The sequence below is a fragment of the Sorex araneus genome, chromosome 5, assembly GCF_027595985.1.
Source record: "Sorex araneus isolate mSorAra2 chromosome 5, mSorAra2.pri, whole genome shotgun sequence".
NCBI lineage: Eukaryota > Metazoa > Chordata > Mammalia > Eulipotyphla > Soricidae > Sorex > Sorex araneus.
This window is the reverse complement of record NC_073306.1, coordinates 12,641,185-12,929,542: the sequence shown is the minus strand read 5'-3', so window position 1 is coordinate 12,929,542 and position 288,358 is coordinate 12,641,185. Positions and strand designations below refer to the sequence as shown.

The following is a 288,358-nucleotide window of genomic DNA, read 5'->3' as shown; positions in this document are numbered from 1 at the left end:
ATCATTAAACCGTGTAAAGAAATATAATCCTAATGAGTAGAGCTATTGGGATTTGGGGTTGTTTAAAAACATTTGCCAACTGAGATTCATGAGAAAGGCAGGACCCTAATGACCCTGAATGAGCCCATTTAAAACATCCAGGCTTGAAGCCAGAAACTCTCCTTGGAAATCATTTTGCTTAATTGGCTTAAGTAGGATTTCAACTTGAATAAGACAAGTTCTAGGCTGGGGTGATAATGCAACAGGTTAGGTGTTTGCCTTGCATGTGGCCAACCCAAATGTGATCCCGAGCATCCCAGAGGGTGCCCAAGTCTCACAGAAGTGATTCCTGAGTGCAGAGGCAGGAGTAATCCTTGAGCACCACCAAGTGTGGCCCAAAAAACAAAGAAGAAAAAGAGGGAGGAAGAGGAGGAGAAAGAGGAGGAGGAGTAGGAGGCAGAAGAGGAGGAGAAGAATAAGAACAAGAAGAGTAGTTTTAATTCATGCAAGAGGATAAATGTAAAATTAGAAGTCAGTATCAATAATGCCTGAGTATGAAAGGAGCTACAAAATCATTTTCTTTCTAGGGACTACATCAGTATCAAAGTGCTGAACATGGAAAGGTGTAGTCAGTTCAAAGATTTCTTTCTTTTTGCTTTTTGGGTCACACCTGGCAATGCACAGGAGTTACTCCTGGCTCATGCACTCAGGAATTACTCCTGGCATTGCTCGGAGGACCATACGGGATGCTGGGAATCGAACCCAGGTCTGCTTTGTGCAAGACAAAAGCCCTACCCGCTGTGCTATCACTCCAGCCCCCATTCAAAGATTTTTTTTTTTTTGCTTTTTGGGTCACACCCAGCAATGCACAGGGGTTACTCCTGGCTCTGCACTCAGGAATTACCCCTGACGGTGCTCAGGGGACCATATGGTATGCTGGGAATCGAACCCAGGTCAGCTGCGTGCAAGACAAACGCCCTACCCGCTGTGCTATCACTCCAGCCCCCATTCAAAGATTTCTTAAGGCTGAAAAACTCTTCTTCCAGCTTAAATGTTATTGTAAATAATGGAGGTATTGTGAATTATATGAATTATTTTATCATAATTGGCCACAAGTCATCCATATACAATATTTCAATTATAAGCATCATCAAGATAGAAAGGGGACATAAAAGAACGCAAAGATAAATCCCTCCTTAGGAGTCTATACCTTCAGATCAACAGGGACAAAAAAGAGGTTAGAGATCATCAAGATCAGAGGTTCCCAAACATACTTGGCCTACCACCTCTTTCAGAAAAACAAAATAACCCAGTGCACCCCCTCCGAAATGTGCTTTCTTTGAGACCCCCAACTACCCCTGACACTACTCTTGTTCCTGTCCTTCCCCTCTCTGCCCCAGTCATTCCAGTCTCCTGCAGGGGACAGTATCCATCACTCATGTTGGGGGACAATGATCTAAACAAATTCTTAATTAGCTTCTCCTCATTTTTTCATTTTTAAAAAATTTACCATTCACTTTACAAGTCTACAAAATTTCAGGGGCTATAGTTCAGTACCCTTATACGTCTACAGGATTTACTACATCTACCTCCAAAGTTCAAGTGCCATCCCACCACCCAAAGGACCCCATTACTCACCCCCTTTTCTCTCTAACACTCACCATAGGTTTTGACTCATAAAATTAGTTTTTATTGGTTTTTTTTTTCGGTAAGTTCATTTGCTAGTTTATTTATAGACCTTATATAAGTGAAACCATATGAAGCTTTAGTCATTTAGACTACTGCTTTAATTTCACAGTCAAGAAAACTATGAACCATAAAGGTAAAAGTATTTGTCACACGTTCACAAAAGTTCACAATAAGTGGCAAAACCCAAGTTGGAAGCAGAGGTGAGTGTGGCCTCAAAACAGACAAACAAAAATCACAGTTCACTGAATTCAAATTAATATCTCCCAATCCTCTACCTATTTTAATCAGGTCTAGAAAACGTAGCACACGTTCTTACACAGGGAGAAAAAAAAAGGGAAGGTCTGGTGGCGTGGCTTTACGTCAGGCTGTCAAAGGGGCATCACAAAGAGAGCCAGGAATAGCTCTCTGGAACACTGGAACAGCAAAAGTATTCATTACGCCAAGTCGATTGCCCATACCAAGTGCCTGCCCCATGCGAAGCGTAATGTGAACTGGTGAAAGCTGGGTGGGAGGGGACAACAGCGACACGCGCCTTGGTCGTTGGAAGCTTGCTGGGCAGAGTTTAATCTTGGAAAAGCACAGGAAAAGAAGTTATAGTCTTTAGTATCTGGTTTTTGGGTTTTTTTTTTTTTTTGCTTTTTGGGTCACCCCCGGTGATGCACAGGGGTTACTCCTGGCTCATGCACTCAGGAATTACTCCTGGCGGTGCTTGGGGGACCATATAGGATGCCGGGGATCGAACCCGGGTCGGCCGCGTGCAAGGCAAACGCCCTACCCGCTGTGCTATCGCTCCGGCCCTAGCCTTTATTACTGTATTGCAAACCACAGTGCCCAAAAAGAGGGACGGGGGGGGGAGAGAGAGAGAGAGAGAGAGAGAGAGAGAGAGAGAGAGAGAGAGAGAGAGAGGGGGGGAGAGAGAGAGAGAGAGAGAGAGAGAGAGAGAGAGAGAGAGAGAGAGAGAGAGAGAGAGAGAGGCCTAAAGTGCCTGCCATAGAGGAGGTTGGGGGTTTGGGGGTAGGGAGTACAGGTAGGGAACCCGAAGACACTGGTGCTGGGAAACGTACACCGTGGAGGGATGGGTATTGGAACACTGTATGATTGAAACCTACTTGTGAACAGCTTTGTAAGGCTCTATCTCACAGTGATTCAATAATTAATTAATTAAAATATATATATTTTTTACTTTTTTGGGTCACACCCACCAATGATCAGGGATCTGGCTTTGCACTCAGGAATCACTCCTGGCAGTGCTCAGGGGACCATATGGGATGCTAGGAATTGAACCCGGGTCAGCCGCGTGCAAAGCAAACGCTCTCCCCGTTGTGCTATCACTCCAGCCCCGCAAAAGTAAATTTTAAAGAAAAGAAGTGAGGCTGCCTCTATTTTGGTTTGGTGTCTGTTGCCATAAAAAATGTCTGTTTTCTGTTATCCACAGAGATGGGCCAATAAAGGTCACAAGGTGTAGAATTCTGCCCCACCTCCAACAAAAAAGTCATGCTCCGCCAAGAGTTTATTTTACTGGAGTAGGGCACCGTGCTCATGGCAACATGCAGGGCCAGGGATCGAACCCGGGTCTTCTGCATGCGGAGCGTGTGCTCCAGCCCTCTGAGTCTCTCTCCAGCCCCTCAGGCGGCAGCTTCACACTTTAATATCAACAACAACCAAAGCCCTTTCGTTCTGGGACCTTGGCTGAGTGAACAGTTTCGTGAACTGACATCATAGCAAAATATTAGCTTTAATAATGAATTTCCTAATTCTTCTTCCCTGTTCATCTTGCTCAGCACTACATTCCCACTCTGGAAAATAAGAAACCTTCAATACGCAGTTGAATGAACAAATTAGCTGTTATTAGGTCTGGATTGTAGCATAATAAGTTCTGCCCAATGAAATAACTTTACCCTGTTTATTTATTATATGTAAACTTTTAGCAAATTTTAGTTTATTAGCATAAATTCACCAATTCTAAAACCTTTTAATTCCAAATAGCACCATTAGGTCTCATATATTTTCACAAAAATCAGAACTGGGGCTGTAAGAGATAGTTCAGCAAGTAGGGCGTTTGCCTAGCACACAGCAGATCCCAGTTCAATCCCCAGCATCCCATAGGGTCCCCTGAGCCCACCAGGCGTAACCCCAGGGCGCAAAACCGGGAGTAAGTCTTGAGGAGCATCAGGTATGGCCCCCAAACACAAACAACAATAAAAATAAGAAACTCGGAACCATTTATAGTTTTTAATTTATAAAATATTAGCAAATTAGCAAACTTTGGGCTGGAGCAATAGCACAGCCGGGAGGGTGTTTGCCTTGCACATGGCCGACCGGGGTCCAATCCCTCCGTCTCTCTCAGAGAGCCGGGCAAGCTACCCTTGGCATACGCTATGCTGAAAACAGTAACAAGTCTCACAATAGAGATGTTACTGGTGCCAGCTGGAGCAAATCAGATGAAAAACAGGATGACAATGCTACAGTGCAGCAAATTTGAGGGGCCACACCCTTTGGTGCTCAGAAGCTATTCCTGGCTCTGTGCTCAGCGAAGGGTCACTCCTAGGGGTGTGTGGGGAGCATACTGGGTGGTGGGGATTAAACAGTCAGCCATACGCACTGCAAGCACCTTAACTCTTGTACTATCTCTCCGGCTCTAGCAAATTATTTTAAAAGCTACAAGCCCCAAGTGGCCGGTAAGCTCAGTTGATTAGAATGCAGAGACACTCATCTCCATGGACTGGAAATTTTGCTTTGCATGCCGCGACCCAGGCTGGAGCACTGGCATCGCCAACGGACCCTTGGAGCACAGCCAGGAGTGGTCCGAAACCCAAAGGAAAGAAGGAAATAGAGATATTCCTTTGCTAAAATGTTGTGATTTGCATTTATCATAGTTTACTTGACATGGATATCTCTCACGCCAGAAATACAGCTCAAACTACATGTAAACGAAAGTTCTCTGGTCCCTTCAGTCCCCTACAATACAGTTCCGGTAAGAGGGCAAGAGTGATGGTTCAATGGGCTGGAACACAGGACTTGCACGTGGAACGCCTGTGTTCAATCTGCAGCACGACTCCCTGAGCACTGTGAGGACCGGCCCCCAGCACTAAGTCCAAAGTAGTCCCTGAGCATCACCAGATTTGGTTCAAAAACAGGAAACTCAGGACCATTTATCGTTTTTTCATTTAAAAAATATTAGCACATTTGACGGGCCACATCCACTGGTGCTCAGAGGAGATTCCTGGCTCAAAATCCAAAAATCACTTGTATCACTTGTCTTCCCGTTGATCTTCGATTTGCTCGAGCGGGCGCCAGTAACGTCTCCATTGGTCCCTGTCGCGTGCTAGTGTAGCCCAGTGGCATCTGCTCGCTCCAGGAACAGGAACTGTATGAACAAACCGTTCAAACAAGGTTTTAACGAAGAAGTCTGACCATCTCGGTGGTGGGCGGCCACACGGTCTTTTGACATCCCGTGGAATCCAGTCGTAACAGCTCTAGTCCAGCAGTTGTCTCTGAATCGCATTACGTGTCCGGCCCATATGATTTTTGATGTCCTGGCAAACGAGACAGTGTCCCTGATTCTCAACTGTCGACAGAGGTCAGAACTCCGGATTCCTTCTCTCACTTGAGTGAGACGTGATACTCCTAGCATAGCTCTTTTGATTTCTCTTTGGGAATCCAAAAATAAGTAATAAGTAAATCCAAAAAACAAAATCATTAGAGTTGATATAACAATTAAAAGATTCTATTAAAAAGGAATTTTTAAAAATATTTTATTAGTGAAAAAAGGAATTTTAAGCATGAAAGAAACCATTCTAAGTGAAAACTTCATTATAATTCTTATTATCCACTTAGAATCCTCAGAATCATAGTAGAAGGCAACTTGCATAGCATCTTCCAAAGTGTATGATTTTTAAATGCATTAATTTATATTTTACACAAAAGAGAAAATCCAATTTTAACATGTTACCACATGATTGAAAATAAAAGCACTGTTCATTTAAATATCTCATCTGCCAGAATTCTATAGGCCAATAATAATTTTAAATAATAGTTACATTGCTAATTGTTGAAATAATATGTAATAGTCTTTTTTCTCCTCAATCATTAAAATCTTATATAATATTCCAATAATAATTTATCACTAAGACAGGTATTTTTCTAAGTAATGTATCACCAAACCACATTTTGTTTCTGGTGTCATCTGCTGAAATCAATCCATGTTATAAAATGACACATTGCCTAAAAACTTGACAAACTTTGGAATGAAGTTCACCGACATGTTACTAAAAATAGACCCTTTTTAATTTTTCCAACAAATGTAATAGGAACATGGTGATAGAAATACATTAGGATAATAGAAATTCACCCTACATTAGTTTTTAATGAATCTTAGATATCACAATTCGGTCATACTCCAAGTTTTAATTAGTTTTCAAAAATAATAACTACCATCCCTTAAACTTTTACATGTTCAATCCTAAGCACTTTACTTGTTTAACTTCACAAAATCCTCACAATAACTTTATATGATACTGTACAGATTAATTGGCAACTCCAATGCATAAACTGGGAAACAGACTTCAAAATTAAGAAAATTGTTATGAGTAGGGGCTGGAGAGAAAATCCAGAAGATTTGGCTCTTACCCTACATCCCACTGACCCCTGCTGGGATCCCGAGTACCACATCTCACCCTCCCAAGCACCACCAGGGGTCACTCTTGAGTACAAAACCAGGAATAGCCCCCGAGCATTCAGGGTTTGGCCCAAACCATATTCTCCCCTAAAACAAAAGTCCAAGGCTAATGTCTTTTTTTGTTTCTTTATATGTTTGTTTGTTTTTAGACCACCCCAGGAGTGCTCAAGGGTTACTCCTGGCTCTGCACTCAGGAATTACTCCTGGCAGTGGTTGGGCAACTATATGGGATACTGGGGACGGAACCTTGGGTGGATCACATGCAAGGCCAATGCCTTACCCACTGTACTATCTCTGCATCCCACAGACTGTGTCTTAGGGGCTGGAGCGATAGCACAGCGGGTAGGGCGTTTGCCTTGCACACGGCCAACCCGGGTTCAATTCCCAGCATCCCATATGGTCCCCCGAGCACCATCAGGGATGATTCCTGAGTGCAGAGCCAGGAAGAACTCCTGAGCATCGCCAGTAGTGACCCAAATAACAAAAAAAAAAAAAAAGATTATGTCTTAACAAATCATAGAAACTGAAGAAAACATGATACCAAATAGAAAGAAGAAAAAAAATTCAACCAAATTGAAATATGAAGTTAGGTTCAATATGAAAAAAAAATTACTAAGGAGAGAAGCAGGCCAAAGATATAATTAAGAGAAAGAGGTCATAAACATAAAAATAAGGTCCCAAGTTTGATCCCCAGTACTCTACCCCACCTACAAAAAGGAGAAAGAGAGTAAAAAAGAGAAAGTGAAAAACAAACCATAATCCACAAAGAGTTTTTTGGTGGTTTTTTTTCCTTTTTTTTTTTTTTTGTTTGTTTACTTTTTGGATCTCACCTGGCAATGCTCAGAGGTCACTCCTAGCTCTGCACACAGGAATTACTCCTGGTGATGCTCAGAGAACCATCTGGGGTGCCAGGGATCTAACTGAGGTTGGCTGCATGCAAGGTAAATGCCCAACCCCCTGTACTGCCACTCTGGCCCTTACAAAATTATATACAAAATAATGAGGCAATTGAATTTTCATTTTTAATAAAATAATTTCTTTGGCAATCTCTGTAACACGGTGATAGTGAATAATTCTTCATTGATATGTTCGTCATTCTAAACTAAAATGTCAAGGTCTTTTAGTCACCAAGTTTTTCATACATGTATCAAGGTTTTTCACCCTAATAATAATGTGTGCCTTTCTTTAAGCATTTGGTAACCACTTGTCAAAAATTCAAGAGGAGTTGAAGTATACTTATTTAAACTTTACACTGTCATCTTTCCTCCCTGGGAAATTAAGTTATTTTCACATCATCAAAAAAAAATTTCATGACACACAATTAAAAAATAACAAACAAGAGTCACATTTTATAAGACAGCAATTATATTCGTGTGGTACCAGTATAATTGAAAGACAGAAGACGTTTCATTCGTGAGTAACACAAAATTTCTTTGAGTGGACTTCCTAGAGCTCATTAGATATTCCCAGGCTGATTCTCCTAAGTAATTAGATTTTAACAGGATTTTCAACAGATCAGAGCAATCTCTGTGGGTGCCAATAGGAGAACACCCCTCTGGCCTTACCAGCAGGGCAGAACAGAAAACACGCAGGCTGGGAGTTAATAGGACAATTACTGGCCTCTTTTAAATGAGTTACATTAATGCACTTACGCTAAATGGTCCCGCCTATGATTAAATATTAACATCTGCAAAATAGGAAATCATGATATGCAATCAAGTTTTGTTGTTTTAATTTCCCCAAAGAAAGATTTCCATTGTTTATATAAATGCCTTTACTTTAATAAATGTGTATTAAACGAGGGGAAAGCTAGTTTGAGCCAAACCCAGAGGAGTTCAGGGCTGACTCTTGGCTCTGTGATCAGAGAAGTACTCTAGAGCTGCTCCAAGGATCGTATGCAGTGCCGTGGATTGAACGGAGGTTGACTGCAAAGGAATGAAGTGCCTTAAGCCCTGTACTACCTCTCCAGCCCTGTATTGAATGTTTTTAAGGTTACTAATATGAAGTTGGAAACTATTCTCCACACTTGGGGGGGAGGTTGTGGGGAGATTGTGAACATTCAGCAGTGCTCAGCGTTCACTCCCGGCTCTGCACTCAGGGATCAGTCCATGTGGGGTGCCGGAGATCAAACCCAGGTCAACAGTGTGCAAGGTGAGCGCCTTATTTCAGAGTCCTAAAATAACTTCTAATTCATTGCTACACACCAGAACAAAGCTAAATACGAAAGAACCTAGCACGAACCCCCCCCCCAAAAAAAAAAAAATCTGGCCACGTGCAAGGCTAAGTGCCCTACCTGCTGTACTATCATTCTGGCCCCAGTAAGGTGAGTTTGATCTCCAGTACCCCCGGCCCCCCCTTGGTACTCCAAGTTTTGGCAGGAATGATCCCAGAGCACAGAGCCAGGAATAATCCCTGAGCACCATTAGGTGTGGCTCAAACCCAAAAACCAAACCAAAAAAGAACACAATTCTCTTAGTGGAAGGGAGTTTCCTTGTTTGTCTGTTTGTATGTTTTTGGAGTGGGTGTGGGTGCAGCCGCACGTGGAAGTGTTCAGAGGCTATTACCGGCTCTGCGCTGGGGGTAGCGGAGAGGAACACACGCAGCGCTAGGGATCAACCCAGGCTGGCCCGTTACGAGGGCTGCACCTCACCCCTGTCTCCTCTCTCCAGCCTGCTTGGTTAAAATTCTTAATCCAGGTTCTGCTTGGACTCATTGGTATGGAAATAACCCTAATAAAAGTATGTAGGGGGGGCTGGAGCGATAGCACAGCGGGTAGGGCGTTTGCCTTGCATGCGGCCAACCCGGGCTGAATCCCAGCATCCCATATGGTCCCCTGAGCACCGCCAGGAGTAATTCCTGAGTGTAGAGCCAGGAGTAATCCCTGTGCATCGCCAGGTGTGACCGGAAAAGAAAAAAAAAAGTATGTAGGGGCCGGAGCAATAGTATAGTGGGTAGGATGTTTGCCTTGCACTTGACCGACCCAGGTTCGGTCCCCGGCATCCCATATGGTACCCCAGCACCGCCAGGATTAACTCCTGAGTGCAGAGCCAGGAGAAACCCCTGAGCATTACTGGGTGTGACCAAAAAAGGTGTGGGGGGTGGGGGGGGAAGCATGCATACACCTGACCTGTTCTTTCACTGAGCTTCGCCAACACTTGATTGGTTGAAATGATACTGAAACTTCTGCAACTAGACCATAGCAGTGAAGACTCAAACAGTGAAGGTTGGAGCATGTTGGCTGCCTACCAAACTAGGCAATAAACAACGGTCTTCTTATGTTGGATTTCATCTCTTTCTACGAGTTCATCAACAGAGTCAGTTCCATAACTCTATTCTCCCTCAGAAAGTTTTCAAACATCTCTATTTTGCTCTCTAGAGTTGAAATATTCCAAAAATTGAGGTCAAAACAGATGTTTCTTCAATATAATTACACTTTAAGGGCATCTGAGGAATGTGCCATTTAAAATAGTTATCTGCAGGCTGTAGAGATAGTACAGGAGGTAAATTTAGCGCTTGGCATGCATGCACCTGCTCAAGCTGCAACCCTGCAGTGATCCACAACATCATCTATGGTCCTCCAAGCACTACCAGGAGTGAACCCTGAGCACAGAGTCAGGAGCAAGCCCTGAACACAGCCGGTGTGACAAAAATAAATAAATAAATGCTTTGCCTGTCAAATTTGCTTAGGATAAGATAGGCATATGAAACAAAGTTGTTAACAGCGCTTATTTGCAAACCTTCCGTAATCCACTGAGCTTATCCAGGAGCATGGAAAATGTTAGTATCACGAAAACACCCACCCCCACAGATAAATCAGACAATGAGTTTCAGAAAACATGTTGAAGTAACGGATCCAGATGACCCACAGGAAGAACCATTTGAAAACCAGCACTTGCGAAAACGTCAAGGAAATCAAATCGACCAAAATGAAATCATAATAGACTCATTTCTCTTTCCTCACCTCATTTTGAGATTATTTTCAGACCTGTGAAATAAACGTGAAATACTTTGCCAATAAGTTTATTTATGAATATGATTGGTCAATGAATATTTTAAATGTGTCTTCCAAAAACACAAAAGGTTCAGAGTGTGGAAAGTCGTACGCAGGAAAGAGAACAAAGGATTAGGTACTACCAGGTCAGCATATCAACCACGGCATGAGTTACTTTGAGGATTTTTCATTTTGTTATATTTTGGGTTTATTTTTATTTTTATTTTGCTTTTGGGGTCACACCTGGCGATGTACAGGAGTTACTCCTGGTGGTGCTCAGGGGACCGTATGGGATGCTGAGAATCGAACCCGGGTTGGCCGAGTGCAAGACAAACGCCCTATCCGCTGTGCTATCTCTCCAGCCCCTATTTTTGTTCTTTTAGCTATAATACTCAGTGGCTGCCCCTGGCTCTGTGCTCAAAGGTCACTCCTGACCACATACGATCACTCAAGAAATCATCTGTGGTATCTAAGGCCAGTTATATGAAAGATAAGTACATCACCCCCTGTACTGAGTTCAAGCAATCAAGTTTTACATCATGCTAAGTACACTAGCTTGGCCACATGGCGGGGAGTTATTGCACAGTGGGTTCGAGAAGAGTCTGGCAGGTTAGATTAGACAATATTTAAAGACCTAATGTTCAAGTCTCTCTAAACATTCGAATGATCTGATTCTAAGATCCTGTTTCATTGTCGTACAAGAAACTTCCTTTGCCTTAATTTCGCTGGTGGATTCTTGTAATAGTTGTAATACTTTGCCCCTTATATATAGAAAATGCTAGACAGAAAGAAGATCAAGGGTAGTTCTTTTGTGATCACTAATATGTTTGGTTAACTTTGAATGAATCACTTAATGTTTTCTGGGTTTGGTTTTGTCGTCTGAAAATGTGATTTGGTGAGAGGTGGGGGGGCGTTAAGGCTGGATCCCTGGAGTTTACATTAGAGACATTGCTGCTCCAAGTCTCCATCTCTTACCTGCACACTAAGCCCAGTGCCTGGATGAGTACCCAGACATTCAGTAAATAGAAACTCTCTGACTCTGCGATTCCATATTGCTGATGTGGAAAATCTTGCCGTCATCACTCTGCCTATTAGGCCATGCCCATGCAGGATACCCAATCACCAAGGAAAATTTGGAAGTTTCTCTAGTTTCAATGACCTTCACACATCAGCAAATATTTAATATGCAAATTATATGACCAGTTTTATATTTCTGATAAGAGTCATAGGGCTGTCCTGATCCCCAAGCAACTCTTTGTACTATAATCTTAAAAAAAAATCTGTTACAACTTCCAAAAAAATTACTTTAAATCGTCATTACAGTTTTCAATACTAGTTGTTATCATTTACTGCTGCTTCTTAAATAAATAGAGAGATAATATTACCAAGAAACCTATTACATAAATCACTGAAGAAAAAAATGCCAAATACAGCACAGAAAAATGACTAAACTTAATTCTTTTCTTGCAGCAACTCATCAAAATTGATGTTCTAGTCATTTGCATACCCCTAACTCTAAGCTGCTAAATTCAGAAGCAATCTCATTAAATGAGAAAACTCTCCCAGCTTGATATTCCCTGTCCGGTGTAGACATTAGATTCTTTCATCGTGCAGTTAGAAATAGAGCTTTGAAGAGTTCTTTCATGTGTCCAGAAAACTCTATTTCAAAAACATAATCAAAATAAAACTGAATTCTCGCTTCTTGCCAAAGTGGATTGATTGGCTGTGAAATCTAGATGGTGAATGCCTGAATCCAATATGGAAAACCAACATTTCTTATTCTGCAATGCCCACTTTAAACTGTTCTCTGCCTCCAGGGATATCTGCTACTGTTGGTATTGGTGGTAGTGGCAGTTTTGGGGGTTGCATCCAGTGGCAGTGAGGAGTTACTCCCAGCTCAGTGCCCGGGGTCACTCCCAGCATGCTCAGAGGACCATGCAGTGTCAGGGATCAAAGTAGAGCCTCACACATGAGAAGCATACGCGCCAGCCTTTTGAGCTGTCTGGCCAGCCCCTCCAAGGATATTTTCTCTAGAGGATGAGACTGCAATCATTCATTGCTCAACTTTCTTATCTGCCAAGAGGAAAAAGCACCAAGGATGCTGAATAATACACATACAAAAAAAAAAAAAAAACACCTCCCCTGACTCCTTAGCAGAAATCAGTAAATAAAAAAATAAAATAAAATGACACATCTCAGTGCTGGGGAGCATGCATGCATCGGACTCTGAGGGAAGTCCCCCAAGTAGTAACAAAAATAATGACATCTATCTATAGCACCTTAAGCATTTCGATGTATTTAGTCCATGGGTTGCCTGGTTCAGTCTTAGGAGGTAGCAGAAGAATGAATTCTCATTCAGAGAATATTAAAATGAGACCAAAATCACTTGCCTGCTAAGAGTTTCCGGTGTATGGAGTCCTGTGCCTCCCCGCCTCCAATTCACGTGTGGAGTGCGCAGTTTGTTTTTTATTTTTTAACATTACTGGTGGTGGGGGCTGGAGCGATAGCACCCCGGGTAGGGCGTTTGCCTTGCACGTGGTGGACCGGGGTTCGATTCCCAGCATCCCATATGGTCCCCTGAGCACCACCAGAGGTAGGTAATACCTGAGTGCATAGCCAGGAGTGATCCCTGTGCATCGCCAGGTGTGACCAAAAAAAAAAAGAAAAAGAAAAAAAAACGGTGATTCTCTAATTAAAAATAAATAAATTAAAAAAAAAAACATTACTGGTGGTGCTCAGGACTTGTTCCTGGCTCTGTACTCCAGGGACCATAGGGGGTACTGGGGATCGAACCCGGGTCAACCACCTGCAAGGCAAGCGCCCAGCTTCTGTACTATCACTTTGGCTCCTGTATGTGGAGCTGATGGGATTCGAGGGACCATATCTAGTACTGAGAATCGAATCCAAGTCAGCCGTGTGCAAGACAAGGACCCTAACCCCTGTACTATCCCTGTGGCCCTATTTATTGATCTTTTTAATAGAGGCCGCACTAAGTAATGCCGTGGGGTATCGTTAGGCATGTACACCATACTGAGTTCTAACCTTGACCCTTATTCCATATATATATACATATATATGTATATATATATATATAATAAAATCCACCTTTTTACCTTTTTTTTTTTTGGCTTTTTGGGTCACACCTAGCACTGCTCAGAGGTTAATTCCTGGCTCTGCATCAGGAATTACCCCTGGTGGTGCTCAGGGAATGAACCAACTATATGGGGTGTCGGGGATTGAACCCAGGTCAGCCATGTGCAAGGCTAACACCCTACCTGCTGTACTATCATTCCTGCCCCTAAGAGCCACTTTTCATTGGAAAAAAATTTTTTTCCTGTTGCCTGATGTTTCATCCTAGGCAAAGGTATAGTATGTGTGTTCATGCTTTCTGTTGATAAACTTTGCTAAGAATAGTTGGCATGCTCCTTGAATCAAAACAACCCTCTTTCTCTGGAGATACACCTGCCCACAAAAAGCATAAATTCTTTACTACATCATGATAGAAATCTTACCCAGGACTGAGTCGCTAAGAGTGTCTTACTGCCAGAAAGTGTGGGTCCCTACAACAAGTCTCTATCCGAATAAACATCGGGTGCTGAACTCAATGTTTACTTTGATTCTTTTAATGCCTCGGGTTACTCAGAGAGAGAAAAGCAGGGTCCTATTTAACACAAGCCCTTTTGGAGACCAGGAGCAGAACTCCAGGATCTATCTATCTCTATATTCTGCTATCTCCCCCATCAGAGAAGCCCGAAGAAAACTTGAACCTTAATGGAGGAGGCATTATCCTTGCAATGACTGCAGTAAATGTTTGTTGAAGGGGAAAAAAATAGAAAGGGAAGATATACCATATATACTCAGTTTTAATGGAAAGCCTATTTCTGTCATATACATTAGAGAAATTGTTCAAGAACAGTTCATCCATGTGAAAATATTAGTACTGTAATTCTGCCAAGGTCAGTAAGACCTCATGATTTGCTGAGATATCACCTTCATTTCACCAGGTAAATAAAGGCTCCTTTTTCAGTATGTCCTATCCAAGAAGGTATTCCATAGCAACAGTTAAATTATGAATACAGCACATATGTTCCATACCATATCATTTATAGCACAATTTAGCATAGACATAATGCTTTGCAACAAACTACAATACCATTCACAAAATGCATTTAAATAGCATAATTTAGTTCATTAAATTCAGTCATTTACAGTAAATCAAAACCATCACAGGAATTGAAGAGAGTACACAGTTGTTTGTTTGAATAGTTAAGCTAGGTGAGTCCATTTCTTTTTGAAGGTCAAGGACACAGTTACTTCCATTTTCTGTGATAAAAAAAGATACAGCCCATGTCAAAAGATAATTTAATATCATCTGAAAATGATCAACCCTCTTTTTTTTTTGTTCTCCCCACATCTTTCTGGTTATGTATTATCTCACTGCCACTCCTAAAATGTATCAACTCCCCGAAAACATCTCACATGCTAATTAACTAGCACACACCTGAAGATTTTACAAAATGTATGATTACTTCCAAAATATGTACATTTGACCCCTAAAAAGGCACAAACACTAGATCAAAAAATACTGTCACTGTCATCCCATTGCTCTTCGATTTGCTCGAGTGGGCACCAGTAACATCTCCATGTTGAGACTTGTTGCTACTGTTTTTGGCATATCGAATACACCACGGGTAGCTTGCCAGGCTTGCCATGCGGGTGAGATACTCTCGGTAGCTTGTGGGGCTCTCCGAGAGTGGCAGAGGAATCGAATCCAGGTTGGCCACGTGTAAGGCCAATGCCCTACTGTTGTGCTATCACTCCAGGCCCAGCAAAAAATACATATGATGATTTTTTTTTTGCTTTTTTGGGTCACACCCGGGGATGCACAGGGGTTATTCCTGGCTCTGCACTCAGGAATTACCCCTGGCAGTGCTCAGGGGACCCTATGGGATGCTCGGAATCGAACCCGGGTCGGCCGCGTGCAAGGCAAACGCCCTCCCCGCTGTGCTATTGCTCCAGCCCCCATACAGTGATTTTTCTTTTGTGGGGCCTGAGGGTAGGTGTTAGGGCCACACCTGGTATTATTCAGGGCTTCCTCCTGGTGCTGCATCAGGCACCAAATACGATTCTACTCCAGGGAAAAACAACTTTGTCTTTGTTGGGAAGGAGGGGGGTGAGTTCTGCCCTACTCACCAGTGCTCGGGCTTACTCCTTGCTCCGTGCTCAGGGATCGCTCCTGGCAGTGCTCAAGGGACCAGACAGGGGTGCTGGTGGCCAAACAAGGGTAGGCTGCATGCAAGGCAAGCCCCGTAACCCCTGCACTGTCTCTCCAGTCCGACCCAATTTGCCTTTCCCTTACACAGATCTTTCTACCAACCTCTTCCTGAATTTCTTGTGCCCCTCCACTCGGTAATAATAAACAGTGGGGTTCGGCTTTAGAGCTGCTTTATTCTTTTTTTAATTATTTTTTAATTGAATCACTTTGAGATACACAGCTACAAAATTGTTCATGATTGGGCTTCAGTCATACAATGTTCCAACACCCGTCTCTTCACCTGTGTACGTTTCCTACCACCAGTGTCCCCAGTGTCCCCGCCAAAACCCCATTTACTTTTCTTCTCTCTTTCTCTCTGTCTTCCTGTCTGTCTCTCTGTGTCTGTATCTCTCTCTGTTTTTCTGTCTCTGTCCCTCTGTGTCTGTCTGTCTGTCTCTCTGTGTCTGTATCTCTCTCTGTTTTTCTGTCTCTGTCCCTCTGTGTCTGTCTGTCTGTCCCTGTCTCTGTCTCTCGGTCTGTCTGTCATTTTCTCTCTCTCTCTGTCTCTCTCTCTGTCTCTGTCTCTCTCTCTCTTTCTCGTCTCCTCCCCCCCCCACACACGATGGTTTGTAATACAAGTACTGAAAGGTTATCAAGCGTATCTCTTTACCTTTACCTACTCTCAGCACTCATTTCTTGTTCATAGTGGCTACTTCCAACTATCATTGTCATAGTGGTCCCTATTCTACCCTAACTGCCCTTCTCTACGTGTGGCAGGCTTCCGGCAGTGGAAAGCCAATACAATCTGGGCAGCATTCATACACTCAGCATCTATCCCACTCTTTGAGAACCTTATGTACCCAGCACTGTGTTTACACAGACTCTACATACATCATCTACATCATCTAACTTAATCCCTATAAATGACTTTTTAAGTAGCTATCATTACTAGCTCCACTTTACAGATGAAGAAACTGAGACTTAGTAAGATAATTTACTAACAAGAGGCAAAGCCAAGTTTCTGAGAGCAGACAGATGTCCAGAAGCTCTTGATCCCTGGATTATACTTCCTGCCCAAGAGTAGGGATGACTCTTACTCTGTCTTCACTCATGTCATTCCTTTAAACACACCTAAAACAACTTTCTGTCCTCCGGAAGTCCTTCACAGTGGCCACCTTCTGCCCTAAATTCCCAATGCCCACGGAAATAAATCCCTTTCCCAGTGAGGTCTCTCAGAGGCTTGACTGTGCCTCTATTTCTTCATTTTGCACATCCAGTTGGCAAGTTTATTATGCTGTGTTGTATGCCAGTTGTCCTCAACATACATTAAGTTCTTATAAAATGTGTTCAGGGCCATAGTGATAGTACAGCAGGTAGGGTGCTTGCTTTCCATGTGACTGACCATTGTCCTTTCTCCAGGACCCCCTATGGCCCCCCAAACACTGACAGGAGTGATACCTGAGAGCAAAGCTAAGAGTAACCCTGAGCATCACCAGGTGTGGCCCAATAACCAGAAAAAAAAAGGAAAATAAGTTCATTTGTCCTTACATTTCAAACTTCTTAGTAAATTCAACCAATGTTGGGGGCTGAAGAGATGGTTCATCAGCCTAAGTGCATGTTTCCCATGCCAGAACCCCAGGTGTAATACCCAGTCCTGCATGGTCCCCCAAGCACCACTGAAAGTGCCCCAAGCACCAAACTAGGAATAGCCCCTGAGTATCACTGGGTGTGGCTCTCAAAACTGTAGCACTGTAGCCCTGTCATCTCATTGTTCAGCAGTTTGCTCGAGCGGGCACCAGTAACATCTCCATTGTGAGACTTGTTGTTACTGTTTTTGGCATATCGAATACGCCACGGGGAGCTTGCCAGGCTCTGCCATGCAGGCGGGATACTCTCGGTAGCTTGCTGGGCTCTTCGAGAGGGACGGAGGACTTGAACCCAGGTTGGCTGCGTGCAAGGCAAATACCCTACCCACTGTGCTATCGCTCCAGGAGGAAGTAGAGGAACTAAAAAGGAGTAAAATGTTGTGCATGAAACGCCATCAGTAAATCACAGTGCAACAAAAATGTTACTTGAAAAGAAAAAAGAAAGAAGTTGTCTCTCATAGAGGCAGACTGGTGAGTGGGAGGCAATGGAGGGTATTGATGGAGGGAAGCAGACACGGTGTAAGGATCAGTGTTGAAGCATCGTGCGCCTCAAACCAGCACATGGTACCTCTATGATGAGCTAGAAGTCACCCCCTAAATCATGAGTGTGGCAAAAAATATTTAGCTTAGGGATCTGGGTATCTTTGAATGTGAAAAATGTGTCTTCTTGTTTGTTTGGTTGGTTGGCTTTTTATGTGAAGCACTGGAGCCAGAAAGATAGTCCAGTGGGTAAAGCACTTGACCCAAGTTCATTCCCCAACACTCCTGAGCACATGTCGGGTATGGCCAAAACTCCTGTGCTCACGGCTCAGGGCACATGGCACAAAAATATACACAGATAAATGTTTATTTATAAACTGCTAAATAATATGTTTATATTAGATATAAATATATGTATACATAAAGCATCAACTGGTGAGGTCTACAGAGGAAAGGGCACTTGTCTTGCTTGCAGTAGAACCCAGTTTGATCCCTGGCACAGCATATGGTCCCCTGAGCACCGCCAGGCGTGATCCCTAAGCAGAGTAAGGAGTAGTCCTGAGCACCATCCTATGTGGCCAAAACAAGCAAAGCAATATATAGATGTATTTATATGCTTACATAAACAATATATAAATCATCTATACATATAAAGCATCATATAGGAGAAATATTATATAAAACACTGACATGACAATCCATAACCCTAATGTTACATGTCTTCAAGTTTCTAATACATAATTCTTGGTCAAAGAGTGACAGGGAGAATGAAGGTCTAAAGGTGATTCCTGTCTCCACCACTTACCAGCTAGCGAGGCGTGCTCGTTTCCTGGAGTTCTCGGCAGCTTTTATCTTCTCTGTCTAAGAGACTTGTGAAGATTGAGATCAGGTATGTACCATGCATAGCCCTCCAGGTACACAGCTGGTGCTTAATGAGAGGAAATCATGAATGTTACCCATGATTTCAAATTCCACTGAAATTCGGAGGAATGGACATGTCAAATCTAAGAAGACTCTGGGTGGCAAGTGACCCAAAACCTCAATTCAAATCAGACTGAGCAAAACGAAAGGACATTGACTAGTTGACTGAATTGAGAAAAACAAAGTCGAATTTTCTGTATTTCTTCTGACCTAATCTTGAAATTCTCCATCTCTCAGCCCTACACTTCTCAATACTATAAAAAAAAAGAGGTGCCATTATGCCACCGTGGTCCCACCAATAACATCCGTGCCCAATTTCATGCCAGGCTTCCATCCAGCAAGCAAAAGTGACTCTTCCCAGTGTGCATCACATGAGTTTTGGCTATTGAATAGCCAAGGAACCACTGTGGAGTTAACAGTATCATTTGGAATGACAAACGCACAATGAATGTGCTAATTCATTCATTGAGGCCACGCATATGAACACCACTTCACCATGCTTATGAACATCAAATAATCATCTTTTACCTCTTTAATTTCTTCTATTTTGTCTGTAATTTATATGAAAGAAAGAAAGAAAGAAAGAAAGAGAGAAAGAAAGAAAAGAAAAGAAAGAAAGAAAGAAAGAAAGAAAGAAAGAAAGAAAGAAAGAAAGAAAGAAAGAAAGAAAGAAAGAAAGAAAGAAAGAAAGAAAGAAAGAAAGAAAGAAAGAAAGAAAGAAAGAAAGAAAGAAAGTTCTGTCCTATGGTATCCTGAGCACAGACATAAGTGATCCCTGAGTGGAGAGCCAGGAGTAATCCCTGAGTAGTGCCAGATGTGGCTTATTAAAATAAAACAAAACAACAACAACAAAAGGGGGGCATTTTTACAAAGAATTGTTACTAAGAGAAATTGATATTCTGATTGGTGGGAACAGAGTCATGTGGTCTGGTACTGGAAAGGTCCCACCAATAACATCAGGAAAGAAGTGGTTCTCTAAAGTCGGTGGATAGCTTCCAGAAATCACAAAGAGCAGAAGAAGCTACAAGTACCTATTAGGAAATAAAATGCAATAACTTTTGCATTTAATAAATAGCATCAATAAATAGCAAAAACACTAAACAAGCAAACATCTTTATATATTATTTTGCATATGCAATTTGACAATATCATCTGAAATGTAATTATGCATTCTTTTTGTCCAGTTCTACTTCCTGAAGTGTATCCTATAAATACAATATACCATCGTCCAGAGGAATAGCACACTGGATATGGCATTTGCCTTTCAATCAGCAAACTCCAGTTCAATGCCTGGTCGTGCATATGGTCTTCTGATCACCACTGGGTATGGCCCAAATGCAAACAAACAGGAAAACTGATACAGTGTGTGCATAAATACACCAGTGTTAAATGACACTATTTAAAAACAGATGATCAAGGGTCAGAGTGATAAAAGAGCAAGTAGACCGCTTGCCTTGCATTCAGCTGACCTGGGTTCAATCCCAGCACCCCATCTGGTCTTCCAAACCCCACCAGGAGTGATCCCTGAATGCAGATCAGAAATAAGCTCTCAGCACAACCAGGGGTGACTCAAAAACAAACAAAAAATAAAGTGGATGATCATTGAAGCATTGGTTGCAACAGCAGAACACTACTCATCAATGTGGAAGGTTTCAGTTATGACATTCATCAAGAAAAGTATTGCACGGTTATTTTTAATGAGATAGCTGCATAGGTTCTGGTGTGGAAATAAGCCCTGGTATGTAGTAAAGGAACAGAAGAAATTTCAAGAAAATAAATATTGTCATGCTGATGTAAACATATTTTTTAATCTAAATAAGTATCCCAAAAGTGTGTAACGCTGTCTGTGCATGGAACAGTACTTGGGAGATAGAAGACATTGATCCTTCACTTTTTGTTTGTTTGTTTGTTTGTTTTTTGTGCCATGGCAGTGCTCAGGGATCATTTCTGTGGTGTTCAGGGGGCCAGAGAGAAAGTGTAGGGGTGAAGGAGCAAACCTTGCATGTGGCCAAGACCGGTTTGACTCCCAGTACCAAATATGGTTCCCTGCACAGCACCAGAAGCGATTCCTGAGCACAGAGTGAGAAGTAAGCCCTGAGTACTGCTGAGTATGGGTGAAAAAAAATTAAAAATTAACATCAGGGCTAGAGAGATAGTACAGGCATTAAAGCAGCTGACCCGAGTTTGATTCCTGCTACCACAATGGTCCCTGAGCATTGCTGGGTGTAGCCATGAAGACCCCCAAGCACCCCGGAGGTAACCCCAGCTAATCCCCAGTACAACAGCGCCAGAGAAACACCACATCCTCAGGCCCTCACATTGAACCTTGGCCCCATCAGCCAAGAATTTCTGGGCTCCAGAGCCTCCTGAGTACCACTTGGGAGTCCTCACCATCCCCCCTCCAAGAAAAAAGAAAAAAGAAGCAGCAGCATATTCTCGTGCTAATCTGGCAAATTATCTGGACTACCGAAGCAACTTGGTTCATTTATTTACTTTGTTTATGGGTCAGACCAGCCTAGCACAGGATTTTGTCACTATAAATTGGCCCCTGGACCGACTCGCTCAGGCAGGCAGCAACTCCATCAAACCCAGTAATTAACCGGGAAATCCTCCTCCATATGTCGGGATGACTATTCATTAAAGCAATACATATGGCTCTTACCTGCTCTTGTTAGCTTCTTGCTTCTATTCACGGTTCAACAAATTTATGAACTTTAGATCCAGTGAAAGAAAGAAAAATTAGGACAGAGAATATTATAATTAAGCTGACAGCTTCAAATGAGGAGAAAAAAAAAAACTAAGAACTAGCATTGTTGCCATCCTGAGTAGAACTCACAACACGGCAAATATCTCTGAGCCATCTTCCGTGTACCAAGTGAAAGGCTAAACTCCAAAGTCCTAAAGCAAGGTTCTGTGACATTGTCCATGCAGGAAGTCTCTTTCAGGAGACACCCTATGCATAGAGAAGAGTAAGTAATAGTGGAGTGTCAACACTGCTAAGTGCCATATATTTCTAACTATCCAGATTCCCATTTTAGACGTACAAAGCATCTTAGGAGCTATGAGCAAGTGAAGCATAGCATGTAGTATATATTACCGTGAGAACTATCACTAAACTTAGAATATTACTGAATGTGACTTTTCGAAGGTAGACCTTTTTTTAATTTAAATTTATTTATTTTTTAATTAGTGAGTCACAGTGAGGGCACAGTTACAGATTCACACATTTTCGTGCTTGTTTTTCCCTCAAGCAATGTTTGAGAGCCCATCCCTCCACCAGTGTCCATTCTCCACCACCAATGAACCCAGTATCCTTCCCACCCCCCCAATCCCATCCCCCCACCCCACCCCGCCTCTGCGGTGGGGCATTCCAATTTGATATCTCTCTTTCCTTTTGGGTGTTGTGGTTTGCAATTGAGTGGCCATCATGTTCAGTCTCTAGTCTACTTTCAGCACGCATCTCCGAAGGTAGACCTTTTGAAGGAGATGAGGCATAAAGGATTAAGTCTCTTGAAGAGGACTCAGGAGCACCTAATCCAGTTCTTGGTGTGTCTCTGAGACAACAGACAACAACAATAAGTGGTGGGGAGGGGTGTCTGCAGTTCGGAATTCCCTAATCATACTGGCACACCAATCTTGAGTTTGCAGAAATGCATTTCTACTCATTATAAGCATCCAGTCTATAGTGACTTATGTTATCAGCCCAAAAGAAGTGATAGTAGAAGTTATTTTTTCCCATATCCCACAGCCACTGCCATGTAAACAATTGCCCGTCTTCACAGCTTCATCGTTAATCTCGTAAGGGATGCAATACAAGCTGCCGAAATTGACAGGTGCATTGGTCTTCAGGCTGAAAATAATCTAGAGTGCCCTTAGAAGGGAGACAGACCAAGAATCATCCCAATTCTACAGATCTTGGAGCACCTGGAGCTCACAGTCACATATGTGGCAGTGCAACGTCTCCAAATTTCACAATACTCACAGCCCGATAGGGATGCATCAAATTCGATGGAAAAGTAGTACAGAAACCAACTGTCACTGTCACCCCATTGCTCATCGATTTGTTCGAGCAGACACCAGTAACATCTCTCATTGAGAGACTTATTGTTACTGTTTTTGGCATATCCAATATGCACGGGTAGCTTGTCAGGCTCTGCCACGCGGGCTCAATACTCTCGGTAGCTTGCCGGGCTCTCAGAGAGGGGCAAAGGAATCTAACTCCGGTCGGCCTCGTGAAAGGCGAACGCCCAACCACTGTGCTATCACTCCAGCCCTACAGAAACCAACTAAGCTCAATAAACAAAATCCATAACACAGAAGGCTCAACTAGCAACAAACTGCTCAGTAAACTCTCCAACAATGACTTTAATAATATCATTGTGAGATATAATAATTTTCACAAACTTTTATGCTGTAGGGAGGAGAGAGGAAGAAGAACGAGGCTGTGGGAATGTGAAGCTGTAAGAGGGAAGACAGGAGAAAGAACTACGTTGTAGGGGCTGGAGAGATAGCACAGCGGGTAGGGCATTTGCCTTGCATGCGGCCGACCCCGGTTCAAATCCCAGCATCCCATATGGTCCCCTGAGCACGGCCAGGGGTAATTCCTGAGTGCATGAGCCAGGAGTAACCCCTGTGCATCGCCAGGTGTGACCCAAAAATAAAAAAAAAATAAAATAAAATAAAAAAAAATAGAACTACGTTGTAAGAGAGAAATACGAGAATGAAGCTGTAAGGCTGAGGATGAGATGAAACAAATGGTCCCTGATTACCAACCAGCCTGGGGCCCTGCTCCTCCATTCTTTTGTCCGTTTGTCACCATGGGCCAGCTGGGGGAATGGATTTTGGCCACGTAATGCACGTGTTGCGCACCCACGCTTCTGACTCACGTAAGACCAATGAGATGCTATCAGCCCCTCAAATTCTTAAGTATGGTTTCATTTCAAATACTCACTCTTGATCACACAGAGCTATTGCAGCATAACACTGGAGTCTGTCTCTTTTGAGACATTTTAATTGAGTCTCAGAATACTTCCCCTCCTCACTATCCTTCAAAAGAGAAATTGATTTTTCCCCCTTCACTCACATGTGTCGGTCCATTTTTAGGAAAGTCATCTTGCCACCTCCTTAAATAAGTAAATAGGATAACTGTGGTAATTGCCTGACCTGAAAAGTGTACAGAACTTCAAGGTTAATACTCTTGGCACACGATTTTCGCTACAAACAGCAGAATTCCTTTATCTCTTAGCTGAGGCATCAGTTCAATAATAAGAGAGAATCATGCCGTGTCATGAATTACTCAGAGAATTATCTGTGAGTTCCTGATCTCTAAGACTAAACCATGCTCTAAAAGAACTGGTCTGAAAGAACTTTTAGAAGGGCCTTTAGAGGACAGAGAGATAGTACAGCAAATACGGCATTTGCCTTGCACACAGCCGACCCAGGTTTGATCCCCGGCATCCCATATGGTCTCCCAAGCACCTCCAGGAGTAATTCTGACTGCAGAACCAGGAGTAACCCCTGAGCATCGCTGGGTGTGGCCCTTAAAACAAAATAAAAGAAAGGAAGGAAGACCTTTACCAGAGATACAGCAGAAGGACTGAATACTTAAACACAACAAACAACACTTATATCCAAGAATCATATAGTCCTACCCCAAAGATACTAATTCCTGACTTTCATTCTATAATTCTGGTCTTCTTTCACATGGATAAAAAGAATTGCTTCTATTAATCCTGTCTTTTCTCTCAAATTCCTTTAGTTATTTTTTGTTAAGGACTGACAAATGTATACATCATTGAGGGATTTTTAAATCTATATTTTACTGAAGACATATCACATATGGTGGAGCTGGAGCGATAGTACACAGGGTAGGGTGTTTGCCTTGCGCATAGCCAACCCAGGATCGAGCCCCAGCATCCCATGTGGTCCCTCAAGCACTGCCAGAAATAAATCCTGTTCCTGAGCCAGGAGTAAGCCCTGAGTATCACTGGTTACAGATCAAAAGCCAAAACAAAAATATGCATAGCTTAGTATTTTAATTCAGCAATATCTGTTGCAAGAATGTTGCAGTAAGGTTTGGTTAGACAGTCTGAGGCATTTAAGATATGCACACGAAAGAAATATATGTTTTCTGGGAGGATTACTGTGGGGTCCCATCCTGTCCCGCAGGGAGGACCCTTCGTGGGGCTAAGGAGGGGACGTAATCGAATGAACAGACGCAGAGCCAGAAGGAGGAGGAGAGAGAGAGAGTTTATTCACAGCAGTTACAATACTTATACCTCTTGGTGGGAGGGGGTGGTATGCATGCTTGGACCCCCACAGGAACAATAGTAAAATGTTGATCAGGCATGGCCATTGGCTAGTGAGACAAGTGGTGAAATGATAAGATCACAGGAATCCCAAGCAGCCTCCGCTTGACTAGACGATAAGAGCCAAGCTCTGTAAGATGGCTCCCTACAGATTACATAACTGTCTCTGGAGTTTTTTGTGCTGTGGCCTGCTGGAGAGCAGCCTGTTCAGCCCCCTTTTATTAACTAGCTTGATGTTTTAACCGATAATATTCAGCCACATAAGCAGAATATCCAAATTAACTTAGTCAACGGAAACAGTATCAAAGTCAGTTACACAACGGGAAGTATAGTCAGTTAAAGTAACAGTAACAGAAAAATGATGTTTACATCCATGCCTAGCTAGGCCTGAGATTATGGAATATTGTACACCAACATATATCCACGAGCAATAAGTATTACTCCAAGAGTGGGATTAATGAAATATTCTAGCAAACACAATGATCCAAATCAAAGGAAAACCTTGGGCACTGAGCCCAGCTTCCCCACCCGCTCTTATGATGTGGCTTACCCCTCTCTCAGAAAAATTATCAGACAAGATTGGGTGCTTTTAGGGTGGTATGGCCAACAGACAGATAGATAGACTGGAGCCATAGCACAGTGGGGAGGGCATTGTCCTTGCACACGTCCAACACAGGTTCGATTCCAGATAAATTATACAACCAATAAATCTCTCATCGTTATAAGTAAAAGTGTTAAATGTGCAACAAATGATCAAACCCTCTGACAGGTCTTTTATTAAATTGGGGGTAGCGAGTGGGTTTGGGACTACTCCTGGCTCCATGGCCAGGGATCACTCTAGGAGGGACTTAGGGGACCCAAGGCAGTGCCCGGGATTGAACCAGGATTGGCTGCATGCAGAGCAAGCACATTACCCCTGTATTATCTCACTAAGTCCTATTTTTTTTTTTTTTGCTTTTTGGGTCACACCCAGAGATGCTCAGGGGTTACTCCTGGCTTTGCACTCAGGAATTACTCCCGGCAGTGCTTGGGGGACCATATGGGATGCCAGGGATCGAGCCCGGGTCGGCCGCATGCAAGGCAAACGCCCTACCCGCTGTGCTATCGCTCCGGCCCCTCACTAAGTCCTATTTTAAAAAAAAAAAAAATGTTAAGTGGAAAAGACTGCACAAAATAAAATTACTCCTTAAAATGATATATTGTGTTATTTTATACTCCGTAAATGAGTGCAGTCCTTCTATATCTGTCCCTCTCTTCTGACTTATTTCACATAGCATGATACTCTCCATGCCCATCCACTTATAGGCAAATTTCATGACTTCATCTCTCCTAACAGCTGCAGAGTATTCCATTGTGTAGATGTACCAAAGTTTCTTTAACCAGTCATCTGTTTTAGGGCACTTGGGTTGTTTCCAGATTTTGGCTATTGTGAACAGTGCTTCAACTAACATATAGGAACAGGTGTCATTTCTACTGTACTTTTTTGCAGCCTCAAGATATATTCCCAGAAGTGGTATTTGGGGTCATATGGAAGCTCAATTTCTAGTTTTTGAAGGACTGTCCATGTTGTTTTCCAAAAAGGCTGGATCAGTCAGCATTCCCACCAACAGTGAAAGAGCATCCCTTTTTCCCCACATCCACGCCAACACTGGTTGCATTTGTTCTTTTGAATGTAAGTCTCTGTGGTGTGAAAACCAACACCTAAGGACAGTAGATAGAAGGGTAGATAGAAGGGTCAGGAAGATAGCTCCATAGTTGGAAGCCTGCCTCACAAGCGGGCGGGGAGAGGACAGCTGGACTAGAGAAGGGATCACTAAGAAAATTATGGTTGGAAGAGTTGGTTGGGATGGGAGACGTGTGCCGAAAGTATATAAAGGACCAAACATAATAACCTCTCAGTATCTGCATTGCAAATCATAATTCCCAAAAGCAGAGAGAGAATATGGGGAATATTGTCTGCCATGGAGGCAGGGGGAGGGTTGCAAAGGTGGGGGTATGCTGGGGATATTGGTTGTGGGGAATGTGCACTGGTGGAGGGATGGGTGTTTGATCATTGTGTGATTGTAACTCAGACATGAAAGCTTGTAACTATATCTCACGGTGAATCAATAAAAAAAATGTTTAAAGGATATTTTTACTTGTTTCTTTTGGGGGCCACATCTGGCAGTGCTCAGGGATTACTCCTGGCTCTGTGCCCAGGGATCACTTTGAGAGGTGCTTGGAGGACCATATGGAGTGCTGTATGCAAGGCAAACAGGTACCTTACCCACTGTCCTATCACTCTGGCTCAAAAAGGTTATTTGTAAAACTAAGGAGAAATGGAGTTGTCAGAAATAAAAAGTAACTTCATGGGAATCAGGAGTTTTCCTTTAACTCGCCTTGAGCTCTCTGTTTCCACAAGCTCAGAGCTGGCACTCTTCTCCAATGATAAATCTGCCTTAGATTATGAAGTTTTCAGGTGCTTTGGCTTTATCAGCTACAGCGAATACAAATGCAGTTCTACAGAAACAACATCAGAACAGACCTGTCTGAGTCCAGAGCTAAATGGTTTTGTACACAACACTGAAGACTGATAATACTCCAGCTTTGAATCTTAGCTTTAGAGCTGAGTTTCTGGTTTCCATGATCTTTTTTATTTGTTCGTGTTGGAGAGCCACACCCAGCAGTGCTCAAGAGGGACTGCCAACTGGGAAGTCTGTGTCATTGCCAACAGCATGCTCTGGGGACTGTGCAGGGCTAGGGATCAAGCCTGGAACTCCTGCAGGCACCTCCAGCCCTCTTATGTAAGGTTGTGGGAAGAGCATCAGACTGAAAATTTACAAGGGGTCTTGTTCATCCAATGCTCACAGTTCTCCCTTCCTTCTCCCCAACCCCAGCACCGGTGACCGAGAGAGTCTATTGAGCTCAGTAAAATGACAACAACCGGGGATGGAGCAATAGCACAGCGGGTAGGGCATTTGCCTTGCATGCGGCTGATCCAGGTTCGGTTCCCAGCATCCCATGTGGTCCCCTGAGCACCACCAGGAGTAATTCCTGAGTGCAGAGTCAGGAGTAACCTCTGTGCATCACTGGGTGTGACCCAATAAAAAGCAAAAAAAAAAAATGATAACAACATGTGCACTGGTGAAGGGATGGGTATTTGATCATTGTATGACTGAGACTTAAGCCTGAAAGCTTTGTAACTGTTCTAAGGGAGATTCAATAAAAAATAAAAAATTAAATTAAAGGGCTGGAGCGATAGCACAGCGGGTAGGGTGTTTGCCTTGCACACGGCTGACCCGGGTTCGATTCCCAGCATCCCATATGGCCCCCTGAGCACCGCCAGGGGTAATTCCTGAGTGCAGAGCCAGGAATGACCCCTGAGCATTGCCGGGTGTGACCCAAAAAGCAAAAAAAAAAAAAAAATTAAAATTAAATTAAAAATATTTTAAAAAGGAGGCCTGAGAGAGTACTGTAGCCAAGTATGTGAGCACCACAAAGCTGATGTGACGCCCTGTAAGCACCACAGCCAGAGGAGTGAGCACCACCACTGAGCACAGCATGACCCCGGGTCCTCACAAAAACAATACAGGGGAAGGAAGTGGGCAAGGATGGGGGTACCCATTCATTAGACTGTCCTGAGGCTGAAACATTTCACGGTAGCCAGATTTGGTGGGGGAGGGGAGTGTGTGCTTCTTTGTTTTGCTGTTTTGGGGCCACACGTGGCTGTAACCAGGGCTAACTCTGACTCTGAGCACAGGGGTCACACCTGGCAGGGCTTGGGGTGCTGGGAATTAAACCCAAGTCTGCAGCGTGTGAGACTGGCACCTTTTCCACTGTTCTATCACTACTCCCCACCCACCTCCAGTTTTTGCGTTTTTGTATTTTTGTGTGTTTTTGTGTTTTTGTATTATTATTCCTATGAAGAGAGGCAGCAATGCTTGGAAAAGCAACAAGTTTGAAGGCACCCAGTGATTATTTTTGTTCTGCTTTTGTTTGGGGGCCTTCCTTGCTGGTGCTGGAAGGTTACTCCTTACTCCTTACACAGGAGACCATCCACGGTGGGGATTAAACCCGCGCCTTCTGCACGAAAAGCATGTGCTCCAACTTTTTGAGTTATCTCCCTGACTGCCCCAGTGATTAGACTTTAAGTATTGGATAAGACTGAATATTACAGTATGTCGGATTCTATTTCTGCCTTTTATGCTCTTTCACTCTATTCTAATGTAAACCCAGGGAGGAAGAGGTAAACTGTACCCCTGACAACTATTTCTCAGATAAAAACCTTTCCTAAGTCATAGATTTTATCCACTGTGGCCATGGGTACTTTAACTCATTGTGCCCTCTCCAAATTGTTTCACCTTCGTGATCAGGAAACACTGAAGAGTGATATTTTCTGAAACTAGAGAGAGTGCAGCAGGTAAGGGCACTTGCCTTGCTAACCTGGGTTCGATCCCCACACTGCACAAAGTCCTTGAGCATCACCTGGAGTACGGAGCCAGGAATAAGCCCTGAGCATGGCACGTGTGACCCAAAACACACATACACACAAACCTTTTTTTTTTTTTGGCTTTTTGGGTCACACCTGACAATGCACAGAGGTTACTTCTGTCCCATACACTCAGAAATTACTCCCGGCAGTGCTCGGGGGACCATATGGGATGCTGGGAATTGAACCCTGGTCGGCCGCATGCAAGGCAAACGCCCTACCCGCTGTGCTATCGCTCCAGTTCCACCTTTTTTTTTTCCTAATGGTGTTTCTCTCCTTGTATGAGAAACCCTACCCTTCATGCAACTGTACAGTTAACTAATGACATTTTATTTATACTAGTAATTTCCTCTAGCAAAATCTCCCACAAATCCTGTAAGGTATAAGAATCATCTCAGAGAGGGATAAATTGAGACAATTTATCTCTAAGGATTGTAATCCAGATTAGAACTAGATCCATAGCCTCAGACTTACTTAATTACCATTAAAAGTTATCCTCTAAACTACAGAAAACCGATACTAAACTATTTTGCACTCACTTAAACTTTATCCTATTTTCTGTGAATCTGTGACAAACACGAATTCACCTAGGGGTCTAATACTGAACCTGGTATTGGAGGGTTCCCCCGGGCAAGATATTTATTCAATAACCTGTGCACCATAATATAATATCACCTTTTCAAGTATGGCTATGACTTTAACATAGACTAGAGCCATAAAGAGAGATGGAGAATGATACTTTGCATTTGTTTAGCAGTGTTTCAAAGTGCTTTCATATATATTATTCAGAGGAGGAGAATGGAATTTGAATTTAAGGGTAGAAAGGACATTAGAAATTCTTAAATCGGGGCTATCTTAACCTTCGTTGGGTCACTTGCTCGTTTGAGAATCTCACCAAGGCTAGGAATCCAGGACCCAGAAAGTGATGCATCTGCACATATGTAACAAAATTTGCATAATTACCAGGGGATTCTTGGGAATCTGCCTTCCCATTGCCTATTTTTTTTTTTTTTTTTTTTTTTTTTTTTTTTTGCTTTTTGGGTCACACCTGGCGATGCACAGGGGTTACTCCTGGCTCTGCACTCAGGAATTACCCCTGGCCGTGCTCAGGGGACCATATGGGATGCTGGGATTTGAACCCGGGTCGGCCGCGTGCAAGGCAAACGCCCTACCCGCTGTGCTATCTCTCCAGCCCCCCCCATTGCCTATTAATGACTGTTCTGTCTGAAACTCTCACTTTAGAAAGGAGAAAGCTTCTATCCATCTTGCCAGCACCACAGAAAGGGGGCAGTCATCCACAGTGTCCAGAGCTGTTCAAAGAGCTGTTATCTATCTATTTATTTTTTTATTTTTTACTTTTGGGGTCACACCCAGGGATGCTCAGGGCATAGTCCTGGCTGTACACTCAGGAATCACTTCTGGTTGTTCTCAGGGGACCATATGGGATGTGCTGTGATCAAACCGGGTCGGCCATGTGCAAGGCAAATGCCTAGCCCCTGGACTATCACTCCAGCCCCCTCAGAGAGCTTTCAAGACTAGCACAGAGCCAGGAATAAGCCCTGAGCACAATCAGGTGTCTCCCCTCCAAAAAAAAAAGCAAACGAAAGACTTACCCATAGTCTTACAGCTGCTTAACAACCATAGCAGAACCCAGATGGTTCAGATTCTTCTAGATCATACTAGATCATACTGCCTTTCTCTGCACTATGCTGAATTCCTTCACGGTAATCTCCTTCCATGGCCAACAGTTTTCTCATCATCACCCTCCAGTGAGAAAGTCCCAAACACAAAAATTGTTCTATGCACAATAGTAGAGATTTTTCTTTTTGCCTTTTGCTATTGCTGGCAAATTAAATATTGAAAAGTAGAATTTAGAATTATGTTTTTAACAAATGAAAAATTTGAACCCAAGCAAAGAAGAGAAAATATAAAGATAAAATATTAGTATTCATTTTGGAAGGATGTGGGCCAGGTGGTATTAGTTTGTTAATATTATCATTAAACTTATTTTTTTGGCGAGGGGACCACATCTGGTGGTGCTCCAGGGCTATTCCCGGGTTGGTGCTCTGCTCAGGGAACCAGGTGGTGCTGGGATTTTTTTTTTCCTTTGTGGGTCACACCTGGTGATGCACAGGGATTACTCCTGGCTCGTCCACTCAGGAATTACTCCGGGCGATGCTCAGGGGACCATATGGAATGTTGGGAATCGAACCCGGGTCAGCCATGTGCAAGGAAACACCCTACCCATTGTGCTATAGCTCCAGCCCCGGTGCTGGGGATTAAACCCAGGAATGCCACAGGCAAAGCATGTACTCCATCTCTTTAAGCCATTTTTCTGCCCAAACAATTACTACATGATTTTACCAGTAAAATCATTGAGTTTTTCAAGTATTGTTTTCAATTTTAAAATTTTTATTGAAACAAGAACACACTTAAATATGCACTTAAAGTCTAGTTTAAACTAGCAACTGAACATTTAATATTAAATTACATGTAATATCAAATATGCTTTTTGTTTGTTTGGGGGCTACCCGCAGCTGTGTTCAAGACTTACTCCTGGCTTTGAGCTCAGGGATCACTCCTGGCAGCCTCAGGGGGCCAAAGAGTGTGCTAAGAAGCGAACCCAGGTCAGTCACATGCAAAGTTAGAGCCTTACCCATTCATTGCACTATCTCTCCAGTCCCCAAAACAAGTATGTTTCTTTAAATGTTTATGCAAGTTTTATCAAAAGTCTATGCTGTTAAGATAGCAGTTCTGATTAATTTTATTATAATTTATACATTCTCACACAGCAATAAATAGATGTAAAATATTTATCGGGAAGAAAATATCTCAGCTATGTATAAAATATTCAGATATGACAAGAATACTGTAACATTTATGATAAATGCTGAATTTTTGCAAGAAAATGGCTTTTATTAACATTTAATTTAACTTCACTTAATAACATGCTATCGTGCTAGCTCAAGATTTCTGTACCTGGGGCTCAGGGAGATGGCTCTGTGGCAAAGTACCTGCCTCGCACACATGACAGTGCCAGCTCACACAGCCCCGCAATAGAACGTCCACTGACACTTGTGGTTCCCAGCACCGCAAGAAAGCATGGACACTCCCCAGGACACCACAAGGCAAAAAGTGCCATCTCTGAGCCAGGGAAGCAGCTCAGTTGGCTGAGCGCAGGGTTGGCACGCAGGAAGCCTGCATTTGACCCCTGGTACCACACAATCCAGAGTACCACCCTGAGTGACCCTGTGTGCTAAGCTGAGATTAGCTCCTCAAAACTGTCAGATATGGGCCCGAAGCCAAAATAATAAATTAATTTAAAAAAATGATGTGAGAATCACAGACAAGTGTGTTCATCATAATAGCAAAGGAAAAAGGGGTGCTAATCAACAAATAAATAGTTTTTAATGATAATAGATAGATGATAGAGCAATAGGGGAGTAGGGCCAATGCAGCCAATGAGAGTTTGAACCCCAATACCATACAGGGTTCCCCAAGCACTGCCAGAAGAGCCCCCTGTGCACTGCTGGGTATGGTTCCCAAAACCCCCCTTTTAAAAAGTGGCAAATTGATGATAGAATACATATATGTATGTACAAGTTGTATATTTATATATGTATGCTTGTATATACCTGGGTTCCTCTGCCTGTTCCTTCATGCATGAGGCTCATTCGAGCATGTGGAGAGTGGCCTTGAGCATGACTGTGGCTGGGTTCTGTAAGTTTCTGGCAGAGGAACCCAGGTACGCACGACCCGACCCGGGGCTGAGATCTCCAAGCCTGCTCGGATCAGGACTGGGATTCCTCCAGATGCCCCCTTTTCCAGTAGTTTGGCAGACACACCCACAAACTGCCCCCAGCACCATGTAATCCCATCAACAGCCAAGATCCAGAGACTATAAAGCAAAGCCCCTGGAAGAGAGCAGTGACGCAGAATCTCCTGCCCTTGTGCCAGGCTGTCTTCACCGGGGCCCCTCAGAAGGGGCAGGTTGAGTCTCCCTCCCTGCCCCAAACAGAACCCCGGCAGCTGAAAATCTCCAGAACCCAGGCACAGCCACGCTCAAGGCCACTCTCCAAATGCTCAAACAAGACTCACGCATGAAGAAACCGGCAGAGGAACCCAAGTATGCGGGACCCGGGGCTGAGATCTCCAAGCCTTCTCGGATTGGGCCCGGGACTCCTCCACCCAGATCCCCCATTTTCCATTAGCTTGGCAGTCACACCCACAAACCGCCCCCAGTGCCATGTAATCCCATCAACAGACAAGATCCAAAGACTACAAAGCAAAGCTCCTGGAAGCACATGGCCACACTTGCAGCCACACAACCTCTTATACTCTATCCCACTGATGTACCTTAAGCAGCACACATGTGTTTGGTTTTAACATACTTGCTTGCATTCTCTTATATACATTCTCCCTCCCTCTTGGAGAGCCCGGCAAGCTACCAAGAGTATTCTGCCCACACGGCAAAGCCTGGCAAGATCCCTGTGGCATATTCGATACACCAAAAACAGTAACAATAAGAGGTCTCATTCCCCTGACCCTGAAAGAGCCTCCAATATGGCACCATTGGGAAGGACGAGTAAGAAGAGGCTGCTAAAATCTCAGGGCTGGGACGAATGGAGATGTTACTGGCACCCGCTCAAGCAATTCGATGAACAATGGGATGACAGTGATGACAGTGATACAGTGATGTGTATATATAAATATATATATGAATCTTACCATAAAATCATTGAGTTTTTAAAGTATTTTTTCTACTTTCAAAATTTTTATTGAAACGAGAACACACTTAAATATGTCACTTAAACTAGTAACTGAACATTTAATTTTAAATTATATATAACATCAAATATGGTTTTTGCTTTGTTTATGAATTCATATATTGATATACACACATATATATAATTGCACACATACATATACACACACATATATATTCTATCATATATATACACCATACCTTTAAAAACTCTTTATTTATAAGCCTATCTATACATATTCTTTATTTATAAGCTTATTCATATATGGTGACAATTTATCATATATCTACATATATACATGTATATTGTACATAAAAAATTGTCTTTATTTACAAGTCAATAAATTTCAAAACAGGAATGAGAGAGTGCACAGTTGATAGGGCACTTAGCTTGCACATGGTTGACCAGGATTCAATCCCTGGCACCCCATATGGTCCCCAGAACCCATCAGAAATGATCCCTGAAGTAAGCCAGAAGTAAGCCCTGAGTAATACCAGATGTTGCTTCCTCCCCCCGAAAATTCCAGAATATATGCTAGAGTACTGAGCATTTTGGTACTTCAAAGATTCTTTAGTGTTGCTTATATATAATGACTTTAGTAGACTTCAAATCCTTATTTTAATATTTCATTCTCATAGTTTTTCTGTGATAACTGGATAGATTAAGAATTTCTAACAACACGAATCCTTAATAAGGCAATAAACCTGTTGAAGGAATAAATTAGCAGGCAGGTTATGCTATTAGGATATCTACACTACAGAAAAGATATTGTGCCTACTCTGCCTAGTGATTAGGTTTATATTATAATGTGACTCATAAGACTCACTGTACTGAATAAAAATTTAGGCAATTAGCGATCTTATTTCTTAGGAAGAACTGCTTGCTATCATATATTAACACAGATCTCCCCTCAATTAAAATTGCTCTCAGTCAGCAAAAATAATTTCTGCACTGTAATGAAATAATGAAATAATTATATGCAAGGGAGGACTTGTGATCTTTTTAATTATTCTATTCTTCATTTTTAAAAGGGCTATTTGAAAACGTACTCTTATAATTGATCGCTATAAATCAGTCAAACGCATTCTAAGGATCATAAATATTCTAACTTTTAAAAGACAAAGAAATGCTAAATATTCCATGGAATGCTTCAATATTCAGAAAATTTAATCTGGGGGGAAAGGATAGACTGCTCTTTGGAAAATAAAAAAGTAAATTTGTTGTCCCGTGAAAAATGAAATATCTTGAATGTCAGTAACAGAAATGGAATTAACAAGAGATCTTTTTATTGTTTTTTAAGGTCATTAGGCTGTGAATTCTATAATTATGGAAATCGTCAGTCCAGTTCTGTAAGAATGTTTGCTCCCATCCATAAGGTAGTGGAATGTTCAATCAGTCTCTCTCGTGGGAAAGTTAGGTCATAACTGTAAGTGTACCAGCAAAATTGAATTAAGCAAAGAGATTTCATTAGTATTTATAGCCAGAAGGCATCTGTAAAAGTACAGGGCAAAGAAGTTATGTGGAAGTCAAAGGAGAAAAAAAAATGGGTTCCCAGTGACAAAGGCGAATCTGAAAGAGATAGAAGTGTATCGTGAATAAGAGCCATTGAACACTGCAGCGAAGAGGGAGTGGCAGAGATGTCAAACATTGATTTTCTTGTGTATGCCTTTGGACTACATATGTAATTGTTTGGATTTGCTGTCTTCGTGGAACAACAATATTTGTTGTCAAAGGTTAAAAAGCACAATGTGAAATAAACTAAAAACCACGGAACATGCTGGAGAATTACAATAATCCTCTGCCTTACTTTCTCGGCAAGAGCCTCTGTGGTTTCCTGTACAGGGCATTTGCAGTCCAGAAAAAGGTTCTATTTTTTTTTTCTACCAAGCACAAGATCTTGGTGGTAATTATTATTTAAATTATTTGATGGACTTTGGGCACCGTTTTAAATTAAATGAGGTTCGTACTTCCTTATTTTATTGAGTAGATATTTTTAAGCCATATATCTGGATTTCAAAGGACTTTATTTTCCCAATAGATAATACTGAATAGATTAAATGCAATTAAAGTTAAACTGATGATAAAAAGCCTTATTCTATTTTTTTGGCAATTTTTATATATTTTATTTTCATAAAAGTAGTTCACAATAGTTCATTACAGATAATATTCAAACACCAATTCCACCACTGAGCACCTTCCCACCACAATAAGAGGAAAGTGTGTGAAGATTGTTGTATTTCATTTGGAGCCATTTAAGCCCATATATAAGAGAATACAAGCAACTATTTTAGAATCAAACAAATGTATGCTGCTTTGGGTATGTAAGTGGGCTACAGTATAAGAGGTCACACAGCCAGTTCAGGACATTCTGCATTGTTCTCTAAAGCCTTATCCTTTTAAAAGAAATATTTGGGGGCTGGAGCAATAGCACAGAGGATAGGGCGTTTGCCTTGCACGAGGCCGACCCGGGTTCTAATCCCGCCGACCCGGGTTCTAATCCCGCCGACCCGTGTTCTAATCCCAGCATCCCATATGGTCCCCTGAGCACCGCCAGGAGTAATTCCTGAGTGAAGAGCCAGGAGAAACCCCTGTGCATTGCCAGGTGTGACCCCCCCCAAAAAAAAAAGAAATATTTCCATTAAATATTTTCCTTTTCACTACTGTATCACTGTAGCACTGTTGTCCCGTTGCTCATCGATTTGCTCGAGTGGGCACCAGTAACGTCTCCATTGTGAGGCTTATTACTGTTTTTGGCATATCAAATACACCACGGGTAGCTTGGGATACTCTCAGTAGCTTGCCAGGCTCTTGAGAGGGATGGAGGAATCAAACCCAGGTTGGCCTCATGCAAGGCAAACTCCCTACCCACTGTGCTATCGCTCCAGTCCATTTTTCTCTACTAAAATACAGAAAATCTCTTTCTGTGCCTTAAACTCTACATGAGCAAGTAATAAGATGCAAACTCAGGTCATCAAATAATCAAGCTAATCAGGTCACTGGATAGAATACTGTTTTCCCAAAGTTTCCAGAGTTTATTTTCCTTTTGCACATTGGTCTTAACAAAGAATGTTAGTGGTTAGGATGCTCTTTTTAAACAACAGACCTTAGGCAAACACAACAGTACAGTAGGTAGGGAACCACCTTCCAGGAACCACCAGGGTTTGATCCAGGCACCCTCATCACCCACCAAACCCCACCAGCACAATCCCTGAGCCCAGAGCCAAGAGTAAGCCCTGAACACTGCTGAGAACAGCTATCATCATATTCATTAATAATAATAATAATTTAAAATAAATAACTTTTTTCTGATCTGGTTTTACTTACCTAGGACCTTGAATCACATTTGTTAAGATTAGCTTATTTTGGGGCCGGAGCGATAGCACAGCGGGTAGGGCGTTTGCCTTGCACGTGGCCGACCCGGGTTCAATTCCCAGCATCCCATAGGGTCCCCCCCAAGCACTGCCAGGAGTGATTCCTGAGTGCAGAGCCAGGAGTAACCCCTGAGCATCGCTGAGTGTGATCCAAAAAGCAAAAAAAAAAAAAGATTAGCTTGTTTTCTTCCCAGTTCTGGAAGTCTGAAAACCACAAGAAGATGCTCCAGGAGGATTTGACTCCAATTTGAAACAACAAAAAACAACGACTGGAAAAAGGAAGGGGGCTGGGGAGGGGGGGCGGGGGGAAAGGGATTTCAGCATCAGAGGCTTTGGGCACGATGTAACATACCACAGAATCCCATCATTTAACCCACACAAAAAACACCCAGACAAGTTTTTGCTTTTCTTTTCTGTGTCTCACTTTTACCATTATTGAATGCTCAATAGCCAAATAAAACCAATGACAGAGGGCTGGAGCAATAGCACAGTGGGTAGGGCATTAGCCTTGCATGCGGCCAACCCAGGTTCGGTTCCCAGCATCCCATATGGTCCCCCGATAACCACCAGAAGTAATTCCTGAGTACATGAGCCAGGAGTCACCCCTGAGCATTGCCAGGTGTGACCCAAAAAGAAAAAAAAAAAAAAACAATAATGACAGCATGACTCCAAGCTGTTTTGGAAGCATGCAGGAATCCAATGAGATAATCCGGCAAGCCAAGCAGCTCCACTGAGAAGTAAATACTTGCCAGAAACCAAACATAATTCAATTGCCCCTCTTCTTTTTCTGAAAAGGTTGCTCTGCCTTATCCATCATAAAAGCCATTCCTATTTCTTAAGCGCTATTAGCGCCTGGCCCCTTGGCTTCATTAAGACGCTCTTGCTCAATACATTCTTTGATTTCGACTTCACCCCACGTCTCAGTGACCTGGAGCTCCTTGCAAGGTCTCAGCTCCCAAAGGAGACATCAGCCATGTGTCCCTCTCATCCCGCCCACCCCTTCTCCCCCCTGCACCATGACGGATTCCAGAAGACCCAGAGGCAGAGCAGAGCTAGCCTGTCCAGTTGACACTAGTCTGAAACACTTCTTACGTCCTGGAGGTTAAAAGGGAATTCGACCGAGGCTTAAGTTGAGTGCCATGGCCTTAACAGACATGAACTTAGCCAGAGTATCATGTCCCAGATGGCCTCTCTCCCCCAGGATGCTGGGGGGCAAAAGACAGACAATAGAAGTTTTGTGAGTCCAGGCCCTCGGCCCTCTCTGTTGCCTAAACAAGCATTAAAAGACTACGGTACTAATAGTGCGCTTATGCAAATAAAAGGTTCCATTCATCAAGTCATCTTGAGATAAACCTGTCACCGGACAGAGGCAGCCAGACATCAAATGCTGTGAGAGTTCTGACAGATTGTTAAGTAGAAACCCTTTAAGACAGAATTTAATTTGCTGTAATATTATAGATATTTATGCATCAATAGGCAAGTGCAGATTGAGTTCAGAGGTCAGCACTGGTCTTTGAAAAATAAAAGCACAGGACGAAACAAAAGGTGACAGTTACCTTTGTCTGAAATTAGGGTTCATTAGCCCAAAGGGGAAGGTGCTGGCTGAGTCGCACAGGGAGCTCAAGCAGGGCGTGTGATGTGCGGCGCAAGATCGGACAACACGCAAATCCAATTAAGGGAGCTTCATTCATTCTGTGAAAGACTCAGCTACAAACTTCAAAATAGGGGGGAAGGGGAGACAAAACTCCAGCATCAGCCACAGCGCAGCCCAGCGGTAGATCCAGTCGCATCCTGGCCCCGAAATGAGGAGGCTTATAGATTTGGTGGTCAGACAGACCCGAGTTCAAATCACAGCTCTGCTACCAACAAGCTCAATGATTTTTGGCAAAGGACCTTCTCTGTGCTTTGCAGCCTGATCGGGTAGAGAGCTTGGCTGGGAGAGCGAGTACGGGGATTAAAGCTCCTGCTTTGCAGGTAGTTCAGTCCCTGAAACCTCTTGGTTCCCTGAGCACCACCAGGGAGGGACCCTGAGCACAGAAGCACAGAGTCGGGAGTACCCCCACCAAGGGTGTGGCCCAAGAGCTTCCCACCCCGAAATATATCTCATAGTTTGGGATCTGAGATCATCTTTGCAAAGCACTTAGTACCACAGCTACGGAGTACAACAAAAAAATATAGCACGGGGGGCTGGAGCAATAGCACAGCGGGTAGGGCATTTGCCTTGCATGCGGCTGACCCGGGTTCGATTCCCAGCATCCCATATGGTCCCCTGAGTACCGCCAGGAGTAATTCCTGAGTGGAGAGCCAGGAGTAACCCCTGTGCATCACCGGTTGTGACCCAAAAAGCAAAAAAAAAAAAAAAATAGCACGGTAGCACTGTTCATCAGTTTGCTCCAGCGGGCACCAGTAACATCTCCATGGTGAGACTTGTTGTTACTGTTTTTGGCATATCGAAGACGCCCCAGGGAGCTTGCCAGGCTCTGCCGAGTGGGTGGGATACTCTCAGTAGCTTGCCGGGCTCTCCAAGAGGGACGAAGGAATCGAACCCGGATCAGCCATGTGCAAGGCAAACGCCCTACCCGCTGTGCTATCGCTCCAGTCTGGACTGGAACAAAATAATAATAATAATAATAAATTCTGGTTTGGCACCACATCTAGTGCTGCTCAGGGCTCACCCCTGGCCAGGCTCCAGGGATCAGATGTGGTGCCGGGAGTCTAAAGCCAGGGTCAGCCACATGCAGTGTAAGAGCCCTACCCTCCGCACTACCTCTCTGCCCCAGCAAACCGAAGTTCTTATTTCTCCCTTCCCTTCTCATGTATTTCTCTCCCACTCCCCTTCTTCCAGTGCCTGGGTTGGGCTCTCGGGCCCCTCTTCCTTTTTAGCCTGCCGGGCTCACCCCTCGGCTCCGGCAGCACATGGAGTGGCTGGAGCGGACGAGCCCACTGACCTCTTTGTGCAGGCCGAGATGTTCAAGTGATGCTACGGAAGGCCTGTTCACTCGCACGGCTGCACTCACGCGAGAAGGCTGAGGCTCGGGGCTTCCTCACGCCTCACCCCAGCCTGCTCACACAGCAGAACGAAGCTCCACATCCTGCCAAAGAGATTCCCAAGTGCAACCGATCCTGCGGGCTGAAATGCCACCTGGACACGTCTTTCATATGAACTCGTAGCTAGAAATGCGTGTGACATACCATCATGAACAACCAAGAAGGAAGGCTTCATGTATATTTTTGTTTCTTTTCGTTTGGGGGCCACACCCAGCCATGCTCAGGACTTACTCCCTGCTCTGTGCTCCCAGGGTAGGGAGCGCACTTCTGGTAGGTTTTGGGGGATCTTAGGGGTGCCAGGGACTGAACCCAAGTTGGCTACGTGCAAGGCAAGCACCCTACCCACTCACCTCTTACCCTACCACTCACCTCTTACCCTACCCTCTCACCTCTTACTACATATTTTTAAGATTTCTGTGTCCTGGATGTTTTATTCACAGTTTGGTGTTAGGTATTTCAATTTTAGAATTCATGTCTCTACTACTTCCGTGCTCCTGAGTTTGGTGTTTGCATTTAAATGTTTCTTCTGCTTGCTTGCTTGATTTTTGTTTGTTTGTTTGCTTGTTTGTTGTTTGGAGTTCACACCTGGCTCAGGGATCATTCCTGGTGGTGCTCATGGAACCATGTGTGGTACTGGGGACCAAATCAGGGTGGACCACGTGCAAGATAAGTACCTTATACGGTACTATCTCTCTGGCCCTGAATATTTCTATGGTCTCTGTTCCAGCCCATGTATCCTGAGTGAGAGAAAAGGAAATTTCTTCCAGGAAATGGGACGGTGTGACCGTGAGTAGTGTTGATAAAAAGGGACCCCGGAGAGGCCAGCATCATAGTATAGGAGGTAGGGCACCTGCCTGGCATGCAGCTGTAGGATTAGACTTTGGTTCAAATATTCAAAAGCACAGCACCTAAGTACCACCAAGGGTGAGCCCTGAGCACAGAGTCAGGAAGGACTCTAAGCACCACTGGGTGTGGCAAAAAAAAATACAAAAAACCTAAAGAGGGGGCTGGAGTGATAGCACAGCGGGTAGGGCATTTGCCTTATACGCAGCTGACCCCGGTTCCCATATGGGAATCTGGGAATCCCATATGGTCCCCTGAGCACCGCCAGGAGTGATTCCTGAGTGCATGAGCCAGGAGTAACCCCTGTGCAATGCCGGGTGTGACCCAAAAAGCAAAAAAAAAAAAAAACCTAAAAAAAAAAAAAAAAGAAAGGGCTCCTGGACAAAAGCAGGGTACTTGGCCTAGTGTAAAATAAAAAATGGGCTTCTGTAAGCCTCAGTAGCATCACCCACATACCACTAGCACTGCCGTGTAAGCTCATCTGCAGACCCTGTTCCAGAGACTCATAAATAAATCTTGAAAGAAATCAACTAACTGCAAGATTTATTTACGAGTCTCTAGGGGTTGGGGCAGGACAATTTTAGCCGAACTCACACCCCAACAGCTGCCTCCTTGTATCTGGACAGACTGTTCAGTTTAAATACTCTAGATTTTTCTGGAAGACGCAGCTGCATTTGTGGCCCCGCAAGATACCTCCAAGCTCTACACTACTCACATCCCAGCAGCACCCCAGAGTGGATGGGAGGTAATGTAGAAGCCAACTGATCTCACCGACAAAAAGATGAACACAGAAGACTTGACTTGCAACAACAGCTTAGGAAACCCTCGGACAGGACTTAATGTCCCATGGTGAGATACAACCATCTTCACAAATTGCCTTTGACTGGAGTATTTTTATTTTTTGGATCATTCCATTAGCCATTTAGTGGTAACAAGCAATAAAAAATAAAATTTTATGGGCCTAGGAGCAGGCTTGAGAGGTAGTTGGGAAAATGGAGACAATGGTGGTGACGGTGGTGTGAGATTCGTGTTGGAATATTGAATACCCATAATAAATCATCATGAACAACTTTGTAACCTACGGTGGCTGAATAAAGTGGAAAAAATTAAATGGGCAATGGGGCCGGAGTGATAATAGGGCACTTGCCTCAAACACGGCCAAACCAGGCTCATTCCCCGCACCGTATATGGTCCTCTAGTGGGGTACTGCCAGAAGTACTCTGAATGTAGAGCCAGGAGTCAGCACTGAGCATCACCAAGTGTGGTCCCAAAACAAAACAAAACAAAACAAAAAAAAGTAAGAGTAGCTCAATAAATCACGTGTTCTGCATGCAGGAGGCCCAGATTCAATCCTCCACACTGCACGTTCCCCCAGCCAACCATGACCAGAGGTGTAAAAGTGACCCTCTCCCGCCCCAAGCACTGAACTGTGATTAGACCCTGAGCACTGCTGGGTGTGGCCCTCCAGAAAAATGAAAGAAAAAGAAAGAAAACACCAATGATTTAACATGCTAAAAAAAATTTTTTTAATAAATACAATTTTTTTTTTTTTTTTGCTTTTTGGGTCACCCCCAGCGATGCTCAGGGGTTACTCCTGGCTTTGCACTCAGGAATTGCTCCTGGCGGTGCTTGGGGGACCAGATGGGATGCCGGGGATCGAACCCAGGTCGGCCGCGTGCAAGGCAAACGCCCTACCCGCTGTGCTCTCGCTCCGGCCCCATAAATACAACTTTTTTTAAAGATTTAACATGCTTCCAAGTAGTTGTGCAGGTTTGAGAAAAATGCTTTGCTTCCCAGAGACTCCAGCTGGGTGGCACCTGCTCTGGGTTCTCCCTGCTCTCTGAGAACCTCTTAGGACACGGAGCACACGGTTGACATGTTTGTTCTGCCCCACCACTAACCTCTAGACCTTTGCATTCCTAGCCAGCAGAGGTGTTCCCGGCTCCTAAGAGTTGAATTGCTGATACGCTCACGGGGCAGAGAGATAGTAAGGATTAAGGCATTCGCTTTGCACGCAGCTGACACTAGTTTAATCCCTGGAACTACAGAAAGTCCCCAGAACACCACCAAGAGTGACCCCTGAGCACAGAGCCCAGAGGAAACCTTAAGCACTGCTGGGTATGTCCCTAAAAGCAATATATATTGATATGTACATATGTATGCATATATTCACATGTAGGGCAAGAGAAATAATAGCATAGGCATTAAGGCACTTACATGCTTTTTTTTGGGGGGGGGGTTGGGTCACACTCGGCAATGCACAGGGGTTATTCCTGGCTGATGCACTCAGGAATTACTCCTGGCAGTGCTCAGGGGACCATATGGGATGCTGGGAATCGAACCCGGGTCAGCCACGTGCAAGGCAAACGCCCTACCCACTGTGCTATTGCTCCAGCCCCGGCACTTCTATGCTTTATATGCAGCCTACCTTGGTTCAATCCCCAGATATGGGGATTCAAACCCAGCATGTGGGTATATGGTCCTCAAGCACTGCCAGGAGTAACCCCTGAGCACAGAACCAGGAGTAAGGCCTAAGAACTGAGAGGTGTGGTCCAAAATCCCCAATCCATATGTAAGCACAAATTAAGTGCTCCATCAACTCTCCTCCCACCATCTTTATTAACTTCAAGTGGTAAAATTTACCTGTGTGCAAAGATTGAATGATTCAAATCACTGATGATGAACTTACAATCAAACAACTCTTCAAAAACTCTCTTTAGAGAAAAATTGCCTCAATCATAATTCTCCCTCTTGAACCTGTGGTTGTCATTTTATAATTAATTGTTTTATTTTATTTTCAAAGAGTAGCAGATCCCCAAAAAAGTACATTTTAATACATAGGGGCCAAAGGGACAATACAGCTAGTAAGACACCTTGCATGTGACTGATCTGGGTTCAATCCCTGGCACACCCATATGGTCCCCTGAGCACTGCCAGGAATGACTTGTGTGTGCAGAGACATGAGTAATACCTCTAGGTATGACTGAACAACAACAGCAACCAAAAAAAGTATGTTTCAATACTTAGCCACCAACACCCGATCTGATAAATCATTTAACTTTTTAGTGTTCTTTTTTGGTTTTGCTTTTCTTTGTTTCTTCTGCGGAGGTCTACACTCTCAGCAATGGTCAGGGCTTACTCTTGGCTCTGCACTCAGGAACTACTCCTGGTGGTGCTCCAGAGACCATATGGGATGCCGGGGATTGAATCCAGGCCCGTCACATGCAAGGAAAGTTCTCTCCATGCTGTACTATCTCTGTCCCCTTCAGTTTTCTGTTGAATGAAAGAAAACACTGAATATGGGCAAAAGGTAAACGAAGCATTCGTTTGTAAAAGCACCAGCAGTTGTAGTTAGTACTGTTGCAGTCCCGGGGATCGAACCCAGGACCTTCCTCTTACAAGGCTTGGCCTCTATCCCTGAGCCACCACCCTGACCTTTAGGCTGCGTGTCAGCCCAACTCTTGTCAACTGTGTTAGAAGCCTATTGTGGTGCAGCCCATAATCCCTGACATTGTGTGGCTCAAAATAGCCAGCGTTTATTACCTGGCCCGTTTCTGGGTGAGGGACCAGAGTGATGGGCTGGGGGATTCGGACTCAGAGCCCCGGGGGGTCAGCTGTCCAGGGAGCTGGTGCCGCAGTCCTCCGAGGGAGGGGCCGGCGTGGGAGGATCACTGCCAGGACGGCGCTCACGTGGCTGCTGGCCGGCCGCCACAGCTCTGGGCGGGCGGTTGGCAGAAAGCCTCTGCTCTCGGCCACATGAGCCTGTCCCTGGGGCCTCCGAGTCCCCAGCAACTGGCAGCTGACCCCCAGGACGAGGCGGACAGAGGAGAGCGAGCAGAAGCAGGCTGTCTTTCCTGGCGCAGCCTCCCGGGAGTCAACCCCGTGCTTCTGTGTTCAGGGTGAACCACGGGTGTGCCCTGTGCACTGCGTTCCTTGGTTCACAACGAACCATCTGACGTGACACAGAAGAGTACAAGCCCGTGGTTACCAGGAAGCCAGAATCACCCGGAGCTCTCTCGGCCCTGGATACCACGCCAATCACCGATCAAAATATATCTATTTCCACCCCAGTGGGGTGAAGAAGTGATTCTTCATTTCTCAAGTGCTGGCAAGTCAGGGTCTAAATAACTGCAGAACGGAACAGGTCCCGCTCTGTACTAAGTCACCTCAAAGAGTCATTAAGTAAACATACTTGGAGGTCAGCCCTTGGTCCAAGTTTAAACTCAAGGGGCTAGAGAGATAATACAGGCATTAAGGTGCTTACCTTACCTGCACACCATTGACCCCGAGCCCCACCAGGAGTAATCCCTGAGCACAGAGCCAGGAGAAAGCCCAGAGCATAGCTGAGTGTGGCCCAAAATTAAATAAAAAGAAAATAAGTTTTGGGGGCAGGAGTGATAGTACAGCGAGTAGGGCATTTGCCTTGCACGCAGCTGACCCTAGTTAGATTCCCAGCATCCCATATGGTCCCCCAAGCACCGCCAGGAGTAGTTCCTGAGTGAAGAGCCAGAAGTGACCCCTGTGCATCGCCAGGTGTGACCCAAAAAGAAAAAAAAAAAGAAAGAAAAGAAGTTTAAACTCCTCTATCTTAGGCAGACTAAAAGTAACAGAAAGACACTGGTGGGGTGTCTTGGGCACTTTGGTGATGGGGTGCAGTGACCAGGCACATCAAAATCATGCACTGTTGTAAATGGGTTAACTAAACTATAACTTTAAAAAATACATATATAGGGCAGAAGATATAGTGTTTGACTTGAATGCAGCCGACCCGGCTTCAATCCCAGGTACCACATACGGTCCTCTGAGCCCAGGAGTGATCCCTGAGTGCAGAGCCAGGAATAAGCACTGAGCACTGGTGGATGTGCCCCTCCCCCACCCCCGACACACACACACACAAAAAAAAAAAAAAAAAAAAAACAGGGGCTGGAGAAATAGCACAGTGGGGAGGGTGCTTGCTTGCCTTGCATGCTCCCAACTTGGGTTTGATCTCCGGCATCCCGGACGGTCCCCCAAGCACCGTCAGGAGTAATCCCTAAGTGCACAGCCAAGAGTAAACCTCAGCATTGCCAAATGTGCCCTCCCCCCAACCCCCCAAAAAATCACATAAAAAATAAATTGCGAGGGGCTGGAGCAATAGCACAGCGGGTAGGGCGTTGCCTTGCACGCGGCTGACCCAGGTTCGATTCCCAGAATCCCATATGGTCCCCTGAGCACCGCCAGGGGTGATTCCTGAGTGCAGAGCCAGGAGTAACCCCTGTGCATCGCCGGGTGTGACCCAAAAAGCAAAAATAAATAAATAAATAAATAAATTGAGAGAGGCTGGAGCAATAGTACAGAAGATAGGGTGTTTGCCTTGCATGTGGCCGACCCGGGTTCGATCCCCGGCATTCCTTATGGTCCCCCAAGTACCACCAGGAGTAATTCCTGAATGTAGAGCCAGGAGTAACACCTGAGCATCCCTGGGTGTGAACCAAGAAGCCAAAAAAAAAATGCAAGCAAGAGTGATAGTACAGCAGACAGAGTGCTTGCTTTGCATGCAGCCAAGCCAGGTTCAATCCCTGGCACTATGGTCCCCAAGCCTGCCATGTGTGATCCCTGAGTGCAGATCCAGGAGCAAGCCCTCAGCACTGCTGGGTGTGGCTCAAAAAATTTTTTTAATTCAATTGAGAAATAATAAAATTAACTCCTCTGTGCTGTGGTTTTGATTAATTAAAATTATTTTTATTTGGTTTCTGCTTGGGCTACACTAGCCCGCGACAGGGACAAATGGAGATGTTACTGGCGTCCGCTCTAGCAAATCGAGGATCAACGGGATGACAAGTGATACAAGTGATGCAAGTGGTTTCTGCTTTATTTGGAGGCTACAATCACTGGTACTTGGAAACACACTCAGTGCTGGGGATGAAATCCAAAAGTCCACATGGCCTTGCCCTTTGGTCTCTCAATCCTAGTCCCCAGGTTTTACTTATATCTAGAGCTCTCTATTCTATCACTTGCTCCGTGAAACACCACACACACACACACACACACACACACACACACACACACACACATCAATTGACCTTCCCCAACTATTCCAATAACTACAGTCCTTGAGGTAAGGGGGAAATCATATTTTTCCAACACAATATATATATATATATATATATATATACACACACACATATATTTACCCACACTATAGATCTGGGAGCTAACAGCATACATCATAGACTGGCTTCTCGTCTCTGTCTCAATTCTTTTTGTTTGTTTTTGGGGCCACACCAAGCAAAGCTCAGGGGCTACTCCTGTCTCTGCACTCAAGAATTACCCTAGCAGTGCTCAGGGAGCGATATGAGATGCCAGAATTGAACCTGGGTTGGCCGTGTGCAAGGCAAGGGTCCTCTCTGCCAGGCCATCACTCCAGCCCCTCACTCGGTCTCATTCTGCCAGTTCTTTTCAATGCCCGAACTGGCTGCACAAGAATCACATGAGATTCTTTGAGTCTCAAGTGAAGAGTATTCAAGTCTGGCTCCTTGGAGGTCTGACAAATAGCCCCCAGCAAACAATAATTCCATTTTCTTCCCTGCTCAAAAGATCCCATCCCCTCACCCTATATGCCGCTGGCTGTAAAAGGAGGCTGGAAATTGAGACATAGGTGCTAGCCACAGCTCTATCATTAACCTGCTGCGCAATCTCTAGAGTCACCTGGCATCTCTGCTTTCAACTTTTTGTTTCAGTGCACATTTCCCACCACCAATGTCCCAGTCTCCCTCCAGCCAGCCTGCCTCTATGATAGACACTATTCTTTTCTCTCTCTGTCTCTCTGTCTCTCTCTGTCTCTCTCTATCTCTCTGTCTCTTTGTCTCTGTCTCTGTCTCTCTCTCTCTCTCTCTCTCTTTCTCTCTCTCCCCCCCCCACCATTTTGGGCATTATTGTTTGCAATACAGGTACTGATTAGTCTTTAACTTCGAAGAACACTGGCTGGAAAGAAAGAACTCTCCCAAGCACCAAATGAAATTCTAGAATCCAGATTCATCTATGCTGCCCACAGCTTGCTTATTAATTTTCATCTATGACTCTAATTGCACCAATTTCTTATAGCATCCTGTCAGAAAGCAGCAGAACAATGACCACAACTGATGTATAGCAAGGCTTCTTCCAGTCCTCCCCTCCCAAATATACCGCTGGGAAGAGACTATTCCATAATATCCACAGTGGGAAGCCCAACACACACCCAAATACACAGCCTGTAAGGTAAAAGTAGCCTGTCGCGATGGAGCCAAATCAGACATCTTTCCAGATACACGGATATAGATAGATAGATAGATAGATAGATAGATAGATAGATAGATAGATAGATAGATAGATATAGATATAGATATAAAGATGCATTTTTTTTCTAAAAGTGGTTTTTACACAAAAGAATGGCTTGTAGACAGAGAGGGGAGGAGGCCTTTACCCCCAAGGACCAGCTCTTTCTCTCCTTCCCACCCACCGCCCCCCGCACCCCTGCTTGGCAGCATGATAAAAGGCCGAGGGCCATGGGTCAATGGCAGGAGAGGAAGCGATCAACTCATCAGCTGGCAACCAGTTTTCTTCGAAGAAGCTACAGACACAGCGGAGTCAAGCCAAAAGTTATGAATGTCCCCAAATTCCCACGGGAAAAGAGGATTGTGCAGAAAAAAAAAGAAAAGAAACAGGAGATGCATCTACGGAGCCTAGGCAAGTGCGAAGAAAGGAAAGTCCTTTAGCCATTTCCTAATATGGGGAGAAAGGGAGGGAAGGAAAGAAAACTGGATGGAAAGAAATATAGGCCAGGATGAGGAAGAAAAAGGCAAGGCAAGAGATGGCAAGAAAAGAGAGAGAAAGTACAGGGGTCTTGCCTTGCATGCCACCTTCTTCTGTTCAACACACCTACACCACAAATGGTGCCCCAGGCTCCGCCAGGGGTCACTCTTGAGCACAGAGCCAGAAATCACACTGAGCACTGCAGGGTGTGGCCCCAGAACCAAAGCAAGCAAAAAATAAACAAACGAAAAACAGCAAGAAAATACAAGAATTCAAGAAAGTGGTTGGGGGCTAGGGAAGAATGGGAAAGACTGCCCAGGACTAGAAACCTAGCCAGGGAAACACCACAGGTTCGGATCAAAGTGCAGGGGCTGGAGAGCAGATAGCACAGTGGATACGGCGCTAGCCTGCATGCAGTAGACCCGGTTCGAACCATGGTATCCCATATGGTCACCTGGGCCTGCCAGGAGTGACTCCTGAGCACAGAACAAGGAGAAAGCCCTGAACATAACCAGGTGTGGCCCAAAGAACCAAACCAAATAGAGTAGGTGCTCAGTTTGTTGAGCAAAAGAAGGAATGAGTTAAACAAAGACACAGAGGGGGCTGGAGCAATAGCACAGCAGGTAGGGCATTTGCCTTGCACGTGGCCGACCCAGGTTCGATTCCCAGCATCCCATATGGTCCCCTGAGCACCACCAGGGGTGATTCCTGAGTGCAGAGCCAGGAGTAACCCCTAAGCATCGCCAGGTGTGACAGAAAGAAAGAAAGAAAGAAAGAAAGAAAGAAAGAAAGAAAGAAAGAAAGAAAGAAAGAAAGAAAGAAAGAAAGAAAGAAAGAAAGAAAGAAAGAAAGAAAGAAAGAAAGAAAGAAAGAAAGAAAGAAAGAAAGAAAGAAAGAAAGAAAGAAAGAAAGACATAGAAAGTGCTTTTGTTTCCAGTGATGTACTAACTCCAGCCAAAAGTCTTACAGCAGAGGGGCTGGAGCAATAGCACAGCAGGTAGGACATTTGCCTTGCACGTGGCCGACCCGGGTTCGATTCCCAGCATCCCATATGGTCCCCTGAGCACCGCCAGGGGTGATTCCTGAGTGCAGAGCCAGGAGTAACCCCTGTGCATCGCTGGGTGTAACCCAAAAAGCAAACAAAAAAAAAGTCTTAGAGCAGAGCAATAGACAGGAGCAAGGTGAGAACAGTCAATGGATTGAGACAAATCATTTACCCTGCTGGGAAAACAAAGTAAAAAACATGCGCCCTACTGTTACCTACCCAATCACTTCTCAAGTTTTCTCCTGAAAAATAACCATCCATGCTGGTGAGCCAGGAAATGGCACCATGGCTCATGCACTCACCTCCCTTGCCAGCGTGAGACCATGAGTTCGATCCCTGGTGCCACTGCATGTGCTGGGCGGATGCTGGCAGCTCCGCTCTTTGTCGCTGCGGCTCTTCTGGCTGTGACCCCTGATGCTGCCAGTGAGTTCTGGCCACACCACAGCTGGATGTCTGTGAGCACTGCCACCTGGTATGTGGCAGTTTGTCATTGCAACTGGGGAGAGAGAATGGTAATCTGTATTATTTACAGGTCGGGAGAAATAGCACAATGGGTAGCATGCTTGCCTTGCATGCAGGTGACCAGGACAATCTTTGGCATCACATAAGTTCCCCCTAGTCCTGTTTGGAGTGATTGCTGAGTTCAGGGCCAGGAGTAAATCCTGAACACAGCTGGATGTGATCAATAGCACTGTAGCACTGTTGTCCCATTGTTCATCGATTTGCTCGAGCGGGCACCAGTAACGTCTCCATTGTGAGACTTGTTGTTACTGTTTTTGGCATATCCAATATGCCACGGGTAGCTTGCCAGGCTCTGCCTTGTAGGCGGGATACTCTCAGTAGCTTTCCGGGCTCTTCGAGAGGATGGAGGAATCGAACCTGGGTCAGCCTCGTGCAAGGCAAACGCTCTACCTGCTGTGCTATCACTCCAGTCCAGTAACAACAAGTCTCACAATGGAGATGTTACTGGTGCCCGCTCAAGTAAATCGATGAACAACGGGATGACAGTGCTACAATGGTCAATAATAACTCTAATTATAATAACTATTATTGTATATTATATGTATTATATCAGCTAAGCACTTCTTTAATATGTTGTGACCTCATGGGGTAAAAAAGAGAAAAAGTAACTTTTGTCTTTTTGAGTGTCATGCTCAACGCTCAGGGGTTACTTCTGGTCCTGCACTCAGAAATAACTTCTGGTGACGCTTGAAGGATCATGTGGGATGCCGGGGATTGAACCCAGGTTGACCATGTGCAATGCAAATGCCTTACCCACTGTACTATCTATCCCTCCAGCCCCTAAATGTAACATTTTAATGTAGATAACAGTTCAAAGACCTTAATGATTTGGGGGGCTGGAGCAATAGCATGGTGGGTAGGGCGTTTGCCTTGCACGCGGCCAACATGGGTTTGATTCCCAGCATCCCATATGGTCCCCCAAGCACCACCAGGAGTAATTCCTGAGTGAAGAGCCAGAAGTAACCCCTGTGCATTGCCGGTGTGACCCAAAAAGCAAAAACAAACAAACAAACAAACAAACAAACAAAAAAGACCTTAATGATTTTTTTTCTTTTTTGGGTCACACCCGGCAATGCACAGGGGTTACTCCTGACTCTGCACTCAGGAATCACCCCTGGCGGTGCTCAGGGGACCATATGGGATGCTGGGACTCGAACCCGGCTTGGCCACATGCAAGGCAAATGCCCTACCCACTGTGCTATCACTCCAGCCCCCAAGACCTTAATGATTTTTTAAGCACTTTCTTTGGACATAGAAACCATAGGTAGCACTGTAGCACTGTCATCCCATTGTTCATCGATTTGCTCGAGTGGGCACCAGTAACGTCTCCATTGTGAGACTTGTTGTTACTGTTTTTGGCATATCAAATATGCCATGGGTAGCTTTCCCGGCTCTCCAAGACGGGCAGAGGAATTAAACCCGGGTCGGCCTCATGCAAAGCAAACGCCCTACCCACTGTGCTATTGCTCCAACCCATACATAGAACTAGAAACTACTTCTAAGTCTATAATGGGGCAAGTCAAGAAACCATAGTTATCTGTGTCATTTTGAAAAGTTCTACCAATATTTAGGGGCCAGAACAACAGTACAATGGGTAAGGTGCTTGCATTGCACAATTTCCAGTTTCCCATATGGTCCTCTGAGCACCTCCAGAAGAAATTCCTGAAAGTAGACCCAGGCGTAAGCCCTGAACGTTGCTTGGTATGACCTAAAAATAAATAAATAAATAAATAAATAAATAAATAAATAAATAAAATAAAGTCCATCCTTAAAATGGACTCCCCCTGAAAAATTCTACCATTATTAATATTTTTTGAATTGTTGAAAATAGGGGCCAGATGCTAGGAAAAATGAAGTCATGAAATTTTCTTATATGTGAATGAACATGGAGAGTATCATGCTGAGTGAAATGAGTCAGAGGGGAGGGATAGACATAAAATGATTGCACTAATTTTTGATATACAGAAGAAAGAAAGAAAGAAAGAAAGAAAGAAAGAAAGAAAGAAAGAAAGAAAGAAAGAAAGAAAGAAAGAAAGAAAGAAAGAAAGAAAGAAAGAAAGAAAGAAAGAAAGAAAGGGAGAGAGAAAGAAAGGGAGAGAGAAAGAGAGAGAGGAGAGGGGAGGGAGGAAGGGAGAGAGGGAAGGAGGGAGGGAGAGAGGGAGGGAGAGAGGGGGAGGGACACTATAAAACAAAGCACCCAGAAGCACATGGCCTCGAACCTCTTATAGCCTAGTTCTCCCTCTCAGAGAACCTGGCAAGGCACCGAGAGCATCCTGCCCACACAGCAGAGCCTGGCAAACTCTCCATGGCGTATTCTATATGCCAAATACAGTAACAATGATGGGTCTCATTCTCCTTACCCTGAAAGAGCCTCCAATGCAGCACCATTGGGAAGGACAAGAAAAGAAAGGCTGCTAAAATCTCAAGGCTAGGATGAATGGAGACATTACTGGAACCCGCTCGAACAAATCGATGATGAACGGGATGACAGTGATACAGTGAATTTATTTGATGGGGACTGGAGAATTAGTACAGATGGCAAGGCATTTGCCTTGCATGTGGCTGATATGAGTTCAATCCCCATTACCCCATACGGTCCCCGGAGCACTGCCAGGAGTGATTTCTGAGCACAGAGTCAGATATAAGCCTTGAGCACTGTCAGGGAAGGGCCAAAAAGCCCCTCACCCCACCAAAAAAAAAATGTTTAAACAGCATCTAAATATTATCTAGGATTTTTATCCTTCTACAGAAAAAAAAAAAAAGTGATTCGATTCTTTCGGTTAAATGCTGACACAAGAAGAAACCGCAATGCAGTACGAAACGTGAATGCACTTCCCTTCCGGAGATCACTTCACATCTTGGTCTAACACGACAAGCCCGCCAGGACCAGCCAGGTTACCACAGTAATTGCTCAGTGACCACAGTTGTTGCAACACTGACCCAGGAATGCCCACAGATCCAGGTCAGCTTGCACTTCACCAGGAAATGAAGACACGATTACAAGACGGTCTCCACAGAGAGAGGCGTAATCCAAAATACAACACCATAGCCCTATGGAGAGGAGAGAGAAAGAGCCTGCGCTTCACTATCACAGAAGACTCGGATATTAAAAAATACTCTTGCAGGACGGAGCGATAGTACAGCGGGTGGGGCATTTGCCTTGCACGAAACCGACCCGGGTTCTGTCCCTGGCATCCTATGTGGTCCACCAGCACTGCCAGAAGTGATTCCTGAGTGCAGAGCCAGGAGTAGCCCCTGAGCATCGATGGGTGGGACCCAAAAACAAACAAACAACAAATTTAAAAATACTGTTGTAGGTTGGAGCGATAGCACAGCGGGTAGGGCGTTTGCCTTGCACGCAGCTGACTCGGGTTCGATTCCCAGCATCCCAAATGGTCCCCCACGCACTGCCAGGGGTAATTCCTGAGTGCAGAGCCAGGAGTAACCTCTGTGCATCACCAGGTGTGACCCAAAAAGCAAAGAAAAAAAAAAAAGACACAGAGATGTTAAAAAAAAAATCTAAGATCACATTTTTCCTAATAAAATGAAATTCAAATGATCTAATTTTATGTCTGCTTAAAAATATGATTGTTTTAAATCAATTGTTTAAAGCCATAGATGTAAATATAAATTTTGTTGAGGGGAGCGTGCAGGACATTGGACCACATCTTGCCTACTTGGGGTTACTCCTGGCTCTGTGCTCAAGAGTAACTCCTGTTGGTGCTTAGGGGGCTATAAGTGGTGCCAGGGATTCACACTGAGTCCGTAGCCATTGTAGCCAAGAGCAATCCCTCCTCTACTCTCTCCTGCCCTAACATGGTTTGGGGGATTTGTTGTTGTTTTTGGTTTTTGTTTTGGAAGGCAGGTGAGTCACACCTGGCGGTGTTCAGGGGTTATTCCTGGCTCTGTACTCAGGAATTACTCCTAGTGGTGCTAGGGGGACCACATAGGGTGCTGGGGATCGAATCTGGGTTGGGTACATGCAAGTGCCTTACCTGATGAACTGTCTCTCAAGCCCATGTGTGTGTGTGTGTGTGTGTGTGTGTGTGTGTGTGTGTGTGTGTGTGTGTGTGTGTGTGTGTGTACTTTAACTACACGAGCAGTACTCCAGACTTTGCACTCAGGGATCACTTCTGGCAGTGCTCAGGGGACCCTATGTGATGTCAGGGATCGAACACAAGTCAGCTGTATGCAAGGCAAGCGCCCTACCCACTGTACTGTCTCTCTGGCCCCAACATGTTTTTTTTTTTTATTTAGGGGGTTTTGGTTTGGGGGCCACACCCAGTGATGCTCGCTCAGGGGTTACTCCTGGCTCTAGATGCAGGAATTACTCCTGGTGCTGATCTGAGGAAAGGCCAAGTTCTCAAACCTGTGCCAGCCATGTGCAAGACAAGCACCCTACCTGCTGTACTAACTTCTTGCCCCCAACATGCTTACTTTTTTAAAACTACATTATGAGGAATTAAATTGAAATTTATAATGGGGGGGGAAATATCTCAGTTAAATCAGGCATCAAATACTATAAACACTATCCCCTTCCCACCCAGGTAAGATAAGGAGAGAAGACAAAAGTGAGATGAGAAAGGAAGAGTACAGGGATCAGAGAAATAGGACAGCAGGAAGGATTTTTGCCTTGCATGGGCTGGCTCTGTCCCTGGCATGCCGTATGCTTCTCTGAGCCCCATCAGGAGTGATCCTTGAGCACAGGGCCAAGAATAAGTCTGAGCACCACAAGATGTGGCCCCAAAACCACCCCGCCTCCCAAAAAACATAATGATACATGTGTGAGATTTCTAGGTTCCATTTCCTAACACCACATAGTCTCCGAAAGCACTGCCAGGAGTGGCCCCTGAGCACTGTGCCAGGAGCAGATCCGAAGTGTCATGGGGCGTGACCCTCCAAAAAAGTGAGATGAGGCATCCAAGGATCCAAAATACAAGACAGTGCATATTCAAGAAGTAAGAGCTAGGGGGTGAGAGTGACAGCACATCGGGTAGGACGTTTGCCTTGCATGTGGCTGAACCAGATTCGATTCCCAGCATCCCATATGGTTTCCCAAGCACCGCCAGGAGTAATTCCTGAGGGGCTGGAGCGATAGCACAGCAGGGAGGGCGTTTGCCTTGCACTCGGCTGACCCGGGTTCGATTCCCAGCATCCCATAGGGTCCCCTGAGCACCACCAGGAGTAATTCCTGAGTGCATGAGCCAGGAGTGACCCCTGTGCGTCATGGGGTGTGACCCAAAAAGCAAAAAAAAATGTAAGTGCTGTATGGTCACATATTGTTGGTTGATGACTCTGAAGCCAGGCCAGGGACCCGGTAAAGCTCACGCGGGTGCTCATCACCACAAAACCATCATCACATTTCCCTTCTAAGAGAGAGTAAAAATATTAATTTAAAACTTCATTTCCGTAATGATTCTTATGCAGATTTGGGTTCTTGTTTAGAGCTCAATCAACATTACCTGAGGATTATGATAACTCGCATGCCTACAGAGTCGGCTAAATTGTGATTTAATAATGAGAACAATGTAAAAGCATTATCATCAGGCAGAAAATATATTTCAAATAAATCTTCACTCCAAGAATTGTTTAAGAGGCCAGAGCGATAGCAGTGCGGGTAGGGTGCTTGCCTCGAATATGGGTTTGATCCCCAGCATCCCAGAGCATCATCAGAAGTAATTGCAGTAATTGATGACCGCAGAGCTGGAGTAAAACCTAAGCATCATCGCCAGGCTTGGCCCAGAATCAGAACAAAAGAAAAAAATCTGAGCAAAAATAAAAGTCAGAGAGAGAGACTAAAAGGAGGGAAGGAGAGGTAAGCGCTTACCTCACACGTAACGGACCCTAGTTCAATCCCAGGCACCAAACATGGTCACCTGAGCACTGCCATGAGTAATCCCTGAGCTCAAAGCCAGGAGTAAGCCCTAAACATCACTGTGTTTTCCTCAAGACCCTCTCCCCCAGCAATAAATAAATAGAAAACAAATCTAGTTTATGAACATAACTCAGTAGTAGAATGAGGTCCTGAATTTCATCCTCAAACAAAAACAATAGAAAATATAAATGGAGGTAAAAAGATCAATGAAAGTGTTGAACTGCTAACAAGAAAATCAAGAGCGGGGATGGAGTGATAGCACAGCGGGTAGGGTGTTTGCTTTGCACACAGACAACCTGGGTTCGATTCCCAGCATCCCATATGGTCCCCTGAGCACCGCCAGGAGTAATTGCTGAGTGCAGAGCCAGGAGTAACCCCTGTGCATCGCCGGGTGTGACCTGAAAATAAAAAAAGGAAAATCAAGAGCATAGAATGAATGAAGTAAAAGTCCAAGGCCAGGTACAGAGATAGTATAGAGGTTTAGGCACTACCTTGCGTACACCTGAGCTCGGATAGAACTCCGGTACTTCAGAGCAGCTCCAGGAGTGATCCCTGAGCAAGGAGCCAGGAGTACACTCTGAGAAACACCGGGATCCCCCCCAAGAAAATACATGTAGAATAATTTTCCTTGAAAACAAAATGTAAAATGTGTACCGATGTGATGCACAAAAGTGTCAAGTAACTGTCAAAATAATTCAGATTTATATAAATATCTCTGGCAAGGATGGTAAGAAATGTTTCCTCAAAATCTTCACTGTTGGTTGGGGGCTGGAGCAATAGCACAGCAGGTAGGGCATTTGCCTTGCACGCGGCCGACCTGGGTTCAATTCCCAGCATCTCATATGGTCCCCCGAGCATCACCAGGAGTAATTCTTGAGTGCAGAGCCAGGAGTAACCCCTGTGCACTGCTGGGTGTGACCCAAAAAGCAAAAAAAAAAAAGAAAGCTTCACTGTTGGCATAATATGTGAATAGGTTAGATATAAGGTGTTCTTTTTATTATTAATAATTATTATTATTTTGTTGTCTGTTTATTAAACTTTTTGGATGCACAAAGTATGTCAAAATTAAAATCTCAACAAATTATAGAGATTAAGCAAGTAAGATATCCCGCCTTGCACACAACCACCCTGAGTTAGAACCCCAGCACTGCATCTGGTCCCCTGAACACAGCCAGTGTGACCCTTGAGCACAAGTCAGAAGTAAATCCTGAGCACTGTAGATATAGCAAAAAAAAAATTTTTTTTTAATTGAAAGTATAAAATCAAGGGCCTGGGAGATAGCTCAAAGGGTTAAACACAGGCCTTGCATGCTGCAGCCTTGGGTTCAATTCCCAGCACCACACAGTCCCTTGGGTGCCACCAGGAGTGACCCTTAACACTGAGCTGGAAGCAGGTTCTCCCCTCTACACTGCTAAGGGCTCCCCCAAACAAGCAAAAGAATAGAATCTACAGGGCTGGAGGGATAGCACAGCAGGGAGGGCGTTTGCCTTGCACGCAGCCGACCCGGGTCCGATTCCCAGCATCCTATATGGTCCCCCGAGCACTGCCAGGAGTGATTCCTGAATGCAGAGCCAGGAGTAACCCCTGAGCATCGCCAGGTATGACCCAAAAAGCCAAAAAAAAAAAAAAAGAGAATAGAATCTATGGGGCCAGAGAGATGGTGCGAGTCAAGTCCTACCTTGCACACACTGATTGAACTCAGTCCCTGCCACTGCATGCGGTTCCCCTATGCACCACCAAGGGTCACTCCCGAGCAAAGCACCAGGAATGGCCCCTGACTCTACCAGGTGTGGCTCCAAGCCTGGGTCCCCACACCCCACAACTGGAAAAAAAAAGTTATTTTGGCTCAAGCCAAGAATATGGCTCAGTGGTAAAGCAATCACCTCACCTGTGTGCGGTTCTTTTGCTCAGCTTTTGCCATGCTAATAGTCTCCTGAGCACCACCCGGCAGAGAGTCATATCCCAAAAGAAAAACAAGGGGCTGGAGCCATAGCACAGCAGGTAGGGCGTTTGCCTTGCAGGCGGCTGACCTAGGTTCAATCCCCGGCATCCCATATGGTCTCCCCAGCACTGCCAGGAGTGGTTCCTGAGTGCAGAGCCAGGAGTGACCCCTGTGCATTGCCCAGTGTGACCCAAAAAAAGCAAAGAAAAGAAAAAAAGAAAAACAAAACAAAAATATTGGGAGCCAATATCTTGTCAGCTCTATGCACTTTTGTTGTTGCTTTATTTTGCAAAATTACTTTAGGGTTTTTTTGTTTTGTTTTCAGGGGGCTACATCTTGCGGTGCTCAGAGACCATGCAGGCACCGTACAGGGGATCAAAGCCAGGCAAAGCCGTCGCTCAGGCCTGGCTTTATTCCGTGATGTGCCTGGAGAAGGGCGGCCCTTTGCTCCCAGAGCTGCCCGGTCACGTGGCCGAGAAAGAACGCGCACCTGGAAGGGAGATCCGTCAGCTGTGCCTTTCATCACGAGCCAGCGCTTTCTCTGCAGGAATGGCTTCAGGCCTTGTACGTATGCCCAGCGCCCAGGGCTCTCCTTTGAACTATGTAATATCCCGACAAGTGCAGTCACCTCGTGGGAAGCTGGACGCAAATAAAAGAAATGTCTGGAGGCCAGAGTGATAAGACAGCACGTCCAGATTCTTGCCTTGCATGCAGCTGACCCAGGTTCAATGCCCGCCTAACCAGATGGTCCCCTGAGCCTGGCCAGAAGGGAGCTCTGAGCTCAGAGCTAGGAGCAGCTGGAAATAACAAAACAATGTTTGTACAACTGCTCTCTTGGCCTCCTCCCACCCAACCCCCAACTTAGGAGGCTGTGATTTCAAGTAACCAAAGCGAAGGAAAGCCCAAATTCTCTATTTTATCCCTAGTGTTGGTGTCAATCCACAGTCTACCTGGCTACCTTCCCTCCCCCTATCACAGCCCGTCTCTGAGGAATGGGAAATAGCAGGAATCTCCTGCTTCATCCTTCCGTGGGGAAAGATTCCTGCATTCCTGAAGAAGGAGGGCAAATTCAACAGTCTAAAAGTAGCTGTTTCGGGAGCTAGAGCAATAGCACAGTGGGTAGGGCGTTTGCCTTGTACACGGCCGACCCAGGTTCAATTCCCAGCATCCTATATGGTCCCCTGAGCACCGCCAGGAGTAATTCCTGAGTGCAGAGCCTGGAGTGACCCCTGTGCATCGAATGGGTGGGACCCATAAAGAAAAAAAAAAGGAAAAGTAGCTGTTTTTGCAGAGCCCCCATAGAGAGCTTTTGAGCATCACAGATAGTTCCTGAAGTCACTAAGCCATTAGCCTCAATCACCCTGCAACTACTTCCCCATCGGGCCAGATTCAGTGAAATGGACCACGCATGGCCTGCAGGATGTCAGAGGCCCAACCATTCTGCAAGGGTGTCCTGGGGAGAACCCGCCAGACTCACTGGCTTCACATGAAAGCCCCTCAAGCTGGCTTTACGGTGTGTTTAATCCCAGAGAGAGGGCCCCAGGGCTGGAGCACAGCCTCTGCAGGCAGGAGGCCCAAGGTTCCATCCCCAGTACCACTCGCTCGGTCCCCTGAGCATCACTGGGAGCAACCCTCAAGCATCAACTAGTACCAGGTCTATCCCTCTCAGTAGAATAGGGTGCCCTGAAAAAGATTAAAAATAAATGAATGAATAAATAAATTAAAAGGGGGCACGTATATTGTCAGCCAGGAGGATACCTTTTACTTTCTCTTTAATTTTTTTCTTTATTGAATCACAGTGAGATTACACAGTTACAAAACTGCTTATGATTGGGTTTCAGTCATTGTTCCAACACCTGTCCCTTCACCAGTGTACATTTCCCACCACCAATGTCCCCAGTTTCCCTCCCGCACTCCACCCCGCAACTCTTTAACCCTCTCTCCCCTCTCTCTTTCCTTCCTTTTGGGCCTGGTAGTTTGCAATTCATATACTGAGAGGCTATGAGGTATATCCCTTTACCAATACTCATTTCCTGTCCAAAATGATCATTTCCAACTATTACTGTCATACTGGCCCCGTCTTTATCCTTTGACCCCCAGACACTCTTGTGGCAAGCTTCCAACCACTGGCCAGTCCTCCTGGCCCCTGTGATTCCTGAAGCAGGACAACTTTTAGAGGTGGCTTTGCAAAAAGTACTGTTGAAGTTTCTGGTTAGGGACTTGCCACAGACCCGATAATGGCAGAGAACCATTTCACAGAGGTGACCAGCACTGTAAACTCAGTTCATGCACCGCAGCAAGCTACAGAACCTGGAGGGTGTGAACAGGTTGGAGTTCAGATGTCCCTGAGAGCTCAGTGGCCAAGCAGATATGACAGCTCCTGGAACCCATCTTCGAGAGGGGCAGGGGGCGGGCTATGTACTATGTTCCGGAAACAACTTTTTATTTCTATGAAAAGTATTTCAGAAAAGGGAGGTTGTTGAAGACTGTTCTCTTTCTCCTTCCACAGTAACTGTCTTTCCGAGAGATTATCCCGGGAGGGTACAGGTTACAGGCTACAGCTTGTAAAGACCTCTGGGAGCTAAGAGCACCATCTTCTAACCATCCTTAAGGATGAGGAATTGTCGTTATTTGTAGCTGGTCCCTTTTAATTTTTTTTTTCTTTTTGGGTCACACCCGGCGGTGCACAGGGCTTACTCCTGGCTCTGCACTCAGGAATTACTCCTGGCGGTGCTCAGGGGATCATATGGGATACCGAGGATCTAACCCGGGTCGGCCGCGTGCAAGGCAAATGCCCTACCCGCTGTGCTATCGCTCCAGCCCCAAGCTGGCCCTTTTTTTAGATCTCAGTCTCCAGGACGGCACTGAAGAAAGGTGACTAGTCAAACTGGTACTAATTAGGGTTCCAAAGATGTGGGGACCTAGGGAGAGATCAGTGGACAGGACCATACTTTGCATGCAGGACGTGCTTTGCAAGTCCTCTACATGACGGTGACCCCCAAGAACCACTGAAAACAACCCCCCAGCCCTCCCCAGCACTAAGGCCCAGGACCACAGGCTGTGGCCCTCCCAAACCAAACCAAAACAAAGATTGCACCCTTTCTCTCTAAGAACCATCTCTTAACCTCTTCAGTTTCTCCCCAAGTCCTCACTATCTTGAGGAGGGCCTTTAGAACTACTTCCCAGAGTTCTTCTGAAGGCAGCTCTTGGCCTTAGTGTTGGTTTTAGCTTTTCGTTTTCAAATTGTTTTAAACAAAGGACAACACCCACCTCCCCACACCCAGCCTCGCCACCCACTGAGTCAGGCCAGCAACATCTTGAGCCTTCGAAAGCCCAGTCTGCCTTCCCCGTCCTCCCCCCAACACACACACTCAGACACATATTCAATACCTCCTGTATTCTTTTCACTTCCTGAGTGCCCTTGTTTTATGTAAGACAAAAGACAAGGAACTTCCAGTTACCCCCAAGGTACTATACAATGGCTGCCTCCAAAGAGGAAAGAGTTTAAACATCATTTTGCATAACAGAGCTCTCTTAATTGTTGTTTTTATTGTTTTTCACTTAGGCAACCTCTCCTTTTCAGTGTATTTTGTGGGTGCTGGAGGTGTTTTGAATCAGCATTTTAGTCGGGAATTGGTGGTGGTGGGGGGTGGAAAATGATCTTTTCCCCTGGACAGATAACTGATTCCAGATCAGACCACACACCAAGGGGGCGATGGAACAAGACAATTCTTTGTCTCACGGGCCCAGACTCTATGTAATTCTTTGGGTCTCCATGTAATTTGTCAATTCATGTGAGCAGCTGAGAAAGTCAAGATGAGCCGCGCTGGCTGGGTCTGCAGACCACTTCCTGCGGAATGCTCTGGACTTCAAGCCCGCCATGGGCACACTCCAACTCTGGGTGTCACAGGGATGACCCACAGTGCTGTCAAGACCAGAGCTAAAGGCACATGCTCGATGACACTTGACACTTCCGGCAGCATTTCTGTCCCTTTCCCATCTTCCTAAAGTCTAAGTCCTACCTATCCTTCCAAAAATGCCACCGCCTGCAGGAAGTCTCCCTTAATTCCCTGCCCTCCCACCCCCCCACCCATCCCCCCCATCCCCTACTCAATCCCCCAGGGTCGAAAGGAATCTTTCTCTTCTGAACAGTTACTATTACTACTGAAACTGTCATCTCTGATCCAGGCAATTCTTTATCATTCTTCTTCTCCTTTTTTTTCTTTTTTTGGTCTTTTTGGGTCACATCTGAGATGCTCAGGGGAGGGGCTATTCCTGACACTCCACTCAGGAATTACTCCTGGCAGTGCCCAGGGGACCATATGGGATGCCAGGGATCGAACACGGGTGGGTCATGGAGAAGGTAAATGCCCTACCCGCTATACTATCAAACCGGCCCTGCTTTCTCCTTCTTAATGTTGTATTCACCACTTAATGTTGTATTCCCCGCCTTTGCCATACTGGCCTACAAATTCATTCCTGTAGGACCCGTACTGGCGTCACATAGCGAAACTTCAAGGCATGTTTTCTAAAAGCCAATCAACAGGTTTAGGGATAGAGATTCCGGGAATCAAAAGAAAGCACTGGGCATTTTCAAGTGGGAAAGTGCTTATGAAAATAAATGCAGTCTTGGAACGGGGCTAGAGTACTGGGTAAATAGCAAAAGAGCACAGCAGCACAGCACAACTCATGTGCGCTATGAGATTTTTACATAATATGATAAGGAACCAGATGCTGGAATTTCACTTGGTGCAATGGGTTTGCCAAATCTCCCATTAAAGAGCCTGCCATAGGCGTGAGGCCTGAGTCTAGCCAGGGCAAAAAACTCCTCCCCTCCCCCCAACATACACACAAAAAAAGAATCTGCCCTTGTGGGTCTGATTAGGAGGTGAGAATGGCTGTAGGACTATCCCTTTGCATTTGCATCAAAACTCCCATTCTCTCCCCAGGTTGGAAAACCCCCACTTAGGAGACGTGTGAGAAGCCTCACCCAGCCTCTCTCCGGAGGCGCTTCCTGTCTGTTCCTCAAAGCTGCTGTCTGAGCCGCCCCACTCTTTGGTTTCAAGGCCTTCAGCTGCTCCCCCTCCACTCACGCGGCTCAGGCTTCTCATCCTTCAGATCTGAGCTCAGAAGAACCAGCGGGCAACTCCGGTGACTGTCTCACCGTGGGCCCAGGGATGAGAACACGGTGGAGGCTCTGTCTTTTATTTATTTATATTTATTTATTTAATTGAATCACCATAAGATACAGGTACAAAACGGCTGTGTTTGAGTTTCAGCCATACAATGATCCAACACCCATCCGTCCACCAGTGCACATTTTCCACCATCAATGTCCCCAGTATCCCTCCCTCCAACCTTGTCCCACCCCTCCCCCTACCTCTATGGTACACAGTTGCCCTCTTTCTCTCTGTTGTAGCACTGTTGTCCCGTTGTTCATCGATTGGCTTGAGCGGGCACCAGTAACGTCTCCATTGTGAGACTTGTTACTGTTTTTGGCATATCGAATATGCCATGGGGAGCTTGCCAGGCTCTGTCGTGCGGGTGAGATTCTCGGTAGCTTGCCGGGCTCTCCGAGAGGGACGGAAGAATCGAACCCAAGTCGGCTGCGTGCAAGGTAAATGCCCTACCAGCTGTGCTATGGATCCACTCTCTCTCTACTTATGGGTATCCTAGTTTGCAATACAGATTACAGATAATGAGAGGTGGTGGCACTGTCTTGAACAAAGCTGATCCCAGTTTGATGGCTGGCACCACCAGGAGTAACCCCTAAGCACAGAACCGGGAGTGACCCCTGAGTACTGCCAGGTGTGGCCAGAAACAAACCAAAAATGCATCATAACCTAAGTCGCCCTAAGCTTCCTGGACCGTTTTCTGTCCTGGCCTTGTCCTCACTTCCATCCTTTCCTTCTTAACATTATCCGTCTGGCCGTTGGACCCTATAGCTCACACTCTACAACATGCTCAGGAGCCCGTGCTCACAGTCCTTTGCCTCCATGGTTTCACTTTTATGTTTTCACATGATAAATTAATTTTCTTCTTGCATTCATTTTGAAAGCGCCAAAATTATTTCACTGTGAAATGTCCTTCATTCAGTGTCCTAGTAAGCTTTACCTTTAAGTACTGTCCGGCTTCCATCGTGGGTTCAAATTCCAGTCTAAGTAGAAGTGGTTGCTAGCCGCATCGCCTTGAGAAAGTTACTTTAATCCTCTCAACGTCTGTTTTTTCAAAAAGGAACAAACAGCATTTCCTTATCAAAGCTGTCAGAACTAAATGACAATGCCCTGCCGCGCCCCTGCTTAGCTACTGAGCACTGGGTAAGTGGTTGGTATTCTCATTCATATTAGACTTTCCTTTGCCCCTCCTTTGGTATTTGTTTTTCCTCTGGTTTTCTCTGCTTCACTTACAGAAACAATTTTCTCCTCTAAAGAGGTTATTTTTCAGGGGGAGAGTAACCCCAGCAGTATTGGGGGGAAGGACAACCAGGGTTACTTCTAACTAGAGGACCCCAAGACTCTGGAGATTGAACCCTGGACCTCAAGTGCACAGGGAATAAACTTTGCCACATCTAGACCTAAGGCGGCTTTTATTTATTATTATTATTATTATTATTATTTTTTTTTTTGCTTTTTGGGTCACACCTGGCGATGCACAGTGGTTACTCCTGGCTCTGCTCTCAGGAATTACCCCTGGCAGTGCTCAGGGGACCATATGGGATGCTGGGATTTGAACCCGGGTCGGCCGCGTGCAAGGCAAACACCCTACCCGCTGTGCTATCTCTCCAGCCCCTTATTTTTGCCTTTTGGGTCACACCTGGCGATACACAGGGGTTACTCCTGGCTCTGCACTCAGGAATTACTCCTGGCTGTGCTCAGGGGACCATGTGGGGTGCTGGGAATCGAACCCGGGTCGGCTGCGTGCAAGGCAAACACCCTACCCTCTGTGCTATCGCTTCAGCCCCCTAAGGCTACTTTTAAACATGATCTTGGCTCAAAGGGTCTCCTAGAAAATGTGATAAGAAATACTGATCAGGGGCTGGAGTGATAGCACAGTGGGTAGGGCGTTTGCCTTGCACGCGGCCGACCCGGGTCTGATCCCCAGCATCCCATATGGTCTGAGCACTGCCAGGGATAATTCCTGAGTGCAGAGCCAGGAGTGACCCCTGAGCATCGCCAGGTGTGATCCAAAAAAAAAAAAAAAAGAAAAGAAATGCTGATCAGTGGGCTGGAGAGGTAGTACAGGGGTTAAGGTACTTTCCTTAGACGTGGTCACCCAGGCTGACCCCCAGACCAACAGGAGTGACCCTGGTACATACACAAAGCCAGAATTTGCCCCCCCAACACCACTGGGTATGACCCAGCCCTATTCCCCCTCAGTCCCCTCTGTCACTACTATCCCTGCCCCCCCAACACACAAACACACACAAAAGAAATACCAACTAGGGAGCTGGAGTGATAGCACAGCAGGTAGGGCGTTTGCCTTGCACAGGGCAGGCCAACCCGGGTTCAATTCCCAGCATCCCATATGGTCCCCTGAGCACAACCAGGGGAAATTCCTGAGTGCGGAACCAGGAGTGACCCTTGAGCATTGCTGGGTGTGACCCAAAAAGAAAAAAAAAAAAAGAAAGAAAAGAAATACCAACCAGTAATGTGATGTAAAATATTTTGGATGGGGAACGAGGGTTGGGCCATACCTGGCCACCTGGCCTCTCTTGGGAAAATTTATTTGTTGCCAGGGATAGAACCAAGTACAGGGGATGGGAAGTTAGTACAGCAAGCAGAGCGCTTGCTCGACACGTCACCAACCTGGGTTTCATCTCCAGCATCCCATATGGTCTCCTGAACACTGCCAGGGGTAATTTCTGAATGCAGAGCCAGGAGTTAACCTCTGAGCATCCCAGATGTGGGCCCCCTCCAAAACAAAAAACAAACAGAAAAGAATGGGGTACAAGGAAGCACCTTAACCCCTGTACTATCTCTCCAAAGAAATGATATTAATATTCCACACTAAACAAATGCAGCCATTTCTCAGATGGGAAAAATGTTGATCAAATATGTACTGAATGAGCTCTAAGGATATCTCAGAGAATACAGGACAAAACTCTGCCTTCCTGCAGTTGGCATTCTAATTCCATTTATTATCATCAAAAGGATGTAGTGGGGAGTTCCCCAAAGGGATTCATCATCGAAACAGCTGCGCTTGAAAAGCAAGTTTACAAATTCATCTTGGACATGAAATCAGAACATCTCTGGCCCAGTTTGCTGGCATGCATGCTATGCCCACAGGAGACCTGGGTGCCCTCCGCTGGCACCACACGTGGCCTCCTGAGCATCATCAGGCGTGAGCAGCAACTCAGCACTGCCAGGTAGACTTGTCTCTACCGGCAGTTTCAAGTCTACCCAGCAGTGGGGCTGGAGCCATAGTACAGCGATTTGCCTTGCACGCGGCTGACCTGGGTTCAATTCCCAGCATCCCATATGGTCCCCTGAGCACCGCCAGGTGTAATTCCTGAGTGCAGAGCCAGGAGTAACCCCTGTGCATCACAGGGTGTGACCCAAAAAGCAAAAAAAAAAAAAAAAATTAAACAATTTAAAAAATAATAAAGTCTACCCAGCGGAACACGATAGCCATGCCTAAGTTTTATTCTCTGGACGGGAGGACCACAGGGCAGGGCTCAGAGGCCACATCCGGCTCTATGCCCAGTGAATGGTGGTCATTCCTGGTGGTGCTGGGGGCTAGAGAACCGCCTGGAGGCCCAATTGACATGGACCGCCCCCCCCAACTGCAAAGTGATGTGCTCCAGCCCATTGAGCTCTCCCTCCATGCCACTCCTGTTTTATTCTTCAGGGAGAAGGGCTGGGGGGATGGCCCGGGCCATAGCTGACAGTGCTCAGGGGCTCCTCCTGGCTCTGTAGTCACAGGGGTCTCTCCCAGCAGTGCTCAGGGAAGCATATGAGGTACTGAGGCTCAAACGGGGTCAGCCACACATAAGGCAAGCACTTCATCCCTGTACGATAGCTCCAGCCTTGTTTTATTTATTTATTTATTTATTTATTTATTTCTTGCTTTTTGTGTCATACCTGGCGATGCACAGGGGATACTCCTGGCTCTGCACTCAGGAATTACGCCTGGCAGTGCTCGGGGGAACATATGGGATGCTGGGAATCAAACCGGGTCAGCCGCATGCAAGGTAAACACCCTGTCCCTGTACTATCGCTCCAGCCCTGTTTTACTCTTTAGCCAGTTATTCTCTAAGACATTGCCTAGCTACAACTTTCTCCACTCCTGACGCTATCCATAGTGAAAAAAAAGTGGCCTTTCCAAAAACAAAAAAACCAACAACCCCAAAATTGCCTTTCCATTTTTAAGTAAGATCTCAGGTCTACGTATAATGGAACTAGGTGGTGATGGCTTCAGGAAAACTCTGGGGGCAGACAAAACAGAGGAAGGTTTCACTTGACTTCAGAGTTCCTGAAAGTCAAAAAGAGTGTGCTTTCCACATCTGTTATTTCTCTAGAGCCTGAATAGAGTTTTTATCAAACTGTTGGTCGAAACTCAGCAATGGGCCTTGAAATTGATTCTGTGACTAGCAATTCCTCCCCCATACACACAGACTGAGAGCAGGGGTGGGGGAATAACTGTGCAATTCAGTGATTCAATGAATGTGCTTCGATGATGCTTGTGTTTCCTGCACATGTGTATCTAGTTACCCATATTCCCATGCAGGGGGTCAAGGATTTCTCATCATGTGTCAAAGAAAAAAAAAAAAAAAAAAATATATATATATATATATATATATATATATCATAGAGGGAGCCTGTGAGACAGTATCGGGATTAAGGCATGTGTCTTGCGTGTAGTTGACCTCCCTTCGATTCCCACATATGGTTCCCTGAGCACAGCCAGGAGTGATCCCTGAGCACTGAGCCAGAAGTAAATCCTGAGCACCACCAGGTCTGGCCCCAAACCCAAAAAATAAATAAATAGAATATTATGGAGCCTTCCTATGTTACAGAGGTGAAAAGCAATCTCTCGCAGGAGCAGAAAAAATGAGAAAATAAGCTTGGTTTTATGAATCAAATTAGCTCAATATTAAAAACTTTTCCAAAGTGGTAATCACCTTTATAGATTTTTGTTTTGATCCTTTAAGGAGGGCAGAGGAGAAGCACTAAGACTGCTTACGTTCTTTTTTAATTAAGAAAACTGATGCTCATTTAAAACAAACGTTTCTTTTCTAACCTTTCTCAGCAAGTCATCAAATGTTCTCCTTGAAAATAAAACCGGGGCTGTGTGTTTATGTTCAGGTTCAATTCGCAGCTTTAAAGTACTGTAATCACCAGGAAGATTTAACAAAGCAAGCTCTCCACTCACTCCAGGAGAGCTGATCCTTCCTTCCTTTGGCAAAATAGCATCTGAATACCCAGGGTGAGGATTAGCCAAGGGTAAAACCAAACAAAATAAAGATGTTCTCATCTTCATAGTTGATAAATTTACATTTCCCACTGTAAGTTTCTGGGTGCTGGTTTGAAAATTATTTGCAGTACCTTATAAATATTATTTGAAACAGAAGACTTTATATCAATAAAGTGTTTTTTTTTTCAGATATTAACTGGCATCCTTTGGCTGTAATTTATTTGCATGGCTTTGAAAGCAATTAAGACATTTAGGAAACACATTAAACCTCAGATTAATGTGCATATTTCTCTTCAACTATCTATCATTCAAAGCCTTATCCCTACCCTTTTCCAGCCAGGGAGATAAATGTTTCAGAACCAGAGAGGCATATTTCCTTTCTGTCCGGTTTTTTAGAATTCATTTAAACATGCTTATTGAGGTTTCTTGTCATGCAATATTTTAGAAAGATTCACCCAAATACATACAGCTTGCAGACTGTAAATATTGCATGACAAGATTGCTACCAAGTTTTCTTCCTTAGGCAAACAATCCTGCAGTCCAAACTCACTATATAAACAACTCCAGTCATATGTAAATGTGATTAACATAATAAAAGCCTCAGCGTTGCTGTTTTCCTCTAAATCCTTCCAATGAATAGGAGTGAAGGAGGTGTAAGACCGGGAGTGTCAGAGCTGCCAAAAGTGATTAGTAAGAAACCTGGAGAACTGCTCTCCACCAAACTCAAACATTAGCTTCTCTAGACAGCATCCAAATCAGAATGCAAGGAGAAAGCAGGAAGCTTTCCTCCTTTAAAGCACAACGTTAATAACAAAACACAGACACCGTCTTCTTGAAGACTCCGGTGGAGGTCACAGATTAGTAAAACCACGGAAGATTTTGTGACGTTTCTGACACTATGTTCCAATTCCTACAAAGAAAGCACACCAAAATGAAACTGTAGAATCAAGAGACAGATGAACCACATCTAAACCAATACACCAGTTACTTAGGGCTTGGAGTAGGAGCAGTATTCCGGAGGTCCTGATTTGGTAACACTGTACTGGGGGAAAACCGTAAGTATGGAGGTCCTTGCTACCTTCTTAGCAGCTCATTACAGGGGACAGTGGGTTGAGAAGGCCGGCAGTGAATAAAATTCGGAGGGGATGGCAAAGGAATTAGGTCTCTGGAACCAGCTAGTATGATAGGTGGGAATTTGTTAACGAATCTTGCTTTTGTTTTGTTTTTGAGGTTTAATCTCCTCTGCTTTAATATTGAGGGAGGGGGGAGAGAGACAGGGCCATATCCAGTGGTACTGGAAATCACTTAGAAAATGCGATGGGGTGACAAGGGGGTGGGAACCACACACAGTGGGGGCTTACTCAGGGGGGATGCTCAGGACAACCATGGAATGTAGGAAATTGACAATGGGGGGCAGAGTTTTTTGCATGCGAGGTATGAGCTTTCCCAGCATCCAAATTATGAGTATTTTAAAACTGTACCATGGACTCACCTGAGAACTCAGTGTTGTGGTGTTTGGTTTGATTTGGTTTGGTTTTAGGGCCACACCTGACAATGTTCAGGGGTTACTCCTGGCTCTGCTCTCAGGAATCACTCCTCGCAGGTTCTGGGCACCATATGGGATGCTGGGGATCGAACCCAGCTCAGCTGCATGTAAGGCAGGCACCTTACTCGCTGTTCTATCTCTCTGGCCCAGAACTTGGTGATTTGACTAGTTTTCTGCCTCTTGATGTCACCAGCTTAAGCCCAAACACCACCTTCGAGTCAGCAGAGTAACTAAAGTACAAGTCTTGGAACAAGAAAAGCTGGGGCTGGAGTGACAGCACAGCGGGGAGGACGTTTGCCTTGCACCTGGCCAACCCAGGTTCAAATCCCAGCATCCCATATGGTCCTCCGAGCACCGCCAGGAGTAATTCCTGAGTGCAGAGCCAGGACTAACCCCTGTGCATTGCTGGGTGTGACCCAAAAAGCAAAAAAAATAAAAAATAAAAAAAGAGAAAGGCTGGGACTGGATGCCTATTCTGCTAGTTTTTGGCTGCAGGACCATAAACAAGTGCTTGATCTAATCTGTCACCTAAAAAAGAAAAGTGAAAAGAGAAGCACAGGAAAGGGGACCTAGGGAAGTCCCAAATTATAATAATTACTTTGAAAAGTCTTTGAAAAGTATTTGCCATGTGTACAATCACCCAATCACTACAACCTGTTTACATCTCATGTTCTCCTATTTTTCCAGGTTCAAAGCACAGAAACAAATAGAAATACGCCCCCCCCCCACACACACACACACATACACACATTAGGCTCTCTGGGCATCAGTTGAAAATCTATATTGGGGGCTGGCGTGGTAGGACAGCAGGTATGGTGTCTGCTTTGCACTCAGCCAATCCAAGTTCAATCTTCCCCACCCCACCCTGAGTGTTGCTGGGTTTAAAATGAGATTTTAGGGGGCTGGAGTGATAGCACAGCAGGTAGGGCGTTTGACTTGCACACGGCCGACCCAGGTTTGATTCCCAGCATCCCATAGGGTCCCCTGAGCACCGCCAGGGGTAATTCCTGAGTGCAGAGCCAGGAATAACCCTTGTGCATCGCCGGGTGTGACCCAAAAAGCAAAAAAAAAAAAAAAAGAGAGAGAGAGATTTTAATTAATTTAAAATTAAATCTTAAGCCAGATGTGGCACCAAAATAATAACAACAACAATAATAAAATCTAGGGGCTGGAGCAATAGCACAGCGGGTAGGGCGTTTGCCTTGCACACGGCTGACTCAGGTTCAATTCCCAGCCTCCCATATGGTCCCCTCAGCACCACCAGGGGTAATTCCTGAGTGCAGATCCAGGAGTAACCCCTGTGCATTGCCAAATGTGACCCAAAAAGCAAAAAAAAAATTTTGGGGGGGGGTCACACCCGGCGATGCACAGGGCTCATTCCTGGCTCATGCACTCAGGAATTACCCCTGGCAGTGCTCAGGGGACCATATGGGATGCTGGGATTCGAACCCGGGTCGGCTGCATGCAAGGCAAACGCCCTACCCGCTGTGCTATCACTCCAGCCCCCAAAAGCAAAAAGATTTTAAAAATCTTAAAATTTTTTATTTAAAAATCTACTCCTGGGGGGCTGGAGTGATAGCGTAGTGGGTAGGGCATTTGCCTTGCATGTGGCTGACCCGGGTTCAAATCCCAGCATCCCATATGGTACCCTGAGCACCGCCAGGAGTAATTCCTGAGTGCAGAGCCAGGAGTAACCCCTGTGCATCGCCAGGTGTGACCCAAAAACCAAAAAAATAAAAAAATCTACTCCTGGGAAGGGGAAGAGTTGGAGTTGCTCAAAGGGCTGGAGTAGACCCTTCCTGTGCAAGAATCCTGGGTTCCATTCTGAGCACTGAACACAATAGGGTCCCCTGAGCATCTCTAGCATGACACCTAAGCACCTAAACAAAAGAAAGAGAAGAAATGTGTTTGTCCAGCATGCACTCGGTAATTCAATTGCTCAACCATATAAGGAAGAACCAAGTTCTCTTTTTCCCCCTGCCAGCCTCAAGGGCTAAAGATGACAAGTGCAAGGATGATGTGCAGACATAACAATGTCTAGCAGGAGAAGAGGAGTTCTTTTCTTCCCTCAAGATCTTCCTGTCAGCAAAGAAAACCTCCAAAATCCCCTGGACAATCTTCGCCTTTGGTCTCACCGGCCAGAGTGGTATTGCTTGGCCATGTCTTAATCAATCTCGAGCAAAGTGAATGAAACCATCATCCATGGATTAAATCAATCACGTTTCACAACCCCTGAAGCCAGAGCAGGGTTCATTTTCATCAATATCCCATAGCCAGGAAGATGACAGGAGATACCTGGAGAATTACATTAGCGGAAGAGAATTATACCCATGGAAGCATCGCCCAATTGGACTGAAAGGAATAGAAACAGGACAAAATAAAGAGTGTGCTTTGGAAGCCCCGAACTTCTCCAAGCAGGAGGCAGGCTCTGTAAACAATCCGCAGGAAACCTGTTCCTTCGAGAGACAGGAAGGAGGAATGGAGGGAAAGCATGAAGGACCCAGAAGGCGATGCCTGATGCCATGGAGAATCCCTCTCGGGCTCTGAGCTCTAATTAGGGGAAGGTCCACCTGTTCCTAACTAGAATTGTTCTGAACTAGATACTCTCATACAACTCTCCTATCCTGCTTCTTTTCTTCTCCTTTTTTTTTCTTGCCTTTTTGGGGTGGTAGGAGGAAGCACCTGGCAGTGCTCAAGATTTTCTCTGGCTCTGTGCTGGAGTGATCACACCAGGCAGTGCTTGGGACACCATATATGGTGCCAGGGATTAACTGGACTGGCTACATTCAAGGTAAGCACCCTCCCCACTGTACTGTTTCTCCAGCCCTATCCCCCTTTTGGAAACAGAGAGTAAATGATTCTATGGCTAACTGTGTGTGTGTGTGTGTGTGTGTGTGTGTGTGTGTGTGTGTTTGCCACACCCAGTGATGATCAGGGATTACTCCTGGCTCTGCGTTTGCATTCTGGAATTACTCCTGGAATGCTCAGATGACCGTTTTGGATGTGGAAATCAAACCCAGGTTGGCTGTGTGCAAGGCAAGCACCCTACCACTGTATTCTCCAGTCCCAACCTAGCCTACTCTTACAGGATGGGTACGTGGAAAGGAGCGTTGTGTGTTCCTTTACTTCACTGAGCTTCAGAGCCAGAGTCATTAAGAAGCTGGACTCATGCGAACTACATCTGAGAAGTCTCGTCTTTCACCTGAACTTGATTTCTAGCAAGAGATTTTGGATATCTGATGTCGTCATTAAAGGAGATGTTATTTAGGACCCTTGGGGAAAAGTGAAAAGAGGTTTATATGTGGGAGAGCATGCACATCCTCGAATTGTAGATTGTGAAGGTGGTAGCCAGACTTCAAGATGAGCACACACACACACACACACACACACACACACACACACACACACACACACCATTGCCTGACTTTCAGTACTTGCATCCTTGTAGCATGTTATACCCACAAGGCATCAGGGCTAGTCTGTGTGACCAGCAGACCCAGCAAAAATGAGAGCATGTGAGGACCCTGGATCACAAGAGACATGGCGACTTCTGCCTTTGCTTTTTCTCCTGTCTAACCTGCTTTCAAGGGCTCCTGTTGCATTGTTTGGTCACTTACGTTGTCCTGTAGAGACGACTACAGAAAGCAAGGAGCTGAGGCCTCCTGCCCCATCACCCACGTGAGTTCCAGTCACATCTTCTGCTAATCCCATCCCCAATCAACTATCACCTGCAGCCTTGAGGGAGGTACTGAGCAAGGACCACCAAATGGATTTCCTGATCCACAGCAATTATAACAAAATATTTGCTATTTTTTGATTTTTGGGTCACACCCAACTGTGGTCAGGGCTTACTCCTGGATCTGCACTCAGAATTCTGGGGAATCAAACTTGATTTCTGGGGAAATCAAACTTGGGTTGGTGGCCATGGGCAAGGCAAGTGTTCTACCCACTGTACTATCGCTCTGGCCCAATATTTGTTATTTTTAGTTGCTTAGAGTGGGGATGGATCAGAACTAAGTAACAATTAGTTATTTAATGGACTAGAGCTTTAAATAGTACAGCCGATAGTACAGCAGGTAGGGTTTTGCCTCTCACACGGCCGACCCAGGTTCAATCCCATATGGTACCCCAAGCACTGCCGGGAGTAACTCCTGAGTGCAGAGCCATGAGTAACCCCTTAGTATTGCTGGGTGTGACCCCCAAAAAGAAAAAAAATAGTTACTTAAAAGCCTGGACTAGAGCGATAGCACAGTGGGTAGGGCATTTATTTGCCTTGCATGCGACCGACCGGGTTCAATTCCTCCGTCCCTCTCGGAGAGCCCGGCAAGCTACCAAGAGTATCCCACCTGCATGGCAGAGCCTGGCAAGCTACCCTTGGCATAGTTGATACGCCAAAAACAGTAACAACAAATCTCACAATGGAGACGTTACTGGTGCCCATTCAAGCAAATCAATGAACAACAGGATGACAGTGACAGTGACTTAAAAGCCTACATTCATTTTTAAATTTTGTTGTTTTGGGGCTTCCCCAGTTTTGCTGGGCACTATGAGGGCTACTCTGAGAGCTCCTAAGTAGACCATGCGGTACTCGGGAGACATCCTCCAAGTGCGCCAGCCCTATGAGCTCTCTCCTCGGTCATCTGTATTCATTTGTCCCTAAACTCTGCCCTCAGAGAGGATCTCAACTCAGTCACCAACAAAGATGTTTGGTGGGTTTTGTTTGTTTGTTTTTGTTTGGGGCCACACTCAGCACTGCTCAAGGCTTAGGCCTGGCTCTGCACAGAGGGATCACTCCTGGAGACCTTTCAGGGTGCTGGGAATCAACCCCAAGTCAGCCACATGCAAGGCAAGTGCCCTACCTGCTGTACTATTGCTCCAACCCAGACAAAGGATCTTTTAAAGAAAAGACCGTGGAGGGGCTGGAGCGATAGCACAGCGGGGAGGGCGTTTGCCTTGCACGCAGCCAACCCGGGTTCGAATCCCAGCATCCCATATGGTCCCCTGAGCACCGCCAGGAGTAATTCCTGAGTGTAGAATCAGGAGTAACCCCTGTGCATCACTGGGTATGACCCAAAAAGCAAAACAAAAACAAAAACAAAAACAAAAACAAAACCCATGGAAGCTGGAGACATAGCTCAACAGGCTGTGCACATGCAAAGCATGCTTCCATCCCTACCACCACGTGGTCCTCCGAGCACCACCAAGACCAACTCCCAGACACAGAGCCAGGAGTAGCCCCCGAGCAAGCCAGGAGGACTATAATGCAAGACACAGATCTGCAACTCGCCCAACAACAAAAACACTAAGCCCTGCCATAATGACTCAATGAGAACTCTCTTTGCATTATTTTTCATAATTTTAACAATTAAGATTAAAAATATGGAAGTATTTCATCACTCTACCCCGTTGAAAGATTTGATTCAGTTGCAGGTAGCAGGGGAGAAAGCTCTGAGAAACGAGGAGGGGAGGAAAAGACAGATGAAAAGGATATAATGCAAGAGCTGAGGAGATGGTCTGAAGGGCAGGAGGACAAGTTTTGCATATATAAGAGCCCTGGGTTTGATCCCTGGCACAAGTGCTCCTCATCCTAGCCAAGAGTGACCCCAAGCACTACTGAATGCACCCCCCACCCCACCCCCAATCACTTTCCTCACCTAGAGTCGTAGTCTTTTGTTTTGTTTTGTTTTGTTTTTGCTTTTGGGGTCATACCTGGCAATGCACAGGGGTTACTCCTGGCTCTGCACTCAAGAATTACCCTCGGCCGTGCTCAGGGGACCATATGGGATGCTGAGATTCGAACCTGGGTTGGGCGTGTGCAAGGCAAACGCTCTACCAGCTGTGCTATCACTCTAGCCCCTAGAGTCGTAGTCTTAACTGGCCAGCTTGCCACTTTAATTTCCCCCTCAGATCATCAGCAAAAGAGGCAGGAAGCCCCTGTCCACTTGGAAGGGAATGAAAACCCGGGCATGTGGCACCTACATTTCTTTTGAGCCCTTTCCCTGTCTATCCTAGAACACCTGACTGGGTGTGGGCAAAGCAAATAATTTTTTTTTTTTGCTTTTTGGGTCACACCCAGCAGCGCACAGGGGTTACTCCTGGCTCTGCACTCAGGAATTACTCCTGGCAGTGCTGGGGGACCATATGGGATGCTGGGAATCGAACCCGAGTCGGCCGCGTGCAAGGCAAACGCCCTACCTGCTGTGCTATCGCTCCAGCCCCAAAGCAAATAATTTAATGTACAGACTTGGGCACTTCTGAGAATAAGATAGGTCTTAGAGGAACTGGGGGCGTAGGTAGTAAAGGGAGAACCCCCTGAGCACTGAGCCAGGAGTAGCCCCTGAGTTCTACTGGGTGTGGTGCCCCCCACACACAAAGAATCAAAAACAAATCAATAAAGTAAAATAAAATGAAACAAACCTTTGATGTGATTCCTCTTGAAAAGCAGGTTGAAATTGGAACTGCTGGAGGTGAGTTGCAATCTATATTAGCCATTGTTCGTGATGCAAGGTACTGAAAGAGACAATATGCATGTTTCAATGTGGCCGACAATATTTTGTCATTATTCCTGGAATGAACTTTATTTCCTCCCAATAATTCCTTCACAAGAACTTGAATATTCATCTACTAATTTCAATAACCTCTATCAGAAATAACCAAACCCTTACAATATCTGCACTGTAGCACTGTCGCCCTGTTGTTCATCAATTTGCTCGAGCGGGCACCAGTAATATCCCCATTGTGAGACTTGTTGTTACTGTTTTTGGCATATCAAATACGCCACAGGGAGCTTGCCAGGCTCTGCCATGCAGGCTGGATATTCTTGGTAGCTTGCTGGGCTCTCCGAGAGGGATGAAGTAATCGAACCCGGGTCAGCCACGTGAAAGGCAAACACCCTACCTGCTGTGCTATCGCTCCAGTCCACAATATCTATACATAATAATTAAACATTCTAAATTTACATCTCAGGAAAGCTGGTCTTATATATGACTTGTATTGGAGGGGGGAGGAAGAAGGTTGTTGCACCAGTGGTGCTGAGTGGCTATATCAGCTCCATGGCCCAGGGTCTTTCCTGGAGGCACTCAGGGTCCATATGTGGTCTGAGAAGTGAAGCCGGGTCCCCTACATGCAAAGCCTGCACTCAGCCCAAATCTCCCTCCTCCTTTCCGCGATAGCACTTGCTCCCAACTTATTTTCAGCTTATTTTTCTCTCTCTCTGTTATGGGTTCTTCTTTCTCTGTGTTTCCACTTTCCATTTCGGATGCTTCCCTGACCTTTTATCATCCCACACTCCCATTTGCTGAGGTTACTCTCTTGTGACTGGAACGACCACACTCGAATACCTATGACTCCTTTATTTTTATTTGTCATCCTGACTTCACTCTCCTGGGGCGGGAGAACGTGCAGGGAGCAGAGATTAGGCCACACCCAGCAGTGCTCAGGGGCTATTCCTGGCTTAAGGGGGGTCACTCTTGGCAGCGCTGGGGATCAAACCAAGGTCAGCCATCTACAAGGCAAGCACCTTACCCAATGTCTTTTCTCCATCTCTCTCTCTCCTCTCTCTCGCTCAGAGGACCATATGGGATGCTGGGGATCAAACCTGGATCGGCCGCGTGCAAGGCCGACCCCCCTCCCCACTGTACTATCTCTCCGGCCCCTCCATGATTTCTCTCTTACACTCTAGTCCTGAGCTGGGCAACTCACCACATCTGAGCATTTGAAATATGACTAGCTTATAGTGAGAACCAGTATGACTGTAAAGATAATACACACATTGCATCGGAAAGACTTAGAAAAAAAAATGAAGACAAACCATTTTATAATCTCTATGTGCATTTGTGCATTCCGTGCTGAAATAACAATATTTTAGGTGCAATGGGTTAAATTGCATTATTAAAATGAATATGTCTGTTTCTGTTCGCTTTTTTAAATGTAGCTATGAAGCACTTTAAAGTAAATAGGGGGTGCGGGGGCCCAGGGAGGGGACAGAGAGGTGGCGAGTGTGGTGCTGAAACACAAAATCCTATTATTAACAGTACTGTAACTCACAGTGCCTTTATTTTTTAATTTCAATAAAATAAAATGACATGTACAGCCTAGTGGGGGGGGGGGGAAATGTAAACATACAACTCCTTCTTGTTTGGGGGCCATCCCTGGCAGTATGCAGGGCTTATTCCTGGCTCTGTGCTCTGCATGGACTGAGGGAATCATATGGGTGCCAAGAACCAAACCTGAATTAGCCACATGCAAGGCGAGTGCCCTACCTGCTGCACTATCTCTCTGGCCCCTAACATACAGCACCTTTTTGTGGCTCACCTAGCATCCGAACTGGATAGCACCACTCTGAACTCTCCACTCTTAACGAGCTTCTCAACTCAGAAACTCCATGAGTGCCTCAAATCCAGTAGTGGCGCTGAGGCTGGAGCGATAGCACAGCAGGTTGGGCGTTTGCCTTGCACTCGGCCAACCCGGGTTCGATCCCCAGTATCCCATATGATCCCCGAGCACCGTCAGGAATAATTCCTGAGTGCATGAGCCAGGAGTAACCCCTGTGTATCGCCAGGTGTGACCCAAAAAAGCAAAAGTAAAATAAAATAAACTGACACCTGTGCGTGTGCATGCTGGGACCATGCCTCCCCAGCAGAAAGCAAGGACAGACACAGTTCATTGAAACAAAAGCTTTCCCCCAGTTCAGTCCCTGGGGTCGCAAAGTCACCTGGGCACTAGGAGGTGTAGACCTGGAACAGCACCTCTGGTACTCAGGGGAATGCCCCAGCACCCTGCATGAGACACAGCCTGAGGTTGTGATAACTGTCTAGTTGTTTGAAAACTACTGGGAATGGCCCCCACAGCCCCTGAGCGTTGCTTGGCTAGCCCCTCAACCCCACACCAAACCACAACCTCTGAAGTTATCACGCCCTCCTCATTTTTTGTTTTTTTGAAAAATGGATATAACAAGGATTAAAAAATAAAGACACTGTGACTTACAATGCAGTGTCCCCTCCTTGGGCACTATGACTTAGTCCTTTTGGGACCCCCATTTTTTTTCTCTTTTATTTTTTTTTATTTGCTTTGCGGGGGGGGGGGGTGTCACACCCATCAATGCTCAGAGGTTAATCCTGGCCTCACGCAAGGCAAATGCCCTACCCACTATACTATTGCTCTGCCCCCCCCCCCCCCCGCCCCATTTGTTTTAAAGTGCTTCAGAGCTACAATTCGAAAAGCAACTAGAACAACAGAGATAATACAGGGGTTAAGGTGCCTGTGTTGCACATGGTTAACTCTGACTTGATCCCTGGCACCACACCTCATTTGATCCTTGAGCACTACCAGGAGTGACCCCCTGAGTCAGGAGCAGCCTATGAGCACTGCTGAGTATGGCACAACTCCCACCACCATCATCAAAAAGGAAAGGAATAGACACAGAGCGTCTCCCTGATCTCCCCTGAGTATCCCGGAAGTCAGAGGTCCCTGGTCAATGTGATCTCCAAAGGGGTGAGAAGCATATGTGGGGTTGGAGAGAGTACGGGGCCTAAGGTACTTGCATGCAGATGACCTGGGATGGAATTCAGACACCTCAGTGTTCCCACGAACACTGCTCTGAGCACAGAGCCAGGAGTCAGCCCTGAGCACAGCACCCTGGTTCCTGCCCCAGAGCCACTGGGTGTGGCCCTGGAATGCCCACTCTCTCCCAGAGGCCTAGCAATGTGATCCTGGCTGGCCAAGAATTGTGGGAAGCAGCTTCCAGGCCTCCTGAGCACTTCTTAGGAAATACTCTCCCCAAAGGAAAAGCACTGGAAGGAATAAGAGTTTAAATTTGGGGGTGGGGAGGCCGAAGCAATAGTACAGCGGGTAGGGCTTTTGCCTTGGGTTCAATCCTCAGCATCCCATATGGTCCCCCAAGCACCGCCAGGAGTAATTCCTGAGCGCAGAGCCAGGAGGAACCTCTGAGCATTGCTGGTTGTGACCCAAAAAGCAAATAAATAAATAAATAAATAATTTGGAAAAATAAAGAGTTTACATTTATTTATTTATTTATTTATTTATTTATTTATTTATTTATTTATTTATTTGCTTTTTGGGTCACACCTGGCGATGCACAGGGGTTACTCCTGGCTCTGCACTCAGGAATTACCCCTGGCCGTGCTCAGGGGACCATATGGGATGCTGGGATTTGAACCCGGGTCGGCCGCGTGCAAGGCAAACGCCCTACCCGCTATGCTATCTCTCCAGCCCCAAGTTTACATTTTTTTAAAGTATGGGGGCTGGAACGATAGTACAGCAGGGAGGATACTTGCCTTGCACACAACTGACCCAGGTTTGATCCCTGGCATCCCATATGGTCCCCTAAGCACCACCAGGAATGATTCCTGAGTGCAGAGCCAGGCATAACCCCTGAGCATCACCAGAGGTGGCCCCTAAGTAAAATAATAATAATAATAATAATAATAATAATAATAATAATAACAAAACAAAAAATCCCATAAAACAAAAACAAACATTTAACAGTGTGTTGGGTGTCCTGCTACTCCTGACTGCGGTTTTTGTCGCTCGTGAATGCTTTAACCTGGTGACAGAATGAAGCGAGTACTACTATAAAGGAGTTTCCTTATGTTATCCAACACGGTCCTTACCCCAGGATGCGGCTGAGCCAGTGGCACAGACTTCTTTACAAAAAAAAATGAGGGCCACACCCAAAGATGCTCAGGGGTTCCTGCACTCAGGAATCACTCCCGGCCGGTTTCAGGGGGGACCGGGCCAGGTGCAAGGCAAGCGCCTTAGCCGCTTTATTTTGTCTCCGGCTCCTCCCACCCCACCCCACCCCACCCCGCTGTCTTGAATTATTTGCCCAGGGCAGACAGGGCTGGGAACTAAGTATCCAAAAGGTACTTGCAAGCCTCAGTCCCCCGTGGCCCTGAGGCGGGGTGGGGGGGGGGGGCGGAGAGGGAGCTGGCCTGCAGAAATACAGGTCCGTTTTCTCAAGGGCAAAGTCCTAAGAGGTCCTCCAAGCCCCCCTCCGCTCCCCGTAGGAAACGGGAGCGCACAGCCCCCCGCAGAGGAAAGAATGCCGCCCCCCGCCCCGGCTTCGCGTCCCTCCTCCCCGACGCCCCAGTCCCGGGCGGGCGCGCCTCCTCCCCTCCGCCCCGCTCTCCCGGCCACGCTCCCCGGAGAGGTCCAAGAGTCTCGGAGCGCGGGGGCTTTCCAGCCGGCCTCGGAGGCGGGGGGTGGGGGACGCCCCTCCGGCCAGGCGGGCGCGTTCGAGTTGCGATGCGGAGAATTCGATGGCCCAGTGGATCGAGTTAAATATAACTGCGCGGATGGAATGGCGCTAAAAATAAGGCAGCAGCTGGAGGGTGCACGGCCTGTCCCGCGGAGGGCGAGGTCCCGGGCGAGCGGGCTGGCCAGCTCCCGGCGACGGCGCTCGGGGCTGCTGGGGGAGTGGGCGGCGGCGTGGATCCCGCTAGGAAGCCCCCCAAAACCCGGGCCAACTTGTCCCGCACGTGACCGGGGGACGGCGGCCGCTGCCCCGCCACTAGGGGGAGCTCCCCGCTCGGGAGGAGCAGGTCGAACCCTCCGGGAGGCCGGGACGTCGGACCTGGACTCCAGGGGGACCCCGTGGGGGGTGGGCTCCCCCCGGCGCGGCTCCGTCCCACAAGCCCCTTCCCGCGCGCACCCTCCCGGCCATTGACAAGCCAGCAATTGAAACGTTTCCAAAACGGGCTATTTATTTGCTCCCAATAAATCGATCGGCAGTGATTAAGCAATCGATGTAGCCCGGGTGGGCGAATCGCCGGCGGGAGGGCCAAGGGGGGACGGGGTGGGGGGGGAGCCTCGGCCCTGCGCCCGCTTGGGGAGGACGAGGGTAGACGCCGGCCCCCCGAGAGGCGTGTCCCGCCCGGGCCACACCCGGGGACCCCGCCCCCGGCCCCCGGCACCTGGGCGCGCCCGACCCCTCCCGGGCTGCGCTTCCCCGGGGCGGCGAGGGGTGCGCGCCCCCCGCTGCCCCCCGACTCCTGCTGGGCCCGGCCCTCGAGCCGGACTCTCGGGGGCGCGGACGAGGCCGCGGCGCTCCCAGGCTTTTGTTGCTCGTCTCCCGGCTGAATGGGGGTTTTGTAAAGCGGGACAGATAAAAATGAGCAGCATCATATTGTTTGACAGAATGATCCCATATGATGAAGTGTCGGCTCCGAAGGGGGTGAAAATGGTGAATTCCTAAAAAACCCCGCGCTCGGCGTCTCGGCGAGCTGCGCTCCTAGCCTGGAGGGACCCCGCGGACAGCCGGGCCCCCACCGCGTCGCCCCGAACCGTGCGGAAAAAGCTGGAGCTTTCCATGCCAAGTCATTTGTAAAGCCCCGATCCTGCCCAAGACCTTTCTCCTCCCGGATGAAAAGAAACAATTTTCGAGAGAAAGGCTCGTTTTGATTAAATCTGACATGCTGCTGATAACTCCATGCTAATGTGAAATAATTAACATAATAGCCATAATTAAAAGCACGCTAACAATGCCATAAATTTATCACACAATTTTACTAGCTTTCTGCCCCTAACTGCTCTCTCATCGTTAATTAAACGTGTTGCCTTTTACGGAATGGATGTTTATACATTTCCAATACAAATAAATTCGAAACCGTTCTCTCTCCCTCTCTCTCACCTCCTTTTCCTTGGGTGCCTCGCCATGCCAGGCGCTCCTTGGCGTGGGCCCTGCATGGTGGACACCTCGAAAATAATGACGTTTTGAGACGCAAATCCAAATAAGAACATTCAATTAGCCTCCCCCCTGTTCCGTCCCAAAGCGATATGGAGGGACACCCAAGCTGGGAGAAAGAGCAGGAGACGCTAGTCATTATGAAACAGAAATGGTTTGTTTCTGCCGGTGCGAGGTGGTTCTCAGCTCAGTTCTAACGCCTCTCCGTTCGGGGCGACAGTCCAGTCCAGGCAGACATCGGGAAGAGTTGAACGAACCCACCAAGAGTGTAAAGGAGCTGCCGGCTCGGGCTCTTGGAATCTGGAGAGACGGATTTGGACCCCACCCACGGTTTTGTTTTCTCTGTGAGAAGTTGGGGGCGGGGAGCTGGTCTGGGGTGGGACAGAACCTGGTCCCATCTCCCCCGGTGGTAAGAAAAGTGTGCGCGGGCTCAACTCCAGGCAAGGAGGGCAAGGAGTGATCCAAGCCACTGGTTTAGTCTGGCTTCCAGGAGGAGGGAGCAGGCGGCTGGGGGTACTCGGGTCTGGTGAGGGTCAGACAGGCCATCCCAGCCTCCTGCTCCCTAACCCACCCCACCTCCAGCCTGGAGCATTTAACCCAAACTGCTTTGGAATTCATTTCCCCTTATTTCTCATAAATTCTTCCATCCACTTCTTCCCAACCCTAGTCTCATGCATACCCCACCACACCCCCTTCAGATGTCTCAATTTTCTTCCAATCGATCCGGACTCCACTTTTCTTGCTTCTGCAGCTAACACACACACACACACACACACACACACACACTTACCAACAACAACAACAACAACAAACGCCTGGACCCCTGGACCCCCTGACCGCCAGTTCCCGGAGACCTCCCTAGCTGGGTCCCATGGACTCTGCCCACCCCAGGAGAAACGGAGGAAGTCTCATTCATTTCCCCCCTTTAGCTGAACCGTCTGGAACATTTGAATAGGTGAGGCAGGGGGTGCCATCTTCTTTAAATACCTCCGGGGAAGGAGGTGCGCCTGATGGAGCCAGGTCCTATCTGCTGACTGTGAGTGAATCTTGACGGTGTTTGTGTGTGAACTCTTTCTCACCCAGTGTCCCCCTGCAACTCCGGAAACGTTGGTCCTTATTTCTCCTTCCCCGTGCCCCATTCACATTTTCCTCTCCTTCCCCCACGAAAGGTCTCCATTTCTCTTCCTTCTCTCTCTCCTTTCATCACCGTGCCCAAGTTGGGAGGTCAGGACGATTGCAAATGGGCTTTGGGGACACAAACCGCAATTGCACCGGGAGGGCACCGGGAACCTCCCTGCCGGGGCTCTAACGGGACCCTTGAGGGGGAGGGGGTCGCCGCTGCACCTCCTTCCGGCCCCCGGAGGTCACGCTGCCCGAGGCCCGGAAGGAGGAACGCGGCGGCAGGGTCCAGGGGCCGAGGGTGGAGGGTGGTCACCGGCAGAGCTGCTGCGGTTGCAGTAAGACGGCCGCCAGTGCTGGGACCCGCTGTTGTGTTGGGCGTCGGGGGCCCGCAGCCAAGGGGTCCTGCATGTCTCCTCATGAGCTAATCCAGTCGGAAAAAAAGTTTCTGTGAAGGCCGGGCCCGGCATCAGATGGTAATACTGATTGAACAAGGGATGAGCACAATAGAGCTCTAACCGAGGGGAAGCGTCGCTTTTCACGCTAGGCTCTGTAATTAATGGTATGAATCAATTAATTTGACTTTTATTGTGTTGAAGGAAAAAAGCGCAACAAATGGAACTGGCAACCAGGAGTTGTTCCCCCGCCACCCCCACTCCACCCCTTCTGCCCCCTGGAGATTGCAATGAGACGCCAGGGACTGGACTGATCAGGCCAGGTCTTGGCAGCGGGCCGCTGAGAGTCCCCAGAGCCCGGCTCTGGGGGGCAGCGGATTGGAAATTAGGCTCATTTGGAGGAGACAACCAGAAGCCTGGCCAGGGGCAGCCCCCCAGAGCTGCCACCCTTCCGCCAGTGAATACACAAGTGGTGTCCACGAGGGCCCAGCCGGGGCGCCCATCACCTTAGCTGAACAAAAGGAATTTCTGAATTTGCACATTTCCGTTTCTTTCTCGGCTCCTGCCAACCTTCCCTTTGTTAAGGATTGGGTGGCTGGGGCCGTGGCAGCCTCGGACCCCCTTGCAGCTGGGGGCAGTGGGCCACCGGCTCTCCACACTGCACCACTGCATTTCCCGAGAACCGTCTGGCACCGTGAACCATTTGGCCCGACAAAGCGGTGGAGCTGCGGAAATCAACTCAAAGATGCATTTTAGGGTCAAGTGCAACGAGGGGAGGGGGGGTCATCTAGAAACAGAATTTTTAAAAAACCTAGGAGATTCGCAGATGTCTTGAGATGGAATGACTGCCCTGTCCTGCCCCAGCACCAACCAGAAAGCATTCTGCAAAGCTGGGGCAACGTTCGTTGGGGTAGTTTATATGGGGGACTCACTGAATAGAGATGGAATCCAATCTGTGTGTACTGCATTGCCTGTGAGGGAGCAAGTTCGCTGCTTTTGGGTGTATGCGTGTGCATATATCTAGGCCAAAGAAATCAGAGATGGGGGGCATAGGTGAGTGAGACAGATGCAGGGAAATGAGAAATCCCGCTGTTCAACAGGAATAAAATCAGTTCCCCGGTCGTCCATAAATGTTTCACGAATTCTTTCCCCTCGAAATCTCCTTCCCCCGCCCAGGGGCGGGCGCCTCTCCTCCCCAGGCCTCCGCAGACAGCGGGGTTCGGGTTCCAGGTTCCAGGAGCATGCGGCGGGCAACCCAGGCAGCCACAAACGGCTGGAAGCAGCAATGCGACGCGGACTCGGCCGGCAGGAATACGGCTGGGAGGTGTGAGGTTCTCGCGCCCCAGAAATGCCACGTACGCCCCCGGGATCTGACTGCAACCCCTCCCATCCCAGTCCATTCCTCCCGCGGCCCCTGCCCACCCCCTCCCTCCCCCGCCTCCCGGCTCTCCTACCGCCACGGGCTCGCTTTTCCCGGGAAACGTTTGTCCAACTCACCGCTGCCTCCAAGCCGCTCGGCTGCTGGCTTCCCGCAAGAAGTTCCTTCTTGGAGGGTTTGTCCGGCTCCTTCAGAGGAAAGAATTCCACGTTAGAGAGGCAGCGACTAAGAGCGTCCTAGCCCGCCCCCTGGCCCCAGGCCGCCCGCGCTCCCAGGAGGCCTGTCGGGCCGCCCGCGAGGTCGCCGCGTCGGGTCGTGGCGCAGTTCTGACCCAGCCCAGGTGCGTCGTTCCACCTCGAAGCCCCGACCTAGGCCGGCCCCACGCACTTACCCAGGCCGCTGCCAATCCCGCTCCTTCCCCCGAGCCTCACTTCCGACTTTTTCTCTGGCTAAGTCGTGTAACCACTGGGAGCGGAGAGTCCCGCCTCGTTCAGGTAGAGGTTCCCTGTCACTGCACGGCGTTGTAAAATTCTCTCTCGGCAACTATCTAGGAATAGATTAATCGATGGCCATTTTCTGATCTTCGGAACCCCAGCTGTGGCTACGGTGACCCCGCGCGGGGCGGGGATAGGTGTGTGTTTGTATGTGTGTGTGTGTGTGCGCGCGCGCGCGTGTGTGTAAAAGTACGCGTGTACACCTATATACACACGTCCACATCGAGACGGGAAGGCCAGGCGGGGCCTGCGTGGTTCGTGTGTGCGGGCAGAGCGCATCACCTCCCCGTCGGTGTCTACACCGCAGGAGCACCGACGCGGGAGCTGGGGTGCGAGGGAAAAGTGTTTGAAATCTTTTTTTAGCCAGACGGCGGAGCCGGGCGCACAACCCTTACTCTTTCGATCTCCAAAGAATCTAAACAAAAAATACGTAAAAAGGCAAAACAGTCGGTTAAGTTTTTCCCTGACACCCAACCCCCAACCCCCACCCCAAAAGCAGAAAGGGAATCTCGTTCTCCATTCCCGGCCGTCGGCCTAGGGAGACTTGGCACCCGGGAGAGGGGAGGGGGCAGGGCGAGGGGGCGGGGAGGGCCCGCCCAAGCGCGCCGCGGGGCCCGGGGGGCGCTCCCCGGCCCGCGCCCGCACCGGCACCCGCTTACACCCCTCCCGCCCGCACTCACGACCCACCGGCTCCCTGGACCCCCGCGCCGGGCTCCGGGCCTGAGCCGGGGAGGTCCGGGCGCGGGCCGGGGCGCCTCTGGGGGGCGTCCGGGGCTGCGGGCGGCCGGTGCGGCGCCGAGGTGCGCGTCCCTGGTCCCTTTGTTGACAATTGCCCGCACCAACTTGAGTTTGGCCCGCGCGGCGGCGGCCCTGACGTCACGCGCGGTCACGTGGCCCCGCCTCCCGTTGGATCTTTAAGTAGAAAGTAATCTATCAGGCCAGTCCTTAAAACGCGACTTTCCACTGCGGGGGCTTCGGCGGCCCCGACACCCCCGCCCCCCGTGGCCCCTGCCCGCGCGCCCTCCCGAGCCGCCCGGCGCCCGGCGTCCCGCGCCCGCCCGCCTGCCCGCACCGCGCCGGGGCCCGAGGCCGGCGGAGCGAGGGGGCGCGGCGCCCACCGCAGCCGCGGGGCCCCGGGAGCCGCCCCGAGCGTCCAGTACCGAGCGACCGGACCCAGCCCGGAGTTTGCGGAGCGCCGGGCGCGATGCGGGGCCGCCAAGTGTGAGCCGAGCCGGGCGTGCCCCGAGCCACCTGCGCGCGCGCCCACCCCCCACTTCCCACTCCACGACTCCCCGCGCCCCAGCCTTCCGGGGGGCACCCGCAGCCCCCTTGCCCCGAGCTCGGCGAGCCGCCCGTGCCGAGCCCCGTCGCCCGCATCTCCTTCCTCGTCGCCGCCACCCACCCCGAGGAGGGATGACCCTCTCCGGCGGCGGCAGCGCCAGCGACATGTCCGGCCAGACGGTGCTGACGGCCGAGGACGTGGACATCGATGTGGTGGGCGAGGGCGACGACGGGCTGGAGGAGAAGGACAGCGACGCCGGCTGCGACAGCCCCGTTGGGCCGCCCGAGCTGCGCCTGGACGAGGCGGACGAGGGGACGCCGGCCGCGCCGCACCACGGGCAGCCGCAGCCGCCGCACCAGCAGCCCCTGGCGCTGCCCAAGGAAGCGGCCGGCGCCGCGCCGGGGGTCGAGGCGGGCGCGTCCGAAGCCGACGGCTGCAAAGGCGGCGAGGAGGGCGGCGGCGGCGGCGGGCCGGGCGCGGGCAACGGGGCGGCGGGCGGCCTGGCGCCCAGCAAGCCCAAGAACAGCCTGGTGAAGCCGCCCTACTCGTACATCGCGCTCATCACCATGGCCATCCTGCAGAGCCCGCAGAAGAAGCTGACCCTGAGCGGCATCTGCGAGTTCATCAGCAACCGCTTCCCCTACTACCGGGAGAAGTTCCCCGCCTGGCAGAACAGCATCCGCCACAACCTGTCGCTCAACGACTGCTTCGTCAAGATCCCCCGCGAGCCGGGCAACCCGGGCAAGGGCAACTACTGGACCCTGGACCCGCAGTCCGAGGACATGTTCGACAACGGCAGCTTCCTGCGGCGCCGGAAACGCTTCAAGCGCCACCAGCAGGAGCACCTGCGCGAGCAGACGGCGCTCATGATGCAGAGCTTCGGCGCCTACAGCCTGGCGGCGGCGGCGGGCGCGGCGGGGCCCTACGGCCGCCCCTACGGCCTGCACCCCGCGGCCGCGGCCGGCGCCTACTCGCACCCCGCGGCGGCCGCGGCGGCGGCGGCGGCGGCGGCGCTGCAGTACCCGTACGCGCTGCCGCCCGTGGCCCCCGTGCTGCCGCCCGCCGTGCCGCTGCTGCCCTCGGGCGAGCTGGGCCGCAAGGCCGCCGCCTTCGGCTCGCAGCTCGGCCCGGGCCTGCAGCTGCAGCTCAACAGCCTGGGCGCCGCCGCGGCCGCCGCGGGCACGGCGGGCGGCGCGGGCACCACGGCGTCGCTCATCAAGTCGGAGCCCAGCGCGCGGCCGTCGTTCAGCATCGAGAACATCATCGGCGGCGGCCCGGCGGCGCCCGGGGGCTCGGCGGCGGGCGCCGGGGGCGCCGGGGTGGCCGCGGGGACCGGGGGCGGCGGCGGCGGCGGCGGCGGGGGCGGCGGGGGCGGGGGCGCGGCGCAATCGTTCCTGCGGCCGCCGGGGACCGTGCAGTCGGCGGCGCTCATGGCCACGCACCAGCCGCTGTCCCTGAGCCGGACGACGGCCACCATCGCGCCGATCCTGAGCGTGCCGCTCTCGGGACAGTTCCTGCAGCCCGCGGCCTCGGCCGCCGCCGCCGCCGCCGCCGCCGCGCAAGCCAAGTGGCCCGCGCAATAGGGACGCGCCGGTGGCCCGGACGCCGGGTCCGGCGGCGACCCAGGGCGCCGGCTGCACCTCCGGGCCGCGCGCCCCGCCCCGGTCCCGGTGCCTCGGCCCAATCCGGGACTCGGCCGGTGCACCGTTTCCTCCCCGCGACCCCTGGACGCCGACCTGCGGCGGCGGCCGCCAGCCCCGCGCGCTCACCTCGGTCCGCCGGAGCCAGCCCGCCGCGCGCCCGCCTGCCGGGAATAGCTTTCCGCACAGGTAACCCCGAAAAGCGAATTGTCCGCCTCTGCACCCGGACGGCGCCCGCCCTCGAGTCCCTTGGGGAGGGGAGGGAAATTCTTTGTACATATTTGTATAAAAATTATCGACTTTCCTTTTGGGGTTTTTATTTTTTTAAGAAAAAAAATTCCAGTAGAATTAGAGCTCTGAACTTTCGTTTTTTTGAAGGTTCACTCTCCGCAGTTTTATGTGAGAAATAAAATGTATAGAGACATTGGAAGATTTTAAATATAAAAAAAATTTTCAAAAGGCGAAAGTGGCATTCTATTATAAAAGTCTGTTTATATATGAATGAATATATATGGTATTCTAAATGTTATTCCGTCGTGTTGTACACAACTTTGTAAATAAATTTTTAAAATGCTGAGCCTAGTGTTTTATTTAGGTACCTGAGGTAAAGGTTAAAAGATTTTTAAACGTTTTTTCACGTTTTTGTCTTTCCCAGATAGTCGAGGTATCTCAAGTAATAACCTTTTCAAAACTTGTTAATTCGCGATGTGTCAGAAAAATATAATTGGACAAAGGAAGGAGTATGGTTCATTTCAACTGTATTTATATTTCTTCTTTTCTTTTTCCTCAAACTCAGGATATGGGCGACGGTCATTCAACTGGTCCATTAAATTTAAATGACCAGACATTTCTGTAGATAAAATGAGCTGCCATTTAAAAACCAACTGATTTCTAAACAACATCACAGTCCTTTTCAATTTTCTTCAAAATACCAGACTTCCATCTTCTACAAATGCAAACTTACACCAGAGGAGTTTTTGTTCACTTCAGTTATCCTTTCAAAAGAATGTAAATTTCAAACTGGGCCCCCATTTTGCATTTAAAGCTTAGGGTTTTTTTTTAATGTTGTCTCATTCTCCCCCTTTAAAAAAAACACAGTTGTTTTTTTGTTTTTTTTAAAAGAAGATGTATGTTTTGGCATTTTATGTTCTGCAATGGAATGTCTATATTATTTTGATAATAGGTATAATGCATCATCATTTCTTTTTCCATAGTATTTTCAAATAAGATACCTCTTTAGCAAGGCAATAATCAACTACGTAATTTTCTTTATTGAATAATTCCTAAGCTCTTCTTTCCTCCGACCCGCTGCCTTTCTAAGGCCAAAGTCTAGTGGCCTTAGTGCCCCTTCAAAACAGGTGCACATCGTCCCTTCAACAATTTTATACACTCACCCCTTAGGCTAAGTTAAAATGAAACGCAAAAGAGGGGACCAAAGTGGGCGATGTCATCCCAGGTTATTTTAAATGTGCATTTCAGCTGTCGCAACCTTAAAAGGTTTCTTTGGGGGTAGAAATGGAACATCCAGCCGCGGGAAGCCGGTTTCCCTCATCGCCGCTCCTACCACCAAATCCTCAAACGACATCAATTTTAATTATTATGTAATTAATTTAGCTGTTACAATTACTTATGCGCAATCGCTTTGTAAAACCGAAAAGGTAGCAGAGCCGGCAGCTTGGCCCTGTGCGCGTCCCGTGTGCCGGGACCCCGCTAGCCCCTGGCGCTCGGGTCCCGCTGTCTCCGGGTCGCCGAGATGTTCCCGCGGCGGATTCCAGGCTTATTTCTCTCCCGTGGGCGCGGGCTCGGGCGCTGTTTTGAAAGGCATTTCCTCGCAAACACCGAATCTGGTCAACAGTCACCGTTCCAGTGTCCTAAGTAAACATTCCTTGTGGGTGAGGGTCCTAAAATAAAACAAGCTGCGTGCTCGAGCGAGGGGTGGGGGCAGTGAGAGAGTTTGTCTTGACAAACAAGAACCCTATCATCAACCGCCCAGCGGCAGTAACCTTCGCCGAGAAGGGGCCGTGGACCACAGTCTCCCGGCTGGTTCCTTCCCATCCCCTTTGACAAGGAAGACTGGAGGGATCTAAATTTGTTTGTGAGATGCAGCTATAAAAGTAACAAGTTGTTTCACAGTTGTGTCTGGCTAATCGGTTTTTACACAAACAGCAAATGGCACATGATTTGTGCAAACACATAGAGGTTATTTCTAAATTTAGCCGGCACCCCTGGGAAAAGGGAAAGGCAGGGCTTCTTGAATTCACTTTTAGCCTCAAGAAGCTGCTGATCCAAGGCTTCTAAATGACACTGGATAACAGGGGCCTCATTCCATCCCTGATCCTTTGTTACTTATAAAATTACTCGCTCATATTTCCGCGCATAGCAGCAATACCGGCCGAGCCTGCGCCCGCAGCGTGACACTCGGCCACCAGCCGCCGCTTAAGATCCGCAGGACTTTTTCCAGCGATGCATTAGGCGCGGCGGGATGGAGAGGAGAGAGAGCCGCCAGCAACTTTCTCCCGGCCGCTTCTTAACCTTGAACTCGAGCCTGGAGATGCTCCCTTTTATTTCTTGGAGGGTGGTGACGCTCATCCAGAGCCTAAATCAGCCAGCAGCTGTTAAAAAGTCTTGGCAGCTACCAAGATGCCGAGGAGGAGAGAGGCTAGCCATAGCCCACGTGAAAAGCTCTCTTCGGTTTACGCGTCTTAAACCAAAAACGTTTCGAGCAGAAAAGGCGAAGGCAAATATCACGCAGGACAAACGCAAGCGCTGGGGGCGGGGTGGGGGGGAGAGGAGAGGGCTTCAAACTCGCATTTCATAGCACCCAGCGCGGCCACCGGAATAGACTCTGAAATTCCCTTTTACTTTGTGATTTAAAGACGGCACGTCTGATATCCGCTTTTGGTTCCACGTAGGCAGACTTTATTTGGAACCACCCCAAGAAGAATTTTTTAACGAGGGGGATGCCAAAGAGTGTTGTAATTTTTTTGTTGTTTTTAAATGGGGAGAATTTTAAGTATGGGAGGGGGACACATGAATTTAAACTGGCTCCCACTACCCTTGGCTCTCTTTCCTAGAGAGGCAATCCAGGTCAGAGTTCCCTGAGCCGGGACCCTGCCCACAAGTCCCCGCGCGAACGGGGAGTGGACCCGCCGGTCCCGGGAAAGGCGACCCAAGTCTAGAGCGGAATGCACGCAGGGCTGTGCCGGCTCCCGCTGCGATGACAGATGTGGCCTGTAGGGGGCGACGAGCAGATGGAAAACTCCAGCCCTCGCCCGCCCGGGCTGGGGGCGGGGCGCAGACGGCCCGAGGACCCCTGACCCCCGCGCGCATCCTCCCGGCCCCGGACGCCCCCCATCGACCCTCCCTGGCTGCTATTCTCCGCCTGTTTCCCCGAAAGGGACAGAGTCCCTAGGGGAGTTTGTTCTAAAGATTGGGAAGCAGTAAAGTTTAGTGATGAGGAAACATCGACTTGGAAGCAATTAAGAATTATATTTGAGGTTATTTATTTTAATCTGGTTTCTAGGGAGAGCATCGTCCATGAGGGGCGCAGGAGAGGCGGGGTGGGCGCGTGGGTGTTGGTGGGGGGCGGGCAAGAGAACGTCCTAACAGCTGGTTCCTGGGGGGTGGGGAGGCGGGGAGCTTTCTTGAAACCAACGTGATCAGAAAACAAGCCCGTTCCGGAGCCTGGACCCCCAATCCCCGGGCCCTGCCTGTGTCGGAGATGACAGAGATGATGGTGGATAATCCCTCCCCGGGCAAGGGGTTGGGGGAGGAAGCTGGAAGACCCCAGGCCCGGAGATGGAGGGCTAAAGGGCTGCAGGAGAGAACCCAAGGGCGCACACCGAGGGGTTCAGATGAGGGCTGGGTGGTCCCGAATGTTGACCTTGGACCAGAGACTTAGTTCTTCGAGTCTCTCCGTTTCTTTGCCTCCTATGGAGAACCAGGCCTGTCTGGCCTGGAGCTTGGGTTTTGCAAGATGAGGAGAGCTGGAAGGGTGAGTGGAAAATGTTTTATAAACTCTGAAGCGCACAGGGCCTGCGTGAGAGCGCGTTTCTCACGCCCCGGCTTCTCCACCGAGATCCCACTCTCCTCCGCCACCCGCTGCGGGGTGGGCCTTAGTTTTGAATCGTTGTACTTGGGGTGTGAAAACTGGACTTTGGGGGTCGGGGCTGGGGAGGGGGTTAGGCAGAACTGACGCTAGTCCCGGGCTCCCTGGTGGTCTGAGCCGCAGAAGGAGGTCTTGTTTAGTAGGTGGAGGTTCCGGGGCGCAGAGGCCTATTTCCTACTGGCTGTGAGTCCTCGGCTCTCCTAGTCCCCTTCCCTTCCACTAAGTGAGGCAAGCCGGGAAACCCAAACCCCGAACTGGCCGGCCCCCTCAAGAGCGCACACTCGGCCTCCTGGACCAATTCCAGGTAACCAGATCCCCCGGGCGCCCAGAGACCACCTCCCTGCGCCACCCTCTCGCAGCTGGCAGTTATGGCCAGCGCCAACTCCTCAAACATCACCCACCCCTCCTTTGCCCGCGCTGGAATGTCCCAGGCGTTCCGTTGCTCCCCAGGGAACAAAACCAGCTAAGGATCGTGGGGACTCCATAATAATAATAATAATAATAATAATAATAATAATAATAATAATAATAAAGACTAGAAGTGTCGCCACAGCAGTCAAGGGGTCCTGAGAAAACACGAGCGTTTCATTACCCTTTCCCGAGTTCCTGTTCTACATTCAGTACAAAAGTTTCAAGATGATCCTCCTATCAGCGTTCCCTTCCCCCCAACACGTTAAATGCCAAACTCGGTGCCCAACCCTTCCCCCCCCACACACACACACGGTTCTCTGCGTAGGCACACAGCTGGCGAAAAGGCGAGGGCGAGGGCACCCCTGCGTATCGGGCCCTGGGTCCTCTAAGGCTGAAATTTCCAAGACCATTTCGAGGGAACCCCCTTTCCGTCTAGGCCAGGGAGATCCTAGGGCTCCCCTAAGGTCATCTGGACGCCCTGGCGCCAAGTCTGGAAACGCTCGCAGGAGGGCAACGGGCTCGGCACCCAGGGAGGCCAAATCGCGAGGGCCAAGGGCCCTGGACTGGGCAGAGCCAAGGGTTGAGAAAAGAATCAAGTGCGCGCCGCAGTGACCCCCGGGAAGACCCGGGACGCTCAACTCCGGTGGGTTCCTTCGGCCCGGGGCGCCCGCGCGCTGGGTACTTCCGCGGGGACCGACGGCTCTGCTGCCTGCTGGCCGCGGATCCGGGAGAGAAGCAAGGGAAGGAAGGAAGCAGGGAACCCCTGGCCCGGAGGCCCGGCCCGGACGATCGGGCGTAGCGGGCCCTTCCCACGGGAACCCCCACCCGCACCGCATCTCACCCGGCTTCACCTCGGCGCGCATCCCGAGGGCTCCTCTGCGGGGCTCCAGCTCCCCGGTCCTGGACGAGAGAGACGGAAGCCCCCTCGGTGAAAGCCCCCCGCCCCCTGCTGCGGGGTGGAATGCCCCGAGGGACTCCCCTCCCCCCGAGGGGACCCACCTGCCCGCGCCGGGGAAGCTCGCGACGGGAAGCAAGTCCTCCCGCGGCGGTGGGCGGCGGCGAAGCCCCAGCTTAGGGTCACCCGGGACGCCTCTAGCGGGGTCGTCCACGGCCCAAAGAGTCTTGGCCCCGGACCGTTGGGCGGGGGGAGGCTCTGGGGCGCGTCCGGGCGTCCAGGCTCGCGTGGGCACAGACGCGAACGGGCCCCCAGCCCGGCCTGCCCAGCCCGCCGCGCGCGCGCGCGCTGTCCACTCTCGGCTCCCCGGGCCCAGCGCAGCGAGCGGCTCCGGCGGCGTCTGCAGCTGGAAGCTCCCGGCCGGGCTCGGGCGCCCGCCGCGGCCGCGCACGTCTCAGAGCCCCGGGCCTCGCCCGCCTCCATCCCTTCCTCTCTCTTCTCAACGGAGGGTAAGCGAGTCGGTTTCTCCAAAAGAGCCGCCGCGCATCTTTGTGAGTTTGCCCGGGATTCTTTCCAGCTCAAGGGCGCGTGCTGAGGGTCGCAGGGAGTTTTGCGTGCAGGTGCCCCCGCCTCCCAACCCCTGCTTTTTTTTTCCCTTTTGCTCTCCAGCTTCACCTGGGAGGTAGCGCCTCCTCCGGGAAGCCTCCCTGGGTCTTCCAGCTCCAGTCGTGCCTTCTTGGACCCCTACTCCCACCTCCCCCCCCCCCCCCCGCACCTACCCGCCTTTAAACCTTTGTCATGGATGCCCCCTGAGTTTCTACTGTGTAACATTGCGGAGCACCATGACACAGAGAGGACGATCAAAAGCATTTGTGTAATAAATGGCAAGCTAGGACCCCGGGAGCGTGGATGAGGAATCTCGAAGCCTTTTCATTGATCAAATCTGGACTTTCCCGAGAGTTTGGGCCGGCGGGGCTGGGGGCGGACTGTTTACCGTCCCTTTTTTTCCCTGCGGGTCCTTTCTTTATAATGAATGTTTTAAAAATACCAAATTATTATTATTATTTTAATAATGAAGGGCTTTAAAAAGCGTTTCTTAGAGATCTAAAAAGTATACCACTCTTCAACGTTCATAATATAACTGACTTTCTGGAACATTTTCTCTGCCTTTGGGAAGGAGTTGAAAACTCCTTCCACCTTGGATCACCCCAGGTGAGTTCCACCTCCTAGGACTGTGCAGAGCCGGGGCACGGACTCTCCTACAGAGGAAGTGGCACTGAGGGCATTTTTATTTGGTGTAGTTTTTATTTATTTATTGACTTATTATTATTTTTTCTTTTTGGGTCACACCCGGCGATGTACAGGAGTTACTCCTGGCTCTGAACTCAGGAATTAACCTCTGGCGGTGCTCCGGGGACCACGTGGGATGCTAGGAATCGAACTTGGGTCTGCGGCCTACAAGGCAAACGCCCTACCCCCTGTATTATTGCCCCAGCCCGTTTTTTTAACACTTACAAGAGTCGTTTGAGTTGGTTTTGATAGTAAAGGTGATGATATAATCAGGTATTGGTTTTCTTTATCTAGAAACACAGTTCAGTGGAGTTTGCCTTCTAAACCAACTTGGGGGCTGGGAGGAGGGACTATGCAAAAGATGAAACTGAGAAAGCACGGGACTCTGTATTTGGGTACACATTTCAGGAGATCATCCCTGGGGGGGGCTGATTCTAGTTACCACCACCTCTAGGGGTGGGTTTCAACTGCACTGGTGACTTAAAAAAATCTTTTGAGATGATTATTAGAATGTTAAGGCATTTCTGTTTGGTGTGTTTGATCACACCCAGCTGTGCTCAGGTCTTACTCCTGGTTTTGTGCTCAGGGGTCACTCATGGTGGTGCTCAAGAGACCGGGGCCTTCTTTAACTAAGAGAGGGAGGGGGGGAGACAGAGAGAATTTAAAATATTATTTTTATTTTTTGTTTTTTGGGTCACACTTTCTGATGCTCAGGGTTTACTTTTGGCTCTGCACTCAGGAATTGGTCCTGGAGGTGCTCTGGGAACCATATGAGATGCCGAAGATTGAATCCAAATGCCTTACCCACTGCTCTGGCTCTGAGAGGTTGGTTTTTTGTTTTTGTTTTTTTTTTTTTTTTTTGCTTTTTTGGGTCACACCCGGCGATGCACAGGGGTTACTCCTGGCTCTGCACTCAGGAATTACCCCTGGCCGTGCTCAGGGGACCATATGGGATGCTGGGATTTGAACCCGGGTTGGCCGAGTGCAAGGCAAACGCCCTACCCGCTGTGCTATCTCTCCAGCCCCTCTGAGACTTTTTTTTAAAAAAAGTTAAACAAATTTATGGGCCAGAGAGATAGGACAGATAATTAAGGTGCTTGCTTTTCATCTCTCCAACCCTTGTTCAAATCCCCAATACCATATATGGTCCCCTGAGCCCTGCCAGGGGTCACTCCTGAGCAGGGCCAGGAACAGCTCCTGTGGAATGTGACCCCCAAACCAAAAAATAATTAATTAAAAAATCCTCTTTCATTTATAGCAGCCATTAACCTAAATGTGATCTCTTAATTTGCAGTCATCCACACCATTCTCTATATGAAACTAAAGTCTTAGGTGTCTTCCCTAAAAAATATTTTTGTACATCCTACATTTAATATAAAGGGGAAGAAAGAAGAAGGCAGATTCCGGATTACTTGGTCTTCCTTGCAGTTGGGGGTCAAGATCAATGTCCATTAGTTTGACTCATTTTTGGTTGCAAATTTATATCTGTTTGTGTGGCCCTTTTGACTTAGTCTTTCTATAGCCCTCTTGGCTTCTTTCTTTGTTTGCCATTGTTACAAACTAAACTGATAAGCTGTCTCTCAAAGTCTACCATCTTGCAAATGTAAATGTTGGTTTCAGGAGCGAGATGGTATCAAGATCAGCACAAATGAATCACCGCCACTGTGACCCATCTGCTTTATTGATGGGACTTCAGCATCATCACCTCCCCGCATACATCAGGAATTATGACTGGGTGATAAAGTTGCTCTGGTGGCTTCAGGGAATTGAGTACAAGAGTTAATCGATGGGATTGAGAGACAAGATAAATTCCTAGTCTTAGTCCTGACATTGAGTTTGGAAATATTTGCGGCACTCCACTGGCTGGACACCACTATTGACAAGAGAACTGAAAGAAAGGAATTGCGGGATTATAACTATCATGTCACAATTTTAGCTAACAGTTTTTTGTGTGTGTCGTGGGGCCCATACCCCATGATGCTCAGGGTTTACTCCTGGCTCTGTGCTCAGGATCACTTCTTCTTTTTTTTTTTTTTTTTTGCTTTTTTTGGGCCACACCCAGTGATGCACAGGGGTTACTCCTGGCTCTGCACTCAGGAATCACCCCTGGCAGTGCTCAGGAGACTATATGGGATGCTGGGAATTGAACCCGGGTTGACTGTGAGCAAAAAAAAAAATGCCCCCTGTACTATCACTTCAACCCCTCATGGATATTTTTGAGGAATTTTCTACAAATTGAGAAAAGTGGTGACAGACCTTATAGCCTTTATTTCATGTTGGGTTTTGGTTTGGGGGGTATACCTGGTGATATTCAGGGCTTACTCCTCGCTCTGGGCTCAGGGATCACTCCTGGTGAGCCAGACTTAGGGACCATAAGCAGAGGCTGGGATTGAACAAGGGTCAACTACATGCGAGGCAAGTGCCTTACTGGCTGTATTATCCGTCTGGCCCTTCATGTTAGTTTTAAAGTATTTATCTTTCAAACCTGCAGCAGTTATAACTGCTGTTTTCTAATACTGACAGTGTATTGTAGTTCAGGTAAGGTGGTGAACCACCCAGTACTCACGGGCCCCAAGAATAATTGAAGGGACCTGGGGGATGGCTGAAAGGACTAGAGCAATTGCTTCGCATGTGGGAGCCCCAAGCCTGCCACTGAATAGTCCCTGGCCCTGAGAGTAGCCCCAGAACACTGGTGTGTACCCCCCCAGAAATAAAAAGAATAACCTGAAGACCACTGGAGTTTGTCAGGGAACTCATCATCCCATGTTTTTGTCTCTGAGCCACACCCTCTGGTGCTCAGGGGCTTGATGCTTGGGAGTTGCTCTTGGAGGTGCCCAGGGAACCGTATTTAGTGCAGAGATCAAGCCAGCCTCCTATACACAAAGTCTGTGCTCTGTCTGCTGAGTTCTTCTCAGTTTGTTGAGTTCTTCTGCAGTCCCCAGCACTCCCTTCGGAACCTCCATCCTTAGATAGCATACTCAGCATAGTTAATGGGTTCCACTCATTTATCTTGTTCTTCAAAAATATTCTTATATAAATGATAAAATGTTTCATTCTATGAATGATATTTATAGACTAACCTTATGTAAATGATAAAGCTATTCTTATATAAATGATAAAGCAGAGGGAAAAACTTTTCATAGTAATATCTGGGGGCTGGAGATGTAGCTCAGTGGTAGTTTGTTCGCTTTGTATGTGTGTGAGGCCCTGGGTTCAATCCCTGATGTTGCACAAAAATTGTATTAGATTGGGGTGGGGATTTTGGGCCACACACAGCAGTGCTCAGGGCTTACTCCTATTTCTGTGCTCAGAGATCACTCCTGATAGTGCTAGGGGACCATATGTGGTCCCACAGATTAAACTGAGGTCAGCTGCATGTAAGATAGGTACCTTGCCTGTTGTATTATTTCTCCTGTCCCTGCAAATTATTATTTTTTAATTAAGAGGAGCTGAAGAGATGGTACAACAGGTAAGGCACTTGCCTTGCATGTGTCTGACCCCAGTTTGATTCCTGACACTGCAGATGATCCCCCAAGCACCACCAGGAGGAGCACAGAGCCAGAAGCAAGCCGTGAACATGGGAAGGTGTGATCCAAAAAACAAAAACAAAATAAAAGGTACAAATAATTATTTGGGTTCAAGAAAGAGCCCAATGTGTGGAACACAGGGTATTTGGGTGGCCGGAGGGGCCATGTCTGGCACCATGTGGTCACTCAAGCACAGAGTCAGGAGTAGCCAGCAAGTAGCCCAGCCACCACGAATACCCCTACGTATGGTCCCAAACACAGAGTGTTTATTAGCACAGCGGGTACAGCATTTGCCTTGCATGTGGCCGACCCAAGTTTGATTCCTCCGTTCCTCTCAAGCTACCGAGAGTATTCTGCCCACACAGCAGAGCCTAGCAAGCTCCTCATGGTGTATTCGATATACGAAAAAACAGTAACAACAAGTCTCACAATGGAGACATTACTGGTGCCCTCTCGAGCAAATCAATGAGCAACGGGATGACAGTGATGACAGTGATACAGTGATGGTCCCAAACAAAAAAAAAAATAGAAAAAGCTAAAAACTTATTGTGTGGGACTGGAAAGACAGGACAGTGGGTAAAGTGCTTGCCTTGCACACAGCCGACCTTGGTTTGATCCCTGGCTCCCAATATAGTCCTTGGGGCCCTGCCGGGAGTGGTCCCTGAACACAGACTCAGGAATAACACCTGCAAACTGCCAGGTATGACCCCGAAACAAAAACAAGCAAATAAAATACTTATCATATAAGAGATAGCTGTATTGTATTTTCAAAATTGATTTCTTTACTAGGGAAGGTCCATATTTTGAGATGCAAAATAGGCTCTGGGATTCTGGAATCATGAGGTTTTGGATTAGATTGTCCTAGGGTCAGATCTTTGCTTTATTATTTTATTAAATGTGTCTATTTGCTCTCTCTGAACCTCAGTTTTCTCTTCTAGGAGATGGGGTTCATAATGATAAGATATGCTATGTCCATATATTTGGAATAGTAAAAAATGTCCATTACCTCTTGGCAATGTTGTTGATTTCAGAGTGTTCGATTTTACAAAGCTAAACTTTTACCTTTTGTTTAATGTTCTATATCAATTGTCACGTTTCGTTGTTTAAAAATGAAGTTGCTGAGACCACAGTCCCGTCCATCAGTTTGAGCTAGGTATCATTTTTGTGTTCTCACAACTTAACAAATGTGAAACAATTTACTCTGCAGTGCTACTTGGCAAATCACTTTTTGCCTTTCAGGGTATTTTTCAGTCTTGTGGATGAGAGGTCTTGACAATAGTCATTAACGATGTGATAGCACTTTTCCAAGAACAAGGACACAGGCCTTATGTCTTTGCTGAGCTCTGGTCTACGTGGACTCATGCAAACATTTTTCTAGATCTATCCCGAGATTTCCCTGGAAGTCACTCTCTGACTCAATTGGGTCTGATTAGGCAAATACCTATTATTGAGCTGATGAGAAGTGTGTGAGTGAAGGACGATGAGGTGGGGCTGGAGCGATAGTACAGCAGGTCAGGTGTTTGCCTTGCACACGGCTTGTCCAGGATTTGATCCTCAGCACCCTGTGTGGCCCCCCCCAAGTCTGCCCAGAGTGGTCCCTGAGCATCGCCAGGTGTGGTCCATAAACAGTAAACAAACAAAAAAGGAGGATGGAGCAAGCCAACTTTGAGGTTTCCTGCCTAGTGACTCAGTAAAATCACTGTCATCCCGTTGCTCATCGATTTGCTTGAGCGGTCACTAGTAACATCTCCATTGTGAGACCTGTTGTTACTGTTTTTGGCAACTTGTTGTTACTATTTTTGGCATATGGAATATGCCACGGGTAGCTTACCAGGCTCTGCCATCTGACAAGATACTCTCGGTAGCTTGCCGGACTCTCCGAGAGGGGCGGAGGAATCGAACCCTGTTCGACCACGTGCAAGGCAAATTCCCTACCCGCTGTGCTATTGCTCCAGTCCATGCTTGACTTACTCAAATTAAATCAAGCTTCAATAAGAGAGAGCAGGAGATGGGGGCTGGAGTGATAGCACAGCAGGTAGGGCATTTGCCTTGCACATAGCTGACCTGGGTCCGATTCCCGGCATCCCATGTGGTCCCCTGAGCACCGCCAGGAGTAATTCCTGAGTGCAGAGCCAGGAGTAACCCCTAAGCATCATCGGGTGTGACCCAAAAAGCAAAAAAAAAAAAAGAGAGAGAGAGAGCAAAAGAGCGAGAACAAGCAAGAGAGAAAACCAGCGATCTGGAGGGATATATTACAGGGCTTAAGGCATTTTCCTTGCATGTGACAGACCCTGTTTGATCCCCAGTACCATATGTGGTTGGTTCCTTAAGCACCATCAGGAGTAGTCCCTGAGCACAGAGCCAGAAGTAAGTCCTGAGTATTGCTGGCTGTTAGTCCTCAAACCAAGAGAAAGACAGAGAGCAAGCTGGGGTTCCCAGTTGACCTTCACTTGCTCAGGGCTTTGCAGTGTGAATATCTTGCTGAAGAAGATAGAATGGCACCTCCCTGTTCATACATAGTATATGTTACGTATTGCCATTCTCTTCTTTTCTTTATTGAGATGTGGTGTGGGTTCACTCCTGGTCATGATTGGAGACCATACGTCTGCCTTGCATGAGGGGTTGGTCTCATGCAAGGCAAGATCATTACCCCCAGTACTATCTCTTCAAACTCTCTCCCCTGCTTTAAACATACATATATACATACATATGTGTGTATATATGTATACATTTATACACATACACACATATATATATATATATAATTACTCCTAAAGGCAAGTCCACAGGCATGTTGAGTAAAACCAAAGAGACAGCCACCTGTTCCAAGAGTGGAGGGAGGTAAGCTGACTATTAGATTAACCAGAAACGGTGTGCTTGTCTTATTGTAAAGGCAGATTGAAGGGGTTTTGTGACTAATTTTTATTATATTTGATTTTTTACCTTACATGTTACTTTAGACTCTAACTCTTGCACAAAATGCAATTTCCATGGTAATATCTGCAATACCAGGGTTGTTCTGGGAATCAAATGAGATAATATATGCTAAAGTGCTTTGCAAAATTCATGGTGCTATAAAATGTAAAATGTGTCTGCTCTCTGGACAAGACTTGGCTAGGATTCCCATTTAAATGGCCTCATCCTGCGTTTTCACATAGAAAGTGGATTGTAGCTGAGTGTAGAACAACCACCGCCATAATAGTAATACAGAGAAGAACTGGGAAGACAAACTGGGGGCTGGAGATGTATTACAGCAGGGATGGCACTTGCCTTGCATATGCCTGATTTGGGTTCGATCCCCAGCACCCTAGATGACCCCCCCCCCCGAGTATGCCAGGAGTTGTGCGTGGAACCAGGAGAAAACCCCGAGAACCTCTGAGTGTGACTCCAGAGCAAACCAAACAATAAAAAGGAAGATGAACTCACTATTTTGTGCCAGGAAATGTGCTTGCTTAGCGCCGTCAGTCGATGATCTCAATTAGATGCTGCTGGGAGTTCTTCCTCTTAGATGTATTCTCCAGGCCTGGTTGGGATAACTCGGCTTAAAATATGATCCAATGGATGGGAGAAGAAGCAGGATGTTGGGCCACACCTGGTTGTGCTTAGGGGTTATTCCTGAATCTATGCTTAGGAGTGACCCTAACAGTATTCCAGGAACCAAATGCAGCAAAAGGATTTGAACCAGGGTCAACCACATGCAAGGCAAGTGCCTTCACCCCTTTACTGTGTCTCCAGCTCCCTCTACACATGTTCTGAGAAATTTCTATCTTATATGCATATTGCACATACCGGTGAGAAAGTGTGGTGTCAGCTATGTTCCTGTGAGTAGGCGTTTCCCTAGAGGACTGGTGAGCGCTGGCCCTCTCTCTCTGGGGGAGGGAAGCTAACCTCTCTGGTGAGTTGAAAAGCTGGAGCCAGGTACCAGTGGATCCTTCTTCCTTTTTCCTTGCGAAAAACTCCTGCCGTGTTGCCTTACCTTCCTGGGGGAGGATCCATTCTTGTCTTCAGTGTCTGCCCTGCCATGACCTTAACAGAACATGCTTTGTCCTTGCTCTTGATGTCTTTAACTCTTTGTAGCACTGCCTCAGCCTGGGCAGTTCAGCAATATTAGCAACTGCATTTGGATGATTTAACTTCTTTTTCATTAAAAATTTTCTTTGGGGGGAGGGTGGGTGAGACAGCTCGATGCGGAGGAAGCTGGGCTTTGATTCCCGGTTCCACATGATCTCCTGAGCACCACTGGGGGTGACCCTCTGTTCACCAGCACAGTCAGGAGTAGCCCCTGGGCACTGCCGTATGTGGCATCCAGACAAACAAAAGGCCAATGAAATTCTTTCTGCTCACTCTTGTGCCGTCTCAGTTGATCTAAATTTTTGGTAAAAGGAAAAGGGTTATGGCTTAACTAATTAAAACTGAAATAAGAGATAGTATAAAGGAGAGGGAAAGAGTACAGAGAGCAAAATGAGATTGTCTAATTCAATATCTGGCTCCAGTTGTTTGTCAGATGAGTTCCCTTGGGCATTTAAACACTTGGCACCTAGAACAAGGATGGCACCAAGTAACTGGAGGATAATACAGTGTGTAGAACACTTGCCTGGCATACTGTCGACCTTGCCACCCATATTATCTTTTTTTTTTATAATTTTATGGAATCACTGTGAGATGGTTACAAGCTTTCATGTTTGGGTTACAATTACACAATTATCAAACACCCATCCCATCCCATTCCCCACCATCAATATCCCCTGTATACCCCCCTTTCCCAACTTTCCCCTACCTCCATGGCAGACAATATTCCCCATACTCTCTCTTTACTTTTGGGCATTATGGTTTGAAACACAGACGCTGAGAGGTCATCATGTTTGGTCCGTTATCTACTTTCAGCATGCATCTCCCATCCCAACTGGTTCCTCCAGCCATCATTTTCTTAGTGATCCCTTCTCTATTCCATCTGCCTTCTCCCCTCCACTCATGAAACAGTCTTCCAGCTATGGGGCAATCCTCCTGGCCTTTGTATCTACTGTCCTTGGGCACCCATATTTTCTGAACCCTGCCAGAAGTGGTCTCTGAGCACAGGGCCAGGAGTAAATCCAGAACACTGCCAGGCATGGCTCAAAAACTAAACTAAACTAAAAAATCATATCTACCCTCTAAATACTAGAAATAGTGAGATGATGAAATTATTAACACATGTAAAGTATTTGGAATAGTCTTGGTATATAATGAAAAATGAAAAAAATTATAGCTTTTCTTATATTAAGCATAGCATCTGTTTCTGCTATTACGTTAAGCATATTATATCAAGCATAGTAGTCTTCTACAGTCTTTCACTTAAAAATGTTCACTGGGGGCGAGAGAGATAGTCCAGTGAGTAGAGTGCTTTCCTTGCACACATGCAACCCACATTTGATTGCTGGCACCCCCAAGCAATGCCAGGTGTGGACCCCAGCACAGAATAAAACAAATAAACAAAAGACTAAATGCTTGGTGCAGAGGATGAATCAGCAGAAACCCCTGCTACGATGACCAGACAGTCGACAAGTTACTCTCTTCCCTTTCTGTTGTTGTTGTTGTTGCCATGACCTGGAGCTACACTCGAGTTGGTTGAGCTACTCACTGGTGGTCTTACTCCTGACTCTGTGCCAGGGATCACGCCTGATAGTGCTCAGGGAACCATATGGGGTACTGGAGCTCAAATCCAGGTCAGCATTATGCACGGCAAGTGCCTTTTATGATACATGATCTCTATGGCTTTCATTTAATCTTTTCAAACCCCTTTTCTCTTCTTGCCAGAGTCTACAGAAATGGGAGTCAGTGGCATTCTTGGGTACAATTCCAGGCTCCTGGTCCAGTGCCAAGACCCCTGTTTATGTGAGTGTCGCCTGTGGACGCCCCTATCCCCCCCCGCCCCCGACACACACTCTCTGGACTGTCCTGGGGGGCCTATCGGGATGCATATGGCTCCCAGTTACTAAAATTTCTTTTTATTTGTTTTGGGCCATACCCAGCACTCTCAGGGCTTCCTCCCGGGGATGGGCCTGGGGACCAAACCCACAGGTCCTGCCCGCAGAGCAGGTGCTCCAGCCCTACTCTCTCTCTGCCAGGCTCGACAGAAATATTTCATGCTGATCTTTGCCATCTTTGGCTCTCTTCTTGGAATTTCTGCATCTCCTCTATTTTCTCTCAAAGAGGCAGTGGCAGTGGTAGCCAGTGATCTGGTTTGAGAGACTGTCCACCCAGGGTTACAGTCCGGCCCTGAAGCCTTCTTCGCCTTACCTTGTCTCAGAGTGTTCGTGCGCGGTAGAGGCTAATGTGTCTGTTGAGACTGTTGCCTTTGTACAGCAGCCGTGCGAATACCTGCGAAGCGCTTCCAGGACTTCGGGCTCACATACCCTTGGGTTAGGCAATGCCTTGGGTAAGACTTTAGAGTGAGTTCAATTCCCTGAACCCGATATGGTTCCCCAGACCCGCCAGGAGTGATCCCTGAGCCAAGAGCCAGGTCTAAACCCTGAGGACTTCTGGGTGTGACAAAAAAAAAAAAACTCATCAAAATCTCACAAGAGTATCATTATTATAGTTTTCTGCTGCTGTTGTTGTTGAGTTTGAGGCATGCAATGGCACGATACCAATTCCATCACCAGTGTCCTGACACTAACCCTTTCACCAGCGTCCCCAGGTTCCCTCTCACCTCCAGCTTGCCTCCTTGACAGGCACATTTTGATGTTTGTGCAGTAATTTGGATTTCATGCTTTCAGTACTGTTGCCTCCGTGATTTAGATATTTATACAGATACACTCTGCTACACCACGAATGTGCCCGAAGCCCCCCCTCATTCCCTCCCATCCGCCTCTCCCTACTCTTCCTCTCAATGTCTTCCCTTCCCTATCCTCTTTTTATAAAGTAGGATCAAAGTTAATCTAGGTATTCCCCCTGTAATGCCTTGCATTCCCTCATCCTAGTATTCCATATGCTACAGATAAGTGAGATTATCTAGTATTTGCCCTTCTTCTAACTTACTTCACTTAATCGATGTTTTCCAGTTCTACCCAAGTTGAAGTAAGTTGCATAATTTTATCATCCCTTGAAGCTACATAGTATTCCATTGTGTCTTTCCACACCTTCATTGTCCGTTCATCTGTTGTTGGATATCTACGTTGATTCTGTATCCTAACTACTGTACTCTGTGCTGCAATGAATAATAGTGTGCATAAGTTCATCCATGAATATTTGTGTGTCCTGAGGGTAGCACTGTAACACTGTCATCCCATTATTCATCAATTTGCTCGAGCGGGCACCAGTAATGTCTTCATTGTGATACTTTTTTTTTTTTTTGCTTTTTTGGGTCACACCCGGTGATGCACAGGGGTTACTCCTGGCTCTGCACTCAGCAATTACTCCTGGCGATGCTCAGGGGACCATATGGGATGCTGGGATTCGAACCTGGGTCGGCCGCGTGCAAGGCAAACGCCCTACCCGCTGTGCTATCGCTCCAGCCCCGCCATTGTGATACTTGTTACTGTTTTTTTGTTTTTGTTTTTGTTTTTTGCTTTTTGGGTCACACCTGACAATGCAGTACCTGACTCATGCACTCAGGAATTACTCCTGGCTTGGAGGATTATATGGGATGCTGGGAATCGAATCCGGATTGGCCCCATGCAAGGCAAACACCCTACCCGCCGTGCCATCACTCCAGCCCCTGTTTTTTTTTCATTTCTCTCTCTTTTTATTTCTTCTTGGGCCACACCTGGTGATGTACAGGGGTTCCTCCTGGCTTTGAACTCAGGAATTACTCCTGGCAGTACTCAGGAAACCATATGGTTTGCTGGGGATCGAACCTGGGTTGGCCACATGCAAGGCAAACACTCTACCCTCTATACTATCGCTCTAGCCCCATGTTGTTACTGTTTTTGGCATATCGAATACACCATGGGTAGCTTGCCAGGCTCTGCCGTGTGGGCGGGATACTCTTGGTAGCTTGCCAGGCTCTCTGAGAGGGATGAAGGAATTAAACCCAGATCAGCCGCGTGCAAGGCAAACACCCTACCTGTTGTGCTATCGCTCCAGTCCATCCTGAGGGTAGCACTGTAGCACTGTCATCCCGGTGTTCATTGATTTGCTCGAGTGGGCACCAGTAATGTTTCCATTGTGAGACTTGTTGTTACTGTGTTTGGCATATCGAATACACCACGGGGAGCTTGCCAGGCTCTATTGTGTGGGTGGGATACTCTCGGTAGCTTGCCAGGCTCTCTTAGAGGGACAGAGGAATCAAACCCGGCTTGGCCACGTGCAAGGCAAATGCACTACCCGCTGTGCTGTCGTCCTGAGGGTAGATACCAAGAATTGCTGGGTCAAATGGCTGGATCTATTCTTACTTTTCTGAGAAATCTCCACATGCTGTTTTCCATGACTGTTTTCCATAAGGGTTGAACGTTCTCGCTAGTAGTGGAATAGGCTTCCTTTTTAACTACATCCCTGCAACACAGATTGTTCTCAGTATTTTTGATATGTACCGTTCTCACTTGTGTGATATTATATCTCATTGTCTTGATTTGGATTTACCTAATAGTAATGATGAGTGCTTTTTCCATATTGGTCACTTGTCTGTCTTCTTTAGAAAAGTCACACAGCATCTTAGTTGCTGGGCTTTCCGAGGGCATACGTGGCTGCAGTGTGCCTAGTAATTGCTTGAGGTTTCTGGTATGCAGGTTTTGTGACTGAAATCTCCAGGCTCTCTCAGGATTGGGATGGGCTATCTCCACTCACCTCCCTGTACTTCTGGATGTCTTGCAAGTCACATCCACACACCAAAGCTTCCACCCAGTTGAATAGCTACTCCAGCCTTACCGTTCCAATAGAAATACCAAATGCCCTGAACAAACACCATGACCTCTTAGCACCTGTATTGCAAACCATAATGCATAAAATAAAGAGCAGAGAGAGAGCGAGCAAAAAGGAAACTGCCTCCCATAGAGGGAGGCTGGGAATAGGGGAGTGGGGGGTGGGTGGTGATGATGAGGAAACGGGGGACATTGGTGGTGGGAAATGTACACTGGTGGAGGGATGGGTGCCGAATCATTGTGTGACTGAAAACCAATTATAAACAGTTCTGTTATGGTCTATCTCTTGGATATCCAATTAAAAAAATGTTAATGTAATGTGGAGTCCATGCCCAATTCAATCAGCTTAATCAGTGGCTGAATAAATAGTAGTACTCCTACATTAAAAAAAAGAGAGAAATTGCTCGGGGTTCCTGGGGCTCTCAGACAGCAGAGCTGTCAGGATTCTGCTTGGGCATGAGGGCTCGAATGTAGAACTCTTGGCCCCATGCTTGCAAAGCAGACGTTTTAACCACCAGGTTATCTGTACAAGGGTTATCCTTATCTTGCACACAGCAACTCCAGTTAGATTCTTGGCACTATTTATGGTCCCTAAAGCAGTGCCAGGAGTAAGTCCTGAGCATAGAGTCTGGAGTAAGCCCTGGGTTTTGCCAGGTGCATCCCCAGAACCAAAATAAATAGATAGTAAAATTATTGTTCTAAGTACTTCTTATGGATAAGCAATATAAAAGTTATTCATATTATTACTTTCCAGTTGCTTTTATGTAGTCAGGATTACTTATCACAGGAAATTGCAAGTAATGAAGTATAAACAGTGTGGAGTAGTCATTAAGAGTGTAGGTTTGGGGCTGGAGGGATAGTATAGGGGTTAAGGCACTTGTCTTATGTGGACTCAACCGACTTCAATCCTCAACCTGGGTTCAACCTGAGTTCAATAACGTGGTGTCCTCCGAACCCCACCAGGAGTGATCCCTGAGCATAGAGCCAGGCGTAAACCCTAAGCAATACTGTGTGTGACCCAAACATCCCCTCCCAAATACAAGTACATGTCCAAAGTGTAACAGGGTTGGAATATGAGACTTGTCCCATACTAACTATTAGACATTTAAAAATTTTTATGGTCATACCCAGCAATGCTCAGGGGTTACTCCTGGATCTACATTCAGGAATCACTCCTGGCAGTGCTCAGGGCAGCATATGGGATGCCAGGGATAGAACCTGGGTCAATGGTGTCCAAGGCAAGCACCCTACCTGCTGTACTATCTCTCTGGCCCAGGTCCCACTTTTTTTCTGCTAGTTTTTGGATAATTCCTGGCAGTGTTCAGGGCTTTCTCCTGGCCATTCCCTCAGGGATTATTCCTGGTGGTGTTTGGGGACCCCGTGGAATGTTTGGGATCAAACTCGGGTAAGCTGTATTCAAGGCAAGTGCCCTAATTGCCATACTATCTCTCCAGCGCCCAGATTCCACTTCATCTGCAAAATGGTCCTAAAGCCTCATGAGCATAGAGGGATAAAGACTGGAGCAAAGAGGAAGTGAAAGGACTCACTGATGCTCATAATGAAGTGACATACATAACTGATACCCCGACTCCCTTTCAATCCTGGAAATGCATGCATTTCTCTACCTGCCCGTGGCGTTCATGTTAGCTTGACTAGTGTGTCTTTGGCATTTCCTGAAATAGCCCTGGTCTTATAATTGTTGGTGATGTGTTGTTTAGAATTCATCAATTGTTTTACTTATTTATTTATTTTTGCAGTACATAGAATTCAATACAGAGTCTCACAAATATATGTGCAAGGCAAATTTTCTCTGCCAACAAGCCACATCCCCAGAACAGCCTTGATTCATTTTGTTTGTTTGTTTGGTGTTTTGGGCCTAACTTGATTGTGCTCATGGTTACTCCTGGTTCTGTGCTCAGGGAACACCCCTGGTGAATTGAGGGATCATGTGGGGTGTCAGGGATTGAACCCAGCTCAGCTGTGAGCAAGGCAAGCAACTTACTTACCGCACTGTCTCTCTGACTCCGTATAATCCTGATCTTATAGGCTGCAAGAGGCAGTGCTGGGGGCTGGAGCAATAGCACAACATGTAGGGCATTTGCCTTGCATGCGGCAGACCCGGGTTCGAGTCCCAGCATCCCATAGGGTCCCCCGAGCACCGCCAGTAATAATTCCTGAGTGCAGAACCAGGAGGAGTAAGCCCTGAGCATTGCCAGGTGTGACCCAAAAAGCAGAAAAAGAAAAGAAAAGAGGCAGTGCTGTCCTTCTTCAATCATCTCATCCACATGTACAGCATGTACAGAATATATACTGAATTAGGACCCTGTGGCACGACAGGTGTGAGATGCAGCCCGGCTTCTTGTGTGTGTGTGTGTGTGTGTGTGTGTGTGTGTGTGTGTGTGTGTGTGGTGTGTGCGTGCGCGCACATGCGCACTGCTCTCATCATCACTACAACAGCAATAACATAAGGAACATAAGCGGGGAGAGGGCCCTTAAGTCTTAGCCTGTTATCCAGAGAACAGTAAGTACTTGAGAAGACAATGGAGACCTCTCGGGGGTCTCCCGTTGTTTTTGCCCACCCCAGTCTCTCTTGGTGAAGCTTCCGATTTCCTTTGTGGCAGTTCCCCTCCCTCATTTTCAGATCTTTGGCTCTGTGGAGGGGTTGACCCCGTGTCTGCTCTGCACAAGTTGGGATGTGGCCCAGGCCTGGCCAAATTAGGCCGTTGAGAGTCAGGCCAGGTCTTTTTCTGGACCTAATGTAAGAGAGAGAGACTCTCTTTCCATCAAAGTTGCCAAGTTGGGAAAAGGGTAAGCCTGGGCCAGGGAGAGAATGGAAAGAAAGAAACGAGAGCGCATGCTTTGTATACTAATGCCCTGGGTTCAAACCCCAGCAATGCTCCGTCCCCCAGCACTGTGGGGAGCGACCCCGTCTGCTCCCCATGCTCACTCTGTATGAACCCCAAACAAAGCAAACAGACAAAACAGTCTGTAAGCGTGAAGCTTACAGACTGTCCCACATGCAAAGAGTCTGCCCAGGAAGAAAGGCAAGAACAGGCAAGCCGACCGCAGGATGGAGGCAAGTGATTTCCGGTGACTTCCTGCGGCTTCTGGATTCAGGCAACAGTGAGACAATCAGTCTCTGTCTTCACCCGCTAACCTCTGGGGGTTAGGTTTCAGATAAAGAAAGGACAGTGTGGGTGTGGGGTCAGGATGTCATGGAAATACCAAGGGAGAATATCTTGCCAGAACTTTGATGAGTAGGTCGGGGAAGGCTTTGGGGCTCACAGGGAGGGACATTGATGTACAGAACAAATGATGTGTATGAACCAGGTGCATGGGAATGGCATAGGGGTTGGTGCACGTGAGAGAATATAGGAAAGCAAAAGTCCAGGGAGGAAGAACAAGACTTTTAGACCTGCAGGATGGTGTTTTTAGCAAACTTAACACAACCAAAGCATGCAAAGCACTTTCCCCAACACAGTCTCATTTAATTCACCTGGTGAAATTTTGTACTAAGAAGACAAGGTTCCAGGAGGATGTGTTCAGCTGCAAGTAAATGAACTGGATTTGTAGTGAGCTAAGCCACGAAGATATGACATTCACTAGAAGTAGGAGGGTGTGATTCTGTTATGCCGTCAAGGACCTGGGCTCTTTGCATATTTCTGTGTCAAGATTCTTCAGCTTCTGAGTATTGGGTCATTGTGTGCATAGCTTTGGTAGGTAGACCAAAAGTTCCCCTAAGATGTCCACCATTGAATACCTCTGAATATTTTATCGTCTGTAGATGTGATTGAGTTTAGAATCTTGAGATGGAGAGATTGCCTTGGTTTATTGGGATGAGTCCAAGAATGCTTATAAGAGGGAGGCACTCCTGCCAGAGCCGAAGAAGGATGTGTTTCGAGACAAACAGAGGTTTGAAGATAGTTTACTGCTGATTTTGAAGATGGCAAAAGGGACCCAGAGCTTGGGAATAATAAGAACCTTTTAAAAGCTGCCATTGGCTGGAGAGGTGCTCCAGGAATAAGGCACTTGCACAGAGATGACCCCGGTTTGATTGCCAGTACACATATGGTCCCCGGAATACTGCCAAGAGAAACTCCTGAGCACAGAGCTAGGAATAGCCCCTGAGCACTCTAGGTGTGGCTGCTTCTCCCAAGCATTCCAACCCCCAAGAAAGATTTTTCAAAGCTGACAAAGTTCTGGAGATCTGGCCATGTTAATTCAACAAAATAATACTTTAAAGAAGAGAAAATTGATTTAAAGAATTTTATTATTATCATTGTTATTTTAAGCACCATGATTGACAATATTATTACTGGTAGAATTTCATGACTGCAACACTCTACAACACTCTACCACTGCACCAGAGTGTGCCCCCCTCTGTCCCATACTGTTATAAAACACACACACACACACACACACACACATACTCGACTGACCTCCCCCAAGCTCCACCTACACTCCTATGTTCACTGCAGGATGTTGATGGTCCTATTTCCAATAGGAAGAATCTGAAACAACCCAAGCACCCAAGCACAAATGACTGTATAAAGAGCTATGGTATAGATGCACAATGAACAACTTTGCTAGAAAAAAAATGATTTTAAGCCACTATGCTTATAGTAATGTGGCAGTGGACATTTGAGACATCATCCACAGTTGCAAGATGGTTACAGAGCTCCAGGTTTTCTTAGAACCAGGTCTAATGCAGGGCAGGTGCAAGTTTGTGGATATATATATAAAAAGTTGAAGAACATTGAAATAGAATAGAGAAAGATTATAGAAATGCCACTTGGAAAAGACTGTATCATTATTTGTGACCAAAAGGAAGATGACTCAAAAGAGACCTAAATAAACTTAGACTAGTCAGCACTTTAAAAGATGGAGAGCTCAAAAGACCTAAGTCTCAAAGCCCGAGGGGTGGCTTTTGTGTTTTATAAAAAGAATTTACGAACTCGAGGGCCCAAGTTGGATCCCTGGTGCTGGCCCACATGATCTGAGGAGGAAACTGGTGGTTGTGCCATGTGGGACTCCCAAGGCTGCAATGGAGTGTGATTTCTGACATATTTGCAGGTGTGTGGATGCCAAGCATGAAAAGTGTGAGTCTAAGTGTGAGTGAACACCGCAGTGACACTTGATAATGGAGAGTGCCACTATGAAGTGTGTGGGTGACCCCTCCATGGCAACCGCAGCGTCATGGGTGAGGAGGGGATTAATTAATTATTTGGATCAGAGAGAGACAGAGAAAGACAAAGAGACAGAGAGAGACAAAGAGAGAGATCAATGTACTGAGCACATGCTTTGCATGTGAGAGGCCTGGGTTTGATCCCTGGCACCACATCCTTGGTTCCCCCGAGCAGTGCTGGGAGCAACCCCCAACCACAAAGCCAGGTGTAGACCCTGAGCTCTGCCAAGTGCAGCCCCCAAACAAAACCAAAAATGGATTAATCTTAAAAATGCCTAATGGAAGAGCTAGATAGTAAAGTGGGCAGGACTTTGCATGTGGCTAACTTGGTTCAATCCCCAGCATCCCATATGGTCCCCTGAGCACCACCAGGAGTAATTCCTGAGTGCAGAGTCAGGGGTGACCCCTGAGCATTGCTGGGTGTGGTCCAAAAACAAAACAAAGGGGCCAGAGCGATAGCACAGCGGGTAGGGCGTTTGCCTTGCACGAGGCTGACCCGGGTTGGATCCCCGGCATCCCATATGGTCCCCCAAGCACTGCCAGGAGTAATTCCTGAGTGCAAAGCCAGGAGTAACCCCTGAGCATCGCTGGGTGTGACCCAAAAAGCAAAAAAAAAAAAAAAGTCTAATGGTCTGTGATGCATGTATGGGCTATTAGGAACCCTCAGGACAGATCTCTTTATTTTTTATCCCCCCCACCCACGTAAGGGTATCTTTTTTTAAATTAATTAAAAAATTTTTAAATTTATTTATTGAATAACCACGAGAGTAGTTACAAAACTTTCAGGTTTAAGACTCAGTCATACAATAATGAAACACCTGTCCCTTCACCAGTGCACATTTCCCACTACCAAAAACCCCAGTATACCCCCCCATCCAACACCCTCCCCCTACCTGTGTGCCAGATGATGTCACATTATTCTCTCTCTACTTTGATTGCATTCAATTTTTCAACACCGGCCCCACCATTGTTATTTGAGATTTCCCCCTAACACTTAGCACTGCTGAAAAGCAACATTAGACACTTTGTTTTCTATTGCTGATTATGAATAGCATAGGCTCTCGCGAGGCCACGATTTTGGAATTCTGGAATTTTAATAATTAAATCTGGAGGGATTTCTGCCAAAAGCCGCTGGGTTTGAGATTTGTTTCAGAGTCTCTGGGATCATGGCCCTTCAGCAACTTGATCAGGAGCCAGAGAGGCTGTCCATGGGCAGCCACTTGAGGTCTCGTTGGGGTGGGGGAGGAAAGAGCCGGCCCCTCCCCCATCCTGTGAGGCCCAAACCTGTCTGTCCATTGGCCTCTGGAAGATGGTGCCCCCTGAGCCTCCAGGGGGAAAAAGCGATGGATCAGCACCTTTTCCCAGCTGGGGTGGCCTGGGGCCGAAAACCTAATTCAGAGTCAGGACCCATTTCTGCCAAAAGACGCTGTTTTCCGAGATTTGTTTCTGAGTCTCTTGTAAGGGTATATTTTTGATACATAAAGTTCTGAATTAAAGATTCCTTAAATTACCAATATATGGTGTGTGGAACTAGAGATATTACAGGGGTTAAGGCACTTGCAACTAAGGCACGTACAACTGACCCCAGTTAGAATCTAGCACCCATGTTTCCCTGAACACAGAGCCAAGAGTAAGTCCTAAGCACTACCAGATATGGCCCCCAAAAACAAACAAATATTTACCACTCTGCATGGAAATATATGTTTACCAAGCAATTAAGATAAAAATTTTGGCATGCCATGTGAATGAAGGTAAGTAGTCCTTCTAACAGATTTCTTGACGACTCATTGTTTTCACTTGCTAAGACAGTAGCATTGTAGCACTGTCATCCCATTGTTCATTGATTTGCTCGAACGGGCACCAGTAACGTCTCCATTGTGAGACTTGTTGTTATTGTTTTTGGCATATAGAATAGTGAAATGAGTCAGAAAGAAAGAGACAGATATAGAAAGATTGCACTCATATGTGGAATATAATGTAAATGAGAAGTACAAGTTGGCAACGATGCAACTTCTGGCAGATATTTCTCTGGACTTAGTTACTAAAATACTAAATTACAGAAACCCAAAACTGAGAGGCCGATAAGTGTGGTCACTCGACCTTATACCTCTTTATCCTCAGCAATGGAAAACAAATTATCTAATGCTTCCTTTTCAGCAGGTCTGACTTTAGGGGAGAGACTCTCCAAACAATAATAGTGAGTTTTGTTGAAATATTGTATGCAATCAAAGTGAAAGTAAAGTGAAATTTATTAGTTACACAGGCGGGGGTGGGGGCTTAGGGTGGGGGGGCTAGGGGCGTGGGGGGGTTAGGGGTGTGAGGGGGCGGGGTGGAGCTATACTGGGATTCTTGGTGGTGGAATATGAGCACTGGTGAAGGGATGGGTATTCGAGCATTGTATAACTGAGATTTAAACCTGAAAACTTTGTAACTTTCCACATGGTGACTCAATAAAAAATTAAAAAAAAAAAAAAGAATACACCACGGGGAGCTTGCCAGGCTCTGCCGTGTGGGCAGGATACTCTCGGTAGCTTGCTGGGCTCTCTGAGAGGGGTGGAGGAATCGAATCTGGGTCGGCCATGTGCAAGCTGCCCTACCTGCTGTGCTATTGCTTTAGTCTGCTAAGACAGTACAATAGATTATAACTTCGAAGAGAGGAAGATATAGGGAAAAACATCTTAGCATACATAAAGTGTCTTTAGTTTTGAAATTGGTCTCATGTTTAGTCACTGACATTTTCTTTGGTGTTCAAAACTCGCCTATAGGAAAAGGTCAACAGCCAGGCAAAAGTTCCTTGAACAATTGCAATAACAAACGCTGCGGTTTGTCCAAACTGCAGTGAGAACAGAAGGGAAAGAGCTAGTTTATTCATCTGAACTTCAGCCCGTAAATCACTGCTTTCAGAGCCTTGAATCTGAGAGTTGAGTGGAGTGAGTGAAAATGGTGTTTTACCAGCTATTGTAGCTCTTATATGTCTCTCTCTCTCTCTCTCTCTCTCTCTCTTGGCTTTTTGGGCCACAGTTGCTGATGCTCAGGGGTTACTTCTGGCTCTGCACTCAGGAATTATTTCTGGTGGTACTCGAGGGACCATATGGGATGCTGGGTCAGCTGCATGCAAGGTAAATGCCCTACCTCTGTACTATTGCCCTAGCCCCGCTTTTATATGTCTTAAATAGGATTTGTAATCTCAGGAATGGAGAGAAAGCAGAAGGGTCAAGTGCTTTCTACACGGCTGACTCCCGTTCAAGCCCCAAGCACCTCCTGGGATCCCCTGAGCACAGAAACAGGAGTGAGCCCCAAGCATACCTGGGAAGTCCATCACCTTCTCCTCCTCCAAATATTTGTAGCTCATTTGATGATTGCCTGTGTTATTTTTCAACATCCAATCACCCTATGTGATATAGGTGTCATTGGAGCACAAGAATAAATGGGGACACTGTTTTTCTTGAGGACAACATGTCTTCCTGGGACTTTTATTGAGTTACATTTTTCTAGTCCTAAAATATTTAGAGTTATGTACTTAAAAGATACAGAGCATAGGTATTACAGCCACAGAAAGTATTTTAGTCAGTGAATGTTCAATGTAGCAGGTAGAGATGAACTTAACATGTCTTGTAGACTGAACTGGGAAAGGGACTCCTCAGCCATAAAATGCACTTAACAGTCTATTTAATAGTGGTGAGGTCCTTGAAAATGCAATCTCCATGCTAATCTTGCCTTTTTCTAAATCACAGATGAAAAATAGGTCAGTTAGGAAGAGCCTTCTCTTTCTCTTTAACGTGTGACATTTAATCTATTTAAACAACTCCCAAAACTTTATTAATTCAATGAAAGACAAGTGTGCGGAGAAAGTAGAGAACTTTATTAGCAGCACAAGGTTTTCCAGATTTTGATACGAATGTCTTAGATCTCCGGACTCAATAAAGATCTCTACTTAGGGGTTTCCAATCAATCAGTAACTCCAAGGAAGGACCAGGAAAGGGGGAGAAAGAGAGAGAGACAGAGAGAGACAGAGAGAGAGAAGCAACTTGGGTCTAATTAAATCTCATGCTGTGTGAAATGGCTTCAAGAGGATTTTACAAAGAGGCAAAAAAGAGAAAGGAGCCTCAGAGAAAGTTTCCCCACTTTCCTCATGCCCCTAGGGAAAATTCATTTGGGAAGAAAAGTTGACACAGAAAGAAAGCTTCCAGCAGAGAAAGAGCTCCCAGCTGAATTAGGATTTAACTTAACTAGATACCTGCTTTGGTATTTCTTTCAACATTGGTAGAATTGTTTAGAGAGGGAAATGCAGGGTATAATAAATAGTAATTGTGATTCCCTGGGGTTTGGTTTTGCTTTTTCTTTTTTGAAAACATCAGTTCACACTTTCCTTTTCAAGGCCCCTTTCAACTGTTTGAGTAGGATTTACTTCCTTGCTCACCCCACTGTGGAGCTCTGCCCAAATGTATACCTAAGGTAATGCAGTGCTAATACAAATGGAAATACAAAACTTTCACAAACATAGTAAAGAAGAACTAGCTTCTAGTATTTGAATGGTCGTATGCTCCTCCAGCTTTGAGTAGGAATTTTAAAATAAAGTTTCAGGTGTTTTTTTTTTTCCCTGCCCCTGGTGCTGGCCTTCAGCAAGTACTCCCTTGTTTTAGTTTTCAGTGTGTCTTATAGTATAGTCTTGGGTTACAGATTTGGGGGCCATCAGCTCAAGGTAAGATCCTTTCTTCCTCCTACTCCTCTTCTCCAAAGTGATTTCTCCTGCTTAAACTGACTCCCGAGGATTCAATAACAGTTAGTTCCATTCAGTTCTACTCTTGTTCCAGAAAACTAACTCCATCTAGGATAGAAAATAACTTTATATATATATATGTAGATAGATAGATAGATAGATAGATAGATAGATAGATAGATAGATAGATAGATAGCTTTTTGTCCCTTTCAAATCTGTCTTCACTGCCTATCCAGGAAAGATTATTTGACACTATCAAAGCACACGGGTTCTGTCCCTCAGTTTATGAGAATCATTCAGGTGATATGTGGAAGCTATTTCTGTCAGGTACATGTGGTAGCTTATGTAGGTTTGGTTTGTTTGTTTGGATTTGGGGTCCACACCCAGTGATTCTCAGGGCTCACTCCTGGCAGAGTTCAGGCGACCATCAGTGGCACCAGGGTTGGCTGCATGCCAGGCAGCTCTGTCCCCGCTGTACTATCTCTGTGGCCATCATTTAAAATTTAAAATCCGTATTCCAAGAAGTTGACTGCTACTATTAACAACATATGCTCTCTCCTTTCTCATTCAAGCTGGCATCTCCCAAAAACTATACTAGAAGATGGTGATTAAAAGAAAAATATCAGGGGGCTGGAGCAATAGCACAGTGGGTAGGGCATTTGCCTTGCATGTGGCCAACCTGGGTTCGATTCCCAGCATCCCAAATGGTCCCCTGAGCACCGCCAGGAGTAATTCCTGAGTGCAGAGCCCTGCAGGAGTAACCCCTGTGCATCGCCGGGCGTGACCCAAAAAGAAAAAAAATCAGTCATCAATTTTTTTGCACATTATGTATTCCTGCCCCTTTCCCAGAAAATATTCCTGGGAAATATTTTTGCTTGGAAATCTTTAAAAATAAATAAATAAATAAATGAGAGGGAAGGTCATAATACTATGGTCGTGATGCTTGCCTTGCGCACAGCTGACACTGGTTCAATTCCTGGCACCACAAATGTGTCCCAAGCCTGCCAGAAATGATCCTTGAGCACAGAGCCAGTAGTAAGCCCTGAGGACTGTTGCATGTGGCCCAAAAACAAAAAAAAAAAAAGAGAGAGAAAAAAGTCCCCAAAATCTTAAAAACAAAACAAATCACCACTATTAAATAGTCTGAGCAAAAAATCAGGCAAAAGTAAAGGTTTTATTTTGTGATTTGCCTGTTTCCCTAGTATGGTCTTTTATTTTTTGCTCTAAATAAAATTTATTTTAAAAATATGACTTTAAATCTTTACATATATATGTATACTGTAAATTTTATAAGTTGGAACCACCTACCTTATTGATTGATATTATTTTTTAATGAGGTTCTTATCAGTTCCCTCAGGAAGAGTTTAGGGTTTGCAAGGTTCTTACTGGTAGGTTGCTTCCTTTATATTTAGCCCAAATTCTCATTTTCAAGACCGTTTTCGACAAGTACCATGATAGCTGTAGCCAATGGATCTGTGTGCCATATAATAGAGTGTGACAATTCACTCAGTTGTGAAAGACGCTGGAGAGAAAGCAATAAAATAGCATTTGTGTTATCACATTGGCTTTACAAATCTGCTTAAACGCTGACCCGCCAGTGTTACTCATGATGGGAAATTCTAGATGTTTATAATTTTCTGAAATTTGTTAGGTGAAGTTATATCATAGATCATATACTTAAGTTGAAATTCAAAATCCTAGCCTGAGAGAGATGTAGATTTTGACACTCCTTGGAGGTTTGGGGACCATGAACCAATGAATACATTATATTGCCACATTAAAGAACTATCTGTAAAGATATAAGCACCATCCTACGTTTTAAATAAGTCTTAAAAACAGTTTTAAAATCTCATAATTTCATAGCATTTAGACAGCTACCTCAAATTCTATCTATGGGCCTTGCTAGAATTATATTTCCTCTGTCTTATTTACATATGGATATAAATAAGATATAACAGTGTGACATATCTTGCTAGGATTATTACTAGATCTGTTATAATCACACTGTTTGAACTATGTGGTAGCTACATGCATTATTTCTTTCATGGCCATATCAAAAATTATTTTTAGATGAATCTCTAGATATGTACAGTTGAAAAATCTATATTTATATGAGATAAATTCCAAGTGACACCTGAAACTGACATTACAAGTAACAATGATTTGTATTCTACTAGGTTAAATTCTCTAGTATATAGTAATTTTATACTGTATATACAGTATATAGTAATATAAATTAGTGTCATTAGAGAAATAAAAATATTTAAACAGATATGTGTGTATATATATATATATATATATATTTTGAGGTGGCACACCCAGATGGGCTCAGGGCTTAGTCTTGGCTCTATGTTCAGGGATCATTCCTGACACTCTTAGCGAGTAACATGGTACATGGTGTAGGATATCATTGGTTTGTCCTTTCTCCCTTGCCACAAAGAGTTTAGGCATATCTGGTAATAATCTCTAAACATTTTAAGACAACACTGGTATGTCCTGTTCTTCTTGCTACAGGGAGCTTAGGTTTATTGGGTCACACCCATCAGGGTACTCCCAAGTCGTCACTCACTCCCAGTCCTTTGTCTATCTGTAACCACTTTTATGCTCTCTTCCCCAACCGATTAATCAACTTTTTTTTTTTTTTGCTTTTTGGGTCACACCTGGTGATGCACAGGGGTTACTCCTGGATCTGCACTCAGGAATTAACCCCTGGCGGTGCTCAGGGGACCATATGGGATGCTGGGAATCGAACCCTGGTTGGCCGCATGCAAGGCAAATGCCCTACCTGCTGTGCTATTACTCGAGCCCCAATTAATCAGCTTTTCTCCTAATCAGACTCTGTTAATTTGTAAGGTCAGACCTTTCTAGGACACTGAACTTATATTATAAGTTAATATTGCCTTTCTCCTCTCCTTGTGTCTTTTGAATAGTTTACTTTAAAGCAATGTCCTTATTGTATGGACAAAGAAAGACAGTTGTTATCATGCTTTGGTAACATGGGATTTAATTGGCTTTGAATATTATTCACTCCTGGGCATCTGCTTTCTCGACTTAAGCCTCAGTTGCCCTTAGTTCCTAGCACCCCAAAGGCAGGGTCCCAACGAGGGGTGGGACGGACCCAGGGCAAGTGGTGAGTTATATACTACCCTGGCATCGAGATGGGCCTGGCCAAAGTGCCTAATGCTTAATTATAAGTTAAGAGCTTGGTCATGGACATGTCATGTCATGATCCAAAAGTAACGACAAGACTAGAACCCTGCTAGGGATAGGAAAGACTAATCTGGCCTGAGCACTGTAGTCTGAAATCAAGGTGACCCCAGGAAAGCAATTCTATAAGCTTAATGCATCTCTTGCTATGTCCATACAAAATGATTAATATTATTAATGCTTATATGTTAGTTGGACAAGGAGAGGAGAAACACACTCATGGGATTTCACTCTTGGGCGGGTATCCTACTGAAAGAGAATCTGTCCTAGAAGAAGCATCCCCTGAGGGAAAGAACTTTACCCCTATTGATTGTGATCACACCTATGTGTAAGCCCCAACCCCTCATGCTTGGGGATTTAACTAGGCTGAAAGAGTGGGCTGGGGGCCAGTAACCAGGGGGCGAGTCCCAGTGCCAGATCTGGAGAAGCCAGATTGAGATCCAGATCAGAGGAGAAGAAGAATGAAGTAGCATGGGGGAGGAAGAAGCAGGAGGAGAAGCAGAGGAGAATGGAGATGGGAAAGGAATAAACTGCAACTGAGACCAACCAGCCTGGCCCTCGTTCCTTCCTTCACCTGCCTCATCATCACCATCAACCTCCCCGGGGTGGTGGAAGCGGCTGGAGACTACCGAACGCAGGCGGCGGGAGAGATAGAGCGCCACTGCCCTGTGCCCGGTGTGGTGCCCTTCTCTCCTCTTTTTTGTGTGTTTACACACATGGTATGCTGGGGATTGAACTCAGGATGAATGCATGCAAGGCAAGCACCCTATCTGCTGTACTATCTCTCCGACCCCAATCTTTTATCCTTTTATAAGAAGAGCTGGGATATGTTTTCACCTATTTCCCTTTTTCCTTTCTTCCTCCCACCCTCTCTGTTTGCCTTTTTAATCTACTTCTCAATAATAAAAAAAATCATGAGTTTATACTGAAACTTCTTTTGTTTGTTTTTTGGCCCCAGTCTGCAGTATTTGGGAGCTACTTCTAGCCAATGCATAGGGGTCGCTCCTCAGGGTGCTGGGGATCAACCTGGGATTCCTGATGCTGAGCAGTGTTCAGCCTTTTGAACTCTCTCTCAGGTCTTATCATGCATCTTTATTTTTTTATTTTTTATTTTTTTGCTTTTTGGGTCACAGCTGGCGATGCACAGGGGTTACTCCTGGCTCTGCACTCAGGAATCACCCCTGGCGGTGCTCAGAGGACCATATGGGATGCTGGGAATCAAACCCAGGTCGGCAGAGTGCAAGGCAAACACCCTACCCGCTGTGCTATTGCTCCAGTCCTAGCTATCATGCGTCTTTAATTCGTTTTGCTCACACCTAGAATCCTGGTACCAAAACCCTAGAAATGATAGAATTTGAATATCTCAGAAAACTTCATGCCCTCATCTCTGTTTTCACATACATAGTGTAGAAGAACAACACTAAGCCTAATACATAAATAACTAATATCTATTGTTTGTTTTTCATCCACTTCTTCCTTCCTTCCTACCTTCCTTCCTACCTTCGTTCCTTCTTACCTTCCTTCGTTCCTTCTTACCTTCCTTCGTTCCTTCCTTCGTTCCTTCCTTCCTTCCTTCTTTCCTTCCTTCCTTCCTTCCTTCCTTCCTTCCTTCCTTCCTTCCTTCCTTCCTTCCTTCCTTCCTTCCTCTCCTTTCTTCCCTTCCCTCCCTCTTTCCTTGCTCCCTTCCATCCTCCCTTTCTCCCTTCTATCCATCTATTCATCCATCCATCTATCCATCCATCCATCCATCTGTCCTTCCTTCCTTTCTTTTGTTTTTGAGTCACACCCAGCAGTGCTCAGGACTTACTCCTGGCTCTGTGCTCAGGAATCACTCCTAGTGCACCTCAGGGAATAATATGTGATGCTGGGGATTGAACCCAGGTTGACTGTGTGCAAGGCAAACATCCTACCTGCTGTACTGTCACTCCAGTCCCACAAGTCTATTTTTCTGTTATTTTCTGAGGTTAGGGATTCTCATCAAATTACTGTAGGTTTTTGTTTTGGTTTGGTTTGAGCGCCACACTTGGTGCTTTTCAGGGTTCCCAGGGGGCAGCCATCAGAGCTTCACATATGCTAGACAAGTTCTAATCCACTTGGGCTCTCTCCTGGCTTTGTCTCCTAATTCCATAGCCAAGCAAAAGACTTTCAGACCTGTCTTCAGCCCTAATTTTTTTTGTTTGTTTTTTGGCCATATCTGGCAATATTCAGGGTTCACTCTTGGCTCTGTACTCAGGGATCACTCCTGAGGGATCAGGGGACCCTATGGGGTGCCGAGGATTGAATCTTTGTCTGCCACATGCTAGGCAAGCATCCTACCTGCTGTACCATCTCTCTGGTCCCAGCTCTAACTTCTTACCTGGGTCCGAATCATAACGCCACTTGAATATTATGATGGCACCATCTCCCCCGCTCCCCCTCACTCAGCTTGTGCCTCCTCCAGTTTCCCTGGATCTTTTCATTTATTTAGTCTTGAAACCTTGGATACCGTTCTCGACTTTCCCCTCTCCTCTAGAGCTAGTCTATCACCCACACTGGTGTTCTCTCTCTCTCTCTCTCTCTCTCTCTCTCTCTCTCTCTCTCTCTCTGCTTTTTGGGTCACACCTAGTGATGCACAGGGGTCACTCCTGGCTCTTCACTCAGGAATTACTCCTGGCAGTGTTGGGGGACCATATGGGTTGCTGGGAATCGAACCCGGGTGGGCTGAGTTCAAGGCAAATGCCCTACCCACTGTGCTATCGCTCCAGCCCCTGGCGTGTTCTCTTGCACGGATCAGATCTACTGTTGCCATCTCAGTTCAGACCCTTGTTGAACTATGCTTGAACTGCAATGATGCTTTCGACCTCTTCCTCTGATGCAACCTATCTCTCCACTTTAAACTTTGCTCCACTACTCTACTATGCACCTGACTCAATAATTACTTCTTTCCAAATTCATCTTCTACCCTCATCACTAGAGGAAATGGTCCGCACATTTTCAGCTGCCACAATTGTCTTGAACCATTTTCTCTGTCCAGATTCCTACCCCACCTTCCTCTTGGTTTGTCACCCCAGGAGTCTCGGTGTTGGAGCCATAGTACAGTAGACAAGGTACTGGCCAGGCACGTGACCTACTGGGGTTCAACCCATGGGGTACCCAGAGCCTGCCAGGAGTGCTCTCTGACCAAAGCCACTGGTAAGACTGAGCCTTGCAGGTGTGGCCCCAAAACTAAAACCAAAACCAAACAAAGCACCACCTACTTCTCTAGGCATTTCCTGGCATTTCTTAGCTTACAGTGAACTCCTGCAGTGCTTAATGCCTACATACTAATAACCCCCCATTTTGCAAGTGCTCTTTTGATTGCTCACGTTCTGTCTATGCATGGAAATTTCTTTCCAGTGAGAACTACGTCCTCACTGGAGGACAGGGGCTTGGGCCTTACTTCTCTGTATGGCCCCTGTGCATGATCTTCGGAGTAGACTATGCTTTTTGGACCGCCCTCCTCACATGCTTCACTGATGAAGAGTCACTGAAGATGCAGAGATGCAGAGTCGTTTGGACCCTCTGCGTCTACAGCCAAACCCGGGGGCCAATATCTGCCCATTTCCTCGGACTAGAAATGCCAGTTGGTTTACAGTGAACGGCGGGGAGGGGCTCAGCAACTCTGAACCGAGGGAATGCTGTTCTTAGGGGGCAAGTTTGGGAACCAGTGACCCAAGATCTGGGGTGGGGGTGGCCTGTGCTGACGATTCTCAAGGGCAGGGAGGCTCTTTTGGCCCAACCCATTGCTATTGCTTCTTGGCTTCTTGGAATGTTTCACGTGTGTGTATGTGTGTGTGTGTATAAAAACAACGTTTCATCTAGGAAGTGGTTTCTCAGTCTTCGCAGATTTCTTCTCCCCCGTGCACGGGGCTTGCAGGACTTGGATGGAGCCCGCTGCCCTTAGGGGCACCAAGGGAGACCTACGGTCCAGAGCGAGGACTGGCCAAGCGCTAACCAGGGCGCGCCCCGGACAGGAATCCGTGGACTAAGCAGCCGCTCGGGCCCTGGCCCCGCTCCCAGGAAAGAGGAGCAAGGGGCTTTCCATGTGCCCCGGGCCGAACCCGGGGCGCGGCCGCGCGGGTGCCAGCAGCGGCAGCAGGAGCCCCAGGAGCGGCAGCAGCGGAGGCGTCTGCAGCAGCAGCTCGAGCCCCGCCCCCGGCCGCCGCCTCGGCCGCGCGCCTTTGCCCCGCCCCGCCCCGCCCCGCACGCACGACGTGCTCGCCCCCCGCGGCGGGCGCGCGCGCGGAGGCGGAAGGCCGCGGGGGCCCGGGCGGCGGCGGCGGCGGCGGGCGCGAGCGCGCAGGCGCGCTTCTTCCGGGGAGCCGCTGCGGCCGCGAGTCCCGGCCTTTGGCGGGCGGCGGGGTAAGAGCCCGGGGGTGCGGGGCGCGCCAGCCCCCCCGACTCCGCGGCCCGCCTGTGGGCGCCGGGGCCTGGAGGGGTGCGGGGGCACCTGTCGGGTGGCGCGGCCGAGAGGGCGGGAGCACGGGCCCCGGGGGCCCCCTTCTCTCCGGGGTGGCCCCGGGGACCTGCCGGCGGGCAGGGGGCAGCGGCGGGCCAGGCTTCCGTCCAGGTGCCCCCTCGGCAGGGGAGAGGCGCTGAGAGCCCCAGGTGAGCTTTGCACTGCGCTCGGGGCAGTTGCGGGGCGCCCCGCCCCCGGCACCCGCGTGCAGTGACTGCAGGGTCCGCCGAGGGCCACGTTGCTACTGCGGGCGCCGTGCCGCTCGCTGGGACCGTCCCTTCTGCATCCGGGAAATGGACCAGCTTCTTGCATTTTTTTTTTAATTGCAGTAGGGCAATAAAACTCGGGGAAATGCCCTCCCAGTTCCTAAAAGGCCACTTGCTGATCGCAAGGCGGACGCGGCTTGGAAAGCCCATTCAGCTGCAGAGGGGAAGGTCGCGGCGGCTTCCAGGTCAACGTTTTGGGCTTTTTAGATGTGATTTTCAGCACATCCACTGGTTTCTCTGGTTCCATGTCCCTTCCCCGCATCCCCCCTCACTCCTCATTCACTCTGTCCTGATTCTTAAAAACATCTTAAGAGTCCTTATGCCTCTTCGGCCGTTTTTTTTAGGGGCAGGGTGGGGTGGGTACACCTAGGGATGCTCAGGGTGTACTTCCTGGTTCTGCGCTTCCTGTGGTGCTCAGGGGACCATAGAGGGTGCTCAGGGGACCGTATGGGGTGCTGAGCATCAAATTCAGGATAGCGCATACAAGGCAAGCACCTTTAACCCGCTTATGAGCCTTTCGTGGGTGGAACTGGGATATAGGTTCTTTCGCCATAAAGAACATATAGGGTTTTTTTTTTTTTTTTTTTTTTTTTTGCTTTTTGGGTCACACCTGGCGATGCACAGGGGTTACTCCTGGTTCTACACTCAGGAATTACTCCTGGCGGTGTTCAGGGGACCATATGGGATGCTGGGATTCCAACCTGGGTCGGCCGTGTGCAAGGCAAACTGCCCTTCCCACTGTGCTATCGCTCCAGCCCCAAGAACATATAGGTTTTTGTTTTTAACTCAAAATATTGTTCCATGTTGTCTGAGGGATACAGTTTCTGAGAGTGAAACGATTAGGAAGGATATTACAGAAAGCAATGCATTGGACTTGCAGGTAGAGATGAGAGTTTTTTAATTTAAAATTTTTTATTTTTGGTTTTTGGGTCACACCTGGTGATGCTCAGGGGTTACTCCTGGTTTTGCATTCAGAAATCATTCCTGGTGGTGCTTGGGAGACCATATGGGATACTGGGAATCGAACCTGGGTCAGCCATGTGCAAGGCAAATGCCCTACCGCCGTGCTATCACTCCAGCCCCCCATTTTTTTTTAATAAAATAAAAATCAGATTTATATCTTATTTTTCTCCGACTGTTTTGGATAAGGTATCCGAGACGAGACTTCTAAGGAGGTAAAAGCTACAACGTGAAGGATAGGTTTGCTCTGCAGCCGGTTCAAGTACATTCCTGGCAGACGGAATGGAAGCAAAAAAGAGCAGGGGGGCCAGGAAGGATCTGGAAGGTTCTAGGAAGAGAGGATAGACCCTGTAGGGAAGGGGAGCTGATGAGATGGGAGTGGCAGACGGGGCGCAGATCCTGGAGGGGCTCATGCCTGGGGCTTTGGGTTTTATTCAGAAGTGGGTGTGATGCCCTCGTTGGAAGGATGGCAGGGCCTGGAGGGGCTTCCAGGACTGGGACATGTTGGCCAGGGCTGGTGGGCCCGGGTTCAGTAACGTGGAACAGCACAGTCTGGGTCCCTGGGCATCGTCACCACGGGGGTGCCCCCGAGCCCAAACAGGCAAGTGGCAGTACCAGGCCACCTTCGGAAAATAGAACCATTCACGTTTTGGCAGAACAGCTCTTCTGTATTACCAGGATTGTTAGGTCAGACAATACTTTGCTCTTCAATGCCAATTTTTTTTTTTTTTCTTTTTGGGTCACACCTGGCGATGCACAGGGGTTACTCCTGGCTCTGCACTCAGCAATTATTCCTGGCGGTGCTCAGGGGACCATATGGGATGCTGGGAATCGAACCTGGGTAGGCCGCGTGCAAGGCAAACGCCCTACCCGCTGTGCTATCGTTCCAGCCCCTTCAATGCCAATTTAGAAGACACTTCAGAAGTTAGTAGTCTGTAATAAGGATATTCTTGTCACGTAGTTGCTCAGTTTCTTTGCAAGAGGGCTCCCTCTCAAGAAAAACCACTATAATAAATTTCATTTCTGAGTGAAAAAAAAAAAAAGAAAAACCACTATAATTGGTAGAAAAGTTTGCCTAACTGCTGCACAAAAGACCTCACAGCATTGCTTACTGTTTCTGGGTCCATCCATATGGAGCTTTGCAGCACATAAGCCCTTGCCCCCGTTGTGTGTGTGGTTTTTTTTTTTTTTTTTGGTGGGGGTGGGGGGGTGACGGCCATACCTGACTCTGTGCTCAGGGCTTACTCCTGGCTCTGTGCTCAGGGATCACTTTTATGGTGCTCGGGGAATCATATGGGACCTTGATGACCTTGTGCAAGGCAGGCACCTACCTGTTTTACTCTCTCAGACCCTCAGACGTTTATTCTTTTTTTTTTTTTTTGCTTTTTGGGTCACACCCGGGGATGCACAGGGGTCACTCCTGGCTCATGCACTCAGAAATCACCCCTGGCGGTGCTCAGGGGACCATATGGGATGCTGGGATTTGAACCCGGGTCGGCCTAAGGCAAATGCCCTACCCGCTGTGCTATCGTTCCAGCCCCAGACGTTTATTCTTATGTCCACTGGTTATCTGTTCTTGTGTGTTCAGCCGACTCAATCCACATCAGACCTTAGGTTCTTCTCTAGCGCCTTAGTGATTATTTAGTACTATTGGGAGTGTTCTTTTTGTTCCATAATATTTGGGGGAAGGTAGGTCGATGGGATTATCCCTAGAGCTGACTTACTTTGGTCAAAATAGTGGTTTCCGTTTCCTAGGTGTAGGACACTTCCCGTATGCGTGAGAGCCTGGGGTTCGGGAGTGTTGCCGTAACTGATGTACTTGACGTCTTTTCCTTTTCCCTTTCCTGTGTGCTGATGGCTGTTGCAGTTACTTGGAGAGACTCGGCTATGGTGCTCATGGAGAAGTGTGTGTGTGTGGGCGGTGCTCTCAAGGAGTCACATGCACACTTAAGTTGTGTTTGTGCAGCTGAGTTTGGGGTGTGGCGGTGTGTGGGGATCGAATTCTGGGCTGCCGCACTCACAGAGAAATACTTGTTTTGTTTTTTTTGTTTTTTTTTTGCCACATCCAATTGTTTCAGGGCTTACTCCTGGCCCAGTGCTCAGGGGACCCTGCGAGATGTTGGGAAGCAAACCTAGGTCAACTGCATGTAAGGAGAGCCCCTTCCCAAGTGTAGTTTCTTTCCAGCCTAGACAACTAGGGCAGATATAAAACTGTTCTTCCCTCCGTGTCTTCCCCCGATCTCCCTTCTCCATCTTTCTGTTTGGTTTTATAAATGCTATTAACTAACTCTCAGTGGTTGTTTTTTTTTTGTCTCCAGGTTGCTGCTTCCAAGGTAGAAAATTCAGTGTGTGAATCCAAGGACAAAGAAACATCACTGAAAATCCTCCCAAACTCCCGCTGCTGAAGCATTGGTAACGTTTCTCGGATCAGGAAAAGGAGCGACTGTGTGTTAGAAGCATTCCGACGCGTCTCCCGTTTTTCTCCCTCCCTGAGTTGGAAGAGGAAGTATGGAGAAATGGTCCTTGATGGCAGTTGTGGTCTTGCTGGGACTCACGGTCCGGTGGACGGTTTCTCTGAATCCCTATTCAGGTAATGCTGTTTACACAGAGGTGGTCTTTGCCGTCTAGAGATTGGTCAACCCAGTCTAGAGATTGGGTAGTTTTTTGTTTCTCCCCTGCCTTTTTTTTGGTTTTGTTTTGTTTATAGTTCTCTGCCGGAGACAGAGAAGAATTTCAGGCTTTATTGATGTGGTCAAGAAAGCACATTGAAGCTTCTGTCCTAAAATAAAGGAAATTTATAAGAGCTACAGGGACAGTGAGAAAACAAACATGTATTCCAACCAGGCAGGTGGTGGCATATTGAGAAATGGTTATATATAGGCATTGTAAGGAGAATTGAACTTTGCTTTATTGTGTCTTGTTTTGGGGCCACACCTGGTGGTGCTCAAGAGACCAGGTGGTGCTCGGGGTCCGGCCTGGCTTCCTATGTGCAACGGGCGCTTCCAGCCTGTCGAGCTCCCAGCCATGGGATTGGTACTTTGAAAAGAGAGTCGAGGGGCCAGAGACATACTTCAGGGGTTAATGGCATGTGGCCAATCCAGGTTTAGTCCTCAGTACCCCATGTGGTCCCTTGAGCAGCCAGGAGAGATCCCTGAGCTCAGAGCCAGGAGTAAGCCCTGAGCACTGCTGGGTGTGGCCCCCGAGCCAAGAAATAACGGAAGTGGAATGAAAGAGAGCTTTCTTTCCACAGAGGTATGTTTAGGGTAGAAAAGGTATGTAATTAAAGAGGCAGAGAATATTGGAGAATTAAGACAGGGAAAGGGGTGAAGGAAAGGAGGGAGAATCAATGAACTGTATTCCTGGAGTCTGGAGGTGAGATGAAATTTAACTTAGTAATTATTTAGCACTTCCACATTCCAGTTGCCAGTATCCAGGCTAGAAATAAATATAAAAGGTACGCTGGGCCATACTGGAAGGGCTCACATTTCATAGTGAGGTGGTCCTGGTACCGTATGCTGATCAGGGAGGTGTGGGGTAACTCGAAGAAGCAGGGTATTCATCAGGATGTATTAAAGACCTTTCGCGGAAGATGAAGGTTGAAGGTTTGGAGGAGTAATTGGAATTTGCTGGAGAGATGAAATGGGGAAGGTTTTGGAGACGGGGGAAGCTGGTGGCAGGAGGGTGGGATTCTAAGTACTCAGCAGGTAGGGTGTTTGCCTTGCACGCGGCCAACCCGGGTTCGATTCCTGCATCCCTCTCGGAGAGCCCGGCAGCTACCGAGAGTATCCCGCCCGCACGGCAGAGCCTGGCAAGCTCCCCATGGCATATTCCATATGCCAAAAACAGTAACAAGTCTCACCATGGAGATGTTACTGGTGCCCGCTCGAGCAAATTGATGAACAACGGGACTACAGTGCTACGCCAGTATAGGAGTAGTGTGCAAAGAAGTGATGAGGGACTGGCGATAGGACTGACATGATAAAGCGTTTGCTGTCTCTGTGGCACCCTGCTCAGTCCCCACACCACATGGCCCCTAAGTGCCTCCAGGTGTGGGTCTGGTCTCCACACACCTCCTCACGTCATGACACCCTGTTGCCCTGAGGTCCTGCTTCCCACAGAACGGAAAGATGGAGAGGGAGAGATTGCAGTGTGGTCGAAGTTAACCTGGACAAATAAATGACTTCTTTTTTTTTTTTTTTTTTAATGCAGATTTCATTTTTTTTTTTTATTATTATTATTTTTTTTTTGTTTTGTTTTTTGGGTCACACCTGGCAATGCACAGGGGTTACTCCTGGCTTTGCACTCAGGAATTACCCCTGGTCATGCTCAGGGGACCATATGGGATGCTGGGATTTGAACCCGGGTCGGCTGCGTGCAAGGCAAATGCCCTACCCACTGTGCTATCTCTCCAGCCCCATAAATGACTTCTGAGATAATGAAAAATAATGACAGAGGCCAGAGAGATAGTACAGTGGGTAAGGTGCTTGCCTTGCACTTGATCCCGGACACCCCATATGATCTTTCGAACCCCACCAGTAGTGGCTCTTGCACAGAGAGCCTGGAGTCAGCCCTGAGCACTGCTGGGGCGTTAGGTGAGGGGGTGAGAGAAGGGAAAAATAGATTAGAGGAAACACAGTGACACAAGCAGAAGTAAGAGCCTCTCTTTTTTTTTTTTAGCATTTACTACTACATGCTAGACAAACAAATTTCTTGGATGCGTTAATCACTGAAGATAGATGATGAGTTTTACTTAAGATGGAAAACAAGGGGTCAGAGAGATAGTCCAGCGGGGAGGGCACTTGCCTTGCATGCGGCCAAACCTGGTGTGATATGGTCTTGGCACCCTGAGCCCAGCCAGGAGTGAGCCCTAGAGCAGAGTAAGAAGGAAGATCTGAGCACCACCCCTGTGGTCCTTCCCCCCAATTAAAAAAAAAAAAAGACAACCAGTAAATGGGGAATGAGATTTAAATATAGTTGGATTTATTCCAATCTTCCAATCTTAGTACTTATTTATTTATTTATTTATTTTGCTATTTGGGTCACACCTGGTGATGCACGTGGGTTACTCCTGGCTTTGCACTTAGGAATTACTCCTGGCGGTGCTCAGGGGTCCATATGGGATGCTGGGAATTGAAGCCAGGTCAGCTGCATGCAAGGCAAATGGCCTATCCGTTGTACTATCACTCCAGCCCCCAGTACTTTTTTTTTTTTTGATATTTAAAATTTTTTTGGTCCACATCTGGCAGTCCGTGGACATATACCTGGGTCTTTCCTGATGTTGCTCAGGGGATCATCTATAGTTCCAGGGATCAGATGGGATCAGCCACATTCTAGGTAATTGCCTTGACCCCCATACAATCTTTCTTTTTTTTTTTTTTGCTTTTTGGATCACACCTGGCAATGCACAGGGGTTACTCCTGGCTTTGCACTCAGGAATCGCCCCTGGCGGTGCTCAGGGGACCATATGGGATGCTGGGAATCGAACCTTGGTCTGCCGAGTGCAAGGCAAAAACACCCTACCCGCTGTACTATGGCTCCAGCCCCCCATACTATCTTTCCAACTCTCAGTACTTCTAGAACATGGCTCTGGGACTTCAGAGAAACAAGTTGAACTAAGGCAGTTAAAAGATGAAGAAACAAATTTGAGCAGTAGACTCAGCTGGACGCAGCTCTAATCTTCGTTCTTCATCTTAGTTGCCTGGACTTGGGGAAACTTACTTAATCTCTTTATCAACCTCTTCTGCAAAGTGGGGATGTTCATATATACTTCTGCAGGGTTGATGGAGGCTCGAGATAATAAGTGTGAATTGTGTTTTCTCCTTTAGTGTAGGAATGTAATTAGCATGTCAGTATTATGCTTATCTGCTCCTCATAGCAGATTATTTGACACCAAAATATATTTGCGTATTGGGTTTATAGTCTTCTCATCCTTGTAGAACTCTGGTTAGATAGATGCTTACTCATTCTTTTAGTAACTTTATTTTTTTTGGTCTAGGGCCCATTTCCAGCAATTGGAATCACCACCAGGGGCCACATATGGTGGCGCTTTGGGGTGTGGCTGTGGGGATCAAACTCAGGGCCTTGCACTCATGCAAGTCTCTGCCCTGTGCTGCCCTGTGACTGGAACTCTCCCAACCCTTCTCAGTCTTTTATTCAACTTTCACACCAAGTTGGCACAGATAATAGTTGAAGAGACAGAATGGAAAAAGAAGGAAACAGATTGCATAATTTATCTTAGGGCCTGGAGGAAGGATGGAAGGAGTCTGGGGAGAATCTTGGATCAGAGAGAGTCTTATCCTGGAGGCCAGAGGCCAACCCTCGGCTCCTGTTGAGTGGATCCCTGGACCTCTGATACCCATTTTATTTTTAAACTTATTTGGGGTGAGATTGGGCCTCATGAGGTGGTGCTCAGGGACCGCTTCTGACTATTCGAGGGGTCTCAGGGGACCCTGTGGTGCTGGGGAGAGAAATCTGGCCTTCCACTCAGCTCTCTAGGCCATCTCTCTGGCCCCTGATTTTTTTTTTTTTCATTTTTGGCTTTTTTCTTTTTGGGTCACACCTGGCGATGCACAGGGGTTACTCTTGGCTCTGCACTCAGGAATCACCCCTGGCGGTGCTCAGGGGACCATATGGGATGCTGGGAATTGAACCCCGGGTTGGCCAAGTGCAAGGCAAATGCCCTACCCACTGTGCTATTGCTTCAGCCCCTGGCTCCTGGTTCTTATTTTAAACCTGGCTCCTAAATTATCCCATGAAGATTCACAGGGAAAAAAATTACTTTTGGATTCCCGGATTACTGTATAGGAAGGGTTAATATTCATTAGGAAAGTGTTTGTATGTATCTTTTGGAAGTAGGCAATATGTATTTTTGTCATTTTCATGTTCAGATGAGAAAAGTGAAATCACTGCCAAACGCTAATACAAATGAGTCCATCTCTTGTAAATAAAGCCTATTGTGAAAACTATAGTGTTTGTACTATTCACTGGTGAAGAACGAAGGCATGGGAGACTGTGAGACTTTATGAATGAATCTAACTTGTGATTCCACTGATTTTTTTTTTCTTTTGGCTTTTTTGGGTCACACCCGGCGATGCACAGGGGTTACTCCTGGCTCATGCACTCAGGAATTACTCCTGACAGTGCTCGGGGGACCATATGGGATGCTGGGAATTGAACCCGGGCTGGCTGCGTGCAAGGCAAATGCCCTACCTGCTGTGCTATCGCTCCAGCCCTCCACTGAGATTTTTTTAATGAAATGCCAGAGATTATACATATAAGGGCCTTCCTCCCTTTTTTTTTTTTTTTTTGGCTTTTTGGGTCACACCCGGCGACACACAAGGGTTACTCCTGGCTCTGTACTCAGGAATTACTCCTGGCGGTGCTCATGGGGACCATATGGGATGCTGGGAATCAAACCCGGGTCGGCCGCGTGCAAGGCAAACGCCCTACCCACTGTGCTATCACTCCAGTCCCAAGGGCCTTCCTCCTTATACAATATACATGCCAGGACCACTTCCTGCTAGTAAGGCATGTCTTTTACCGCTGAGCCTCCTCCTCATTCTTTTTCTTTTTCTTTTTTTTTTCCCCAGTTTTCCCCCCTCTATTATAATAGAGCCACGTAGATCTTAAAGTGTCTCACTTTTTCCTTCAGCAAGAAGGCCTGAATGAATCTGGTCCGAGATTCCAGCAGAAATTTATTTCGCTTGCATTCGGTAGACTGGGAGCACCTGTAGGGACGACTAGAGGTCACCTTAAAAGCCCATCCCTCTCGGAGAGCCCGGCAAGCTACCGAGGGTATCCCACCCGCACCACAGAGCCTGGCAAGCTACCTGTGGCGTATTGGATATGCCCAAAACAGTAACAATAATGGGCCTTGGGGCTGGAGCGATGGCACAGTGGGTAGGGCGTTTGCCTTGCATGCGGCCGACCCGGGTTCTAATCCCAGCATCCCATATGGTCCCCTGAGCACCGGCCAGGGGTAATTCCTGAGTGAAAAGCCAGGAGTAGCCCCTGTGCATCATCGGGTGTGACCCAAAAACCAAAAAGAAAAAAAAATAATGGGCCTTATTCCCCTGACCCTGAAAGAGCCCCCAATATGGCAGCATTGGGAAGAACGAGTAAAGAGAGGCTGTGATGCTCTTCGTGTTCCTGGAGTGACCAGATGCCATTGGGCTACACTAGCTTGCGACAGGGACGAATGGAGACGTTACTGGCGTCCGCTTGAGCAAATTGATGAGCAATGGGCGACAAGTGATACAAGTGAAGTGAAGTGATTATAATGCTATCTGTGACTACAGGTTTTTTTTTTTTTTTTGCTTTTTGGATCACACCCGGCGATGCACAGGGGTTCCTCCTGGCTTTGCACTCAGGAATTACCCCTGGTGGTGCTCAGGGGACGATATGGGATGCTGGGATTCGAACCCGGGTCTGCCATGTGCAAGGCAAACGCCCTACCCGCTGTGCTATTGCTCCAGCCCCCTACAGTTTGTTTTTATTTAATTTGTTTCATCCAGGGATGGGGCGGGGGGGGGGGGGGGGATGCTCTTTCCAGCTCTGTGGTCTCTCCCTGTGGCATGCAGGGCACATTTGGTGCCAGGAAGTGTGGACTGGGGTCAGCCACATAACCTCTGTGCTCTCTGCAACCCCCAGGGTTTCGCTGTGTTCCGCCACACCCAGTGCCGCTCCTGGCTTGGAGTTCTGGGGTCGCCTCCTGGTGCTGCTTGGGACCGTATGTGGTGGCCATGTGCCGAGCCCTTGGGACTGTCTCTCTGGCCCTTTCATTTATTTATTTATTTTTAAATTTTATTGATTCGCTGTGAGATAGTTAAAAGCTTTCATGTTTGGGTTACACTTCGGGGAATATATCCCGAGGATGCAAAAAAGCACAGTAGAAAGGACATCTGTACCTATATGTTCATTGCAGCACTGTTCACAATCGCCAAACTCTGGAGACAACCCAAGTGCCCTAGAACAGATGACTGGTTAAAGAAACTTTGGTACATCTACACAGTGGAATACTATGCAGCTGTTAGGAGAGATGAAGTCATGAAATTTGCTTATAAATGGATAGACATGGAGAGTATCATGCTAAGTGAAATGAGTCAGAAAGAGAGGGACAGACATAGAGGGACTGCACTCATTTGTGGAGTATAGAATAACATCACATGAGGCTGACACCCAAGGACAGTAGATACAAGGGCCAGGGGGATTGCCCCTTCCATTTGTTTTCAACAGCAGTAGTTTATCTTAAGGTTGTAATTTGGAGCCATTTAGGCACGGAAGGGTGGTAGCTGGATTAATAGGAATCCGTTGTTTCCCCATTGGGGAGATTTGGGGAACATTCCACAGTAAACTGTACATTAGCATTTCAATTTTTCGAAGCCCTTTTATATTTGCACATACCCCTTAAATAAGTGCTGTTTACATAATCAGCATTTGCAGACCTGAAAATAATGAATTTTGTTTGCTTTTATGCAACCAATGGGGCCGTGAAAGATTCTGATCTTCATATTATCATTTCTTGCAGAAATCACAGTTTTTCTTTATTTAATCCAAAGTGTCAGGCAATGCTTTTTAGAGCAAATGGCAGCACTAAAGGCATGGAAAGTTATTTTAGTAATGTCTCTTTATTCTTCCTCCCAAGGCTGTATTGACTAGGAGGAGAAAATCTTGGAAAATCATTCTTCACAATATACCGATCTTGTTACAGTTTGACCATGTTTTATTTAATTACTTTCTCTCAAATTACCCACAAATGTTTCTCTTTACTCACCAGGAAACCTATAAAAGGAGAATTTTATTCTGGGAAATGCCAAATTCTCTTCCCTTTATAATGTGTAAAAATACAAGGTGTGGTGAAGGCTATATGTAATTATTAAATCAACTGAACAAATTGAAAAAGCTTTTTAAAAATAAGCTTTTACGGGCTGGAGCAATAGTAGTGGGTACGGCATTTACTTTGTATGGGGCCAGTTTGGGTTTGATTCCTCTCATCCCATATAGTTCTCCAAGCCCACCGGGAGTCATCCTGAGTGCAGAGCCAGGAGCAACCCCAGAGCATCGTGTGGCTTCTCACTGTCTCCCACACTAGATAAGCCTTTTTTTTTTTTCTTTTTGGGTCACAGCCGGCGATGCACAGGGGTCACTCCTGACTCTGCACTCAGGAATTATCCCTTGTGGTGCTCAGGGGACCATATGGGATGCTGGGAATCGAACCCGGGTCGGCCGAGTGCAAGGCAAACGCCCTACCCGCTGTGCTATTGCTCCGGCCCCATCCAACACTAGATAAGCTTTTAAAAATTCTAAGTTAGAGCGGTAGTACAGCGGGCAGGGTGTTTGTTTGCCTTGCATGCCGCTGATCTGGTTTCGATCCCTGGCATCCCCTTATTCCTGCTGCTCGGAGTAATTCCTGAGCATCACTGGGTGTGGCCCCCTAAAAGAAAAACAATATCAAGCATAGTTTTGAATGGGTCAGTACTGAATACATGTTAGTGGTGCTGAAGCCCGTTTTTCTTCAGAAAGAGAACACTGAAGCTGGGTGAGTATATATGAATGTGTTATCTTTATGTAATTCTGAGTCTTCTGGAAATGAATTTGTGGAATTAATCACAGGGAAGGAATCCTTTTTGCCCTTCCCAAGTGAAGCTCCCACAGGTACAGTTGGGCTGTCCTTCTGGGTGGCTTTAAGGGCACTTTAGCAGTTTTAAAAACTTAAGTACTAATTTCATAGCCAGTGTCAGCTGAATTTATTGAAGTAGGTCAGACTCGGGATAGAAACTTGTTTCTCAACTCTAAGGAGAGTCATTATCCATTCTTCTATTTGTTAGAGAATGGCAATAAATTCTTCCACATTGACCACAAGTCTAGGGGCGATGGCAGAATATCCAGATAGTGGGATCGGGTCAGGTGTTGGAAATTACTTAAGATGCTCTCAGACTTTTATTATCCCAGTGGACCAAAACACAAAGAAAAACAACGCAAACAAAAAGTACAAATCAAGGGCTGGAGCGATAGCACAGCGGGTAGGACATTTGCCTTGCACGAGACCAACCCAGGTTCTATTCCCAGCATCCCATAGGGTCCCCTGAGCACCGCCAGGAGTGATTCCTGAGTGCAGAGCCAGGAGTAACCCCTGAGCATCGCCACGTATGACCCAAAAAGAAAAAAAAAATTGAAAATCAGTTTCCTTCGTCCCCATGAAGAAGCTGTAGGCAGTGGTTGTTTTCCACAGAGGGGGCCGGCGGGAGGACTCAGTGGGCTGGAGCACAGTCCTGGCATGCAGGTGGCCTGGGTTGGCACTGCTTGTCCCCTGAGCACCAAGAAGCGTGACCCTGAGCTGCCGGCCTTCTCGGCTTTGAGAAGCCTCAGCTTGCTGGCTCCGCTCCCCCTCCCTCCCCCAGACCCAGTCCAAACTGATGCTCTCATCTAGGAGACGAACGCACATGCAAACGGGCAAATCGTTTGGAATTTATTTTCCTTTTGGGGTTAGGGGGCACGCCCAGAGGTGTTCAGGGGTCACTCCTGACTCTGCTCTCAGGAATCATTCCTGGTGGGCTCAAGGGACTGTATGGGATGCTGGGGGTCGAACCTGGGTTGGCTGCATGGAAGGCAAGTACCCCACCAACTATACTGTTTGTCCAGTCCCTGATGTTCCTTCTTTAAAAACTGTAGGTTATTCTCTTCTGGTTCAAATGTGTGTGTGTGTGTGTGTGTGTGTGTGTGTGTGTGTGTGTGTGTGGTGTATCACTGTATCACTGTCATCCTGTTGTTCATTGATTTACTCGAGCGGGCACCGGTAACGTCTCTAATACACTCAGCCCTGAGATTTTTTTTTTTTTTTTTTTGCTTTTTGGGTCATACCTGGCGATGCACAGGGGTTACTCCTGGCTCTGCACTCAGGAATTACCCCTGGCCGTGCTCAGGGGACCATATGAGATGCTGGGATTTGAACCCGGGTCGGCCTCGTGCGAGGCAAATGCCCTACCCGCTGTGCTATCTCTCCAGCCCCACAGCCCTGAGATTTTTAGCAGCCTCTCCTTACTCGTCTTTCCCAACAATTGGAGGCTCTTTCAGGATCAGGGAATGAGACCTATCATTACTGTTTTTGGCATATTGAATACGCCACGGGTATGGTATGGTGTGTGATATGCTGGGGATTTAACCCAGTGCCTCACATACGCAAGGCAAATGCTTTACTATCCAAGCAAATCTCTAGCTCCAGTTAAGCAAGTTTTTAAGCAAACCATATATTATATGCTTAATGAAAGTATGAACTATATGGCTTAGTGGCATTTTATTTTACTTTTCTTAGTGTTTGGGCCACACTGGCTGTGCGTGGGGCTTGTTTTCATCTCTGCTCAGGCATCACTCCTGGCGGCACTTGGGGAAAAAATAGTGGTGGGGGTTGAACCCAGGTCAGCCCTGTGCAAACCTAGTGCTCTGCCCACTTGTACTATCTCTCTGGCCCAATAGTATGTTTCTTCTGATCACTGAAAAATCATCATCTCTGTCCATTGGAACTAATATTCTTAAGATAACTATTAGGAAATAGCACACTCATTTTTTATCACACGATAAATGGTACTGAAAATGTAAGTATTAGAAAAGTACTTAATGATCAGCATGCTTTAGTTTGTGAAAGATGGTTTCTCTTTGATGTTTGGGTCACACCCAGGGATGCTCAGGCCTTCTTCTTGGCTCTGCACTCAGGAGTTACTCCTAGTGGTACTTGGGGAACCAGATGGGATGCGGAGGCTCAAACCCTCTCCAGTCCCATGCAAGGCACACACCCTACCTGCCATTCTATCTTTCCAGCCCCAGATTTGTGAAAGAAAGTTTAATGGAAAATTTGGAATTGGGAAGATTCTGGAAGGTTGGGTATGAATTGACAGAAGAGAGATCAAAAAGCCAACTGGAACAGAACCATGGGATTTTATTTATTTATTTATTTATTTATTTATTGGCTTTTTTGTGTCACACCCGGCAGTGCACAGGGGTTACTCCTGGCTTTGCACTCAGGAATTACTCCTGGCAGTGCTTGGGGGACCATATGGGATGCTCGGCATCGAACCCAGGTCGGCCGCGTGCAAGGCAAACTGCTCTACCCTCTGGCACTATTGCTCCAGCCCCAAGCCTTGGGGTTTTAAAGTATCAGACAACAACTGTTCTTTTGGAGGAGAACTAATCTACGGCAGTCCTGTTCCCGTAGCATTGACATCAGTAATTGGTCTGAACTCAGAATTGCTTTCTGTTACACACCCAATAAATGGAAAAATCCTTTGAACTTAAGGTCCTGGTTTTATTGGCATTCACGGAGACCGTCAGGCGCTATTATATCCTGAGAAAAACAAAAGTAAACAACATCTGATTCTTAGAGTGTGTGTGTGTGTGTGTGTGTGTGTGTGTGTGTGTGTGTGTGTGTGTGTTGGGGGTGGGTGGGGATTAGGGGTGCAGGTGTTACTGGGTATTTCACAGTCTTGTCAGTGTTGATCCTGGTTTGACTGTGCGGAGGCCCGGGGAGGTTGAATCTTGGCTTGCACGCCCCAGTTCACTGTGAGAATGTAGCACTCACCTTTGGACCCCAGCACTCTGCCTTTTTTGTGGGGGGGTGGTGGCAGCTCCTGTGTTCTTTTCCTTAACTTCCAATGCCCCCGTAACATACAACCTTTTCGTAAGGAAATCCACATCAGCGATGCCCTAAAGTCTCTTGTTTTTGTTCCTGGTACCTTTCTCCTCAGGTGCGGGGAAGCCCCCGATGTTCGGCGATTATGAAGCTCAGCGACACTGGCAAGAAATCACGCTGAATCTACCCGTCAAGCAATGGTATGGTCCCTTCAGCCTGATTTGCTGCTGGCTTCTTCTTTTTCTTCTTCTTTTTTTTTTTTTGCTTTTTGGGTCACACCTGGCGATGCACAGGGGTTAATCCCGGCCCTGCTTGGGGGAACCATAAGGGATGCTGGGAATCAAACCCGGGTCTGCCTCGTGCAAGGCAAACACCTTACCTGCTGTGCTATTGCTCCAGCCTCCCCAGATTTGGTTCTTTTTCCATAGTGAGGTCACATAGATGGTTTGAGGGTCCCCGAAGGAAAGTCATTTTTCTCCACTCGGGCATCCTTATCTTCCAAGAGGCTTGATCTGGCTTCTGCTCGCTTGTGGAGGCCCAGCTGGGGGAAGCGTCGCTCCCCCAAGTGACTCAGGCTAGATCCCCAGAGGCAGTGTGGAGCCGAATTAGGACTCGGGCAGCGTGATCTGCGTGAGAAGCGCCTCTGGGCGCCAAGCTTGGAAGTTTCTGGGTGAGAAGCATTCCCTCCGGAGGCTGCACAGCTTCGCCGTGAGAGATGTGAAACAGCAGCAGGGCAGAGGCGAGGAGCGAAGATGCCCAAGTTCGGGTTCCGGTTCTACCGTTCGCTGCCAGTGTGGCCCAGGGCCTGTGATTTTTTGCATCCTCTGCCACCATGTTATCCCCGTGGGATGCGAAGGATAGAGTTCATAGTTCACTGGGTTACTTGAGGATGGCTGGAGTGAAACTGGAAGGGGACCAGCGCTGGCAGTGTAGTGTCCTAAGTGCTCAGTAAGCATTTGTTGTGGGTTTTAGGTTTGGGGGCCACACCTTGTGGTTCCTCCTGGCTCTGTGCTCAGGAGTCACTGCTGGTGCGGGTCGGGGGGAGGTGCTGTGCCAGGGATCGGACCCAGGTTGGCTTTCGTGCAAGGCCAGCACCTCACTACCTGTTACTAGCTCTCTGGCCTTTCTTGGTTTGGTTTTGTTTGGGGGCCGCTCAGGGCGCACTCCTGGCGGGCTCGGGGAACCATCGGGGATCAAACCCAGGTAGACCAGGTGTAAGACAAGCGCCTGGCCGCTGAACTATTGCTCTGGGCCCTCCAGTCTTTTCTTTGAGCCTATTACAACACTTTTATTTTTTTATTTTTTTGCTATTTTTTTTTTTTGGGTCACACTCGGTAATGCACAGGGGTTACTCCTGGCTCATGCACTCAGGAATTACTCCTGGCAATGCTCAGGGGACCATATGGGATGCTGGGAATCGAACCCGGGTGGGCCGCGTGCAAGGCAAACGCCCTACCCGGTGTGCTATTGCTCCAGCCCCCTACAACACTTTTAAATTAAATTGAGATGAGGTGTTAAATTCTTTCCTGATGATTGATTAATGGGGTGGTGCTTTTTGTTTTCTAGGTACTTTAACAGCAGTGATAACAATTTACAGTACTGGGGACTAGATTACCCACCTTTGACCGCTTACCACAGTCTCTTGTGTGCTTACGTGTAAGTTCTTATTTACTGTAATTCTTTAACTAGACACGCCTTCTGCAGTTAGAAAAGGAAGCAGTATGATCTGGCCATGCTGAATAGAGATTATTTGGACCTGTATTTACATTATGTATGAAATATTATGTGTACTCAAGGGAATAGTACACAAGTCATAACAGTGTAAAATAGTACACTATTATGGCTTGTGTACTATTTTACGTATTGATTTTTACAAAATGAATTTGTAAAAATGTTAACTATCAAAGTTTGAAAATTTTCGTCATTTCTTTGGAGAACAAGCTAGTAAAACATGCAAAGTCCTAGCTTTGTTTTGAAGCAGGTAGGTTACTAGTTATGCTTGCTTAATAAATAAGAACTATATTGAATATCGTTAATTGTGTATAGAAAAGCCGTTTTTGGGGGAAGGTCTAAAGTTCAGGTGGTATCGTGTTTAACTTTTCAAGTTAGAAACTTAGGTTTTCACGTATACGATCTCTCCAGCTCTTCTATTCCAGACTTAAGATGTATCAGTGGAAAATTTAAGGAATATATTCACAGTATCTTTAAGGTCATTTAAATTTTTATTTTAACCATTTCATTTTTGGTGAAAATTTACTTCCTGGAAGCCCCAGAACTTTGGGGTGATTAGTTACAATGAGTGATTGGAAACATCATGAAGAATTATTTTAGGCAGGAAAGATAGTATAGTGGGTTAGGTGCTTGCCTTGTGTGCGGCCAACCCGAATTTGATCACTGGCACCACACATTGTCTCCCAATCCCTGCCAGGAATGATCCCTGAGCACAGAGTCCGGCGTAAGCGAGCACTGAGTATAGCCAGGTGTGGCCCAAATACCGGCCCCCCACAACCCAAAGTTTTAAAAATATATTATGCAGTAATTTATGTTTAACAACTCTTGTATTGCTGTGTTGTATTGCTGTGATAACTGAAGCACTTGGTTCTCTGGTTAGTAATACAGAGTGCGTGCTTAATAAGTGAATGTGACATGTCAGATTATTTCCCACTGGAAGATTTTGAAGATGGGAATGGTAGTAACATATAACGTGATTTTGCTGGGAGATGAGCAAGGCAGACAGTTTCTTTTTTCTTTTCTTTTTTTTATTGATTCCCCGTGAGGTACAGTAACAGAGCTTTCATGTTTGAGCTTCGATCATACAATCATCAAACACCCATCCCTTCACCAGTGCATGTTTTCCACCACCAAAGTCCCCAGTATCCCCCCTCCCCCCCCATTCTACACCTCCCCCTGCTTGTGTGGCAGACAATTTGCACAGTACTCTCTTTCTCTACTTTGGTTTCCTTCGATATTTGAGCCCAGTCCCAGGACCACTCATACCTGCCGAAAATGCAATGCTAGACAATGTGCTTTGTATTGTTATGGATACAATATAATGTCTTGAGGCCGAGAGCAGCCACACTCTAGGAATTCTGAAATTTTAATAATTAGGGTCTGGAGAGATCACTGCAGCAAGTTGCTCGGGTCCGAGGTTCGTTTGCGTGTCATGTCTCTGGGTCATGGCCGTGTGGGAGCTTAAGTGTGTGGGCGTCATCTCAGAGTCCCATGGGGGGTGGGGGAGGAGAAGGACTGACTCCTCCCCTGTCCCGTGAGGCCTGGCGTTTCCCGCCACCGCCACCCGTACCTGGAGCTTATCCCTGAGTGACAGACGGTTTCTTAGCTTGAGTCAGTTTCATGTGATTAAATAAAAAGAGTGAAGTTGAATGTGAACCATAGCTTTGTGGGAATAAAGGACTCTCACATTCTTGTCCTTGTTTCTAAAAGGGATACTATAGAACCTGTATGTATATTTGGGTATGCTTTGCTTTTCAGGGCAAAATTTATAGATCCAGATTGGATCGCTCTTCATACATCCCGTGGATACGAGAGTCAGGCACACAAACTCTTCATGCGTACGACAGGTAGGAGAACCTGGCACGGACTGAAATCTGGAATTTGGTTTTTAAGAAAATTTTAGGAGAACTGGTGAAAGGGCTATTTTTTAGTTGTTTTCTGCTGACTTTTAAAAACTGAAAACCAATTAAAAATTGTATAACCATACATAAAATGTGTAATATGTCACAAATAACTAAGTGCCTATGTGAGCCAAACAATCAAAGACTGGTAGGAAATTACCCTGGATACTTTGCATTTATTGTTGTTGTTACCTTTTTTTTTCCTTTCTGTTTTTTGGGTCACAGCTGGCGATTTTTGGGGTTTACTCCTGGCTCTGCACTCAGGAATTGCTCCTGGCAGTGCTCAGGGGACCATATGGGATGATGCCAGGGATCGAACCAGGTCGGCCACGTGCAAGGCACATGCCCTCCCTGCTGTGCTGTTGCTCCGGCCCTGTTATTACCTTTTGAGGAGGAGCTCTCAAACAGTGCTCAGGGAACCCCTAATCCACGCCCTGTGGTATTTGGCCAATCAGGTTGGGTGATTCAATGCTTTTGTTGGCTTGGTTTGGTTTTGGGTCACACCCGGCAGTGCTCTGGGCGACTCCTGTGCTCTGCACTCAGGAGTCACTCCTGGTGGGCTCAGGGGACCATTTGGGATGCCGGGGATTGAACCTGGGTTGGCCCCCTGCAAGGCAAGCGCCCTCCCCGCTGCACCTTCGCTCTGGTCCCGGATGATTTAATGCTTTTTATGCTCGTTGGGGTGACTCGATACTGCTCTGGCTCCGTGGTGCTTGGGGAGCCCCCAAGGCTGCACCCATAAAGCTGGGGGGGGCATGCAGTCCCAGGCACTTGGGCATGCATGTCACGTTCTCTGGCCCTTTAAGCTCTCTTCCTCATCCTCCCCCTTTTTTTCTTTTGGTTTTTGATACCAGGCAGGGAATTGAACCCAGGACTTCATACATTCAAAACATACACTTGACCACTTAGCTACACACCTCAGCCCTGAATTTATTAGTATCATCATTTCACTTAATTCTTTGTAAATACTCTTATTATTTGTTTTTCTTTCTTTTTTTTTTTTGCTTTTTGGGTCACACCCGGCGATGCACAGGGGTCACTCCTGGCTCATGCACTCAGGAATCACCCCTCGCGGTGCTCAGGGGACCATATGGGATGCTGGGAATCGAACCCGGGTCGGCCGCGTGCAAGGCAAACGCCCTACCCGCTGTGCTATCGCTCCAGCCCCTGTTTTTCTTAAATCAGCATCAAACCCAGGTCCGCCATACTCAGGGCTGTACCACTGAGCCACATTATTCACCTTGTATCTTTGTTTACTTTAATTTTTTTTTTTTCCCAGTCAAACTTAGGGCCTCAAACTTTCAAGCCTAGTGCTTTACCACTGAACTGCATTCCTGGTCTTAGATCCTTATTCATTTTTTTTAAAGGAATTTTTACTTTAAAGAACTGTGATTTACAAAGTTGTTGAAACTTGTATTAAGCCTATAATACTTAAGCACCCATCCCACGACCAGTGTCAGCTACCCCTGACCAGTGCCCCAGTGGGGTCAGATAGACAGGAGAGGGGGTTAAGGCACTTGGACTGTCTTGCACACGACTGACTCGGGTTTGACCCCTGCCATCCCATATGGCTTCTCGAGCACCGCCAGGAATGAGCACTGAGCCAGGAGTAAGCTTTGACTACAACTAAATGTGGCCCAGAAACCAGGGGAAAAATTGCATAGTTAAGTGAGGTTAATAGATTAGTTCCCTTTCCGTCTTCCTGCTCGGCCCTGGGCCTCCTGCATGCAAAGCAGGAGCCATCTTCCCTGAGCCAACCTTCTACCTCTTTTTTTTTTTTTTTCCTTTATGGGTCACACCCGGCGATGCACAGGGGTCACTCCTGGCTCTGTACTCAGGAATTACTCCTGGCGGTGCTCGGGGGACCCTATGGGATGCTGGGAATCGAACCCGGGTCGGCCGTGTGCAAGGCAAACGCCCTCCCCGCCGTGCTATCGCTCCGGCCCCCAACCTTCTACCTCTTTAAAAACTTTCCCTGACTGAGACCTTCCATGCCTGCCTGGGTCTTGTCCTCCGTGAGTCTGGATTCAGTCAGAGCTTGCTCTCTCCCCTCTTCACCCAGTCAGACCATCTCAGGCCCGAAAGAGAGCGCCCGGCCTGCCATCTGTCCTTCCTGCCTTTCCTTCCCACAGCCTCACCCCTGTCCTCCCAGCATCCCAACCCTCGGAACTGCATCCACACCGCGTCATTCCACGCCGGTCTGACACCCCGAGGAAGCCAGGGCCACGTGAACGTCAGAGCCAGTCGCTTCTGCTTGGAGCGCGCCTCCGCCTCTGAATGTGGTCGTGTCGAACCTCTACCGCTCGCTCGAGCCGCTGCTCCCTTGGGCGCCGCAGAGCAGGCTTGACCCCTCACGTGCCAGCTGCAGACACTCGAGGTCCCCTTTGCTCCAGGCCCAAGGTTCTTGGACACCTGAGTTCGTGCCTAGATGAGCAGGTTTTGGGCCGTGCTTAGGGCTCCGAGGCCTTTGGCTTTGCCTCTTTGAATGTGGTCCAGTGTGTCAGTGTCATCCCACACGCAGCTTCGGGAGCTGAAGAGAGGCTGCACGTCTCTTCACAGCGACACGGTGCTGTCCTTTCTCTTATTCTGGACACTGTCTTTGCTGTGCTACGAGAGAAAAACTAGGTTTTGGAGAGCTGTGTTACACTGTTGAAGAACTTGACCTATATTTTTTTCATGCTAAAAGAACAATTCTTTTTTTTTTTTTTTTTTGCTTTTTTGGGGGTCACACCCAGCAGTGCACAGGGGTTACTCCTGGCTCTGCACTCAGGAATCACCCCTGGCGGTGCTCAGGGGACCATATGGGATGCAGGGAATCGAACCCGGGTCGGCCGCGTGCAAGGCAAACGCCCTCCCCGCTGTGCTATCGCTCCAGCCCCAAAGAACAATTCTTTCTGAAAATTTATTTTTTGGTATTTTGGGGGCCATACCTGGGCAGTGCTCCAATTATTTCCCCCCCCTAAACTTTTCCTTTTTGGGGGGCGTTCTTCTTCACTTGTGCCTCTTCAAGCCTTGTATAGGCAATGATTAAGAAGGATACATATTTAAAATTTAATAACGTTTATTTTTTATTTATTTTTATTTATTTTTATTTTTTGCTTTTTGGGTCACATCCGGCAATGCTCAGGGGTTACTCCTGGCTCTGCACTCAGGAATTACCCCTGGCAGTGCTCAGGGGACCATATGGGATGCTGGGAATCGAACCCGGGTCGGCCACGTGCAAGGCAAACGCCCTACCCACTTTGCTATTGCTCCAGCCCCAAAATTTAATAACGTTTAAAAAGATGTTTCAGTGCATAGCCACGGTTAGGGTTTTCTTCACGTCAGAAACATGTGGAGTGTTCAGATATAGAGAAAACATTTCTTCTTAATTTTTGAAAACACGCCAGGGCTGGCGTGACAGTTCGGAGGTGAAGGTGCTTGTCTCTGTGCAGGCAGCCCCTGTTCAGTCCCCAGCACTGGGCATGGCCCCCCGTTTCCTCCCCGTAGCACCCCCAGGCGTAGCCCCTGAGCACAAGGCCAGAGGTAGCCCCTGAGCATCGCCACGTGTGGTCCCTGCACCGCCCTTCCCCCAAAGAAAGAAAAAGTGAGAGCAAAGAGGAATTTGGAGAATCTAATTGATTAATTCTAGTTATTCTTCTTTGTGGGGCCACACCTGGCTGCGCTCAGGGCATACTCTGGGCTGTGTGCTCAGGGGTCAGTCCCAGCAGTGTTCAGGACTTATTCTTGGCTCTGCACTCCCGGCGGGGCTTGGGGGCCCATAAGGGACGCTGGAGATGACACCCAGGTTGGTCGCGTATGACACAGGCCTCCTCCCCGCTGGACTATTGGCGCTGGTCCCTAAAAAATTATATACGTTCATGTTTTCATGTTGGTTTTACAGCTTACCACAGCAGTGTTTGGGGCTACTTCTGGCTCTGTGCTCAGGGCTCGCCCCTGACAGGCTTAGGGGACCATATGCAGTGCCGGGGGTCTTGCTGGGGTCAGCCGCATGCAAGGCAGGCGCCTTCATCCTTACAGGATTTCTCCAGCATCATAATTTAGTTGATTAAATGGGTGAGTTTGTTAGAGAAAATTAAGAAGAGACTATCCTGGCACATTCGTTGAAATTAGATGTGAAGGGCATGGCAGGGACCTGGCCTTGCCGTCTGGGAGGGGCTTGTCCACAGTGGGTGGGAGCCGTGAATTGATAGAGGCTGGTTCCTAGCTGGAGGGAGGCAGTTACCACTAGATCATCATCAGATCATTGCTTTTGTTGATTTTGTTTTTGAGCCACACCCCACCATGCTCAGGGCTTAAATCCCGACTCTGTGCTCAGGGATCACTCCTGGCAGGCTCAGAAGACCCTGTAGGATGCTAGGGATCAACCCTGGGTTGTCCACTTGCAAGGCAAATGCCCGGCTTGCTCTACTATCGCTCTGGCCCCATTTCTAGGTCATCGTAGATCCTGCTAGTCACATGCTTAAAATTATTTGCTTGTTCTTTTCAGTTTTCGTTGCCGATTTACTCATTTATATACCTGCAGTGGTTATGTACTGTTCTTATTTAAAGGAAATCTCAATAAAGAAAAGGGTAAGTTTTAAAGCAACCTGATATTTCATTTGATATTATCTTTATAGAAGTTAAAAAAATATATATATAGTCCTCTCTTTTTTTTTTTTTGTTTGTTTCCTTTCCCTCTCTCCTCGCTCCTTCTATCGGTGAGGTGACAGGCTCGCCCACACCTGGTCGCGGTGCTTTTGTAGGGGGTGGGGCTCACACACCTTAGCTGTGGGGCTCATACACCTTTTTTTGGGTGTGCTGTTTGCCTGGTCACACAGTTCGTTCTTCTCTGTTATCACACTTGGGTCCAGGGGTGGTGCTGGGGGTTGAACTCTTGGCTTCCTGCTTAACCGCCGAAGCACCTCCCACCCCTGCCCCCACCCCCTGAAATATGTTCTTTGTAACCTCAACTTCTCACTGTAGAGTTTAAGGGTCCAGGCTTTGGGGACTGGATAATAGGACATAGTATGTTTTCCTTGGGCCGGAGTGATAGCACAGCGGGTACGGCGTTTGCCTTGCATGCGGCTGAGCCGGGTTCAATTCCTCTGCCCCTCTCCGAGAGCCTAGCAAGCTACCGAGAGTATCCCGCCCGCACAGCAGAGCCTGGCAAGCTCCCCGTGGCGTATTCGATATGCCAAAAACAGTAACAACAAGTCTCACAATGGAGACGTTACTGGTGCCTGCTCGAGCAAATCGATGAACAATGGGACAATAATGCTACAGTATGTTTTCCGGCAATTTCCTTTCTCGTTCCTTTTTTCTGTTTTTCTGGTTTGGGGCCACACCTGGTGGTGCTCGGGGGCTACTCCTGGCTCTGCTCGGGGGTCACTCCTAGCTGTGCTCAGCAGGTACGGGGGATGGAGTCTGGCCTGTGCCGTGCCACATGCCGCTCAGCCCACTGAACCATCCCTCCGGCCCCTTCTGTCCACCTGCATTTAGAAAACTTCCACTTCGAGTCATTGTGTTGAAGAGTAATTGTGCTTGATGAAATGAGTTCCCCTGACTCTGAGGAGTCCTGCCCCGCCACCCCTCGAGGCGAGTGCTCAGTTGCTTCGCCAGAAGTTTGAGTTGGCGGATGAGAAAGGCGGAACTGAAGCTGTTTTGAGAAGTTGCTACATACATCTCTGTTCTTTTTGGTCGTTTCTAGGATAGTCACTAGCTTAACTTTTGATAATGGAAATGATTACCATTGTCAGATGTCTTTCAGTGACGTTTGTCTCTTTACTAAAGTACATTTTCATAAAAACCTCATAGAACGCTTTTTGGTTTGGTTTTGGTTTGGTTAATTTTGGAGGGGCCACACTTGGCAGTGCACAGGACTTACTCCTGGCTCTGTACTCAGGAATCACTTTTTTTCTTCTCTTTTTGGGTCGCACCCAGTGATGCACAGGGATTACTCCTGGCTCATGCACTCAGGAATTACTCCTGGCAGTGCTCGGGGGACCATATGGGATGTTGGGAATTGAACCCAAGTTGGCCATGTGCAAGGCAAATGCCCTACCCGTTGTGCTATCTCTCCAGCCTCAGGGATTACTCTTAACCGACCTTGTGGCATCCCGGGATCAAACACAGGTTAGCTGCATGCAAGGCAAATGCCTTACCCACTGTACTATCTCTCCAGCCCCCCCCTAAAAATTATTTTATAAAAGTGGAATGTTTTGATAAGTAGAGGTAAGGCGGGGGGGAACATTGTTTTTATGTTAAATGAAAGGATACTGTACAGTATCTGAGTTGAATAACAGACTAATTACTAATATTTTGCCTTACAGATAACCAATGCATTATGCATATTGCTGTACCCTGGCCTTATCCTTATTGACTATGGACATTTTCAGTATCCTTTACTAATCCAGAGTGAAGTCAGAAGCCTGTTGTGAGATCTAAACCTGTTCATATAATATTGTTATCCTGTAGTGTCAAACTTGCTTACTTACTTGCTTACCAAGGTTTTACTTAAAAGAGTTAAAAAAAAAAAAAGAGTAGAATTGCTTTCTCTCACTTGGTTTGGAAATGAAGTGTTGGTACTGGTCTCCTTCTTTCTGGAGAGTTGGAAAAAGAATGCCCAGTAATGACACAGGCTCTCCTACTTCTAAAAGGTTTGACCTGTTTTTTGTCTTTTGTAAGTGGGACTTGTTGTTGACAAAAGGAAAACAACCCCCCAAAAGGTGTGTTTGTGGAAACACCCAAGAGATACTACAGGGGTAAGAGATACTACAGGGGTAAGGGTTGCCTTGCATGTAGATGATCCCAGTTCAATCTCTAGGGTCCCGGTGGTCCCTTGAGCACTACCAGGAGTGACCCCCTGAGCACAGAGCCAGGAGTAAGCCTTAAGTACAGCCAGGTGTGGTTCAGAAATAAAAGCAAAACTGAAAAGCAAATCACTAAGTGTGGGACTTGAATTTTTTTGTTTTCTTGTGGGCCTGGGGCTCAAACCCAGGCAAGGTAGGTGCCCTGGGCACCGTCTCCACCAGCCCAAGTTCCACAGTTTTAAAATAAGGCGTTTCTCTAGTACGATATCTCCACCAGCCTGAGGTTTTGCAGCTTTAAAACAAGGCGATTCCTCGAGCAGATGGTGGTGCCTTGGAGCTCCAGGAAACCGAAACTGAATAATAAAAAATCGATGTGGGTTTTATGTGTGTAATATTTTGATATCTAAAATAAGGCACATTCAAATAAGCAAACAATTTTTCGAGGAAAGTTGATAAAATCTGTATGTGAGTCTAATTTGTCTTCTGAATGTATTAAATGTTACCGTCTGTCCCCATCTGTTGCAACAACAACAAAAAAACGCCAACGTAATCCACAGCAACATGATTACTTAATTTATAGCTTTTGCTTTTGATGCCAATCTGGTTTGTTATAATAAAATTGATATGTGTATCTGCTGAAGGACTTACCACAAATATATTAAATGTCTGGTTGCTTTTGGTTTTCTTCTCTGTGTCATGCACTGTCCTAATTGAGCCCTTTTTTTTGGGGGGGGGTGTGTATGGGGCATTTTGCAGGATCATTGCTATTGGTCATATCAAGAGCAGTGATATAAAGTTCTTTACAAGGTTTTAAGAACCCCTTAGAGAGGGCTGGAGAAAGTATACAGCAGGTAGGAGCATGCACCTGACCTGGGGTTGATCCCCGGCATCCCATATGGCTCCCGAGCACTGCTGCATGTGACCTCAAACAAAAACAAATTGCAGTGAATAATGAAAATATGTAAAACCCACTTTTAGAATGGTGGAAGGTTCGTACAGGAGGTAGGGCTCTTGCTTTGCGTGCAGCTGACCTGGTTTCCATCCCGGGGAACAGTATTTGGTCCCCAAAGGCACTTGCCCAGAGCAGACACTGAGCACAGAGTCAGGAATAAGTCCTGAGCACTGCCAGGTGTGGCCTCAAAACAAACAGAATAAAATAAACAGCACTTTGAAGGGCCAGAGCAATAGTACAGGTGGTAGGTGTTGCTTTGCATGCGGCCAACCCAGGTTCAATTCCCAGCATCCCATATGGTCCCCCGAACACCGCCAGGAGTAATTCCTGAGTGCAGAGCCAGGAGTAACCCCTGTGCATCGCTGGGTGTGACCTAAAGACCAAAAAGAAAAAAAAAATAAAGGCTATGATAAATTTCACTTGTATATAGAGTTTATAGCCTGGTGAACTTGGTGAACTGGCAAACTGTTACCAGGTCAGGAAATAGAGGATTCCTGGTACCCAGTACAGCCCTTGTGGCCTCCCAGCTGCCTCTTCTTCCTTGCCCAAAGGCAGCCACGTCGCAACTGCTGCTGTTCCAGTTCGCTCTTCTCTCTCTGAGCTTTCTGTGAAGCCAACAGAGCAGGCGTTCCTTAGTATTCGCACGCTGTTGAGCTGACCCAGTGCGGGCACGCGTGGGTGACCGTGCCCGACCTTCTGCCACTCACCCCAAGCACACACATTCTGTGAGAGTTCCTCATGTGCTTGTATGGGGCAGTGACCCGCCCACCCTCCTCTAATAGTCCGTTACTGGAAACACACCGTGTATTCCTGGTAGGCACTGGCGTCGTTTCCAGGGTTGGGCCATGATGGCAGTGCTGCCTCGGATTCTCTCTGTCCAGACCTAGTCCTTGCTGTACGTGTGTGTCATGCCGCGGATTGAACCCTGAGCCCCATACATTCAAGGCGAGCAGCGGCCCCGAACCGTGAGCTTACGTGCACGGGTTTGAGAGCGTCCCCAATTGCTTTGCTTGGCTTGTGCTGGGCTTTAAACTGAGCAAGTCCTGCGTACAAGGCATGGGCTCGCCTGCTGAGACATATCCCCCTTATTATTATTATTATTATTATTATTATCATTATTATTGGACTGGAGCGATAGCACATCGGGTAGGGCATTTGCCTTGCATGCGGCCGATCCGGGTTCAAATCTTCCGCCCCTCTCCGAGAGCCCGGCAAGCTACCGAGAGTATCCCGCCTGCACGGCTGAGCCTGGCAAGCTCCCTGTGGCGTATTCAATACGCCAAAAACAGTAAAAAGTCTCACAAGGGAGACGTTACTGGTGCCCACTCGAGCAAATTGATGAGCAATGGGATGACAGTGATACAGTGATAACACTGATTACAGGCTCCAAGTTGCTTTTCTGCCTGACATGCCCCATTAACACTTCCCTTAGAGATGTGTAAGAGCTGAATGGAGTCTCCCCGCCCCCGCCCTGTCCCCTGCCCTGCAGCCCACTTCCTTGGTCATCATTTCTGTTCAGTGTTTGCACCTGTCCTGCTGGGTGCCCACAGGCAGGGCTGGGGAATCACAGAGCTTGGTTGTGGTGCCCCTGTACTTTCCTTTCCAGCTGTGGTTGCTGCTGGGGTGGGGAACCGGCGCCTGCTTTAGTTACGGCTTGGGGGGACTCAGTTTCTGGGGGTTCACACTTGGGCACAGGAGGTCTCTCTCGCCTGACGCTTGCCAAGCAGACCCTCCACCACAGAGCCATCCCTGGGCCTCCCCACATGGGAATCTTTCCGTTTCGGAATGCAGAGGGGCTTACTTCAGGTCATCTTGTCCACCAGCTGCCCCAGAGAGTTAATTCTCTGTCTGTTCTTTTGTTGCCTGGGGGATTTGTGGTTTTGGCTTCCAAGGATTTTTTTGTACAGGAGAGAAGGCAGTGGGTGTGTGTGGGGTTGGGGGTGTCTGACTGTACCATCTGGGGGCCACCCTCGACTTTCCCTCCCTCCTTCCCTCTTCCTTCCTTCCTTCCTTCCTTCCTTCCTTCCTTCCTTCCTTCCTTCCTTCCTTCCTTCCTTCCTTCCTTCCTTCCTTCCTTCCTTCCTTCCTTCCTTCCTTCTCTCCTTCCTTCCTTCCTTCTCTCCTTCCTTCCTTCCTTCCTTCCTTCCTTCCTTCCTTCCTTCCTTCCTTCCTTCCTTCCTTCCTTCCTTCCTTCCTTCTTTCCTTCCTTTCCTCCCTCCCTCAGGGCTTACGCCTGGTTCTGAGCTCAGGGATCACTCATGGTGGGATTTGAGGGACTGTATGTGGTACCGGGGATAGAACTGGGGTCGGCTGCGTGCAAGGCAAGCGTCCTACCTACTCCTGTACTATTCCTCCAGCCCCACATTTTATGTTTTTTTGTTTTTGTTTGTTTGTTTGTTTTGCTTTTTGGGTCACACCTGGCGATGCATAGGGGTTACTCCTGGCTCTGCACTCAGGAATCACCCCTGGCGGTGCTCAGGGGACCATATGGGATGCTGGGAATCGAACCCGGTAGGCCGCGTGCAAGGCAAATGCCCTACCCGCTGTGCTATTGCTCCAGCCCCACATTTTATGTTTTAGGTGAAGTAAAAATCGCTTTATTTAAAGAAATTTCACTTAGAGAAATACGAGGGAAGAGAGAAAGAGAGGTGGTCAGGAGGAAATACAGGCTTCTTAAACCTTGGCATATTGTTTTAATATTGTTGCAAAATAATTGAGCAGAAACAAAGTCGCGTGCTCTGTCCTCACAGCTTTTTTAACCTCAGCAAATGAGATGGTCTGTTTGGCAGATTTATTATAGTTCACGCCCTTACAGATCCCGTCGGGTGACTTACCATTTCAGTTCTTTCCATTTCTGTAGATCATCTTTACTATAGATATATTGGAAGATCAGATAAATACGCTATATAAAAGACAAGGTCTCCTTCACTGAGTGAGCTCATTTCCTTGACACAGGCACATATATAATTCTGTGAGTCTTGGCTTTGCCCTGTGGGGTGTTCTTGGAGTATCTTGTGACTGGAACCTGCTCGGATCACTGGCGTTTTGCTTAGCTTTAAATTACAAACAGATGGAACTTTACCACGCCTTGCCGTTTTTCTGCTTTTTACTTGGCAAGTGCCTTAAGCAAGGCATCCAAGGAAAAGGGTGAGTGACTTTTAAGTACCAGCATCCAGGAGCGAGGTGCAGGCGCGGGAGGCGGGGGGTGCACGAGCCAGCCTGGAGGAAGTTGGTCTTTTGTGGGTTTCTTAGTAATGTGTCGGTTCTGCAGTGAGTTTGAGAAGAGACGTGAAGTCACGTTCTTTGTTACTCTCTTTGGCTTTTAAGGTTTCCTAGAGAAATCTTTTTGATTCATGTGCATTTTCTGGAGGCAGTGCGGATTGGCTTGAAAAAGCATTGCTGGGGGCGGGGGGGCGGGGCTGGAGAGATAGTCTGTCTAGGGGTTCTTTTGTGGGTTTTTTTTTTCTTTTTGGGTCACTCTCGGCATTGCACAGGGGTTACTCCTGGCTCATGCACTCAGGAATTACTCCTGGCGGTGCTCAGGGGACCATATGGGATACTGGGAATCGAACCTGGGTCGGCCGCATGCAAGGCAAAGGCCCTACCTGCTGTGCAAGGCCCTTCCCACTGTGCTGTCATTCCAGCCCTAGTCCAGGGGTTCTTGACTTGCATCCCCCCACCTTGGTTCTAATCCCAGGCACTGTCTATGGTCCACCGAGCTCTGCCAGGGTGATCCCTGAGCTGTGCTGGGTGTGACCACAACACAAAAGGCAATGCTAGGGAACTGTTATCCCTTTGAAAGCATATTATGCTAGATACTTGATAAAATGCATCCTAATTTAGCATTTTTCTTCCTTATTGCATAGAAAATTAGATTACATATCTAAGTTAGGTGTTACCTGGGAGGGGTGGACCACTGTCTTTCTGATTATTTATTTTAAAATTTATTTATTTATTCATTGGCTTTTTGGGTCGCTCCTGACAATGCTCAGGGGTCACTCCTGGCTCTGCACTCAGGAATTATACCCAGCGGTGCTCGGGGGACCATATGGTATGCCGGGGATCGAACCCGGGTCGGCCGCATGCAAGGCAAAAGCCCTCCCCACTGTGCTATCACAGCCTCTTCTGTTTATTTTTCTCAGTCCTGGGGAGTGAACCCAGGGTCTCACGCATACAGGCCACATCCCTGGCCCCTGTTGGTGGCACAGATTTGCCACTTGCTCTACATTGACACACTTGCCGTTCCCCGGGAGCCTCAGGTTGATCTCTCAGAGTTACTCCCTTCTCCCTCTCGCCCTGGCCCCCTCGTTTCTCGTTCTAGGTTGGTTCTGCTGATGAAGCTCGCGTGTACTGTGGTGGGTTCCTTCGCTCTCTGCTGGCTGCCGTTCTTCACCGAGAAGGAGCAGAGCCTGCAGGTCCTGAGAAGACTCTTCCCCGTGGACCGCGGCTTATTCGAGGCACGTGTCCAAACTTCCCCGCTGCTTCCTCTTTGAACACCTCCCCTGAGAACGCTGGCGAGCCCCTGCGGAAGGCCCACGGTAGCGGGAACCTCAGCCTCTCTCCTCGCTGGCATTGCCTGCCAGTTCCTTGCTCCGCTAGCTCAGCGGCATCTCCTAGTCCATCACGGGATCGTGTATGTGGCGATCTGCGAGTTCCCTGTTCTTTCCCACAGGATGGAGAGGCAGGGGCGTGTAGCTACAGTTAACAAATAGTGTTCGCTCTCGATCGCTCTCTCTCTCTCTCCTCTCTCTCTCCTCTCTCCCCCCTCTCCTCTCTCTCTCTCTCTTCTCTCTCTCTCCTCTCCCCTCTCTCTCCTCTCTCTCCCTTTCTCTCTCTCTCCTCTCTCTCTCCCCTGTCTCTCCTCTCTCTTATCTCTCTCTCCTCTCTCTCTCCCCTCTCTCTCCTCTCTCTTATCTCTCTCTCTCTCCTCTCTCCCTCTCTCTCCCCCTCTCTCCTCTCTCTCTTTCTCTCTCTCTCTCTCTTCCCTCTATCTCCTCTCTCTCTCTCTCCTCTCTTCTCTCTCTCCTCTCTCTCCTCTCTCTCTCTCATTTTGCTTTTTGGGTCAGACCTGGCGATGCACAGGGGTTACTTCTGGCTTTGCACTCAGCAGTTACTCCTGGCAGTGCTCGGGGGACCATATGGGATGCTGGGAATTAAACTGGGTCGGCCACATGCAAGGCAAACGCCCTACCCGCTGTGCTATCACTCCAGACCCTCTTTCTTTCCTTATTTACATATTGTTTTTAAGTTTCATTTTCTCCTTTTAGTCTTAGGAAAGTATTTGTTGGGCTAATAATCATGTTTGTTTCAGAAAGAGCTCGTGATTTCTTATGCATTAAGGAACCCTCATTCATGGCTTAATGAGAATCTTTCATTTCATTTAATGCTAGCTTAATCACTCTTGTTAAACTTTTATTACATGGATAATTTCATAATTTAGATTTAGTGATTAAATTAAGCCCAATAATTTTGGAAACAGAAAGGCCTTTTTAAGTTAGACAGGTACAACATATTTATAGATCATTTACTTTTGAATAAACATTTCTTTTCATAAAATTAGAAAAAAGCACAGAGTATTTAAACTGCTACAGTATATCTTTCAAAGGATCTACAGGAGGACAGAACTAGCATAGTTTTGGGGGCAGATTTGTCAGCGCCCTTGGTGCAATCTCCCTGTCCTGGAGGAAGCATTTTGTGATAGTCTAAGAAAGCATCCAGTGGCGGCGGGGGGGGGGGTGCGGGGAGACGGGGAATGTGTGAATTGTGTGATCGGATCGTGATGTGATGCTCATAAATAATCACATGATCATCCCCACCACTTGCTAGTTGCCGGGCATGTCACGTGTGGTTTTCTTTGCTCCCCCCCTTTTCTTTTTTTGCTTTTTAGGTCACACCCAGCATTGCACAGGGCTCACTCCTGGCTCATGTACTCAGGAATTAACTCCTGGCAGTGCTCAGGGGACCATATGGGATGCTGGGAATCGAACCTTGGTCAGCCTCGTGCAAAGCAAACGCCCTGCCCGCTGTGGTATCGCTCCAGCCCCATCCCCCAGTAGTGTTTGTACCCACTCCCAGGGCAGAAGTGGAGAGACCAGACTTCTAACTCGGGCCTGGAAGAGCTGTCATTCGAACTTTGAAAATTGTGCCCCAGCTTCCTTTTCGTAGCTCCTCTGGCCTCTCCTCCTGCGTAAAGGACAGGTCAGTTCTCCATGTCAGCTGCCTGGCCAGGCACATGCCTCCTGTTCTGGAACTCTCTACACGTCTCTACTCACGATGCAAGTGAGCATCGCACAGGGTCGAGAGTGTCCCCTCACCGCCCTCCAAGCCCAGGGTTGTCTTGGGTCCTGCAGAGGGAGTGGAAAGGCACAGTTGTCGGGAGAGTCACTTTCTGGGCGTCATGCTGACACAGCTGCGATCCAGACAGCTGCACACAGGATGGGGTTCAGGAGCGGAGCACTGGGGTGACACGTTTTATTTTGAAAGTGATCCTAGCATAACTGCGAATGCCTTCCAGCTCCTTGATTTACGAGCCCTTAGCTCTTGTCGTGGCAAGTGGCTAGTCGGTTATTCTAAATAATTTCAGATGTGTGATAAATGCGTGTGCTACAAATTTAGGGGGAAATATTTCTTAGGGAAAAAAAACTCCAACAGGGGCTGGAGTGATAGCACAGCGGGTAGGGTGTTTACCTTGCACGCAGCCGACCCAGGTTCAATCCCCAGCATCCCATATGGTCTGAGCACCGCCAGGAGTAATTCCTGAGTGCAGAGCCAGGAGTAACTCCTGTGCATCGCCGGGTGTGACCCAAAAAGCAAAAACAAAACAAAACAAAACAAAATAAAAACTCCAACAATGAGGCCGGAGCATTTGCTTTGCAGATTGGAGGTTCCAGTTCATTCTCGGCTTCCCATGGTTCCCCGGGCACCAGGCAACCGTCTCCAGAGATGAGTCACTTCAGTGTCTAGGAATAACTGTGGCTCTTTGAAAAATATTAGGTGTTTTTGGCAGCTATTTACTCTATAGTTGGTTAATGATATAGGGGTGAAATTGTGAAAAGTGGAAAATGGTGTGTGTGTGCGCACGCGCTCATATGCACATGTGCAAGATTGCACGCTTGGAGTTTAATCAGGTTACCTACACAATTGTGGACAGAACCTTCACGTGTCTCAATAAATAATCCCTCCCGAGATGACGACTGCACATTCCTTTGGAGTTGCGTGTTCATTTCAGTTCCACCAGAGTATAACCCAAGTTTCGTTTCAGGATAAAGTAGCTAACGTCTGGTGCAGCTTCAATGTCTTTCTGAAGATTAAAGATATTTTGCCACGTAACATGCAGCTAATGATCAGGTAAGTGACACAGTACTTTTATATGGCATTTTATTTATTATTTACAGCGAAAAGGTTTTTGTTTTAGTTACATGCCTCTACCAAAAAAAAAATAATAATAAAGAAAACCAAATGTTTTTATTTTTCAGCTTTTGTCTTACATTTTTGAGCCTACTTCCTTCTTGTGTAAAATTAACTGCACAGCCCTCAATTGAAGGGTTCAAATTTACACTGGTAAGTTTTTCCATTAAAAATTGTTAAAAAAAAAAATAATAAATTGGGGCTGGAGCAATAGCACAGTGGGTAGGGCGTTTGCCTTGCACTCGGCTGACCCGGGTTCGATTCGCAGCATCCCATATGGTCCCCTGAGCACCGCCAGGGGTGATTCCTGAGTGCAGAGCCAGGAGTGTCCCCTGTGCATCACCAGGTGTGACCCAAAAAGCAAAAAAAAAAAAAAAATTTTTAAATAACAAATTAAAACATTAAAATTATTTTTTTGGGGGTTTGATTCGGCCAGTGGTTAAGTGTGAGGGTTTGAACGTGTGGACGTGGGGATTGAGCCAGGGTCAGCTGCATGCAAGGCATGTGCCTTTATCCGTGTACTGTCTCTCTGGCCCTCTGTTGTTTTAGATAATGAATTTTCAGTCCAGCTGATCTTTGAAAACTATAAAAACGAAAGTTGGGTTGAAGAGCTAGCTCAGCAGGCTGCAGTCCGCAAAGCTAGGTCCCGGATTCAATTCCTGACACTGCGTATGGCCCTCAGTCCCCTCACAGAATGACCTCTGAGCACTAAGTTGGGAGTAGCCCCTGTGCACTGCTGAGTGTGACCCCCAAACCAGAAAAGCACCCCCCCTAAAACAAATAAAAACAAACCAAGACAAATAATTATGTGCTCTGATCAGTATTGATTGGATTGGGAAATAGACATCCGTTTATTCGTGGGTGTTTATTGAGCATCTGACATACCCGGGGGCTGTGTTGGCATCTAGTTTGCACACCCGGCATCTTTCAGTCACATCAGCTTCGTACTAGTCAGCGAGGGACCGAGAGGAGGAAAGCCGGGCCCTAACTCTCGGGCTAAGTCACCCAGTCATTTCAGCAGACACGGTCCCCCAGGTGTGAGCACTGAGGCAGCGTCGCCTGCTCTGAGAAACGGCCTGGGCGGTCGTCAGAAGTAACTGTAAGGGAGATGCTGTCAAATGTTTCCCTAAGTTATGTTAGAAAATGTTCTTAAAGGTATCAGAAGTAGGTCACGAATCAGGAATCACGAAATCCCGCTGATCGTCGATTTCTCGAGCGGGGTCAGTAACGTCTCCATTCGTCCTGTCCCTGAGATCTTAGAAGCCTCTCTCTACTCGGTCTTCCCAACGGTGCTGCCGCATTGGAGGCTCTTTCAGGGTCAGGGGAGTGAGATCCAGCTTGTTACTGGCTTTAGCATATGAATACACCATGGGAAGCTTGCGAGGCTGTCCCATGTGGGCAGGAAACTCTCAGTAGCTTGCCAGTTTCTCCCAGAGGGAGAAGTAGGTTATAAGATATCGCTTTTGGGAGCTTGCTTTTTGGTCTCTGGATGTTGGCCGTTGATGGGATTACATTGATGGGGTTCCTCTGTCGGTACCTTCATGCGTGAGGCCTGTCCGAACGTGTGGAGAGGGGCCCTGAGCATGGCTGTGGCTAGGTTCCGGTGGTCTTCAGCTGCCGGGAGCTCTGCTCGGGTCGGGGAGGGAAGCTGAAGCCCATCCCCTCCGAGGGGCCCCAGGGAAGACAGCCAGGCGTGTGGGCAAGAGACTCAGAAGTAGGTATGAAAGATTAAAGATGTTTTGAAGACTGTGAAAGTATGAAAGACAGGGTGGTCTTTGGAGCCACACCTGGCGGTGCCTGGGGGCTACTCTGAGCTGAGTGCTCAAGGGACAGTAGAGTGTGGAGGTCACACCCAGGGCTGCCACATGCAAAGCTTGTGCTCCAGCCCTTGAGCCATCTCCCCAGCCCTTACGGTTTGGGGGTAGCATTCTTGGTGGTGCTCAGGGGACTGTGCAGTACTGGGGACTGCACCCAGGTCTCCTGCATGCAAGCCTGGTCTAGCCCTTTGAGCGCTCTCTCTCTCTCTCTCTCTCTCTCTCTCTCCTTCCCTCTCTCCCCTCTCCCTTGTTCCTCCCCCCCTGTGTCTCTCCCACCCTAGAAAGTATTTTTTAAGGTATCAGGAGTAATTATAATGGAAAGCAATTTTCATAGTTACTTAAAAGTGTTTTCTTTTCAACCTAGATCGAATTCTAAATGCAAGTCTATAATTGAGGTCATTAATAGTCCATCTAACCGCAGCAACAGAGCAGTTCACATTTCATCACTGGAGTAGTGCTGAGTGCCCTCTACCGGGCCAAGCTCTTTCCTTCCCCTTCCCCTTCCCCTTCCCCTTCCCCTTCCCCTTCCCCTTCCCTTCCCTTCCCTTCCCTTCCCTTCCCTTCCCCTCCCTTCCCCTCCCTTCCCTTCCCTTCCCTTCCCTTCCCTTCCCTTCCCTTCCCTTCCCTTCCCTTCCCTTCCCTTCCCTTCCCTTCCCTTCCCTTCCCTTCCCTTCCCTTTCCCTTTCCCTTTCCCTTTCCTTTTCCTTTTCTCTCTTCTCATTTCTTTCTTTTCTTTTCCCTCCCTCCCTCCCTCCCTCCCTCCCTTCCTTCCTCCCTCCCTTCCTTCCTTCCTCCCTCCCTCCCTCCCTCCCTTCCTTCCTCCCTCCCTCCCTCCCTCCCTCCCTTCCTTCCTTCCTTCCTTCCTTCCTTCCTTCCTTCCTTCCTTCCTTCCTTCCTTCCTTCCTTCCTTCCTTCCTTCCTTCCTTCCTTCCTTCCTTCCTTCCTTCCTCCCCCCCACTTCTTCTTTTCCTCCTCCTCTTCCACTCCCCCCCCCCATGATGCTCAGGGGTTGCTCCTGGCTCTACAGTCAGGAATTACTCCTGGTGGTGCTTTGGTGACCATGTGGGATACCAGGGATTGAACCTAGATCTGCTGCGTGCAAGGCAAATGCCCTACCCACTCTACTATCACTTGGGCCCCCTCTTTTCTTTTTCTTCTTTTTGGGTCACACTCAGTGACGCTCAGGGGTCACTCCTGGCGGGGCTCAGGGGACCATATGGGATACCAGGGATTGAACCGGAGTTGGCTGGGTGAGGTCCTTTTCTAGGTACCGAAGGTGAGAGTGACTAATACCCCCATGCCCTATTCACTGGGGCCTTTTTAGCAGAAAGGATGGAGCGAGGGCTGGAGGTACCGCAGGAAGGGAGTTTGCCTTGCATGTGGCCGACCCAAGTTCCGTCCCCAGCATCTCATGATCCCTCCAGCCCTGCCGGAGTGATCCCTGCACACAGAGCCAGGAGTAAGTCCCGAGCATCACTGGACGTGGCCAATGTCCCAGGGCTTACAACTGGCCTTGTGCTTAGAGGTCACTCCTGGAGGGGCCCAGGGGGCCACATGGGGTGCCGGGAATGAGCCCGGCTGGCCCCCTGAGGCAAAAGCCCTCCCCGCTGTACTACGGTTCCAACTCCTGATCTGCCTAATATTCTACTGAAAACCTGGATAGTAATAATTGCCCCGTAAAACACTGGTTGTGTTCTATTAGTGTGCATGTGTGGAACACAAGGAAGATTTAATTTGCCACTTTGAGATTTTCCTTTTTTTTAATGTGTTTTGGTGCTTGGAATTTGTTCCCAGTACTAGAGTCTGACTTAGTCCTTTACCTTGAATTGTCAGGAGTCCCTAGAGAGATGAATATATGATTATTGTGTGAGTGATTTAGTTTTGTTTTGTTTTTTTATCCCTGACTGAGACTCAGTGAGTCTGTTTTAGGTAATTAAGTCTAGCTTTAGAATCACTATCATTTTTTATGTAAGATTTTAATGTAAAAATGGATGTCAGTATTTTCTTTCTATATAGAAGCTACATTATACTTTGAATTTTCACTTAAAATTATTTTCATTCACATTCATAATGGAATTGCCATCATATTTTACATATAAAATAAGAAAACTTTCTCCCTCCTTTTCTTTAAAGGTTAGCTGTGCACTGTCATTCTTTTTATTTTCCTTCCAAGTACATGAAAAATCCATTCTTTTGGTATCACTGTAAGTAAAACTATTTTAAGTATATATTTTATGTTTATTATGTTCATATTATAAATAATGTTGTTATTTACCTGTAATCATGTAAATGAAAAATAAAACTACCCAGGTATTAGTTGCATGACCTTATCTCATAAAATAATTTTTCCAGAATTATCTCATTGGGGCTGGAGCGATAGCACAGCGGGGAGGGTGTTTGCCTTGCATGCAGCCGACCCAGGTTCCATTCCCAGCATCCCCTATGGTCCCCCGAACAGCACCAGGAGTGATTCCTGAGTGCAGAGCCAGGAGTAACCCCTGAGCATTGCCGGGTGTGACCCAAAAAGTGAAAAACAAATAAAAAAAAAAAAACCACAAAAAAAACCACAAAAACACCCAAAAACAAAACCCAGAATTATATCATAACTTTTCCCCTCAAATTTTACTTTTTAAAGCACCGTGAATCACAAAGTCATTCATCATTGGCTTTTGCCGTACGATGGTCCCTCACCAATCCCGCCGCCAGTGCCAGCTCCCCTCCCGCAGTGCTCCCAGGCTCCGTCTCCGACCCCTCCCACCCCCGCCCCCAGACCCAGCCTGCTGTCTTCACAGGCATCGCTCCTGTCCGGTTACTAAAGTTCGGGTCTCGTGGTTTCAGGGTCGTTGACTCTGTGGTTTGGATATTTAGCTCTGTCATTCCTTTTTTTTTTTTTCTTTTTGGGTCACACCTGGCAATGCTCAGGGGTCACTCCTGGCTCTGCACTCAGGAATTACTCCTGGCCGTGCTCAGGAACCCTATGGGATGCTCGGAATCGAGCCAGGTTGGCCGTGTGCAAGGCAAACGCCCTCCCCGCTGTGCCATCGCTCCAGCCCCAAGCTCCAGCCCCTTAACGTCACTGATGTCCCTGGGTGCCCTTGGCCTATGCCCCATCGCCTCTCATCTCTGTTCTCCCCGGCCCCTTCACTCTGTTTCTTTCCTTCTCCTCCCTGTATTCTGGGGCCGAGAGCAATCTAGGCATCCGCCTGCCCCTGTTAACTTACTGCCCTTTAAAGTCTACTAATTCACCGTGGGGGGCTCCCAGGAGGTGTTCAGGAGGCCTCGGTCCCTCTAGGGGATTCTCGTCCTCGAGCTGTGTGGTCTGGGGGAGCATTGAAATGCAGGGCCTGGGGGCACGGTACCAAGGGTCCCGGGACACCCCAGCAGTGCTCAGGAGCCAACATGGCATGAGCCTTCTTAGCTCCTGACACTCTTGCCAGCCCCTAAAATACAGCATTTTATTTCATTTTATTTTATTTTTTGGTTCTGTTTTTTTTTTTTTTTTGCTCTTTGGGTCATACCCAGTGATGCTCAGGGGTCACTCCTAGCTCTGCACTCAGGAATTACCCCTGGCCGTGCTCAGGGAACCCTATGGGATGCTGGGAATCGAACCCGGGTTGGCCGCGTGCAAGGCAAATGCCCTCCCCGCTGTGCTGTTGCTCCAGCCCCGACAGCATTTTATTTACTGGAATTTTAATTTATAGAACTGCCAACAGTAGGGCTTATACATAAATCACTCCGGCATGACACAGTCCCCTCCAGTGTCCGCCTCCCTCCGCCACTGTCCCCCCCCACCCCCCCATTATAGTATTAGAAATTGAAAAATTGTTACTGAGGGGCTGAAACGATAGTACAGCAGGGAGGGAGTTGGCCTTGCACACGGCTGACCCGGCTTTGGTCCCCGACATCCCTGCGTGGTCCCCGAGTCCCTGCAGGCGTAGTTCCGGAGCACAGAGCCAGGAGTAGCCCTGCGCACTACTGCGTGTGGCCCCAAAACAAAAGAAAAAAGCAAAAAAGAAAAACCATTGCTGAGTTAGTGAATTTTCACCGGCTTCTTTCTTTCTTCATCTGCGTGTTTGGCGGCTGATCAGCTGTCTGCCAAGAGGCTTTCTCTCACAGCAGCTGATCGATGGTCGGCCTTGCTGCTTCCTTTTCGTTTGTTTCCACATCTGTCCATCTTGCCTTTTTTAGGACAGGGATGGGGTCTGTGTGGGAGCACCCCGATAGTGCACAGGGATCACCTCTGGTGGGGTTTGGGGAATTGTGTGGGGGTGCAGGGATTTGAACGGGGGTCAGCTGAGTGCAAGGCAAGTGCCCTCCCGGCTCCGCCATCTCACGGCCTCTATCCATCGAGTCTTATTCTCTCAACTCCCTTCCTTTTATTTACTTTTTAAACATTTTATTGAATAACTGAGATAGTTACAAGCTTTCATGTTTGGGTTACAATCTCACAATGATCAAACACCCATCCCTGCACCAGTGCACATTCCCCACCACCAGTATCCCAGGTATACCCCCCCCCCTTCCCACCCACCCGCTGCCTCTAAGGCAGACAATATTTCCCATACTCTCTCTCTACTTTTGGGCATTATGGCTTGCAACACAGACACTGAGAGGTCATCACGTTTGGTCCATTATCTACTTTCGGCATGCATCTCCCATCCCAACTGGTTCCCCCAGTCATCATTTTCTCAGTGATCCCTTCTCTATTCCATCTGCCTTCTCCCCTCCGCTCATGAAGCAGGCTTTCAGCTATGGGGCAATCCCCCTGGCCCTTGTATCTACTGTCCTTGGGTGTCAGCTTAATGTGATGTTACTCTATACTCCAAAAATGTCAGCTCCCTTCCTTAGGGGTCTTCACATGTCGTTTCTTTTCTTTCTTTTCTTTTCTTTTTGAGTCACACCCAGCGACGCTCGGGGGTTACTCTGCACTCAGGAATCACTTGTGGTGGTGCTTGGGAGACCATCTGGGATGCTGGGGATTGAACCTGAGTTGACTGTGTGCAAAGTAAACGTCCTACCCGCTGTACTATCACTGTTCCCTCATTCCTTTTGTTTGTTTACTGTGTGTGTGTGTGTGTGTGTGTGTGTGTGTGTGTGGTGGGGGGATTATACCCTGCAGGCTCAGAGGCTGACCCACACAAAGCTCAGGGGGCTGCTACTCAGTGACCTATAATCTGACCTTCCAGAGGAGCTTTCATGAATTCTTGCAGGTTCTTACTCTGTGGCTACACTTAAAATATTTAATTCTAATTAACAGTGCATGGTTGTGGGTTTTTTTTTTTTTTTTTGCATTTTAAGTCATAGGGGTCACTCCTGGCTCTGCACTCAGGAATTACCCCTGGCGGTGCTCAGGGGACCATATGCGATGCTGGGAATTGAACCCGGGTAGGCCGTGTGCAAGACAAACGCCCTACCCGCTGTGCTATCGCTTCAGCCCCACATGGTTGTGGTTTTAATGAAATATTTAAAATCATTTAAATATTTAAAATTAAATGAAAAGTTTCTTTGGACCTGGTCTTAGCTAATTATTAAATACGGAGTACTTTGAAGAGTTGACTCATCTTTGTCTCAATTCATTTAATTTGTTCTGATAATTATACAAGAAAACAAAAGTAGCCCACACGAAGGGTTTGCTGGTGGGTTTTTTGGTTTTTGTTTGAACTGTCCAAAAGCAGATAGATCAAATGTGTTTCTGTTTTTCACAAGTGTTGGAGTCACATTTTATAGAATTAAAGTACTTCTTTATCATTTTAGGCCAGTCTGCTTAGTCCTACACGAAATTCCTTTTATGTCTACGTGGTTTTTACTTGTTTCAACCTTCAGGTGAGTCAAACCCAACTTTTGACATTTGCAGGGTAGTTCTTGTGGAATAAACCGGGGCAGCGTGGTGGGAGTGACGGTCTTTTCCCGTGTGATGCTTCCACAGCATGCTGCCTCTTCTGCTGAAGGACGACCTCCTCCTGCCCTCCGTGGTGACAGCCGCGGCCTTCTTCGTGGCCTGTGCGACCTGCCTCTCCATATTTGAACGCACCTCGGAAGAGGAGCTGCGGCTGAAGCCCTTTTCCGTGTCCGTCAGGAAATACCTCCCATGGGTCCCCGCTCTGCCCAGAGCCACCCGACATTTGGTCAGTTGTTCGCTTTCGAAGGACTGGTACTTGGTCGGGCACCGTGTCTTAAAGCAGTGACTCCAATGCCATGTTCCCCTCTGAGCTTTTTTGGAGACAGAACTCCCATCACTTCGCCTAGAGAATCCGCCCCTCCGGGCCTCACAGGGCTCAGAGGGCAGGGCACGGAGCCGGGAGAAGCATCTGAGCCGTGCTGTGCGTGGCCAGCCCCCAACAGAACCTCCAGCAGTGGCCTGCACCCCTGTGCGAAGGGGCCCCCTCCCGCCTCCCTCCTGCCCCAGCTCTGTCTCTCTCTCTGGATGTGCCCTCTAAGCGGAATGCTCCAATCTGCTGGTGTTGCCATAACAACATGCCCCCGACAGATGGCTCAAGCATAGACAGTCATTTCCTCCTCATAGAGGCAAGAAGCCGGCGGTCAGGGCTCCGACCGGGCTGGTGCGGGTTGAGACCTCTCTTCCTGCTCGAAGGCTGAAGGCCGCCTTGCTTGCGCCCTCTTGCCTCTCCCCTGCCTGCCAGTGTGGAGAGAGCTCTGTGCCTCGCCCCTGCTGTGGAAGGATCCCGGTCCCTTAGGAGCCCACCTTATGACTCAGTTAGGCTGGAACAATTCCCGAAGATTCTCTAGGTGCAGACATACTGGAGTTTGGGCTTCAGCAGATGAATTTGGCCAGGGCAGTGGAGTCCTGACAAGGACTCGTGTCTATACTAATATGTGCTTTTGTGAGACTTGTCTCGATGCCCTTAGTGTGTGTTAGAAGTGCACCTCGACTGCAGCAGGTTTCAATACTTCCTTCCCTCTTACTGCCAGATTCTATTGCACGGACAAGCCCGTTTGCTTATCCAGCTGCAGTGGACAGACATTAGGCGCCTCACCTTTCTGGCCGCTGTGGCTTTCACTGCCGCGATGATCCGTGCACAGACTCTTTCCAAAGGGCAGCGCGAAGCAATACACATGCAGTACACACGGCACTTGCAGTTCCTGTCTCAGCCACCCCAGTGCTCTGAAGGGAATGTCACCGTGGCTCTGATGTACACTGATGCCACTGAGCGTCTCTTTAGAATAGACACAGTTGGCGCTTCTTGGTGAAATGCTTTTGACCCATTTTAGCGATTTCTCCCCCTTCCATTTTTATTTAGGAACTCTGCAGTTCTTTATACATCCCTGTTGTGGGTTCCAACAAGATACGCCTTGTCAGTATTTTTCTCCCATTCTGTGGTTGGCTCTTTTACTTTCTTCTTTTTTACATTTTGGTTATTCGGTTATTCAGGTGTTACTCCTGGCTCTGCTCAGAGACGACTCCTGGCAGTGCTTGGGGACCATAATGGGGTAGTAGGAATCGAAGGGGTCAGCCGCGTGCAAGGCAAGTGCCATAATCGCTGTACCATCTCTCCTGCCCTGTTTTTTTGGGGAAGGTGGGAGGCTACACCCTGCTGCCTTCAGGCTTACTCCTGGCTCTGCACTCAGGAATCACTCTAATAAAACGTGACCCTGAGTTTTAACTTGTTCATGCATTTCCTTAATTAAATGGAAAACTCTGAGGCCAGGACTGTTTTTTTTTTTTTTCCATATGCCTTACTGTGCTTTACTCTGGCACTAACTCGGCTAGAAATATTTGGTGACTGTGGAGTATCATTTGCTGTTTGCCACAGAAAACTTTTTCATAGGTGGGTGTGGGTTCTTCGGTTAGTTTAGAATCTTGTTTAATTTTTGGCACGTCCAACTGTGCCCAACCAAGGCTGCCTTACTCTAGACTCTGCAGCTGACTAGAGTTGATCCCTGCCACCCTGAGCCCCTCCAGGTGTGACCCCTGATCCAAAGCCAGGTGTAAGCGCTGAACACCCATGGCCCCAAATATAACCTCTCAAACCCCCACGCAGCTTATGTTGACATTCACCTGAAGACTGGCCCTTCAACCCTTTTATTCTGCTTACTTACAGGTGTAAGGCAGAGTCACTAGCATGTTTCAATTATTTTATCTTGGGGCTGGAGCAATAGGACAGTGAATTGGACATTTGTCTTGCACACGGCCAATCCCGGGTTCGATCCCCGGCATCCCATGTGGTCCCCCAAGCACTGTCCAGAGTAATTCCTGAGTACTGAGCCAGGAGCAACCCCCAAGCATCAATGGGTGTGACCCAAAAAAGAAAAAAAATTAGTTTATCTTTTCTAACAACTCGGTGATGTGTTTCTTTTTTCTCTCCTTACAGTTTTTTATCTCAGTAATCACTATGGTCCTCTTGACACTGATGACTGTCACGCTCGATCCTCCTGAGAATTTACCAGACTTATTTGCTGTACTGGTGTGTTTTGTATCCTGTTTACACTTCCTGTTCTTCTTGATGTACTTTAACATTATAATCATATGGGACTCCAAATACGGAAGAAACCAGAAGAAAGTCAACTAGCTGTATCCCCAGACAAAAGGGACAATGTGAAAAGTGTGGAAATGTTCTGTGAACGTCGTGCTATGTATAAAGAACATTATTTTCTTAAGAATTATGGATTTACAGAAAACAGTGATACCTCATTGTTGTCTGCACAGAATAAATGTGGAGACCAAAACTTCATAGAGCCATTGGTTTGCTGTGTATTGCATGGTCGAGACAGAGTTTTATTAGCAATCACAAATATTCAACCCGGAAAATAAGAGAAAAATGTCCTTTATCCCAAAATTTCCTGTGGAAATGCACTTTGACATCTTGGGGTGGGGGGGGGAAATCTGCAAATGCAGGGAGAATCTAGCCCCTTCTTTTGAGAGAAAATCATTAATTTTTAATTTTTTGGTGTCTGGGTCACACTCAGCTTATTCCCAGTTCTGTGCTCAGGAATTATTTCTGGCGGGGCCAGGGGGCCACATGGGATGGTGGGGATGAACCCACGCTGGCTTCGTGCTAGGCATGTGGCCGTCCCACTGTACAATTGCTCCAGCCCCAAAAAATCACTGTTTTAAATTCACATTTAGTTTTCCTACACCCTAGAAATCATTGTTTATATCTTAAGTATTCAGTGTAATAACTGTAGTGAGAAAGCAATTTAAACTACTTTGAACATGTCTTATTACATGTGCAACTATGATTTTTTTTTAACAAGGCAAAGAAACCATGTTCTTATTTCTAAAAATGTTCATAACTTAGTTGCAATTAAGCAATGGATTTTCCTTTATTTAAATTGCAATTTCAAGTTAAACTTTTTTTGGCTTTTGGGGCCACACCTGGCAGTGCTCACAGGACCAGATATGGTGCTACGTCAGGCCACATTGCAAGGCAAGCACTGTAACCCTGTGCCTCCGTTTTCAATTCTTATGACCTCTGATGATAACCTCTAGTGTCAGTCATTCTGTTAGACAGCCATATTTGGATTTCATCCTTCTTTTTTTTTTTTTTTTGCTTTTTGGGTCACACCCGGCGATGCTCAGGGGTTACTCCAGGCTCTGCACTCAGGAATTACCCCTGGTGGTGCTCAGGGGACCATATGGGATGCTGGGAATCGAACCTGGGTTGGCCGCGTGCAAGGCAAACGCCCTACCCGCTATGCTATTGCTCCAGCCCCCTCATCCTTCTTTATGACACGGTTCAAGGTTTCTATTGACATAAATATTCAGACCTCTTAATGCTGTAGCACCGTACATTTAACTTTCACCTGTATGCTGGTGTTCACTTGGTAAAGATAATGACTTATATCCATGTTGTACTTTCTTGTGTAAAGACGTTTTCTTTAGTTTCTAGGATAAAAATAGAGTAGTTATCTTTCGACTCACCTTCTTTAGGGAGGGTTTTTCTAGGAGAAGGGGCTTTTGGGTCACACTTGGCAGTATGAAGAATTGAGCCAGGATTGGCCACATGCAAAATAACTTAACCCCTGTGCTATCTCTCTAGCCCCAACCAAATATTTTTATCCTTTTGTTTTTGGGCGACACACAGTGGTGCTCAGGGCTTAATCCTGGCTCTGTGCTTAGGAGTTACTACCCCTGGTGGTGCTCGGGGAACCACAAGGGATGCCGAGGATCTTACCCGGGTCACCTGTGTGCAAGGTCAATACCCTACCCGCTGTTCTAGCACTCTGGCCCCACCTAATATTTTTTTGAATTCATTTTTTCATGATAGAGCCATCACAACATACAAACTGTCTGGTGGTATATTTAAAAACAGCAATACAAACACACACAGAGAGAAAATTTGATTCTAAACACAGAACCACAAACTGATAGGTGTTTCTAAGGGGGTTTAGATGAAACAAAAACTGCAAGTTTCCTTTTTCCTCAAAGCGAATGTGCATAAGGCTTGGAGGGCAGGTTAGCACAAGCGGCCTTGAACGGCTGCCGCCTCAGCGAACACGGCTGCTCACGGCCTCCATCTGTAATCCCCGGCCCTCGTGTCAGCAGCTTGGCTGGCCCGCACAGTCTGAGTGTCAAGATTATTATTTTTTTTTTTTTTTGGTAAGAGCATATTTGTGTTTAACACAGCATGCTGACTTAAATCAACAAGGAAATTCTAACTTCCCAGATAATTAGAATAGGGCAGTGTTTAAAAATAAAACTTACACGAGCAACCGTAAAAGAAATGAACACAGGGGGCTAGAGCAATAGCACAGCGGGTAGGGCATTTGCCTTGCACTCGGCCGACCCGGGTTCGATTCCCAGCATCCCATATGGTCCCCTGAGCACGCCAGGGGTGATTCCTGAGTGCAGAGCCAGGAGTAACCCCTGTGCATCGCCGGGTGTGACCCAAAAAGCAAAAAAAAATGAACACATACGGTATCTTACAGGTAAGTTCTGTGCATGAGAACATCCTCGGGTCCGGGGAGATGGCTCACGGTAGGAGCACGGACTCTGTATGTGAGAGCCCCAGGTTCGAGCACCAATGTCCTGTGGCTCCCAAAGCATTGCCAGGAGTGACCCCAAATAGTTTGCCAGGTGCAGCCCCTAAATACTACTTAGGGTGTATTAAAAAGGAGAAAAGTCCAGACAATTTAGTCTGTCAATTTATATCGTAGCTTTTATGGACAGTTGTGGCAATTATCCTATAGATTAAGTGTCTCATATCTGTAGCACTGTCATCCCGTTGCTCATCGATTTGCTCGAGTGGGCACCAGTAATGTCTCCACTGTGAGACTTGTTACTGTTTTTGGCATATTGAACATGCCACGGGGAGCTTGCCAGGCTCTGCCGTGCAGGCAGGATACTCTCGGTAGCTTGCCGGGCTCTCGGAGAGGGACGGAGGAATTGAACCTGGGTCGGCTTGCATGCAAGGTAAACGCCCTACCCACTGTGCTATCACTCCAGCAGACATTCATTTAAGAACACCTCACTTTGAACTTGGAAGTTAGGTTCCAAAATTCCCAACGTGTTCAATGAGTAAGAACAAAACCAAATTCCAAAGCACTGAGATTAGTTCGGGATTGAAGAGATGTTTTTATTCAGTTTTTGCATGACGTTGAAGATTCCGTAGGTTCTTGGGGCTGGAGCAATAGTGTAGTGGCTGGGTGTCTGCCCGAGTGCAGAGCCAGGAGTAACCGCTGAGCGCTTCTCAGGTTCTTTACTCATGTACTTATGATGAAAACTATTCTCAATTATTTGCAAATTCCTTTTGGAAGGAGGAAATGGAGAAATGCCGTTTTCTCTGTTACCAATAAATAGGTCTGTTTCTTAAAGAGAACAGGCTGCAGCGAGTATCACATGTATCAAATATGAAAGGCACAGAGAAGTCATTTTCCTTTAGGCCTTTGGGAGGGGAGAAAATTCCCGATGTAGCATTCTGTCCGAATGACAAACCACAACTAAGTGAGGGAAACATTTACAAAAGTCCAGGCAGCTGGAGAAACCTCTGTTGAATAGGCAGAGTAGGAGATGGATGGGCCGTACTGCCATGCGGTTGGGGTTCCTATATCTTAAGTCTCAATTGGTCCCTCTTCTCCCCTGCTCTGGTCTCTGGGAGGTCCGGGCCACGTGCATCCCCGCCTCTTCCGCCCCCCAGCGTCCATATAAACATTAGTTTTGTGTGTGGATCTTTCTGCTTTGTCCTTCATGTGGCCTCCAAGGGTGATAAAGCGAGAGTCATCTGATCTACAATGAAGAGAACTGGGAAATGATTCTTAGCCTACCCAGCTGTCCTGAAATGCAAAAGCTTAGGATAGCAAGAGGTCAAACACACAGTAACTGTTTTAATGGTATTAAGCACAGAGTGGCACAGCTTGGACAACAGATGAAACCAATCTTCTTCGCCCTGTAGTTCCCTAGTAACGTAGGTTTCTTGTGTTTTGGCAAAACACAAAAAGATTCAAACAAAACAAAACAAAAAATTTGGAGGGGGATCAAATACTGCCTCATAAAAAAGGTCTTATCTTTAAATTCAGTAGTCTTTGTTTTGAGACAGTTTCATGTTAACAGTACAGAAAAATGCCTTGCAAGATTTTATAAAAGGAAGCATGACAGTACAGCGTTTTTGCCTACACCTGGTGATCAGGGCTTACTCCTGACTCTGTGCTCAGGGCTTGGGGTACCATATGTGATATTGGGGATCAAGCCCAGGTCTGCTGCATGCAGGCAAGTACCTCCTTTACTAATGCTCCTGCACCAAGACATGAAAAATATTTTAATTAAAAAAAAAATGGAATCACTGTGAGATAGTTAAAGTTGTTTATGATGGAGTTTGTCATATAACGTTCCAACACTTGTTCCTTCACCAGTGTACATTTCCCACCACCAACGGTCCCCAGTTTCCTCCTGACCCCCGCCCCACCTCTATGGTAGGCACTTTTCGTCTTTTTTTTCCGTTTTGGGTACTGTGGTTTGCAATACCATTACCAAAATATGACTTCCCCTTTACCTCCTTTCAGCACCCCGCTTTTGTCCAGAGTGATTCTTTCCAGCTATCACTATCATTGGTCCTTCTCTGTCCTAACTGCCCTCTCCCCAACTCCTTGGAGGCCAGCCTCCCACCTGGGCCAGTCCTCCCGGCCCTCACTTCTATTGTCCTTGGGTACTGTTCTCGGGTATGACAGATTTTAAACGCTGAAACTATTCCTTCTTAGATGCACAGCACTCCCTAGACTGGAATCAAAACTCATTTCGAGAGAGCAGTCTCAGCAGAGCTGCCATTTTTGTAAACACTTTATTAACAAGTCGATCCCAAAAGCTAAAATGTATGTAGAACTGTAGAGAAATGTAGGTAACGGCACGAGAGCCTCTTCTAGGTGTGAGCTTCCACTAACGGGCCCAGAAGAAATGTATTATTTACATTGAGATTATCTACTGGGCTGTGCAGAAAGTTTAAATTAGCTGCAAGAAATCTTATCTCGACATGCACCTGCCTTGTGCTGTGATCTGGTGTTTACTGGGCAGATTAATTACAAACATTTCTTCTGTGTCCTTAAATACGATCGGGCAGATGCAGACGTCGGCGCTCGCCATGTGTGCATTTCTTGGAGATGCCTGTGGGATGTGAGAGATGAATATTAAATCATTAGGAATCAGCTTCCAAAGGAACATGCTTCTCCCGCGTGACTTGAGGCTCACGTAAACACCCACTTAACCGCCAACTTTGGCATCTACTTTTGGTAGATGTCCGTGGCCCCGCCCTTGCGTACTTTGTGGGTGCCTCTGCCGGCGTGCCGGGGGATGGCAGAACCCCACTTCACAGGGAGACTCTGAGGGGACTGCCCAACGACAGGGACAGGCCTTTGTGCCCACGGGGCCTCTCCACGGAGACTGTACACACTTCCCGGCGACTGTGTCCCTCTGGGGACTCCTAGTGGCGGCAGCGGGTCAGCCGCTCGGCCCCAGGAACGGTGTGAGAGCAAGTCTAAGAGCAAGTCTGAAGCCGGCGGCCGCAGGGCACATTCAAAGGCGCGATTCATAGCACCCGGCCCGCAGGCCGACCCACTGTGTGCTCCCCACCTCCCTCCCTGGCAGAGGGGCCACCAGAACCTGCTGCTCTCCTGAGACTTTTATTTCATTGGGGGGACCAGCCTGGAGGTGCTTGGGGGCCCACACAGTACTGGGGGGTGACCCCGGGCCTCATGCCTGGTGAGAACTCGCCCTGCGCGCTCTCTCTGGCCCGAGAGCCGACTCTTGTCCCACACGCAGGCTGCAGACTGGAAGCCAGCCCGCCAGTGCTCACTGACCTGGACGCCTGTAGATTTACACACTCTACACTCACTTAGTGGGCTGGAGCGATAGAGCACAGCGGGGAGGGCGTTTGCCTTGCACGAGGCTGACCCGGGTTCGATTTCTCTGCCCCTCTCAGAGAGCCCGGTAGGCTACCGAGAGTATTTTGCCTGCACGGCAGAGCCTGGCAAGCTACCTGTGGCGTATCCCATATGCCAAAAACAGTAACAAGTCTCAAGATGGAGACGTTACTGGTGCCCACTCGAGCAAATCGATGAGCAACGGGATGACCATGACAGTGACAGTCACTTAATATCTTCATAGTTTTTTTTTTTTTAATATGATTTGGGGGCTACACCTGGTGGTGCTTAGTAGCTACTCCACCTAGTTCGCTGCCTGAGGGCCATGCAGTGCTGGGGATCCAATCAGGGCGTCCTGCATGCCAAGCATGCACGCCAGGGCTTTGAGCCAACTCCCCGGTCCCTTCCTTGTAAGTTGCTGACGTGCAGCTGTCACCCCTCAAGCTGCGACTACGAAGGAAAGAAAGATGATCGTTCATTCGAGTCAGTATGTGGGGGGTGGGGCGGGGAAGGCCCTGGGGAGAGCACACGCTTTGCACGAGACTCCCCACTCTCTCTGGGAGTGACCCCCAAACACCAAACTGGGAGAACTGTCCAGAACGGTCCCTGAACCCAAAAAATACCCCAAAGCTAGAAAGTTAGTACGGGGGATGGGGCTGGAGCGATAGCACAGCAGGTAGGGCGTTTGCCTTGCACGCGGCCGACCTGGGTTCGATTCCCAACATTCCATATGGTCCCCCAGCACCGCCAGGAGTAATTCCTGAGTGCAAAGCCAGGAGTATCCCCTGTGCACTGCTGGGTGTGACTCAAAAAAAAAATAAAGAAAGTTAGTACGGGGGAAAGATAATACTTGTTAAGCCATTCCCTAGAATTCCAGAAGGTAAGTATCATCAGTGCCACTGCAGCGACCGTTTAGGGAAGGGCGAGGCCCTAAGGTCACACACTTCCCAAGGGCTCGAGATGCTCCTGTCCTGTTTGTTCAATTCCCGTGGCCCCGGCTGACCCTGACCGCTGAAACTGTGCTGAGACAGAGGCTGAGGTCAAATCTGGGATCCAGCAAAAACAAAAACTTGGGCCGCTGTGACAGTTGTGACAGATGCCCGAGAGAAGGGCGTGGGGTCTAAGGGGCGTTACTCAGAGCACAGCCAATACCCAGGTTCCAGCAGCTGCAGAATCCCTGTGCCCGAGAAGGCTGCCGCGGGGAACCCCCAGAGAGACCCCCACCCTCTCCTCCCTAGGCTCCCTGCAAGCAAGGTTAGTCCCCATCCGGAACCCGGTTCCGGCACAGCCCGGCGACGCGGCCACTGCTCAGTCGACCTCTAGCCGGGCCTCGCTTCATCAGCAGACCGGGCCACTCTCACCCGCGGCCACTCGTAAAGGCCGAGCTAGGGGCCTGGTGTCAGAGCCGCGAGTTCTCCTCAGGCGCAGGAGAGCCGGCCGGGCCCGGTCTGGAGTCAGTGAGAGAGAGAGAGAGAGAGGCTGTTTCCCTGGGCCCCCCAGCTTCTCCAGTGGGCCGGGTGGCCACTCACTCCTCACTAACGGGGTGTGAACTCGGATCTCCACTGGCCTCACCCCCCGTGCCCGTGCTACTGGCCAGAACCCTGCAGAGAAGGAGGGTCCAAGCCCGGCTCGTGTCCTTGGCCGGATTACAAACCCAGCAGAAGGTCACCCGGAGCTGCGTGAACTGTGGTCAGAGCTCCCGACCCCCCCCACCAGCCTCCACTGTTCCCATGAAGGGTCCCTCTATTCCTCATTAACGGTGGCGAAAATCAGCTCCAGAGAGAATTTGATGGGGCACAGGCCAGGCCTGTTGGGGGCTGGGTTCGAGTCCCAACAGCGTATGGTCCCTGAGCCACCCTCCCATCCTGAGAGCTGGCTGTGTCTCCCCCACCCCCCCAAAAACACTAGCTGCAATCGTGCATCTACTCTCCCCTCTGCTCCTGTTTTTTTTTTTTTTTTTTGCTTTTTGGGTCACACCCGGCGATGCACAGGGGTTACTCCTGGCTCTGCACTCAGGAGTTACTCCTGGCGGTGCTCGGGGACCATATGGGATGCTGGGAATCGAACCCGGTTCGGCCGCGTGCAAGGCAAACACCCTACCCGCTGTGCTATCGCTCCAGCCCCTCCCCTCTGCTCCTGTTAGTCTGGCACCATCTGTAGCCACCAGCTCTGCCCCCCACGCCCCCTGTCCTCCCTCTCCCAGACCCCCAGTTTTTTCCCCGTCTTTTCCATCTCTTGTCTGGCCTCTGGGCAGGGCCACGCCGTGGTGCTGGGATCACACCTGAGGGCCTTGATCATGAAGGCTCTAGGAGGGCAATGGCTGCCAGCGGAGCATCTAAGAGGGCAGGGTGGGCCGTGGGCCACAGACGCAGAGGGTTACCACCCCCTCAGTCCGACCAGCTGGGCAGCTGTGACAAATGCACAGAAGAGACCCCCGGGAGACCAGAGACAGAGGGACCTGCAGAAGCCAGCGCAGGGCGAGTGGCAGGCGGGGTGGGGAGACTCGGGGGAGGGACTTCACAGGGACTGGGGTGGCTGTGGGGTGGCAAACCCTCGCCGGGAGAGAGGGCCCAGGAGCAGAAGGGAGACGAGAGCAGCAGGCAGGGCAGGGGTGCCGTGAGGAGGGTGCAGGGCTGCGGGCCCAGGGTGCACCCGCGCAGCACAGGCCGGGGAAGATAAACTGGTTTGTGTATCGGAATAAAAAGAGACAATTGTGCGCCCTTGAGCCTATGGCTAGGATGGACAGTCCCCAGAAAGGTCAGCGCGAGGGGGCTGGGGGCAGGCGGCGAGCAGGGCGTCGGCCTGGCATGCGGCTGACTTGGGTTTGCTCTCTGGCTCCCAAGGCGGTCGCCGGAGTCCCACCAGCACGGGTCCCTGAGCACTGCTGGGTGTGGCACCCCAAACCACGTCAAAACGGCAGGCAACGTTTGGATGGGCTGAGAACTCTGTGGGGTTTTGTCTTTTTTTTTTGGGTTCGCACCCGGCGATGCTCAGGGGTTACTCCTGGCTCTGCACTCAGGAATTGCTCCTGGCGGTGCTCGGGGTACTCTATGGGGTGCTGAGATCAAACCCGTGTTGGCCCCATGCAAGGCAAACACCCTACTTGCTGTACTATTGCTCTGGCCCCACTTTTAAAACTCTTGATATTGATGGCTCTATGTCTGAGGTTATTGTAGTTCATAATATGAACCTTTAGTACCAGGTACAATAAATACTAACATAATATCATGACTCAATTGCTTCTACCTAATATGCTATAATAAGCTACATACATGCAAATAAAATTTTACTTGCACTGTTAAGTATATAAGGGTTGTTTTGAAGGAAATATACAACAATATAAAATTGTGATGTAATCAATTAACACATTTCCACATTCAAGGACTTAGTATATCTTATTCAGTAAGATGTACCCTACTGAACTATTACTCACCGGATAGATCTAATCTGCTGCTTATGAAACAGGGTGTACAGGAAGACCCCACTTCAATTTTTTTTTTGGGGGGGGCATACCCAGCAATGCTCAGGGGTTACTCCTGGCTCTGCACTCAGGAATCACTCCTGGCGGTGCTCAGGGGTCCATATGGTTTTCCGGGTCGGCTGCAAGCAAGCATCTAGTATACTATCGCTCCAGTACTGGAAGACTGCTCTTTATACCCGGACTTTTATTTATTTATTTTTTTGCTTTTGGGTCACACCCAGTGAAGCACAGGGGTTACTCCTGGTTCTGCACTCAGGAATCACCCCTGGCAGTGCTCAGTGGACCATATGGGATACTGGGAATTGAACCCGGGTCGGCCGCGTGCAAGACAAATGCCCTACCCGCTGCGCTATCGCTCCAGCCCCTATACTTCAGACTTTTAAAGCTTGCCTAGTCAATGTCTCACGCATGTCCCCAGACTATCCTTCTATTGTTTCTTAGAGTAGATTTCCAGGGCCAGAGAGAAGTGCAGGAGGTAAAGTGCTTCCCCCGAATCTTACCGACTCCAATTCAATCCCTGGAACTCTCTATTACCCTCTGAGCACCACCAGGGGTCACTCCTGAGCACAGAGCCAGGAATTGCCTCTGAGCACCCTTGGGTATGACCCAAACAAATAGATTCAAAACACATGGCCCAGTGTTCTTGATAGATGATATCAAATCTGATGATGTTAACAAGCTGTTTGCAACTGGAGTCAAGCGGCGAAATTCAATAAGGCTAAACTTAACTTAAAAAGGTGAAAGCATTACCTCACTTTAGGATGGCTTTAAGGAAATCATAGCTGTCAGTGTGATGTACTTCTACAAGGGGAAAAAGAAAAGTTTTTCAGAAAACAGCTCAAAGTAAGTTGTCAGTTTATAAAGCCGACTAAATGCAGAATTGAAATGAAATTCAAGTGCCTGAAGTTTCATTTACATTTAAAATAGCATCTTTGAGGCTACAAACCCCACTTCAATATCGTACCGCTTTACTTAAGCACTAAGAGGTTGAGCCCACCTCCATGGTCCACTCACCCACCAGCCCTGCGCTTCAGAGCCTGCACCCAAACCTCTGAGGAGATGCCAGCCAAGCCACTAAAATTCAAGGACACACCCATCTCCTGGGGGAACTGGGGCACTCTCGGAGGCAGGTGGGCCCAGTTCCTGCCCCACACCCCACTGCTGCTGCAATACCAAAGGCCCCCTAATCTCTGCAGAAAACCGAGCTTCAAAAGAACCAGGTACCACCAGTGTGTGTGGGGCTGAGGGCAGGTGAGATAGAAAAGACACCAGTGTAAAAAATACAAACACGCGCATGCGCGGAAGGGGGTGATGTGAGGTGTGTGTGTGTGTGTGTGTGTGTGTGTGTTGTGTTGTTTTCAGGCTCTCTGGGCGGCTCTCTCTCTCTCTCTCTCTCTCTCTCTCTCTCTCTCTCTCTCTCTCAACGCTCGCATTCGGTGCTCTCGAGCGGCTATATATGAACTGAATTGGAATGGCTCCTCCTTGCGCTCTGCTTCTGTGTGTGCCGCTGTGCTCTCTTCTGTCTGTCTCTCTATCTCTGTCTCTGTCTCTGTAGTCTCTCCTCTGGTCTCTTCTGACCTCTGTCTCTGCTTCTGTGTCTTCTCCCTTGCTTCTGTGTCCTCTCTCCACTTCTGCGTCTTCTCCCTTCTCTAATAGTCTTAGTTGATATAGAACAAGGGTGGGATCCCATCAAGGATGTGTCACTTTCTTCTTTCCTCAGCCAGTAATCCACTTAAATAGTTATAGTAAATTTACTTCTAATATTTCTAGTAATGCCATTCTGTATGAGCACCGTAAGAGATATATCAGACTTAAAGTTTGGTTCTTCCTGAGGACATTCACTATATATTCCAGACCACAGTCCTCAGGCCAGGTTAGTCTTCCTAACCCCAGCAGGGTCCTAGTCTCGTCATTACTTTTGGATCTATGACTATGCTCTGAACTTATAGTTGAGTATTGCGGCGCTTTGGCCAGGCCCATTTCGATGCCAGCGTAGCTCACAGCTTGCCCTGGGTCCATTCAGTTCCTCTGCCCTGAGTCCATTCAGTTCCTCGTCAGGACCCTGCTTTTGGGATGCTAGGAACAAAGGGCAACTGAGTCAAGAAAGCAGATGCCCAGGAGTAACTATTACTGGAGTCAATCAACTCCCAAGTTACAAAGCATAATATTAACTGTTTTCCTGTGTCTATACAGAAAGGACATTGCTTTAAGGTAAACTAAGTTCCCTGCGGCAAGGCTGAAAGGACAAACCCAATGTTATCCTACACCTGCTGTGCTATCGATAGCTCCAGCCCAGATTCTGTAATTCTGAGGGCAGGACTAAGCTTGTCATATTTATTAGTGTGTATTAAAGTGAGAAGAGTTCCTGGCTCATCCAACAAACGTTAAATGAATGAGGCACATAAGAAGATAGCAATTTACAAATACTTGAAAGGATTTTGACAATTCCTTCAAAATTCTTCGAGTAGTCATGTTTCCATTCACCAGCCAACAAGCAACCTTGGACCCTCTGCCCAGTTTCTGTAGGAGGCTCTCGAGCAACAGAACAGAGAGGAAACTTTGGTTTATTTGCAAAGGTGGGGCTCAGAAGGAGCTCAGTACCCAGATAATTGCGATGTTCTACAAAGCTACAGCGTGGTACACCTAGAAACATTCAGACAAGTGTTGGGGAAGCTGAGAAGATGAAGCGATTCAGCTTTACCTAGGCAAACTGGGCAGAGTTCCACAAGTGACCTCTGAGGTTGATCTTAAAGAAAAAGAAGTATTTGCTAGACAGAAGAAGACTGTCAGGGAGAAAGAGCAGGGGCCCTGGGGTCCAGGGAAGTGATCCCAAAAGGCTGAAGTGAATAAAAATAATTCCTTTCCTCCTGAGGCCTCAGCTGGAGAAAAACTGCCATACTGTTACCCAAGTCCCCTTTTAATTAATAAATGACATAACTCTACAGAGACCTACTTTATTATTATATCTCTGCGTGGGGGTGGGGGGATATTCCAAATACATAATCCACTTAGAGAATTTAACTCATTTTTAAGAGGTTTCTTCAGACTGTGCTTAAGAGTTAAAGTGGAAAAAAAAAATGTTCACCTGTCAGGTGACAAAAAACCAATTTCTACTAAATGTGCCAGGATAATTTTTCTTTCCCCTCAAGAACAGTTAGTCTTGAGTCTGTTCATTACTGTCTTCTTATAGTATTTTTATTTAATAAAACCTATTAAGACTACCATACAAATCTCTTTACTTATGCTTTTATCTTTTAACTGATCAATTTTTATATTGCTGACATCCCTTCTTCACCATTTGTTCATTTAAAAATTCATAGTATGTGAGATATGTCTCTGGAGAAAATGTCTATAAAATTTGTTACAGCTGGCAAATGTGTATGAGTCAGTGATAGCACATGACTAAATGCTTTACAGAAAATAAAATTTGTTTCTGTAGTAAGCAGAACTGTTTAAATGTTATTTATTTTTATGTTTCAAAGAAAATATATTGTGAAGTGCTGCATTGATTTAATACGCAACAATGTCTGTGTACACGCTGTAGAAGGAAAATTTATGAAACCTTTGCACAACTCCTTTAATTGAATTTTCCAAATCTCTCACCACACACAAATAATCAATATCTTTTGCAGAGAAAACCAGTCAGAATTATTACAGTCTTTCGTTTCAATTCTGTTGTCATCAGCACATACAGAGCACCTGGATATTTGTAATGCCTGAGAGCACGTTATTTACACCTCTTAAACACATAATTGCTACTAAGTGAGTTCAAGTCTATGCTTTACAATTTTTACCGATTATTTAAAAGATTAAAAATTATCACACTTCCCGGGAACCACAGAGAAATTTAAATCATGGGAGAAATTATTTAAAAGGCTCTGCGAAGCAATAAACGGGTTTGTTTTTCCTTAAGGCCAGGACAAATCTCCAGGAAGGAATTGAAACGTATCCCTCACAGCATGGTGGTGTGAGTGAAAGTCGGGCATTAGCATCGGGGGAAGAAGGGGCCGCGTGACAGCTGGACCCCTCCGGACAGCGAGGAGCACCGGGCCCGTTCGAGCACACTCATGTCACCAAAATGAATCTCTCTATTTTCAGTCTCCAGATAATCTAAAATGTTCAAGCTTAAGAGGGAATTTCTGTTGTTTCTCTTAAAACTCATCCCGTCTAAACGTCAAACCTTGCTGCTGAAGTATTTGTTTGGAAAGAAATATTATTTCATGTTAAGATACAATAGAAGGAATGAAAAGGATAGCAGTCTGCCAGGAGTGAAATTATTTAGCTGATACGATGAATATTTTTTCAAGATTGAGTGGGGGAAAGAACAACATATCTTTAAGTTAAAAAATACTTCAGTGGGTGGCTTTAGAATGAAAATGCAGTATCAAACTATTTTATGGTCTGAAGACAGGAGTCATGTCAAGCCTGTTCTACAGTCAAAGAATCTGAAAACTCTGAAATGCTGTAAAGATGAATTTTATGATTTAAGAGCAGAGAAAGTTATGTAAACAGGACATTATAGATAGTGCTTTTCTTTTTAAGGCCAAAGTTTAAAATTCAGAAATATTTTTTATCACAAACAGTTGAAACAATCAAGCTTTTTGAACAACCTAAAGTTCAGACGATCACATTTTCATTTAAAATATGCATACTTCAACCTACACAATTATTCTCAAGACAGTTAAGATATGTTTTGGACTGAAGCTAAGTGCCTAGATTTCATATCTTGGCAAGAGCTTTACAATTTGCTTACATTCTTTTCAAAAACATTTTGTTTACTGGAAGTCCTAGTCACAGACAAACAATGATGGCATTTTTTAATATCTTCAGGGGAAAAAAAGGTTCTAAATACTATAGAATGAATGCCATCTATTGACTGGGGATATTTGTGTCAAGCTTTCTAAGGGGAGGTTGACTATGGAAAGCAAATAAATTTCATGCCGTACCATGTGATGACAATGTGACATTCCATTTGTATCAACCCATTGAGTGGTCATATGCTTTAAATATCAGCAGAACAAATTAAAAATAATTACGAAAACTCACATCCAAATCAAACAGAAAAAGAACCTTTCAGTTAATCTTTTTCTTAATAGTCATAACACCAATATTATTAAGGAAAGTGAAGTTAGGCTCACATCCTAAGTGAGAGAGAAGAGAAAGAACCCTCCTTTGTTTAAGGAATGTGTACTAAGCAGTCTCTTTTACTAACACACTCTATCAAGGCATTTCCTAATTTAAAGGTTCGGGTCTTCTGAAATAAATAAAAGTTGCAATGTACATTTGCATATGACAGTATATGTTTTACATTTCTCTTGAGTAAGTTAGATAAGGCCCTAAATGCTGAGATGTCTACTTATTTAAAACATGAGTGTTATTTTTATAGTCACAAGTCTGTCCTGAAAAAAACCCCATAACTGATATTTAAAAAACCAGCACCAAAAATAAATAAGTAAATAAATAAAAATTTAAAAAGATCCAAAGGGCAAATATGAAAGGGGTAATGACAGTATAAGAGCTGGAATTCTTGGGCTAAAGCAATAGCACAGTGGGTAGGGTGTTTGCCTTGCACACGGCCGAGCCGGGTTCGATTCCCAGCATCCCATATGGTCCTCTGAGCACCGCCAGGAGTAATTTCTGAGTGCAGAGCCAGGAGTAGCCTCTGTGGATTGCCGGGTGTGACCCAAAAAGTAAATACATAAATAATTTAAAAAACTTTTTAAAAAATTAAGGTCAATACAGATATGATAAGGTAGAGATTTAAAAAAAAAAGAGTCGGAACTCTTCTGCTATTGTCTAACTGTTCTAGGAAGTTTTTATATAAATCTGAAGGAAAAAAGAATCAGAAGATATTTTCTTTTTGGCTGTTTTTGGGGTCACACACAGCAGTGCACAGGGGTTACTCCTGGCTCTGCACTCAGGAATTACTCCTGGCAGTGCTGGGGAAACCATATGTGATGCCGGGGATTGAGCCCGGGTCAGCCGCGTGCAAGGCAAACGCCCTACCCGCTGTACTATCACCTCAGCCCCTGAAGATACTCTTTTGAGAAACAACTTGTTTACTGTTTTATCATAAGTGCCTAATAAAACAAATCCATTACATACTAAAGATTTGATTTTTATGGCATGTAATTTGAAATATTAAGATTTCTGAAAGATTAAAAACATTTTAACAACTCGGGTTTCAAATTAAACAAAAATCAAACAATCTGGTTTATTACAAATTCTGGCAGAGTAAATAATGAGTAAAGAAAATGTTCTTTTAAATAATCGCTAGAGGGGCTGGAGCGATAGCACAGCGGGTAGGGCGGGTAGGGCGTTTGCCTTGCACTCGGCCAACCCAGGTTTGAATCCCAGCATCCCATATGGTCCCTTGAGCACCGCTAAGGATAATTCCTGAGTGCAAAGCCAGGAGTAACGCCTGTGCATTGCCGGGTGTGACCCAAAAGGAAATAAATAAATAAATAAATAAATAATCGCCAGATCTCTAAATAAAAAGCAAATTGGCTTGAGATGTCAAAATTTTTTAACAAAATGCTCTTCAAATACATGTGCAAATAGAAGAGGTCAAACTTGGAAAAAGAAAAGTCCCATATCTGCATACAGTGGTGGTATGCATCTTCTTTAATCAAGATAAATTAAACAAAAGACACACATGGGGCCAGAGAGACCTCAGAGGGGTAAGACATGTGTCTTGTAAGCCACCAGCCAGGATCCGATCTGCCACCAGTGCAGATGGTTTAGGGCTTAGGCCGTGAGCATAAACCCTAAGCACAGCCAGGTGTGGCTCCAAAACCAAAATTAAATCCGCCCCGCCCCCAACCAAACATTAGTAAACAGAGAGAGAGGAGAGGGGAGTACTCAGTAAAAATATATCGTTTAAATTCAAGTTATTCAGATAGTATTACTTTCCAAAAAAATGAAAATTGAGAAACTAATGAGGATCTGAATAACTAAGAGAAAAAACTAGTGTTGCCCTTACCAAAGAATAGAAATAGAAGATGACTTCCATTATCTATTGGCATATAACATTTAGCTACTTAGAGCTGAGGGAAAATCTGATATAGGAAAAAATAGTTTAATGCCTAAGATACCAGAGAATAATTTTAAGGCTGATCATGCATAAACATGCAAAGAATTAGTATACACTAAATATCGGACAGTAGATTGTTTTAACATGAAATAGAGTGATTTTTAATGTCAATTAATGCTTAGGGAAGGAATACTCTGGGGGAAAAAAAAGTTCATTATCAGCATAAACAACTCACTTATTCAACAATTTTTCTTTTCCCCGTTTTTTCCAGTGCAATTCTAATTAGCTCTGGGGTATTAGATTTTTTCAAAGCATCATGATAAACATTCAATTTCCCATTATGATCCTCTAAAATCTATCAAGAGTTTGAAATAATCGAAATTGAGTTACACGGTTTATAAGCCTTTCCTACGGAAGTGTACACTCCCACATTCTTTCACCAATTGCTCCTGAAGGAGCCTCAGGAAGGCCACTCGGCTCCTTCCCCATCCCATTGGCTACTGGAGACTTCGGGGGCTGCAGCCTGCAGAGACCCCGCTGGACGCTCGGAACTGACCAGCCGGGAACCCCAGCCCTCACTGCAAGCTCCCCATGCCGTCTCAAGTCCTTATGAGCCTAGCGCTTAGACGGACTGAATCAGCGTCAGTTCTGTCTGACCGAGGGCTGGCGTGACCGGATGATTTCACCTGTTTCAGGAAGAGGCCAGATGTAAGAGTAAGGAGGCCACACGTTTTTGAGGTCAGAAGAATGCTCTTTACCTGGACATGCTGTTCTTTTTTTTTTTTTTTTTGCTTTTTGGGTCACGCCTGGCGATGCACAGGGGTTACTCCTGGCTTTGCACTCAGGAATTACCCCTGGCAGTGCTAGGGGACCATATGGGATGCTGGGAATCGAAACTGAGTCGGCCGCGTGCAAGGCAAACGCCCTACCTGCTGTGTTATTGCTCCAGCCCCTGGACATGCTGTTCTTTATTAAAAATTGTAGGTTTTTCCCCTCACCTACAAGTGCTTACTCCTGGCGTTGTTGTCAGGGAACCACAGGTGGTGCCAGGGATTTCAACTGGGGTTGGCTGTGTGCCAGGCAAGTGTGTTATCCCCTGGCTCTGGGCTCTGATCTGATAGTTAGTAGCAGTGTCTTTGGACAAGCTACCTAATAATGTTAGAGTCTTTGGTCCTTATTGACTGACAATGATTGACAGCTATCTTTTAGGGGTGCTGTAATGATCAGATGCTAGTGCTGAGAATAAGCCTGAAATAAGTAGCAATCACTGGTATGAAAAAAAAATAAATGCAGACTAAATTATGGCTACCCATCCCGTGGCCTACCTCTGTGTGCAGAGATAGCTAAATGGCAGCTCTGTCAGTAGGTTAAAACAATCCCTCTTAAAGTTCGTCTGAAGATTTTAACATTTCACGGTACCTGGTTATTTTGCTTACTGAGGGGCTGAAATGCATGCGCCATGGGAACTTAAAACCTGCTCGCTGGGGCTGGAGCGACAGCACAGCAGGCAGGGCATTTGCCTTGCAGGCGGCCGACCTGGGTTCAATTCCCGGCATCCCATATGGTCTCCCCAGCACCGCTCAGTACCTCCTGAGCACAGAGTCAGGAATAACCTCTGAGCACCAGTGGGTCTGACCCAAAAAGCAAAAAAAAAAAAAAAAAAGAAAAGAAAAAAGAAAGAAAGAAAGAAACACACTCTGCTCATTTAGTTTTCCATGCTTTGAGGTACCCAGAGGCACGTGCTTGCGGTTCATGAAACATCTTTAATGATCTCAAAGTTTCCAGAACACCAGTCAAAAAATAACACTTTGTGTTTTGCATATCCTAGTGCACTATTAAACACTGTCATGTTGTTGTCCCTATTTGTGAGTACTCTCAAAAAGAACTTTTATTTTAAAAAAATAAAATTTAAGCCTTAAACTGAATAAATACAGTATTTATTTAAAATTTTATTTATTTAAAATTTTCTTTATTTAAAATTTAAGCCTTAAACTGAATAAATAAATAAAAACAAAATTTAAGCTTTAAACTGAAAACTGTATTCCAAATGAGAGTAAGGTATTCCCTGAACTCCAGTATCCAGGGACGTTGCTATTATCAGATACGGTCGACTGCTAAGTGCAATGTCAGAATTTTCAAATAAGATACACTCGTAGTAAAATACATGGGGGGAAAAAAACCAGATTAAAGTATGTTTGCTGAAATGAGATCTTTATAGAATAAATTTTAAAAATTCTACCTTTGTTGGCAAGTTCTGAGCTCTTCTTCTCAAGCAGTTTTTGTTTTGTTATTTTCATCACTAAAAGAAAAAAAAAAAACAAAGCCTCAAGAATAAGGACTATGGGGTTGGATCGACAAAACAGCAGGTAGGGTGCTTGCCTTGCATGTGGCCGACCCAGGTTTGATCCCTGGCATCCCATATGGTCTCCCAAGCAGCACCAGGAGTGATTCCTGAGAGCAGAGCCAGGAGCAAATCCTGAGCATCACTGGGCATGACCCCCTCCCCACCCCCCAAAAAAGAACAAGGACTATGAATAGAATTTCTCATTGGGAGAAACAACTAAATGAAAAGCATAATTTGAAGTAATACATCTTATAGGTGTTGAGTTAAATATAATTATATCCTCTTTAAAAAATGAAAAATGCATTATGTTACTTAAAAAAAAAGCACTTCTTGGCCAGAGCAATAGCACAGAGGGTAGGGCATCTGCTCTGCATGCGGCTGACCTGGGTTCAATCCCTGGCCTCCCATATGGTCCCTGAGCACTGCCAGGAATGACCCCTGGCCACAGAGTCAGGAGTTTTGTCCCATTGGTGTGGGACAAAAACAAAAACAGCAACAAAAATCAGCATTTCATGAAAAGGAGTCAAAACCAGTTCTCAAGGAAGCCTTAAGTAAAACACTAGTGAAAGAGAAGTGGCTTCCTCATTGACGATTTCTATCATTGCCCAGACGTGGCACCTATAAAGGCATCAATAAATAGACTTCTCTCTAAAATAAAAAAAAAAAAACATTAAAATATATATTAAGTATGCAAACACAGACTGGAGAGACACCAGTAAAAACACATAGAAATATCTTACTTAGCTCTTCTGTTTTCTTCAACTCTTTTTTTAAGGAACGTGGTGGGGAGGAGAAACCAATGAGATTTTCAAGCTCTCTATTGCCTCTCAAAGCCTGGGGGGAAAAGTCATCTTTAGTCTCTAATTTATGTGTTCCCCACAAGTAAATATATTACTGACTAGTTTAGTGAAATACACACAACTTTCCTTCATCTGAAAAACATACTCTACACTAGGGAATTTATCTTTTTTGGTGGGACGTCTACCAAAAACTCTAAATGCCACCCCCCCCCAGCAATATATTAGTTTTAAAAGACTAAACATAGCCTACACATTTGTTTAAATGCAGGGGCTGTTCATTACAGAAACACCATGAAAAGCAAATTCCCTGCACTCTTCTAAACCTGGGGCTTCTCTCCTACTGCTCTTCCTCCAGGAGAGTAGAAATAAGAAAAATTATATGCAAAAAAAAAAAATCCAAACCTGTATGCTATTTAAATCTTTCATTATTTTCATGATTTCTTCGGATGATTTTTCAACTTCAGATAATAACATCAGGAATCTATACATGAAGGGAAAAGAAACGTTAGCTATAGTTATTGAAACTTGCTAATTCATTCTCATGGTTCTAATTTTTTTTTTTGGCTTTTCAAGTCACACCCGGCGATGCACAGGGGTCACTCCTGGCCCATGCACTTAGGAACTACCCCTGGCGGTGCTCAGGGGACCATATGGGATGCTGGGAATCGAACCCGGGTCAGCTGCGTGCAAGGCAAAGGCCCTACTCGCTGTGCTATCGCTCCAGCCCCATTTAAGGTTGAGTGGTTCTAATTCTTTTTAAAGGTTCTAATTCTTTTAAGAAGATTTTAGATTCAGTTTCTTACCCTTTCTGTACTTCTCAGTGGTACCACATGCAAATGATCCTCCTTCACGATTTTACTCCTTTACAAGCACAGTGTTTCGATTCCTCCGCCCCTCTCGGAGAGCCCGGCAAGCTACCGAGAGTATGGAGCCTGCGCGGCAGAGCCTGGCAAGCTACCCGTGTGTATTGGATATGCCAAAAACAGTAACAATAAGTCCCTCAATGAGAGACGTTACTGGTGCCCGCTCGAACAAATCGATGAGCAATGGGATGACAGTGACAGTGACAAGCACAGGTGTTATCCATCATCTACAATGTTCTCACTGTCCCTTGTCAGTCTCGCTCTATCACGTCCTACGGGCAGTGAGGGGGAGCTGCCCTCCTTTCCCCACCCTCTCTCCACAGTGACACAGGGCACCAGCACTGCTTCACTGACCTGGTCTCAGTCCACACACCAGTGTCCCGTGGTGCCTTTGTTTTGGTTAGGTATTTTTATGGGTTTTTTTTTTTTTTGCTTTTGTTTTTAGGGTCACACCCAGCAATACCCAGGGTTACTTCTAGCTCTGCACTCAGGAATTACTCCAGGCTATGCATGGAGGGACCATAAGGGATGCCAAGGATCAAACTCGGGTTGGCCGTGTGCAGGGCAAATGCCCTACTGCTGTACTGCCGCTCCAGCCCCCTTTGTTTTCACACGAAGGCTGTATTACGATACTGGACCAGAGAGACAGTACAGGCTAAGGCACTTGCCCCATACACGGCCAACCCAGTTTGGTCCCTGGCACTGCAAATGGTCTCCTGAACACCACCGGGCGTGACCCCCCCACAGCCCCCCGCCAAGGTTTAGAGTAATGAAAGTCTGGAATCACGGGTATGGAAAAGAGACAAAGGGGTCCTTACATTTAAAGACCAACCAACGAACGGGAAACCCCACTTGCAGCGAGACCTGAGCATCTCCGTGGGCATGCCGGCATTCCGGAAACGTTTGCTTAGATGTTTTCTCCTGAAGCACTTCTCTACCCTTAATATCCATGTTTGCAGGTACACGCAGGTCCATTACTTTACCTCTGTCGGGGGAGGGGCACGCTCTGGTGCCTGGTGAACTACGACACGGGACCCGGAAGCTACGGTGGGCGGTGCTCGGGGGCCCAGTGGGTACCAGGAAGGAGCCAGGCCTTCACACAGAATACATGATGCAGCTGTGCTCTGAGGGCTGTCCCAGCAGGACTCTGGGTCTCCCCCCCTCTCTCTTTTTATTAAATCTCTCTAAATTGGTCTGGACTAGAGCGATAGCACAGCGGGTAGGGCGTTTGCCTTGTACGCGGCCAACCGGGGTTCGATTCCCAGCATCCCATAGGGTCCCCTGAGCACTACCAGGAGTAATTCCTGAGTGCAGAGCCAGGAGTAACCTCTGTGCATTGCCCAGTGTGACCCAAAAAGCAAAAAAAAAAAAAGAAAAAAAAATCATTTGAAAATAAAGAATTTAATGAAAAACATTATAGGGCAGTCGCCGTTTTTGCATTTTTGTAGCAGTGTCAACAGAGGCTGAAGTAAACTGCCAAGAGGGAAGGACAATGGCAGTGAATTATAGAATACATTTTCTTTTCAGAACATAAAGGATATCAAAGTTCACATAAAATATTAACGTGCAGGTGTTGTTTATGAATGAGTTTTATTGACATGTCACTGCTTGTTGTCTGGGAAGAAAAAAAATTAGCCAAGAACATGGAACTGTATTTTCCTGTTATAAGAATTCTTACATCTACAACTTGTCAAGCTGATAAATAGGGAGTGATTTCAGGACATATTCTAAATTGAAGAAAAGGAAAGTATAGGAAAAATATATATTGTGTGCCATTTTTGTACAAGGATTAGAAAAAATTTTTTTTTAAATTAATGAAACAGTTTAATTTAATTAATTTTACTTTTTGCTTTTTGTGTCGCACCTGGCGATGCACAGAGATTACTCCTGGCTCTGCACTCAGGAATTACCCCTGGTAGTGCTCAGGGTACCCTACGGGATGCCGGGGATCGAACTTAGGTCAGCCGCATGCAAGGCAAACGCTCTACCCAGTGTACTATCACTCCAGCCCAAAACAGTTTAATTTTATACAAGTAAACATAAGAGGGCTGGAAAGATAGTATAGTGGGTAGGGAAGTTGCCTTGCATGCTGGCTGGCCCAGGTTTGACCCCTGGCACCCCATCTCATGGTCCCCTGAGCTCTTCACCAAGATCGATTCCTGAGCACAGAAGCAGAAGAAAATCCTTAGCACAGTCAGGTGTGGCCAAAAAAAAACAAAAGACAAAAGTTTTAAAAATAATAGGGGGTCAGCAGGTAGGGCATTTACCTTGTACTCAACTAACCCGGATTCAATTTCCAGCATCCCATATAGTCCCCCAAGCACCGGCAGGAGTAATTCCTGAGTGCAGAGCCAGGAGTAATCCCTAAGCATAGCTGGGAGTGACCCAAAAAGCAAAAAATAAAATAAAATAGGAAAGGCAAGCCAGAAATTAATGAAACTGGGACCAGAAGTTAGGTAGAAAGAATGGGTAGCGAGTAAGTAATACTTCTCAGAGTATATTTTCTTTGTAAATTTTTTACTTTTGGAACCTATTAAGATTGCATTTAATTAAAAAACAAAAATTAAAGAAGATAAAAACCTTTATTGAAAAAGATATGAGAACCTAATTTAATTGAGTTATTCAAACAATAACTAATCAAAGTTTTTTTTTAACAGTAATTTGACTATATACCTTCAAACTAAAGACAAGAAAAAGTGCAAACAAATCTTGAGCAGTAAATTTGGCTTTTGTATTACCATAAATACAGGAATCCTGAAATTAGTTTGTGTGTACTCTAGGAATAAGAAAATGTGTAAATACGTTACTTCTGTGAGGGTTCATAGATCTTTTATTTGAGAAAAGGTGCAAATCTGGGAAGAGAGAAGTCAAGGGAAAACCCTTTATCACCAAGAACTCATGAATTTTTAATAGATGGAATGATGGAACAAGGAAATCATCACTGTGCAACCATCTTAGCAGTAACTGATTCATAAAATTGATTGATTCATTAAGTGCCCCCCCCCTCCCGTGTGGGTGGGCATTAGCCAGGATGTTTGTAGCTCTGTGTAGAACAAAAGGCAGCGGGAAGGGGGATTCATTCCTTGTGCTCCTGTCTGCACGGGCACCGGGGCTGGCCTATAGAACACTCGTTTCCTGGGTTGCCAGGCCTCCAACTTGGCCTGGCAATCAAACTCCTGGCTTCCGCGCATCTCCATTCGCAGATGACACTCAGTGAGTGATGGACAGTGGAGTGTGACGGTAGACGGCGGAGTTGGCACCCATAAGGGTGTGACCCAAATCCTCACAATTAATTCCTCTCTACTTCTGAGTCACTGTCAATCCATTAGTACAGTGGATCACAACACTCTTTATTAATACTGAATTATGCTAGGATATTATCTATGTATGTACAGGCGCTATGGGTTCTGTTTTTCCGGAGAAACCTAGTTTATACAATGTCCAAATCAAAATATAAAATAAAAACGTTACATTATTTTAAACTGATCTACAAACATAAGATGTTCATTTTAATCTGGGCTTTTAAAAAACGCAAGAATTTAGAATGGCTGTACAAAACAATGAAAGAAGTAGAAGCAAACTGAGCAAGCTAATAAAATTACCAACACTAATACAATAGCTTTCTAGGCTAGAGCTGGTGTTCCCTTTTGGAGGTGCAGGGATCAATGAGGGCCTCAGACATGCAAGGGAAGAGCCCCACTACTGAGTCACATCCCTGGTGTGAGGACTGAGGAATTTTATAAAGAGTAAGAAAAGCATTCAAGTCAAGTACATGTTACTTGAAACACAAACTTACTCATCACTATCTTCTGTTTCAGATTCTGTGCTTTCAGGTAAGTGATGATTATTCAAATTTCTCCTCTTTTCTATATATGTGCAATAAAAAAGAACATATAGTTAAGGAAAAAAATTTCAAATTTTAGATAGAAAATAAGAGTACAGACAAATAAAAAAAGAAAAAAAAGTATCCTGAAATTTGCTGTGAGAAAAACCTTTTCACAATTATGAATAACTTTTTGATAACAATTTTGGCTCTCTACTTTCCCTTCTAATATTTCATTCATAATGATAATAGCACTGTAGCACTGTCATCCAGTTGTTCATTGATTTGCTCGAGCGGGCACCAGCAACGTCTCCATCGGGAGACTTGTTGTTACTGTTTTTGGCATATCAAATACGTCACGGGGAGCTTGCCAGGCTCTGCTGTGCGGGCGGGATACTCTCGGTAGCTTGCTGGGCTCTCTGAGAGGGGCGGAGGAATCAAACTTGGGTCGGCCTCGAGCAAGGTAAACGCCCTCCCCGCTATGCTATTGCTTCGGCAGCACATATACTAAAATTGGAACGATACAGAGAAGATTAGCATGGCCCCTGCGCAAGGATGACACATTATGACTAATATATAGAAAAAACCTTTTCTATAAAACTTACATTAGGGCTTATTAAAAGAAAAAAGTTACAGAGTCAATTTGATAATTAATTTAAAATACAGTTGTAAATTTTACCAGGTAAAATACTCCATTTGAATTATTTTAATAAAAATATCATTGAGAGCTTTCATTTGCATTATTATTATTATTACCTTGCATGTGCCAACCCAGGTTTGATTGTGAGCATCCCAGATAGTCCCTGCGCTCTGCCAGGAGTGATCCCTGAATGCAGAGCCAGGAGTAAGTCCTGGCACCACTGGGTATGACCCATAAACAAAAACAAAACAAAAAACCCCAATGAGTTCCAAATTATAGTAATTTTGTTATTTTCAGGTTAAATTAACTCTGCATATTAATTTACATGGGAAACTCAGGGTTCTTTAAATCCTGGGGGGAAAAATGTGTGCCTATGAAACTATTTAGTTACTGATTACAGGTATAATGAAAGAAAATCGTTACACTCCACCCAAGATGGTGGTGCTTAAGATGCTATATAAATAATTATCTAATGGCATGGCAGATCTAAACTTAAACAAGTTAACAGAAGCACTGTGAAAACACAGTGTAACTAAGGCATAATCCTTGAAAAGTGTGCTGGGTTGAAATGTCAGTTATATTTTACAGCTCTAGAACATAATGACTGCACAGAAACACTTTAACTTACTAGGGTGAAGTAGACAACTGTTTTTGTTTGTCTAAAGTACCAAAACAGTAACAATAAGTCTCACAATGAGAGACGTTACTGGTGCCTGCTCGAACAAATCGATGAACATTGGGATGACAGTGACAGTGACCTTATAGTACTAAATGTACTATAAAACAGTCAATGTGTAATAAGTATCTGAGGACACATTAGAACAGTTAAAGATTGTCAGTGTCTTAAAATGATCTTTGATAACTGTTCATTGAATAAACAAGCAAATGAATGAACACAAACTCTTTACTACTAATGAAAAATTCAAGAGAACTTACTTTTTTTTAAATGGTTTAAGTGGTGATACTTGCATCATACATTTTTATGTACTTCTATTTGTTCAACACTTGGCATAGGAATTATTATTTATTCAATGTTCCTATTATTAAAAAAATAATACAACATACCATGAAAATCTCAGGGGCCAGAGCCATAGTACAGTGGGGTAGGGCGTTTGTCTTGTTCATGACTGACCCAGGTTCCATCCCTGGCATCCCATATGATCTGCTGAGCATCACCATCAGTGATTCCTGAGTGCAGAGCCAGCAGTAACCCCTGAACATTACCAGCTATGGCCCCCAAAACAAAAACAAAAAATAAACCAGGGGTTGTGATTAAAAAAATAATAATCTAGAGCTCATGGACTGAAGTGATAGCACAGTGGGTTGGGCATTTGCCTTGCACAAGGCCAACCCAGGTTCAATTCCTCCACCCCTCTCGGAGAGGCCGGCAAGCTACCGAGAGTGTCCCACCCACACAGCAGAGCCTGGCAAGCTACCCGCGGTATATTTGATATGCCAAAAACAGTAAGAACAAGTCTCACGATGGAGACGTTGCTGGTGCCCGCTCGAGCAAATCGATGAACAATGGGACAACAGTGCTACAGTGCTATGGCTCATAATCTCAGAAATATAGAAATACCATGTGAAGGGGTTGGAGAAATAGTAGAGCAGAGAGGCGCTTGCCTTGCATGCAGCAGACACCAGATGGTCCCTGGAGACCACCAGGAATCATCTGACCTCAGAGCCTGGAGAAAGCCACGGGTCGCAGCTGTTGTGGCCCCCAGACCAACCAGCCAATCATGTGAGCCATTGAGGCACATTTAGCCATTTAGGTCTTCTAGGGCCAGAGCGATAACTCCCAGGGCTGCAGTACGGCCCAGATTTGATCCCTAATACAGGATGGGCCCCCGAGCACTAGATCCTGAGAACCCCAGAGTACAGCTGGGTACAGCCCCCAGCAAAACCCAAACGAAACAGCAACAGAGGGGGCAGAGCGAGTGCAGGGGTGAAGGCACGTGCCTGGTGGGAGTTCAACTCTAGCTTGATCCCAGGCACCACCTGGTCCCCTGAGCACCACCAGGTGTAGTCCTGAGGCCCCCAGCTGGGCCAGGCGTGGCCCTGGACCACCCTGAGAGCCACCAGCGTGCCCTGAGAAACTTCTGGCCCGACAGAGCCGTGCAGCATTACATCCTCGGGCCCTTATATTGGACGCATCACCAGGACGGGGTCCCTAGACCTCCTGAGCACGGCCTGGGAGTCCCCCCACAAAACAAACAACAAAATCTAAATGAAAGCCTTTAGTCTTCCAGTAGCAAAGCAGACTGACTGACCGGCTTTTCAGATGACAACCAGCATGCTCTGGGCCGACTCCTGGCTCTGTGCTCAGGGATCACTCCCGGTGGTGCTCCTGGGGGACCGTGTGTGCTGCCGGAGGTGGAACCTGGCGAGCCACGTGCACGGACACGCCCTTCCTCCTCTCTAGCTCTCCAGCCCACAGAAAGGTGTTTAAAAAAGGAGAAACCAGGAGAAATAAATGTTAACCTTTTATTTGAGCCAAAGACCGCAAACTGTATAACCTTAATTCATGACATAAAACTACTGGAGATGATTTGTACGTTTGTTTGTTTTCACAGAAGGTTTCTGATAGACCTATTTAGAGCACATCTCGGCTTGGACAGCTACATCCTAATGCCCAATTAGCAACACGAATTGAACCGAAGAGCTCTAGTGAACAATGCACAAAGATAAACTATTTTGAAATGGAGCGCAAAATACACGTCACAGGAAGGCCACTTCCTTCTTTTTTTGGCGGGGGTCACATCCGGCAATGCACAGGGGTTACTCCTGGCTCTATGCTCAGGGATATGGGATGCTGGGAATCGAACCCGGGTCGGCTGTGTGCAAGGCAAACGCCCTACCTGCTGTGCCATCACTCCAGCCCCTCATTTTCAATGTAATGTCCTGACATGTTAAGAAGACGACTGATGGGGACAGAGAGATAGCCTAGTCAGTAGGGCGCTTGCTTTGCACACGGCTGACTGGGTTCAACTCCCTAAGCCGCACTGGGAGTGATCCCTGATCAAAGAGCCTAGAGTAAACCCTGAGCACCACCAGGCAGAGTCCAAAACAAAAAAAAAGAAAAAAAAAAGGAAAGAAAGAAAAAAAAAAAAGCACTTATTTGGTAGAATATCACCAATGAAAATGAATACTCAATCCTTATTCCAGAAAATTTTGGCCTAAAGGTTAATAGTAATTTCCTGAATTTTGTACTATGCTGCCTATGTTCAATAAAACCCAAAGTTAAATATTAAAATTACTTTGCTCCTTTGACTTCTAATTCATTTTCTCATTTTTGTAGCAGTAGTCATTAAAGTTAGGTGAGAAACCATAAAAGCTTTAATTTCATCAGGTATTCTCTGCCTTTCTAAACATTTTTATTATTATAAGACAGGTTTCAATAGATCAGAGCATTTAGAATTATAATCAATGATAATAATGCCTGACAATGGCTAGCACAATCTAGCATTTTGTTTTGTTTCATTTTGGGACCACATCCCATGGTGCCCTGGGCTTATTCCTGGCTCTGAGCACTGAGGTCACTCCTGATGGTGCTCAGGGGCCCAGAGAGCGTTTGGCGTTTGGCAGATTGAACCCAGGCCAGATATATGCAAGAAGTGTATATATATTCACGTGTATATGTATACATATAAATGGGTGAAGGGAGCTGAAGAGAGAGCTCCGTGGGCTGAGTGCATGCCTTGCATGAAGGGGCACAGACTCAATCCACAGCATCACGTGGTCCGCCAGGGTAGCTGGGTACCCCAGTCTAACTCCCTTGCAGGTAACACATCTTCTCTCTGGTTGCCTTTAATATTTTCTCTTTGTTTCGGATGTTCTGCAGTTTTACTAAAATATAACTGGGTATACACTTGTTTTAATTCATTCAGCTCAGATTGAACATGCCTGAAAATTGTTCTCTTTCCTGAATAATGAAAAACTCATTGTCCTTTTAGTTTAGAACAGTGTTTCTGAACCAGGGGTCATATGACTCCCTGTGAGCGCCCCAGGATATCCCACAGGGGCCACAGGTGAAAATCCCATAAATGGAGGTCATGGCATGAGACCCGGGAGCCAACTGGTAAGAACGGGGGCTGGAGGGAAGGGCACAATCGGAAAAAAGGTGGAGAAAAAACGTCTTGGAATATTGCCTCTACCTCATTTCTTTATTGATTCTTTGTGGAGTTCCTTTTTGACATAGCTGGAATTTCTTAACCTGTCCTCAACTAACTGCTTTATCAGTTCTTTATCTTTTTATCTCTCTGTGCTGCTCTTACAGTGCTACAGTCTTGGTGACTTCCAAGGATCTATGCCTAGTTTACAAGTACTCCTTTGGCTATGCAAATTTATCATTTACCCTTCTCCCCTAACTATTAAATAACAGTCTGATATATCATTGGGAAGAAAGGAAGGAGGAAAGTACACTCATTCATGTTTGAAAATGAACTTCACAAATCACAGAAATTTGCCACGGAGTAGGGAGAGGTAACCATACAATGATACAGACATCTATAAAAGATTACATATATGATGATGTATCTTAAATGTACATACATGTACTATCCTAGATATGATATTTATGTATATGTAGGTATGTATCTTAAATAAACCAAAGAGTTGAAACTAATCATCCCACTTTTGACCCATGAGAGTTTAAGAGGAAGACACAGAATCAAGTTTTCTTCTTTTTAGAATTTACAAATAGATTTAGATATATTAACTCGTAGGTTCACATACACAGTACATGACTCAAATATATATTCAAAGTACATATAAACACCTGACGTACAGATATCCCAGATTTAAAGAACTGCAGGTTCAATAACCTTCTGGGGGAAGGGACTCAGTACAAGTGATGCATAGCAATAAAGGGAAGGGCAGCCCACGCAGTATAAACAGGAAAAAGGTGGAAGAACATGAGGCAGTTCAAGGACGCCGGGGAATAAAATGATGGAGATGGCTTTAAAAGTCAGGAGAAGAGATTTAAGATGCCCTATATCTTCAACAGCATTTAGAAGTGGGGGTAGGGAAGAAGTATCTCAAGGGGCTGGAGTCAGGTCTGGCATGTGGGAGGCACGGGTATGACCTGTTTGACCACATGATCCCTCAAGAACAGCCAGAAGCAACTCAGGAGCACTGAGCAGGGAGCAGTTCCTGAGCACCATGGGGATGGCCCCAAAACCAAGAGAAGTGAATAAATTAAATGAAAAGTAATTGTTAGGGCCAGAGAGGAAGTTCATGAACGCAAGCATTCGACCCAGCTTCATCCTAGGCACTCAAGAACCCCCCAACACCCCCAGGATCGACCCTGAGTACGGGGCAGCCCCGAGCAGCACTGGATGTGCCCCACCCAGCCCATCCCGCCCAAGGGAAGTGGAAAAGTGATTATTTCATTTGAAAATTGAATTATTTTGCAAGTCATGTTTTCTTATTTACTTAGAACTGCTTTCTTCCTACAACATGAATAAAATGACATAACAGGATGGGCCTTGTCATGATTACAAATGACATCATCTGATACAGATCCTCGGCTGAATTTTCTTATTCTGAGGCTTCCATCTGCAATCCACATCAAATATTCCATGAAACATGAATGTAGAGTTTAATGAATAATTCTAGAATGAACCAGTCATTAAAAATTTCTTTTTTAAAAAATTTTAATTTTGATGGGCTGGAGCGAAAGCATAGCAGGTAGGGCGTTTGCCTTGCATGCGGCCGACCCATGTTCGATTTCTCTGTCCCTCTCGGAGGCCCCAACAAGCTACCGAGAGTATCCCACCCGCATGGCAGAGCCTGGCAAGCTACCCATGGCATATTTGATACACCAAAAACAGTAACAACAAGTCTCACAATGGAGACGTTACTGGTGCCCGCTCGAGCAAACTGATGAACAAGGGGACAACAGTGCTACAGTGCAGTGCTTTAATTTTGATAAAGTTGTTCACAATTATTTATTACATTCAATATTCCAACACTAATCCCAACACCATTACACCTTCCCACCACCATTATTTTCAATTTTCCAATCACCACCCAAGCCTACCCAATAGCAGGCCCTAAATGATTTATTTTGGATTGCTTGTTATGATTAATTCGCGAAAAATGATGAAAGAAGATTTGCTTAGAAGAAAGTGTGTGAAGACTGCTGTATCTCACCCTGGAGCAATTAAGCCCTTATAACAGATTACTAACATGTTGCGACAGGTTAAGTTTTATGTTAGTATTTTCTTAATCGAGATTGGTTGCCTTCTGCTTTACATCCCATCCAATGTAGTGTGCTACTCCCGGTCTTTCAGTGGCGTATAGAGTATGAGATGTCACATGGCTGCAAATGTAGCCACATGCTCCAAGAATTCTAAAATTTTGAATGGGGTGACAGAGCTGAAGCTAAATTTTTAACTGGATGGTGACTTTGGAGTCCAGAAGCACCTCTGCAGCTTGGTGATCTCTTCTGAGACTTATTCATGAGTCTCTGGATCATGGCCGGTTAAGGAGCTTCATGGCACCACACGAGCATGACCGCCAGGCTTCCAGAAGAATGGGGCGGGGGGGCCCCCCTCACTGGTGGGGGGGAGGTCACCCATTCCTGATTCCATGAGAGCCTGGAGATTTCTGAACCAGTCATTTTAGAATAAACCATAGAAGCTAAAAAAATAAATAATATAAAAATAGGCTAAAAAAATAAAATTAAATTAAAATAAACCATATAGATTTCTTGGGTTCTACTAGCATCCAAGAAACCTTTGCTTTATGACATTTTGAAAAAGAGCTTACTTAGTATTATAATCTGCGATAATTATCCACTTAAATGTCAACTAGGATCACATGACCAACCTTTTTATAGGCAAAAGGAATGTTCCCTAGGTCCGTATTTAATTTCAATATGGAAATTGAGTGTATATCCACTTAGAATCTATTAACATTCAGTATCAAGATATGTAGTGTTTAAGGCACTTTTAATTTTATACAAGATATATCAAGTAATTTTAAAAAACTATAGAGCTTATAGAAAATGTACATATCTTTTTTACATTTTGTGAAAGCAAACCTAATAATAAAAGCGTTAAGATAAAATGCCTTTGATTAAAGTAAAATAAAAGACATTCAGAAGTTTAGGATCCCATTATGGATTTCATTACAACAGATTAGGTAAAATGAAGAGACTTTTTGTTTCTATGTGGCTTCTAGTATATGCTTAACACTCAATAAATGTTAAACAATAAAATATGAATTAGGCTAATCACAGATATCTAAAATGTATTTTATTAAATTTGAGCCTACTTAAAATTTTATATTATAGAAACCTGACATGTCACTGATTCATAACCTTTCCCAATATTAAAAATTAAACCTCTGAAACCTAGACTTCTATATCTTTTAAATAAATATTTTAGCAAAAAATCACGAGGAAAGGAAAAATGTATGGTCAAAACTTGCCGAACAATACTTTAAAATCCAAAAAATTCTTATTAAATTTAGAGTATTCTCTAATAGAAAATTCTACAAACATTTGGTAAAGTTATTAAAAAATACCCTGGGCAAAGAAGGGAAAGAAATATAACCAATGAAAGATGAGATGCACAAAATGTGGATAAAACTAAATGGACAACATAAACAAAAATAACATTTAGAAGTATTAGTCTTCGGCTGAAGTGCACCAGTACCTGAATTATGTGTCCTTTAATTTATTCACATGATGGATCGCTTGTTAAGAGGCGTATCTGTGACCATTATAATTGATAGCGGCCGAAGGCAGCCAGGCCGTAATTCCTGCTTAATGGATGGGACAGTGAGGGAACAAAGTCTGCAGCAGCATTTTAAAATAACTGCCTAGAAAGTTTACGTTTATGTTCAAAGTAATACCAATACGCAAGCTTTTGCTGATGAATTCTTTAAGGACTTAGAGAAAAATCAGCTGTGAGGTACATATATTATTAAATAAAATCTGAATTTAACCAGTAAGTAGAAAAAATCTCATGGTAACTGCAAAGACAGTTCTACTGACCATTTGATGGTCCAACGGGGCACTCCTGTTCTTTACGTTTTGCAGGAGATGCAAAGGGGCTCATTTGACAAGTTCCAGTTGTTGGAGAATAAGCTGCAAAGCTTTTCTTCCTCGTGGTCTTTGAAGGATCAAGTAACTGGAAATAGCAATTGGAAACAAAAATGCTTACATTGACATACTCATTTAGTTAAAAAAAATCTTTGAAAATTTGCAAAATTCAAGACAATACAATTTCTTGCGTTCCCTTCAGACTTTAAATATATTTATCTACCACTTTTTTTTTTTTTTTTTCTTTTTGGGTCACACCTGGCGATGCACAGGGGTTACTCCTGGCTCTGCACTCAGGAATTACCCCTGGCCATGCTCAGGGGACCATATGGGATGCTGGGATTTGAACCTGGGTCGGCCGCATGCAAGGCAAACGCCCTACCCGCTGTGCTATCTCTCCAGCCCCTATCTACCACCTTTAAAGAAAACACTATTCTTTCAAATTATTTATGTGTAATTCCAATGATTCCACAATCATTGGAACATCTCCATGAGGTGGTCAGGGGCTACTTCCGGCTGTGGGCTCAGGGGTAACTTCTGTGGTGCCAGGATTGAACCAGGGTTGGCAGCATCCAAGGCAAGCACCTTAACCCCTCTCTGGCTCCTGGATTTTACATTTCTGAAGTTTTAGCATTAAAAGTGAAATGGTCTTTCTAAATATGCTAAAATTGCTGACTTCTCTTTTTTTTTTTTTTTTTGCTTTTTGGGTCATACCTGGCATTGCACAGAGGACCATATGGGATGCTGGGAATTGAACCCGGGTCGGCCACGCGTAAGGCAAACGACCTACCCACTGTGCTATTGCTCCGGCTCCAAATTACTGACTTTTCAATAATGTTCTAACTTTCACCGTCAGCTGAGCCTGGGGTTTGATTATGGAGCTACACTAAAGAAACGCTAATAGTTTTGTGCTAAAACAACGAAGAGGGCTGGAAAGAAAGTACAACAGAATGCTTGCCTTGCACGCAGCCAACCCGGGTTTGATCCCCAGCACCCCATATGGTCCCCTGAGCCTTGCCAGGAGTGGTTTCTAGGAAATACAGTCTGGAGTAAGCCCCGAGCACCACCAAGTGTGGCTCACAAACATACAAAACAGCAATAACAAAAGCAACAAGGCAATCTGACAGAGAAGGCCTTCGAGAATTTGCCCTATCCTATACATATTTTCTCTGCAGCTTGATTCTCAGCATTCCATAGACCTTGTAATTTCTTTTATTGGAGTTAGCTTTTTTTGTTGTTTTTGTTTTGTTTTGTTTTTGCTCCAGTAACACCTGGGGATGCACAGGGGTTTCTCCTGGCTCATACACTCAGGAATTACTTCTAGTGGTACTCAGGGGACCATATGGGGTGCTGGGAATCGAACCCGGGTCGGCTTCGTGCAAGGCAAATGCCCTACCCACTGTGCTATTTTTCCAGCCCTTTTTTTAAAATTAATTTTTGCATTATTACCTGCCCATAGTGAGCTATCAGAAATAAATTATCACAGGGCCGGAGCGATAGCACAGTGGGTAGGGCGTTTGCCTTGCACGTGGCCGACCCGGGTTGACCCGGGTTCGATCCCCGGCATCCCATATGGTCCCCCAAGCACTTCCAGGAGTGGTTCCTGAGTGCAAAGCCAGGAGTAACCCCTAAGCATCACTGGGTGTGACCCAAAAAGCAAAATAAATAAATAAATAAATAAAATAAATAGAAATAAATTATCACTTTTTCATCTTTGTACTTTAGAACTAAAAATGTGAGTTATGACTATCTTAAAAGGGACAGTGGCGTAAGGCTGGTCAAGGCACTCTACTAAGAGGATATTCACTTGCTAGCTCCTTCACCCACTATTAAATGGCGCCTACAGTCGCAGTCGCTTCGACTATTTACACTATTCTGGTTTCAGTGCACTCTGGGAACCAAATTCCTTTTTTCTGTTTCCCAAGAACCTTTCACTTTTTTGTTTAGGTGCCCATTCATGATTCACCTCCTCGAGATACTCATCATTACTATTTATTGCTCGCCTTGCAGACCCGCCCCCCACCCTGGTGTTGCAATGCTGGGGACAGAACCCAGGGCCCTATGGTTCTACCGATAGACTCCATCCCTGGTCCTCTTCTGATTCCCTTTAAACTGTTTTTCAGTAACGTTTACTATCCGCCAGCATTTGCCACACACTAATTTGCACACCCACAAAATGAGAATACCCCGCTCTGGACGTGTCAATAGCAGAAAAGGTCTTCAGACGGGATGGATGCTACAGAAATTTTGAGGTGCGGGAAAGTCAAAGAGGGTGACAGTAATCACACAGAAAGAATATTTGTGAGAGAGAGGGGGCAGGTGGAGATAAGTGAAAACAAAAGTCGTGCGAAGTCTGAAATGTAGAGCAGACAGATGGTTCAGAGTTGACTTTGGGGAGAAAGGAAGAGTATCCTGAAGAACCACGGTATGTTTCCAACCCTGTACAGTTTAACTTCAGCTTGGGAACGGACTTACAATAGTCTCATAATTCTCCACTGTCAACGGGGTCTTTTGTTTGAAGGTACCATGTAGAAACAGTAGCGGTGTCACCTTTTCCAATAATCTTGCTATTAGTTTCAGAATCTACAGCATAAAACATTCCCTTTAGCAGTTAAGATTTTAAATGATAAATCCTTCTTTGAGTTGGGGACCTAGAGACATCTCATTTTTATTTTATGTATCCACAGTAGCCACAAAAGTTACCAATATCTTTAAAAAAAAATCAAACTTTATTATCAAGTTATAACTCTAAAGCAGTCTTTGTGTAGGGTGAAAGGGTTTAAGTCTCTTTATCAGGTGGCCATTATTACCTCTCCATCTGGAGTTTTCACCTGTTTATATGTATTCCGTCATAAACTATGACATTTATCCAATCCTAGCATACTTTTCCAAGAATTTATTGCCCAGAACTATTTCACTGTGTATGTACAAGAAATGAAAGCCACTACCCTAATGTACATTTATGTCAATGTGTTTTCCTATTTTCACCAAAAAAATTATTTTTCCAATTGCCAAATACCTAAACATTGTAACTGTGGCTCATACATTTCTCCTTGAAAAACAATTTTCTAGCTTTCATAAAATAAATCTTTGTGTGTCCATGTGTGTGTACATACAAAATAATTTTTTTTGCCCCTTCACCTTAAACACACAGAGGCTCCTCTGTATTTTCTTCCTGCTGGTCATTTGTGTTGGTTTAAAAGGAAAAATGGATGCTACCGCTATTACACATGGGGGAAAATTAAAATCTACCCTTTTTAACTACCCTACTGCATATTCTTCAGAAAAAAAAAAGGTGCGGTTTTTGTACATCTGCCTACTGGTACATACGAGGTGTAATCTGACTTCCTTGTTTCTTTTCTGAACCACCCAAGCGGTGTTCAGCGGGGGCCCAGGGTCATTCCCTGCAGCTGCCGGCCACCAGGGCCTGTGGCTGAATGCGAGGTCCCCAGAGGTCCCCAGGTACGGTGCTGCTCGGGCCCTGCCACGCTGGGGATTGGCTGGCCCGGCAGGCAGTGCAGGAGGGGGCGGGGCTCACAGGTGGGGCCGGCAACGCCGTGGGAATCATGTGTGCCGGGATGAACCAGGGAGTGGGCGGCAGGTGAGGCAAGAGCCTTAGCCTCCTGCTCTCTCTCTGGCCCTTGGCTTCCCCCCTACACCCTGTTTCACCAGGGTTCTTTCTTTTTCTTTTGGTTCTCCAACAAAACTGTGATCAGAGGGACATGAGGGCGTCTCCCAGTGTTATTTTGGCTGTGCTGATCCATGGCATGGGCGGGGGGGGGGGGGGGGGGGGGCGGGGATGGTGCGCAGGGCTCTGGGGCCCATCAATGCCACACCTGGCGGGGCTGGGGAGGGGGTTGAGCCGTAGTGCCAGGGATCCAACTTGGGGTCTACACCTTGAGCTACTCCCCTGAAGTCCTTTAACTTTTAACCCGGAAGATGCCAAGAGTGGCTGGAGGGCGCAGCTAAGACTGTCCGTCTGGTCTGCCCTCCCCCGAGCACTGAAGGGCTCGGCCTACTCACTAGTCTCCCACCGCGGGAAGTCGGGGCTGGGGTTTGGGAGGCGGCTAGACTGCTACTTGGGAAGTCTGCACTGTTCCCACTCAGCAAGGATGAGTACCACCTACTGGCTCCTTGGCGAGAGAAAGGACAGAGTGAAAGAAGAACAGATACAGTTAGAGGAGAGGAAGTGCTCAGGATACAAACAGAAGATAAGGAAACTGAAGCAGTTAAGTCATGACGACTTCAACAATAACTTACAATTGCTTATAATATTTACTGACTCCTTAGAGGTATTTAATACTGCTAAATGAAAAAAAAAAAAAAAGCAAAATGCCAAGTTCTAAAATTCTGTGATCAGCCCAAATGTCACTGTACATTTTGTAAGAAGGTCAAACCTTACACATTAGCAAAACTAAAATTTGGGCATTGATTTTTCTGACTTAAATTAAAAAAAAAAAAAAGAAATCAATATAGTCGCCATAAATTCAAATATATATGACATTCTCCTTCAATATCTTTCACAAATTGTAGCTTGCTCTGTCACCTTGTTTAAAGCATATTCTACCAAAAGGTGGCTGCATTTCATTGATTTTTTTTACCTATAATAAACAATCTAGAAAGCACTAACTAAGGGTTCTTTCAGGATAAAATATGAGATACAAAACATCTGCTATTATTATGAACTACTAGAATATGTGCTATTGGATACTATAGGCATTTGGACAACCAGAAACAAAAGAAAGATTGGAGCACCTAGAGGGGAAAATTATAATCTCTCGGTTAAGTCTCACTATGAAATGTGTCTCACTACAAATCTCACAGTGAAATGTCTCCCTAAAGATATTATGTATTCCTAATACTAATTATGGAATTTACATGAAAACATTCAAATAGCTTTTCCTTGTGATAAACAGCTTTTCCTTGCGACAATGCTCTCGATAGTGTGGTGAATGTCCCTATAACCCACAGCACTGTGTGCCCGCAGCCTGCCGTAGACAGGAAAGGCAGGAAGGGCCAGGGAGATAGTACACAGGGTAAGGCACTTGGCTTGCACATGGCCAACCCTGGTTTGAGTCTCGTTATCCCGTATGAGCCCCCAAGCCCACTAGGAGTGATTCCTGAATGAAAAGCCAGCAGTAACTCCTAAGTACCACTGGGTGTGGTCCAAGAAACAGAAACCAAAAAACAAAAGGTAAGGGTTCTCTGGCACAGGGGTGTCATGGGAAGCAGAGTGGCCAGACTAAGTCAATTCTCCAGGAAAAAGGCTGGAACTATAAAAGATTATGCTGAAGCCTGAATGCAGTGGTCCAACTGCAGATCTAAGAGTAGCCTGAACACATTGGTCCAACTGCAGATCTAAGAGTAGCCTGAACACATTGGTCCAACTGCAGATCTAAGAGAAGCCTGAATGCATTGGTCCAACTGCAGATCTAAGAGTAGCCTGAATGCAGTGGTCCAACTGCAGATCTAAGAGAAGCCTGAATGCAGTGGTCCAACTGCAGACCCAAGGGACTGCTGGCCATGCAGAGATGCAGCGCTGGAGCCGGGAGGAGAAACAGAAAGAGCCAGGTGATCAAGTCCTAAACCCCATCTTTTATCAGAGATAATAAAGTCTTCACTTCCTTTGGTTGCCATTGATTTGGGAGAGGGAAATAAAGTAGTGCCACCAATAAAGTTTCCCATGTGGGAAAATCTGCTAAGAAACAAAAATCAAAAATTAGAAATAGTAGTTATCTTAGACTTTTGATAATTTATGCATAGGGTTTCCTAGAAGAGTTCTACATAGCAACTTCATCAACAGTCACAACTAGCTTTTATAGTTCTGAAAAGTGTTGGGGACTTGTGGTTATTTTTAATGGTACTTAAAGCAAACAAAAGCATTCACACTTGGGGGCTGGAGCGATAGCACAGCAGGTAGGGCGTTTGCCTTGCACACGGCCGACCTGGGTTCGATTCCCAGCATCCCATATGGTCCCCTGAGCACCACCAGGCATAATTCCTGAGTGCAGAGCCAAGAGTGACCCCTGAGCATCGCTGGGTGTGACCCAAAAAGCAAAAAAAAAAAAAAAAAAAAAAAAAAAAGCATTCACACTTATTTCAGTACCTGCACAAGGACAGCAGAAAGAATATGACCAACATACTAGTGATGAAAATGAAACATGGTGATAGAAGCTTCATAAAAATCACTAAATTATATACTTAAGGTCTGTAAATTTCACAACAAATTTTACTTTAATGAAAAATTTAATAAAACATTGCTGAAATTTTATACACTGATGTTTCTTTGATGTTCCACAATCATAAGCTTTAAAAATACTGATTTTAATATGAATAAATCACTATTCTATTACTCTCTTATACTATAATCCAGCTTTAATGCAATATTCCATGGTTGTTTCATATCATGCTTTCACTGAATTCATATTTTTAGAATATTAATTTCACCTCAAACATACTTCTATTCACTGAGGCATGGTTTACATACAACTAAAATGCACAGATCTAAACTATTCAGCATGACTTCTGACAACTGTCTATGCTAATACAAACAATACCCCAAAATAAAGAACATTCTATCTCTGCTACCCACCAAAAAAAACCAAAAGGAAACTAACATTTATACCTGAGAACAGATGACTGGTTAAAGAATCTTTGGTACATCTACACAATGGAATACTATGCAGCTGTTGGGAAAGATGAAGTGATGAAATTTGCTTATAAGTGGATGGACATGGAAAATATCACGCTAAGTGAAATGAGTCAGAAAGAGAGGGACAGACACAGAAGGACTGCACTCCTCTGTGGAATATAAAATAATGAGATTTATGCCCAAGGACAGTAGAGACAAGGGCCAGGAAGATTGCTCCACAGTTGGAAGTCTGCCTTATAAGCTGGGGGAGAAGGCAGCTGGGATTGAGAAGGGATCGCTAAGTCAATGATGGTTGGTGGGATCACTTGGGATGGGAGATGTGTGCTGAAAGTAGATAAAGGACTAAGCATGATAGCCTCTCAGTATCTGTATTGCAAACCATAATGCCCTAAAGTAGAGAGAGAGTAAGAGGGAAATTGTCTGCCATAGAGGCAGGGGAGGGGTGGGATGGGGGGATACTGAGAACATTGGTGGTGGAAAATGTACACTGGCCGATGGAGGGGTGTTCAATCATTGTATGACTGAAACTCAAACATGAAGGCTTTGTAAGTGTAGCTCACGGTGATTCAATAGGAAGAAAGAAAGATAGAGAAAGAAAGAAAAAGAAAGAAAGAAAGAAAGAAAGAAAGAAAGAAAGAAAGAAAGAAAGAAAGAAAGAAAGAAAGAAAGAAAGAAAGAAAGAAAGAAAGAAAAAGAAAGGGAGAAAGAAAGGAAGAAAGAAAGAAAGAGAGAAAGAAAGGGAGAAAGAAAGGAAGAAAGAAAGGAAGAAAGAAAGAGAAAGAAAGAAAGAAAGAAAGAAAGAAAGAAAGAAAGAGAGAGAGAGAGAGAAAGAAAGAAAGAAAGAAAGAAAGAAAGAAAGAAAGAAAGAAAGAAAGAAAGAAAGAGAGAAAGAGAAAGAAAGAGAGAGAAAGAAAGAAAGAAAGAAAGAAAGAAAGAAAGAAAGAAAGAAAGAAAGAAAGAAAGAAAGAGAGAGAGAGAGAGAGAGAGAAAGAAAGAAAGAAAGAAAGAAAGAAAGAAAGAAAGAAAGAAAGAAAGAAAGAAAGAAAGAAAGAAAGAAAGAAAGAAAGAAAGAAAGAAAGAAAGTGACATTCACAGACATCAGGGAGCTCTCTTGATAGGAAGGCTTAGAGGTTGCACTTCGAACACTGGGAGCTGAGTCACACACATACCGGGGAGAAACAGCTGAGGCAAAGAGAAGCAGGCTCCACTTCAGCCAACGGGCATGTCAGGAACACCATACTGTTAGGCCAAAAAGCCAGTTACTAGCAGTTCCCCTACAGCATCACGGCAACTGTGTTCCTTTAGAAGTTACGTGTATGTGTATTGATTGTTCGATTTTCCTTTGCTTGGGATCTTGCAGTCTCAGTGAAACTCTGGTTGCTTTGGGGCTAAGTTGTTACCAGAGTGAATGAAGACATGGATGGGGCTTAGGAGAGAAACCCAGATTTACATCCAGAATAAAGCAAACAAAACTAAGAGGTGAAAATCGGGCTACAAATATGAAAGTTGAAAAATATCAGGAAGTAAGAGAAATGTTGGAAAAGGGCTCGGGATCGTTGGCTTGGGACCTGGCTTTCAGCAAGGGGTCACACCGTGGTACCAAGTCTGTTGAAAGCTACAGAGATGGGGGCCAGAGTTGAGCCCACAAGGCTGCAGTGTATGTTTCGCGTTCAGGAGCCCAGGTCTGACCCTCTCACCACAGGGTTCCTTGAAGTACCACGGGGAGTCACCTCTCCAGCACTGAAATGCATGGCCAAACCTTCCCCCCCCACACCCCTGCCTCTGTCTCCCCTCCCCACAAAAAGACCCCAACACATAGAATTGGATCTAACATAATAATGCATTTTCCCAATATAGAATACTAGCTATGGCACTGGCTACCTTGACACATCTTATTCTGAAGAAAAAAAAATGGATAGAAATTTGCCATGAGGACAATGGCACTTTATGAAAAGGATGAATTCCTCCACGGCCCTTCTTTTCCATTCAAATACTGTTACAATCTCCCAAAGAACAGTTTTCAGGCAGGAGAGAACAGTATTTCATTTCAAGCTGGACTACTCATCTACTAAAATACCATTCTGACCAAAGAAACAGATGCAGAATTACAGTCACAGCTGCATTCAGTACAAAACAAGTTGGATAATGGTACTCTAAATTGCTAATTGCAGCGCTAATGATTTTTTCAGTGGCACTGCAGTATTTTGTCACCTTTGTTTAATTTCTTTTTTAAAAAACATGAGAAGTTTTTAAAATGGTAAAGTGTTAAGTACCTGTGAGTTGCCAAAAGAAAAATTCATAAAGCTCAATATGGCATTCTCTTACGGAATTTTATAAGAGACTATCTATTGACTTGTCATTTGTTTTAATTTACATTCTCACCAATTTAGTTGTGCCTAAGATTACTGAGGCTATACATATCTTGGTATCAGTGTTTGTACCTAGATCCATAGTTGGTATGAAATGATAATAAACTAACATATGTCATGATAGGCTGGTGTTGGGAATGTGTTATGACTAGATTTATGCACAAAAAAATAATAGCAAGAGTACAATTCTATTTTTACCATGACAACCACAGTGAAATTTATTACAGCGTTTCCATTTTATTGTTTAATCATGCCAGAATAGCCGAGGGAGATAATTACATTTTGGATATAAATGTACTGTTAATGTTTGTATTTCAATTTAGCAGATTGTACAATAAAGATTAAAGCAATGCTTTTGTTCCTTTTTTGTGTGTGTAGTTAAGTGGCAGAAATTTTTTTTTCTATAGTAAGTTGACTTCTCCCAAATTATTTCATTGGGATTTCTATATAATTTCTTTTAAAATAAGACCCTCGAGTTGGCTACAAACTTTGGTATACCTGACTTATAGATAACTTAACAAAATTTTATTTATTGAATCACAGTGATACACAGTTACAAAGTTGTTCATGATTGGTTTTCAGTCATATAATGTTCCAACACCGGTCCCTTCACCAGTGCACATTTCCCACCTCCAACATCCCCGGTTTCCCTTCCCCCTCCCCCACCCCCCATCCCCCCACCTGCCTCTCTGGCGGACATTTTCCTTCTCCTTCTCTCCCCCCAACCCCCGCCTTTTAGGGGGCATTATGGTTTGAAGTACAGATACTGAAATATAAATAACTCTTTTATATACAGAAAATGGTATATTATTTCTAATAAGCTTAACTTACAAAAGGTAAATCAATAATTTAAAATATTAAAAGCAATCTCTACGCAATTATAAACTTTCAAGTACTTACATTTCCTTCTAACAGATCCAATTTCAGTGATCTTTTAACACTGCAAAGAAAATATTTAAAACAAATTTCAAAGTTGATATGCTTTAAGTAGCCAAATATTTAAAGGCAACATACTGAACAGTTTCTAAGCTTCTTTCCTTCCCTTTGCCTTTCTCTGGATCTCTCACAAGCAGGACTTAAGGAGCCCAGGTCCACTCCCGGCAGTACTTGGTCAGCTGGGCTACGTAGCTCAGTGCTAGTTCTGTGTGTTTTGCAATAGCACCAGGGCCCAGAAGAAGGTGCAAAGGGTGAGAAGGTGCAAAGGGTGAGAGCCCATGCTTTGCAAGCTGGAGGCCTGGGTTTGATAAATCTAGGACCACGTGGTTCCTAGAGCACTGCCGGAAGTGATCCCAGATCAAGAAGTGGAAGTATCCCTTAGGAAACACTGCCAGGTACAGTCAATTAAAATAGCACCCCAAATTAAAATAGCACCAATAAAACCACATATATAAACAAAGCATTTTGTATATCGCTGGTGAAGTTGAAAGTGTATTATTTTGCACAGAAATAACGCATGGAGGGTTAAAAATAAAGGCAAGTATTTAAATAAGCAAGGTGAAAAAGTTTTACACATTATTCTAGCTTTAAACATGATTCAATGCTACCAGACTATGACTTAATTCAGGAACAGATGCTCTATGCCTTTATAAGTCCCCAATCCATAAGAAACTATTTTTTGTCTCCTTCACTGAACTGATTCGGGAACATGCTAGCCTCTCTCTGTGCAAAATCTGTTGTGCTAAACTCGATGCCCAGCTGTTGGTGGCAATGCTTAGAAAGGAAAGCGGAATATTTACAATACTTTATTTCGTACAGCTGTCTTCTAAAGAGCAGTCATCAACATTTTATTGAATGCAGGCTAAATGTTCAAAGGAGAAAAAGGTCGATATAAATTAGAGCCAGTTTTTCCAGAGACAAAGGCAGTACTAAAAGTATTTTCTTGATCCCTAAGAAATAGCAATTGAGTTATTTAAAAGTATTAGAGAATCTGAGCTCCAGCAAAAAGTAGAAGAAAAATGACTGAAGAAAAAATATAGATTCTAAAAAATAACTGAACAACGACTTTAAAACAGATGACAGGAGCAAGGGAAAAAATAGAAATTAGATGGACAATTTACAAAAATTTGTCTGTAAGCTGCTGACATAAAAATCTGACCAAGTTACAAAGGGCTCATTGACTTTTTATATGTTAGCCTATCAGAGAATATTTTTCCCTGAGATTAATTAAACCATTTAAAGAATTAGTTTTATCGAACATGTTAGTGATCTCTTATAGAAGGGCTTAATGGCTCCTGGGTGAAATACAACAATCTCCACACTCTTTCCTCTAAGAATACTCTTTTATAGCATTTCCAGCGTTTTTTTTTTTGTAACAAACAATGCAAAATATATTATTTCGGTTCTGCTTTGGGGCAGGGATTGGGGTTCAGGATGGAAACATCCGGAATACGGTAGTGGGAAGGTGTCATGGTGGTGGGACTGGTGTTTGAATATTAAATGTAATGAAACACTGTGAATTACTTTATAAAATAAAATTTTTTTTTTTTGCTTTTGCTTTTTGGGTCACACCTGGCAATGCACAGGGTCACTCCTGGAATTGCACTCAGGAATTACTCCTGTCGGTGCTCAGAGGACCATATGGGATGTTGGCATGCAAGGCAAACGCCCTACCCGCTGTGCTATCACTCCAGCGCCGAAATAAAAAAAAATTTTTTTTAAAAGAATGTTTTATCTTGCAAAAGTCTACCTGAAATCAATTTAGTGTGAATTTTCAATAAAGGAGACTCATATAAATAAAAGTGGCAGATAATTCAAGTTTCATATTTATCTTTCATATATACAGAAGTTTTAAATGTATGTGTATATGGACACATGTGTGTATATGTTTACTGAAGCAACATTAAGTTTTTTTTTTTTTTACCCTTCCACAATTTATTTCTCTGCTATGATTACACAATATATTTCATACTTATGTAATTACAATATGAATTTGATAAGAATATATAAATTCTACCCAGATTGTAATATAGAAATTCTTCCTGGATTATCCACCAATTTACCTTAGAAATGCATAATTGGTGCAAACTTTATGCAAGCCAATTCTGTGAGGTACAAACATTAAAATAAAAGAGGAATAACAAATTTAAGCTATTGACTTTTTTGTCAAAGAAAACTGAGAGTAAGCATGCATTATTTGAGGTCAGGGACCAGCTCATTTTGGCAGCATTGCGTCTGTTCCTGATTGAAGAGGGAATGGAACAGAAGTGAAAAAGGAATTACAGGAGTACTAAGCAAGATAGTGACTGATTTGACTCTTTTAACACCATTTTTTTTAAATTTATTTATTTTTAATTAGAGAATCACCGTGAGGGTACAGTTACAGATTTATACACTTTTGTGCTTATACTTCCTCATACAAAGTTTGGGAACCCATCCCTTCACCAGTGCCCATTCTCCACCACCCGTAAACCCAGTGTCCCTCCCACCCTCCCCAATCCCATCTCCCCCCCACCCCACCCTGCCACTGTGGCAAGGCATTCCCTTCTGTTTTCTCTCTCTAATTAGCTGTTGTGGTTTGCAATAAAGGTGTTGAGTGGCCGCTGTGCTCAGTCTCTAGCCCTCATTCAGCCCGCAACTCCCTTCCCCCACATGGCCTTCGACTACAATGTAGTTGGTGATCGCTTCTCTGAGTTGACCTTTCCCCGGAACGTGAGGCCAGCCTCGAAGCCATGGAGTCAACCTCCTGGTACTTATTTCTACAGTTCTTGGGTGTTAGTCTCCCACTCTGTTATTCTATATACCATAGATGAGTGCAATCTTTCTATGTCTGTCTCTCTCTTTCTGACTCATTTCACTCAGCATGAAACTTTTCATGCCCATCCACTTAACTACAAAATTCTTGACCTCCTTTTTTCTAACAGCTGCATAGTATTCCATTGTATAGATGTACCAAAGTTTCCTCAACCAGTCATCCGTTCTGGGGCATTCGGGTTTTTTCCAGATTCTGGCTATTGTAAACAGTGCTGCGATGAACATACATGTGCAGATGTTGTTTCGATTGTACTTTTTTGCCTCTCTGGGATATATTCCCAGCAGTGGTATTGCTGGGTCAAATGGGAATTCAATATCTAATTTTTTGAGAGTCGTCCAAATTGTTTTCCAGAAGGGCTGAACCAGTCGGCATTCCCACCAGCAGTGAAGAAGGGTCCCTTTCTCCCCACATCCTCTCCAACAGCGGTTGCTTTTGTTCTTTTGGAGCAACATTAAGTTTTAAACATACATTCATCACGTCCCACATCTTTTTGTTTGTTTGGGGGCCACACCCAGGGGTCAAAGAGGCAACTCCCAGGTCAGTGCCTGAGGTTGCTTCTGGAGGCGTGGAGGGCCACAGCCCTTGGAACCACCCTGGGCCCCTAGCACGCAGAGCACATACATTGGCCCTTTGAGCTGCCTCTCTGCTCCCTAATCCCACATCTCGTTTTGGGTGAGAGGCCTCCTCTCAGCAGTGTGCACTGATACAAAAATTTTCGGTGCTACCAGCATTATTGCTGATGAGAATTTACAAACAATAAAAACATTCGATGGGCCGTTTTATAACAACAGGAACAGAAAATAACTGTCGATGTTAGTTAGACTGCTCTGTGGTTAAAATGAACTACTCTTAATTTTAAACTATTCTTAATTTTAAAATTAATTCAGCTTTAGTTTTCCAGGGCTGAAATTGAGTCTGCCTGGGTTCTCACGTGTGAGGTGATGCGTGTCCCTTACTTTGTTTAACTTAGTACATGACGGCCTCCTGGGCAGGAGTCACTGAGTCATCAGTACAGAGCAAATGGATGGGCCCAATGATACATTAATAACAGCAGTAACCACTATCATTTGATTCCAAATTTAGAACAAGAACTACAGCACAAAAGCTGAAAAAATTATGTGACAAGTTGTCTGTACGTAAGACTTAGGACAGAAACATAACTTTTAAATAGTTTTGAAAAGCAGAACCAAGGTGAGAGTATGTGTGTTGTGCGGGTCGGGAATAAACTTCGAAAAGCAGATGAAACTCAAGGAGCTTGATTCTACACCAAATTCTTCCCCGAAGGTTGGGCAAATCATATAATACATATAAGCTTCAGGAAGCTGATAATAGGGGCCGGAGAGATAGCAGAGGGTAGAGGGCTTGCCTTGCACACTGCTGACCAGGGTTCAATCCCTGGCATCCCATGTGGTCCCCCAAACACCGACAGAAGTGATACCTGAGTGCAGAGTCAGGTGTGGGCACAGGTGTGGACTAAAAACAAAGAACCAAAACCCAGCAAGATGTTAATGTCAGCCTGTAGGAAACTTATGAACGTAAGACAAAGATTACATCTAGTATGTCAGAGTTCCCATTTTCCCTATGATCAAGATAATAATACTGCTGACTACAACTTCATAAGAGTATTTAGATGATTTGGGGGTATGCTTGTGAGACACTTGGAAGTTCTCTGATGAAAGACAATGGGTAAATTCACATCCTATTCAACTTCTTAGGTGCAAAGTGAGGTATCTGAAATTTTTGTTTTTCATTCTATGCATGGGAATGTTCAAGGGAGAAAAATTTCCTATACTGTTTTCCCATTCTTCCGTTCACTCAAGCCTATATGCCTTTGTGTTCGACACTCCTGCAGGACAGAGAGTGATTCGCTATCCTGAGTGGGAAGCATCACTGCATGCAGAAATACATCAATGGGAAAGCACCTAAACAGAGTTGTCTCAGGCAGCTATTCCCCACGATGAAATCTGCCAAAATCCTTACCAACCATCATGCAACTCGGGTATTCTATATCAAAAACTTCCTTGTCAAAGGATAACTATTAGTCAAAGAATTCTTCTAAAAGTTAAGGAAAACAAATATTGACCCTAGGTAAGTGCATGGACTTAAGATGCTCCTGGGATCAAATAAAAGGAGAAATGCCCTAAGATTATTACTCAGTGGGTATCCTACAGTGAAATTAATATTCACTAATATTCTTTCTGCCAGAAGCCTAAACACATGCATATCAATATCATACATAAATGGACCTAAGTCTAGGGGGCAGGGAGATAGCTCAAGGGGTTAGAGCACAAGCTTTGCAAGCAGAAGGCCCAGATTCAATCCCTGGCACTGCATATGGTCCCCTGAGCATGAAGAAGGAGTAGCCCTTGAGATGTGGTCGCCCAAATATAACTGGAAGTTTCTACTGAGGGGTCAGAGAGACACTACAGTGTGCAGGGTGCTTGTCTTGCATGTGGCTAACCGGGGTTCAGTCCCCGCACCTTATATAGTACCCAGGCTTAAGCACTGCCATGCATGGCCCCAGAAAAAAAAAAGAAACAAGAAAAGAAAAAAAAAAAGAACAAGAAAAAGAAGTTTCTATCAAAAGAATTCAAATAGTTCCATTAGTATTAATTATGGCAAATGGATGGTATTTTACATACTTTTTATATTATGCATTGCTTTACAATGCACAAATGTTTATTATTATTTTTTTATTGAACCACCGTGAAATAGTTACAAAGCCTTCATGTTTGAGATTCAGCCATACAACGACCAAACACCCATCCCTCCACCAGTGCAAACTTTCCACTACCATTGTCCCCAGTATATATCCCCCCCCCATCCCCATCCCAGTCCTCACCCCGCCTCCATGGCAGACAATTTCTCAGATGCTTTCTCTCCACTTTTGGGCATTATGTTTTGCTCGACTTTTCCCACCACCACTCAGGCCTGCCTTCTAGGGGCAGACACTAGATCTTTTATTTTCCATTGCTCATTTTACATATTATGAGATATTGTGTGGCTGCATATGTGGCTGCGTGCTTCTGAAATTCTAAGATTGTAAATGATTGGCTTCCACAGCAAGTCCATTTTGGGATTCAGTTGGGAGTTTCTGGGCCTGGGCTGTTGGTGCACCAAGATGGCACCTGGAGGCAGATTGTGGGCATGACATCCGGTCTCAAGAATGACGGGAAGCCAGGGTAGGACTGCCCGGCTCCACTGCCACCGTGTGATTTGGAGATTTAGTTCTGGAACCCACATACCTGGGCCATGCTTGTGTAAGCTCATGGTTGCCAGGATTACATCTATAGTCGGGGAGACTGCACCTGCTCCATCTGGGGTGCCCAGGTGAAATCTGCTTGGTCTGGGACCCGGAGAAATCTCTGGCGCTGTGGTGCCCTCTGGGACTTGCTGTTGCTGTATCTATGGGCCTGGGCTGTTGGTGTGCCAAGATGGTCCCTAGAGGCAGGATGTGGGCATGACATCCGGCATCAAGAGTGAACGGGGAATCAGGGAAGGATGGCCCGGCTCCGCTGCTGCCTTGCGACAACACATGAATTTAACACTGATGGCGGCCCTACTCTTGAGATTCCAGTGCAAAAACATGTCGAAGGTTTTCCCTAACTCCGTCCAGAGACTGCAGTAAGGATCTTAGAGCATGTGTGCATATCCTCCCTGTAATTCAGTTAAAAAAGTAGATATTGCTTATGTTTATGACTGTTCGTTGTATATACCTAACCTTCTAGAACCTATTTGTTGTGTAAGTGAAAGTGTATTCCTTTGAGCACCTTCACTAATTTCCCTCACCCATGCCAACCTGCTCTATGTTCCCATGAGTTTGTGTATTTCAGATTCCAGATAAAAGTGGAATCAGAATAGATGTCTTTCTGTCAGACTTATTTCACTTGAGACATCAGATGTGTTTAGCACTCTGTTGTGGTTAACTACAACTTTAAACATATTCCCAAACTACATTTTTTGTTTGTGGGCCACACCCAATGACACTCAGGAGTTACTCCTGGCTCTGTGCTCAGGAATTACTCCTGGTGGTGCTCAGGGGATCATAGTGGATGCCAGGATTGACCCCAGGCTGGCTGCATGCAAGGCAAGCACCCTACCCACTTTACTATCTCCAGCCTCTCCCAAAATATATATTTTTTACTCCCTCCCCTTACCTTCTATATCATTTATGCCTGATTTATACTTTTATGTCATATATACTTTAATTATTATAACTTACATTTTTCTACTGTCTCTGAAAAATCTTCAAGCTTGTTTTGTGATTTATCTACTACCTTTACTGTATAATTACCTTTTCTAGTGTTTCTCTCCTCCTTCATGTTTTTTATTAGCAATCCTTTCTTTCTTTTCTCTTTCTTTCTTTCTTTCTTTCTTTCTTTCTTTCTTTCTTTCTTTCTTTCTTTCTTTCTTCCTTCCTTCCTTTCTTTCTTCCTTTCTTTCTTTCTTTCTTTCTTTCTTTCTTTCTTTCTTTCTCTCTTTCTCTTTCTTTCTTTCTTTCTTTCTTTCTTTCTTTCTTTCTTTCTTTCTTTCTTTCTTTCTTTCTCTCTTTCTTTCCTTTCTTTCTTTCTTTCTCACACCCGGCGATGCACAGGGGTCACTCCTCACTCTGTACTCAGGAATTACCCATGGCAGTGCACAGGGGACCATATGGGATGCTGGGAATCGAACCCAGGTCGGCCGCGTGCAAGGCAAACGCCCTACCCTCTGTGCTATCGCTCCAGCCCCAGCAGTCATTTCTTTAAGGTTTGAATAAGTATGTTTTGAACATTTCCTGAAAAACGTGGTTGGTAGGTAATAAACTCCTTAAGCATTTGCGTATCTTGGTTTTTGTTTCTTTGGGGCCACACGCAGCAATGTTCAAGGGTTACTCCTGGCACCGCACTCAGGAATTACTCCTGGTAGCGCTCGGGGAAACACATGCGATGTGGGGTCCCAATCGGGTCAGCAAGGCAAGTGTGTAAGGCAAGCACCTTCCCTGCTGGACTACTGCTCTAGTGCCAGCATTTGCTTATCTTGGAAATTCACCTTTCCTCAAATTCAGATGCTAACCTTGCTGAATAAAGAAATCTTGGCTGAATTTCCTTTCAGTGTGTTGGGCTAGAGCAATAGCACCAGTGGGTAGGGTGTTTGCCTTGCACGTGGCTGACCCAGGTTCAACTTCTCCCTCTCTCTCGGAGAGCCTGACAAACTACTGAGAGTATCCTGTCCGCATGGCAGAGCCTGGCAAGCTACCAGTAGCATATTCAATATGCCAAAAACAGTAACAAGTCTCACCATGGAGATGTTACTGGTACCCGCTTGAGCAAATCGATGAACAATGGGACAACAGTGCTACAGTGTTGAGTAGGTCATGCTACTCTCATCAACTTCTAAAATTTCTGTTGATAATCTGATCACGTTATGGGGTCTCACTGGATGGACAAGCAGTTATCTTCTTGCTGCTTTTAAGATCCTCTATCTTTAACATTTTGCCAACTTAGTTATTTTTTTATCTTGGTTTTTCTGGGTGTCCTTCCTGTTGCCCAGATTAGGGAAGTTTTAAAGTCATTATTTTCTTAAATATATGTTCTGACCTTTTCTTTCTTCTCCTGTGGGATTCCTAATATTTAAATACTTTTTTTTTTTTTTGCTTTTTGGGTCACCCCGGCGATGCACAGGGGTTACTCCTGGCTCTGCACTCAGGACTTACCCCTGGTGCTGCTCAGGGGACCATATGGGATGCTGGGAATCGAACCCGGGTTGGCCTCGTGCAAGGCAAACGCCCTACCCGCTGTGCTATGGCTTCAGCCCCCAATACTTTTCTTTTTGATACTGTCCCAGAAGACCTTTATGAGCAAATCCTTGTATCTTCAGTTCTGTAACTTGTATTCAACTAAATGGTCTGGCTCAGGAAAATAATCACCAAGCCACCAAATTATCCGAGGCAGATAGATCGTTGGGCTGAAAACTCTGAGGCCTTCTCAGAATGGGGGCGGGCAGATTCCCCTCCCTTCCCAGAAAGGCCTGGCAACAGCCACACCGGCCTCCTTCGACATATAAATGACCCAGCTCCACAGCTTCTAGAGTGTGTGGCCACCTATGAGCCATGCGACACCCTTTCCATACTTCACAGTTAATTTGATGGTAAAGTTAGTCATAAGCCTACAGTGCCCAAAAACAATAAAACAAAAGGCTCAAAAAGCACCAGCCACAGCGGCAGCAGCCACGCGGTGAGAGCCACCCTCTAAGATCCCTCCACCAGGAGGTAGGACTTTCTTTAGTGACGTAGCCTGTAGGTGATCCTGGGAGGGGAGGTGTTCCCAGCGCGCCTTCCGCCCAGAGATGAACCAAGAGCCGCGGCACGAGAAGCAGAGCCTCCTGCCTACTGACTGTGATCCTGAGGTCTCCTAACCCATTTTGGCACCAGAGCAGATTCTTGCAGCCATCCATTTTGACTGTGAACTGAGCTAAAATATTCTTCACTTTTACCAAGGAAGAGAAATTATTAGATGATGCTTATTCAGCAGGCCTGATTGTTGGGGAAAATTTCCAATCAACAATAGTGAGTTCTGTATGGAAATATGAAATGTACTCAATATATAGAGAGAATAATGGGAATATCATCAGCTACTTAGATGGGGGGTGGGGTGGGTGGGGGGTGTATTGGGGTTCTTGGTGGTGGAACGGGTGCACTGGTGAAGGGATGGTGGTTTAATCAGTATTTGACTGTGACTTAAACCTGAAAGCTTTGTATTTTTTTTCTTGTTTTCACGGTGGTTCAATAAAATATTTCTTTAAAAAAAAAATAAAGAAAAATAAATAAATAAATAAATAAATAAATAAAGCACCAGCCAGTCCAGTAAATCCTCAATGACTTTAGTAAACACCATTGGGCGATATAACAATTATCACAAGTTGGCTATTGATCTATTTTCTGATGGTGCCATTTGTCATGTTGCTGTAACAGTAATATAAATTTGTTTGTTCCTGCTAAGGGGGAAGACGGGGGTTGGGGGCCTGGGAAACTGGGAACAATGGTGGAGGAAAAGTCACACTTGTGATGGGATTGTGTTCAAACACTGAATACCTGAGACAATTCTATTATAAACAACTTTTAAAATCATGATCTTTTATTTATTTATTTTTTAAATTGTTGTCTTAATGTCTTTTTTTTTTTCTTTTTGGGTCACACCCGGCGATGCGCAGGGATTACTCCTGGCTCTGCACTCAGGAATTACTCCTGGCAGTGCTCAGGGGACCATACGGGATGCCGGGGATCAAACCCAGGTCGGCTGCGTGCAAGGCAAATGCCCTACCCTCTGTGCTATCGCTCCGGCCCCAATCACGATCTTTTAAATTTAAAAAAAAAAAAAAAACAATCAGCAACCCAAGGCACCCTCAGAATGGTATGAAAAAGAAGAAAAGACCAAGGAGGCTTTTAGAAAAGGACAGTGTAACGTCATACTGAATAGATAACAGAAACTTTCATGGGAAGATGCCATCTGCAATTTAAGAAAACGAAGAATACACCAATTGGAGCTTTTGAAAACAGAGGCTCTGGGGAGGTGGGTATCCATGAAATGGGTGATTATGCCTGCAGTCAAGGACAAGGTCCAGGCCACCTATTTGTTCAACAGCATGCATCCCCAAACTCCTGGAACACAAACTAACACTGAGAAGCCTGTTTAGAATGTAGCATACTTGAGTGACAAACAGTGACTTCAGTGATGGACAGTGATAAACAGATGCTTATAATTTAGATAATCTGATGGTTCCCCAACAGAGGGGAGACGGTGAGCAAGAGACATGTACTAGGTTCATCATCAAGGATGACAGTGCAACCTGGCACCAGAGGTTGAGTTCTACAATCTGGAACTCTTAAGCAACATCTTATAAAACAGGAAGTAGAGAAAGCAGACTTGCGCGATGGGCCTTTGAGAACTCATTCCAAAAACCAACAAATAAACAAATGAAAAAAAAATTAAGTTCTGCAGGTGGGAGGGAGAGGAGGCATGCCTGCAGTGGAATGAATGGGAAGGAGTAAAGAAAGAGAAAAAATAAAGAAAAGGGGAAAAAAAATGGAAAAAGTGTTCAAGTTCATCACATTCTTCTCCTGAGTCCAGTGAACTTGTTTATAACCAAGTTCTTCGAATTCCTCGAGAGGCATTTTGGTTATGTCCATTTCTTTTCAGGCTTCATCTTGCTCTGGCTTGGAAAATGTTCCGACTTTGCCAGATTCTCTGTGCTTGCTTCTGCTATGCTTCAGTCAACGCTGTTTCCTCTTCTGATATTACAGAAGGTTTATGCAGAGTTGTTCTGTGGCATCTACAAGCACCAACACTAGTGGCCACAAAGTTACGTCTCCAGGTACACCCTGAGTGTGTGCAGAAGCCCATTCTTCCCCTCCCGCCCCTCTTATCTGTGTGACACAGAGGATGGGACCATTGGTCCATCTATGGCACAGTGGATGGGCGCAACTTCAGCTGACGCACGAAGTTGTGGCATGCTAGCTGGGTGGCGATGTAGGCCAGGGCCAGCTATAGTGGCTGCTGCTGTGTACCTGCCAGGTGCAGGAGCTGTGAGTGCAGTGGGGATCTGTGGCAGATACAGGCCCCGGTGATAACGTGGGCAGTTCCAGGTACAGAACTATAATGCCTGGCCAAGTGACGGGGAGAAGGATGAAGCTCTGAGCAGGGCTCACCCAAAATGTTTAGGCCTCTAAAGGTCTCTAATATGGACCCAGGGCCCTGTGCTGCAAAATTAGTGCCCTACTGCTGAATACACCCCAGAATGGACCCCACAGAATTACTGACACAGACAGTTTTCTTCAACACGAATACTAGTTCAACTTTACAACCTCATTTCCACTTATAAATTAAATAACACAGGGGCCGGAGCGATAGCACAGCGGGTAGGGCATTTGCCGTGCACGCGGCCGACCCGGGTTTGATCCTCGGCATCCCATATGGTCCCCCAAGCACTGCCAGGAGTAATTCCTGAGTGCATGAGTCAGGAGTAACCCCTGTGCATCCATCGCCAGGTGTGACCCAAAAAGAAAAAAGAGTTGGGATTCAGCACCAGCCATTTTGCCAGTAGAGAGAATGGTCCAGCATCACATTTCTAAAAGAACATGATACCACAGAATCTTCACACGTAGACTGATCTGGACTGAGAACTCTGGGGCTTTCTTGGGATGGGGGTGGGCAGACTCCTCTTTCTGCAGGAAGGCACAGCAGCCCGCAGCCATACTGGACATCTGTCGACATAAAAGGGTCCAGCCTCACATCTACTCTCAAACAAAATGACAAGCAGCTGAATCTTCCTAGACGGAACCAGTCTAAGGACCGAAAATTCTGTGGGTATTCTCGGAATTGGGGCAGGCCAAATCTCCCCACCCACTATGGGAAAACCCAGCAGCCCCCACCCCCGACCCAGCCATCTTGCTGGTAGAGAAACAGCCTTGCCTGGAGTCACAGCAGCCCACAACCCTACCTGAGACTCTCTGACATAGAAACAGTTCCACTCCCCAACTGAACCTCATCAAACTGCCAAACTGTTCTAGACCTACAGTGGACCACACGGCCGCTTATGACACCTCAAACTTTCATAGTATTGTAAGCCCAGTAGGATCATAGGAAATCTGACTAAAGCGTTGCATAGAAGACCGGCAAGCTGAAGGAGACGACACAATAACACAGAAGGCTCAACCAGTGCTAAACAGCACGGTAGACCTCAGGCAATGACTTTAGTAACATCGGTGTGAAATACAGCAATCACCACAAAGGGACGCTTACTGATCTAAGATCTGATCGTCCCGTTTGTATTGCAGCAAACAAGAAGTAAATTGATTTGCACCTACAAGAGGGCAGGGTGGGGTGGTGGGTAGGAAAATGGGGCCATTGGCGGAGGGAAGATCACCCCGCTGGTGGGACTGGTGTTGCAAACATTAATGCCTGAAACAACTGTGGTATGAACAACTTGGTAAATCACAGTGTCATTGTACAACTTTTCTTTTTCTTTTTTTAAGAGCTGGAATTCGGGTCTCGAGAGACCCACCACGCCACGGCGCTTCCACGTTAGCATGATCTCGCCTTCCTCAGAAAAGCAATGAAAGATCCCATCCGATGACCAAGCAAGCGCCTTTCCAGCTCCGTCGACCCACGCTCAGCATATCAACCCAGCTTTGCACCTACTGCCAGCATCGCTAGCACAGCCTCCCGCCCCCGCCCCCCGCCTCCGTCCACGAGAGTGAGAAATTAAGCGAGCCGGGGCTACGGGCTGGGTCCTGGTGTCACTGGCACACAGATGGGCTGCGGGTACCAAGCACCGCAACAGTTCAAAAACACCGGCTGGTTATATTCAGGCAAGTGGGAAAACAAAAAAGGAGACTGGGTGACCAAAAAAAAGCTCCCAGAGGGGCCCAAGCACCGGCGAGAGCCGGGGAGGAGATACTTACGGCATTCTGAGGACCAAGAAAGCACACCCAGTCGCCCGGGAAGACCCACCGAGCAAGATGCTCCGAAACCCGGGAAACTTGCTCGGAAAGACGCGGAAATCCGAAAAGCGCGGGCAGCGCTGTGTTACACTCCACGCGGCCCGCGGGAAACACGCCCAAGCAACCCGGGAGCCGGGGGGATGCGGGCAAAGGAAAGACGGGGCGGCGGAATCCACGCCCAGGGACGCATTCAGTCCCTTGGGGGAGACCCGGGACCATCACACACAAATCTGGCCCCCCAAAAAACAGCCTCATGACAACCAAGAGGAGCAGCCGAGTGCCTGGTCGGCTCTGGCACGACGCGCTCAACATTTCTGGCCGGAATGTTTGGGACGGTGCTCCACCCGGACTTCCGGGGCGGAGAGGCGCGGTTGCCATGGTGATGGATGCGGGGCCCGGGGCTGTCGGGCTGCGGTGAGCTGGACCGGTCGGCTCCCTGGGGGAGAACTGGTCGCGCCGCCCGGTCCGGGAGTTGGAATTAGGTAGCAAATCGCTGAGTGCGGGGTCCCCTCGCCCCCTGGCTCCGCTCCTCCCGCCTGATTGCTCGCCTCCGCTGCCAGGACGCCCGCCGTCCGGGCCGCACCAGCAAACGGTACCTGTTGGGGCGGGTGTCCGTCCGGGGCCGCGCGCTCTAAGGATGCTCGCCGGAGGATGCTCGCCCGAGGATGCTCGCCCGCAGCGGCGCGCGCCTCTCCTGGGGACCCGCGGTGCCCGCACGGCGCGGCTTCCGCCTGGCCTCCTAGAAGCCCGAGGCGCTGGCTCAGTCACAGTTTATTTTTCTTGCTACTGTGTAGCTGGTTATTTATGGAGCAGTTCACCGCCTCGTACTCTCCCCGCCGCTGTCTAGGTGTCGGGCTGGAGTTCTAAATGAAGGTGTTTTTTTTTTTTTTCCCTGCCTCCCGCCACCCCCCGCCAGCCTGGGGCTCGGGGAGTTGGGGACGTGCGGTTATATTCTTAATTTATGCTGCGGTTGCTGTCTCTCGTCGCCGAAAGGGAAGGAATCGAATTTTGCAACATTTCTGCAAGAGGCGGGTGGGGTATCTATTTTATCTGTTTTGCATAAAAGCCATTTGAGGACCAGCCTTTTTTTTAAAAAAAAAAGTGCACATTTGAAAATTGCTTGCTGCAAAACGAGGCTTCGGGGTCCCTGATCGGGACAGTTTTCTGGCGCGTCGGGTGAGGACGTGCTTGCACGCCAAGGGGTTGGAAGTTGAGGGGCTTAATTGTGGCGGTGCCAATTTGCAGGAAGCAGACTGTGACGCCGCGTCCCCGTGGGGTCCTTCTCAAAGTCGGTGTAATAGGAAAGTGTCAGGCAGGCGGCCCGTGTCTTATAAATAGGGCACTTGGCCCGTGCTAAGCGATGAGGATCTTTCTTTCCCCCGTGTCGAAGCTCTCTATAATGCAAGGAGAGGCGAGTGATTTAGGCCTCCAGAGCAAGTCGCCAGGGAGTCCTGTAGGGGACCCTACCCGTCTCGTCTTGGTGAACTTGAAACATTCCATTCGTTACTTTGGGGTGTATTTTCAAGTCCAAGCAGAGAGAAATGATGTTGCAACCCTTTAGCCCCAGCACGGTTTAGGGCCTCCGCCTCGGCGTCATTCAAGAGCCTTCACGCTCCGTGAAGAAGGAAGAAGTGTACCGAAATGTACCACCTTTGGCTCCTGACTTTCGCCGGGCGGCATAGTGACATCTCTGTCACCCTCCCCCCCAGACCAGACAGGCAGTACCTGGCCTGTGCAGTGTAGGAGGCCATCAGGTAGTTTGGCCGTTCTTGAAAGCATTTCTGAGCAGAGGTGCTGGGTCATCCAAAATACTAATCCTGGCCACGGCTGGCAGAGAGAGAGCTCATGATAATTTCCAGAAGTGGGATTTAAAAAAAAAAAAATCAAGCCGCTGGGCCAGAGCAATAGAATAACAGGTAAGGCACTTGCCTTCAAGAGTCTGACTCGGGCTGGATCCCAGCACTGCCAGGAGTAACTCCCGAGTGCAGAGCCAGGAGTAAGCCCAGAGCACAGAGCCAGAAGTAAGCCCTGGGTATGCACTATCCCCTCCTGAAACAACTCAACCAGGTGGATCAACTGACTGTCCTCATCTTAATTTTTATTCATTTATTTTTTGTTCTCGGTTTGGAGTCATACCCGGCTGAGCTCAGGCCTTGCTCCTGGCTCTGAGCTCCATTATCACTTCTGGCAAGGTTGGAGGGACTGTGGGTATTTGGTATTCAGTGCTGGGGATGGAGCCCAGGATAGCGACATGCAAGTCTTACCAATTGAGTTGTTTTTCCAGCTCCTTGCTTTGAAACAGTAAGTGCAAAATTTTCTGGGGTCCCGGGAGATAATCCAGCAGGTAGGGCGTTTGCTTTGAATACAGCCGGCCTGGGTTGGCATTCCTGGCACCCCTTATGGTCCTCCAAGCCCTGCCAGAATGATCCCTGACTGCAGAGCCTGGGTAAGCCCTGAGTACCTCAGTGTATAGCCCAAAAACCAACAACAAAAAAAAGAGTGTGACATTTTTCTTGCCCTTTTTTATTTATTTATTTATTTATTTTATTGTATTTTGTTTCTTCTTTTTATTTTATTGTATTTGGTTTCGATTTTCTTTTTTTTTTGGCTCTGTCTCATATATAAAATATATGTATGTATATATATACACATATACATATAAAATCTTAGCTGCCTAAGGCATCCTAATACAACCATGTGCATATTATGATATTCAGCTTTTTCTCCCACCTATAAACACTTTGGTGTCTTGATTCCTACCTTCCACCTCCTCTCCCACTCCTTTTGAAACTCAAATAAATATTTGCATTTTAAGGGATTACCATCACTAAAACAAATTTTCTATTTTTTTTGATAGAATGGCCATCAATCCAGGAAGCGATGCATCTTTCTCCAGCCAGAAATCAGAGACTGCTCGAACCAAAAAATGTCCACCCACTGAAGAGGAGATATTTTACAAGAATTGTAGAGCTGCCTACTTAACTGTTTTCAAAAGCAGTTTAGAAAACATTGTTTCTAAAGATCAACTTTCTTTAGGTAATTTTTTTTATATTTAAGTATTATGACTTATTTGTTGAAAGTTAATAAACGAGAAAAACTGGAATTAGAATTACATTGCTAAATCATCCCACTATCTTAGAAAAGCTTGAGCAAATAAAAATTAAGCTATTGTGCCATTTTATTCCTGAAGAACTCCAAAATTTATCCTTCAGTGTTTTATTAGATTATATTAATGTTCTTAAAGCTTCCATCAGTTATTTACCTTAAATATTATTTTTGCTTTTGGTTTTGGGTGGTGCTGGGATTAGTACTCAATGGTGCTCAGGGATCAATTCTGATGTAGTCCTGGGAATCTAACCCAGGTTGGCTGTATGCAAAGTAAGCATTCTACCCACTATCCTATTTCCACAGCCTCTAAAATATTTTTTAAATTCTCATTTTGGCAACTTACTGATTTATAACAATAGATTAAAATACTTTGGGCAGGGGGCTGGAACAATAGTACAGCAGGTAGGGCGTTTGCTTTGCACTCAGCCGACTCGGGTTCGATTCCCAGCATCCCATATGGTCTCCTGAGCACTGCCAAGAGTAATTCCTGAGTGCATGAGCCAGGAGTAACCCCTGTGTAATGCCAGATGTAACCCAAAAAGAAAAAAAAAGGGGGGAATGTTATTCCTGAAAATACTTTGGGCGTCTGTGCTTACAAGTCTTAAATTGACTTGTGCTAAGGGAAATGTACATAATAAATAACAATGGACTGAATGTAAGAGAAAGTTATTAGGAAAAAACCTGAAACATTTTAATAGATTTGAGCATTCTGCGATTTGAATTCTTTTGGTGGGGGTGATAGCTTTTTTTTTTTTAACCCGGTCCATTATTATATATTGACTTCCACTGCTTACAAAAATCCCCCAAATCCTCCAAACAGTTTGGTTCTTGCCAAATATGTCAAAGACTTGGACGTCTGTTGCCTTGAGAGGGTGATAAACAGGGAGCCTGCTTGCACCGAACACTTGTGTCAGCTCCATCCGGGCTAATAAATGAGTACAGAAATTGATGAACTGTTTTGCTAATTTTAGAAGCACATATCTAAAAAATCTGAGGGCATGAGAGATGGTACAGCTGATAGGATGTTTGCCTTGGACACTTGGATACATCATTAGTCAATCCTTGGCACTGTATCTGACTTTTTAAGCACCCCCAAGTGTGACCTCTGAGCACCACCAGTTGTGGTCACAAAACAAACCCAAACACCTGATCTGTTTTTGCAGCAGTGTTTTAGGTTTGAATACAATTATTTATTTTAGAAAATCCTTTGGGGAGGATATGATCATCAAAAAAGCTTAAAACATCTTTTAAATTATAAACTATAATTTGAGTTTTTTCTTTTATTCTTTTTGAAAATAGATCAAAATCACAAATTTACTAAATTTAAAAATGTAATCTGGGGGCTGGAGAGCTAGCACAGTGGGTAGGGCGTTTGCCTTGCATGCGGCCGACCTGGGTTCAAATCCCAGCATCCCATATGGTCCCCTGAGCACCGCCAGGAGTAATTCCTGAGTGCAGAGCCAGGAGTAACCCCTGTGCATCACCAGGTGTGACCCAAAAAGCAAAAAAAAAAAAAAAATGTAATCTGGGGCTGGAGTGATAGCACAGTGGGTGGGGCATTTGCCTTGCACGCAGCTAACCCGGGTTCGATTCCCAGCATCCCATATGGTCCCCCAGCACCTCCAGGAGTAATTCCTGAGTGCAGAGCCAGGAGTAACCCCTGTGCATTGCTGGGTGGAATGTAATCTGACTTCCACTACCATGGCATTTAGTTTGTGACCAATAAATGTGTATTAATAAGGTGTTATTGGTCTCTTCTGTGTTCATCTGCGTAGGCATATGATTCATATTTTGGCATTCTCTTTTCAAGACTAAATAGAGCAATACTGGAACTAGAACTATAGAATTCAGTTTTCCCTCCCATCTTATAAATAGTATAGGTACTGTTAGGTCAAAGATTGTAGTCGTCCCGAGCAAAAGATTAGTATCTTGGTGTGAACATTTCAATAAGTATAGCTACACAGTGTCATCAGATTTAACAACGGGGCCCAGGCTGGAGAGAAGGGCAGGGATGAAGGCCTTTCCCTGGCACGTGCCCGGCCCAGTTCCACCCCAGCACCACACACCGACCCCCCAGGTCAGGAGTGATCCTGAGCACTGGGCCAGCTGTAAGCCCCGAGCACAGGCAGGTCCCCCAAATCAAGTAAGACCGAAAAATGGGTTCCAACTAATTCTAAACTAGAAGTCAAAGTTAAGTTAGTTATTGAATTATGCCACTTTCTTAGATAAGAAAATGTCTACATATGAGTCTATATTGTGCAGAATTGATTTTAATTCTGAGAAAGTTATTGTGTACTGTTCAAGTTTTAAAGATCCATTATTATAAATGATAAAACAAGTGTGTGCCGAGCTGCTAATTCCACAGAACTGGGCAGAAAAATGCCCCCTCCTTTTTTTTTTTTACATTTGGACTTTATAATTTAGAGTGATGGAGGGACCTACAAAGTGTACTGGGTGGCTGTGCGGCCTCTCCCTGAGATTCTCACCCAGCTGGGCAGGTGGTTCAATGCTTGGGCCTGAGGATTTGATGTTTCTCTGGGCCTGCAGTGCTGGGGGCTGCCTTTGGGGCCCCTGAGATGCAGGAGTCATTTGGGTGAGGTGCATGTACCCTGACCCCTGTTTTATCTCCCTCACTCTAAAAATGGACTTTTGACTTCAATCACAATTTTTTTTTTTTTTTTTTGCTTTTTGGGTCACACCTGGCAATGCAAAGGGTTACTCCTGGCTTTGCACTCAGGAATTACCCCTGGTCATGCTCAGGGGACCATATGGGATGCTGGGATTCGAACCGGGGTCGGCCGCATGCAAGGCAAACGCCCTACCCGCTGTGCTATCTCTCCAGCCCTTCAATCACAATTTTTAAATTCCTATTTGTATTGCAAACTTTGGGGATTTGGGACTACACCTGTAGTGCTCAGGGGGTACTCCTGACTCTGTACTCAGGAGGTGCTCCTGGCAGTGCTCTGGGGACCATGGGTGCTGGGGATAGCTCCCAGGCCTCCAGCATGTAAAGCCCGAGCTCAGCCCCATGAGCCATGTCACAGGGCCCGGCATTATGAGCATTTAAAGGGTTCAGGTTGGCTGGAGATGGAATCCTAAAACACATGTACCTCTTCCTCCTGTCTCTTGGGAAGTAAATTGAGGAAATATCCATTTATAAATTCACTGTCACTGTCATCCCGTTGCTCATCAATTTGTTCGAGCGGGCACCAGTAACGTCTCTCATTGAGAGACTTATTGTTGCTGTTTTTGGCATATCCAATACACACGGGGAGCTTGCCAGGCTCTGCCTCTCAGGCTCGATACTCTCGGTAGCTTGCCGGGCTCTCAGAGAGGGGCGGAGGAATCGAACTTGGGTTGGCCGCGTGAAAGGCGAAAGCCCAACCGCTGAAATTAGGCAGAATATTATTTTTTATTCATGGGACAACATGATATTGGGTCTTCTTGATTATCTTCAGAATAAATTTGTGAAAATGGAGAATTTTTTTCCCACTGCTACAAACTTCCACAAAGCTTTTTCTAGGAGATGGCAAACACTACAGCTTTCATTAGCTCTGAAACTCATGTCAAGATTGACTTCTTGATTTTGTGCCAAATTTTGTTGTCTATGTATCATGTACTGGCATAATCTTGAAGATGGGAGAATTAGCTTTTAGTTTGTGCATTTTTAATGTATTACTAACCATGAATCAGGACAACAGGTAGGGAATTTACACATCAGATATGGGCCTCCTCTTTTAATTACAAAAGTTCTTAAGAACCATGAAGTTTGTATCTCTAAAAAAAACCAAAACCTTCTTTTGTGCTTGACGCATGAATGAATGTCTGGATTTATTACCCTGAATTATTTTCTATTTCCCTGAGAATACTGTCTTAGTTAAATTGTTTTATATTTATTAGTCCTTATCATATTTAACAAAGATTATTCTTTTTTGTACTGGTTGACTGTGCATAGTTCTTATGAAATATCACCTCAAATGGTTAGAAGTACCCAAACGAAGGTGTCAGATTTCTCAGCTAAGGATTGTGACCAGCAGTAGGGATGGAGGAATTGAACCCGGATCGGCTGTGTGCAAGGCAAATGCCCTACATGCTGTGCTATTGCTCCAGTCCTAGAATATGAAGAAAAATCTTGATTCTTAGCATGAATACATAAAATATCTTTGGACGTATGTGTGTGCTTTGAGAGTCAAACATACTGTAGATTGCAAACATCAAGGGTTCTATGTTGATAATATGAAAACACTATATCGATATGTATATGTGTTTAAAATAGTGAAAGAAAAATGCACTTAACTATAATCCCAGCTATTTCGGTAACATCTGACTAAACCATGTTTTACTGGGCAGCTCTTCAGCACGCAGGAAGGAACCCATCCCAAAAGACCATCAATAAGTACTGGACTCCTCAAACTGCCAAACTGAATTTTGATGATTTTTGTGTAATTTTAAGAAATGAAAAGCCTATTTCAAAAGCAGAGCTGCTGAATTCATTTAAGCAACTAGATGTCACTGATGATGGCTTTATATCCCACGCTGATCTTTATAAATTCCTCACGAAGGTAAGATGTGTGAGACGCATGTTTTGTGAAACCACTGGCATTTGCTTTGGCGCGGAAAGTCTATGTTAAACAAAACCTTCATGGGCAGGTAGAATGAATTACATATATGTTGTCTACAAAATACTTAAGGATCTTCCTGGATCAAAGATGCTTCTTTTTTTCTTCCTTTTCCTTGCTTTTTTTTCCCCCTTGATAAGTCTTTAATTTAAAGAGTATACTATTGATATCAGTTAGATTCATTGAAGTATGTGTTCCTTGTTTGACTCTTTAGCTTCTGTAGGCACAACTAAATATCCTTATGAGAGAGTAAAGTTGGTATTTATTTTACCGCTGGCTAGCTCGTTGGATCAAAGATGCTTTGTAAATAAAAGATAAAATTGAATCCAAATTGCAGTCCCCTTTTGCTCCCTTGCAATTTTTTTCTATACCTTCTTTTTTGTAGTTTTGTTTTATTAGGGAGGCCATGTGGTTTATAGTACCAATAATGTTTATGGTTTTGGTATAAATTGCTGCATCTCCACCACCACCACCTCCAAAGTGCCCGAACCCTCCCTATGTTACTTCTAGTCCTTTGCAGTCATTTCCTATCCAGAAACCTTGGTAAGTCAGTGATCGGTTCATCTGTGACAAGTAAAAGAGAAACATCCAAGTGGGACCCAAATGTGCAAAAGCATCATTCTGAATTTTCTGAATTTAATAGTAATTGTTATTAGATATCTCATAGAGTTCTCGAAATTCAATAAAGTAAAATTTTGCACACTTTCACAAAATTTTTATGAAATGGTGGATTTTATATTCATTTCATTCTTATAATACCCATTTTGAGATTTATAATGAGACTATATTTTCAAACCTGTAGAAAAGATTAGAGTGACATTATTCTTTCCTTATGTGTAACTAAGTGTGACAGTTTTTTTTTGTTTTAAAAATATCCATCTTTTTTAAGGGCCCGGGAGCCCCAAGAACTGAGCATCTGCTTTGCGTATAAGAGGCCCAGCGCCACAAGGTCCCCTAGACACCTCCGCAGGCACCAGGCCCCAAGCACCACTGGGTGTGTCCCCCCACCCTCAAAATATATATTTTGATATATATATATCTTGATATCTTGCTTTTACAGAGAGGTGAGAAGATGACTCGAGAAGAAGTAAATGCCATAATAAGTTTAGATGATGTAAATGCTGATGGGAGATTTGACTACCTCAAGGTACATAAAGTCATATAAATTTACTTACTATGTTAGACTGATTGGGTTTTTTTTTTAAGGGGCACTTTTTAATATAACAGTGACATACTTAGAATAACCATTGTAGTAGAAATTTCATCTCTTCAGTCTCATGGCTATGTGACTACATTAAAAATGAGATAATCACCTGAGTATGTGTACTCACAGAGACGGGAAACTCTCATTAGACACATGCCTTTTCCAGTGTGGAAGAACCATAAAAATTATTTAGAACAAACCCAAGTCTACACGTCTTGTAAAAAGAACCATAAATCATTTCTCTTAGTATAGCCTTTTATTTTCACTCAGTCTGACCTCCTTGTTGAATCATGGCTGCATTCCACTAGGTCACTTGAGGGTGGTCAGTCTGATTCAAGAAAATAAAATGAGTACCCTCGTTCAGTGGGAAATGTATTCCGCCTATCAGTCAGTCCCTTGCCTACTAATGTGCATTCGCCTTCTCCCAAATGCATGATTGAGTGTTTGACCCAATGGACTACTTTTTTATTTCCTGTAGTTTTGTAAATTATATATGACAACCAATGAGCAATGTCTCAAAACTGCCTTAGAAAAACTGGAGGTTGACAGTAAGCTGAGACGGCAACAGTTTGGAAGCCGCAAGGAAGGGTCCCCTGAAAGTCACCCATTGCCAGGGCCCAAATCGTCACCTGGAATCATAAGAAAAGCTGACCAGGAACCACCTTCAAATAAAGGTATTTGCTTTTGATATTAGGAATTCCTTGACCAAGAATGGTGGGTCAGAGTCACATTAGTTTTTCCTTTCATCTTAGCTTATTGGTGATAAAACAAATGAGAATCCAACTTTTGTTAGCTACCATTTTAGACTCTCTTAGCTATAAAAATCTATTGAAATAAAATTTTATTATGGAACTTGACTTGGCTATGCTCATTATATTTTATTAAAAGTAAAATTTCAGGCTAAAAGGTGACATATTGCAATAAGGAATCTTATTAGTAACCCATAAATTAGGGACCATTAAATCCTGATTAATATAAAGCTGCTGATTTTCTTTCAATGGGAAGATCAAAGAGAAGGAAATGAATTCCTAGACCTTTTTTTGCTACATTGTGCTTAGAAACAAACTTCCTATTGACAGTTTTAACTGTGAGACCAACTATTACTCCTAACTATTACAGGTGACACCAGAAATTCTTTACTGGAAACAACTGTGAAGTTCAAATCATCTGTTTCCTTCATAATTACCATGGGTGTAACAAGCAACCGAAATTCAAAATTAACTGAGCCAAACTCAATAAAGGTATAGTACTTTTATATGAATAGTTTTTTATTCAACGCTTTTAAGTTTATTAGTAACTCTTCAGTGTTTGTGAGAAACAGTACATTTGTGAAGTAATTATTCGTGTTTTATTTTCCTGTAGAGTATAGCACTTATACTATCTGTCACTGTCACTGTCATCCCGTTGCTCATCAATTTGTTCGAGTGGGCACCAGTAACGTCTCTCGTTGAGAGACTTGTTGTTACTGTTTTTGGCATATCCAATATGCACGGGTAGCTTGCCAGGTTCTGCCGTGCGGGCTCGATACTCTCGGTAGCTTGCCGGGCTCTCCGAGAGGGGCGGAGGAATTGAAGACGGGTCAGCCGAATGAAAAGCGAATGCCCTACCGCTGTGCAAATTTTACTAATATATATGACGAATAATAATAATGCTTAAAGGGTTTCAGTTTAAAAGTGACCTTAGCCTTTTTAACTTGAGTAAATGATCTAATTATGTGCTTTTCTGAGCAAATTTTTGGTTTTGTTTAGAAAATATTTTCTGTAGGTGTTTCTTATAAATAAATCGTTCATCCAGTGATCAGTTCCTATGAAAGACCAACAGCGTCGCCTTACTAAGTCAATATTTGTAGTGTTAATATTGATCTTCTTTCTTTGTGTTCCCTTTCTAGAATCAGCCTTTACTAGTTTTCTTTCAACAGAAAATAATAGCTACAAAAATATAAAACATTAACTGGAAACTGCTAGGATACATTAAAAATGTGTACCTAGAGACCACTGTAAAAGGGGGAAAAATGGTTATGACCACATACTATAACTGCTGTTAGAAAACTGAACTGATCGTCCTCAAGAGCTACATTTTTGTTTCAAATAACAACTCTGTATTTGTTATTGAACTCTGAAGTCCCTTATATCTTTAAATTGCTAGGCAGTGACATTTGTTCTATATTAAAATTTTAAAACATTATCTCCAAGGAATTTGGTTCAGACTGTTTAGGAATCTATACACCCTAAGCAATTTGGTGTGCATGTCTAGCAATATTTAGTGTTCCAACAATATTATTTTCTACTGATGGAAACTTTTTTACATTTTGCAACTGAATTGATTGCTAATTGAAGAATAATTATTAAGGTTATTATTAAACTATCAACACATTTGAGTAAGAATTTAATAAATACCTAAATAAGTATTTATTTATAGATAATAAGATTTTAGATAATAAGATAATAATAAGATTTTACTAAATAAGTAAAATCAAATAAGTGTGCCTTAATTGACCAAACGTAAAAATAAACATTTTAGCTGGCATAGATATAAAAATTCTATTAAATTGATTTTAGACTTTTTCTGTGTCATGCTGTTATTAATTGAGCCTACATCAATATAATTTTAAAACTTAGTTCGGCTGAATAGAGATTACTAAAACGATCATGTATGCCCTTGTTTGCTTAATGGTAAAACGTGGATTAAAAAATTAAATGGTTAGGGGTTTTTTTGGGGTTTTTTTTGCCATACTTGGTGGTACTCAGGGCTTGCTCCTGGCTCTGTGCTCAGGGATCACTTCTGGCAGAACTCAGGCATTGAACCCAGGTTGCTCGTGCGGAAGACAAGCACCATACCCACTGCGCTCTCTCTTATCATCATCATCATCATCATCATCATCATCATCATCATCATCATCATCATCATCCCGTTGATTGTCGATTTTCTCGAGTGGTCTCAGTAACATCTCCATTCATCCTAGCCCTGAGATTTTAGAAGTCTCTCTCTACTCATCCTTCCCAACAATGCTGTACTGGAGGCTCTTTCAGGGTCAGGGGAATGAGACCCAGCATTGTTATTGGTTTTGGCATATGAATACACCATGGGGAGTTTGCGAGGCTCTCCCATGTGGGCAGAAAACTAGTAGCTTGCCTAGTTCTCACGCTTCCAGGAGTTTGGTTTTAAGTCTCTGGATGTTGGCCGTTGGTGGGATTACACGGCACCAAGGCCAGTCCCTGGGTGTGACTGCCTAGCTACTGGAGAATGGGAGATCTGGGCGTAAGAGGCCCAGTCCCGATCCGAGCAGGCTTGGAGGTCTCAGCCCCGGGTCCCACACACCTGGGTTCCTCTGCCAGTACCTTCATGCATGAAGCTCGTCCGAACGTGTGGAAAGGGGCCTTGAGCATGGCTGTGGCTAAGGCTCCGGAGGTCTTCAGCCGCTGGGAGCTCTGCTCGGGGTAGGGAGGGAAGGTGGAGCCCACCGCCTATAAGGGGCCCCGGGGAAGACAGCCAGGAGCGAGGGCCAGAGACTCTCTGTGTCGCTCTCTTCCGGGAGCTTGGTTTTGCTCTCTCTCAGATCCCACAGATTGAGTTTTAATCACGGCTTCAGAAATAGCTCCAAGGATAGGGCACATGCCTAAAGATCTTGAGTTTACCCCCAACATCTTTGTGCCCTCCCATTCCCCCAGCACAACTGGTGTGGCCCCAATGACCCCCCCAAAGAGCAAGGGATTGTCCCTAACATTTTTTTCTTCTTAACAGTATACCAAGGTAGTTCATCATCGTAGTTTACTTATTCATTCATTCTTGTATTCGACAGTATTTATTTACTAGCCACTTTGTTAGGCCACCATTCTAGGTATGGATGCAATACTTTGGACAGAAATATCTATGACTGAATCCTAGGGTTTCAGCAACTGGCCTCTGCTATGCTCTAATCAGCAGCCCTTCTGAGTCTCAGTCTCCTCATCTGTGAAATGGGAAATATTATATTTAGTGTGTCTTGAAAGATTTAAATGATCTAACATATATAAAACATTTAGCACAGTGCCAGAGACATAGAGTGGCTTTAATAAATAATAGCATTGCGAACATTATTGTAGAACAAGAAATCACTTTCCGTTTTTGTGCAGGAACGATGTGAGGGGTAGTTTCAAAGGCATTATTCTGCTTTGCAGAGACCTCTAATTAGTGAGGTTTGGTTAGGGAAGTCCAACTCCAGAGATCAGAGAGGCTGGCCCAGTTTCCCAGGCATAAAAGTGCTGACCACAGGACTGAGGGCAGCACCCGAGTAGAGCAAGGACGCCCCAGGCTGGTCAGACTGTCCTGTGACCGCCCAGAGGAAGAGTCCTGTGGGGAGATGGCTCTGTGCGAGTCAACTCCAAAAACCAAAAGACAACTTAGGTTTTTTACTAAGATTCCAGAACAGGGAATGGCGCTTAGTTAAGAGGTAGTTAGGGAAGAGGGACTCCGAGAATTTAGTAGTTAAAAGAAGATGACTACTGTCAGCTTTAACCTTCTGTAACTTTCACATAAAATGAAATGTCATTCGGAAATGCTTCTTATCTTACTAATATGACTCTCCTATTTCTGACCTTGATCTTTCCCATTATCGTCAATTTATATCTTTTAATAGTGAACTGAAATCATTATTTTAAAAAAAAATCTGTGTTTCTTTTGTTATTCAACAGTGACTTCTTTGCATTTTATGCTACACTTTTTTTTTTCTCTTCGGGTCACACCCGGCATTGCACAGGGGTTACTCCTGGCTTGTGCACTCAGGAAATACTCCTGGTGGTGCTCAGGGGACCATATGGGATGCTGGGAATCGAACCCAGGTCAGCCTCATGCAAGGCAAATGCCCTGCCCACTGTGCGATCACTCCAGTCCCTTTGCTACACTTTTTAAATAAATTTTTTATAAATTTATACATTTCTTAAATTTTGTATTAACTGAGAAGTACTTGGTCTTTAAAAAAGTTACAAAATTTGTCTTAAATGAGACTAAAGCATAAGTTACTAAAGAATTGTTAATTTTCTTCAAACACTTGAAATCTATTTAAAATAAGTTTGGGGGGCTGGAGCAATAGCACAGCGGGTAGGGCGTTTGCCTTGCGCGCAGCTGACCCGGGTTCGATTCCCAGCATCCCATATGGTCCCCTGAGCACGGCCAGGGGTAATTCCTGAGTGCAGAGCCAGGAGTAACCCCTGTGCATCGCCAGGTGTGACCCAAAAGGCAAAAAAAAAAAAAAAAATTAAAATAAGTTTGGGTATCTCAGTTTCATGTGGAGGAGTTAGGAGTAAGGAACTAGGTCAGAGAGAGAAGATGGGACTTTTCAGAAATTAGAAAATTATTATAGGGGCTGGAGTGATAGCACAGAGGATAGGGCGTTTGCCTTGCACCACGCAGCTGACCCGGGTTCAATTCCCAGGATCCCATATGGTCTCCTGAGCACTCCCAGGGATAATTCTTGAGTGCACAGCCAGGAGTAACCCCTGAGTATCGCCAGGTGTGACCCAAAAAGCAAAAAAAAAAAAAAAAAAAAAATTATAAATTATAAGGGTTTAAGGCTAGGCCATATTTATAAGCCATAAATCCACCAAACTGATAAAGAATAAAAATTTCAGAAGGAAAGTAAGGCCTTTGTAGGGATGTACACGTTACTTCCTACAGAGTATTCACAGGCAGTATATCAATAGTGTGTTTTAAACCTGAATTCTATCAATTTGCTTAGGTTTTGTAACATGCAAGAAATGTCAGGAATTTTTGAGAAGGGACTAGCCTTAACTTTCTTACAAGTCATGACTAGAATTAGAGAAAGCCCCAAGCCATAAATGATAAATTCCAGCGATGAAATTTTTTCCATATTTAGATTGTTAATTAGAATGTGATTAAGCATATATATGATTATATTATACATATTTTTTCATATATGTTACATATGGCAATACAAAGCAATAGAAATATAAACACTCTTTTGAGGGGAGGGGTCTTTGATCAATTTATAGATCAAACCCGTGTTGACCCCATACAAGATAAACTCCCTACCTGGTCCCTCTACAGTTTATAATCTTTAGTAACAAAAGCTCAGTAACTTTCTCTGCCTAGTGATAATGAAGAGCAAATAGGTTTCCAGTAAGTAATATGGCATGTGATATCTTTATTTAAAAAAAAAACAAGATAAATAAGATGTATTTATTCTCTTAAATGTCTGGCACATTCACTATTTAACAATTCTACCTCACCTAAAACTTTAGTAATAATATAGAATTTGTCTGTTGAAACGTATTTACTGCAATATTTCAGGAAAATTAGTAGCTAGAATTTTCAATTTTTTGAAAATTTTTACATGTTTTTATTCTTTTCAGCATTTTCTTATACATTGTATATGAAAACAAGAAAAATTTGTAAAGGACAAATACATTTTGTGCTTAACATTTTTTGAATTTTCCTGAATTGGTAGAATATAGCACCATCTTATGCACTGTGTAAGAATTACAGCTAGTGTTTACTCTGCATTATATTGTCAAAAAGTCATGTCAACATGGAACATCTTAATCTACAGCTCTGATTTTTTAATTCAATTTTTCCTTATTTGTCTAATAATCAAACTTAATTTATAATCCTTTCAAATTTATTTAAAGTATCAACCAATCTGTCAGTATTTTTTTCCCTGTGAATTTGTAGTGACAGTTGAGCTTAGGCCCTTAGAGGAAAAACTCTCTGTGGTTGAAAGTCTGTTTTTGAAGAAAGTATTAGACTGAATAAACAGAGAATGTTTCTTATCTAAGAGATCTTGAGAATTTGAGTTCTTCCTTATTAACAATCTTCATATTCCAGCAGTGTTAATTAGTATTCAAAATACTGTGATTATTACAGCAAAGCCTAGCTGATTTGAATTAAATGTAACAATGTGTCCTATGTCTCCTGTTTTATAATAGCTGCTGTTCTGCAGTTCTCCACTTTATTCACCATGTGGGCTAGGATGCAGATTATTGTTCCAAAAAAAAAAAAACTTAACAAATTCCATTCTACTTATACCTTTCCTAGACATGAAACTTCAGAAAGGCCGTTAGTGGAAATTAAAAATTGAGAGGTAAGGAAGGGAGGGACCCGAGGTAACGTCAAGATGCATCTGCGGAGGGTGCGGGGCCCTTTGGTGGTGGTGAGGCCCAGTGACTGGCTACATCAACACCATACACATCAGTGACAGCCAGGTCACCTCAGCCCTAACAGTACATTAAAATCAGACACGGGGAGGAGGTGTAGTGGTTACGGCATATGCGGGGCACAGGTTTGATTCCAGCACCACAGTGTTCCCCACCCGGGTGTCACTGGATGCAGCCTGAAGCCCCCCGCACCGCCAGGTGGCACTGTGGCCCTGGTACTGCAGGCCCAAGCATCACTGTGCCTTTAGGCTCTTGCATTGAATTACTGGCCCAGTTGACCTACAATCAACAGTGGAGGTCCCTGGACCTCCTGAGCACCGTTTGGGAGGCCCCTCCCCCCAGATTAAAATATTTGAATAGGGGCTGGAGCGATGGCACAGAGGGTAGGGCGTTTGCTTTGCATGCAGCCGACCCGGGTTCGATTCCCAGCATCCCATATGGTCCCCTAAGCACCGCCAGGGGTGATTCCTGAGTGCAGAGCCAGGAATAACCCTTGTGCATTGTCAGGTGTGATCCAAAAAGCAAAATAATAATAATAATAATAATAATAATAAAATATTTGAATTATTTTTCATCTAACTTTACAGTGCGCCTCAGCCTGTACCACTTCCCCCAAGTGTCATTGGACTACTTCAAACATTAGCACAAGGGAAAAATGGTTTCATCCTGAGTTTTCCCAATGCCACAAATTACGTTCACTGTAAGGAGGCTGGGAAAAGTGCTCTGCTTTTTACAGTTCAGCTTAAACATTTTTAAGTGGCAGAGCCTGGCAAGCTACCTGTGGCGTATTTGATATGCCAAAAACAGTAATGACAAGTCTTACAATGGAGACGTTACCGGTGCCCACTCGAGCAAATTGATGAGCAACGGGATGACAGTGATACATGACAATGATGACAATGTGCTAATGTTTGACACAGTGCTACAGTGAAGCTGGGGGAATGCTCTTACCTTCATACGTTCATCATTATAATTAAAGCTTCAGATATTTTCCAAACTTAAATCTACAGTTTTCATAATAAAAATAAGCTTATCTTGATATTTCCATATATGTACAATTCCACATGATATTGTTTTATAATCCTTTTTTTTAAATACCTGGAACATGAAGTTTCTTTAAATACTAATCTTAAAGCAAATAATTGCAGATATTTAAATGTGAAAAAGAACAGTTTTTAAAATGTTTTTGTGGTAGCATTGCTAACATTATGGTAATATTTTGTGGTAACAGTGTTTTTGTGGTAACATTTATACCATATACGTTCCAAGTGTGCATATACTGCAGCATGATGAGAAGTCGAGTTTCCTTCCCTGTCACCCTGTGCTTGACACCTTTACCCATTTTTACTACCCCCAAACTCCTCCTCCTCCTCCTTCACCAATCAAGAACAGAATGTTGAATATAGCGGGTAGTTTGGAAGGGAAGTCAGGAGACATGAGTTCCAGCTTTGGCTTGGCAAAATCAGCAAGAACTGTGGCTTAGACATATAAATTTATTTTTCATATGTCAGCACAGTGGTAGGGCGTTTGCCTTTCACGAGGCCGACCCGAGTTCGATTCCTCTGCCCCTCTCAGAGAGCCCGGCAAGCTACCGAGAGTATCGCATCCGCTCGGCAGAGCCTGGCAAGTTCCCAGTGGCGTATTGGATATGCCAAAAACAGTAACAAGAAGTCTCACAATGAGAGACGTTACTGGTGCCCGCTCAAACAAATCGATGAGCAACGGGATGACAGTGACAGTGACGTCATCAAAAGAGAAATGTATATGGGTTTCTGTGAGAACTTCTTCTACCTTTAATATTCCGTAGTTTGTTTTGTTTGTTTTGGGGAAGCTACGCCCAGCTGTGCTGAGGGCTTATTCCTGGCTCTGCGCTCCTGCCAGGTTGCTACGTTAAAGCTATAGAATATCGGGCTGGAGCAACAGTACAGTGGGTCGGGCACTTGCCTTGCCCCTGGCCAACTTGGGTTCCCTCCTCCACCCCATGTGATCCCAGAGTCTGCCAGAAGGGATCCCTGAGCTCAGAGCCAGGAGTAGGGCCTGAGCACCACTGAGTGTGGCCCCAAAACCAAAAAACATAAAGTAAAATAAAATAGCATCCCTTGCCATTTTAGAAGGATGAACATAAAAAAAATTCATAAAGTAAATTAAGTAGAATTCAAACTGATAATGCTATTTTCACAATTATTGAAAGAAAAATATTTTGTTTTCCTCTTGATTCAGAATCTTAATTCAAACTGTCTTAAAGGATAAAATTTAAGTGTATCTTTTCTTCTCTTGGCGGTCCTCATCCTCCAAGGTCATGTCGGTTGTATAAAGGCCACTTGGCTGTAAGGCAATGGTCAGCATCTGTTGCTAGCCTGTGATCTATTCCCACCCGAGAGATTTACAGGGAGGCTAGATGGAATGCTCTGTAAATACTCCTACATTAATAGATGAGCCTGAACTTTTGACTCAACCCCAAGTTTAAAACTTACTGTGTTAAAAAATTTTTCTATTTAGTACCCCGAATATATTTCTTTTGGGAATATGATCTAATGGTAGAAGCATTCAATCAAAAGTCTTGGACCTCATGGGGCTGGAGCAATAGCACAGTGGGTAGAGCGTTTACCTTGCACGTGGCTGACCCAGGTTCGATTCCCAGCATCCCATATGGTCCCCCGAGCACCGCCAGGAGTAATTCCTGAGTGCATGAGCCAGGAGTAACCCCTGTGCATCGCCGGGTGTGACCCAAAAAGCCCCCCCAAAAAAGTCTTGGACCCCACAGCTGATATATCCATAAGCTCCTTATATAACCAAACTCATGTCACCTCTGGTTCTCTGGGTGGCCCCATTTCTGTTTCGTAAATTTTTTTTTACGAAATTAATTTACATCAGCTGCATTGTCTTATTTGAAATTTATATAATGACTTTATGTTTCCGCCATGGACAGTATACTTATGAAGAAAAATTCTAATCATTTAAGATCACACTTGGTTTTTGGGTTTTTTTTGAGGTTTTTGAACCATGCTGGCAGTGCTCAGGGTTTACTCCTGGCTATGTGCTCAGAAATCACCCCGTGGGGCTCAGGGGACTATAGATAGTGCCAGGGCGTAAACCTGGAGTGGCTGTGTGCAAGGCAAGCGCCCTACTATACAATCACCCCGGCCTTTTGTAAGATCACATTTAATTTTTCCATGAAATACACATGCCCTTTTAGATTTTGTTTTTCTGGGGTTTTTGGCAGTACTCAGGGCAACACCTGGCTTGGTGCTCAGGGCCATTTCTGGCGGTGCTCTGGGGACTGGTCAGTACTGGGGACCAGAGTGGGCCCTTCCGTATGCAGAGCACGCCCTCTAGCCCTGTGGCGTATCTTCCTGGCCCCTCAAGAACATACCTTTTATACCCCAAAGGTCCGGCTGTACCTGATCAAGGGCTGACTAGAAGCTTGGGTGATAGTTCAGCAATAATGATAGTTTTTTAAAAGTCAGTTTAATGCATCTATAAATACAATTTATAGCAACAATGGCATGATCAACAAGTGTCCCTGAATACATCCTCAAATTAATTATGCAAGACTACATAATCAAGACATTCGTGGAAAGGATTCTTAATTTTCCCATGGAATGGTCTTCGCACCCTTATTGAAAATCTTTTGACCATCTATGCAAGAGTTTATTCTGCATAGATGCAAGAGTTTATTCTGCATAGATGCAAGAGTTTATTCTGACCCGTCTATTCTATTCCATTTGTTTTGTTTATGTCTTGATTATGTGGATTTGCAGTAAGTTTTAAAATCAGGAATGCTGACTACAACTTTTTTCTTTCTCATTAGCAAAATAATTTGGACAGAACCTTAGAAATTAAAACAGAATTTAGAGTAGTGCCAATAAAAATAAATACATCACAATATTTATTGTGTATATAATATAAATAGTGTGTAAGTTCATGTTAGGATCATTTTAGCCTTAAGAAAATATGAGAGAGGGGATGGAGTCATAGTACAGTGGCTAGGGCATTTTCCTTGCATGTGGTCAAGCCAGGTTCGATCCCCAGCATCCCATATGGTCCCCTGAGCACTGCCAGGAGTAATTCCTGAGTGCAGAGTCAGGAGTAACCCCTGAGCATTGTAACCCGAAAAGCCCAATATATGTATATATGTGAGTGAGGGGACTGGGGAGATACACAGGGTTAGGACAGATGCCTCACATGTCTGGGACTTCACTCTGCTTCCCGCCATCACCGTGGTTCTCTGAGCATCACCAGGCTACGGCCAAGAATGACCAGGAGTGGCCCCCAGGCCCCCTAAGCACCACTAGGGATTCCCCTCCCCCAAATGCGGGCAATCCATCTCCCAGAAAATTGTTGGTTCTTGGGGCCAGCTCCGAGAACCTCACCTGATTATTTAGTATACGTTTATTTCTTTGTTTCAAATGTTTCCCAGTCTCATGAACTTTATTTTTCTTATTTCTTCTCTCTATTAATGTCACTTCCTACCTTTTCGCTTAAATGCTGCTTTTTACCTTTTTCAATGCATGGTCAATAGGTTTGGTACTGTCTTTGCAAAAATCTCCATTAAAAATGATGATTTGAAAAAAAAAATGTTGATTTGATTTTAGCTTTCAGCAGCCCACTCCTGAACACTGGGGAAACTTGCTTTCTCCTGGGCAACCCGATCTTTTTTACTGTGCAGGAGATGTTTTGAGATCGTCCCACCTCTTTTTAACTTCTCTCTTAGGCTGGTTGGCCTGTAGCTACTGGAGCTTTCTTATACATCTGTTCCATCACGTCTGGAGTGATGGTATTCTTCAGGTTTTGAGAAAAGTGTTTCTTTTTTCCCTTTTTTTTTTTGCTTTTGGCATCACACCTGGCGATGCACAGGGGTTACTCCTGGCTCCTGCACTCAGGAATTACTCCTGGCAGTGCTCTGGGTACCATATGGAATGCTGGGAATCGAACCCGGGTCAGCCATGTGCAAGGCAAATGCCCTACCTGCTTTGCTATCACTTTAGCCCCAAGAAAACTGTTTCTTGTAGGCATCTTCATCTTTGTCCATTAGGTAATGCATATAGTCTGTGTTTCCAATGTTCTTTCGGTTAAATTCCTAACTTTCCTCTTAAGATACATTTTAAGGATTTCTCTCTCTGCTTATATTTATTCTGTCAGTCATAATATTTATTGAGCACCTGTAGAATGCCAGGCACGATTTTGGTAGCTGGAATTTTAAGATTATTTTGCATTCATAATTTGTCTTTGTCCTAATCATGTGTCATGGCCTGTTTTTCACCCCCACTCCTAGTAACATTGCAAATTCCAAAAGGACAGGGGCTCTGTTTGACATTTTTACCTTATCTCCCTCAGTTTTCTTCTTATCACTTTCTGTCTATACTGAAAGCATTCAATAAATAGTGTTTGAACAACATGTTTTCCACATTTCAGGAGTGGCAACGTGTACAATCCAAAGGTTGCTTTTTTGTGGAAGAAGATGGTGAAATCATGAATCATCAGTACAAGATGCATATAGCTCAGAGATCCACGGTTTATCTAACTATTAAGCCATTAAACATGAGTCAGGTCGAAGGCAAGTTTTAAAATTTTTAATCTATATTTTTAAGACAGCAATTTAGTCTTATTTTTAGAGTATTTGTTTTTAATAGTACTCTTTAATAAAAAAAATTAGTCTGCCTAAGAATACTACAACTACCTTTAAAGAAAAATATATTTTGACTATATTACATTATGCAAAGGAAGTAAGTTGCTTTCTTTCTGGATTTGGGGTCACATTCACAAGTGCTTGAGGGCTTCTCTGGTGGTGCTTGGGGAACCAGGCTGCGCTGAGGGTTGAACTCGGTCTGCCTGAACTGCTTTTGAGTATGGTTGAATCATCACTGTCACTGTCACTGTCATCCTGTTGCTCATTGATTTGCTCGAGCAGGCACCAGTAACGTCTTCATTGTGAGACTTGTTGTTATTGTTTTTGGCATATCGAATACGCCACGGGTAGATTGCCAGGCTCTGCCATGCAGGCGGGATAGCTTGCCGGACTCTCGGAGAGGGACAGAGGAATCGAACCCGGGTCGGCCGTGTGCAAGGCAAACACCTTACCCACTGTGCTATCGCTCCAGCCCTATTAGAAAGTATATGTGAAGAATACTTCTCCCTTTGGTTGTTCATCACAGCCTTCTGCCAAACCAAAAAATGATATGATGTTTATATATAAAAATGGAATGCGTGTTCTTTTAAAAGAATCCAAAGACAAGAAACCACTAACTTTGCTTTTTTTTTTTTTTTTTTTTTTTTAGCTTGAAAAGAACAGTGACTGCTTACTTAAGATGTTTGGTCTTTGTTGTTGTTTGTAGGAAAACCTTCCCCTTGGTTATCAGTCGATACAGCTATGTATATTCTTAAGGAAAATGAAAGTCAAGCAAATCTGCAGCTCATGAGTTTTACTGAACTACGAAATAGAGAAGTATACATATTTTTTCTTAATGTTTAATTTTAGAGTATGAACTCAAATATGGGGAAAAATAATTAAAGTCTTTTAAAACTTTTGCATCTTTTCTTATAACTAAGTAATTAACCAGGGGCTGGAGCGGTAGTGCAGCTGGTAAGTCACTTACCTTGCATACTGCCTACTCGGGTTCGATCCCTGTCACTCCATATGGTCCCCTAAGTCCCTCCAGAAGTGAGTCTTGAGAACCACTGAATGTGGCCCTTCTCTCCCCCTACCATGCAGAAGTAATCATTATGAATAACCTATGTGCTTTCTTAATTGCAAGAGACTTTCCTTGTTAGCTGAGATCTAAGAATTGAGGATTGATTAGTCATTTTGGCTTCATAGCTTAAGCGTGTGACATTCTACCTCTTCTATAAATGTTCTGTTACTTCACATATGAACTTTTTTTTGTTATACTCAATAAAAACGGTTGATGCCAGTGGATTTTTCCCCCCTAAATATAAGCAATTCAAGCCTGGAAAAAGTTGCTCTGGATGTTTATCTTACTTATACTACTACAGCAAAAAAAGAAAAACTTCAAGATTACTATCCTCAGGCTTCACTCGTATTATAGAGCCCACAAATAGATTGATACAAAGAAATGCTTTTAAATGATTTTATATGTTGCCTGTGGGTTGTTTCTGATCTTTTTTAATTATATATTTACTCAGAGGCCAAATACATGAGGCAGATACATAAATGTGGCTATTTATTTTATGAGGACTACAAAATACATCTGCTGCACAACAACAGAATAATACTATTCAAGGGCTTACTGCAATATCATATTTAATCTTTATATAGGTCCAACGACAGACAAACATTTCCCTGATGGAATGTTACATAAAAGTCTTTATTGTAGACTCCCTAACAGACAAGTATAGTTACAGTCAAGAAACAAATAAAACGACAGAAGTTATTAACGTTTTGACTAAACTCTTCTTCAGAACTGATTGAAGTTAAGTTCAAGATAAAGCATCATCTAAAACTATAGCTTTTCCCATTTTGTTTTGGATAAAATTGCTTTCTTATGAGAGTATATGTGTAAAAATATTAGTGCGTAGCTAGCCTGTAATAAAGTGTGAATGAGTTTCTATTTACTTCTTTTCTATAGAGGTTTCTGTTCCTCTGTAATATGTCATATTTACAAAGGACTTTTAAATTTTTAGTTTCACAATTATTTTCTTTAAAAAGAGTTTTGTACCCTGGAAGGCTTTCCAGTCACCATCCACTGTGGCATTTCTAGGTTACCTGTGGAGATACGGAAGGGTCATGGGGAAGTACAGGTCAGGACATTCTAGGAGCTTTTCTACTCATAGATATATCAGTTTACACCTAGTCAGTCTAAAAGATGATGGTTTTCAAAGGATGGACCTGAAAGCTTAAGTTTTCAGAACAACCCTCAATTTATTACAGTGCTTCTTTGTATCTTCTGACTTGAGAGTAGAAATCAGGCTGATTCCAGAATGCATTCATTCCAGAATTCCTTTTGAAAGGAATTTTGGACACAGTAACAGATAGAATTGCCTTGATCTGTTCTGAAGGATCAGTAGCAGTTTCCTACACACAACTCAGAGTGCTTGAGTTTCAGTATTGGACAGAGACTACCCATAGGTATTTTAGGAAGTTATTAGATTCCAGGAATATCTAGAAAGTATATCTAGTTATTCATTTTTCTTTATTTCATAGAAGAGTTTGGAAAAATAAAATGTTTTTCTCCATAGTACTGTGACACTCATTATAAATATCTCATGATGAAAATAATTTCACATCAGAGATTTATCTGGAATTCTGCCATCTTATTTATTATAAACCAAGACTAAATAATAATAGCACAAAGTTCCCCCCAATAATTGGGTATTTAAAATAAGATTAATTTATATCGGTAGGAAACTTAAAAATATGCTGTATTATTTTTTATTTTATGTCATTGAAATTCGATCCACAAATTATGTATTTATATATAAATCAAATTAGGAAACTGCTACCTGAAAATTATAATCACAAACAACTTTTAATATTATTGGGGAGGAAGAATCTAATCTAAAGTCCTGTGATCTCTTTCTTGTATTGTTCAGGTGTTTTTTTAAAATATATAATATATATAACTATATTATATATATATTAAAATCTAATGGTCTTACACTAAGGTTTTACTTAAAAAAAGATTTTGAAGCCTGTAAAGAATGATAGAACCGCAGTAGAGGGTATTGATTAAGAATATCGGGCTGGAGCGATAGCACAGCGGGTAGGGCGTTTGCCTTGCACTCGGCCAACCTGGGTTCGAATCCCAGCATCCCATATGGTCCCCTGAGCACCGCCATGGGTAATTCCTGAGTGCAGAGCCAGGAGTAACCCCTGTGCATGGCTGGGTGGGACCCAAAAAGAAAAAAAAAGAAAAAAAGAATATTTCTAATGTTTCAGAAAAAGATCAAAAACATAAAATCTCATTTTGTTTAATTTTCTTTCTTTCTTCCTTTCTCCCTTTCCTTGAGGAAAGGTGTTTGGGTGGACTGGTGAGCTAGGGCCTGGAGTTTACTGGCTGCTTCCTTCCACCACTGGCTGTAGGCTGAGGAGAGAAGTGAAGCCCGTGGCCGAAGCAGCCCAGCTCGTAGGCAGAGACGACACGGGGGAATTATTTCTCACAAAGGAGTTCAGGTAAGTGCCATGTCCTTAGCCATAAGGCCGGAACTCTGGCATCTAGACTGAGTATGCGTTGAGAGCCTGACTCTGCCGCCCCGGGCCAGCCTGCCCCCCACCTCCGGACCCTCGCCCCTAACTCAGCCCATTTCCCAGGCCCTGGCGCCTCTCTTTATTTCTGGGGTCCATGCATTGGGCCCGTCAGCGTGAGTCACACGACCAGCTCCTTCCCCCGGAGGCCGTGTCCTTCGGACAGACCCTGGCGCCTTGCCCCGTTAGCTGAGACCGTTGGCAGGAATGAAATTCAAGCCCCACAGTTCTGCCCTGCCCATGGTGGGAGAGTCCGGGGCCAGCAAAGTTGAGGGGGGCTGTTGGTCCGGAGCTTCCGTCACAGGCTGAGCCTCTGGGCTGTGTTTAAAGGCCTGTTTTACCTTCCATAAGACTTGGAAAAGTATGTCTGGATCCATCACCTGTGTAGTGCACAGAAATAATTTAATACCTTTGTTTTCTTTTGGGGGTAGGGCGTTTGCCTTGCACGCAGACGACCCGGGTTCGATTCCTCCGTCCCTCTCAGAGAGCCTGGCAAGCTACCGAGAGTATCCCACCCGCATGACAGAGCCTGGCAAGCTACCCGCGGCGTATTTGATATGCCAAAAACAGTAACAACAAATCTCACCATGGAGACGTTACTGGTGCCCGCTCGAGCAAATTGATGAGCAATGGGACGACAGTGCTACAGTGCTACAGTGATTTTCTTTTGAATTTCCCTTGTAGAAACATTCTTCCTCCATCTAGTTGCCTTAGAGACAAATACTAATTTGCTAATTTATCTTTTTAAATCACTCTAGGTCAGCCTTATCAGATATATTTGACGTCATGGATTTAGATGGGAATGGTCTTCTTAGCCTGGAAGAATATAATTTTTTCGAGCTGAGAACAAGTGGCGAGAAGTGTGACGAGGACGCCTGGGCTGTGTGCAGAGGTAGACTCGGCTTCCTCGGCCTCCCATCCGTCTCCTCCCCTCCCTGCTGCTGTGCTTGCTCTGATGAACGGGGCTCACACGTGCTTGCCTGGTCACACACGTGCTCTCTGTGTGTCACCCGTGTTGGTGGACAGGCTCGGGTGCGATGGTGGCCGTGCTCGCCGAGAGCCCCCTCTTCACTGCTATGCATGCCAGGGTCCCCACCGAGATCACGCCCGGTGCTTGTGGACTCACCGGCTCACAGGTGCAAGGCCGGTGCTCGGCCACAGAGCTGTCCCTGGGCCCCGGCCCCCTTCCATCCTTAGAAAAGAAAATGTGGGGGCTGGAGCGATAGCACAGCAGGTAGGGAGTTAGTCTTGTATGCAGCTGACCCAGGTTCGATTCCCAGCATCCCCTATGGTCCCTTGAGCACCACCAGGAGTCATAGGAATGTGTAGCCAGGAGTAACCCCTGAGCATTGCCGGGTGTGACCTCCCCCTCCCCCAAGAAAAAGAAGGAAAATGTGGCATTGGTGTGTGGAACGGGGTGGGCAGTATTCAGGGCAGCAGAGGAGGAGAGACACCCCCCCCCCCCCCCCCGCGATGTCTCTCCATGGCAGCACAGCAGCTGCCAGGAAAGCTCCGGCCAGCCGCAGCCCTGCCTTGACATCCTGTCACTCTATCGGTGTGCGCTCAGAGGCCTCGGCCTCACCACCCAGCCACCAGCACGGCAGATCTGTCCCAGTGAGAAAGGCCTCGCTCACCTGCGGGCACCCGAGTGGCCTGGCCCCGCCCCCCCCTCCCGCTGGCCCCGCCCTTGCCTCTTCCCCACTCCAGAGCCCCGTCCACACTCTTCCGCCCACGTGTGGCCGCCGAGGGCGAGGGCTGCTCCCAACAGCGTGCCCCAGACACACCGGCCACAGCCGCTGCCCAGCCGGTACCCGCAGAGCCACACTAACCTCGAATCAGCCCAGCGAGGAATTTGCCGCCAAATCCAGACCCCCGAGGCGTGCGTGGCCCCGGCCTGCTGCTCCCCGGGGCTGGCCGGACTCCCGCTAAGTGCAGCTGCGGCCTGGCCCACCTGCTCCCCGACGCCAGGGCTCCTGGAAGCCGAGGAGGGTTGCGTGGCCATAAGCACGATAAGCTGGTGGCCAGAGAACTGACGGGGAAAGATACAGAGGCCACTGCAGCAGAGTGTTCCCCCCTCACGCTTCTCCTGACCCGTCTCTCTGGGGAGCGGTATTTAAGTTATTCTTGGGCAGGGTCAATATTGGGGCCCCTGGGGCTGGAGCGATGGCACAGCGGGTAGGGTGTTTGCCTTGCACGCGGCCAACCTGGGTTCGATTCCCAGCATCCCATAGGGTCCCCTGAGCACCACCAGGGGTAATTCCTGAGTGCAGAGCCAGGAGTAACCCCTGTGCATCGCTGGGTGTGACCCAAAAGAAAAAAAAATACTGGGAGCCCTGAGGCCTGGGTGAATTTATCTAAATCAAGTCGACCGGCTTGGGAGGGAGTCAGAGGCTGTAGCACGACCCTTGCATGCACCCTGCCCTGACTTTCATCCTCTGCACCACGTGGCCCCCGAGCATCCCTGGAGATAGCCCTGCAGGCCCCCAGAGCCTGAGTGAGCCTGGTGGGCCCCGCGCCCGGTCAGGGTGGGCCTCGTGGGCCCCAGCATCACCATCGGCCTGACAGCCCAGCCAGGGGACTCCGGGCGCAGCCCTCAGGCTCCCTGAGCATTGTAGGGGAGGAGCCCCCCACCCGGAGAAACGAAATTTTAAGAAAAGAATAAAGTTGAAAAGGGAAATCACCTAAATGCCAGATTTCTCCAGGTAATTATATTAATTATTATATCCTCCACGGTAGTTTGAACGCAGCAGCATTGTGACTCAACCACTGGCAGCCCAGGGCTGCCTGGGGCGGGAGGGCCTGCCCGGGGGAGGGGGAGGCTGCAGGTCCAGTGCCTGCCCCATCCACACACGCAGTCCCGGCGCTGTCCTATTGCGAGCTCATCTCTGCCGTCACGCGCACTCCCGGGTCTCCTCAGTCGGGGGACCGAGCTGGGCCACGACGAAAGTGACCAGCCCCCAGGCAGCAGCCGCGGAGAGCACCGCACCCAAGTGTGTGTGCCACGCCTGGCCATCACAGCAGCCGGGGAGGGGTGCGGACGGGGAGGAACCGCAAGCTATTTTTTTTTTCAAATTGCATGCCAGAGAGACCATACAGGGCTTAAGGTGCTTACCTTGCAGGCTGCCAACCCGTTTGACCTCAGCACCCCCTACTCTCTTGAGCACTGCGGGGCCCAACCTCTGAGCACAGAGCCAGGAGTAGCCTTTGAGCACCACCAGAGTTGCCCTTCCCTTACATGACAGGTGGGATAAAACGACAGTTGATCAGCTCAGTGTTCAGCAGTGTGGCCCGCCCTACAGACCCGTGGCCGTGTCCTGAGTGGCTGCCTGGCACGGCCCTCCAGACCCAGCCTCTCCGCTACGTAGGACCCCTGGCACCACAGCCAAGTGTGTGGAGAACCTCTGCAGCCCTACTGTGTGAGCACCACCGCGAGCGGCCAGCCGCCGGCCAGCAGCACAGCCCTCTCGTGCTCGGGCCTCCCAGGAACGAAGCTCTGTCCTCAAGCCCTGTCGCCTTCCAGCATCGGACACCACAGAAGGAAGGAGAGAGGACTCAGGAAAACCCGCCTTGACCGTCGAAGGAGAGCTCACGCGGAAAGGAAAAGATGGGCTACCCGTGTTTGGTTCGCAGCCTTTCCACCCTCGCACGGGATTCCCAGGCCGCGGCTGCTCAGGACCCCTGCAGGCCGCTCAGGCTCTCCTCTGCTCACCAGGCTCTGGGGGTCATGCTCACAAGACCGCACACTTGCCCTGCTCACTTTCCAAGACTCTGAACCATCTTCTGGGTTTTTCTGGCTGGGAATCTCCGAGAACTGGCAAGGTTGCCCCAAAGTGTGTGGGGTCGCTGGGGTTTGACCGCTCTGAGCCATCGAGTCACCTTCTGGGCCCCTCCGAGGATGTGTTTTGGAGTTGAGGATATAAACTCCCTCTTTGTCCGGGCTCTGGAGCCCCGTGGGCCGAAAGTCCCAAACTGTGGCCAGGTGATGGCAGCAGAGAGCTAGCTTCCAGGAAGTTGCTTATACGTGATAAGAATTATTTAGAGTGTTTTTGGTGTGTTTTTACTCTTTTGCTTTCTTTTGTTCTTTGCATTGGAGTATAATTTTAAAAGTTTATCCATGGAGGAAGCCAAGAAATGGAAGCCAAGAAATATCAAGAAGGGCAATGGAAATGCCTGAGAATGAAGCAGAGCTGGTAAAGTGAGAAGATGGCGGGACGTGTGTGCTGGAACCACAGGCCGGGAGAGCAAAGGGTGAATCAAGAGCCAGGGCCAACCGTGACTAGGAACAAGGAATCTGAAGAGGCTAGAGTGCTCTCAGGAGCGAGACTGAGTCTCGGGGCTTGTGCTAGGACAATCTGCTTCTTATTATCATTGTAGCACTGTCATCCCATTGCTCATCGATTTGCTCGAGCGGGCACCAGTAACGTCTCCATTGTGAGACTTGTTACTGTTTTTGGCATAGCCAGTATGTCACGGGGAGCTTGCCAGGCTCTGCCGGGCGGGCGAGATACTCTCGGTAGCTTGCCGGGATCTCCGAGAGGGACAAGGACTTGAACCCGGGTCGGCTGCATGCAAGGCCAACGCCTTACCTGTTGTGCTATCATTCCAACTCCACTAACCATTAACCATTCATAAAGGCCCAGCTCCCCTGTCCCAGGCCCTAGCTGCTTAACTCACTCCAGCACAGAAACCACACAACCATTGTAGGCCCTCGAAAGGCTTACCAAGCTCTGGGTGCTAAAAACGGGCCCTCAGTTCCTGACTTCAGGGTAGGGTACCTGACTACCTCTTCTCTATTGTCCTGACATCCTGTCCACCTCTGGATACCTGATCCCGGTCTACAACAAGAAAGTTACCTATCCAAAACCATTATTAGTAATTTGATGCAACTCAAACACAGGTGTATAGAGCCAAGAGCTCAACCAAGCTCAAATCCTAACTCTGCCAATTACTACTACTTATATTTTAAGCATATATCTAAATCTCTTCTTTTAAAGAAAAATTCAGGGATAAGGGTTTGTGCCACACCTAGAAGAACTCAGGTCTTTTTATTTATTTATTTTGCTTTTCTGCGTCACAACTGGCAGTGCACAAGGGTTACTCCTAGCTCTGCACTCAGGAATGACTCCTGGTGGTGCTCAGGGGACCATATGGAATGCTGGGAATCGAACCCAGGTCGGTGGCATGCAAGGCAAATGCCCTACCCACAGTGCTATTGCTCCACTTCCCAATACATAGGTCTTAATCCTGGTTCTGTACTCAAGGATCGATCCCTCGTAGCAGTGTTCAAGGGGACCAAAGGTGCCGGGAATTGAACCAAGGTAGACATGTGTATAGCAAGGACCTTACCTCTGTACTGTCTCTCCTGTCTCTATTGTATATTGATTTCTAATATATTGGTAATATAATTTTAGGAAGATGTCATAATATTGATATAATTTTTATTATATGAATCATTTTATCAACGAATCATATTTGTTGGCACTAGATACATTCCATTCCATAAGATTAAATCATGATTAGAATTTTTCTTTTTGTTTTCCTTCTTTTTGAGCCCCACCTGGCAGTGGGCTTACTCCTGGTTCTGTGCACAGGAATCTCTCCCGGCAGGGCAGGGATTGAACCAGGGTCAGCCGTGTGCAAAGCAAATGTTCAACCTGCTGTAATAACACTCTGACCCATAGAATTTTCTTAAGATAATGTCATATTAAATAAAACTCCAGTTTAATAATGTAATTAAATTGCTAGAGTCGGTGGTTAACACTTTGGGGGGAATGTACCATGTGCCAAGTAGAAGCACTTTTGCACAGCACTCTGAGGTCCGCGTGATCATTCTCGCTCTCCAGAGACGAGCAGTGAGTCTAAGGAATTGTCACTTGACCAAGATTTCCCAGCGTGAATGTGTTACAGCTGCTTTCAAACTCAGGGGGTAAATTCCAGACCCTTAAACATCATGCTACAGAGAATCCCCAATAATGCTTTGTTTAAGAAATTATTTGGAGGGAAATCCTTCTCCACCAACATTGATAATATTTCTACAGGGGATGTTTGTTTATTGTGTATTATTACCCAGTGGTGCCTGGGTTCAATCCTGGCCCCACGAATATGCATTTTAACACATACACAAAGTTAAAAAGATTGGAGGGTTAAGGGTCTTATTTGGTTTGGGCCCCACCAGGTGGTGCTCAGGGCTTACTCCTGGCTGTGCACTCAGGGATCCCTCCTGGAAGGCCTCAGGGGAATCACCTGGGGTGCTGGGAATTGAACCCAGGCTGGCTGCATGCAAGGCGTGTGCGCTGCCCATTGTACTGTCTTTCTGGCCCCTGGGGAGTTGAGAACCTTAAGCTTTAGAAGGAGGTTCATTGGGGCTGTAGCGATAGCACAGTGGTAGGGCGTTTGTTTTGCACGAGGCCAACCCAGGTTCGATTCCCAGCATCCCACATGGTCCCCTGAGCACCGCCAGGGGTAATTCCTGAGTGCAGAGCCAGGAGTGACCCCTGTGCATCGCCAGGTGTGACCCAAAAAGCGGGGGCAGGGGGGGAAAGCAAAAAATAAATAAATAAAAGGAGGTTCATTACTGATAGTTTCTATATTGTATCTAGATGGAGCTTTCTGATATACCATGTTTCTACATAACTTTCTTAAGAATAATAATTTCTGGGGGCTGGAGTGATAGCACAGCGGGTAGGGCGTTTGCCTTGCACGCGGCCGACCCGGGTTCGATTCCCAGCATCCCATATGGTCCCCTGAGCACCGCCAGGGGTAATTCCTGAGTGCAGAGCCAGGAGTGACCCTTGTGCATCGCCAGGTGTGACCCAAAAAGCAAAAAAAAAAAAGAATAATAATTTCTTTGTATCAAATGATATAGTAACCTTTTAGCCTGCTTTACTGCGCAGTGGCTTTCACCCCCATTTTTGTCACTATTTTGCTCTGTGTTCTAATTTCATCTACATTTACTGTTTCCTTCTTTTAAAAGTTATGGGTCACCATCAAAAGTAAACATTTTGAACTCTTACCCAGTTAAACAGTTTTAAATCATCATGGTTCTGCTGTTTTTCTGACAATAAATACAAATGAGAATACCCATTTTCCTTAGGCATAGTACAGACAGAAGTCAGAAAATAAAACACCTGGCTGTAGGGTAGTAACAGTGTCATCCATAATTAATATCATTTTTGCTTACAATTAATATTGGAATGGACACACTTAGATTGGCTGGGGCACTCATGCACTCCAGAGTGTTCCCCATTATCTTAGTTTGTTAAGGACCAGGGAATCTGAAGACTAAAATTAGAAGCAATTAAGCATGTCACAATTTCCTTAAAGTCAGTCGCCTTTCATATCTTCCTTTTTTGAAGCATCATCAGTTTGATGCATTAAGTTTATCCAGGTTCTTCTGAGTTTAAGTGACAAACATATGAAGCAGTTTAATTCTTTTAATATAGCACTGCCCTGTATAACACTGTCGTCCGTTCATCAATTTGCTCGAGTGGGCACCAGTAACGTCTCCATTGTGAGACTTGTTGTTACTGTTTTGGGCATATCGAATATGCCACGGGTAGCTTGCCAGGCTCTGCCATGCGGGTGGTATACTCTCAGTAGCTTGCCGGGCTCTCCGAGAGAGAGGAATCGAAACTGGGTCAGCCACGTGCAATGCAAATGCCCTACCCACTGTGCTATGGCTCCAGCCCAATTCTTTTAATATATGTCAACATATTCTGAATAAGGTAGGTTGTAATTCAGAAAGAACATAATTCCTTATAATTTTAGAACATGTTTATATGATTTGACTTCAAATTTTGTTGAAAAATTAAATCATGTATTATGATGGTGCTTATGTAAATTGTGGGAAATTAGAATGTGTCTTACAACTTTCCTTGACCTTTCTTATCCATTCCAGTATAGCTGCTTACAGATGTATCAGCAATTATTTTCCACAGACATTTCCGTTATGATTATTGTTTCAGGGGCCACTCCTAGTGGTGCCAAAGGCCTCAGGGTGCCCGGGTTTGAGCCCAGGACCTCCCACATGAACCACATGTGCTAGACCACGTGACCACGCTCCCAGCCCTGACCTGAGAGTTCTGCTTTATACTTTATTTAAACACTGTGGTTTTATTTCATTTATTTTTAATTTTTTTGCTTTTTTTTGGGTCACACCTGGCAATTCACAGGGGTTACTCCTGGCTCTGCACTCAGGAATCACCCCTGGTGGTGCTCAGAGGACCCTATGGGATGCTGGGAATCGAACCTGGGTCGGCCGTGTGCAAGGCAGACGCCCTACCCGCTGTGCTATTGCTCCAGCCCCAGACACTGTGGTTTTAAATGTTGTTAAATAATACAGTTGTTATGGGCTTCCGATGTCCCGCCACCAGGCACCTGTCCTCCACCATGGTCCATACTTTCCCCACCACCCCAGGCCTGCCCCCTTAGCACACACGTGGTATTTTATGTTGCTTGTTATAACTAAATGGCTAACGGAGTTATCAAAAATCCTTCAGTAAAGAAAACTTGTGAAAACTGTGCTATCCCAGCCCGGGGGTGTCTGAGGAGTGACTAAGCGGTTGGCTGCCACGTGAGCCGTCCGTGTTGCTTTTGCTTGTTGACTTTAGTCGGCTTCTATGTTACTTTCCATCTTATTGGTGCCCCTACTGCAATTTCAGTATTGCGAATTCGGAGGCATATTGCAGCCCAGTGGTCTAGGAAATTCAGGATTTGTAGAACTGGGCCGATGCGTTACCATGGCTCCCAGAATAAGGGGGATATCACCCACTCACAGAAGACCCCAAACTTCTTGGCCTAACTACAGGACTGCCTGGGATTTTCGTGGTTTGGTGCCTCTGCAAAAATTATTAGTGGCTCAGTGGAGTTGGGCCGCTGGTGGGGGTACAGCTGCCAGGACTTGGGCAGGGTGGGAGCTCGGCCGCCCTCCTCCTGGGCACCCCGGAGTTTTCAGCGGGGAGACTGGTGTGTTCATGTATTCTAGCAGTGTGGCTGGCATCACCTCAGAGATTTGGTCGTGAATCTGAAGAGCAGGGCTGTGGACGAGTGGACATGGTGGCTGTGGGAGGTGGATGTGGCTGCCGGGATTCCTGGAAGTACGGGGCGGGGGGTGGGGTTAGCCTGAAATAGTTTTAATAATATTACATAGACATTTTATTTGGTGTACAACTTTCGGTACAATGTGGCCACACAGCATCTGATAGCCTGGTTCTCTCTCTTGGAGAACCTGGCAAGCTACCGAGTTTCCTGCCTGCACAGGAGAGCCTGGCAAGCTCCCCGCGGTATATTCATATGCCAAATACAGTAACAATGATGGGTCTCATTCCCCTGACCCTGAAGAATCTTTAATGCGGCACCGTTGAGAAGGATGAGTAAAGAGAGGTTGCTAAAATCTCAGGGCTAGGATGAATGGAGACGTTACTGGGCCCACTCAAGCAAATCGTTGATCAATGGAATGACAGTATATACATACCTCTTGGAGATCCCGGCAAGCTACCAAGAGTATCCTGTCCGCACAGGCAGAGCCTGGCAAGCTACCCATGGCGTATTCGATATGCCAAAAACAGTAACAATAGGTCTCATTCCCCTGACCCTGAAAGAGCCTCCAATCGTTGGGAAAGATGAGTAAGGAGAGGCTGCTAAAATCTCAGGGCTGGGAGGAATAGAGACATTACTGGTGCCTGCTCCAGTAAATCAACAAACAACGGGATGACAGTGATACAGTGGTACAACTTTTGGAGTTATTTAAGAAAGACTCTGTGGTTATTTTGACAGAGAATTTTGAAACAAAGAAGAATGAGCTAACAAAGCAGGGCTTCCTGGATCTGAATCTGATGGAGGCCAACGATCAACAAGGAGATCCTGGTGACCTATGGGTCACTCTGCACTCAATGGGCTACAACAAAGCTCTGGAGCTGACAGAGGTAAAGCCATCTTCAGGGTTTGCAGTGGGGTTCACGTACATAATATTTTACCTATGAATGTTTTTCCTGACCCAAGTCTTGAGTTTGACTCACAGATCCCTGAATGAATGAATCTGGGCATAACAGCACATTTCTAGTTGAAAGTTAGAAACTCCCAACATTGAAGTAATTCAGGAACTAAAGAGTTTGAATATCTTGATATGTGAGGAAATTATATAATCAAGGAAATTACATGTAATTTCTTGGTTTTGTTTCTTTGGATGGCATACGGCACTGCTCAGGAGACACTGTGGGCTCCAGATTGAGCAAGAGGCTTCTCCCAGCCAAGCTTAGAAGCCCACGGACCTCTCTCCCTACACAAGAGATTGTATTTCTTTGTTGTTGTTGGGTAATTACAGCAATAGCACAGCGGGTAGGGAGTTTGTTTTGCACATGGCTCACCTGGGTTTGATTCCTCCATCCCTCTCGGAGAGCCTGGCAAGCTCGGCAAGCTACCGAAAGTATCTCGCCCACAGAGCAGAGCCTGGCAAGATACCCATGACGTATTCGATATGCCAAAACAGTAACAACAAGTCTCACAGTGGAGACATTACTGGTGCCCGCTCGAACTAATTGATGAGCAACAGGATGACAGTGCTACAGTGCTACACTTGAACTTGCTATGTTAACATAGCATGTATGTTAACTTGTATGTTAACATTTAGGGTCTTGCTATGCACTTAACCACACCTCCCCACACCAAGCTGCCCACCGCCCTCTAACTGTACTTAACTCCACCTCTTCCTTTGCTCTTTTCTGTTTTTTATTTGTTTGTTTTGGGGCTTCAAGCAGTAGTTCTTGGAGGAAACTGCCAAAGACTCACTCAGCCATTGTTTTTGGGTTTTCTTTCTTTTGTTTTTTGGGGCTCCATGGGTAGTGCTGGGACCTGTCCCCACCTCTGTGCCCAGGGGGTGCTCCCAGAGGTGCTCGGGAGACCGGATCTTGTCCTGGGGATGGGACACAGGCTGTCAGAAGGCAAAACATGTGCTTGGTCTCTTGAGCTCAACTCTCTCCGACCACTGCATTTGCTTTTGTTTGGGGAAGAGTCGTCAGGCCCTGATTTTCAGTTGGTACATCTGCATTTATTTATTTATTTATTTTTCTTTTTGGGTCACACCTGGCGATGCGCAGGGGTCACTCCTGGCTCATGCACTCAGGAATCACCCCTGGCGGTGCTCAGGAGACCATATGGGATGCTGGGATTCGAACCTGGGTCGGCCGTGTGCAAGGCAAACGCCCTACCTGCTGTGCTATCGCTCCAGCCCCATGTACATCTGCATTTAAAACATTTATTTATACTATTATATAAGTATTTGGTTTTAAAAAATAAACATAGTGCAGAAATATTTAAATACAATAAAACAAATAAGTATAGTCAAACAATTGCATTTGTACAATAATCAATGAATAAAATTATTACGTTGTCTTTGTAGTCCCCTGCCAAACAATAGCCTCAATTCAACAACTCTCTAATGCCTCCTGAGGGAGGAGGGCAGCTATCCTTCGTGTGGTTTTTTTTGGAAATCAAGAAGCATACATGATCCAGTACCAAATCCTGGCTTGACACAGTTTGTTGGTGGTGCTTAGAGCAGGAAAATAAAAAGGACAAGGACAAGGCTGTGTCTTCTATCAAGGGACATCCTCAGAGATAAGGCACGTGCCTGAGCCTGAGCATCTCTGCTGTGGCCTCCCACAGATAAAATAAGAAACACAAAATAGAAGGGACAATACCAACTTTTGACATACAGCAACTAGTCCAGTCTCTGTGGAAAAATGAAACCTAGTTCTTTCACAGGAAATAGCTTAGTTCAAATGCCTAAATCCTGGTCCTCTCTCAATCATATCAAATTTCTGAGAGTGAAATAGTACTGCACTGTCACTGTAGCACTGTCATCCTGTTGCTCATCAGTTTGCTCGAGCAGGCACCAGTAACATCTCCGTTGTGAGACTTGTTGTTACTGTTTTGGGCATATCAAATATGCCACGGGTAGCTTACCAGGCTCTGCCATGCAGGTGAGATACTCTCGGTATCTTGCCGGGCTCTCCGAGAGGGACAGAGGAATCGAACCCGGGTCGGCTGAGTGCAAGGCAGACGCCCTACCCTCTGTGCTATTGCTCTAAGAGTGAAATATATACACTAATAGCTAGCATGTTTATAGAATAATTGCCTTGTTAAGGTGCTTGCTATGGAGTTCTTTTATACATTCTAAAGTACCCTTTAAAATGAAAAACAAATACACTATTTGGTACCTAAAGTAGCAACAAGGATAAAGGCAGATACTAAAAGTATGTGAAGTTCTATATAGAACTTATATAAGAGGCTTATATACTATACTGTAGATAATACAGATATTAACTTATAAAAAGGCTTATATACTATACTATACTATAGATAATACAGAAATATTTGAATATTTTAGGAACATTTTAGAATCACCGTAAAAACTTTTTAACAATTCATTATACTAAACAGAGTGAGTACATTTAAGCTAAACAGACTTATAAAACATATGTTCTGGTTTTATATGAAACAAGAACAAAAACCACAATAGATCCATGAAGACATCCAAGGATGTCTTTATAATAATTTGCCTGCCACAATCTTGGAAAGAAGCACTAGGTATAATCAGGTGATGAGAACGCGAAGGATAAGGTCTGACAAAACCAAAATGACTTTGTGACTAGATAAAATTTTCTATGAAAGATCTCATTCCAGTGGGTCCAAATTAGCTAAAATATTAAACTTCAAGGGTAAAAGCTTCCAAGGGAAATGAAGGATATGGTAAGTCCATACTGTATTTGTAACTAAATTAAAGAGGAAATTTGTGGGAGAAGAATTGAGATTCTGTTCTAAAAGACTCTTTGAGCGTTTCCAAATTGATTTTACACAGCTGCTTGCCTCTCCATAGCTTAGGAATGCACGATACTACTAATCGTGTATGTATTTTCAGGGAAGGTCAAAATATTTCCTTGTCCGAAAGTCCACAACAGTCATGCCTAGGATATTCTACATGTTCATCAGCGAGGAGCAGATTTAATTAGACCATTTATTCATGATTTATATTATGTAAGCCTCTGCTCCTTACCCAAAACTACTTTTCTCTTCATCACTCCCAAATGGAAGGGTTCTTACTAGGATGGAAAGGTATTCCTGTAAAGATCCTAAAGGGAGGTTTTCCAGATAACCTTAAGAAACAGTCCACAGAATTCGCTGTCCACAGAATTCATTTCAGAACCCAGACCCTGACCATCCAGATAATTAATTTCAGAGTCCAAAGATAGTCCACAGAATTAATTTCAGAGGATCAGAGCGATAGTGCAGCAGGTAGGGCTCAATCCCCGTCACCCCATCTGGTCCCCCGAGCACTGCCAGGAGTGATCCCTGAGTGCAGAGCCAGGAGTAAGTCCTAAGCACCACCACGTATGACCAAACCAAATATTAATTTCAGAGCCCAGGTCCTGAAAAGCAGCACATTATCATACAAAGTGAGCAGTTTCCTCTACAAACCGTTAGAACAATATTCTTCTACAGTAATTTAAGTGTAACCCTGATCACCACCAAGTGTGACACCAAAACAAACAAAAAATTCTGCAATAATTTTTTTGGGTGAGAGTGAGTGTGGACCATACCTACCAGTACTCAGGGACCATATTCGGTGCCAGGAATCAAACCAGGCTTGGCCGCATGCAGGGCAAACACCTTAGTCCCTATACTATCTTTCTAGTCCCCATAATCATCATACTGTTTTTTTTTTAGAATTCTGCATTTTTAATTATTTTGAAACATGCCAAATAGATTCAACGATCCTTGGCAGAATATATAATATTTATTCCCACTTTCTTTCTTCTTCTTCTTCTTATTATTATTATTGCTTTTTGGGTCACACCCGGCGATGCACAGGGGTCACACCTGGCTCATGCACTCAGGAATCACCCCTGGCAGTGCTCAGGGGACCATATGGGATGCTGGGATTCGAACCCGGGTTGGCTGCGTGCAAGGCAAACGCCTTACCCGCTGTGCTATCACTCTAGCCCCTATTCCCACTTTCTTAGTGAAGAAACGAAAACTTGTAAAATTGATTTCTTTTCTTTTCTTTTCTTTTTTTTCCTTCTCTTTCGAGATTTATTTGCATCTCTGGGACTGAGGCCGGTAGGTGAGCTAACACAGCAGCAGCACTAGGATGTGGTTGTGGCTGCCAGAAATTGAGTTCTCTGACATGGTGTTAATCACAAATCATGAAATCCCGTCGATTGTCAAATTTCTCGAACGGGCTCAGTAATGTCTTCACTGGTCCTATCCCTGAGATTTTAGAAGCCTCTCTCCACTCAGCCTTTTCAATGATGCCGCATTGGAGGCTCTTTCAGGGTCAGGGGAATGAGACCCAGCTTGTTACTGGCTTTGGCATATGGATACACCATGGGAAGCTTGCGAGGCTGTCCCATGTGGGCTTTCTCCCAAAAGGAAAAGTAGGTTATAAGATATCACTTCTGGGAGCTTGCTTTTAAGTCTCTGGATGTGGCTCTTGATAGGATTACACACACCTGGGTTCCTCTGCCGGTACCTTCATGCGTGAGGCCTGTCCGAACGTGGGAAAAGGGGCCTCGAGCATGGCTGTGGCTAGGTTCCAGTAGTTTTCGGTCACCGGGAGCTCTGCTCGGGTCGGGGAGGGAAGCTGGAGCCCATCTCCTCCGAGGGGCTCTGGGGAAGACAGCCAGGCGTTCGGGCAAGAGACTCTGTTATTAACACATAGTGTTAATAATTACAAAAATTCCTTTACACCCTTAGATCTTCTGCCTTCTAATAAAATTATTTTCTTTCATTATTCTCCTAAAAGTAACCTTATTGTTTGCAAAGAGTTTGTGTTATTATAATATTTAAAAACAGTTTTAGGGGCTAGAGCAATAGCACGCAGCCACCCGGGTTTGATTCCCAGCATCCCATATGGTCCCCTGAGCACCACCAGGGGTGATTCCTGAGTGCAGAGCCAGGAGTAACCGCTGTGCATCACCAGGTGTGACCCAAAAAGCAAAAAAATAAAATAAAATAAAAAACAGTTTTAAAACAGTCTTCATCTAAAAGAAAGTTTTTTTTAATGAAAGAATTATTCTCCATGAAGACTGGTTAATTAAATGAAGAAGAAAAGAAATAATTTTTTTGAGGGGAGCGTCACACCCAGCGATGCTCAGGGATAACTCCTGGCTCTGCACTAAGGAATTACTCCTGGCGGTGCTCGGGGGACCATATGGGATGGCGGGGATCGAATTGGCCGCGTGCCTGGCAAATGCCCTACTCGCTGTACCATCACTCCAGCCCTAGAATAATTTAGTGAACATTTGAATGTTCACCCAAAGGATTGTTGTATCTTTGGATACAACAGGTGCTGTATCTCAGAGGCAGAGCACCTTCCTTGCATGTGTGTGGACCTAGTTTAGATCCTTGGCACCATCAAATCCCCTGCTGAGAGAGCAAGACAGAGGGTGGGGGGAGGGAGAGAGAGAAACTAGTGACCAGAAAGAGAATAAAGGGCAGAGGGGGGAAGAAAGAGAATCAAATGGGCAGTGCAGCTCACCCGCGGAGGTGATACTTAGCTTGGCCCTGCACAGTGGAACAGTGAGAGCCTGGAACAGGAAGGAAAGGTACTGACTGCCCCATCCAGGACTCAAAGGCCAGAGAGGCAGGACATGGCCGGCTCCATCTGTTTTCGATGGGAAATTCATTTCCAAATGAGAAAACATTTGCGGTCCCCATCAACTTTGGGCCGAATGGAGACGCCCGCTGGAGCAAATCGAAGATCAACGGGATGACAAGTGATACAAATGATCAACTTTGTAACTGTGTATCTCAAGGCGATTCAGTTACAAATGAAAAGACAACTTTGGTGATTCTGATTTTAACTGTTTCTTTTACACCAACTTTGTATTTTTTGGTTTTGGTGGGGGCGGGGAGTGTTGTTGTTGTTGTTGTTGTTGTTGTTGTTGTTGTTGTTCCTGGGCCATACCCTGCTGTGCTGAAAGGCTCCTCCCAGCTGGGTCATCTGAAGTGGCATCTGGTGGTGTTCAGTGGCCCTTGTGAGGCTAAGATCAGACCTGGGACTGTCACTCGTACAGCACAGGCTCCAGCCCTTCGAACTCCCTCCCCTGCCTTTGCTCTTACTTTGAACTGATTTTTTTCTGTAGTCAGAATCTCATGCTTTCATAAAAGTGCCTGAGATTGGGGCTGGAGAGATAGCACAGCGGGTAGGGCGTTTGCCTTGCATGCGGCCGACCCGGGTTCAAATCCCAGCATCCCATATGGTCCCCTGAGCATGGCCAGGGGTAATTCCTGAGTGCAGAGCCAGGAGTAACCCCTGTGCATTGCCAGGTGTGACCCAAAAAGAAAAAAAAAAAAAAAAGTGCCTGAGATAAACAAGCTGGATGGGCCAGAGAAATAGTCCAGTGGGTGGGGTGCCTGCCTTGCATGGCGCAGGCCTGGGTTTGATCCCTGACACCCTGTGTGCTCTCAGTAGCCCCACCAGGACTAAGCCCTGAGCACTGCCAGGTGTGACCCAGAAAGGAAAAAAAAAGAAAAAGATGGGGGCCAGAGCGATAGCACAGCAGGTAGGGTGTTTGCCTTGCACGCGGCCTACCCAGTTCGATCCCCGGCATCCCATATGGTCCCCCAAGCACCGCCAGGGGTAATTCCTGAGTGCAAAGCCAGGAGTAACCCCTGTGCATCGCTGGGTGTGACCCAAAAAGAAAAAAGAAAAAAGAAAAAGATGCTGGAAAGAACAGTGCATCTTTTAAAAATCAAATGATGCTTATAATCAATGCTTATAATTAATCATCTATTTAAAATTCTACTTTTACAATGAAAGCTGAAATAAGGTTTGCTTTTCTCTTTCCTGGTAGGCATGCCCGTTTGTCATCGATGTATACGCAGAAAAGTGCAAACCAAGAATTAAAGCTGTGCAGTTGGAGGCCTGCAGTGGGCAGCTTGAGAAGGCCATTTGTAAGTCTGTCCTTAGCAAGGGCGAGGCCAAAGCAATGGACGGCTACGACGGTATCATCGTGCACACTTACAAGCACGACAACTGGATCACATCAGTGATTGAAAACAAGGTATCAGCCACTTGGTGGCTCTCTTAGGCAATGTTTGCAAATATGTGTCATCTTCTTTCTCATTGTATTCGTGCGTACTAATTGGATACCCTGTTTCATTTATACTGTTAATCATAGGCAGTCATTCTTTCCCTTAGTTTCTAACTCAAACTGGGCATGGTATTTGTTTTGTCTGGGGGTCACACCTGGCGGTGCTCTGGGCTTATTCCTGGCTCTCTGCTCAGGGATCACTCCTGACAGTGCTTAAGGCTTACCCCTCAGTTGCTAGCATTAAACCTCTGAGCCCGCTGGTTTCGAGTTCCTAGGAGTGGCCCCACTCCAAAAGAACAAGTCCTTTAGACTATCGGCAATCTACTGATTAAACGTACTGTCCAGGATCTGTTTTGTCAAGCCAGTCATTTCCAGCTTTGGCCTTCCTTCCAGCTCTGACTGACGGTGCAAGGAAAGAGGCGTTCTTGTGCAAGACAGGCATCCGTTCCTTCTCCTTTGGGGGCAGTGCAGCTCTGAAGTACTGTTCAGGAGGCCCAGGAAGCTACTCTTGGAAATGCTCGACCGGCAGCTGACAGTTCAGTGCTAGGGCCCAAGGGAGCATGACCACATATGCCCTGCACAGCCAGGGACCACCAGGGTCATCCTGGAGGGTGCTGGAAGGGGGTCATATGATACCACGGTCAAATAGGGGACCCTCACATGTGCCCCTCGTTCCTGGACCATCCTGCAGCACACATCCTGAAAGACAGCAAAATCCAGTTTCTTGGAAACTATGAATTTTATGAAATCTGATTAGAGGTGCTGAAGTTTTTAGGACTATTGACTTCTTTCAGTTCCTGGGTGAGACTTACGTTATTATTATTATTATTATTATTATTATTATTATTATTATTATTATTATTATTGCTTTTTGGGTCACATCCAGCAATGCACAGGTTACTCCTGGCTCTGCACTCAGGAATTACTCCTGGCGGTGCTCAGGGGACCATATGGGATGCTGGGAATTGAACCCGGGTTGCCGCATGCAAGGCAAATGCCCTACCCGCTGTGCTATCGCTCCAGCCCTGACTTACATTACTTTTAAGCCTTTCACACATATCTTAAATTACTTAGAGTTTGCCTAGTTTTTATATCCTTATGAATCTGTATTCTTTAATTGCACCCCAAACACAGGAGGGGCCACCAGGAAGCATGACATGCTTGCTCTCTGTTTTCTAAGAGTTTATGTTCTAGTTGGAAGTATAAAACAAATACTCTGAAAAGGAATCAGAATAATTGAGATAATTAATAATGAAGAGTTCAGAGCTATGCCATGTTTGCATCTCTTATAATTGATGTTAGTGTGGATAATAGAATTTGGGAAAGAAGTAGGCTGTGTGTGGGATTTGAATAAGTAAGTAGAATTTTTGTCGGGGGGAGCATACCCTGCAATGCTTAGGGTCAGTGCCAAGAGCTCACGCCTGGCAGTGCTCAGGGGACCATGCAGTGCCCGGGATGGAACCCGGGCTTCCTTCATGCAAAGCACGTGCTCCTTACCTTTGAGCCATCTCTCCAGGCCCTGAAGGATAGCAGGGAGTCAGAAGTGCAGAGTGCAGCCTTACTGGCAGGAGGGGAAGCAGGAAGCAAGGAGGAAAGAGTTGGCGTTGCTCCTTCGCAGGAGCTCAGGGTTTAACTTGGAGGAGCATTAGAAAGGCAGGCCGATGGACGGCTTTGGAGCCCTGGGTCCAGATTGTATGTGTCATCTTGAAAACCTGACAAAGGAGTTTGGATCTGGGGAAGTGAGCGAGCCAGGGGCTGCAGCTCAAGGCCCGCAGTGTTGAGCCAGGCGGGTAAGCTGTGGACGGGGTCCTGGTCCAGCGCCCCTTCCTGCCTGGGTGTGGGCTACCCTGGAGGACAGGCACCACAGCTCCGGAGTCCCTCTGCTCTGCTGTCCCCTCCCCTTCCTCACCTCCCATCTCGCTTTTTCCCTTGGGGGAAAATCAAGCTTCCCTGCACCCCAACGAGGCACTGATCCTCTTTTAATCGCACCCTGCGCGTCAACACCTGCACTTCTCACAGCGCCCAGGGGAAGCACCGGCCCCACTCTACACGCAGGACCCGGGAAGGTCCAGCCCTGCAGCTCACAGCCGGGCAGCAGAGGCGCGTGGACCGGGGTGTTCTGGCACAGCGCCCCCCAGCCGGGGGTGGGGGGCATAGGACCCCGAAGCGGGCCACGGCGGGAAGGGAGAAACGAGGAAAGCAGAAGTGACCGAGCCCAGGAAGCAGGGGGCAGGTGGGGAAGCGCAGGCGTGGCTGGGGCGCGGGGTCGGTGGGCTTCGGGCGGGGTCCCCAGGCTCGGCCCGCCAGAGGCTAGCGGAGAACGTGCATTCTCGGCATCTTCCCGGTCTCCCTCCCCCCACCTCGCTCCAGGGGGCCGTCCACTGTTAGCCCTCCTGGGGTTCTGTCTCCAGAGGGTCTGCTGAGTTTCCGCAGGGGCCCCTGAATCCCTTTCTCAGGGGCTTACAGGCGGCGCTACGACCCCCTTTGCATGTATTAAAGGAAGGACTCACAGCCTGTGGCATCTCTTTCTGCAGTCTGACAATAAAGCGATTATTCACGTCAACAACGAGCAGAGTAAAAACTGCGTCAACAACCGGGGTCTCAACATATTCGCCGTTGAAGTGGCAGAGGAGTCCGCAATGGTAACGCACCATTCCCTGACCCAAGATGTGTTCGCTTTTAATACTATTATGAATCCTTTTAATTTAATTAATATACGATGATATCATTAATATAAGTATTAAATTATTAAATAACATTCAATACTATTATTAATAAGTGTGTAGCAGTGAGATGATTTAGACCATCATTTTATGCACGTTATTTCAATTACTATCATCCTATACTATGCTGATTCTAACCCAGTTCTCACTGTTTGATTAAGTGATTAGGGCATGTTCACTTAGTCATGCTGTTTAAATATGAGATGAACGCAACATCACAGTCATAAGTACTTTACGAGGTTAATATAAAATTCATATAGAATGTAGAAAATTCATATATGAAAACACATGGAACCACAATGTGGTATTAAGAATAGAAATTTTGATCATCCAAACATTTTTTTATCGATATTCTTAATATTTTTTAGGTAAGCTGAAAGGTAGGATGCCTCTGAGCGTTAGAGAGCAAACCGTCTCCACAGCCAGGAACAGCTCCGGTTCCGGCGCCAGCAGAACTCTGGCTTCCTCATGGCCAGGGGTTAACGGCAAGGACAGACCAGTAGACCCTGAAGCTCTGTTTGACTTTGTTTGAGGGCCAGGCCTACAGGTGTCCAGGGTGTACTCTTGGCCCTGTGCTCAGGGATCTCTCCTAATGAGGCTCTGAGGAGTCTGTGGGGTCCCAGAAATCAAACCCAGGCCAGCCATGCTCCTTGCCTGCCCTCCTATCTCTCTGGCACACAGACTTTTTTAGTAGAGGAACAAAAGATCAAACTTTGCATTCTTGATTTATGTTTCTCCACCTTGGCTGTGAAATACTAAGACATTTCAGAACAGGAGAAAGAGAAACAATCTCTTCTTTTTTTGGGGGGGAGGTCACACCTGGTGATGCACAGGGGTTACTCCTGGCTCTGCACTCAGGAATTACTCCTGGCGGTGCTCAGGGGACCACATGGAACATTGGAAATCGAACCCAGGTCGGCCGCATGCAAGGCAAATGCCCTACCCACTGTGCTATCACTCCAAGCCCTGATCTCTTCTTTTATTTAAGAAAGGATTTTAGGCAATGCTCTAGGTTTAATAGAAGAAAAGAATGTTTCAGTCTCTTTTCCTTTTCGCGATCCACATTCGCACACCCCAACTCTCAGCTTCTCCCGTGAGAGTAAAATTTGGGCTGGAGTATCCTGTTGGCCATCAGGTCCTAGCTATTTGCTTCTTAAGTATTAGGTTAAAAATGTTGTCCTTTATTTTAATGTTGGGTTAGAAATGTTGTTAGAAAATCAGGCCAGGAAACGGTCTCTGAAGGGAGAGTGACCCTCCTGTCATCGCAGGTCTGCCAGCACGTGATGCCTCTGGACGAGCGGCAGGAGGGGCTGAGCCATTGCGTCTATTCCCTCGTGTCCTGACACCCTGCCTGCGCCCGGGACTCCACCTGGGACCCGCCAGCTCTGAAGAATGATTTCTTGATTGAGTCTATTTTTATTTTCTGTTCACCAGCCAGATGCTAATCAGTTTAACTGATGTACACACACCATGATTTACTTAGCATTTATATTTTCTGTTCACGTGCTTTCTTATTAAAATAGAATAACGTTCTCAAAGTGTGTACTTCTTTTTTTATGTTTTTTTCTTTTTGGGTCACACCCGGCGATGCACAGGGGTCACTCCTGGCTCTACACTCAGGAATTACCCCTGACGGTGCTCAGGGGACCCTATGGGATGCTGGGAATCGAACCCGGGTCGGCTGCGTGCAAGGCAAGCGCCCTCCCCGCTGTGCTATCACACCAGCCCCTCAATGTGTGTACTTCTTGGTAAATGGGAAATCGGGGCACATCTCAGTTACATCGAGTAAATTGAAGTCGTTTCAAAGGTCAGGTTTTTAAGTAAGCTTGGGTCAATTTTTCAAAATCTTATACTCTTTCTGGTTTATCTTATTCCTCAGAAAACAGAACCCCAAACAAGTCCAGGTGGGGAGGTACGTGACATAGAGGAAACCCTGAATCCCACCTCTTGGGCGTGGCCCTCCACACCTGGGCCTGCCCCCCACAAGGAAAAGAAGACCTACACGGAAATGGCAATGTGTCAGCTGCAGGGGGTGGAGCCTGGCGGAGCCGAGTGTCCAGAGGCCACTGGGGTGACCGGGCGGGGGTGGGGATTCAGGAGTCCCCTTGGGCCCTTCTTCCTCCTGCTGTTCCCATGCAGGCTGCAGCAGCCGTGCCCGCCTCTTCCGCTCTGACCTGTGCCCTCCCGGGGGCTCCCTCAGGCCCAGGCCCCACCGCCCAGGCAGGCCCTTGAGGCGGTGAGAGCGGAGCAGCAGCGCGAAGCAGGATGCTGGCGTGACTCCTGGCGTCCCCGGAGCTGCCTGGCCCAAGGCTGCCTCAGGTGTAGCTTGACACTGGGACGCTGAGCCGCTCCGTTCTGCAGGAAACGGCACGCTCAGGAACGAGTCCTCCGCCGAGGAACTCCCGCCCTGTGAGAGGCCAGTTCCCAAGCCAAGACCTTCATCTCACCATCTCTGAGGTCAAAGGCAGGCAAGCGTGACCGCTGATGCCCCGCGGGAAAGGAGCAGGCTCCGAGAGGGGGCCCAAAGGGGAGTTTGCGAGCAGGAGCCCCAGACTGGATCCCAGCATCACTGGGTCCCCTGAGCACCACTGAGGGCAGCCAGCCCCTGGGTGGCCCCCAAACAAAACAAAACAAAACAAAAGGAGTTTCCTCAACTCTTTTTCTTTTTGGGTCACACCCAGCGAAGATCAGGGGTTATCCTGCCTCTGCATTCAGGAATTACTCCTGGTGGTGCTCGGGGGACCATATGGGACCGTATGGGATGCCAGGGATTGAACCCGGGTCGGCTGTGTGCAAAGTAAACACCCTACCCGCTATACTATCTCTCCGGCCCAGTTTCCTCAACTGTTAATAAGCATTCTCTCAGACCACAGGCCCGGCAGGTGTAAGGCCCTGAGTTTAGCCCCCACCCCAGCACTGAGCACCATCACGCCAGTGGCCTTTGAGTTTCACTGGGTGTCATATGGTGTCATATCAGTGGGCTGTGACCACCCCCCACGGGGTACGAAGCAGTCATTTTTCTGCCCTCCCCCCACCATCAATTTGAACCCCTGTGCTTCCAACTCCAGAAGTAATCACAGAGGAATATTTTCATCAGACCCACATGTCCACGAAAAGATATTCTTTTTTTCTTTCGCTTTTTGGGTCACACCTGGCGGTGCACATGGGGTTCCTCCTGGCTCTGCACTCAGGAATTACTCCTGGCGGTGCTCAGGGGACCCTATGGGATGCTGGGAATCGAACTCATGTCAGCCGCATGCAAGGCAAACACCCTACCTGCTGTGCTATTACTCCAGCCCTGAAAAGATATTCTTGAAGATAAAACATTTGCCACCTAGTTCTTGCATGGCTCTAACACAGATAGTTTCTAACCACAGGCCTAACATCCCCTGAAAGCAGCCACGTACTCTGCTCCCAAATGTTGGCAATTTCCAGGTACCCGCTTCTGTTGTCATAACCAGCCCCGTCCTGGCAGCAAAGGAGCTGGAACCCCCCCTCCGCCCCCGCCCTCGTGGGAGGGTGAGGAGCTGCCGCTGAGCTCACACTCTGGCCGTTTCTTCTCCAAACCAGGCCTCACCTTGACTCTGAAAACAAAGCTGCCTTATTCCCCTCTCCCAACAGGGACAGTGCTGGTCACTGTTTCTCGGTTGCTCCTGCCTTAAGAATCCTCAGAACTTGAAGAGGTGAGCAGCTCAGGACATGCAAGGTATTCCTTGCATTCTTTGTAGCATTGGTGGAAAAAAAAATGTTTCTACGAATCCATGTGGCTTCCAGCTCTGCCTCTGACACAGCATAATGGAGAACTCAGTCTCAGTTCTGGGGTCCCCCTCCTGCCCTTCCCCTCGACCCCCAGAAACACCCTGCTGGCCTGCAGGTGTAACAAAGTCAGGAGATCCCGCGCTGCCGGAAGCAGCGGTCGCAAACTAGCGGGGCCCCTTGCCTTGCATGTGGCCAACTTGGTTTAGGCCACAACCAACATGCCGACTTGCTTTAGGCCTCTAAAGGCTTTAGGCCACAACCAGTGGGATCTAGGGATCACTTCTGCTGGGACTCAGAGGACCCTGTGGGGTGCTGAGGGTCGAGCCCTATTCAGCTGTGCGCAAGGCAAGCGCCCCATTCATTGTTCGATCTCTCTGACTCCTGGCGTTTTCCCCTGAACCATGGCAAAATGGGGTATTGCCACCACAGTTCCCCAAGTGCCCGAACCCGACGCTCCTGAAAATCTGAGCCTGCCAAAGAGGCCACACAGCTGAGGCAAAGATGGGAACCAGACGAGATAAGCACAGACCGAGCCCCGAGTGGAGGTACCAGTGTGCCAATACTTGGCAGTGCTTCTCAGAGTTGCATTGGTTTGCTTTAGGGCCAGCCCTGGCGGTACTCAGGGGCTACTCCTAGCTCTTTGCACAGGAATAACCCCTGGAGATGTGGGGAGCATTATGGAGTGATGAAAAAGGCAAGTACCTTAATCTCTGTGCTGTTACTCCAACCCCAAAAGTTGGACATTTTTCTAATGTGTCACTCTTAAGACTTTCCAATTTATGTATTTAAAATATTGCATTCGGCTGTTTATCAGCCTCATAGCAAAAAACTTATGACCATACCAAGAAATTATTAACAATGAAGAAGAAAAATATGTAGATGCAGAAGTAGCTATGTATTTATATGGCTGTTTAACTTTCCAGTAATTAAATAAAAATGAAAAAGCAAGGACCAGAGAGAGAGTACAATGGGTTAGGCACTTGATTTGCATATGGCTGACCCAGGTTTAATTCCTGGCACCTCCTGTATGGTCCCACAAGCTCCAATTCCCTGAACACAGAGTATGAGTAAGCTCTGAGCACTGTTGGGTGTGGCCCCTAAACCAAATAAACAAACCCCAAACCAGCAAATTTGGAAAACCTTTTTTTTTCCGCTCCTTGGGATCACACCCAAGAGTGTTCAAGGATTCCTCCTGGCTCTGTACTCAGGAATCACTCCTGGCTAGCTCAGGGAACCATGTGCACGCCGGGGGTCTAAACCAGGTCAGCCACATGTAAGGCAAATGCTCTACTTGCTGTCCTATCACTTCGACCCTAAAAAACTACAGTAAGCAATTACAAACCATCTCACGGAGGGGCTGGAGCGACAGCACAGTGGGTGGGGCCACTTGCCTTGCTCGCAGATGACCCGGGTTCGATTCCCAGTATCCCATATGGTCCCCTGAGCACCGCCAGGGGTAATTCCTGAGTGTAGAACCAGGAGTGACCCCTGTGCATTGCTGGGTGTGACCCAAAAAGAACCCCCCCCCAAAAAAAAACAAAACATCTCACTGAGAAAGAGAAGAAAAGTGCTTGCCATAGAGGCAAGTGGGGTGACTGGGTGGGCTGTGGGGGAGAAACTGGGGACACTGGTGATGGGAAATGTACACTGGTGAAGGGACGAGGCTGCTCAAATACTGTATGACTGAAACCCAATCATGAACAGCATTGTAACTATGTATCTCACTGTGATTCAACTAAAAAAAGTTTTTTTTTAAAGCCTCACTACATAAGTTACATAAAAATTGGCTAGTGGGGCTGGAGTGATAGCACAGCGGGTAGGGCATTTGCCTTGCACGCGGCTGACCCGGGTTTGATTCCCAGCATCCCATATGGTCCCCCGAGCACCGCCAGGAGTAATTCCTGAGTGCATGAGCCAGGAGTAACCCCTGTGCATCGCCGGGTGTGACCCAAAAACAAAATAAAACAAAAAAATTGGCTAGTAAGGGGGACTGGAGGGACAGGACAGTGGGTCAGTACTTGCCAGGCACAGACCAGCCTGGTTGGACCCAAGCACCCCACACAGTGCCCCAAGCCTGGCCTGTAGTGATCCCTACATGCAGAACCAGGGGTAAGCCCTGAGCATCACTGGGTGTGACCTAACTTCCTCAATAATTAAAAATGAAATTGAAATTCAAATTTTACTGACTAGTATGCAGGTTTTTTTTTTATTTTAAATTTTATTGAATCACAGTGAGATGGAGCGTTACAAAGCTGCTCATGATTTGAATTCAGTCACGCAATGCTCCAACACTCATCCCTGTGCTAGTGTAATTTCCCAGCACCAGTGTCCCGGGTTTCCCTCCCATCCCCCTAACCACCCCCCACCCCCACTTGCCTCTATGGCAGGCACCTCTCTTCTCTCCCTCTCTTTCTCTTTCTCTCTCTCATTTTAGGCATTCTGATGTGCAATACAGGTGCTGAAAGGTTCTCACCTACTTTCAGCACTCACTTCTTGACCAGAGTGATTACTTCCAACTAATATTGTCAGAATGGACCCTCCTCTATCTGAACTACCCCCCCCTCCCACACACACACACAACCTTGTGGTAATTTCCAACCAGTGACCAGTCTTCCTGGCCCATTTTTCCTGGCCTTGGATATTAGTTTCACAGTTTTTTTTAAATAATCCCACAACAAATGCAGTCATTCTATATCTGTCCCTCTCCTTCTGACTCATTTCACTCAGCATGACCTAGTGTGCAGTTTTAAATGGGAGAAAAAGACTAAGTGATACCTCTTCTTTTCTACTCTAAGGTTTCATAGTTCTGATATTTGAAAGGCAAATTAGTGTTAAGTATTAAATGAAGTCATAAACAATTCCTATATTTAATGATAATGCTGGTTTCACATTTGGCATTGTATTCAGCTTGTTTTCTAACATAAAAAGGCAGTGGCCTTCTGTTAGATCTATTTTGGTATGGGAACCTGAAACTTAATATGCCACACAACATAGTTTGGATAGAATCCAGGAAAATGGAAATGTATTTCTCAGTTTGGACACCAGAGGGTGTATATATATATATATATATATATATATGTATATATATAGTAAGTATATAAATATACCATATGCATATAAATCATATGTATATATATTCGCCATATATATACATAAAGATCATATGTATATATACATTCACCACATATAGATATACATATATATAAAGAGAGAGAGACTCACCAATTATATTTTTCAGCCCTGGTTTAAGACATTTATGTCTTCTAGGAGGAGTTTACTGAAATATTCTATATACTCTGATTATATCTACATGTGGGCATATGTAGCACTGTCGTAGCACTGTCATCCCATTGTTCATGGATTTGCTTGGGCAGGCACAAGTAACGTCTCCATTATGAGACTTGTTGTTACTGTTTTTGGCATATCGAATACACCACAGGTAGCTTGCCAGGCTCTGCCATGCAGGCAGAATACTCTCGGTAGCTTGCTGGACTCTCTGAGAGGGACAGAGGAATCGAACCTGGGTCAGCCGCGTGCAAGGCAAACACCCTACCCAATGTGCTATTGCTGTACACATTCTTATTAGAGAAAGTGTAGAAGTGATTTCTAACTTGCAAAGTGGGTGTCAGGCCTTCTGCTCTTACAAAGGTCTGACCACATAGTCTCCCAAGCAGTCCAGGAGTGACCCCTAAGCACAGAGCTGGAGGAACCCCGAGCACAACCAGGTTGCCCTTCTAAAAGAGGAAGAGAACGGATGAAATGGCCTACCAGAAGGCATCTCTTCTCTTTAAAGTGTCCTTTAAAATCTGTATTTTAGGGGCCGGAGCGATAGCACAGCCGGTAGGGCATTTGCCTTGCATACGGCCGACCCGGGTTTGATCCCTGGCATCCCATATGGTCCCCTAAGCACTGCCAGGAGTAATTCCTGAGTGCAAAGCCAGGAGTAACCCCTGAGCATCGCTGGGTGTGACCCCCCCAAAAAAAAATCAAAAATAAATAAATAAATAAATAAAATCTGTATTTTAAAACACCTTATCTTTGTGCCCTTTAACACATTAATTCATACTGCTTTACTTTATAGAAGATTCCCCCCCAAAGTAAGAAAAAACAAATTAACATATATCCATCTTTTTCACATGTAATTTCATGTTGAATCATCTGATACAGAAGCTTAAGTTCAGAAACTTATTTTGGCACAGGTACAAACTTGATTTCAGAATCACAGGCCCCAGATACTCACAAACTTCTATTCAAATCAAAGTTTTTAAGCATCTGAGTAACTTATGGGTCTAAGATAGACAGTGAGTGGTTCCATCTTGTGTCCATATGTAGGAGCCATTTCAGTCATTTCAGCAAATTACAAATAGATCAAGATTGAGCATAATGAGCCACATCTGCAGCCAGGGAGAATCTATGCTTTAGATTTAGCAAATGAACTAAAATGACATTTACAGTATCATTCACATTCATTTGTATGGGCTCACATGAAATCATCCATCAGTCATTTGCCAGCAATACAATTAATTGAAATTTCTGGTTGAGTCATAATTTACCTATCTCACCAGAATCTGTACGAGAGAGATTTCTTCCCGGACAGCGGAGCTTCTGAGAGGAGAGCTATTTAAAGGCCTAAACTGGCCATCATGCCAGGATTCTTCAATACACAAGTCTATCACTTCCTGACGCTCCTAGTAGGGAGTTTAGTGTGCACATAGATTAATGTTTTGCTTTGAAAAGTTTAATACCTGGGGCCGGAGCGATAGCACAGCGGGTAGGGCGTTCACCTTGCACGCGGCTGACCCGGGTTTGATCCCTGGCATCCCATATGGTCCCCCAAGCACTGCCAGGAGTAATTCCTGAGTGCAAAGCCAGGAGTAACCCCTAAGCATCGCTGGGTGTGACCCAAAAAGCAAAAAAAAAAAAAAAAAAAAGAAAAGTTTAATACCTGGAATGCCTGCTTCTATTAAGTGCTGCTTACGTGCTTTCTAAAGCCTTGTCTACAGGTTAATGAATTACTTTAGAGTATTGAATTCTTTTTGTTCTAACTCTCTACTTAATATCAAAGACATTATAGAAGTTAATTTCTTTCTGAGGTGTGGAGACCACACCAGGAAGTGTTCAGGGATGACTCCATATGAGGTGTGAGGGATTGAACCTGGGACAGGCAGGTGTAAAGTGTCTATCTCTCCGGCCTGAAGTTCATTTTGATACATTTGTACACTTTTTTCCACCATATTCTTTGTTTTCTTTTTGATGGGGAACAAACCCAGGGCCTTTCACATAAAAGACATGTACCGTAGCCAACTTTTCAATCTTACCTTAGACTATTAGAATAATTTTTCTTTTGGGTTCACTAAAAACTCCAACCCCCTCCCCCATGGAAACTTCCCCAACAAACATGGATTGTTACATAGATAATGCTATCTCCCACAAATTAACTTGGTTTTACTTCTTTCCCAGTCTGAACGTTTATATAAGCTATCCGCTTCAAATGATTGCTGCTGGATTTTAAATTCCTATTATCTGCCCGGGTGTCTATTCTAAGCTCTAGAATTCTATAAGGGACACGTTTCTGAGCCTTCTTTAGAGGCATTTCAAACTTCCCATGTCCAGAATAGAATCCATGACCATCCTTATCCCGCCTGGGTTATCTCAGCTCTCGGAACCCGAGTTCTGTTACACGAATGACCAAGCTACCGTGATGGCGAGCAAACTATGTTCTTCCCTATCTCTGCACGCACCGACACTGACCAAGAACTCTCTGTACGTTTCCTCCTGGTCAGACCCCGCGGCCTTGCTTTGGAAGACAGATTCCCTCTGCGACCTTGGCGAGACTTTTGATTCTTTCACCTCTATTTTGCAAGCAGAAAGCAAAGGGAAAGAAAACCTGTGTTTAGCGAGGGCTGGAGGCGTTAGGTAAATATTAGATGCTGGTCGCGGTGAGCCCGTCCGTCCGACCAATGGGAACCGAGCCCGCCCGTCCATCCCAAACACGCAGCGAGGAGGTCGAAGCAGACCTTTGGAGCCGACTCCTTTTCCTAACACACAAACCCTCGCGTTTGGAGAGAGACTGCCTGGATTCTAGCCGAAGCTGGCACGGCCCCTCTCGCAGGTTTCCAGAACAAAGTTCTTTGCACCAGCTCGGCCGCGCAGATCGTTCAACTTTGCATTTCCTCCCAGCCCGCCTCACATTCGTCGCTGCCCCAAGCTCTGCGCCTGTCCTTTGGGGTGGGGGTGAGGGGGGTTGCAGCGGGACAGATTTGCGCCTTGCAGGGCGCAGCCCGGCGACGGGGAGGTGCCAGGGCGAGGCTCCGCCCCCGGCCCCGCCCGCCCCGGGGCGCTGCCTCCCGGACCCGCCGGGGCCCTATAAGGAGGCGCCGGGCCGCTGGGCGCCGCGAGGAGCAGCTGCTGGCCGCGGCCACCATGGTGCGCATCGTGACGGTGAAGACGCAGGCGTACCCGGACCAGAAGCCGGGCACCAGCGGGCTGCGGAAGCGCGTGAAGGTGTTCCAGGGCAATGCCAACTACGCGGAGAACTTCATCCAGAGCATCGTGGCCACCGTGGAGCCGGCGCAGCGGCAGGAGGCCACGCTGGTGGTGGGCGGGGACGGCCGCTTCTACATGCGCGAGGCCATCCAGCTCATCGTGCGCATCGCCGCGGCCAACGGGGTAAGGGAGGCGCGCGCCGGGCCGCCCCGCCGCCACTTCCGCGCGCCGCCCCGCGCCGGACGGTCCCCCGGGGCTGGGGGTGGGGGGGTGGGGGGGAGCCGGCCTTGACCTTGGGAAGGCCCCACTCCGCCCCCTTCCCCCTTCCCCACCCTCCCTCTGCCCCACCCCCTTCCCAGGCCTCCGACCTTTGCATTCACCTTTGCCGCGGCCCAGGCTACTATTACAGTGGCCGCGGCCGTGGCCTGATCCGGGCGGGAGGGCGAGCGAGAGAGCGAGGCGGGGCAGCTGCGGCCCGACCCCCTGGTCTGCCCCCCACCCCCCACGGCTGCTACGCTCGGTCAGGACTGGCGCTTCTTGCTGGCGCTGAGCCAGACGTTGCCCGGCTGGGGCCGTTGGCGCACCCCCTGGAATGTGGGGCCTGCAGATCCGGATCCGGGGAGACCGCTGACTGGTCCAAGCGCCCCCCCCTACAAACCCACCCCCCGTGGACTCGCCTTGGAACCGACAGGAGAGGAAGTTGGGGCGCAGGCTTTGGAAAAGCCTAACCTTTGCTTCGGGGTGCACCCGGGGCGCCCCGCCCCCCGCCCCCTGAGAGGGGCTGCTGCAGAATTGCCTTTGCCTCTGGAAGGTGCCCAGGGGTGCCCCGAGGCCTATGGTCTTGGTGGCCTTGATGGGCCAGGCCACCCCCCAGCCACAGTACTGCCTTGAGTGACCCAGTTGAGCGGGCCCTCTGGCAAAGGGGAAACTTTAGCCGAGTTCATAGGAAAATGGGCAATGATTGTTTTTGTTTTGTTTTCCTTAGCAGTGCTCAGGGATCACTCCGGTGTGGTGTCTGGAATCTAACTGGGTGGGGCTGTGCACAAAGCAAACGCCTTCCCCCGCTTTGCAGTCTCTCAGCACCCCGCCCCCCCACCCCCAGTTTCTATATTTAAAGATTGGACATATACCCAACCCTTCTGGGACTCACTCCCTGAGCTTTGTGCTCCTTTGAGGGGTACTTTTATTTTATTTTTATTTTATTTTCGTTTTGAGTCACACCCGGCGATGCACAGGGGTCACTCCTGGCTCATGCACTCAGGAATTACCCCTGGCAGTGTTCAGGGGACCATAGAGGATGCTGGGAATCGAACCTGGGTCAGCCACGTGCAAGGCAAACACCCTACCCACTGTGCTATTGCTCCAGCCCCAAAAGGTACTTTTAGTAAGGCCACAGGGGCCATGTTGCCGAGCACCTCGAGATCACTTGATTTGCGGCCTGTCTGTGTCTTGCAGCGGGGTGAGGTTGATGCTATTATGGGCATCTGCTAGATGCCAGCGAGACAGAACTTCAGAGTTAGGCAGGTTAAACAGGGCTCCGAGGGCCACCCTGAGAAGGAGTCGGCAGACAGACCCACCAGTTCCAGGAACTTGTGTAACTTCCAGGAAGGAGGGAACCCCAGGACTCAGGATCTAATTTCCCATTTCCTCCCAAATCTATGGAGGGCCCAGGGTGACAGTGGACATACATCTGTACGAGAAGACTAGGCTCCTTTCCCCGGTGCTCCAGGCTCTGCAGACATGCGCAGATGGCCTGGAATGTGGCTCAGGGGTCCCACCAGTGTCTTGCATCTGTGAGGTTTTGGGTTCGAACCCTGGCAAACGCAGTAGCAGCAACAGCAACAAACCAAGCCCAGATTCTCTTGAAAGACAAACAGACAAACCTGAGTCTCGACACAGCCTGTGGTGTCTGCAGCCTCCAGTGCTGAAATTGTGTTTTGTTCATTTCCTCACCTGGGAAGCCTCAGCCACGCACACACTCAGGTCACTGTCATTGATTTATACTCTAGTGGGCACCAGTAATGTCTCTCTTCCTCCCAGCCCTGAGATTTTAGCAGCCTCTCCTTACTTGTCTTTCCCAATGATTGGAGGCTCTTTCAGGGTCAGGGGAATGAGACCTATTGTTACTGTTTTTGGCATATCGAATACGCCACGGGGAGCTTGCCAGGCTCTGCCTGTGCAGGTGGGATACTCTCGGTGGCTTGCTGGGCTCTCTGAGACGTATGTATGTATGTATGTGTGTGTGTGTGTATATATATATATATATATATATATATATATATATATGTTGCCTACTGTCTGAACTCTATTAAATATGGTGTGGTAATTAAAGGGAAAATGGGTAGGAAGTGTCTTACAATGTGTTGCGCGGCCGTGAAAGCGACCTGGAGCGTGGCGGTGGTTGGGTTGTGGAGGTCGGCTGCTGGGGCTGGGTCCCTTGGGGCAGGGAGGGTTCACCCATCCCCCTCTGGGCCGCCCCAAGTGAAAACAGCCTGGCGCGGGAGTCAGGAGGAATGACAAAATGATGCACACGCAAGGCCCATCCTTCAGGAGCTGACTGGGCAGTGACGTTTTAGGGCTCCAAAGGAAAAATCGCCCGTTTGGGAGCTGTGGGGGAGGGGAGGAAAGAACTTTAGAACCTGTTTGAACCTGGGAGGTGCAGCCCTTGGGGGCTCCGGTCCCCAGGGGACCTTCTGGCCTGCCTCCCTGCCCTGCCCACCTCTCTGATCTGCCTTTGCCGCCTCCCCCGCACCTCTGGCTTCACTCCCGCTCTCTGTCCTCCCAAGCCCCGAAGCCCACATTTGGGCCTTTCATGGACTTCCGGCTGCTTTTGGCCCCGCTGATGTTTGTCCCCTTTTCCCAGTTCTTGTTCCTTTGTCCTGCTCGCTCCTCCCGGATCACCCTGTTCCTCTGGGGCCAGCCTGTCCTGCCACACCTCCTGGGATTTTCTTCTCTCACCAGGGATTTCAGTCCGCTGCTCCTTCTCTCCTGTTAGGATGCGCTTCTGATGGCACTTTCAGAGAGGTCGCCCCCCTCCCCCAGTCTCTGGAGGTCACCCCCCCCCCAGTCTCTCTGCTCCCCGCCCCACCCGTGAAATCCTCTCCCCCTGTTGCTCCCCCTTGAAGTGGCTCTTCCCCTCTGCAGATGATGGGATCTATCAGGGCCCGGGACAGTGGCACTCAGGGACCCCTCCGTGGGAGCTTGGGTGGGGCACGGCACCCAGCGTTGGCTCCCCGGGACCCTCCACTGTTCTCAGGAGCCGCTTAGGGGAGCACCCTCTGGCTGAGACCTTGGGAAAGCTTCGTCCTGGAGGCGAGCTGGACTAGAGGGTGGGAGCTAGGTGGAGGGTCCGGTCTGGGGGTGATTCTGGGGAGGGCAGGGGGGAGGGGGGCTTCACAGAGGGGTGTGGGTGAGCCGGAGTTGCTGAGGTGATGTTCTCAGGAGCAGGATCCTCAGCGGAGTGAACGCAAGCCAGAAGGGTTGAGGCTGCTCTTTTGGGTGGGTTACTGGGGTCTGAACCCCCCACCCCCCGGCCTGAGCGCTTGTCTGGGGTGCGCTAGGCCCCGAGTTCAGTCCTCAGCACTACCTGCCCCAGCACCCTGCGGCCCCGCGCCCCTGCCCTCATGACCTCCTGAGCATGAGCACTGCAGGATTGGCCCCGGGGACCCCTGGCCCCCACCCCAGCACCATGTGGTATTGCCAAGTTCCCCGCCGGGTTGAGTATTGCTGGGGGGGTCCCCCAGGGCTCCCTGGCAGTGCTCGGGTGCCCTCGGCCTTCCCACATATCCTCAACTGCCCCGTCATGTGGGGGCCATTTAAAGGACACTGAGGGGAACCCAGAGTGGGCTGGGGGTGAGGTTGGCCCACCTCACGGCCCACACGCAAGGCATGGTAACGCCCCTCCCCCTCCCAGTCTCCGTCTCCCCCCCACAACTTCAACACTGCCTTCTCTCTCTTCTCTTTCCCTCCCTCCCTCTCTCTTCCTTCCTCCCTCTCTCTTCTTCCCTCCCTCTCTTTCTCTTTTCCTTTCTCCCTCTCTCTCTTCTCTCTCCCTCTTTCTCCCTCCCTCTCTCTCTTTCTCCCTCCCTCCCCTTGCTCTCTTTTCTCCCTCTCTCTGTCCCTCCCTCCCTCTCTCTGTGTCTTTCTCCCTCCCTCCTCTCTCTCTCCTCTCCCTCTCTCTATCCCTCCCTCCCTCTACCTCCCTCCTTCTCTCCCTCCTTCCCTCCCTCTCTCTCTCTCCCCCTCTTTCAATTTATTGACTCACTCGATCTACAAAGTTATTCATGCTTTAGTTTCAAGTGACTGTCCCAGCACCAATCCCTTCATCCGTGCCCACTTACCTCACCCGTCCCCACTGCCCAGCCTGCCTCCTACAGGCCTCCCTTCACTTCCCTCCACCACTGTCAGAATGTTCCCTGCTGTCCTGTCCCCACCCCAAGGGCCGAGTGTCCTACTGAGGCCCCGTTCTCCTGCTCTCCGTCTTCGTTGTCACTGGGCGTTTGTCACTCCCCTGCTATGTTTCTTTAGCTTATGAGAGAAATCACAGTGTCTGTCCTTTCCCTCTGGCCCCATCAGCCTGGGGGAGGGGCTCTGTGGCAGTCACCGGCCAACTTGACTCTGAGTGACCAAACTACCCACGTGGTAGGGACACTGGGCCAGGGGTGGAGGGCGTGGTGTTGGAATGTCTTAAGCATGGAACCCTGCTGTTATTCTTGTTAATCACAGTGCCTAAAGTGTAGAAACAAGGAGGGAAAAAAAATCATTATGTCATAACTTTTTTTTTTTCTTCTAAGAACGCTAGTTTTGGGCCAGAGAGACAGTGCAGTGGGTAGGGCATTTGCCTTGCACGCGGCCAGCCTGGGTTCCGTCACTGGCATCCCATATGGTGCCCCGAGCCTCACCAGGGGTGATTGCTGAGCACAGAGCCAGGAGTAAGCCCTGTGCTCTGATAAGTGTCCCCTCCCCCACCACTGAAACAGAACAGAAAGAATCCTTTTTCTCCTTAAAAATTCTAACATCTAGGGGGCTGGAGTGATAGCACAGTGGGGAGGGCATTTGCCTTGCACACGGCAAACCCGGGTTTGATTCCCAGCATCCCATTTGGTCCCCTGAGCACTGCCAGGAGTAATTCCTGAGTGCAGAGCCAGGAGTAACCCCTGAGCATCGCCGGGTGTGACTGAAAAAAGCAAAAAAAAAAAAATTATATGTTTGTTATATGGCTCTGTTTTTATATTTAATATATGAATTAGAAAAAACAACCTAGGGGGCTGGAGCGATAGTACAGCAGGTAGGGCATTTGCCTTGCATGCGGCCGACCCAGGTTCGATTCCCAGCATCCCATATGGTCCCCCGAGCACCGCCAGGAGTAATTCCTGAGTGCAGAGCCAGGAGTAACCCCTGTGTATTGCCAGGTGTGACCCAAAAAGCAAAAAAAAAGAAAGAAAGAAAGAAAGAAAGAAAGAAAGAAAGAAAGAAAGAAAGAAAGAAAGAAAGAAAGAAAGAAAGAAAGAAAGAAAGAAAGAAAAGAAAGAAAGAACAGCCTAGCCTATGAGCGGAAGGAGGTTATGGGCCCCCAGTCCTGAGATGTCCCCGGGGCAGGCCAGCACAGACCCGCTAACATTGCTGATGCTCCTGGCCTTGGGGAAGGGCCAGTGGCCAGTGTCTGGACAGGGGAGGGGTCAGGCCCCGCATGCAAATGAATGTTAGCACATTTGGAAACGTCTCCACCAGCATCCTCGGGCAAAGGAAATAGATGTCTTCATTTCGGGCGGGTGGGCTTTTGCACAGCCAATGTTCTTTCATCCATTTGCAGGGATTCGTGCGTTGCAGATTCCATTTCTGAATAATTATTAGGGCATAAAGATATAATGGGGTAGAAAAGAAGTGTTTGTGATCAAAACCGAGAGCAGCTTAGGCACTGCGTTACGGACAAGGAGTCAAAATATTTGATCAGAGACAGCTGTCATCTCAGTGTTTGGGACAAATATCATGTAGGAAAGGATTGAAAGTCCAGCAGTGGGGCTAGAGCGATAGCACAATGGGTAGGGTGTTTGCCTTGCACGCAGCCGACCCGGGTTCAATTCCCAGCATCCCATATGGTCCTCCGAGCACTGCCAGGAGTAATTCCTGAGTGCATGAGCCAGGGATAACCCCAGTGCATCGCCGGATGTGACCCAAAAAGAAAAAAAAAGTCCAGCAGTAAATTACCAGGTGGAAGTCCTAGGTATTCTGATTCCATGGTTAAAGTCGTAGAGGTTCTGATTCTGTAGTTTGTTGCTGGTTCTCGGTGACTGAAGGAAATGCCATAGTGAAAATGATGCTTTGTATTTATTCTGCCTGCCATCCATGGGCCTGTGGGGGTCTGGTCTTAGAATTCTGAGCTAAGAACTTTTGCAATGAACAACCCCCTTCTTGGGTTAGGCTCAACTTCCGCCGGATGGACCTCGGGAACAAGCTCTAGAAAATAAAGGTCTCCATTTCTAAGGGGCCGGAGAGAGAGTTCAGTGGTTAGGGCTCTGCCTTGCATCTGGCCAACTGGCTTCCATTCGATCCCCCACCCCATATGGTCCTTCAAACCTGCCAGGAGTGATGCCTGAGCACAGGGCCATGAGCATCACCAGGTGTGTCCCCCAAAAAAACAAAAAAAGGGTCTCCAGCTCTCAAACAGGGGGAACTCTGGGAACTTCATTATTTGTGCAGATTTTACCGTCTCTATTTGGAATAGATTTCTTCTCTTTTTTCTCCCCAGTTTAGTCACCGT

At 46.3% G+C, this 288,358-nt stretch overlaps 5 protein-coding genes, 1 long non-coding RNA gene and 1 other non-coding gene across 13 annotated transcripts in view; 5 read left to right on the top strand and 2 right to left on the bottom strand.

Moving 5' to 3' along the window:
* Positions 1 to 50,648: 50,648 nt before the first annotated feature.
* On the bottom strand, positions 50,649 to 86,320 carry LOC129404937 (uncharacterized). 2 transcript variants are annotated; one of them, XR_008630267.1, is made up of 3 exons: positions 86,270 to 86,320; positions 76,973 to 77,065; positions 50,649 to 50,753 (listed from the first exon to the last, which is right to left on the bottom strand). It is a non-coding gene; the product is annotated as an uncharacterized LOC129404937 (long non-coding RNA). The 2 variants fall into 2 exon arrangements; XR_008630268.1 differs by lacking the exon at positions 50,649 to 50,753 and adding an exon at positions 69,771 to 69,919.
* Positions 86,321 to 87,738: 1,418 nt separating this feature from the next.
* On the top strand, positions 87,739 to 90,122 carry FOXD3 (forkhead box D3). The gene has a single exon (XM_055139719.1). The coding sequence runs from the start codon at positions 88,058 to 88,060 to the stop codon at positions 89,507 to 89,509; it is 1,452 nt and encodes a 483-aa protein (XP_054995694.1). The 5' UTR covers positions 87,739 to 88,057; the 3' UTR covers positions 89,510 to 90,122.
* Positions 90,123 to 125,994: 35,872 nt separating this feature from the next.
* On the top strand, positions 125,995 to 170,359 carry ALG6 (ALG6 alpha-1,3-glucosyltransferase). Its single transcript, XM_055137620.1, has 15 exons — positions 125,995 to 126,126; positions 129,768 to 130,039; positions 141,186 to 141,270; positions 142,637 to 142,726; positions 144,560 to 144,648; positions 149,192 to 149,274; positions 151,014 to 151,078; positions 155,401 to 155,592; positions 156,767 to 156,902; positions 159,707 to 159,792; positions 159,921 to 160,005; positions 163,803 to 163,873; positions 167,424 to 167,492; positions 167,596 to 167,794; positions 170,000 to 170,359. Exons 2-15 carry the CDS (start codon positions 129,958 to 129,960, stop codon positions 170,195 to 170,197), a joined length of 1,530 nt encoding a protein of 509 aa, XP_054993595.1. The 5' UTR covers positions 125,995 to 126,126; positions 129,768 to 129,957; the 3' UTR covers positions 170,198 to 170,359.
* A 2,604-nt stretch (positions 170,360 to 172,963) lies between these two features.
* ITGB3BP (integrin subunit beta 3 binding protein) lies at positions 172,964 to 226,558 on the bottom strand. 2 transcript variants are annotated; one of them, XM_012932427.2, is made up of 9 exons: positions 226,221 to 226,558; positions 212,932 to 212,971; positions 202,963 to 203,098; positions 194,294 to 194,363; positions 190,037 to 190,115; positions 189,575 to 189,668; positions 188,730 to 188,789; positions 180,208 to 180,258; positions 172,965 to 175,221 (listed from the first exon to the last, which is right to left on the bottom strand). In XM_012932427.2, the coding sequence occupies exons 1-8, from the start codon at positions 226,223 to 226,225 to the stop codon at positions 180,209 to 180,211; spliced, it is 534 nt and encodes a 177-aa protein (XP_012787881.1). In that variant the 5' UTR covers positions 226,226 to 226,558; the 3' UTR covers positions 172,965 to 175,221; position 180,208. The 2 variants fall into 2 exon arrangements, with proteins under 2 accessions (XP_054993594.1, XP_012787881.1); XM_055137619.1 differs by lacking the exon at positions 212,932 to 212,971 and having other exon boundaries at positions 172,964 to 175,221.
* Positions 194,808 to 194,911, top strand: LOC129405247 (U6 spliceosomal RNA). Its single transcript, XR_008630429.1, has one exon. It is a non-coding gene; the product is annotated as a U6 spliceosomal RNA (small nuclear RNA).
* Positions 226,559 to 226,623: 65 nt separating the features above from the next.
* On the top strand, positions 226,624 to 272,885 carry EFCAB7 (EF-hand calcium binding domain 7). 5 transcript variants are annotated; one of them, XM_055137614.1, is made up of 14 exons: positions 226,624 to 226,851; positions 229,117 to 229,295; positions 233,718 to 233,929; positions 235,047 to 235,133; positions 235,669 to 235,864; positions 236,310 to 236,431; positions 247,754 to 247,895; positions 248,674 to 248,783; positions 251,311 to 251,468; positions 252,299 to 252,432; positions 261,315 to 261,463; positions 268,391 to 268,600; positions 271,165 to 271,272; positions 272,622 to 272,885. In XM_055137614.1, the coding sequence occupies exons 2-14, from the start codon at positions 229,118 to 229,120 to the stop codon at positions 272,694 to 272,696; spliced, it is 1,881 nt and encodes a 626-aa protein (XP_054993589.1). In that variant the 5' UTR covers positions 226,624 to 226,851; position 229,117; the 3' UTR covers positions 272,697 to 272,885. The 5 variants fall into 5 exon arrangements, with proteins under 5 accessions (XP_054993589.1, XP_054993590.1, XP_054993591.1 ...); XM_055137615.1 differs by having other exon boundaries at positions 226,653 to 226,741; XM_055137616.1 differs by lacking the exon at positions 226,624 to 226,851 and adding an exon at positions 226,877 to 227,132.
* An 8,568-nt stretch (positions 272,886 to 281,453) lies between these two features.
* PGM1 (phosphoglucomutase 1) overlaps positions 281,454 to 288,358 on the top strand; it is a 67,805-nt gene continuing 60,900 nt past the window's right edge. Inside the window, exon 1 of the mRNA XM_055137618.1 lies at positions 281,454 to 281,781. Coding sequence (XP_054993593.1) covers positions 281,536 to 281,781 — 246 coding nt within the window. The 5' untranslated portion in view covers positions 281,454 to 281,535. The remainder of the gene's footprint in view (positions 281,782 to 288,358) is intronic.

Coding starts and splice junctions, on each gene's coding strand:
- ITGB3BP (XM_055137619.1), bottom strand. CDS start 226,514: ATGAGGCTGTTTTTTGGGGGGCCAGATTTGTGTGTGATGGTCCCGGGT. Junction 203,099..226,220: donor TTCTTGGTCCTCAGAATGCC/GTAAGTATCTCC, acceptor TGCTATTTCCAG/TTACTTGATCCTTCAAAGAC. Junction 189,669..190,036: donor AAGATTTAAATAGCATACAG/GTTTGGATTTTT, acceptor TTTTCCCCCCAG/GCTTTGAGAGGCAATAGAGA.
- FOXD3 (XM_055139719.1), top strand. CDS start 88,058: ATGACCCTCTCCGGCGGCGGCAGCGCCAGCGACATGTCCGGCCAGACG.
- EFCAB7 (XM_055137613.1), top strand. CDS start 227,221: ATGCTGCGGTTGCTGTCTCTCGTCGCCGAAAGGGAAGGAATCGAATTT. Junction 248,784..251,310: donor CTGAACTACGAAATAGAGAA/GTATACATATTT, acceptor CCTTGAGGAAAG/GTGTTTGGGTGGACTGGTGA. Junction 251,469..252,298: donor TTTCTCACAAAGGAGTTCAG/GTAAGTGCCATG, acceptor AAATCACTCTAG/GTCAGCCTTATCAGATATAT.
- ALG6 (XM_055137620.1), top strand. CDS start 129,958: ATGGAGAAATGGTCCTTGATGGCAGTTGTGGTCTTGCTGGGACTCACG. Junction 144,649..149,191: donor ACTCTTCATGCGTACGACAG/GTAGGAGAACCT, acceptor TGTTCTTTTCAG/TTTTCGTTGCCGATTTACTC. Junction 160,006..163,802: donor AAGGGTTCAAATTTACACTG/GTAAGTTTTTCC, acceptor TTTTCTTTAAAG/GTTAGCTGTGCACTGTCATT.